Source organism: Tetrao urogallus (assembly GCF_951394365.1).
Source record: "Tetrao urogallus genome assembly, chromosome: 1".
In the NCBI taxonomy this organism is placed as follows: Eukaryota; Metazoa; Chordata; class Aves; order Galliformes; family Phasianidae; genus Tetrao; species Tetrao urogallus.
Window position 1 is genome coordinate 41,710,330 of NC_136813.1, and position 288,358 is coordinate 41,998,687.

A 288,358-nucleotide genomic window follows, 5' to 3' on the forward strand; every position below is an offset into this window, starting at 1 on the left:
TATAGCCTCATTGTAAGCCCCCTCTACAAGGTGACATGGAAGAAGTATAATTTTTTGTGGGGTCCTGAACAACAGCAGGCTTTTGAGCAAATTAAAGAGGAGATAGCCTGCGCTATGGCCCTGGAGACAGTACGGATGGGAGAGGATGTAAAGAACATCTTCTACACAGCTGCTGGAAAGAAAGGTCCTACTTGGAGTCTATGACAAAGAGCCTTAGGAGAAACCCAAGGCTGACCCCTGGGATTCTGGAGTAGAGTGTACAGGGGGTCGGAAGAGGGCTGCACTTCAGCTGATAAAGAGATCTTAGCCACACGTGAAAGGGTTCAGGCTGCTTCTGAAGTAATGGGCACTGAAATGCAGCTCCTTCTGGCACCTCGACTGCCAGTGCTGAACTGGATGTTTAAAGGAAGGGTTCCCTCCACCCATCATGCTACTGATGTCACTTGGAGTAAGCGGATTGTGTTGACTGTGCAGCGAGCTATGATGGAGAACCTCAGCCATCCAGGAATCTTAGATTTGATTATGGACTGACCTGAAGGTGAAAAGTTTGGAACATCACCAGCAGAAGAGGTATTGCATGCTAAAGAGGCCCCACCATACAATGAACTACCAGAAAATGAAAAGAAATATGCCCTGTTCACAGATGGATTGTGTCATATTGTAGGGAAGCATCGCAGATGGAAAGCTTCTGTGTGGAGCCCAGCATGACGAGTTGCAGAGGCCACTGAAGGAAAAGGAGAATCAAGTCAGTTCGCAGAGGTAAAGACTGTCGAACTTGCCTTAGATGTTGCTGAATGGGAGAGGTGGCCACTGCTTTATATTGACTCATGGATGGTTGGCAGATGCCTTATGGGGGTGGTTATAAGTGGGAACAAAACAACTGGCAACGGAGGAGTAAACCTATATGGGCTGCTGAACTGTGGAAAAACATTGCTACCTGAACAAAAATATGGTTATAAAGGTGCATCACATAAATGCTCATGTGCCCAAGAGTCGGGCTACTGAAGAACAGCAAAATAACCATCAGGTAGATCGAGCCACAAAAATTGATGTGGCTCAAATAGACTTGGACTGGCAGAATAAGGGAGAGTTATTTTTAGTTCGGTGGGCCCATGAGACCTCAGGCCATCGAGGAAGAGACACAACATACAAGTGTGCTAGAGACTGAACTATGGATGTTATTGTACAGGTTATCCATGACCGTGACACATGCACCATAATTAAACAAGCCAAGAGGATGAAACCTCTCTGGGGGAAAGCGATGGGAAAAGTCTAAGTATGGGGAGGCGTGGCAGGATGATTATATCACCTTTGCCATGATCTCACAATGGTAAGCATTATGTGCTTACTAGGTGGAAGCAACCACTGGGTGACTTGAAACATATTGCAGTACCCCATGCTACTGCCCAAAACACCATATTAGGTTTGGAGAAGCAAATCCTGTGGTGACGTGGCATCCCAGAAAGAATTGACTCAAGAGAATGGGACTCATTTCAAAAATTCACTTGTGGATAGTTCAGCCAAAGAACATGGCATTGAGTGGATTTATCATATCTCCTATCATGCACCAGCTTCTGGTAAGATCGAACGCTACAGTGAGTTCTTAAAAAACATGTTGAAAGCAAAGGGTGGTGGAACTTTTAAGCATTGGGAGAAACATTCAGCAGAAACCAGGCTGCTCAAAGCCACATCCAGCCTTGTCTTGAATGCATCCAGGGATCGGGCATCCACAACCTCTCTGGGCAACCTGTTCCAGTGTGTCACCACCATTTGAGTGAAAAACTTCCACCTAATATCTAACCTAAGCCTCCCCAATCTCAGTTTAAAACCATTCCTCCTTGTCCTATACTATCCAGCCATGTAAGCAGTCATTCCCCCTCCTGTTGGAGCTCTCTTCAAGTACTGGAAGTCCACAATAAGGTCTCCTTGGAGCCTTCTCTTCTCTGATCTGAACAAGCCCAGTTCCCTCAACCTTTCTTCATAGAAGGTGCTCCAGCCCTCTGATCATCTTAGTGGCCCTCCTCTGGAGCTGTTCCAAGAGCTCTGTGTGTTTCTTGTGCTCAGCCTGGATGCAGTACCCCAGATGGAGCCTCACAAGAGCAGAATAGAGGGGACAATCATCTCCCTCTCCCTGTTGGCCACCCCTTTTTTAATGTAGCCCAGAACACAGTTGGCTTTCCAGGCTGCAAGTGCATACTGCTGGCTTACATCCAGCTTCTCACCCACCAGGACCCCCAGGTCCTTCTCCACAAAGCTGCTCTCTAAGAGATCTTCCCCTAGTCTGTATAAATACCTGGGATTGTCCTGACCCAAGTGCAGCACCCTGCACTTGACATTATTGAACCTCATTAGGTTTTCATGGGCTCACTTCCCCAGCCTGTCCAGGTCCCTCTGGATGGCTTCCCTTCCTTCCAGTGTATCGACTGCACCACTCAGCTTGGTGTCATTGGCAAACTTGCTGAGGGTGCACTTGAAGCCATCGTCTGTCATTGATGAAGATGCTGAAGAGCACCGGTACCAAGACTGACCCCTGAGGGACACTGCTTGTGACCATCTTCCACCCTGACACAGAATCATTGATCACAACCCTTTAGCAGCATCCAGCCAACCAATTCCTCATCCACGAAACCAATCATCCTTCAAATCCATACCGTTACACTTTAGAGAGAAGGATGTGGTGAGGGACCATGTCAAAGGCTTTGCAGAAGTCCAGGTACTTGACATCCATTGCCCTTCCCTCGTCCACCAATGCCATCACTCCATCATAGAAGGCCACTGGATTGGTCAGGCATGATCTGCCCTTGGTGAAGCCATGCTGGCTCACTTGGATCACCTCTTCATCTTGTATGTGCCTTAATGTGGTAACAAAGATTTGCTCCATGATCTTTTCAGGCACAGAAGTGAGACTCACCGGCCTATAGTTCTCCAGGTCATCCTTTGTCCCATTCTTAAAAATGGGAGTAACATTTCCCTTCTTCCAGTCAATGGGGTCTCACCCAACAGCCATGATTTTTCCAAATATGATGGAGAGCATTGGCAACTGTATCAGTCATCTTTCTCAGAACCCTGGGATGGATATCATACAGCCTCATGGACTTACATACATTCAGTTTCATGAAGAGGTCTTGGATTTAATCCACTGTTATACTGGGACAGAATTTGTTCCTCACCCACACCTAGATCTTCAGGGTCCTGGCAGACATGGGGAGGAGCCTGACCGCCAGTGAAGACCAAGGCAAAGCAATCACTGAGTACCTTGAGCTTTTTCTATATCTGAGGAAGCCAGTTCTCCATCCTCATTTATCAGAGGGGGAACACTGTCCTTGGTCTGTCTCCTCCTGCTTATGTACCTGTAGAACCCCTTCTTGTTATTATCCACATCCCTCACCAAGTTCAGCTCCATCTGTGCCTTGGCTTTCTTGATCTTATTTCTACACATGTGGACAATGTCCCTGTATTCTTCCCAGCCTACACAGCCCTGCTTCTACTTCCTGTATATTTCTTTTCCCTCAGTTTAAGCAACAGGTTCTTGCTTAGCCATGCTGGTCGCCCACCTCCTTTGCTCGATTTGTTCAGTCCATCTAGTACTTGGACCAGGAAGTTGTCCTCAACAGACTCCAGGAATCTCCTGGATTGCCTGCCACCTGCCATGCCACTATCCCAGCAGACATCCAGGTGGTTGAAATCCCCAGTCAGGATGAGCCCATGAGCACGACACCTCCTGCAGTTGAAGCAAGAAAGCCTCATCAACAAACTCCCCCTCATCCACAGGCTCCCCTTCATCAGGTGGTCTGTAGCAGACCCCAACCACTGGATGCCCTTTACGAGGCCGATCTTTGATTTTTAGCCACAAGCTCTCAACCCGGTCATTCCGGCTGTTCCTAAGACACAGCTCGTCACAGTCTATCCACTATCTAACATAGAAGGCAACTCCACCACCCCTCCAACCTTGTCTGTCCCTTCTGAAGAGCTTGTAGCCCTCAATCACAGCACACAAGTAATGAGAGTTGTCCCACCACGTCTACATGGTAACAACCAGATCATAATTATCCAAGTACATCATGGTTTCCAGCTTCTTCCACATATTTCCCATGCTGTGTACATTAGTGTAAAGGCACTTGAGCTGGGTTTTCTCGCATACTATCTTCATAGAGGGGCCATCCCTCAAACCTTGAAAAGAAATCTGAAGTTTTCTCCCAGTGCTTCCTAGAAGGACATAAGAAAGTTACCTTAATCCTCTAAAGGGAAAATGGGATGAGTAAAAGTTTGTGCTTGAAAAAGGAAATCCACAAAAACCTATTTAACAAAAGCATTTGGGTGGAATGTCTTCCTGCTGAAATTCACATAGGTGAGGGGAATAAGGTCATATTTCTCGTTACATTCACAGTCAACTGGTGGAAAGCAGGCTCCCATATTTGGCAGTTTCTAGAGGATGGTCCCAGCTGCCAGGCTCAAAGATGACTCCTGCTTTCCCTGTATCCAGCAAATACATCACCCATCCACTCATGCTTCAAATAGAATCATAGAATCGCAAGGTTGGAAAGGACCTACAAGATCATCTAGTCCAACCATCCTCCCATCACCATTGCTACCACAACCCACTAAACCGTATCTCGTAACTCCTCATCCAGACACCTCTTGAACGCTGCCAGGGACGGTGACTCCACCACTCCCTGGTGGATCCTGCGTACCTTAGCAGCCTCCTTGTAATCTCTCCAAGTAGCCTGTCCCTTCTTCTAGAGGACACAGACTCTCTTTCTTCCAGAGTCTCAGTAGTAGTTCCCAGTTCATGCACACTGTTCTTCTTCCCCTACAGCTTGCTGTATGGCATTCAGGAACAGCCTGTTCTTGTGCCTTTAAGATTTCCATCTTGAGGAGTATCAAGGCTTCCTGGACCCCTTAATGCTTCAGGAGTGAATCCCAAGAGACCCCTGCAACAAGCATCCTGAACAGGTCGAAATCTGCCCTCTGGAAGTTCAAGATAGCATTTTTGCCAGTCACTCTTCAGACAACTCCAAAAATAGAGAATTTTACAATTTTGTGGTCGCTCTGCCCAAGACAGTCCCCAGCTTTCGTATCTCCCACCAGTTTTTATTAGTGAAGAGCAGGTCTAGCAGGGCACCACCCCTGGTAGGCTCTTGTAATCAGCCGTGTAAGGAAGCTATCTTCCACACACTCTAGAAACCTCTTGGACTACTTCCTCTGTGTTGTATTATATTTTCAATATATATCAGGGAAGTTGAAGTCTCCCACGACAATGAGTGTTGGCAATCACATGACTTCTGAAAGCTACTCATAGAATGCCTCGTCCTCTTCAACCTGATTAGGTGGTCTATAACAGGTGTTACAGATTATTTTGAACTCTCAGTTCTACTCCCTGCTTTTATGCACCTTGCATTTAAGAGATAAAATACAGAAATTATTCTGTAACATGAAGATTTTTAAGTCTGCACTGTCCACACCCCTGAGGGCGTGAAGTAACAGCCATTAATTAGGTCTACAAGTCTTCCAGTCCAGTTCCTCCTTTGCATTGACTGTTTTCAGATACAGCATTAAGAAATCAGACTTTACCCTCCTTCCATAGGCCCTGGGGCAAAAGCTGTCCAGTTCCTGAGCATCTGGTGAGGAAATGCTACGTTGACTGTCCTACAGAAGTGGAGGAACACACCCTGCGGTCTCCATTTCACAGCAGGGGAACTTAATAACAACAGTGGCAGATATAGTCAATTGGGATATCTAATGAAAAGGATGAACAAATCATACAGAACATCTAAGGTTAACTCTAGCTTCACTGTTCTAGTTAAATAGTATCAAAACCACATCCAAACTTTTATGTGTCTTTTAGGAAAATTAATTTATATTTTGTAGTCTGAACTACAAACACTGAAGTTCTGAGTCCCTTTAAGATTAAAAAAATCCTCATTAACACAATGCTCCAGTTTTAGATTCAGCAGCAGCATTTATTTTGACAACCCTACATGACCTTTGTGACAGTCTGTGGTACTCCTGTTACAGCTTACACCATGGATTCTATTGTTTGTTTGTTCCACCATGTGTTGAAGACAAAGAATAGTACAAGATTTGCTTATAAGGGCACTACTGCAGCTTTTCTTGAAGGTATTTACAATGTAGACTTGCCTGGGAAGTCCAAGCCATTTAGTTGAGCTGAGAACACTAACTGGTGTGATGTAAAAAGTGCAGACTTAAATGAAAGGGGAAACAACCACTTTTCTTCTTGAACTGAGCGTCACATCTATACATCTCTATCCATACACAGAACTGTTTGAAAGTTATGCAACGGAATAGAGACCTTCTCAGAAAAGGCCACCCTTGATGGAGAGAGCAGCTCAATTACAACTAAGCATAAAGCCTTCCTGCCATATTCTCCATTTCAGATTTCTGTCTGTGAGAAGCCGAGGGCTGGAATTAAAAGATGGGAATTCCTGGAGTGAGGAGATGAATGTATTTGGCATATCTGTCCTGTCTTTCTGTCATTGCACTACCACAGCAGTGAGCGACAGACCACGTATTGCTTACCTTGCCCGTATGAGAACACAGTCAAGGTCCTAAGAGTTGCATTAGCAGAAGACATCACATGCTGACTTAGTGACAACATTCCCTCTTCCCCAGCCTGTTAGTGTTACTCCATTTTTAATCACACAAGTCATTCTGAGAGTGAAAATATAAAAAACACTGAACTTTTTTACTTCAATGATCTAGATATATTGACACCTTTTATACAAATAAAAGCAAATTATAGCAGTACATTAACAAATTCTAATACAAAAATGTGTACTTCATAAAATGTGATTTTTAAATGACAAAGCTCTACAGAAACATACAACTCCCTATAAAGACGTCCAGTCCACTGAGCAATGCTTGCTCAAAATATCATTATGAACTAAATATGCTCATAAGTATATTACCATTGAACTATACATTTGGATAAAACATTACTGAAACCAGAAGTGAAAACCTACTCATTACCAGTACACGTACAGCTCAAACGAGAAGCAGCCACCAGCAGAGCTCAGTACAGCCCCAGACTGGAGAAGCTCTGCCTTGCAGGTGGCCAATCACACCTTGCAAACATTCATCTGTCACATTAATAGTTTAGTGTTATCCATCAATAGAATAGAAAGTAACCCAACTGTTGGCAGTAGGAAGTGAAGTCACAAGACACATCCAGATCACAGGCAATCTGTTGCCTACAGTAGAATTTTCTCTAAAAAAAATGATTTTACCAAATAATCAAAATGTTTTCCTCTACTGCTCTACTTCACGTAAGTTTACTGCTTTGAGGTTTTAAAATAAAAAGAAATGATTGAACCAGTTGAATTAAAAGTTATACAAAATGATCATCTATCAAACATTTACTTTATACATAAACATTTTTGAAACTGATTTACAGTGTACAATTAGTTATACAGCATAAGCAACCATTACAATATCATTTTTCCCTCAAACTGAAAGCAGCCAACAATGTCTACTGTGTTGTTCAAAGGTCCTCGGTCACCAATCCTATTTTATCTCACCTCGCACTGTTCACATCCGTGTTGTCCCACTGAGTACCACAGGGTACATTTAATAAGCTGTACATTACTCTAACAATATGCTGCAAAACTGGTTAATGTGCAAGAAAAGCTCATTAACTCCAATGCCTATTTAAATACAACGTATCTACAATTTTCCCCAGAATGCTTGCGCTTCCTGAGCTAGACATAAAATACCTTAAAACAGGTTTGGACATGAATCTGAGACCCCATAAGCAAACTAAGATACCTAGAGAAAGAAGAAAAGCAAACCGCTTCTGGTAGCTCTCATTACTATTTGTTTGCACTCTAAATATACTTTAGATTGATCTAATAAACTGAATAAGATAACAAATTCAGTATTTTAATTTTCTAACCTATATTGTTATATATTGATCTTGCTTTTTACCACTTAATATAAACAATGTATACATTTCACAGCCTACTAAATTCTCCATATATTCTTAACCCTGTCACCTGGGTGACTGGATTTAATCATGCTATAGTCTGCAACAGAGCATGAAACTTGCAGGGTTCTTTTTTTGTTTTTAATAACAAATCCAATTGTGTTCAGTATTAGTATTTAAATCAAAGAAGTTCAGGATATTGAAGTTATTTTACAGTTACATTTCAATGTTTTTTAATAGAAATTAAAAAACTCCTAATTTATCAATTAAAAAGAACATATCTAATCCATCATTGGATGCAGAAAGGTTTTAGAGATATTTATGATTTCTATTTTAAATTATTTGAATTTCACAAATTGTTTCTGAATGAAATTCTATCAAACGCTGCAGTGACTTACAATAATAAACTACAGTATCAATTAAGCTTATACAATAAATTACAAGACGGTAAGCATAAGGTGCTATTCTGTCTGCCCTAAAGTCTTTTCAGGATGTTACCACGTAGGCATCATGTCCGGGAACCAGACTCTACCGAGATGTTTTGAAACTTCCCAGTGGATCTGCTCTAAGCTGTATTTCTGGTCAGGAATCAGAACTTCCTCCATAATAGAAAGCTGCGAGAGACGGCCGCCACACATCTTCACAAACTCAACAAAGGCACTGCAAGAGACTTCACACTCTCCTAGGCCAACAGCTGACAAATACTTGCACCGCTCTGCAATACGGATCAACTCCTCATCCAGTGGCCGTAATCCATTGGCGCACACGACCAATTCAACCAACCGAGGACACGTCATCCCAACGCGGCCAAGTACATCTTTGCTTACCGATCTTCCAAAGTAAAGGTGAGTGACAGGTATTTCATAGCGAAAGAATGGGTCAAACTCTTCTTCATACAAGAAAAAATACATGACTAAGTTCACTTTAGGAGAATGCTTGATGAAAGCGTCCCAGCTGCTCTTCTGAATCGTGTGGAACTGAGTCTGTCCAGGATTTTCACTGACAACATCGATGCGCAAGTGTTCTAACCTGACATGTTTTTCAGAAGACAAGGCGAGCAGCAGCTCATCGCTCAGCAGATGGTAGTTGAGCGCCAACTCACGTAAACCATGACACTGATCAGCCACACAAAGGATTCCTTGCAAAGCAGAACATTACGGAATGGGTTATACAGGTAAATATACCAGTACTTGAATAAGAAACATAAGAATTTGTTTCTGTATATCAAAAAGTTGCAAAGAATATGCATTTCAATATAGAATCATTATCCAATATTAAAATTAAATCTTACTGGACAACCAAAACACGAATCTTTTGTCACGTGACCAGCGTCGTGTGACTTCTTTGTGCAAAGTAAGATATACATATATTATGTGTTGTATACTTTCCCTTGGGAGTTGATTCTTGTATGTGGCAAACATAAGATTTACATACTCTTAACTGTTCCATCCTGCCGTAAGTCTATCTATAAATGCAAGTTCATAATAAATCACAGAATCATACAATGGCTTGGGTTGGAAGGGACCTCAAGGATCATGAATCTCCAACCCCCCTGCCACAGGCAGGGCCACCAACCTCCCCATTTAATACTAGACCAGGCTGCCCAGGGCCCCATCCAACCTGGTTTTGAACACCTCCAGGGACGGGTCATCCTCCTTGGGCAGCCTGTTCCAGCACCTCACCACTCTCATCATAAAGAACCTCCCCCTGATATTTAACCTAAATCTTCCTTTTTTCATCTTAAAACCATTTCCCCTTGTCCTGCTGTTCTCTACTATTTCACAGATTTGAGTCCCCTCCTGTTTGCAGGCTCCCTTTAGGTACTGGAAGGCTGCAATGAGGTCACTCCGCAGCCTTCTCTTCCCCAGGCTGAATAAGCCCCTTCTGCCTGTCTTCATAGGGAAGGTGCTCCAGCCCTCTGATCATCTTTGGGGCCCGACTCTGGACCCTCTCCAACAGCTGTCTTTCTTGTACTGGAGGTGCCAGACCTGGACACAATATGCCAGATGGGGCCTCACAGGGGCAGAATAGAAAACGACAATCAACTCCCTCTCTCTGCTGGCCACCCCTCTTCTGATGGAGTCCAGGATATCATTTGCTTTCTGAACTGCAAGAGCACAGTGCTGGCTCACATTCAGTTTTTCATCCACCAAGACCCTCAGGTCCTTCTCTATAGGGCTACTCTCAAAGATTGCTCCTCCCAGTCAGCATATATGCCTGGGATTCCTCCAGCCCAAGTGCAAAACCTTGCACTTAGCTGTGTTAAACCTCATTAGATTCACCCACCCTGGAAGCATACTGCCCATGACTATATCTGATCAAGCAGCCAAGAACAAAATCCGACTGCCACCCAAGGAACAGACATTTAATGAATGCTACATTTTCATTAAATACAGAAGATACAAGGTAAGTTCAATACTGATCATCCCAGCAGCAGTACTCAAACTACTTCTCTGTCCTGCACTATTGTTAAGAACACAATTCTTAAGAACTGATCTAGTACCAAACATCTACTCTCCCTCAAATCTGCACTTTGAAGACACATTATACACTTTAAGTGTATTAGCAAGTAACTGCTTTTGTGCAACTCATCACCTTTTTGATTCAGTTCAAGTTCTTCAACAGTTTGTAGCAATCTAATAATATTAACAGTCCCGTGGGAAAAAAAAAAAAAAAAAAAAAATCACTAGATCATAGAAGGAGATCAGGTTGGTCAAGGAGGACCTGCCCTTCATGAACCCATGCTGGCTGGGCCTGATCACCTGGTTGTCCCACACATGCCACGTGATCAGGGGACGGAGTTGGGGCCGGTCTTGTTTAACATTTTCATCAATGATCTTGATAAGGGGATAGTGGCCACCTTCAGCAAGTTTGCTAATGATACGAAGTTGGGAGGATTGGCTGACACACCTGAAGACTGTGCTGCCATTCAGCGAGACCTGGACAGGCTGGAGAGCTGGGCAGAAAAAAACCAGATGAGGTTTAACAAAAGCAAGTGTAGAGTCTTGCATCTGGGGAGGAATAATTCCATGCACCAGTACAGGTTGGGGGATGACCTGCTGGAGAGGAGCTCTGCAAGTGAGGGACCTGGGTGTCCTGGTGGACGACAGGTTGGCCATGAGCCAGCAGTGTGCCCTTGTGGCCAAAAAGGCCAATGGCATCCTGGGATGCATTAAAAAGAGCATGGCCAGCAGGTTGAGGGAGGTGATCCTCCCCCTCTACTCTGCCCTGGTAAGGCCTCATCTGGAGTGCTGTGTCCAGTTCTGGGCTCCCCAGTACGAAAAAGACAAGGATCTCTTGGAAAGAGTCCAGCGGAGGGCCACAAAAATGGCGAAGAGCCTGAAGCATCAGTCTTATGAAGAAAGGCTGAGTGAACTGGGCCTGTTCAGCCTTGAGAAAAGAAGACTGAGAGGGGACCTGATCCAGGTCTATAGATATCTCAGGTGTGGGGGGCAGAGTGGCAAAGCCAGACTCTTTTCAGCAGTATGTGGAGACAGGAGAAGGGGAAACAGCTGGAAACTGGAGCATATGAAGTTCCACACAAATGTGCGCAAGAACTTCTTTACAGTGAGGGTGACGGAGCACTGGAACAGGCTGCCCAGGAAGGTTGTGGAGTCTCCTTCTCTGGAGATATTCAAGACCCACCTCAACGCTTACTTGCAACCTGGTGTAGGGAACCTGCTTTGGCAGGGAGGTTGGGGATTCACGATCCTTGAGGTCCCTTCCAACCCCTACGATTCTGTGATCTCCCCCAAGACTATCTGCTCCATAACCTTCCCTGGCACCGAGGTCAGGCTAACAGGCCTGTAGCTCCCTGGATCCTCCTTACAACCCTTCTTGTAGATGGGAGTCACACTGGCAAGCCTTCTGGGACCTCACTAGTCAACAAGGAGTGCAGATGGATAATGGCAAGCAGCTCAGCTATCTCCTCTGCCAGTTCTCTCAGCACTCTCGGGTGAATCCCATCTGGTCCCATGGACAATTCAGCTGGAGTAGTAGGCCTCTGACTGATTCCTCCCGAACTGCAGGGGTTCTGTCTGCACCCCAGTCGAGACTACCAGGTCAGAAAGCGGAGTACCCCGAGGATAACTGGTCTGACCTTTAAAGACAGATGTAAAGAAGGCATTCAGAACCTCTGCCTTCTCCTTATCCTCAGTGATCACATTCCCAGACTCATCCAGTAAAGAATGGAGATTCTCTTTAGTCCTCATCTTACTGTTGATGTATTTATGTAAGAGTTTCTTGTTCCTTTTTACCCCAGAGGCCAGTTTGAGTTGAACCTGGACTTTTGCCTTTCTGATTTTCTCTCTATACATCTTAACAAATTCTCTGTACTCTTTCTGAGTTGCCTGTCCCTTCTCCCACAGGAGATAGATTTTCTTTTTCTCCCGGAGCCTCAAGAATAGCTCCCTATTCATCCATGCCAGTCTTCTTCCCCACGGCTCATTTTGCAGCTCAGGGGGACAGCCAGCTCCCGTGCCTTTTAGACTTCCTTCCTGAAGAATGACCAGCCATCTTGGACCCCTTTCTTAAGATTGGAACATAGGGGATTCCCCCTACTAGCCTTCTCAATAATTCAAAGTCCGCCCTCCAGAAGTCCAAGGTAGCAGTTTTGCTGTTCCCCCTCCTGGCTCCACCAAGAATCGAGAACTCTACCATTTCATGGTCACTCTGTCCAAGGCAGCCCCTGACCTCCACATCTCCCACCAGATTTTCTCTGTTTGCGAGCAGCAGGTCTAGCAGGGCAGTTCCTCTCATTGGCTATCTCACCAGCTGCATCAGAAAGTTACCCTCCATACACTCCAGAAACCTTCTAGACTGCTTCTTCTGTGCTGTGTTGTATTTCCAGCATATGTTGGAGGAAACTGAACTCCCCCATGAGCACAAGGGCTGTCGACTGCACAGCTTCCACCAGCTGCTCATAGAATTCCTCATCTGTCTCTTCATCCTGGTTCGATGGTCTGTAGCAGACATCCACCAGGAAGTCTGTACTGTCAGCTCTTCCCCTGATCTTTACCCATAGGGGTTCGACCTTATTATCCCCAGCCTCAAGTTCAATGACATCAAAGCACTCTCTAGTATAGAGAGCCAGGCCACCACCCCTCTTTCCTTGCCTATCCCTTCTGAAGAGTTTGTAGTCAGCCATTGCAGCACTTCAGTCATGGGAGAGGTCCCACCATGTTTCCGTAATGGCAACTAGGTCATAGTTAACCTGGCGCACAGTGGCTTCCAACTCTTCTTGTTTGATGTCCATGCTGCATGCATTGGTGTAGATGCACTTCAGCTGAGCCCCTCGCCTCACCCCTAATCCCATCACCATTCCCCAAGGCTCATTTCTAGCAGGCCTGGTTTTATCCCTTTCCCCCTTCCGATCTAGTTTAAAGCCCTCTCTACAAGTCTCACCAACTCCTGGGCAAGGATCCATTTCCCCCTTTGGAATAGGTGATACCCATCGGCAGCCCCCATACCAAGTGCCAAGAAGACAGCCCCATGATGAAAGAACCCAAAATCTTTGCGCTTGCACCAGCATCTCAGCCATGTGTTTATAAGGTGAGTTTTCCTGAGTCTCTCAGAGTCCTTCCCCACCACCATAGGAATAAAGGCAAATACTACTTGTATGCCTGCTCCATCAACTAACTTCCCCAGTCCCCTAAAATCATTTTTTATAGTCCTTAGGCTTCTGTTAGTGACCTCATCACTGCCAGCCTGGACTATCAATAGAGGATAATAATCAGAGAGGCAGACCAGACTAGGAAGTTTTCTAGAAATATCCCTGATCCAGGCCACAGGGAGGCAGCACACTTCCCTATGGGTAGGAGCAGGCCAACATATTGGGCACTCAGTTCCTCTCAGAAGAGAGTCACCTATGACTATCACCCTCCTTTCTTTACTGAAGGAGGCAGTCTTTTAAGGAGAGGTGGTCGGCTCCATGCTTGAAAAGCTTGGAGGCAATCCTCCCACCTCATTCTCAGCCACCTCACCCTCCAGTTTCAGGGCTTCAAACCTATTACATACAGGCACCTGGGTAACCAAGGTAGGTCAGGATGGGCACCGCCTGCATCTCTGAGCTGCGACCTGCTGCTATTCCTTCTCTCTTCTCAAGCTGGCTCTCTCAGTTTGACCATGGCAAGAGACAAGGTCCACTACAGTTTGGGGGTTGCAATCTCTGCTTCTTTCTGGCAGAGTCACACCACCAGTCTATCTCCCTCTCATGCTCTCTGATGGTTCTTAATCTCTCTACCTCCTTTCTAAGCTCCACCACCAGGCTGAGCAGTTCGTCCACATGCTTGCACCTCACTCAGGTGTCATCCTTCCCATCCTCTCCCAGCAGCAGCAGGCTTAGGCATTCCCTGCAGCCGGAGACCTCAACCATCACATTTCTGGGCAGGCCCTCTGTCTGGGTTGCCACAGTCTTCTTGGGGCAAGCATGCTGTCTGGCAGAGACCATGTTTGAACCTGGGGTCTCCAGGTCTGTCAGTAGGAGAGTGGTCTCCTAAGCTAAGACAAAAACACTGACATGCCCTGCCACAAGACCAACCTCCCACACCTACTGATACAATAATTGGCAGTGTGGGCTGCACTCACACTCTGACTTCCCTCCCTGTTATGGGTGGACAGTAAAACCCTTTTCTTACCTGGCACGCTAGGTGAGCGCAAGCTAGATTCTGCCCTCCCGAGAGCTGCTTTTAGCCTCGCGGAAAGGGGTCAAGGTCAAGCTCAGAGGTAAGAGAGGGCATTGCTGGCTCCACCCCAACTGACTCAGCAGCCTGCCCACAAGCTGCCAGCTGCTGCCAGCCCCCCTGCACCACCACAGTGCTTTTGTTGACTTCAAAAAAGCCACAGAAAGAGCTTTCTGGTCAGCCTTTTGCTTTAGGTCCCTTACCCAGTGCAGTCTTACCTGCCCTGAAGCTGGTCTCTGCAGCAATGACCGTTTCACAAGGTAGGAGGGTGTTTAAACTCAACCCTAAACTCAACCCACACTATTTTTTTTCAGGGGCTCATTAGATTTGACCAAATTGAAAGCATACAGTAAAGTAAACAGAACAGTTGCTTACCAGCTGGAGACACATGAGGACAACTACTCATTTTCAAGAGTTTGAGCGTGTCACTGTTGTTAGCCACTAGCACTTTGAGAGACGGATCATCTACTGGTGTATCATCGATCTTAAGTGAAGAGAGTGACTTGGAGTTTACGAACACCACTGTCAGTGCAGAAATAAAGTGAGACTGGAAAAGAAAGTTTAAATGAAACACTGGTATCTGAAAAATCTTAGCAGTTTTGTACTGTATATAGTTGTATACAATATCCTGACTTTCAGCAGCTACTGTAAGTCTTTAACCTGATATCACAATCAAAAATAGTATACATTTTTCAGCAAGGAAAAGTTTAATAACTTTTCTTATCATATTAATTATTTGGCAAACCAGAATGTCTAACATGAAACAGAAAAAAACCTGAGAAACTGACCCAGTACAATCCACTATGTAAACTTCAAGCTATAGGAAAACCACAACCAAAGAGAAAGCATATAGACTCTAAATTTAGATAATAATTTAGAAGCAGTGCTCTTAAAGCAGCATCTGAGTAAAAATTCCCATGCAGTGTGAGTTAGGCTGCATTGATGAGATGCGCTCAAGTGCGGCAAGCCTGTACTGTTGTTACATGTGCCCAAAGGCAAATGGTACTACTGGCTGGCAGAGTACATAGGGTAGGAATGAATCTTAGAAAGCTGACAGGAGTGGTTCACAGCCAAGGAACAGATGATCAATTATTTATGCTACTTAACCAGTAATTAGTGTAGGTCCAGTGTTCGAGGTCCTGAGCATCTCTGGGTAACAACTGAAAATCACTAGTAAAGAAAGACAGCCCAGAATGCCTTCACTTGAAAAATCATGGAAAAAGGAGCAGACTTCTGGTACTATGGAAGTGAATAACTAGCTTATAATCACAATTTCTTAAAAGATTTACCGAAGAAGTAAAGAAAATACATCTCCTATGCATTATATTAACTACTCCACAAATGTACCTGTTACTTTCATTCCAGTATCGTTTCTGGATTGTTCATGTTGCTCGAACTGAATACAGTTATGTGGAAAGGCTTGGCAATGGTACTGCTCATTCTTATACAATGTGCTTTTTGTTACATTTAGAACAAGAATACTTTCAAATTAAATAAACCAGCAATGTCAGTTCACGTAAATGAAAACTGAATGTTCAGATCAGAAGCATGAGGCTTTAGGCACCACTCCCAAGTACACTGACAATACTCTGATTACGTATGTTACAGACCAAGGAGAAAAAGATGATAACTGATATTCTCACTTTGTATTCAGAAAGTGCTGGTACTGTGTTTGATATACTCTGGATTTAAAATGTAACCTCCTCTAAGAAGGATACTGAAAAGAAAAATGAAATGAACTCAAGAAAATCAGCTCATCTGAAACCACAGTTCAAAGAATTAATAGAAGACAGGCAATTGTTCTTTGCGTCGTAAGCACCACAAGGCAAATTATTCTCAAGAGTTGATTTAGGCGCATCTTGAATATATTTTTAGAAGGAACACGTGAACCTATTGGTAATAAAAAGGAAGTCTGTATTTTAGAAGAACTGACACTTCATAAGTCTACAGCATGAATGACTACAACTCATTCTTTAGCTTGTACAACACGACTCCAGAGGAAAACACAGAAGAGCTGAAGTAGCATTCCGATCAAGAATAAAATATGTAAGAGCTGAATGGACAAAATATTGTTAAACACATTAAGACTAAGTATTGTTCGCACTATGCTTAGGTTTCCTAACGGTCACGTCTCAAAGCACACTGAAAGAAAAAAAGGTACAAAAAAAACTCAAAGATCTGAAAAATGTCTTCGAAAATTAAGGATTAAAAACACATATTCAAGAAAAGTACATGACACGTCTGTGATCACTAACAAGGATAATAATTGATAATCCTTCTGCAGCTAACCTCACTTAAACCCTATATCCTACTTATTTTCCTGAGGTTGTCCCTACCTCTTCCTTGTCCTTGTTGACATCAGCAATGACATCATCTTATCCAGCTAACAGCCTAATTTTAACTGGCTCTTGACATACATGTGGGCTAGATTCAAGAATTGAGGCTGATAGACATCCATAATGTTCTTGCATAGAACTGCCCAGGTTACCACAGCTGCCCCTCAGCTCCTCAGCAACAGAGTCCTTCTACTTCACTAGCAGGACTGCTTGTTTAGAAGCATATAAGAGGGGATTGCTGGTTGTTTTTTTTTTTTTTTTTTTTTTTTTTACTTCTAGATAACGGACCTTCTAATGCAATCTAGTTTTGGATAAACAAGCCAAGTTAAAAAAAAAAAAAAAAGTCTGTCAGATTTCATAGATATGATGCAGTTTGCTTCTGAATCGAGCACTTAACTATGTGACATCAAGTAATAAAGATTTCCTTAAAGTTATATGAATGTAAAAAATATACTTACCAATGGCTGTAATTGCTACAGCAAGCTCCCACAGATTAAACTCTACCTCTTCGATTATAATCATTCTCCTAATAAGTCCTCAAGGCTAATGACTTAAAGCATGTTGCCCAAAGCTAACAGACAGGAATACTTAGAACAAGATCTGAACTAGCATCTCATGTGATGCAGAGAATGAATGAAACTTTAGTTACCCATCTCAGTAGATCATCTCAGTTCTTCCCCTTAGTCGAGCTCAATAATAAAGTTTATTTTTTGTTGTTTTTGTTTTTTTGCCAAAGGCTCATTTTTACAACATAGCTTTTCACAATGCAATATTTTTCTACAAAAATTTACATGCATTCAAATACCTTTGGTAAATCCATGAAGCTTGGCCGGGCAGTTGAAATTAGTCCAAGAGTTTTCAGAGAGCAATTCACAAGCTGCGATAAAATATCACAAGCTGCTTCTGCAGATTCCTTGCTACTGTCCACCTTAAAACAGAAGTAAATGTACTGAATCAGAAAACACTGCATCAAAATACAACCAGTACTGACATAAAGCAACTCTGTTTTCCATGGGTTTTTTTCCGCTGTATTTTCTGTCATATGATGGTAAAAAAAAATGCACTGGAATTTCACTAATGTCCTGTTTTATTTTTCTCTAAAAGACAGACATCAAAAACCCAATATAATTTGCTATCAATTTAGCAGGTTACTAAATATTCCGGTAAAATTTTGCATGATGAGAGACTAACTACACAGTCTGTTCCAAAGCATTTAATCCATATAAAATAAAAAATACATGAAGATTCTTTTGGCTCCAGAACCTATCAATGTGTTTTCTTTGTTATCAAAATGTGGGAATACTAGAAACTGTCCTCTGTGCAAGAAAGCCACTTGCTTCCTTTATGGTGACTAAGCTCATAGAAGAGCTTCTAGAGAATTAAGTACACTATTATTTGAAGCTATAAAGTTAGGTCTCCACCATTAATACCACAACAGATATGCTATGGATATTCTGTAAAGCTTGTTACAAAATTTAATCACTTAATGTACTTCCAGTCAATTTCCCCTAACGCGTACAGATATGCTTCCAGAACAGCCTTGTACATACAAATCTCATGACAGCTATGTAAGCCTACGTAACCACAAGATCAATTTTAGGCCTATCACAAGTCATGCTAACATGCCAGCAACTGATTTAGATCTGATAAACATTCATTTTCCATTTGAATAGTAAGATGAGGACTAAAGAGAATCTCCATTCTTTACGGGATGAGGCTGGGAATGTGATCACTGAAGATAAGGAGAAGGCAGAGGTTCTGAATGCCTTCTTTACGTCTGTCTTTGAAGGTCAGACAAAGTATCCTCAGGGTACTCCACTCTCTGACCTGGTAGTCTCGACTGGGGGACAGACAGAACCCCTGCGATTCGGGAGGACTCAGTCAGAGACCTACTACTCCAGCTGAACTGTCCATGGGGCCAGATGGGATTCACCCGAGAGTGCTGAGAGAACTGGCAGAGGAGATAGCTGAGCTGCTTGCCATTATCCATAGAATCATAGAATCACAAGGTTGGAAACGACCTGTAAGATCATCCAGTCCAACCGTCTCCTCATCACCATTGCCACCACTTGTACTAAACCATATCACGCAGCATGTCATCCAGACGCCTCTTGAACACTTCCAGTGACAGTGACTCCACCACCTTCCTGGGCAGGCCATTCCAGTGCCTGACCACTCTCTGAGAGAAAAAAATTCTTCCTTATGTCCAACCCAAACCTCCTCTGATACAACTTGCGGCCATTGCCCCATGTCCTGCTTGTTGCCTGGGAGAAGAGGCCAAATCCCTCTTCACCACAACCTCCCTTCAGGAAGTTGTACAGTGTAATGAGGTCTCCCCTGAGCATCCTCTTCTCCAGACTGAACAATCCCAGCTCCCTCAGCCGCTCCTCATAAGACTTGTGCTCCAGACCCCTCACCAGTTTCGTTGCCTTTCTCTGGACACGCTCCAGGACCTCAACATCTTTCCTGTAGTGAGGAGCCCAAAACTGAACGCAGTACTCGAGGTGCGGCCTCACGAGTGCTGAGTACAGGGGGATGATCACCTCCCTGCTTCTGCTGGCGACACTGCTTCTAATGCAGGCCAGGATGCTGTTGGCCCTCTTGGCCACCTGGGCACACTGTCGGCTCATGTTCAGCCAAGCATCAACCAACACCCCCAGGTCCTTCTCTTCTTCACACTCATCAAGTGCCCCTCACTGCAAGAAAGATATTGAGGCCCTGGAACATGTTCAAAGGAGGGCAACAAAGCTGGTGAGGGGTCTGGAACACAGGCCATATGAGGAGAGGCTGAAAGAGCTGGGAATGTTCAGCCTGGAGAAGATGAGGCTCAGGGGAGACCTGATTACTCTCTATAACTTCCTGAAGGGAGGTTGTAGTGAGCTGGGGGTCGGCCTCTTCTCTCGTGTCATTAGTGATAGGACCAGAGGGAATGGCTTCAAGCTACGGCAGGGGAGATTCAGGCTGGACATGAGGAAGTAATTACTTTTCAGAAAGGGCAGTCCATTCCAGTGCCTGACCACCCAGGGAGGTGGTGGAGTCACCGAGAGTGGGGGTGTTCAAGGAAAGGCTGGATGTTGTGTTGAGGGACATGGTTTAGTGGGAGCTATTGGGAATAGGTGAACGGTTGGACTGGATGATCTTTTAGGTCTTTTCCAACCTTGGTGATTCTATGAGTCTATGATCAAGCCACTCACCCCCAAGCCTATAACGCTGCATGGGGTTGTTGTGCCCAAAGTGGAGAACTCAACACTTGGCCTTGTTAAACCTCAACCCATTCACCTCAGCCCAGTGGTTCAGCCTGTCTAAATCCCTCAGAAGGGCCGCCCTACCCTCAGGCAGATCAACACCACCTCCCAGCTTGGCGTCATCTGCAAACTTACCGAGGGTGCACTCAATGCCCTAATCTAGGTCATCAAAAAAGATATTAAACAAAAAAGATATTAAATGGCCCCAGTACCAACCCCTGGGGGACACCACTTGAAATGGGTCGCCAGCTGGACTTCACTCCATTCACCACGACCCTCTGGGCACGGCCTTGTAGCCAGTTCCTTACCCAAAGAAGTGTATATCTGTTCAGACCACAGGCAGCCAGTTTCCCCAGAAGAAGCCTGTGAGGGACCGTGTCAAAGGCTGTGCTGAAGTCTAGGAAGACTACATCAACAGCCCTTCCCTCATCTATCAGTCTAGTCACCCAGTCAAAGAAAGAGATGAGGTTGGTCAAGCACGACCTGCCTTTCACAAACCTGTGTTGGCTGGGTCTGATCCCCTGGACACTGAGTACATGCTGTGCAATCTCATCCAAGATGATCTGCTCATAACCTTCCCTGGTACTGAGGTAAGGCTGACAGGCCTACAGTTCCCCGGATCCTCCTTATGGCCCTTCCTGAAGATGGGAGTCACATCAGCAAGCCTCCAATCCTCTGGGACCTCACCAGTTAACCAGGAGTGTTGACAGATAGCCAAGAGGGGCTCAGCAATCACCCCCGCCAGCTCCCTCAGCACCTGAGGGTGCAGCCCATCCGGTCCCATGGACTTGTGACTGTCCAGATGGAGGAGGAGCTCTCTGACTGTCTCCACCGGAACTGCTGGGGGCATATTCTGAGCAGCGTCCCAGACTTCCAGATCAGGGCATAAAAAGCCCAGAAGATCACTGATCTGGCTGTTAAAGGCAGATGTAAAGAAGGCATTGAGGATCTCAGCCCTCTCCTTGTCCTCAGTGGCCACATTCCCTGCTGCATCAAATATAGGATGAGAATTATCTTTGATTCTTCTTTTCCCGTTGATATATTTATAAAAGGATTTTTTATTGTTTTTTACTGCAGAGGCCAACCTGAGCTCAAGTTGGGCTTTCACCCTCCTAACTTCCTTCCTGCATACCTTAGCTACCTCTTTGTAATCTCCCTGAGCAGCCTGTCCCTTCTTCCAGAGGATGTAGACTCTCTTTTTCTCCTTGAGTCTCAACAGTAGTTCCTGGCTCATCCACACCGGTCGTCTTCCCCTACAGCTCGCCTTACGGCACTCAGGGACAGCCTGTTCTTGTGCCTTTAAGATTTCGGTCTTGAGGAGCGTCCAGGCTTCCTGGGCCCCTTTACCCTTAAGAAGCGACTGCCAAGGGACCCGCGCTACAAGCTCCCTGAACAGGTCAAAGTCTGCCCTCTGGAAGTTCAAGAAGGTAGTTCTGCTGGCCACTCTTTTGACATCCCCAAGAATGGAGAATTCTACAATTCTGTGGTCACTCTGCTCAAGACCACCCCCAACCTTCGCTTCTCCCATCAGTCATTCTCTATTAGTGAAGAGCAGCTCTAGCAGGGCACCAACCCTGGTAGGCTCTCCTACCAGTTGCGTAAGGAAGCAATCTTCCACGCAGTCTAGAAACCTCCTGGACTGCTTCCTCTGCGCTATATTATATTTCCAACATACATCAGGGAAGTTGAAGTCTCCCATCAGAACAAGTGCTGGTGATTGCGTGACTTCTGCAAGCTGCTCGTAGAATGCCTCATCCAACTCTTCGTCCTGATTAGGCAGTCTATAACAGACCCCCACCAAGATGCCACCCCTACAGGCCTTCCCCCTGATCCTTACCCATAGACACTCCACTCTATCATTCCCAACCCCAAGCTCTTCTACATCAAAACAGTCTTTAATATAAAGTGCCACACCACCACCCTTCTTTCCTTGTCTATCCCTTCAGAAGAGCTTGTAACCATCTAAGCACTCCAGTCATGGGAGTGGTCCCACCATGTTTCGGAAATAACAACAAGGTCATAATCTGCATCTGCATAATCTGCTCTCCTTGTTGACTGGTGAGGTCCCAGAAGGCTTGCCAGTGTGACTCCCATCTACAAGAAGGGTTGTAAGGAGGATCTGGGGAACTACAGGCCTGTTAGCCTGACCTCTGTGCCAGGGAAGGTTATGGAGCAGATAGTCTTGAGGGAGATCACAGAATCATAAGTGTTGGGAGGGACCTCAAGGATCAAGAATCTTCAACCTCCCTGCCAAAGCAGGTTCCCTACACCAGGTTGCAAGTAGGCGTTGAGGTGGGTCTTGAATATCTCCAGAGAAGGAGACTCCACAACCTTCCTGGGCAGCCTGTTCCAGTGCTCCATCATCCTCACCGTAAAGTTCTTGGGCACAATTGTGTGGAACTTCATATGCTCCAGTTTCCAGCTGTTTCCCCTTCTCCTGTCTCCACATACTGCTGAAAAGAGTCTGGCCTTGCCATTCTGCCTCCCAGATTCCTCCGGCCCAAATGCAGAACTTTGCACTTTGCAGTGTTGAACCTCATCAAGTTCACTCAGGCCCACCTTTCAAGCCTGTTGAGGTCCCTCTGAATGGCATCCCTTCCTTCCACCGTGTCAACTGCACCACTCAGCTTGGTGTCATCAGCAAACATGCTGAGGGTGCACTCGATTCTATCATCGATGTCACTGATAAAGATGTTAAAGAGCACCGGTCCCAAGACAGACCCCTGGGGAATGCCGCTCATTACCAGCCTCCACCTGGACATACAGCCATTGAGACCACCCTCTGCCTGCGGCCTTTCAACCAGTTTCTTATCCATCGAGTGGTCCACACATCAAATCCACATCCCTCCAGTTTGGAGATAAGGATGTGGTGGGGGACCATGAGCAAGGCCTTTGACAAGCCGAGCTAAATGACATAGGTTGCCTTGCCCTTGCCCACCTATGCCATTGCTCCATCATAGAAGGCCACCAGATTGGTTAAGCATGACTTTCCCCTGGTGCATGCTAGCTGTCTCAGATCACACACTTATTCCTCATGTGATCAAGCATGTCATCCAGGAGGATCTCTTCCAGGCACAGAGGTGAGGCTCACTGGCCTGTAGTTCCCCGGGTCCTCCTTGCTCACTTTCTTGTAAATGGGAGTGACGTGAGCCTTCCTCCAGTCATCCGGGACCTCATTTGAGAGCCACGACTTTTCAAATATGATGGAGAGCGGCTCGGCAACCACCTCAGCCAGCTCCTTCAGAACCCAGGGATGACACCATCAGGTCGCCCAGGGAAGCAGTGGTGTTGCCGTTGCTGGATGTGTTTAAGAAAAGGGCAGATGAAGTACTTAGAGACATGGCATAGTGGGCAATCTGGTGGTAGGCAGACAGTCAGACTAGATGATCTTAAACATCTTTTCCAATCTTAATTATTCCATGATCCTATAATGGCTCATGAATTTGCATGTGTTGAATTTGCCTAAGCGATCTCTGAACAGCTCCCCAACCAAGTTTTTCCTTCCTCAGACTCCCTCTCTTACCTCTAGCATCTGGGATTCCTGAGGGGCAGTCTTAAGAGTTACTGAATGCCTTCTTTGCTACAGTCATTACTGCTACATTCTTAATGTCCTCCATTACTAGGACACTGACATCTCATCCAGCAGCATGCCAACATTTTTCCTGGCCTTCTTACTGCTACTAACACTCAAAGAAGCCTTTATTGCTATCCAGTATACTGAACCTGAAAACCAAGTCTTCCAGACTGAGAACTGCCACATTCCCTCTTTAATAACTGAGGATCTTAATAACAAAGATCACGTCATAACTATGTCAATTACTGATATTAATATTTCTCATGCTTTAATATTTAATTAGATAAGCCACCGAAACTATCTCAAGTATCAGAGATAATTCCTAGAAACATTCATAATAAAGTAAAAAAAAAAAAGAAACAAAATCTAACTTGCATTAATTTTTAGAAAGTTATTATAAGAAAAACCTATAAAATACCTTACCTTGAAGCTTACATACTGCAAGTGATTGGAATGCCTCTTTATTATTTGCTTGATCAGTTCAGGATGTGTAGCCCTCAAGTAAGATGTAGCCGGTTGATTGAGTTCAAACTCAAAACACCTCCAGAGATCAGGCATATGAAACACCTGGTTCCAGCTTCGGCAGACCTGTGATGCATGAGCACGATCCAAAAGGGGCAAGTACTGAAATACCTGCAGGATAATGTCTTGGAGCAGGTTACCCCAGTCAGGACTCTGTACAACTGTGGCTTTGTCATCTACGCTCTTGTGCCTCTTGGATTCTTTTTCAGCTGTCTCTTCAGATGAACTGCTGTTGGCCTCATTAGTCTTCCTTCCTCGTTTCATTCTACAAAGATAAGAACACATTTTCCATGAACTGTGTAAATGTAACAGAGCTCAAATAAACCTAATGTTTATAGAAAACCATGGACAAAAAGATGCATGTTTTCTGCAACCACATTTTTCCAGAGGTCTGTTTCGTTACAGAAAGGAAATAAAACCATCAAGTACCAGTAAGTGTGAAATAGCAATCTAAGTCTTATTACCACCAAAACAAATAACTTTAATGTTACTTCTATAACCATTACCACAGCCAATCCACACACAACAGCAACTCTCAGTATTCCACTTATCTGAGAATGCTCTACACCTAACTTGTTCCACTAGTTTGCCCATTATTAGTTTACTTTCTCATCAGTGTTCTTCCAAACAATATTCTGAACACTCATTCAGTGCTCTCCCCCCACACACACCAGAAACAACACCATCTGAACTTGTAGGACAAAAGTTCAAATTGAAGTACTAAGAAATTTTTTAAAATCGATGTATTAATGCTTGCAGATGCATCTGATCTGTTTTTATTCTCAAGTAGGATTAATTTCTTTAAGCAAAAGATGTTATTTCAGCATGTTAGTCTTAAATCAATATCCTTAAAAACATGTCATCAAAAAAAAAAAAAAAGTTTTCATTTTTCCAACCAATTAATAGACTGTGAAAGATCACCAATAAAAATCTGAGAGGCTCAGCACTCCCTCTGCCTCTCCCCAGAACAGGAGATTAGAGGAATCAGTAAACTTTCTTCTGAATTATATTAAATTCAACAAGTCTGAATCCAAAGGTTACTCCATTCTCAGTAGCATGTACTTCATCCCCCACTTGTACTACTGATACCTTATATTACATACTGCGGATGAAAAAAACACCACATGTGAAACACATCACACATATGTACATCTGAAATTCAGTATCAGGTTTTGATCCATGTGTTCTCTCGACAGGATGAGGGGGAGAACTCTGGGGATGGAACAAAGTAAAAGTACAAGAATTCATACACTGAGATAAGGACAACTTAATAAGAAAGAGGGAAAGGAGAAGGAAAGTAAGAAATAAGATATGACGCAAAACACAATTACTTGTCACTCACTGACCTATGCCCAGCCACACCCTAAGTAACAGCAGCCCCCCCAGCCAACTTCCCCAGTTTATTTTCTGCATGGCTCCCTAAGGCATGGAATTTCAAATGAAGTTTAACGGATGCCTGTCCAGTTCACTTGTTATCTAGATGATTAACTTTCTATGCCATGAACAGCAACCAAGCAAAAGTCTAGAAGTCTTTTAAAGAGGGAAAAAAAAAAAAAAAAAAAAAAAAAAAAAAAAAGTTTTAACATCCACCACATCATGGATTGTTTTCCCAAAGTGGGCATCTCCTCGAGTACCCATGAAACACCTAAATAGCACCTCCTACTCACAAGATAATAGCAACCTATCAGTTGAGGTCTGGAAATAAAATGTTGTGCTCAAAGCTGAACACACAGTCATCAAAGACTGATGAACACCACTAGTCTCCTGGTTCTCTAATCCTACTAGCGCTGGCAGCAATCACAAGATCACAGGAGAGCAAAAGTCTCCTCTCACTTGCTGACAACTACTTACTGTGGTCCACAGCTCATGGCTATAAGCCCATGCCAAATATTGCTGCTGCAGTGAAACAAGCTCTCCTAAGAAAGAGCTTTGTTGCTGAGCTGCTACCTTCACTTGCACATATTGGTATGCAGGAAAACTGAATATAGCAACATATCATCTTCAGCTAGCAGAAAGATGAAGGAACTCTATTTTGCTACTGAAAATAGGTGAAATATTTAAGCAACTTGCTAATTAGGCTAGTAAACTCACAGGAGATCCATCATGCTAATGTTTACAGTAAACACTAAGCATAGCACAAAAGTGTTGTCTGCAATAAACTAGCCCAAAATGCAATACTACTTCAAACATCACATTGAAGATAAACTCAAAACAACTACATTCTAATGAGCAATTACCATAAACAAGTTATTCAGGTGCTAAATTTGAAGCAGCATGCTTGATGCCTTTAAATCTTTCCAAATCCATTTCATGTCTATCTGTAATAACTACAGAAGGTAAATGTTTGACACAGCTCTCCACATCTTCTATTACAGAGCGCCTTGTCTTTTGAAGATAAGCTAATACACACACACACGTTTTCTAGTCAGCACACTACTTCTACGCATAGCTTCAGAGGGTCAAATTCTGGATTTGTTCCCCCGTCACACATAGAGGGGGGGAATACCATTGTGCAGGTACAATTTTTACTAAGTCATCTTTTCAAAGACACAAGCAGCACATCTGGCACTTCTCCAGAGAACTGACCAGGAATTAACTCCTATCAGAATTGTGTGAATTTTTTCCACTTGGAAAGAACTCCAGGATGTGACTGCTAAAAGCACCAATCAACTTGCAAGCTGCACCTTACAGCACACAGACCAGCCTGGATGAGTTCTAAGCAGTTAATATACACTGGCTATAGCTCAAAACACACTCAATAAGCTGCAGGGTACTCCATGAAAAGACAGTCAAAAGGGAAGGAGACAACATGGTCATCCTAGAGCTGTACTGATGATCCAATTCAGGTTACAACCTTCCAAGACTACACAATGCCATGCATTCTAAATGCATGGTTAACAAGTAGGGGATGGAAAGACATGTTTCCAGACAACTTTCTTGTTACCGACATTTCAGATTCTCCTGTAAATAAAAGAATCACAGAACCACTTGTGCTGGAGAGAATCTTTGAAGATCAGCTAATCCAACTCCCCTGCAGTGAACAGGGACACCTACAGCTAGAGCACACTGCTCAGAGCCCCATCCAGCCTGATCTTGGATGTCTCCGAGGACATCTCTCTGGGCAACCCATTCCAATGCATTTTTTCTCTAATGCTGTATACAAACCAAAAAAGTCAATTAGGAAAGTAAGCCTTTCTGCAAAACTATTGCAAGAAAAGGCAAATGAAACTGGTAGCTACGCTTCCTTTCATTTACACATCCAGTATTGCAAAGAATTGGCTGAATTTTGATTCCAAGGCCAAGAGAAATATCTAAGTTCAATAAGGAAAGTACTGATGCAAGATTTCACACGGGCGTGCCCCTGTACACTAATTGCCTGTACTAATTATCAGCATTTGTAACATGCTGCTTTTCAGTCAGCATTGGTTTAACACTTCCTTCAACACACAAGCCATCACTCTTCCTTTCAGCTCACTCCCAGGATGTACACCCGACCTGTTTCCCCAATCCTCTACTGTAACCATCACAAATTTTAAAGCAAAGTTGTCGACTGAAGCAGGAAAACAAACAGAATGACAGAAAAACAACCAACGCTATCAAACTACAGAGGTACAATACCCAGATGCACGACTCCTCGAGGCTCTCCAGACAAACCTCAACCCGTCATAGCAGCCTGCTTTTGAGTCTGACAGCCACCGACGGGCAGGAGGATCACAGTACAAGCCCAACGCCGTCGGAAACGCCGAGCAACGTGCGGACAGAAAACAACGGCAATAATTAAAAAACAAAAACAAACAAACAAACACCACTAAAAGCCATGCACGGCTCCGGTTGCTCCTCCCTGTCCCAAGGAGGCTGTGAGGCAGCCCCAGCTGCCGCGACACCCTCAGCACCCGGCGCCGCCACTGCCACGGGTGCCTCCGGGCCGGGCCACTCTCCCAGAGCCGCTCACCTGGCGGCTCCCTGCTGCGCCTCTCATCAACCGGGGCTCGGACCGCGCCGCCGCCTCCACTCCGGCCACATGAGCCCCTCCACCGCAGCCGACCACCGACGCCTTCTTCGCGCGGCGGCACGTCCCGCTCGGCTCAGCTCGCCTCGTCCCACCGCTCCGCTGCACTCCCCCTTTTTCTCTCTCTGTTTACTTCGCGGCAGCGGAAGCGACGCAAGCCCAACCAAAATGGCGGCAGGGGACTGCGTAGTGCCGCGCCCCCTCCCGCCCCCAGGCGCCGGGGGGCGGGGCTGCCTGTAATGGCCGCCCCAACGGTCGCCTGCAGCCGTTAGGGGCGTGGGTGTACGCGCTCTGCGGTGCTCTGCGGGCAGGGGATGGAGGTGGGAAGCGCAGAGAAGTTAGCGAGGGCAACGCTGTGGAGGAGCTGGGTCTTCCCGAACCCGAATCTGTCCGTTATTTGAAAGCCCGATGTCAGGCTAGCCTTTGGGATTAATATAGTGGAGGAGGCTGAGCTGCTGGAAAAGAACTCTGTGGAGAAGGATCTGGGTGTTCTGGTGAACAGCAGGTTGGCTGTGAGTCAGCAGTGTGCCCTTGTGACCAAGAGATATCATTAAAGAGCGTGGCCAGCAGGCCGAGGGAGGTAATTTTCCCCCTCTAATCTGCCCTGGAGGGCCCACATCTGGAGTACTGTGTCCAGCTCTGGATTCTGCAGTTCAAGAAAGACAGGGAACTTCTACAGAGTGCAGCAGAGGGCCACAAAGATGATCAGGGGCCTGAAGCATCTCCCTTATGAGGAAAGACTGAGAGACCTGGGCCTGTTCAGCCTGGAAAAAAAAAAAAAAAAAAAAAAAGTCTGGGGGGTAATCTTATCAGTGGTTATAAATATCTGAAGTGTGGGAGTCAAGTGGGTAGAGACAGGCTCTTTTCAATGATGCCCAGCAACAGAACAAGGGGCAGCAAGCGAGAACTGGAACACAGGAGATTCCATCTGAACGTGAAGGAGAACGACTTTGCTTTGAGGATGACCTGGCACTGGATAAGGCTGCCCAGGGATGTTGTAGAGTCTCCTCCTCTGGAGATATTCAAAACTCACCTGGACGCTTTCCTTTATAACCTGGGCACCTGCTTCAGCAGCAGATTGGACTCAATGATCTCCAGAGGTCTCTTTCGACCCCTGCAATTCTGTGAAGCAAATATCAGTGAGTCCAGCAGCTCTCAGAGTGAAGGTCTTGGGGTACTACCAAGAAGATAAAGTGATGTAAAGTGATGACAGTTCTCCTTGGCTGTGAATGTTGGTGTGTTTCCCCTGCAAATGTGTTGCATTGCATACAGCACATTATTCAGTCTTTTAAGTGGCTGAAATCTTTAAAGTTGAGATTGCCAAAACATACAGAATTGTGAAATTGTTTCCACTCTTGATTTCCATCAGAGATTTCTTATAAATAGTTGGTTGTGACCCAATGATTTCCCCCTCTTGAAGTGGTGTTGACACAGAGTAGCAGTTCCTCAGTGATCTCTGAGATGTCAGTGTCTCTCAGTTCCTCATGAAACAGCTCACATAAAAACATATCTCCAGCTTTGCTTACATGAAGGCTGTTAAAGATAAGCTTGATTGTTTGATTTGTTTCTGTTACTTTTGATCTAGTTCCTTGATATTATTGGTGAGAGAAAAATTACTTGTATACAAACAGCAATTCTTTCCCATGACAAACGATCATTTTAATATTGAAATTATATAATAGAATAATCATTTGTCTCAAACTCAAGATGTCCTGAGAGGTTTACTGTAGCTCAGCTATTATGATTCTATGTGTATTTGTCTAAGTCTTGGTGTCTAGCCTTCAGCTTTTCAGGAAAACTGGGTTGAGAGCTGAGTTATCTCCTTTAGAGTTAATGAGCAACTCAGTTATGCTTGTAATAGCTATGTGCTATATAATAGCTATGTGACTGCTGTGATGAAGTTCTGGTTCTCCAGAAAATGTCTTTTGAAAAGTGAGTGGAATGTCTTTTGGAAAAAAAAAATATTTTGGGGGGTCTGTATAGAAGACTCAGGAGATGTAACAGGGCTGCTATCTCAGTGTTTTGAGGTAACATTATTTTATAACCCATAATACACTGTGTGTAGGTATGATGTCATACTGAGGGAGATTTATTGCGCTGCTTTGCAGTTTTATTTTACTTCCTGATTCTCAGAATTGAAAGTAGTTTGCTTCAATTCCTGTGCCCTTATTTCCTTTTCTGTAATTGCTTGTGTTTGTTTTAGGCACACTGTGTGTAGGAGGAGAAGAGAACATGTGCAGAAGGAATCTGTGCATCACACTAGTTGGTGGTGTAGCAGCCAGAATCAGCGTGAACAGCAGCTGCAGCTCTGCATGGAGCCAATTCAGGTGCAGGATATGGTGGAAAGCACTGCAAACAGTGCCTGTAGTGACCGCTAGCAAGGCATAAGGATAGGGGAGCTTGCCAGGATTGAGTAAAAGAAAACCTAAGAGCAGCTGGTGATGCAGGCATCTTCTTATGGCACCTGATGAGCACCTCAAGGCTGGCTCTGGGCAAAGACATGTTTATAGAGCTCTTGGATTCTGAGGTAGCACCTTTCTCTGCCAACCTCAACCAACTGGATCATGTGGCATGTATGGGACAACTGGATGATCACACTTAGCCAGCATGGGTTCACGAAGGGCAGGTCCTGCATGACCAACCTCATCTCCATCTATGATCTAGTGGACGAGGGAAAGGCTGTTCATGTAGTCCACCTAGACTTCAGCAAAACTTTTGACACTGTCTCGCACAGTATTCACCTGCAGAAGCTGACAGCCCGTGGCATAGATAGGTACATTCTTGGCTAAGTAAGAACTGGCTGGAGGGCAGGGGCCAGAGAGCGGTGGAGAATGGAGTTAAATCCAGCTGGCAACCAGTTACAAGTGGTGCTCTGCAGAAGTCAGTGCTGGGGCCTGTCCTCTTCAGTATCTTTATTGATGACCTGGCTGAGGGCATTGGCTGCACCCTTAGTAAGTTTGCAGGTGACACCAAGTTGGCAGGGAGTGTTGATCTGCCTGGGGGTAGGAAGACACTGCAGCAGAATCTGGACAGACTGGATCACTGAGCTGAGGCTAATGACATAAAGTTCAACAAGTCCAAGTGACAGGTCCTGAGTTTGGCCACAGCAATCCCCAGCAACACTACAGGCTTGGGGCAGAGTGGCTGGAAGACTGTGTAGAGGAAACTGATCTGGGGATATTGGTCAATGGTTGGCCGGATATGATGAGCAGTGTGCCCAGGTGGCCAAGAAAGCCAATGGCATCCTGGCCTGCATTAGAAATAGTGCGGCCAGCAGGAGCAGAGAGGTAATCATGCCTCTGTACTCAGCTCTGGTGAGGCTGCACCTTGAGTACTGTGTTCAGTTTTGGGCCCCACACTACAAGAAAGGCACTGAGGCCCAGGAGCACGTTCAGAGAAGGGCAACGAAAGTGGTGAGGGTTTTGCAGCACAGGTCTTATGAGGAGTGGCTGAAAGAGCTGGGATTGTTCTGGAGAAGAGGACGCTCAGGGAGACCTTATTGCTCTCTACAACTTCCTGAAGGGTGGTTGTGGTGAGGTGGGGATTGGCCTCTTTCTTTGTGTAATCAGTGATAGGACTGAAGTGAATGGTCTCAAGTTGTGCCAGGGGAGATTCAGGCTAGACTTTAGCAAATGCTGCTTTTCCAAGACAGTGGAATGGGCCACCCAGGGTGGTGGTGGAGTCCCTGATCTTGGAGGTGTTCAAGGAACATAGAGATTTTGTGATGAGGGACATGGTTTAGTGGGGAAATACTGGTGATGTGATGGGTGGATGACTGGACTGGATGATCTTGGAGGTCTTTTCCAACCTTGGTGATTCTATGATTCTATGAGTTGTGTCTGGCTAGGAAAAAAAATGCAGATGTGAAAAAAAATTGAGTTGTAAGAGAGTTAAATAAGAATTAAGTAGACCAAAACCAACTATTATGAGGGTACTATGTGAGGCTTGCAAGAAGGACATAGGTAGCCCATTCCAATTTAATGAAGATACAAGTTGTGGAAAACACGGGGAGACTTGTGGAATGTGGCTGGCACACCTGGTCTGAATTACTCATGACCACTTTATTCCTCGATAGACTACTGAAAAATACAGGAAAGACAAGCTTGTTTTTCATTTATGCCAAATGTTTTCCATTGATGGATATCATTAGAGAAGCTTCCCTTTTTATTTTGGTATGTCCATACAGGAAAGGTTTTCTAGGAAGCAGGAAGCATTTACAGTGCTAGAATACAGTACTAGGGACTGTCAAAATATGTACACAGCATCTGTCACACACACAAAAAGCCAAATAGAACAGGAGCTGAAACTCACCCTTTTAAAAAAAGGAGCCAGCTGCAGCTGAAATGGTCCTTAAAACAGAGGGTCTCAACCTAAGTCTTGCACACAGGACCTTCTGATGCTTCTCATGGGCCCAGAAAAATAAGAAGATAGATAGAACTAAGGATGAGTGACAGCAGGATGGAGTGTTGCCTGCAGCAGGTTGATTTCTTGGTATTGATGCCTGTACTGCAGTAAGAGCTGGGGTGAATTGCTGTAAAAGGTTTCTCAGAACTCCTTGTCTGGATACATCTGTTGCTAGAGTCTATAGTGATTTTTTTTCCAGCTGGATAACTCTAGTGGCTTCTTCATCAGGAAAAGCTGACATTCCATGTTTTGTAGGATTACATAATAAAATTTTCATTTCTGATGCAGTAACATCTCAGCCTTGCTTTGAGCAGGAGTTCAGTACAGATGGGCTGAGTGTGGTGAGCTGTGCCAGTGACAACACACACGGGAGGTGAGCATTTCCATGGCACGGGCCATGGATCACCAGCTGAGAACAGTACTTGAGGCTTCTTCTGCAAAGAGATAGTGCCAGGTCAGGCTGACCTGACATGCTACCAGTAGAGGAGCTTTGTGTTTTACAGCAATTTTCTGTCCTGTGGGTTTTCCTGAAAAACAGTTTAGCTGTCTCTGACAGCAGGTGAGGAATTAATTAGATTAGCAAGATAGCAATTGTGAAATTAAAATCCCAAACAGGTTAATTGCTAAGAGAGGGCTGGCATTTGTGTTAGGATTGAATGCCTTGGTAACTAGGTAGTGAAAGAGGGTACCTTGGCTCCTGCACGGACATCCTAATGCAGGTTGCTGGTGTTGCTGCTCCTTGACAGAGTCCACTGACAAAACCTGCCTCTGAGCAAGTACTTTTAAAGGGCTGTCATACAGGTTCACCAGTCATGTTTCTAAGCCTGTTAGGAATTACTAAGATGGCGTATTACTACTGGTGGACTGTACCCTGCCCATCACAGTGAACCATCTGAATCTGCAGGCCTCCAGGCATCTCCCCATTACGGGGTAAGCATTGTTTGCATTGCAATGTGTTTGGTGCCCACCTTCCTTCTTGCAAAGGCTGGCAAGTTGGGAAGGATAATGCTGGAGAGAGCCAGGAATGTGGCTTTGTGGAGCGGAACTCCTTTATGGGGCAGCTGACTAAGCAGAAAGGATAAACTGCATGAGCAGGTGGGCACAAAGGCACAGTGTGCTGACTCAGAAATGAACCTTCAGAAGGGAAGGTGGAAACAGTAGATGCTGAGAGCTCCTGTGGGCTAAGGATGCTGAAATGACTGAGTCCAACCCTCAGGCAGCAACCTCCTTCTCCTTCTACAACTGGGAACTGGGTAACCAGATGGGTAGACAAGGGAAAGGCTGTTGACGTAGTCTATCTAGACTTCAACAAAGCCTTTGACACGATCTCTCACAGTATTCTACTGGGGAAACCGGATGCCTGTGGCCTGGTCAGGTATACGACATCCTTATAACAAAGCTGAGGAAGTGTGGGATAGATGAGTGGACAGTGAGGTGGGTTGAAAACTGGCTGACTGGCAGAACGCAGAGGGTTGTCGTTGGTGGGGCAGAGTCTGGTTGGAGGCCTGTAACTAGCGGTGTTCCTCAGGGGTTGGTGCTGGGTCTGGTCTTGTTCAATATCTTCATCAATGACCTTGATGAGGGGATAGTGGCCACCCTCAGCAAGTTTGCTAATGATACGAAGTTGGGAGGGTTGGCTGACACGCCTGAAGGCTGTGCTGCCATTCAGCGAGACCTGGACAGGCTGGAGAGCTGGGCAGAAAAAAAATGGATGAGGTTTAACAAAAGCAAGTGTAGAGTCTTGCCCTTGTGGCCAAGAGGGCCAATGGCATCCTGGGGTGCATTAAAAAGAGCGTGGCCAGCAGGTCGAGGGAGGTGATCCTCCCCCTCTACTCTGCCTTGGTAAGGCCTCATCTGGAGTACTGCGTCCAGTTCTGGGCTCCCCAGTACAAAAAAGACAGGAATCTCTTGGAAAGAGTCCAGCGGAGGGCCACAAAGATGGTGAAGGGCCTGGAGCATCTCTCCTATGAGGAAAGGCTGAGTGAACTGGGCCTGTTCAGCCTTGAGAAAAGAAGACTGAGAGGGGACCTGATCCAGGTTTATAAGTATCTAAGGTGTGGGGGGCAGAATGGCGAGGCCGGACTCTTTTCAGTGGTGAGTGGAGACAGGACAAGGGGAAACGGCCAGAAACTGGAGCATAGGAAGTTCCACACAAATGTGCGCAAGAACTTCTTTACAGTGAGGTGACGGAGCACTGGAACAGGCTGCCCAGGGAGGTGGTGGAGTCTCCTTCTCTGGAGATGTTCAAGACCTGCCTGGATGCCTACCTGTGCGACCTGCTGTAGGGAACCTGCTTTGGCAGGGGGGTTGGACTCAATGATCTCTGGAGGTCCCTTCCAACCCCTACAATTCTGTGATTCTGTGATTCTGTGGTGGAGTCGCCATCCCTGGTAGTGTTCAAGAGGCGTCTGGATGAGCAGCTATGAGATACGGTTTAGTGGCTTGTGGGAGGATAATTGGACTAAATGATCTTGTAGGTCCTTTCCAACCTTGTGATTCGATGATTCTATGATTCTGTGATTTTCCTCCCATGCCGAAGGATGGTGCTCGTTCATGCAAGTAGCTGCAGTGATAGAAGCCAAGCTACAAGCAGGTAGCTTCATGAGGGATTCATGCAAAATGGAGGCAGTTTGGTGCAGGGGCACCAAACAGTACAGAACAGTAATGGGCTGCAGGTATAGCTCAGGGTCCTGGGGCCTCCACCATTGCAGCCCCAACTGGGTGGAGCTCTCACAGGCTGGTTTGCCCCTCAGCCATCTGTGGGTCTGTAGGAGCAGAGCTGGGTTGGTGATGTCACTGTTGCCAGGACAAACCATATGTTAGCTGTTGGAACTGTGAATAAGTGACCCACTAATGCTACACTTGTCATACCAGTTTTGTCCTCCTTGTAGAGCCCTGTTTACTGTCTGCTTTTACTTAAGGCTAACTCATGGGGTCTGTGTAGAAAAATAAAATACAATACTTCAAGTTCTGTTTATAAGGTTTTCAGTCACCAAACCCTGAAGAAACAGTTGCATCCAAAGTAGAATCATACAATCATAGAATCATAGAATCACCAAGGTTGGAAAAGACCTAACAGATCATCCAGTCCAATCGTTCACCTATTCCCAATAGCTCCCACTAAACCATGTCCCTCAACACAACATCCAGTCTTTCCTTGAACACCCCCAGGCTCGGTGACTCCACCACCTCCCTGGGCAGTCCATACCAGTGCCTGACCGCCCTTTCTGAAAAGTAATACTTCCTCATGTCCAGCCTGAATCTCCCCTGCCGTAGCTTGAAGCCATTCCCTCTGGTCCTATCACTAATGACACGAGAGAAGAGGCCGACCCCCAGCTCACTACAGCCTCCCTTCAGGAAGTTACAGAGAGCAATCAGGTCTCCCCTGAGCCTCCTCTTCTCCAGGCTGAACATTCCCAGCTCCTTCAGCCTCTCCTCATATGGCCTGTGTTCCAGACCCCTCACCAGCTTTGTTGCCCTCCTTTGAACACGTTCCAGGGCCTCAATATCTTTCTTGCAGTGAGGGGCCCAAAACTGGACACAGTACTCGAGGTGCGGCCTCACGAGTGCTGAATACAGGGGAACAATCACCTCTCTGCTCCTGCTGGCAACACTGTTTTTGATGCAAGCCAGGATGCCATTGGCCTTCTTGGCCACCTGGGCACACTGTCGGCTCATGTTCAGCCGAGCATCAATCAATACCCCCAGGTCCATTTCCTCTACGCAGTCCTCCAGCCACACCGCCCCAAGCCTGTAGCGTCGCCTGGGGTTGTTGTAGCCGAAGTGCAGGACCCGGCATTTGGCCTTGTTGAAACTCATCCCATTAAGTACTCCCATTAAGTAAACTCATCCCATTAAGTACTCAAAGTACTCCTAAGAGTTGTGCTCCAGACACCTCACCAGCTTTGCTGCCCTTCTCTGGAGATACTCCAGGGCCTCAATGTCTTTCTTGTAGGGAGGGGCCCAAAACTGAACACAGTATTCGAGCTGCAGCCTCACCAGAGCTGAGCATAAGGACGATCACCTCTGTGCTGACTACAGGAGCAGCGCTATGACTGTTGGGCCTTGATGGTGACTGGTTAATTGTGCCAAGTTAACTTTTACTGTAATTGGTGTGTGCTGAGGAAGTAAATACACCCGTGAGTTAAATAAATGACGTGTAAGCCAAGCTGAGGAATCAGCTTGGCTGCAGCAGAACTGCAGCACGGTGTGCAAGCAAGAACTGAGTGCTTCCATTGCATGGGCTGTGGAACAATAGCTGACAGAAAAGCATGTGAGACTGCTGGGAAGGTACACAGCCACCTCACTGTGTGCTGAGCTGATTAGTGGCCTGCGTTGACATCTGGCTATAATCAGCAGCTGAGATTGGCGCAGGGGGGAGAGGTGGTGACGTGAGTGTCTGGTACTGCATAGGAGAGGAGCATCCAGCGGTCTGTATGTCAGCGTGGCAGCTGAGCTCTGCCTGAGAACTTACCCCTCACACCTGACCGCGCCTTGTACCTGGGAGAAGGAATCAAAGAGGGGCAGTTGTGTTGGGCGAAAACATTTCAACACTGCCTGTCCCTCACTCAGTCCAAACCTCTGTATAAACTGAATGTGGCACGTTGTTTGGCATTCCTTTCCCAGCTGAAATATCTTTTTCTTAAATTAATTATACTGTTATTCTAAAATGGAAGGCTGAAAATCTCAAAAATGGAATTCAAGTGTAACTGCTGTGCTATACTTGGAAATTTTCTAAAAATGCTCAACTTGTCTACTCTGTAATAATTGTGCAATTCCAAGCTGCATGGACCTGTATCAGGAACTTATGCAGCAATCACATGGCCTGCCAGATTCTCACACCCAATAGGTTGGAGCAGTGTCCACTGAAAACACTGACTGAGAATAGATTGGGAGGGGCCAGCAGCTCTAATTCCTAACAGCTAATAAAAAGGCAGCATAATAATAGGTTGCACCACATTCCATTTTGATACTTTTCCTCATCTTCTATCTCATCAAAGGAAACCAGAGGGACTGGGACCAAGAAGGAAGATGAGGAAAGGTGGTGCACACATCTAAGGCAATGTTGTGTTGTTTTTAAGTTGGGGAAGTGAAAATACTCAGGGCTTATTCCTTCTCTGGGTAGAGCCAATAACTGGCTGATGGGTCTGCTCACAGCAGGCTCACCTAACTGTACAGCATAATCTTAAGTTCACCTTACCCTTTCATACCTCTTGAAGAACTTGCAGCTCTGGAAAGAACAAGGCTAGCTCAGCTCTCTTTCTTCTGGTGTGTTAACTTCCACTGAGCACAAATGCCCTGAATTTCTGACTCCCTCTTCTGTTTCCTGTCAGTAGTCCTGGCTACTACTTTTTGTGCTGTCACTTCATGGCACAGAGTAGAGAATAATGGAGGCATCTTAGAGAGGAAGGAGAGGCAGTGAGAGGAAAAGCTGAAAAATTCACTGTTAACCTCACTGGTGTACAGGAAGAGAATCCTAAAATGGAGAAATAGTCATCAGAAAGCAATGGAAGGAAAAAAAGGGCTTGTCTATAGTGGATAAGGACAGAAATAAGAATCTGAGAGTCCTCGTGAAGAGCAGGAAAACAGTGACATGAGAGTTTGCGTATGGGCAAGGGAAAGTTTAATCTGAACAGTATGGCAGGGACAGTCATAATAAATACACTTCTACCTTCTGTCCTTCATATTCTTCTCATTGCACTCTAATCACTGGTTTGATATCACTGGTATAAACCACCCAAATTTATTGCAATACCCGTGAAACAACAATTATATTAATTCTGATAACCCCAAAGCACATTTCTAGTATAATGAGGAGTCCTTAAGAACTTCATTCTGCATCTTTCAGCCTTCATCTACCAATCTGAAGTGACTTGGGTTGTTCAACAGGAGTTCATTGGTTGTAGAAACAAGATTATCAAATAATGAGTAATCAATGTATGTTTTCTAGTAAAGACAATCAGTCTTCTTAAGGTCCGTAGTGGTTCTCTGAAAATATCTGGCAATATTTAAAAATGACTGTCAAACCTCGGGGCACAATGTCTACCTTTTACCTCTCAGAAAGTGTTTTCACACAAGACTAGAGAAAGAGCTGGTGTTGTATTTACAAAAGAAACAAAGCCAGCAAGACATTACCAGCCAACAAAGGCAGAAGAACACTTCAAAGACATAAACCTTCTATATTTTTCATGTCCTGTCACCCTCCCAGAAAATCTGCCTGGTGCTGAAGGCTGGGATATCCAGGCTTCAAAACACTGTTTCTATTTCAGACTGCAGAGGTGGTTGTGATGACTTCACCTAACTATAAAGATGCACATGTTAGTCATCTGCATCCGAGCTATTCAGGTGGCAACTCTCTTACACTGAGATGGAATGAACCATATCTCAGAACTGCCTGTTCTTTTTAGAAGAATCTTCTGAAGTAAATATGAGGAAAAAATCCCTTGTTTTAGAAAACGGTTCTGAAAATTAAGACTTACACATTTGTTAGACTTTCACTGTATAAAAATGTACAGTGGCTTTATTGACATGTACATTCCATTGTGTTTACAGCTGCGAGATATGAGGCACACTCAGTATTGCACTTCATTAAAATTTCAGGCTCAAACATAACCCAGAAGTTTAAATGAAACTGCTGTTGTAACTTAATTCTTATACAGGACAAACATTGATACCTTTATATACAGCATGATACTTGTTACATTTATGTCTTCCTAACACAATTTTTTTTTTAATAACAGTCTAGGAAATAAACCAGAATATTCTTCTTTCCCATCCCCACTTGTGATGCGTTACAATTGTACAAGATTACAAAAAGTCAGTATACAATAATATTTTTTTCTTTCTCCTGAAAGCCATCATCATTCATAGTCCACAGACACACAGATCCTTTAATAGCAATTATTTATTTGTAAATGTTCAATGTTTCCTAGCCGATGACTGTAATGGCCACATGCAAACACCTCACAAGTTTTGATGTCTCGGTTCAAAAAAATGTCAACTTCTCACAGCAAGAATTATGTACATGGTTTTGGCATCCTTCTTGCACTGCAAATTGTTCCTTTTACCTGGGTTATGGAATGGTCCCATCCTCATCCCAACTGGACTTTATTTTTAGGACATTTGAGGGATGAGGGCACCTATTTTGCTCTGCTTTTTGTTTTGTTTTGTTTTTAAAAAGTCTAAAAAGTGTGAGCATTTCTGCAAACTCCACAACCCAGAGCAAATTCTTCACCGGTAGGTGGATGGACAACATGAAGTGGACATTCGGTTCCTTCAAGTTGTTTACCTTTGGGACCTACAGTGAATATAAGGGAGAGGGAAAAAGAGGTGGAGGGGGGGAGGGGTCAGTGCTTGCAGACTCAGTAGAAACAAACATATGATCTTCAAAAACATATTAAGTGAAAGTAATATAGAATCATGGTATCACCAAGGCTGAAAAAGACCTCCAAAATCATGGAGTCCAGCCAACCACCTACCACAAATATTGTGTACTATACGTTACTTATATATAGATGAATATATCTTAGCCTTTATTATTCATTCCTTACAATTCATAAGGAACAGCAGATAGAAAGGTGCTTTCGCACAAACTCAAGCAAGAAGTCTAAAGGTTTAACAGGCAAAGAGAAATACAGCCATTCACTTCAGTCAAGAACTGTTAGCTCTCTACGAGTTACATCACACACTACGTACATATCTAAAGGGAAAAGACCAAATTGCCATGTAATTAAAAGAAACAGGAAAGGCAAAAAGTTTACAGGAAGAAGTAACTGAAACAAATTTCATTAAATCAATACTGTGGAAAAAAATAATTGCACAATGTAGAAGTGAAACCAGTAAGTATGAGCAAGAGTTGTACTCTGCAATCAGAAGTAATGTTAAAGTGACATCTCATTTCTTTTTTGTTTACTTCTTTTATGTAAGTATCTTAATAAAAAAAGCATGAAGGCATCCATAGAGGAAACACATTCCAGCATTACTGCACTTACAGAATTTAAAATTTGTATGATTGATCTCGTGATATTCCTCAAAATTATCATCAAGGAGAAATAAGAACATCCATTAGAACTAATTACTTATTTCAGAATTTAGTTAGGTAAATTTGCTTTGTAAAAATACTACCTGCAGGACAGTGTGGGAGTTCTTCTTTAGGGATGCTTGTCATTCTTTGGAAATCATCATGGCAAGCATTGCAAAAATGTGTTGTCCCGAAACAGAAAAAAACAGCAACTGAACAGCAGTAGCGACATTTATACTCTAGGAAATCTGTACCGTGTTTGGGACACATCTAAATAGAAAGAAGATAAGCACTGTTAAATGACATAACAATGCTGTAACAATCCAACCAATACATTTCTACATTTTGTAGTATATATGTGCTACAATACATATAATTGTGAATGACAGTCAATTATTGTATGGCTCACGTACTCTTTGGAATTAAATAATAGGACCAGTATGAGCTCTTTGCTTACCTGAGCCCTTGAAACATCAGAGCATGCACCACAGATAAGCTCTCTTGGATCATAGTCATCTCCTTGTCCAGCCTCAGCATCACACCGAGCTTCACCACCAAAATACGCCTAAATTTGATATAGGAACAAAAGGACATTAAACAACAGACAACTGTTATTTTAACTAAACCAAGTTTCCACTTAGTGGAAAAATGGTGAATAAAGGTGATTACCATTGTGCCCACTATCTTGAATAACTGCAATTCCATACATATTTTTTTAGGTGTTCAGACAAGAACTCTCAATCTCAGGACACACAAGATCAAAAACCACACAACACACTCTGCTCTATGCAAGTGACTGCAAGAGATGGCTTTTGAAACAGCGTTTGGATGTTATATAGACAGGACGGAGGCTGGATACAACAAAGATACCTTCTACCAGGACAGCTTTCTATCAGCTGAAGGGAATATCAGTTTTTATGCTCATGTGGGATCCTTTATAATTAGAATGTTGCTATTTTCTATAAATCCATTATAATTTCTCATATTATTCTAGCAAGACACATCAAGCACTAAAATGCACCAGGTAAGACAGCCAACTCTGAATTCCTTCATATACTGAATTATTTTCTCATGGGGTGGTGAAATGAGGTGAAAAGTAACACCCTTATCTCCTTCATTATGATCTTATTTGCTAATATATAGAATTCTAGATAGATCTTTTGCTCTTAGCTTTCCCTGGTTTTTGCTGTGATGGTTAGAGCTGTATGACCGTAAGAGGTTAGGGAAAGTGGTCTCAAGGCGAGTACGAGGAAGCAAAAAAGTAAGCAGCCCACCTTCCCCCAAATGCTGCAAATTAAAAGGGATATTCCCAAGGGATGAAAATTAGGGAATTAGGTAGAAATTCAGGGTGAGCAGGAGCTGAAGGAAGGAAAAGAGTCAGAAGTTAGACAGTTGAAAGTTACCATTAAGACACATGCATACAGCATGAAAGGGAACAACGAGACACGAGGAGAAAAAGAGGGAAACAACTGAAATACACTGAAATAGTGAGCATCAAATGTTGGAAACAAAGTATAACAAAAACATGAACTAGAATAAAAGCTGGAGAAAGGATGAAGAGAGATCGTTTTCATTAAGGAAGGCCAAGAAAGTTCCCATTGTTTCTTTCATTTGATTCTGATTTTAGTGCTGATCTAGGGCATCTAGACCTATGTGTAAATGGAGATAAGGTCCCTCTGGTACATGTAAAGGACATGTTAGGAAAAGCAGTTTGGGTCTTTCCAGCTTCTGGGAAGGGCAAAGCGCTTCATGGAACTGTTTCTGTCCAGGGATCTGGGTCCACCTGGTGGTGATGAAGAAAAAATGGGGATGTTCAATGAGTACCTAAAGAGAATTTGATACTGGGGGAGTGCAGTCAGTAATGCCATGTATATGTATGTGTGTGTGTTTAATGTTTAGTGATTGTGGTTTGTTTGTATATATTAAGCATGATGTAGTGATATGGAATAAGGGGTGGAATGTCACGGTTTTATGATTTTTGGTTATCAGTATTCCACATCATAACATCATGTAGTACACTGGGAGTTGAAGAGTTAATGCTGCAGTTCTGGCCGCTTGTCCAGAGGAGAAGAACTACATATCCCGGAAGACTTTGCGTTCATAGAGGAGATATGACCCCTGGCAAGGTCACCTGATTTCCTTTTTTCCTTTGGCTCTCCTCCTTGCTGTTGGATACAACTGTGCATCTCACCTCAGTGTTATGTTGAGGCATTTCCATCTTTTGGACACTTTCTCTCATTATATTTATTTGCTTCAATTCTAACTATATTGCATTATAGTGTGTTATCTTGCATTCCGATACCATATTTAGTAAATCAGATAATTGCCGCTGTTTTTAATTACTCGGGGTCCCTGTTTCCCCTTTCCAGTGGTGCAGATCTATGTATTCCTCTGCCCTACTAGTCACAGAACTGGGCCAAACCAGTCCATAAACCATTGACACATCAGTCCTCTGTGAACAGCAGGTCTAACAGGGTACCTTCCCTGGTATGCTCTCTTATCAGCTGCATTAGGAATTTATCTTCCACACATTTAGAAACCTACTAGACTGTTTATTATGTGCTGTATTTCCAGCATATATCAGGGAAGTTTGATGTCCTGCATAAGAACAAGGACTGGTGATGGTGCAACTTCTGCCAGCTGCTTGTAGAATGCCTCATACGCCTCTTTATCCTGGTTAAGCGGTCTATAACAGACCCCCACCAGGATGTCCACCTTGTTAGCCCTCCCACTGATCCTTACCCATAGATATTATCATTTCCAGCCCCAAGCTCAACAACATCAGAGCACTCTAATACAGACAGCCACACCAACACCCCTCCTTCATATATAGTTTAAAGCCCTCTTAATGAACCCTGCCAGCTCCTGGGCTAGGATCTGGTTCCCGCTTTGAGACAGATGAGACCCTCTGCAGCCATCAGGACAGGTGCCAATTAAACCACACCATGGTAAAAACTAACAAACAAACAACAAATTACTGTGATTGCACCAGCCTCTCAGCTGTGTGTTTATGAGATGGATTTTCCTGCTCCTCTCAATATCCCTCTTTGTCACTGAAGGGATAGAAAAAAATACAACTTGTATGCTCGCCCAGTCCCCCAAAGTCCTGTTTGATCATCCTCAGATTTCTCTCAGCAACTTCATCGCTGCGGGCCTGAACTATCAATAAAGGATAATATTCAGAGGAGTGAATCAGACCAGGAAGTTTCCTAGAAATATCCCTGACCCCCAGGCCCCAGGCAGACAGTACACTTCAGGTAGGGTCAGACTGACATACATGGCCCTCCCTTCCTCTCAGCAGTGCATCACCACCCTTCTGTCCTTTTTGGTGGAGGCAGTCTTGAGATGTGGAGTCAATTGCCTCACCCTAGACAACCTCAGGGTGGATTTCCCACCACATCCTCACTTACCTCTTGCTCAAGTTTCAGAGCCTCAAACGTATTACACAGGGGCATCTGTGGAACCAAGGTAGGTCAGGATGGGGGTTACCTGTGATGCTTAGCTGGGACCTGTTTCCACTCCTCTTAAATTGCCTCCCCCTGTTCTAATGATGGCAGAGGAGGGGATCCACCATTGTTTGTGGGGGTATCACCCTGTGTCTTTCTCAAAAGTTCGGTATAGAGTTACTCCGCTAAACTCTTTGTCATAAAGACACTTTACCATCTTTTGAGACTACTGCTGGGGAAAACCATACCAACAGGCTTGCACAAGTAGTTGTTTTTCTGCCCCAAATTTGCTGTTTACTGTTCTCATTAACTGCATTTTAAGTAAAATTTAGGTGAAAGCTTAGTGACAAGCTCCCCATACCAGAGTTAAAATGAAATACATGTTTATAACATACTATGTTCACATGGAGTATGAAGTAGAGGTGGGACAAAGGGATAGTTGGTGTGCAGTATCACCTGCACATTCTTTTAAGAAAACTATCACCTCAATATGCTTTTGGTTTCTGAATTTCTCTGTATAAACTTTTGAGTTTTAAGATACTGTGTACATCTAATTTGTTAAAACATTGATATTTTTTTTAAAAGCAATTTCTTTTCCTGCTTTCCTCTTCCATACACAACATATTAAATATACATTCCATTCTTTAAGTGACTTTTCATAGAATAACATGCATTCAGTTTCAGAAAGTGGTAACTGTCATACCTTTTTGCACTTGTAGCAAACATAATAAGCATATCTGTTCATGGCATAGCCAGCTGGGTCATTGTAAAATCTAACACCTGGTGTTGTAATGGCCTCACTCTTGTGCAGTCCTTCATACTCCAATCTCATTAATGCTTTTCTCCTTACATCTTCATAAAGTTCTTTGATTGGATCAAGCAAGTCTTTTAATACTGTATGATTGATTTTGTTCTGAAATTTTAAAAAAAGAATGATTAAAAATTATTGTATATTTATTGCAAAGGAGCTGTAATAATTTATATTATGGTCAAGCACAAATAGCATAATGGATGTCACAAGCACTCAGTGGATGCTTAAAAAAAAAGGCTGGTGTGTTTCATTTGCTACTGTAGTGTTTTATATGGCCTTTTGTTATATGAAATCAGCAGCCAAAGGAATGGTAAAGAGTATGTGACATATGTGATTTTATTTTTTCTCTAATTTTGCTCCTTTTTATTACTCAGCAAATAGGAATAATGCCTTCTAGTCCTCCGTACTAAGTATTACTCAAAGCTATTGCCATTAATTACCAAACACAACATGAAGAAAGAAACATAGCATGCAGAAGTGCCTGACAGTGCACAAATTTAACATTTCTGAGGCTTTAAAATGCTTCACAGCAGCTACTATATACATACTTTGCTTATACCAGTTATAAGCAGACAGCTTAATTAATTATACTGAAGTATATATTCTATATTCTTCAGCTCTGTCCTGTTACTGAAAAGCAAAGAAGCTTTGAAAGAGGCAAGTAAAATGGAGAATCCAGATTCCTTGCTTGAGACAGTGTGAATTAAGATTACTTCTTCCCTTTTTCCCCTTAGTACCTAAACTGCAAATTTACAAGCAGATCGTGCTAAGAATAAGATAGCATTTAGACAATGTCTGCATTATGTTTACTTTCTAAGAAGAACCTTAATTCAGGGAATAGTAGGGAAACTAGAAAGATTTGTCAATGACACCCTTTCTGTAGTGACATGAGAAATTAAGGAAACAAAGGAAGTATACTTATTTTATATTGCAACAAGCAATGTATCATTAAAAATGAAAAGAAAAAAAGTAGAAAGAGTATTAGGCAACTTGTTGGATCTCTGCAGAAAACACACAGCTCATTTACCTTGCAAATAGGACAGGACATAAACCCAAAAGTTATCCTTGGCCCAAGCCATCTGTTTTCAAGTACTCGTTGACAGCATTGCAAATGGAAAACATGGCTGCAGTCCAACTTTAGAAAAAGAGCAACACATCAATGTTAACCACAAAAATACATTTTCTTTGCTTTTAAGCAGCAACATATATGAAATAAAATTAATGTTTTAAATCCCGGAAGATCTCTGTTTTCTTCTTAAAAAAAAAAAAAGAATGAATACTAAGCACCTGTTAAAATTGTAACACTTTCACTCCAAGACAGCCAATGGGCATATGAAATACATATGATGTATATGTATTAATATCTCAGTTGTTTTCTTATTTATAAAATACCATATATTTTAAATAAACACAGAAAATTAAGTTGATACAACATTCTTGTTTCAAACAGCAGCAATGCCAGAAAACAAATAAAGCATTTCAAGTCATTTACATCCTGTACCATTACCATGTTTATTCTGAAACTCTTGAGAATGTCATTTGAGGGACTTTATATTTTAACTTCTTCCACATATAGTATTACAACCATAAGATTCATCTTTTAAAAGGGGGAAAAAAAGATAAACCTGGATAGCCGGTGCTGCTGAAAGTGCTTCAGTAAAACAGATCATACACATGTCATCAGCATCTTGCTTAAGAGTTGTAGCATTCTTATCACAACCATGCAAACATGGTAAACAGTGCTCTTCATTCTTAACGCCGCCACATGGATGGCCACAGGGATGTGTCTTGCTGCAGGCAATTTTAGCATACTCCTGTGAAAGGTAAACATTTGATCTTTTTTCCCCACCCAAGAACAGTTTGATATAATGCTATTTTTTGAAAGACTACTAGTTCATGCAATTAACTGAGATGAAAGAATGACAGTTCATCTTGTCCACTGCTAGACCAAGTACTTGGGAAAAACTGCACATTTCGTGTAAATGAAAGAACCGAAACATTCACATTCCTATAAAATATTATTCCTAAATAGCAATGGCATAAAGAAACATTTTAACATTTCATTTTGATATACAGAAATATTTATTAGTTCTGTTTGTATTTGTAACATTCCTCTCATGTAATCACTGCTTGCCCTGAATTTACAGCCTTAGAACATCTGCAGATTTTGGTTCTTCAGGAAAGGAAAGGATGGAGAAGGTTTACTCAAAACACGAGTCTTTCTACAGTATTTTTCTTCTGTCTTATTTATCTCATAATGACTGACATTTATTAATACAGACCTGGCAATCTGTATCAGAACAAACACTTCCCACTGCTGATAATTCTGTTCCACTCCTACAACCACAGAAGCGACACGCTTCAGAACTGCTGGTGGTTGGTTTGCCTACATCCACAAAAGGAAACAAAAATGACTGCTATCATCATGAAATATAAGTGACCAATATTCAGACACAATCACAAACCAACCAGAAAAACAACAACTTTTATACATTTAAAATGTTCTATTTGTACTTACAAGCAGAAATCAAGACCATCGCCCTAATACTTTTTGGGCAAATGCTCAGGTAAAAGGTAAAAAATAATCAGGAAAGAGTACATCTAATAAAAGTTGTGTTTTACCTGTCTGTTCTCTGAACTCCACCATAGCTTTCATAGTTTTAGAATCTGCTAATGCCATCAGCCAGAAAAGCTTTGTCCTACCACAACCTTCGTGCAGATCAACTTTGATAGCTTCTTCTTCTTCTTTGAATACCTGTTATATTAATCAAACAGATAACAAATACCATTTTTATGTTATTCTTGTCATTTTCTCTTTGGACTTTGATAAGATGTTTTAAAGATTTTGTCAGGTTTGTCTACTGCAAGCTATTTTTAATTTATACATCCCTTAAGTTGTACATAGTGGGAAGAGGTTTTGTGGTTTAAAAAATAAAAATATAGAAAACTAACACTCCAGATAACATGACTGGGAAGCAATAGAGCAGCAATGCTAAGGAGAGAGCTGCACAACATTTTTCTAATTCAAATGGAGATGGAGATTATAGCTCACAACCAATAATCATCTCCAGTAGACCACAGTATTAAAAGCAGAAGATAACATTAGAAATATCTTCACATCACCATGTCAGTAATTTATCAAAGTAGCACTGATAATTATGGTCATTATGTATAATATTATGGACTACACAATGAGTTATATATCAACACATCTTTTCCATATAAATATGCATTGCATGTTTTTAGCTAAGAATCAAGAAAATTCTTTTTTTTTTTTTTTTCCCCCAAAATCAAAAATTCATAAGAGATCCATGTTGGACTTCACTGGTCTCTTTCTCTTTTCCTTAGTTTCAAAGGTAGTTCTGTTTTTATTCACTTCACCTGCAATGCAATAGAAGTTAGAATTCTCCTGGGTATAGATGTATCTTAATTTATGCTGGAATCACAAAACAAAAACTGTAAGTGCTTCACAAAGGTTCTGCATAAGCAGGTCACAGTAACTCCTTTCTTGATAGGAGAGGAAAAACAGATAAGAAGTACGTATAACAGAAACAGAAGTCGGACAAAGAAAAGGAAGCTAAGAGAAAACAGGCAATAGGGAACATGACAGAATTTAAAATTTAAATGGGGAGGCTTGACATGAAAGATGTAAAGGTAAAGGTGGTAAATAAAGATTAAAAGTTTAAACATGCTTCTAGAGGTGAACAGGAAAATCTGATAAGTAGCTGTTTTGGACGGATTAAAGGAGAGATGTGAGGACTTCTATGAGATAAGAACTTACTTTTATCAACTGTAATCTGAACAGGCTATATAGGAGAAATCAGAAAAATAAATGAGACTAGACTGTGTTGTGACAGGACAGAAGAACAGATGCATAAAATCATCTTCTTAAGATGACAAAAAAGGAAAATTTCAAATGGGATTGCAAAGATCCACGCTAAAAAATAGTATGTAACAGATGTACAAGGAACTTCCAGGCTGAACGCACTCTGCAAACACTGAGGCACCAAGGAAAACAGAGACCTGATATTTACATCACATGCTCTGGACTAGCTGATCCCTTGCACTGACTGCTTGCTAGCATTTGAAGTGCACTACGTATATCCCTGTATCTTTGTCTGTTTCAATTGGAAGGAATCCAGTTCAAGCTCCCAAAGGGCTTCTTTATCAAATCAAAGCATGGTAAGGAGGGATGATCATATCTGCTTCAAAAGCACATTCCTGATTCTAAGTAAAACGCTATCATAGACGGACTTTAGCAGGGAGATTAGTAAGGGTGTCCACTGAATTAGTTTTATTAACTAGATTTATTATTTTAACCTCTGTACAAATATTCTCCCCTTTTCCTACGACTACTTATAAATGACCACGAAAACTTAAAAGATAAATGCTGTATCAAGAAGGAGGAAATGTTCAATAGTCTCAAAAGCAACAGCATCTTCAGTGTAAACTGCAATGAGAAAAAAATATTCTAAGAAGAGTAAACATTCAGGTTTACACATTAATAGGATGAAAGGCTAGCATGAAAGAACACTAATTAGCAAAGTAAAGGGCAATGTGCAAAAACTCAGCTAGGTAAGTCAAAGAGAAAAGACATTTTGTCCCTAAGAGAAAAAAAAAAAAAATAAAATCAGGAAGTTTTCAAGCTTATGGATAATGGGAACATGAGGACTAGGGAAATATTGAAAAATAAGAGATGACTGTCATAGGGAATCAGTGGGAAAATTTCCTGTCAAGTGATCTTCTGAACATCAAAAAAATCTAAACACTTAAAAATGAAGGGGTTCACAAGCACTATAATGCAATAGTAATAGTAGAGGAGGTATAGTTTAAAAGGAATAAAGAACCAAGGTACACTTAAGAAAGGCTCTCCAGTTTCTAGAAGTTTCCTGAAACTGACAATGTGAGCATGACAGAAAAAAGCTGATGTAGTGTAAGAATTAGAATGAGAGAATGTGACATTGTTTTCAAATCTTATAAGACAACGGACGATGGAATTTCACTAAAATGGAACAAAGAATTACATGAAAATGTATCTATTCCATCTTCAAAATAAAACAGCATTTTGAGTCTTGCTACTACCACTTGCTTATATATTAATAGGAGAAATGAACATAATGTATGCAGTACATACAACATGATGCCACGAATACCTGTCTCTGATGAGTTTTTGTTCGTCGATGGAGATGAAGGAATCGGTCACAATCTGTACACAAATTCCCACAGGCATTACATAAAATGATGGCAGCAGTTTCACCATCATCATGGTTATCGCACATTGGCTGAAAAAATTAAGAAGCATCATTAAATATTTTTCCCTTTATTAAATCCTTCATTTCCTTTAAGCATTTGTTTGTATCCTCCCTTAGCTCTAACCCTCAAATTAGTAATAGACGATAAAGAGCTTCTTCAGACTACTAATTCTATTTTTAGAATAATCAATATCTAAACAACTACTTCTGCACACAAACAGCCCCAGTTTACTACATAAGTATTTCAGTATTCTTCATCTTACATGTTGTGTGACGTAGCACAAATGTATTCTACAGTACATTTGGGACATCATTTTCGACTAGGCAGAGTTACACAGAAAGAAATTGTTAACATGGGGCTATGGGCATGTTAACAGAACAGTTTGTAGATAAACAAAATATTTTTCCTTAATTACTATGATACGGCATATTTAGATTGTTCAAAGACTTAATCAAAGCTGCAGAAAGATTTAATTCAACACAGTTTTTGTTTTACAGTTCAAAATATCTCTAAAAACAATATTCAGTGACTTTGATTATGCAAATTTCTGAGTTTCCACTGTACTACAGAAATTGTGGTTTCCAAGATATTGCTCATGTAACATAGAATCCATTCCACAGCATTCCTGCGAGGGGGAACACATTTTGCCTCAAAATTTGAATATCCTGGTATAAAAATAGGATTGGGGAATTTCAGAATTAGTTCAGCAGCTCATATACCTGCTTGCCTGTGTCTGGGCTGCTCCTCTGACATATCCACTTGTTTAAATAAGCTCCAATTTCTGAATTTTTCCTCTTATCTACAAACTAGACCTCTGTTCTGTTTTTCTAATCCTCTGCTGCTTGTTCCTGTGGAACAACACAGGAAACCTAAGGCAATGAAACGCTTCTGCCAAAGCAAAGACAGATGAAATGAGTTAAATTTGATTTCATAAAGCCAGTCTTTTTTATTATGGAATCCGCATTTCTAGTTCAGCTATTTAATTATCTAACAAAAAATCTCTTCTGCAGATCTGTCTTAAAATGGTTCATTCTGTGGTTAAACCACAATGCAGTGGATGAGCAATTGGTTGACAGGTCAGACTGAAAGGATTATAGTTTGTGGAGTTATGTCAGGTTAGTGGACAATCACTATAAGGGTTCCGCAGGGCTCCATTTTAGGACCAGTTGTCTTCATGTTTTTATAAATGATTTGGGTACAGGGCTTGTAGGTATACTAAATATGTTTACAGATAACACTAAATTATGGGGAAGCTCTTGACTCCCTTGAAGGTTGAGAGACTTTGCCTTGACAATCTTGACAAATTTTAGTGTTGGGCAATCACCAACCACATGAAGCTCAACAAGAGCAAGTGCTGGATTTCGCACCTGGAACAGGAAAAATTGGGATGTATGTACAGGCTGGGTAACGAGAGGCTGGAGAGCAGCCCTGCAGAAAGGGGCCTGGGAATTCTGGTTGATGGCAAGTTGAAGGTGAGCCAGCAGTGTGCCCTGGCAGCCCAAAGGGCCAGCTGTACCTGGGGAGCAGCAGGCCCAGCGCTGCCACTGGGTGAGTGGAGGGACTGTCCCACTCTGCTCTGTGCTGTGCGGTCTTACATCCTGCAATGGGGGCAGGACTGGGTGCCACAGCGTAAGAAGGACATAAAGCTATTAGAGTGCCCAAAGGGGGGCTATAAAGACAGCAAAGAGTCTGGGGGGAAGATGTATGGGGAGTAGCTGAGATCCCTCGGTTTGCTCAGTCCAGAGCAGAGGAGCTGAGGGGTATCCTCATGGCGGCTGCAGCTCCTCACAGGGAGCGGAGGGGCAGCACTGAGCTCTGTTCAGCTGTGGAGCTGTGTCAGGGGAGGGACAGCTGGGTATCAGGGAAATATTCTTTGCTGGAGGGTTGTCGGGCACTGAACAGGTTCCCTAGGGCAGTGGTCTTGGCATCAAGCTGATGGAATTCAAGAAGTGTTTAGACAGTGCTCTCAGACACAGGGTTTGGACTTTGGGTGGTCCTGTGTGGAGCCAGTGGTTGGACTCAGTGATCCTTGTGGGTTCCTTCAACTTGGGATACTGCATGATTCTTAAAAAGCAGCAAGGTTTTCTTCTTCTAAGCCTGTTTCATTAGATTATGAAGCTGTGTTTTTAGATATGAAAACTAAAAAGTTTTGGGAAGCCAACTTTTAAAGATTAAAAATAGGTCTTTGCTCATGACTTTGCAAATTTTTCTGGTCTTCAAGTTTTCTATCAGTTGAACAATATTCTGCGCTAAATTACAAGGTCTACAGAAGAAAGCCTTTTCTTAATCATCTCAGAAACCTTTAGTGTCTGCTTCCTTCTCTCAGCAGAGTTTCAGAGTCCTTGCTGTTGCAGCTCTACACCTCCTGTATTCTCTTTTTACCTACACTGAACTGCTCTTGAGGATTATTTGCTCTTAAGCATATTCAGTTGCTAGCAGGAAGGCATGACCCCTGCCTCCCACAGGGATTCATCAAACCCAAACTCTTCATAGAAAGATTAGCTCCATTACTTTTCCCTTTCCAGATTCACATAAAAAAATATCATAAGATTTTTGCAACACTGAAAAATACAGACAATTTCAATTCATCCACCATATTTCATATTAAAGTTGTAAAACCTCCAGGTAAATGGTAGCTTTACTAAATTCATTTAGACTGTTTCTTTTTTTGGGTAATTGATCTCTTTCTTAGATCTAGAAGATGAAGCTAAATTAAAAAGGAATATAAAAGGATTGTCTTTACAATGTGATAAAAACCCAGAAAGCAAAAACATCTGATAGAAAGCATTATATTACTTGAATTGCTGTTCTCAAAAGCTCTTCCTTTAGGTGTTAGACAGGTTTTTATTCACCCTGAATATCACCAGAATTGCTACCTTATTACTACTTTAAGTTGGAATTTTTGTTCTCTGAAGAGTATTTGTCTATAAAACTTAAACTGTCTATAAATTGTCTATAATAATTCAAATGTATACGTACTATTTCCATTGGGGTCAGAAGGAGGAATAAGGTTAGGACAAGTATCTTTTCCTATTACTTATTCTAAATTCTTTGACTACTGAATAAATAAAAAAAATAAACACAGAAACACATAATTTTCTGTCTCACCATCTGTTTCTGCTGTCCGTCCTTTCCCATCCATCTTCCTGAGGACAGTCTATCAACATGATCCTGATCAAGTACACACAAGGATGCTAGGGCCAGCCATAACTATTGAAAGGCAAGATAGAATTAAATGTTATAGAAAAACTAAATTAAAAATCTCAAATACAACAAATTTAAACTTTGACAGACAAGAATAATACCATTACTTGCAAACTGTATCATCATTACCTGAAGTCTTGTCCATGCAATACAAAATTTTTCTTTACCAAAAGAAGCCAAGCACCCAATAAAACTTACTGAACTCTTGGGAACTAATTTGTTTCTTTCAATTTCCTCACTTTATGGTCAAAACTATGGTAGTTAGCATGCAAGAGAGAAACAGTGAAGAAAGATCAACCAGAATATATTAGAAATATGACAACTTATATATCTTTCCCAAGCACTGGAGATATTGTGGGGAAAAAACTGAACGTAATACACTAATCAAAAAATCTTAGGTCAGTGTGATTCACTTCCCTATTCTCTTCTCACTATCTTAGTCATTTGAGATAAAGTATAAGGGGGTTGTCTAAATGTCTTCAGGTTTTAGGAAAGGTTTTCTCTCTTTCTCTCTGCTGTCTACAGTGAAATACTAGATATATTAGCTACATGAGGATAACTTGTCAGTAATCCTGCAATCCATGGCTTTTGACCAAGTTTTCATTTGGACAAAATGGCTTTCTTTGAATGAGTCTGCTAAGATTTCCTTCAAAATGTGCACCTTCATGGCAGAACTAAGTTTATTCACAAGGAGAGCTGGCCTGATGTTCAGTACTTATCTAAGACCTGACTCAACTAGCACTGCAGCCTTGAGATGTGGCAGAGTTACCTCAGAAGTGTATTTATTCAAAATTCTGATTTTAATGGAGTACTTTTTTACCACAAAGAAAACAAGTCAATCTGCTGCAACACAGAGAAAGGAAGACTTCCATTAGGTCAAGCAGTGTTTGCTGTAGTTGGGATACAACATAAGCTGCATACTGTGTAAATTGTTTCCTGAGAAAACCCATATAAGGGAATTCCCATAGAAAGGAATTTTTGCCAAAATATAGGGAAGCTCTCAGATGGGCTTTTAATCCTTGCTTGCAATGAACTAATGCTAAATTCAGAAGAGCTCTTACTCTGGTTGTTGCAATGCATCTCACTGGTGATCGGTATTCTTCTTCCATTTTGGTCAGAGCTATGATGGTTTCAGCAATAGCATTCTTTGTCACACGGGACCAAGCCTCTGACAGATGACCCTGACAAAGAGGAATGTAAGTGTTTTAAATGTTGATAAAAACTGTAATAAACTGTTATAGACATTTACAACTAAAACTGAATTGCTACAAGCAATAGTAGGTTATGATCTCAGGTTAGAACATAAAAGATTAAGTCCCAGGTTTAGCATAGATTCCACTGTTTCCCTGATGTTTTCCCACTTACACATACCCTTCCTACAAAAAATACTGGCAACAACTGTTAAAAAAAAGTCCTGAACAAACTGGCTCCCCTCGCCAATTATTTCCCAATGTATGTTGCAGGCTATGCACTGAATGAAGTGGGGCAACTGAGAAAAACATGCACATACAAACAAGAGTCATCACATTAATCCCGGTGTTCACTACAAATACTGAGCACTCGTATTTGCAGCTAACATTCCTTTCCTACCTGAATTTTTACACATTTCCAAAGATGTTGATGAAGTAAATAGAAACAAAAATACATTATGTGGAATCGCACTGGTACCTACAACAGACCCTTCCTTGAAGGGGAAAAATAAATAGTCATTCTATGTACAGACCAGCGCTCCTGAAGAATGAAAAGAGTTTTAATCAGGGTCATTTAGAGCATCACCTTGAACTAGGTGTAGAAAGGAAACCTAATTTCCTACTAAACTACTTTTTCCCTTTCTCTAATAAATATACAAACCTTATTTTCTTCCCCAGTATTGTTTCTGGGAAATAGCTGAATCAGCTTTCATCAAATTCTTCAGCCACATAAATTTGCTTGAAACGTACTGTATGGGAACTGCTGAGTCATGGCCTGAACCAGTGATTGATCACTTGAGGCAAGAACTGAGTCAACCACGGGAGCAGAGGTAAAGGCAATTCACCTGTGTGACCAGAAGGGGTGGAGCCTGGCTCCACTTCTCCTACACTCCATTTAAGGGCTAGAGATCCTTCTTTTTGGAATTTTCTACTGCAAGCCTAAGATATGGGCGAGCGTTTCCTTTTTGATTGTCCTTTCCACCACATTAATTTTTCTAACCATAACACTGTAAAATACCATCTTAACTATAACACTCTTCTAACTGTACAATTGTTAATTGTACATTTGGTGAGCCAGGCAAGTCAAAAATACTTTAAAAAAAAATATACCTTTACTTTGGAATATCTATAAATGGGTCGGGGGGAGAACATTACCCTCTCTCTCCCTCCAGACAAAACCATCCCTGAAGGTAAAAGACATAGCCATAGGACAATTCATGGCATGACAGGGGATGTTAGTCCTCCCAAGGCCTCCAGACATAACTGGAAGCCCTATGTAGAGTTGACAATTTTTGATCCCAGAAGAATATTCAGAGGGTTACTTCAGAGGGTTACGGTGTTGATTGACACAGATGCAGAAACATCAGTAATTTTTGAGGATCCGGCTAAATTTAATGGAGATAGAGTGACGATTGGTGGTTTTAGGGGACAGACCATTCCAGTCACCTAAGCATGGTTGAAATTAGGGGTTGGACTTCTCCCACCCCAGGAGTATGAAGTATCTACTGCCCTAGTCCCAGAGTACATCTTGGGCATAGACATTTTATGGGATCTGGCTCTCCAGACAACTGTGGGAAAGTTCAGATTTGGACAGAGCTGCATTAGCATCTGGGCAGTACAGGCAACACTGAAAGGCCATGTGAAGCACGAGCCTATTTGTCTGCCAGAACCGTGCCAGATTAATACTGTAAAGACAGTATAGACTGCCAGGAGGAAAAGGTGAAATATAGAGAACAGTGCAGGAATTAGAGGTCGGCATTATAAGACCTGCACATAGCCCATATAATTCCCACCCACAAAACTGATGTCTGCCTACGGGACACCTCAAATCATCGAGAGAGACCAAGGGACTCATTTTATTGGCGTAATGATACAATGCTGGGCAGAAGAAAACAGCATGGAATGGCGATTCCACCTGCCATATTATCCAATGGGGGCAGCCTCACTGAAAGGTATGACGGTATTCTTAAGACTGCCCTGAAGACAGACTCCATCCCTGCAGGGATGGACAAAAACTCTATGAAACCTTGCGGGACCTGAATGAAAGACTTAGAAATGGCAGACCCAGTGCCCTGAAAATGCTACAGACAACATGGGCCTCCCTGCTTAGAATCCAAATTACCAGCACTGATGATCTGGTAAGACTCCAAATTGGTAATGAAAATAATCTTCTGCTCCCTGCCCCTCCAACTTTAGAACCAGGTACCCATAGAATAAAATGCCCTTGGAAGGTGCAGGTAGGACCCAAGTGGTGTGGCCTACTTGCACCTTGGGGGAAGATTGGAGGTGGAAGGCTTGGTAGTACCTCTAGTAATTGATACATGGCCTACTGTTATTGTGGTCATCACTCTGGTCTTCATTGCAAAAGGGTCCCTATGGCAGATCAAGACACCCCCTTTGGTGCCTGATATAGTTGTGCAGCTGCAGGTACCTGGCCAAACGGTATGGTACAGGCAGCTGGGGCATGCCCCAGTACAAGCTGAACTGTTGACCCAGGATAGGAATATGGCCTGTCTCTTGCCCTAGAGGGCAGACCTTTCCCTAACGATACGCCAGAAACATCTAAAACTCCTGAAACTCTCTGAAAGAGCTGAAAGATGGACTGCATGGGCAACATTTTCCTGCCATCAACACCATTTTAGCATCTGTGAAGCACTGAGTCACTTCTGTTGGTGCAGATTTTTTTTTTATTTTTTTTTTTTACAAGCATAGCATGCAGGCTCGCTCAGGTCCATCACTAATGAAAATGCATAGCTAATAGTAAAGACTGTTGAAAAACAGTGTTTTGTAGCTGAAAGTTTGCTCCGTCAAGTAGTGCTGTTGATCTCTTTGTATCTGTTGTAGTTTCCATGGAAATGAATAGGAGGCATTACTTTTGGAGTGACCTATATAGATGGCCAAAAGACGCTTAACGTGCATTTTTAACTAGACTTCATGTATGAAACATACACATTCACTGTTAAGTGAAAAAAACACTATCACCATACTATAGACACCTTTTATTTTTCAATTAGAGCTCTGAGTGCTCATGACTCTTAAAAAAAAAGTCAAATTTCTAAGTTAATAATATAGAAAGAGACAAAAAATTAGTGATTATTACTTAAATTCCTTGTGACTCATCTGAAAGTTCATTTGAATATTGAGCTTCTATTTAGCTGAACCAGAGCATGAGTTCTATTGCTTCTAGACCTGGACCCTGCCCAAAAGAGTATATGATTTTTTTCTTGAGACCAGTTCATTTTGAACAACTCATTCCAATATTAACTTTAAGAGAAGTTAACGGAAAAAATGTATTATACATTATCAGAAATATTTGATTTCACATTACATTTAAATCATAGAAACTTACTGCTGCCATGTCCTTAATCAGTTTAATAATGATCTCTGAAATCTGTGTAGGTGTTGAACCCTTCATCCACCAATGGCTTTCACCTCGCCGAATATAGCTACAAAGGACACATTGTAATACATGAAATAAATTCAATTAGTTATTAGTTGTCAAAATACATCAAAATAAATGCTGCACACATTTGGTGCAGGGTTGGTTTTTATTTTTTTAATAAAATGTATTAGTAACTTTACTTATATTGTCAATGTTATTCATTTTTTTCCCATCTATTAAACGAAGATCATAAAGGGCACCATAACTGACTTCAAAATATATATTTCTTTTATAACTTTTGCTTGAGAACTTATATGAATTTTTAAACAAACCTGGAATTGAAGATCATTGGAAGTGTGACTGTAGTAACTCCTTTGCCTGCGGTAGTGCCAGCTGTTCCAGTAATAGTAGTTCCTTTGGCTTTTAGCTGTACAGTGAGAGCTTTGGCAATGCATCCCAAAAACATATCTAAAATACCCAGTTTATTCCAATCTCCTTTTTCTGTTGAGTGAATAATATCACTTATATCCGCTGGTGGAAGAGACTTCACTCCTATGATACTAGCCAGGCGACTAGGGGTTACCTCAGGCAAAACACGCCTTAGTAGCGATGTTACCTGGAAAAAGAATCAAAATATCACAATTCTTAACACAAGAGATGGAGCTTTCAAACAATAATTACAAATTGTTCTGTAAGACAGAATGTATCTACTCTGTGTATTCAAATCACAATTGTAAGAAATTCTAAAAGGTTTCTATCTTGCTTTGAAATAACTGTTAATAATACTGAGACAAGGCTTAAGAGTCCAGAACAAATACCACTCAAAAAAAGAAACAAAACAAAAAACCACCCGAAAACAAACACACAAAAAACACCTTCATCTTCATATAATAATGAAAACATGATTTGTACTGAACTTTCTAATGAAATTTCTGAAATACAGATGTTTGTACAACTTTAAATTGCTGGCATATTACATACTCATTCTGTATACAATCTTTAGATGTCAGAAACTGTAGTAAAACACTTAGAAACACTTGAGACTTTTGAAAACAGAAAAAACTTTTCTTGAGGTATTAAGAATTAAGGATTCTTAATTTGGTACTTCCATAGTACCCTCCCTCACTCTTTTTTAATTTTCCTTGTGATACTCAAACTTGGTGCTTTTGGATAGGAAATCTGTGCTAACTGATCTGGATCTAAATTGAGTTGTTTTATTTAGATTATTTTTTCTTATGTGAAATAGCCTGAATCATAGAATCATAGAATCACCAAGGTTGGAAAAGACCTAAGAGATCATCCAGTCCAACCGTTCGCCTATTCCCAATAGCTCCCACTAAACCATGTCCCTCAGCACAACATCCAGCCTTTCCTTGAACACCCCCAGGGTCGGTGACTCCACCACCTCCCTGGGCAGTCCATTCCAGTGCCTGACCACCCTTTCTGAAAAGTAATACTTCCTAATGTCCAGCCTGAATCTCCCCTGCCGTAGCTTGAATATGACTAGCAAAATAATTTTAAAGTGAAAATCCAAAATTCTATTTCAAAAACCACCAGTTCAAGTACATATTATCAAGTTCATTATTATACCATTGTAAAGACTCTTTTCTATGAATACCAGGATGGATAAGGAATACTTAGCACTCACCTGTCTCTGCACCCTCGGAGAAGCAGTATGTAGTAACGAGAAGAGATCCTGGAGCAGAGTCAGCTGCTGAGCCAGATACTGCCGGCCTACATTGGAACCACTCAATGCCAGAACCATTGACAGCAGCTCAAAGCAATACGCATCAGAAGAAGCATCTTCATCATTAGGTTGTGAGTTGGCATTCTCTTTGCTAGAGATGGCATGCTCCCATTCCTCACGCACACGGGTTGCTTCCATTCTTATGGCCTGGACTATATGAGCACATACCTAGCAAGTGGAATCCAAATACACAGTTAACTCCTAAAAACTTTTAGAGTGTTATTACTTGTGTTTTAAGTATGCATAGCTATGACAAAAATGGAAAACCAGTGAAATTTGTCCTATACTTAAATTATTTCTCAACATTACGGAATTGAAATTAAGAATAAATTTAGATTTCAATTAAGAACATTTAGATAAAGTTCTTTGGAATGAATATTTATATTTAATATTGAATTTGCTCATTTTCACTTTGGAAAATTACAAAGATCTTTTTAGTACTTTGTTTAGTTTACTCTCTGGGAGAAGATTTTAGAAAGCATATTTTCATTTTACCAATAACACGTTAAATCAAAATGAAACTCAGTGTCTGATAACACAGAACAATGGAAGGTGTAATGTCAAATAAGAGGTTCTGTATTTCCTGAAAATTAATATATTTATTGTAACATACTATTATAATGTAATATACATATAAGATACATATTTATTATAACATTATAATACTCAAAGTATTTCAGAGTGAACAAACCTGCTTTTGCAAATTTGTCAGTTTGCTCCGGCTGAATATGATCCCTACCATGTGCTCTTTCAGGTCTGCATCTGATGTTGCCTTCATAAAAAGAGTATTTAGTATTAGATCAAGAGTGCCAAGAACAAATCCTAACTTCTGTAGCCATTAATATGAAGTAACAAACTTTGCTCTCAAAATTTGCAGCTTTTTGTTGCACAGAAGCAAGATATATAAGCAGAAAATATTTAATACTGGTTAGTATTTTTTATGAGTAAGAGGAAATTTGAGCACAAAATCAGATAATAAGCGAAACAAGTGAAGCGCATTTATTTGAGATTCAGTTTCCTCATCTACCTTAATACAATCTCTGATTATGTTTTTGTAGAGCACTGCATGAAACAGACTTTTCACTTTCTATAAAGTTAATATATTTTGCAAGAAAAGAATCAGGGAACACACACTTATTAAACTGCTCCTTGCAAGAATATATACCAGTATACCAGCTAAAAGGATACCAGTGAAGTTTTAAAAATACTTTTTATCCAAACATCAACAGAGCACTTTCTGTCTTCAAGAAGAAGATATTAAGCAATAAAGATTGTCAGGCTGACCATTACTGCAGATGTTAAGTACTTCTGTATATTTAAACATAATCTGAGTCACCAGGGTATGGTGTTTCCATTAAACACATATGCCCCAATAAATATTTACTACTACTACTGGGGAAAAAAAAAAAAAAAAAAAAAAAAGCAACTGTAATATTTTGCTTTTGTATTGATCTGAAAACTACGGTGCATAAGACAAATAGCGAAAATCATCCTGGATAATTTTTTCACCAATGCAATATTGATAGAATACAAATAAATACATTGTGTACTTTTTCTTCTCCTTCTGGGGAAGACAGGAGGGCTTTTTCTTCTTGTTCTGGAGTTGGTTCAGCATCACCAGAGATGAGTTTTCCAAAAACCTGGAAGAAAGGAAGTGATAACTACCTTATCTCCATGATAAAGTTGCGCAGAGGTGACATTTTACATTAAAACAAGCAGCACTGAAAGCACAGAAATTATAGTAAATTTCACTGTACAACACATGAAAGTCCTACCTGAGATGTAATAAGTCGGAATACTCGCAGTGTCTCAGATTCACAGTTTCTTTGCTGAGCTACACTTGCAGAAATCTGGCCTGCTATTTTAATGCTTTCGCCATCTTTCCATCCAAGAATTTTCACTTGTCGAACTCTGAGTGTGTTCTCAGGACCCTTCAATTCAATTTTGATGATGTGATTATCACCCCCAGGAAGTTCACTCGTTACCCAGCCAATATGTCTTGAATCCAAGTCTACCTATTAAACAGGAAAATAAAGATGGGAACTGACACAGAAACATCAAACAAAAAGACTCATAATTTTAAAGCAAATCCACTGTGTAACACTGGAATCAATGCACCATCTGCAATACATTTTTTATTCAGAGCAGTAATATTGCTCTGTTTAATTATATAAATATTCAAAAATGTGAATTCAGAATAATCAACTCATAAATACAATGACATACAGACACTATTTTCGTCTTTAGAGCCTATTAAAAAACAGGAACTATTAGTCACTCTATCTTCTAAGCAAAAATTCACACATTCAAAGCATTCACTTTGAATTGATGTTTGCTTATTTACTACTTTTTGTTAAAAAATAAAAATTACCATAATTTACCTCAAAATATAATGCATGTATATCACAGAATCACAGAATGGCCAGAGTAGGAAGGGACCTCAAGGATCATGAATCTCCAACCCCCTGCACATGCAAGGCCACCAATGTCCCCATTTAATACTGACCAGGCTTCCCAGGACCCCATCCAATCTGGCCTTGAACACCTCCAGGGACGAGGCATCCACAACCTCTCTGGGCAGCCTGTTCCAGCCCCTCACCACTCTCTCTGTAAAGAATTTCCCCCTGACATCCAACCTAAATCTTCCCTCCCTCAACTTAAAACCATTTCCCCTTGTCATGCCGTTCTCTACCATTTCATAAAGTTGATTCCCCTCCTGTTTGTAGGTTCCATTTAAGTATTGAAATGTTGCAATGAGGTCACCCTGCAGCCTTCTCTTCTCCAGGCTGAACAAGCCCAGCTCCCTCAGCCTGTCTTCATAGGGGAGGTGCTCCAGTCCCCTGATCATCTTTGTGGCTCTCCTCTGGACCCTCTCCAACAGCTCCCCGTCTTTTTCATACTGGAGGTTGCACACTTGGACACAGTACTCCAGATGGGGCCTCACAAGAGCAGAGTAGAGAGGGACAATCACCTCCCTGTCCCTGCTGGCCACCCCTCTTCTGATGGAGCCCAGGATACCATTTGCCTTCCAAGCCACAAGGACACACTTCTGTCTCATGTTAAGTTTTTCATCTATCAAGACCCCCAGGTCCTTCTCTGCAAGGCTGCTCTCAAAGACTGCTCTGTATGAATGCTTGGGATTCCTCCGCCCAAATGCAAAACTTTGCACTTTGCCGTGTTGAACCTCACTAGGTTCACCCGGGCCCACCTTTCTAGCCTGTTGAGGTCCCTCTGAATGGCATTCCTTCTTTCCACCGTGTCAACTGCACCACTCAGCTTGGTGTCATCAGCAAACTTGCTGAGGGTGCACTCGATTTCATCATCGATGTCACTGATAAAGATGTTAAAGAGCACCGGTCCCAAGACAGACCTCTGGGGAATGCCGCACATTACCAGCCTCCACCTGGACACAGAGCCATTGATGACCACCCTCTGCCTGTGGCCTTTCAACCAGTTTCTTATCCATTGAGTGGTCCACACATCAAATCCACATCCCTCCAGTTTGGAGATAAGGATGTGGTGGTGGATCATGTCAAAGGCCTTGCTCAAGTCCAGCTAAATGACATTGGTTGCCTTGCCCTTGCCCACCAATGCCGTCACTCCATCATAGAAGGCCACCATATTGGTCAAGCATGACCTTCCCCTGGTGAGGCTGTGCTGGTTGTCTCGGATCACACGCTCATTCCTCATGTGATCAAGCATGTCATCCAGGAGAATCTGTTCCACGATCTTCCCAGGGACAGAGGTGAGGCTTACTGGCCTGTAGTTCCCCGCGTCCTCTTTGCTCACTTTCTTGTAAATGGGAGTGACGTGAGCCTTCCTCCAGTCATCTGGGACCTCATTTGAGAGCCACAACTTTTCAAATATGATGGACAGCGGCTCGGCAACCACCTCAGCCAGCTCCTTCAGAACCCTAGGATGCACTCCATCCGGCCCCATAGACTCGTACACATTCAGTCTCATGAGGCAGTCTCGGACCTGCTCTGTCCTCACAATGGGAGGGATTTACCACCCCAGTCCCCACCTAGATGTTTAGGGAGGCAGGGCTCAGGGACGTGAGAAGTACTGGAATCCTGGCCACCAGTGAAGTCTGAGGCAAATAACTCATTCAGTACTTCAGCATTCTCTTCGTCTGTTGAAGCAAGTTCTCCTTTTACATTTACCAAAGGAGGTACACTCACTTTGGCCTGTCCCTTCTGGCCAATATACCTGTACTTTATCAGTACTTAAGTTATCTTCTCTTGATTCACATAAAGCTCTGCAAAAGAAATATTAATTTTTTGGAAGACGCTGACTGATTGCCTCTTCAAGAGAGCCATGACTTACATCACTGTAAAAAGAACAAATGAATGGTACCATTTCAACTTCAATGCCACCACTGCAGGAGATAAAATGACAGGGTACCATGCCTCATGCCATTGCTAAGGGCAACCTGAGTGTCCCAAAATCTCTATATAATCAAACTAGTATTTATTCCTCCTTCATTTCTACTAATCCTATGCCTGCATGAAATGTGATGCAGCAGGCAGGACTGACATTTTTTTATTCAATATCATGAGACAGAGGATATGCATGAGTTGGGGTACTACATGTTGGTGCATGAGAGGATAAAAAGCCTGCTGAAAAAGTGCTAGAGGACTGTTTAACAAGGAGCGAACAAAGCTGAATGAATGAAGTCTTGCTATCTTCTGGAAGTGAGTCTGGAAAGAAAACCTGGGCACTATGTTCAAGCATACAAAGACACGGAGCAAACTAACAAGGTTCAGAGAAAGGTATAGACCATATACACATACGCAAACTTTGTGTCTGTCTACATAAATCCACACACTCATACTTCACTATTTATTATGAGTGAATTGTAACCAAGTTCGCTTTATTCAGATACCAAACATCCTTTGGAGCTGCATCTTTACCTTAAATGCCCACTGAGGATAAAAGGTAGAGCAAAACAAGCCATCTCTCTCTCCCTCATCTAGTTGCACTGTACAGAATTTCAGTGTTATCAGTGTTACCTCAACAAAGGTCAGTGTGACATGGTTAAGACAGCTGCTTCTTGAAAATTTTTACCAGTGTCAGTAAGACAAACAGTAGAAGTTCTGAGCTGCAAATGAGAACTGCTACTTTAAACCTTAAGTATATCTGATGGGACACATCCATGTCAAAATACAAAGCACTGTTCTCTGCATAAAAACAATGTGTTTATCATTTGGTTGAGTATCAGAAATGCAAAGACTGAATCACAGAATCACAGAATCACCAAGGTTGGAAAAGACCTTCAAGATCATCCAGTCCAAACATACACCTGTCACCAATAGTTCTCACTAGACCATGTCCCTCAACACTACATCCAAACATTCTTTGAACATCTCCAGGGTCGGTGACTTCACCAACTCCCTGGTCAACCCATTCCAGTGCCTGACCACTCTTTCAGAGAAGTAGTATTTCCTAATGTCCAGCCTAAATCTCTCTTGGCGCAGCTTGAAGCCATTCCCTCTAGTTCTATCACCAGTCACACACACATGTTCAGCTGAGCATCAATCAATACCCCCAGGTCCATTTCCTCTATGCAGTCCTCCAGCCACTCCGCCCCAAGGCTGTAGCATTGCCTGGGGTTGTTGTGACCAAAGTGCAGGACCCGGCATTTGGTCTTGTTGAGCCTCATCCCATTGGCTTCAGCCCAGCTATCCAGCCTGTCCAGATCCCTCTTTAGGGCCTCACTACCCTCAGGCTGATCCAACTTCCAGCCCTCATGGCACTCAGTGCCCTTATTGAATACTATTTTGAATCATAAACTCTGGACAGAGGTCAATAACATACTTGAGAACTAAAAATGATGGAAAAATGAGTGCTATGAATATACATTAGATAGCTTATGTAGAAGGTACATAATTTTTTTCTTCTCTTCATAGTGCCCTACTTATGCTCAGCCTTAAGCTGCCCTCCTCTACTGAAAAATGATTCCATGTAGCAGATAAAATCTAATGACAATAGAACACAGAGCAGCTGAGTGTCTGAGTATCTAACAGCATACACCATACAATTATTTCAGGCATATTTAGTTACATATATACCTAAAATAAGCCAAACAGTTTGTTGGACCTTATAAAACACAAGCGAAACTGTCTATTTCAAAAACATTGTACACTATCTCTTACCCTTTCAGCTGTGGTAATGAAAAAATTCAAGGAACATTTTAAAATCACCTTTTCTGTTCCAGTAATTAATGCTCATGAGTAAAAGTTTTGACCAATATTTAGTATATATAAAAACTCTGTTATTAATAATAGTATTTTCTAAGAAAATAGCACTATTTAATAACAGTATTTTCTAAGAACATTAAGTGTGATACTTGCAAAACAATTTATCTGCCATAAGAAATAGAGAATATTTGCTCAGAAACTCTGTATCAAAACAACAACAAGAAAACAACAAAAAAGAACAACCCTGAATTTTTTCCAATTTTTCCAATGTCAACAGTTAAAATGGTTACCTGCTTTATTCTGCAGAGATCTTCTACTGCCTTACCAGTTAGGAAAGTCATTGAAGTCACTTTGTTCTACAACAGACAAGGAAAACAATAAAAAACTTAAACTAAAAAGCATTCAATTTCTTCCCCATTAAGAGAGTTTCATACAACTTGTTTCATCATTTTAAAAATAAATAAATAAATAAAAATTAACAGCGATCAAGGACAAAGAATTCCAAAATATAGCTCAGTATATGTGTTTGTATTAAAAGTTCTATCTGAAATAAATATATTTTTGTAGCAATACTGTCCAGACCTATAAAAACAAATCGAATAACTTAAGAAGTCTTTACTATCACGGTGATACAGTTCTGAGATGTTAAGTTGAGGCCTACTGGCATTACCAAATTGGTATATTAAGTTACTTAAGTATGCTATAATTTCCCTACATATAACAATTCTGTGTTTTATGAAGTATTATCACTATACAGAACACAAATGGAGGCAAAAAGGAATCTTCATGTGGGACACAGTGGACAACTGTACTGTGTGAGAGTCTAGAAAGTCTACAAAATAGTTTGCATCTTATGAAAGTTCATTATTTGAGTGCTTCTACAGAAATGACAAGCAGGGAAATAATCTTATTAAATAATTAGATGCTTGAAAATGCATGTGAAATTGAACAGGCCATTAAGAATTACATTTCTCAGGCTCATGTAAATTACACGTTTCATCATCAATTTCATTATATCAGGTACTGCTTTCAAAACCACAGGAAAAATAAAATTTATTTTAAAATGTGAAGTTCTGAATTGAAGTAACACAATCAACTGGATGGACAACATTGTGTTTCTTGAAAGATGAATTGTATATAGCTGACTTTGCATTTTTGTTTTTCATTTCTAATTTCTTTTTTCTCTTACCCCAAGATCTCTGGAATTGTCTACATGAACACACACATAGCGTGCATTGATTCCTTTTACACAGTTAATTGTGATGTTTTTAGTTTTGTTTTTATCTTCATCTCCTGACTCCCAGAATGTTTCTGTAGATCCATCTGTTAAACTACCAATCATGGCAGGTCGACTTGATGTTTTAATGTCAACAATGCTTGTTAGGTCTTTTAGACAAACCACTATACACAGTTCCTGTGAAAACAAACAGAAAATATTTAAAATTTATTAAACCAATCATGGAATCATGGAATGGCTTCAGCTGGAGAAGACCTTAAAGATCATTTAGTTCCAACCCCTGCCACAGGCAGTGTTGCCACCCACCAGATGAGGCTACCCAGTATCCCATGCAGCCTGGCCTTGAATGCCTCCAGAGACTGGGCATTCACAGCCTCCCTGGGCAACCTGTTCCAGCACCTCACCACTCTAACAAAGCCCAAATGCAGGCACTTAAAAATCTTAGACACCTTAAAAATCTTACACTTTTTCTCTCCAGTTAGGAGATGTGTTCTTTGAATTAAAGAAGCCATTTGTCAGTTCAAATTATTCAGGCCTTTAAACCAAAGGAAATACCATTGGCTAACAGATAAACCCATTGGTAAACGTGTAAATGTATTAATGAGCAGAAGAAAACAATTTAGAGCTATTCATTAGAAGTATTAATCTTGGCTCCTCAGAAGAGTAGAAGGAAAAAAGATGTGAGCAAGTTAAGAACTGGAACTATTTAGCACTTAAAAACTGAACTCAATGAACTGAATAAATTAGCTAAATGAATAACATAGATTAAGGGCCAGTATCTGAACCTCTGAAGTTAAATAATGAAAACCTGAATATCATCAGCAGGATTCTAGCGATTTACTCAAGCAAATATGACATTGCAATGAAAGATATTTTCATTCCATCAGAATCATTACAGGAACTACATGCTGTTCATGGTTGATCTCTGCTTTTGAGAGAGAGGCATAATACTGACCTGACTCATGACTTCAAAACCTGACTGTATACTGATACTAAAACTTTCTTCACTATCTCCATCGTCAGATTTAGACAAAATATTGTTGATATGATGGAAAACATTGCTCTGGTGCAGGAACTGATGGTCAGATTGTTTGAATTTGAGACTCCAACACCTGGAAACACATTTAGCAGATTTTGATACTTTGAATACCCATTAAAAGATACAACCCACCAGCAAAGAATGCTATTAATTACATTTTTGCTTCTCAAAATGTATTGAAGAAACCTTTAACTTCAAATATTTGCAGGATAGTTTGTTCCTACTTTTTAAAGAAAACAGGAATAAACAAAATAGAATCATTATTATTCAATTTGCAACATCAGCATCAAGACACAGGAAAAAGCTTACAGAGACTATTCAGGTGACAGATTTTTGAGTAAAAAGTAGACTACACATGCAGATAGTACCACATTCTTCAATAGAAAACCTATTTTAAAATACTAGGCAATACAGAACTTTAGAGGAAATATATTTTCTCTAAAAATCTTTTATACCAGTACACATACAAACACATACATACATACTTTACATGTATCTTCCTAAACGTAAGGAAATGCACACTTACTTTCTTACAGGAAACATAAAGATGTTTTCAACTTTGAATCTATACTGCAAAATCTGTTCACCTATAACATTTAGGATGTTTTCAGTCTCCTAAGAATTATTTTACTTTGTGCTTACCTTAAGGCCATTTGCTGTAATGCACTACCACTGGGCAGAGACATCATGAGATCAGAGATCGTTTGGAGTAGACGGTGAAAAGTGTGGGGTAATGGATGAGCTGCTTCCCCAGCAATCACTATATCAGACAGAGGATGTTCACACACTCTTGTGTCTTTCTCCTTAAATGCAAAGCAATTTGTATTTTGTTAACAGACTTTCATACAAAAAAAAGTTAAAGCAAACAGTAGGTTGCAGGATGTGGGGTTTTCTGGCACTAGATTAGTGCTTTGCTAATGACTACTTTGTTTGTTTTTGTTTTTTTTCCTCACACTTAAGAATAATCATAAAACTAATGCATTAAAAGACAGGAATTCATAATCACACAAAATCTGATAATTTTAGAGGAAAAAGTAATTCAACTGTGACTATTTTTGACCTCTTTTGAGGTCAAGTACAGTTTATACTAAAAATTTAAATTCCATAGGTAAAGTTTTGTTTCATAGAGAGGGTGTAAGGATCCTTTTCACATATACCAAAATAATTTCTAAGTTATTAGCAAAGATCAAGGGAGATACTGAATTTATTTCTCAACCTCACATACTTGTTCTGCATTTTCTTTATTTGATTTATTTTCTTCATCCTCCTCCTCTTCAGGTTCTACAGGTGCAGGAGTCAGGGAAGCCACAAAATGCCATAAAATATCATGAAGAGAAGTTGTTTGAATGACATTACAAAGAAGCCAGTTAAAAGCCTAAAATAAAACACACACAGGGAATTTCCAATTAAGTACATAAACTAGGATAAAAACACTTCATGTAAAGAGATATACTGATGCTTTCGGAAAGTTAAATAATTATGCAGAGCCCTCCATGTAAAGCCTTGCTCAATAACTTAAAGAATCTATTAAAACAACAGATGTATTTCCAGACAACAAACATATTATTGAAGAAGATTTTCAGGTAATATTTTTGTATTCTTAACTTCTAGAGTTCATAACACATTCATAAAAGTCAAGTTTTAAAATGTTTTTTTCTTGCTTTTATACTTATATGAAAATTATAAATAAAAAGCCACAAGAAAAACACACAGAAATTACATATGTCCTATTATAATCACAAAAGATCCATTAGTACATCAATACCTCCATGGCAAATACTCGGCAAGCAGATTTCCGTAAGGCTTGTTTCATTGCTATTTCAAGTCCTTCCAGATCATGATGCTGGATTACAAATGCCAACACCGGCCACTGGAAGTTTCTCTCTCCTTTGGAAAGAGAGCTGTGGGCGGAGATTAACCGAGAAAGTTCAGGAGATGGATGTCTCAGGAGAGAGGACCCCACTTCTATTCAAAAGCAAAAAAATATGCATACATTAGGTTGCTTGTGCATTTTCATTTTACAGCCACAGTAAAAATAAAAAGCAGCAGAGAAATTTCAGAATTGATAAACATTTTTCTTTTTTTTTCTATCAGAAAAAAACATATTGAAAAAAAACAGCATGGAAAAATCATGCTTCAACTGAGAGTATAAGCAGACAATACCATCAAGAAACTACCATGTTAGCTTTTAAATTAAGCACAGAACATGAACCACAAATTTCAGAACTGTAGTAATCCCTGATATTTTCTGAGGCTAGTCCCGTGCAGATTATTAATTAAATATTGGTTGTTTAAGAGAAATAAAAGCAATTATATATATGTATATGTATATTTAAATACAGAATTGTACATGCTGTTCATGCTTGATCTCTGCTTTTGAGAGAGAGGCATAATACTGACCTGACTCATGACTTCAAAACCTGACTGTATACTGATACTAAAACTTTCTTCACTATCTCCATTGTCAGATTTAGACAAAATATTTTTCCAATATTTTTCCAATGTCTGCACTTTTACCTGCATCTCCACTGTTAACTCGTCGCCTGGGGATTGCCTTTACACGTGCTGGCAAAATGGAGTGCTGTTTGTCATATTCTGATGCAACAACTGAATATGACCTTTGAAAAACTGTGCGCTTTGCAAGGTCTGTATCTGTTATTGGACTGGTTTCCAAACTACAAAGAAATCAGAGAAATTAAAGATTCATTAGTAAATATGTACAGTGTTTTCAAGTTATGCATACATACTAAATAAAGGAACATGCATTCAATAATGACAGTGCTACTGCTGCATGAAAGTTTGTTTGATGTACCTAAAAACTGTTTATACCCTGGAAAAGAAAAAACACGTTAGAATTGTATATGATGAAAAAGCATGAGAAGACTTCATAAAAAAATATAATAATGTAACTCACAAGTTCAAAGAATTTCGGTATTTTTCAGAGAGAACACAAACATTCTGATGATGCCTGAACTGAAGTTTCAGGCAAAATTGTACTGAGAATGCATGTAAAAGCACCTATGAAATGAATTTTTATTATGCAAGCCAATTGAAATTTAGAGTATTAAGTGAAGGAAATGTTTTGAACATCTCCAGCCTTAAAGTCAATTTTCATTTGCTACGGCTATGTCTCTGACATGTTTTATTTCTTACCTTCAGTGGACTTCTTAGAGTCTGCAGTCTGCAGAACTCCCAGCTTATGCTGTTCCTATAGGCCTCAGGAAACCATGGTGTCCACAGTTTTAATAAAGGAATATACCAATACGATGCATTCTTAAGGAGTTTTGTTAGAAATGTTCTATTTATGAAAAGACTCTATTGCAGATTATAGTATTCCAATAAACTGCCTTTTCAGTGAGTATAAAATAAGAAATTGAAATACATAAAAAAATAGATCAAAAGCAAATTTTCCCTTTGTTACATCACTGATGTATGAAAACCTCAAGCATCTATGTTGACTTAGGATTATTATTAAGTAATAGTAAGAGTCTTTTTTACCCTGGGCAAAACAGAAGAAAATCTGTAATTGTTTGAATTGGATTATAGAAAATTTGACAAAATAAAGACTTGGCTTAACCTGGTAAAAATCACCTAGCACTCTTGGTCCTGGATAGCAATAAACTGCCATTTCTCCACTTACATTTTAACTTTCTACAGAAAGACACACCAAATTTTGCTTTGAAAATGTAAAGTAATGAAATTCCCTCTTAGTCAAACCTCCCTTCAAAATAAAATCTTGAAGAGCTACTACTTCTTAAAAGGGTAGTTTGTCCACACTACAATCAATCAGTTGTGTCACAGAATGGAAATACAGGGGAAAAGTGCTAAATTTTCAGCTATGTTTCTTGGACAACAGCTTTCCAAACAATGTCTTCAGTTTTGCAGTTCTGGCGATTGTGGGAAAACTGCATTTGCCTCTAAGAGAAAAATAAGCAGGCCTGAAGTAAGGACGAGGGATTTGTTTTCTTGAGGTACACTAAAGATTTTTAGTGAAAAGTCTTTCACCAAGAGTGCTTGGTGAAGAGTCCTTCATCAATTTCTGAATACATGACTTGTTTTTATTTTGTTTGTTTTAGCATATTTTGGCTGTGAAATCAAGACCTTTCTAAAGAGAAGCAACTGATCTGCAACACTCTCAAAGTTTTAAATAAGGTTTGCAAACTTGCATTACCAGTGCCTGAATATACATCAGATATGCTATCTTTTACTGAAGACACTTAAAGAACAGTTTCTTGTGTTTTGGGTTTTTTTTCTGCTATTTCAAGAGACTGATCTGGGCTGACCTGATATTTTAGCTACCTAATTATGACAATGTTTTCCATTATCTTCATTAAAAAAAAATTAAAAATTTTAAAAATTAAACTGTTCTGTTAATGCATTAACATTTGTATGTAGTACCTAGATGAGAAGTACCTGGGGGGCATAGATTTCATGTTACTCTCTGGTTCTTCAAAGACATTAGGGCTTGCATCAGGAGTAACTGAGATGTATGGTGCAGGTACAGAAGTTGAACGGAGGTACCTCATTTCATCCTGGAAGAGGTTGTCATCCTGGTACCCAGCAAAGTTTTCATGATGATGCCTACATCAAATAAGGTTTCTTAAGTTAGGATTAAGAGTTACTGAATGCACAAAATGCTTCCTTGAAAATACACATAAGCAGCTAACACAATTCATTTACTATTCACCTAATGAATACAAGCTAGTTGCAATTTCCATCTTAGGGCGAAATATAGTGGCGTTTTCAACTGATGAGTTAAACAGTAACCAACACAGGGGCTGGGAAACCCATGATAGACATAAGACACTAAGAGTTACTCAATTTACTCAGAAATACTGGGCAAGCCCAGATTTTTTGCTTCCTTGTTACTATTTCGAATGCTGAAGGGGGAACAGAAGCACATATGTCTGCCAGAACAATGCATTAAGTTAAACTCTTCAGGAAATTCTAAATTCTTTGGACATAAATGATGCTGCTAAAAAATACTTAGCATCCAAAAGCTATTTAGGCTACACTTGATCATACGGGCAAATACGGTCTAAGAAATTAAATAAGATCAGGAAATAATACCCTAAATACATGAATATTATAATCAATATTTGCAAACTTCCTTCAATTACCTTGCTAAAGTCTGTAGATACAGACATGGCATTTTTATGGGAAAATCTTCAGAAATTCCTTCTTTTAGACTGGGAAGTTGAGATTGGAATGCTTTTGCAGGGTGATAGCAGAGGATACTAGGCTCAGCAGCACTGCTCAGCGACAGCAAATATAGTGCGTTAGCTTTAATCACTTGGTGAGCTTCCATAGTTGGCAAGGCACGAGGAGTCTTAACTTGCATTGGTTTTCTCCTAGATTGCTTAATCTATAGCAATTAATGAAAAGAAAAAAAGGTGTATTTAAATTATTCTTCATCACAAGAGAAGCTATCAATATCACGTAGGTAAGCTGCTTGATTCTTCCTGTTATAAAATGATGCTGTTCTAAAATAGTACTTTTAACTTTTCATAAAAAGTTGTAAGTTTTCATGTTTGCTTCACAATCAATTTTGTGTGCAAAAAGTTTCAATACATTTAGTTTTATTCATTTAAACTAAAACTGTTCTGTTCTTCTTTAAAAAAAAACTTCCACATATTTGCATATTTTAAGCAAAAATTTGAAACTAGATATGGCAAGAGCAATATTAGATGAATGCCTTTCATGCTAGTACTCCATTACTCTAGTTCACCCAAAGCTTGGTTATGTCATCACATAAAGACCTGAGTATGATCTCACGTAACATTATTGTGACATTGGTATTTCTCAAAACCTTCCATGATTCTGAAATTCCAAATTTTTCAGTCTACTTTCAAACTGTGAATGCATTACTATTGAGCAGATAGAGAAAAACATAAGATAAACAGATAAAAATACCTTCTCTCTTGCTGCTGCTTGCTTTTCACGGAGGTATTTTTCTCTGCATCGATCACATACCAAATACCAAGTGCTTCCTCCAATACCACCATCACCACAATTACCAGCCCATCCTCCACAGAAGTGTCCTATGCTATTATAACCTTGGCCACCAGCATAACGACCACAACCTACATACAGTTAAAAAAAAAACCAAAAAACTGTTATTTCAAAATAAAGATTTTTTTTCCTATCTTCAAAACAGGGATGTAGGTGGGGAAGGAAGGTGGTTGCCTGTCTTTCCTGTTAACAGATTTAAAAAATTACAGTGCACATTCATGCATCCCAGTGGTATCTGAAGAATCCAAATACTTCTGTTTTCATGTTTTTATTATTAACATGCCCAATGCAACAGTTTTCAACTTAGCTTATTGATGGTAAAGTCAGTATTACATGTTAGCCAGCATATCTACAGTTGAACATAAATTACAGACCTACAACATATCTAACAAAGCTTAAAAGGGAATAAAGTGTATTCCTTTGCTGATTATTGGTTCTCTGAAAAATTGAGAGAACTGATAAGTGCTGAAGATGAAGGCTCTGTAGTTTACCATACAGTATTAGAAATAGTGCATACGACATCAGCCTGAACTTCACTAACAGGTAAAATTGTTTACCTGGGTTTACAAGCTAGAAAACACAAATAATTTTGTCACTGACAAGACTACTTATTACTGGCTACATCACAAGTATTTTTTAAACTCAGTTGACAAGCAAACAGTAGTTAATGTCTACCTAAAAATTATTTCCTTAATGATTCCCAAATTAAACTCCTGAACAGACTTGGGTAATGTGTAGAGGGAAAAAATAGCTGTTTCATATTTTACAAGCTGCCTTCTGATTAATGCTCACAAATCTACTAACCACACATTTTTTTCCTTTTAAAACATAGATTTTAAATCAAAGTTCACTGATACCAAGAGATAACACAGCAGATAATCAATAGTAGAATAAAAAACTTTTGGCAGCATAGACATGTGAATTAACCATAACTTATACTTTTTCTCCCTTTTTTTCAGCACTGTTCAGAGTCCTAGAGTGTAACAAGTAGCATATTTCTGAAGTAGTACTGTAAAGTCTGATTGCTGATTTGTCTTTATTTCAAAAATTTTCTTCATGTTTGAGAGCCTATATCCTTAAGTACATTTGAATTTAAATTGTGTGTAAACTGTGTTAAAACATTAAACAAGGCAGCCTGATTTATTTCCATAACAGCAACTAATACAAAAATGTATGTGTATGATGTATTTTGCAGGCAGACACAGGAAGCAAAATATTGAATCTTACCTGGATGAGCTTGTCTCATGTGGTAAGTCACTGGATATGGATGTGATTCTCCACACAACTCACAGATTGTGTCTTTTTCAGGTCCTCCTACAGCTAGTTGGGCCATCTCACCAAAAAGATTTCCCCTTGGTCTGGCCTCAACCTTTTCTTTTTTCTTTTTCTCTTTCTTGGTTTTCTTGTTATCTTTGTCATTTTCCTTCTTCTTTAACACTGCACAAGAACCAGGACTTGGAAAAATCATATTTTGGGAAGCTGCTTTAATAGTTGCTAAAGAAATATCTTCCCAAAAAGCTACCAAGTGCTGCAGTGTTAATGGAAGAGGAGACTTGGATTTCATAGTGTGATGACTGGATGTTTCAAAGGAGGTAGTTTCAATTTTTCCATCCTCACACTTTTCATGCAAAGGTGGTTCTTTTAACATTGAAAGGACCTTGTTTTTGTTGATGCTGCCCATTTTAGATATATCTGGTCCATGGGGAGCAATGTTGAACATGTTAAGAGCAGAGGATATTTCCAATGAATGCCTATTTTTCAACTTGGTTTCTTTTTCCTCTGCAGGTTGTTGACTGAGACTGCTTCGTATTGGTGCATGCTCCTTGGACAGCTCTGGATTAAACTTCAAAAAAGATGAACAAGCCATAGCATCATGAACTATTCCTTCATGCCAAAGAAAAGCAGCGAACACAGCTCTAGCACATTCTGCAACAGAAGGTGACATCGCTTGCTTGGCTGGCTCTATGGACTTGGAGCCATCTCCTTTAAAAAGAAAATTGGATTTCTCTTTTTTGGGTCTTGTATGCCTACCAGCACATTTACGGCTCACTTTTGGAGATGCTCTCATGTCTTGCTCATCTTTCAGAGGTGCTTTCCCTATGCTGAAATGAACTTTACTAGAACTGTCGTCTAGACTTCTGAATTCTGTGCTGTCTTCACAAGTGCTATCTGTAATGCTGTTAGTCTTTAGAGTACTTGAAGTACACACTTCAACAACCTCACTGTGAAGGTTTTCTTGGACGACATGAGGGGATGGAGCTCTATTTTCGGTTTCTGTAGGTGTCACATCCTTTGTAATAATTTTTGGTTTGGGTGAAGTTGATCTCCCCCTTAAAGATTCTGTTAGTGGTACTTTCTTTTTGCGAAGAGTGTCTGGATCTAATGTGTAAGAATCTGATTTGGATCGTTCTCGAGGAGGATCAAGCTTTGTTTTTACAGGAGATGAAGCTTTCTGAGGTACCGTTTTATCATGGGGTGATGAGGATCGTGGAGAACTAGCACCAGATCTAACTGCTGTAAGTGTCTTTGTCTTTGGAGAAGATGACCGAGTTCCTGGTCCCGGAGATTCAGCTCTCAGACCAGTTGTAGTTCTTCCATCAGTTTTTAGTGTTTGCAAAGTATTATGATTTGGAGACAAAGATCTGCTGTGAGAATCTGACCGCAACTTTGCAGCATCTGACTTCAGCAGCAGAGATTCACTGGCTGTTAGGCCGTCAGTATTTCTAGGTTTCTTCTGGTCAGCAGCAGCTCTATTAATTCGCACATCAAGCTTCGGTGACCTGCTGTCAGCTCTGTGTTTTGATGACATGTCTGATTTTCCTGCTGGAGAAATAGGTCTAGCAGCTCCTGAGAAATTCACTCGGTCACCTGTTTAGCATATTTTGTAATTAAATTGTTATATTTAACAGTGACATGTTTAACAGTACAAAACAAGAATTAAAGACCTGAATGCACAATAAAATTCAAAAGCATGCTTCTGTTCATGTAATGCAGGCAAATCTAAATACTGGTACATTTCTTCTAAAAATATGTGCAAATGCACATTTCCAAACATTGGCTAGGAAATATTTACAAGAAACACATTATGGTGGTATCTAAAGGCATAGTTCACTAGTTTCTCAAAACACAAATAAAGGAACTATATTTACTTCTCTAGTTACAATTAACTAAAGACTTAATAAAGCTAGGTGTTAACTAAATTTACCTTAGTTGCAACAGAAACCAAGAGTTATTTCTTTACTATTTCTGTGTGTCAGACTGATTGCAACAAGAGACAAGCAGAAAGACCACTTGTATGACCAGGTTTACTTTTCTTAATTCTCAAAAGTCAGGAAACATAGGAAGTAAATACAATTATAAGGCAAATAATTAGGTAAAAGACTTACAAACAAGCTTAAAACAATTCACATTATTCTATCTTGATTTTTAAGACCACATGCAATCAACGTTTTTCTCCTAGAACAGAATCTACTCATAATAACCTTCTTCTATTACTCTTAAGCCAAACCATCAGCCACGTTTAGCTTGATGCAGTAATTTGTTGTTTTCAAGTGCACTGAATTTACACGTGTATTACATGCCAAACTAGTATATGTATGTAAGTAGCTTCATCAAACATTATACTTCAAATAGTTTAATGAGTACGAACCCTGTCCCTCTTATAGAACTCTGTTTTTTAAATTAAGTCAAGAAATGTTTACATTACTGGTAATAACGCAACACTCATCAAATTGTAATAATATACAACTCTCTCCAGACTACACCTCAAAGTCTTGAGCACATAGTCCTTCTGATTGGAATATGTTTTCATTACTTAAAAAAGAAGTAGCTATCATTGTAAAGCTTGTAAAAGTAGGTCACTGCACTGTGGATTTTTATTTATTTATTTATTTTTTTAACTAGCATTAAAATGCTATTTTCACTGGCTCAAGCACATTCTGGGGGAAAATAATAATTTGTCAAAAAATTTTAATCAATCAAAAAATGTTTGCTAATTTGAACCATGATTTCTAATGGAAACAGAAATGACAGAAAGTCATCTTTTATTCAGTACCTTCAATATTTACTTGGAAGGTTGGAAATCTGTGTTTAGTTCCTTCTGCAATATAGAATTCTGAATTCTTCTAGTTTCGTATCATGAAACCTTATCTGCATGCTAGATAATATACAGAAGCATGGAATGACCTGTTTTTTTTGTTTTTTTTTTTTTAAACTAATACCATTAAATCTCACAATAAATAAATAAAGACTAGAAACCAAGATGTCTCCTCAGACAACAAAACATTTTTTGTTTCCTCTATGTTTAAGTGGCTTATAATAAACAGCTACAGGAAAAAGTTAAGAACATTTATATTAAAATATTTAACAAACTTGAGAGTTAGGGTGCTCTCCTTGCTTCCCAGGATACTGGACACACTGGGAGTTTATATTTCTCCAGGATAAAAAAGAAATATTTTGTCTATATTCGAGGACAACATGCCAAATATAAACAGAACATTTCAAAAATTTTCATTATTGCTCTTGAGTGTCTTAAGTGTCTTTAGCCTTTTTTTCTCAGGAGTTGTTTTCTTATCTGCATGTTTGTTTCGACATGGGGGGAAGGAAGCAGGCAGAAATAGCATGGTACATCATGTTTTATAAAATGACTGCTCTTGCTAGAGGAAAAAAAAAAAGTGTTTATTAAATAGCAGTTCAACCAGTTTCTCAAGCCACTTTTGTTATTCACCAGGTCTACTGATGAACAATTTTTAAGATTTCTGCTTTGTGATAAATGAATTCAGAAATGAAATTACTTTATACATACTTTTCCCCCAAATAAGCAAACAAAAATATTAATTTAAAGTTTGCCAGATGTAGATATTATTATTTAAATAACTTTTTATAGAACTCCTCATGAAAGAAAAAAACTGAACAGAAAACACTTGTCTTCTTAGAGGACACAGAACACGGCAAACCATTCAGCAATGTATCACATTCCAAGTATATGCATTACCAATTAAAAAAGTAGGAAAACATCTAGAACAAAAATGTTTTTGAAAAGCATAGCTTAGCAACAGCTTTTAGCAATGAAAAATATTTTTTTAAAGAAGGTTTCACTTTGCACATATACATGTAAATAATCCTAATTAGCATTCTGGAGTATCAGCACAAAAAAATGCCCCACATGAGAAACTGCGTAATTACATATTTGATTTATCTGTAAACAAAGAAAAAAAAAGATTACTTTTTTTCCCTTCTACATTTCATTTGCCTTCTATATTTGAGAGCAGATAGTGTTATACTAGATTAACAGTTACCCATTTACAAAATTTGATAGCTAAAATCCATACCCTGGATACTGCTGTTCAGGAAGGCAATACTGAATGGCCATATCAAATGAACTCCTAACAAACACCAAACTTGAATAAATCGTATTAAGAGAATGAAATGAAAATGAGTGTAAGGAGGAAAAAAAAAGCAACACTTTCAATGCAAAAGCTGAATAACCTAGCCATGTTTGCATGCATACCCACCCTTTAGTTTGTGACAGAGAGATGAAATAGCAGAGGCAGGCCCAGCTACATCACTAGTTTTGTAAATACGCTCACGAGAAGCAAGGCAGCAGGATGGAGTGTCTACAGTGGAAAACAGTTGCACAGAAGCAACACAGATTCAATGGAAAAAAATGCAAATATAAAAACAAGCATTTAAAGTGATATTCATCTCCTCTTTTAAATATTCTTGAGTTCATCAAGACTCCTACATTAATTTTAAGTGAGAAACAGTTACTTAAAAAGCTTTCCCTAATGCAAACTTCAAAAAATAAAATACTAAAGTATTAGTTTATGGGATCTCAAATGCACTATGGCTAATCAATCAGATGGATGGTTTATTATGAAACCAGCAGTACCTGATTTTGAACACAAATCTGCTTTCAAATGTGAAATTTTAATCTGTAAATTCAGAGATTAGTTATTGAAACCCGCAGTATCTTCTTCAGATGACCATTTATAACATTCTTTTGATAAAGTTAGAGAAGATCCAGACTTTTCTGCTTTGAAGTTTCACTACTCATTGGAAGAATGATGAAAAATATATTAGATCAATCAAAGCTATTTGTTTTCAAATCTGAATTCACCTCAGTAATGAAATGTTACAAAAATCTTCACTTGTAATGTGAACTGCAGTTTTGCAATACCATCAGAAGACCTAATTATCAGTAGAAGTTTCTATGAAACAGTATAGACATGAAAACAAATTTGTATCAACCTTTATAAATAATTTTGCTTTAAGGATTAAGGAAAAAAAAAGAAGTTAAACTCTGGTATAATCCATGATAGAATGAGATAACAACAGGGACTTCTAATTTCAAGTCTATGACTTTACTTTCTTATAACACTGTTTTTAATTCTAATTTCAATTTTTATTTCTTCAGGAAAAAAAAGTCAAATTTCCCATTGTAAGATTTTGTACACTAGAAGATACTTGGCTTTAGAAATACACTTTTGTATAAATGGAAGAAAAGTGCATTGAAAATAAGAGATTTTCATTCCTACAGTGCTTAGTTGTTGGGTTTTTTTGTTCTTGTTCTTTTGTTTGTTCGTTTGGTTTGCCCTGGTTTGGTTTTTGTCTGGTACTGAATTTACAAATCTGTACACAAATACATTAAAATCCCTACTTTGAATAACAAACTATACATCCACAGATTCTATAAGGAGAAGATGTTCATTCATGCTTGAGGTAAGAATTTAATTCTTCAAAATGATAAAAGAATCCATATATTCTCATTCTAGTACTATCACAAGTTTAAGAATAGCATTACTTACTTTGATGCCTACAAAAGTTTTGTAAAGATGCAATACCAACTGTATAGCTTTTGTTTAGCAGGATGTCAGACACTTCATTCATTTATAAAGTTAAAATGCAGGAAAATACATTAAGAATGCAACGTAGCATTAAAGGAACACTTTTGTAAAAAACAAGCCTAAAAATGACAATTTTGTTTATCAACTTCCCATTCTGTGAATAATTAAATATTTCCTAAATCCAATTTAATGTATGCAGATTTTCATTTCATTCTTTCATTCTACATGTGAGAATATTTACATTACAATTCTGTAATCTAGTTTATGTTGAGTACTGTATCTGCACTCAGTCACTTCAAGGAGATTGGGTCAAAGAGAATGAGATTCCCACAGTCTCCTTGCTGCCCAGGGAAACAATGTTTCCTGGATGTGTTTAAAAACTGGATGTGGTGCTCAGGGACATGATTTAGCAGAGGGCTGTTAGGGTAGTATGGTTAGGTCATAGTTGGACTTGATCTTTAAGGTCTTTTCCAACCTGAGTGATTCTATGATTCTGTGATTCTATTCAATCTATGTCTATCCAGTATGTCTGGTCAGTGACAAGGACAGGATTCCTGCTCTTCAAATTTTTATGCTTACTGCCCAAAGGCAGGGTTTCAATAACAAACACTGGAGCTGCTTAAATATTTTAATTGAAAGAAGCCTTCCTGCACTAGAGAACTATATAAAATTAATCTATAATTTTATAATAATGAATCTGTAATTTCCTAATTTCTGAAGACAATGAGTCAAATCTATTTCTACAATAAACCTCAACACAATTTATACATGTCCTCCAAACTTGATACCAGTCCCACAGAGATGGTTTTGAATTTAAATTTCTCAGCACACACAGAAAAATAAGTGTGTTTCTTACAACATTAAATCTTTGAAGCCCAAAGTATGAAACAGTTTAACTTCTTTCAGGAATAATAGTTTGGCAATAAGAAAAAAGTTTGGCATCAGAAAAAAAAAAGTTAGCCAGTACTCTGTCTGCTTTCCATGACATTTCAGTATGACATAGAAGAGATCAGAGTGATTGGTTAAGACTACTCTCTCCCTTCATTTTACTGAAATGCTACTAAAAACGGTTACACACTCTGTATGTGTGCAAATCTCTTGTGCAGATTCCACTGTTTATAAAAGGTTGACAGAAGCACTACAGGCAAAGCCAGTGGTTCCAAATGTTCTGTAGTAAGCACCTAGGAAGGGTAAGAAGAAAACCAAGAAGAAAATGCTAACACAGTACTGAGGAACATACGAGTGGTAGGGGCTGATCATACACTGGTTTGCAGCCCTGCAGCATGTATTGGCAATGAGGCAGTCTAACACCATGAATGCATTAACAGCAGCTCAGCACTGCAGCTTCTGCCTGGACTGAGATAAGTCAGGAAACAACAGCTGTGCTGAGGACACTACTCAAGGCAAGTAGACAGGGCTATGGTGGAAGAGTTAGAATTGTGATAGATGAATCAAACAAAAGGGTTTAATGCATCTCCAGTCTATAAATCTGTTCCTCATTTGTAATAGCAACTCAGATGTGAAGATAATAGCAGAAAGTTCCAACTTCTGTGACAGCAAGCTTCCTCCCTTGGTTGAGAGTTCTTTCAACAGCCACGTCTTAAATCTTACTAACTGCTGTTGAACAGTGCAACAAGATCCCGCTGATCTCCCTGTCTTGCTGTGTATGAGGGTTTTTATGACCTACCACAAACTGTTGAAAGCTGAGAAACAAGACCTTGCTTGACCCTCCAGGATTCGATACACTTAGAATCCAAGCAGAAATTGGACATAATCACCAAAATGGAGAGATGAATTAATCAAGTAATGAATAATAAATCTAGCAGCTGTCGGAAGCTGTGCTCCTGAGTAAATCTGTTACTGATGATCTTACAGTCTTCTTAGAAGTAAGAAAATTCAGGCATGAGTAATTACAGATTGTTTTGTTGAAATAATCAAGGAAAATTCATGCTCTTTCTGTTAAAAAAAATACTTTAAGCATAATATCTGAGGAAGTGGTTGTTCAAAAGCACTATAGTATTTTTTTTGCAAAAAATAACCAGATGCTGTATCTGAAGAAAAAAAGTTGTGAGAAGCCCATTCCCTCTTCCTCAAATCAATTTGAAAAACAAAAGAAAATAAAACCCAAGAACAGAAAGCATTCCTCAGAAAGAATAGCTAACTGTTTTTTCTGAAGAAAATCTCTGGCAGAGTATGCATCATGATCAGATTAAAGTTTTTCTCCATACTTTGATACACTACTTAGGAAATAAATTTATGGGACATTCAACATCATCTTAATTCCCCTCAAAATCATGCTTAAATATAAAACCTCCTTGAATAGACAGGCAGCAGAAAATGTAAGAGGTAGCCTAAGCTACTTACTCAGATTGTTAAATCAGAAAATGTGTTTCCATGTTGCCATATCTGTAGCCATGGGAATCTACAATGGGGGACAAATACTTTCAACTGTTAAACTATCACCAGTCCTTTTAATAGAACAGGTAACAAACATTTGCTTTAATTTTTAGATCTAAATTTATTGCGGTAAGCACTTACGAATAAAGGACATCATTTAAAATTATAATTACATATGACTGCAGTTGACATGATATGGAGCCTTGGGATATGCTCTTTAAGGGATTTAACTTCTAATTACTTGTTTAGAAACAGGAAGCTATTAAATGCTTTCGAAATAATAAAGTGCTAAAAGGAATTATCTTACAGTTCAGTTATAGCTCAGAGTTGAACGTATCAAACATACTAAAAAGCACAGCAAAATCAGATATAAACAGAATTTTCCTGTTTAAAATATTTTTATTGCATTTATGCTAGTCTAATAGATGTAGACTGCTAATTCATTACTTTTTAATATGTATGGTTTCTAGAAATAGTATTTAATTTTCAAAGATCCCTGATAATTTCCTTGACTATTAAATGAACATGAACACAGTCTTACAGCCTCACAGACAATGTTCTACCTTTATATCAAGTGGTAAAAGGATTAACAGATTTTCAGAAGAATAAGGATGTTCTAATTCAAAACTGCTTTCGCCTCACATGCTACTAGATTTTTCATACTGGAAACGAAAACTTTAATATTTCCCTCTTTCGTACATATAATTTACATTATTTATATGATATCATAAAGTAAATGACAACTTGTTAGGAAGAAGGTCCTTTTACCACATCACAGTTATGGCAACACAGTACACTAGTTCCGTTTGAGTTCCGGTTTAGTTTATACTGCTGGAAGCGCTAATAACCTAACTGGTTGAAATACTGTACTAAGCTATCAAATCAGACAGAAACATAAGATTATTTTATTTCTACATTTTTATTTTACTTACTAGACCAGCATTCCCCTTGGAAAAAAGGTCCTAATTCTGAATCCTGGATCTTTATTAGAATACATAGATAGTAACTTAATTAAAAAAAGCTTACTGAGCAGCATATAAGAAAAAAAAGCTTTTCTTTTCATACATAAATACTAAATGATAAAAGTTTGAAGTAAGATCAGTAGGGTAATGTTTAATCAAATGTTGAATAAAACTCTGACTTTACTACTCTGGACAGAAAAATAAAAACAAAAGTGAAGGGAAAGAGCATACAGTTGTCAAATTCCCAGTGATGGTGTGTTGACACTACTGGCAGTCACTTGCTTCATCTAACTAGGTTTTGGAACATGTTTCCAGAATGTTGGTTTAAGCCCATATCATGCTTTTATGATTTTTGGTTATCGGTATTCAACATCATAACATCATGTAGTGCATTGGAAGTTAAAGTGTTAATTCTCCAGTTCCAGGCACCTGTCTGGAAAAGAACTACATACCCTAGGTGGCTTTGCGGTCAGAGAGGAGATACAACCCCTGGCAAGGACCTGATGTGCTCTTCTTCGTCAGGCTCCCCTCCCTGCTGCTCAACTGGACTGCACATCTCATCTCAATGTTATGAGAGGCCTATCCACCTTTCAGACACTCTCTCTCATTATTAGCTTCAATTCCAATTATATTATATTATGGTGTGTTATCTTGCATTCTGATACTATGTTTAATAAATTAGTTTGTTTCTCCTCAGATCATTGCCGCTGTTTTTAATTATTTTGGGGTCTCCTGTTTCCCTTTTCCAGAGGCGTGGATTTTGCAAAATCCTTCTGCCCCACTAGTCACGGAACTGCGCTGAACCAGCCCGTAAACTGTTGACAGCCTAGTATAAGCACACAACGTCACTCTCAGAATGAGTCTGAAGCCATTGCAGAAGTGAACCATACATTTAAATCTAATTCTCACTTGCTGCACTCCACTAAATACTTATTTTCTTGCATCAGCTGAACTGAAGCACTTTAGGGCCATGTGAGACAAACTGAATTGACTGATATGTCCCACAGGAAAGAACTGGCACTTCCAACTCTGGATACTTCTACAGGTAAGACAAGACCAGCATGCTAGACTTGTTCTGCACATAAGCAAGAATTTACTGCCATATCTGCTACTCACAACGAATTTTCAACAAGCTTTCAATTTTCACTAAACAAAAATTAAACCTCCTGTTCTGACAGTAATCAGATCAGGTGCATCATAGAATTTGTAAGTGATGACAAAATCAGAAATTTAAGAAGAAAACTGAATAACAATGAATTTATTGCAGTCAATTTCTTATGTTAAGAGATTTATCAACATTTTGTACCATGAAAGGTATTTACCTTCATTATAAACCCAGACTTTCATACAATATTGGAAATGCACTTTCATGAATGTTATCTACGCCGTAGGACACATACAAAAGCAAAATACTGTCAATACCAAAACTAAAATTGACCAAGTATACTTTTTTTAGGAGCATTAGAGAGCCTCACATGTGTCTGAATGATGAAAAACTAACTCAACAAAATAAAAGCAGAAAGGCGTGCTGAGGGATGATTAGAAGATAGCAAGCAACTGAGGACAGCAATGTAAAAGCTGCAGAAATGGACTGATGAGGCAGGTAAGGCTGACAAACTTACTCTGAAGCTGTGGCTGAGGCTGCTGGAAGGAAAGGGGCTGTCCGAACACAAATGGACTGTGGACTAGGGAAGAGGGAGGTTTTGCAGCTTGATCAAAGATGGAAGGAGCTGGGAGATTTGGCCGTGACTGAATGGAATTCAGTATGGCACTCAGTTGGTCACCTGTAGTGGGCAAAACAGTCAAAACTACAACCTGTTACTTGTCATTCTCTGGAACAGCAGAGTAAAATGGTGCTCAATGTTTAAATGGTGATTATAGAGAAAGCTCTTATTTAGCCACAAACAGCTCTGGTTGTGGCTAAATACAAAAACCTCATCCCATGCATGGCAATAAAATTACTTCAAATTACAAGCAGGGTTTTTAAAAAATCATGAAAACTCTACTCCAGTTACTTAAAACATTTCAAAGTAGAAATTTTTATTCACTTGCTAAAAAAAAAAAAAAAAAAAAAAAAAAAGTAAACAAAAAACAGAACAGCAGCCAAGAGAAAAACAGCATCCCTAGCATTTACAATAACACACACATGCAACAGAACATGCAGATAAAGATTAGAAAAACTGATGAGAGGGGAAGGATAACAAGTGTTTAGACTTCGGTAAGTGTATTTCTATGCCTAGGTTTTGTAAATATTTGATCGTTTTTGCAAATATCTTCAAAAGTATTTTGTCATGTTTTTCAAGATCAGACTGAAAATCATTTTTTAAAAATAAATACAATTTAGGAACTGACAGTAGTTTTCTGAAGAACTACAGATATTCATTGTGGGGCAAATGAAGGCCATCAAAAAACTAGCATGTTAAAAGCACAATTTTAATTTCTAAATGTCAATTTTCAGAAGAGCCACATATAAGTGTTAGAAATATATGAAGCCTACAATAAGAAGGCAGAGTTTATCACATCACATTGTAACTTGAGGTAAACTTAGTCATATCAGCTGAGACACCACAAGTAAGATTATCTCAGATTTGAATGATCACCAACCAAATCCTAACAGCATCACTTCACTCTACAAATTCAGATCATTTTGAAAACATTCTAGAAATTCTAACGCAGCAACTAATACAGAACTATCAAACGATTTTATCCATTGCTTTTTCATAGAATTAAAGAAAGACTTATGTGTATATAGAAACATACATTACCCTAAGAACTTCAATAATAAATTTTTTTTCTTGATTTTTTGGTTTCAAAAAGGAAACAACAGAAATACCAGGAAACAGTTGGAAGTCCATGTAAATAATCACCTATTGGCATGAAGTTTATTCCACTGTTTTGGAAGTAGTATAACAAAAAAAGACTAGAATCAGTACTTGAGCAGCAATCTTTCCTACCATAATGACCCAGAAGGGAATGACACATTTGGCAAAGCACTATTATTCTCTTAAAAAAACAAAAACAAAAACTATGAAAAAATAATAATTCCAGGTTAAGAGCTGCACAGTACTTTTTTTCTTCTAGATGTAACTTATGTTAACTATCAGAGAAAGAACCAACATTAGAATACAGGACCCAACTGGATCTTACAACTGTATGTGCGCAGTTTATATACCCTGCCACACATGTAAAAATTCTTGCACTGGTTTTGTTCAGAGTATGCTTTGTGCATCTTCAGTTGAATGTATGCACAATATTTCCAGATTTGTTTCAATAGCTACATTTCCTCTATCACCTGGGTGTTGGCAGTATGGAGAAATATTTTTCCCAAGATATAGTATCTTAGATCTCCAAACAGTATATAAAGCAGAATCACATAAGCAAATGTCCTATCCTTTGACATTCTTGTATGAAATTCTCAGGCCAGTTATCTATGTAAGTGAAACAGAACTTGACTCAGAGGTCCCAAAAGGGTATATAAATTTTTGCCTATCATTAACTACTAAGTATATATATTTCTATATATATCAATTGGTTAATTTTTTGTCATTGAATACCTAATGTACATTATATAGAAAAAACAATTGTCCAGGGTGCACATTCCAGAATCATCATGGAATTATTCCTTTCAGTCTTTCTTTCCTAATATTTTCTTAGCATTGGTGCAGAGGGGATATTTGAAGAACAACCAGTTTAACAGTCTAATATTATCAACAGTTTTGCCACTGATAACTTTTTTTCTATTTGGCAGAAGAGGAGTGGGAAATGATTTTTACAGAAGTATGCAAAGCCCAGCAGCCAGTAGTAGTAGTTCTCTTCTAGAATTGCCCTGTACCTGCTAATGCAGGTTTGCAAAACTATTAAGTGATTTTCAGCAGTTTAAAGCCTAATTTATGCCAAATATATTTTAAATATAAACAAGGAAGATGTTTTCTTCTAACATTTACTGATTCAGAACAACATGGGATTCCTGTTACCTGCTTATTTTTATAAATTAGTAAAATATTATTTTAGTTATTTTTTTTCTCTGGACAAAGATTGGCAATTGTTTAAGTGTCTATTAAGCCATGGAATGTCTGGAATATAAGAGTGATAAAATGCCCCAAAATGTGATGTTTTATAGGAAAAGCTAAAGAACTTTTTTGTTAGAATCGTTCCATTTTGCATTAGAAGAATTCTAAATGAATTTAAAGAGAAGAACCTCTAAGAAGAGCTGCATACTGGCAATACAGTAAACACAGACCTAATACTGGGTATCTTTACATTCAACCAATGCATGTAACTAAACTTGCATTTAAACTAGTGCATCCTTACAGAAAGTTCTTTTGACAAACAAGCATATCCAATGGAACTGCTTCCTTGAAATTTTTCCTAATACACAGTGCTTGTGTTTTCAGTTCTTTCTCTTCCACAAAACTCAAAGCTTCTTAGATTTGTGAATGCAAGCTGGCAGTACATAAAATAATGATACATTAATTCTATTTCTTTTTTGCAGGGGCAAGGAAATATCATTACTCTTCCAAACATAGTTGCCAACAACTTTTTGCTGTTGTTTTTTTTTTTCCCCCAAGAATTCAGAAGCAGCTACAATATATGGAATGAATAAAGTCATCTAGCTAACTGCTGCTTGTCTTGCTTCACAGCGTCTGCTCTGAACAGTTTTTCTTGTATTCCAACAGCTGACCTTTACAAAGAAAGCAGACAAACAACATTTCTATGCGATTTCTGCAAATACTTATGTGTTTTGATGATTTTGCCCTGTAACTGAGTATGAGGAAGTTGCAAAAAAAACAGTGAAGGAAACAGTAATTCATTACTTTTCTATGTTACATGTTAATACTCACATTTCACTGCTCTTGAGTAAACTTTGTCAGTAGATTTACAGTTTTTTAGGGAACTTGATGCTATGATGTAACACCCTGATATAAGATGGTGACTAAATGACTCTTGGAGCTACAATGGTAACTGCATAACTTGCAGGTTATTTGATAATTTCAGGTCCTGTTCATCAGGTAATAGAAGAGGCAGAGTTCTAATTAATGCTGTGGTTCCAACAAGAAATTACTCAAAAGCTCCTTAATGTTCTTTCTCCTGAATATATCTGACTGTATTTTAACCTTTCTATCTGAATAATAAAAGCTACTTGTATAATGCTATGTAATGGTAGAACTGTGGATATCATATATATATGTCCTCCTATTAACAAGTTTTAATTCAAGATTTATTTATTTTTTTTAATTCAGAGACAACTTACAATATGTTCTGGTATTAAAATCACACTGCACACCTAAGGCCTACATTCTCACTGGCACTGACAGAGGACAGAGACGAGATGTCGGAGTATAATGACAGAGCTCTGTGCTTTAGTAATATTTGTTGAGAACGTCAGCCTCTGCAAAAGTGCCTTCCATAACTATTAAATATTCTTGATTTAATTAATGAATGAACAGAAGGCAAGCAACTTGAGTTTACTGTGATGGCTTATGTATGTTTACATCTCATCAATGAAATAAATCATATTTAAGAGAAACTACTATTTTATATCAGTAAAATGAGTAAGATGTTATTTACTTCCCAGTATTTGTAACTGGTATCTCTGAGTCTGAAAGGTAACTTCAGTTTTACAACATAAAACTCAAATGGTAGTCTGTCATCCAATCAAAAGCACTTCACATTTTAAGACAGGTTAGAAGTGTTTAAGAATGTTTCTGATCTTTTCAAAACTTCTTTTTCTAAATACAATTCCATTCGTATCTTACTTGCAAATGTTTATTTTTCATTTCTACATTATAGTGTTGTGCCTGGCATTTAGGAGGAAGTTTTTCACCCAGAGGGTGGTGACATGCTGGAACAGGTTGCCCAAGGAGGTTGTGGATGCCCCATCCCTGGAGCCACTCAAGGCCAGGCTGGATGTGGCTCTGGGCAGCCTGGTCTAGTGGTTGGCAAACCTGCACATAGCAGGGAGGTTGAAACTAGATGATCATTATGGTCCTTTTCAACCCAGGCCATTCTATGATTCTATGATTACAGAAAGCCTCACCTGTCTGTAACTTCCAAGCATTTGATGATGCTTTTATATAGAGTACTTAGACTGAGTGAAATTGAAGTAAAGAAAAAAACACCTTATAATTCATTGTGCTACTGATTTCTTCTTTTGGAGAACATCTGATGGTGACTAAAAAAGTATTAAATGAGTGACAAAAACATAAGCAAAATTAAGATAATTATCCTTTTAAAAAATGTGAGTGAAAGAAACATACCTTTGTTATTTCCAAGGCCGTAATCAAACCCTTGTCCATTACTACAGCTCGTCCCCTTACTGAAAACTTGCATTGAAAATGGACTTGGAGGAGGAGTCTGAACGTTCTGATCTAGAAGAATTTGCTCTGCAAAAAAAACCCCATATCACTTTAGAATTAGATCTTTTCAGATTTTACACTGGAAAGATGAGTCACAAAGGAGATTTTTTTCTTTTACTTCAGAGAGCACTCTTTCATTCTACTCAATTTTTCTCAGAAAGAAAAGGACATCTTTCTTCCCTAGAGCTCAAGCTCTAAAAATGAAAAGATTGAGGAGTTAATATAATTCTGGTTTTACATTTGACAGAGTTGTTGCAACTTTTGTTGTCATGTGACACTCAGGAATAGGCTTGAGAACTTATTTTCAGTAATATCACACCATTTGATTATTTATTTATTCTTTGGACAACAGCTGTTAAATTCCTTTTTGAATTTAGCTTGAAGAAACTAACTCCTTAAGCGAGCTGAAACAAATCAACCTCATAGGAAATTACACCAAACTTACAATTTATAGAAGAACAAGTATTCTCAGTGAGAAATATTTAATGAAATCATGCTAATGAAGATTCATATTCATTTTTACTAGAAATTTGAAAAGTACGAAGCACTAGACAGCAGTATTTAATTTCAGGCTCCCCATTCAAACACAGATTAAAATGAATTCAGCAGAAGCCAAGACAGTCTGGGCACTACAGAGCACACATCTATGGAGAAGTTGAGAGATCTAGGCTTGTTTATTCTTGAAAAGCAAAAGCTAAGGGGAGATCTTACTGCTCCCTTCAATTACATATCTGGAAGAGTCAGAGAAGATGAAGCCTGACTTTTTTGGAAGGCTTAAGTGACAGGACAAGGGATAACAAATGTTGCAATGTGTATAACTGTATTATGATTTTTTTTCCCACTGTGAAGGTGGGTAAATACTGAAACAGGTTACCCAGAGAGGTTGGAACTATTTTAAATATTTTGACTTTTGCTAGACAATGGCCTGAGCAGCAACTTGTTCTAGCTGACTCTTCACCGTGAGTGAGGTTGGTCTAGATGATCTTCTCCTGAAGTGCAAATAATGTCAGATCACTCCTGTTGCATCTTTAGAGGGAACAATAGGTAAGTCATGATCTTGTACCTCAGAACTGTCAGATGGGTTAGTCTATCTATTAAATTGTTAAGGAATTAACAATTTCAGGATGCATCAGAGTATTCACAGAAAGCATTTGAGGTAAAAGAAACATTTTAGATAAGTAATAAAGATCAGTCATGCTTGGAGTATGATCAATAAGAAGCATGATCAAAATAAAACTACAAATATGCAATAGCAAACTTTGGGTACTGAGTGGCACATGACAGCAACCTTTTACTTATGTTACTTTCATTATTTCTAGTTCTTACTCAGTCTGAACATGAATTTATCAGGACAGAAATTCTGCATTTTAAGAAAATGTAATAATTCAGCTAACTAGAATAATTAGAAATGTGATGCTAATTTAAAATTCAGTGTCTAAAAAAAACTGTAATGGTTTTTTAATGGAATACAATGTAGCAGAATTAAAACCAAAAAGGACATAAACAATTCTTTCTGCTCTTCTTGTCATATAGACAAAAAAAAAAAAGATGAAAGTCTGAAAGAAGTACACAAGTACTTATTTGAAAATCATCCCTATAGATAAAAGGAAGGATAGAATTATGACCCATAACTGGTACAGAAGAAAATATGGGGGAATACCTTCCCTGTTATTTAAAAAAAAAAACAGATCAAGAATGGTTGTAAACAAATTTGAAATTTAGCAGCAAAGTAATTCAGAGGAAAAAAATATTAATTTGTTACACCTTCTTAAAACTCAGTTTCCTCTTTATTTATTTGTCCTATTTAGATTTCTTGTAATTTTTTTCTAAGTTAATTAGAAAACAAAACAACTTGCCATCTTCATGTCGGAGGTACTGGTTTCCACCTCTGTCTCTAGCTAACGACCACGCCTCGCCTTCATCGCTTTCACAGAACTCTACCATGCTGTTCTTATCCATTTGCACCCATGTACCTTCTGAATTAGTCACCTGTTGTACACATAAAAAAGCACAACATACAGACTTTGCAGATTATTCGGTAGTACAATTCAGCAACTTAATTCAGAACCTGAAAAGTACGTGCATTCCAATCTTTGTAGTATAACAAAAACTTTTTAAAAGTTTCTTAAATTAAGGCCACAGGCTGAGGCAGACTGAAGAACCAAAACCATTCATGGCACATTCACAGTTAGGAATATTTCCAATAATATTAAACCCACTTATGTTTGGAAAAAGCAACACCAACGCCACTTTAGAACACTCAAACAAGCCTAAGTAAAAACTTGAAGGAGATATTAAAGGTATGCCTTCTTATGAGTTGGCTGCAACAACAGAATTGTAAGAGTGAGTTATATATAAAGCATTTGCGTACATACTAATTTTGTTCCTGACACTGTATTTAGGAAATAGCATGACACACTTCATCCTTAAGCCCTTCTTAACCATAAAACATCACAATTGGAAAACCGTGAACAGTAACAATAGTTCAGAAACTGAACAAATGAGTCAAAACAGTAGCAGAGAAACTTGTTAATTGGTTAGGTCCTAGAAAAAATTTTGTTTTTCAGTGAAACAAAATTCTTTCAAAGCATATGACAAAAACATGAAACAGAAACATCATTTTGTAAGGAATAGCGCAACAAATATACAAGAAAGCATATGAAACCACTTTACAACTTCAACATTATTTCAGTGAACATACATCAAAGACAAAAATCAGAATTACATTAGTATTTAAAATGTAAACCAAGTTCAGAAGGTAGTATTTGTCATAAAGATTGGAAAAGCAAACCTGTACAGGAGCAGATTCTTTTGTTGAGTTTACTAGTTATATATTGGTATCTATGAAGACATGAACTGAAGCTACAAGGATCCATACCTCGCCCACTGCTTTGACTTTGTTTCCCAGAACTAACATTCCAATTGGGATACCTCTAAGGTTAGGGCAGCTTCTGATGTTGTGACCTGATGGGCCAGTCTTCACTACCTTGTACACTCCAGGACCACCTCGAAGTAATGACATATCTTGTTCTTGCATCACTGCTTCCTGTGGGCAGTGTGAATTCAGATCTTTGAAAAAATCACCAGTACTAGATCTAGACTCCTGAGAAATTAAAAAACAAAAAACAGAAGAGAATAAAATCCATCACTAATACTTTATATAAGAAATACTTATTTCAAGAATGAAATAATTAAATTCCAAACCAAGAAGAGATATTAGTTACATTGCTAATTTTAGCATGCAATAATAAACTGAACTACTAACAAATCATCAATTGAAAAGACACCCTGTTACTCCTGAAACAAAAGTGGCTTAAATGCACACATGCTATTTAAAAGGGAATTAGACACTATAAATATTTATCCTATAACTTTAACTAAAACTTGCTTCATACTGACATTTACTAGGATGTACATTCATTCCTCCTACTGTATTTGTGAAATAATATAGCAAAAAACCATGAGCCATATAAAAGGACATTAAATAGAATCTCTTTCCAATGATGAGCTTCTTTTTTGGCTTTAGTATTATAACACATTGCTACTTTAGGTTGAAGGTAAAATGAAGACAAAGAATAATAGAAACATCATAAATTCTTATAAAAAGTAGTGCATATTTATTATTTGTACTCAGACAATAAAAAGGCTTGCAATTTATTTCACCTAGTACCAATTATAGATTAAAAATCCACTCAAATTCAAACTGAGAAAATATTTTGTGTTTCCTATTTATAAAAATTGATAGTTACTAAAAATAGGAGAAATACAGATTTTCTGTCAGTCATAGATAAATTAAATGCCTAAGAGGTCTACTATACTATTATACTGGAAAATCTGAAGGATTAGGGTAACATCAGAAGAAAGGAAGCGAGAAGTAGGAACAAGCTCTATTATGCTTAAAATACAAATCATATATGCTTTGAAAAGAAGATCTGAAAGTTATGAACCTAAATAAAGCCCTACTGGAGGAAGCCAGTGGTTCACTTAGTCCATATGTCTTCAGTCATAGTAACACAAAATGCTATTCAAAAGTAGCACACAAGCCATTACCATTGGGCCATCTTTTATATACCAGCATTTCTGAAGCCTGCTCTAAAAGTAGTGTCTCCTATTTTAATATGTTGGCCTATGACATCATAAGCTAATGTTGGTGGTATGATAATAGAGGCTGAAGCTTCCTGCCAATTCATTCATTGATGCTTTGCAGAATGCTTTTGTATACCAAACGGTGGATGTAACCACAGTGAGGCAGCGGGTGGTGCATTTCGGCAATGGCAGCAGTGATGTGAAAGGCAAGACACGTTTTGAATGGCCAAGTACCGCTGTCACATCACCAAATGGAGAGTGCCCATGCAAATCAGCTACTGAGGTTATTTTGTAGTTGAGAATTTGCTGTACCAGATAATGTTGTGCTTTTTGTATCTGTTCTAGTTTCCATGGAAATAAATAGGAGGCATTACTTTGGGAGCAACATACGTAAAAACTTTTTAATATGGATGTTAGAGGGCATAATCCTATTACATTTATTGTCTGTTTATGAATCTGATTCCTACAGATTTAATTTCTTCTGAATTTGCTAATACTTTCTGCCTCCACAATCTCCTGCTACACCTCCCGCTGCATAGAATACTTCTAAAAATCAGTTTTAAACTGAAATTCTAGTTATATTATTTCTCACTTTTTAAAAAATTTTACATTATTTCCTGTAATCTCTAATTAACATATTTTCACATTTTTTTATTGAAGTCTGTGTATTATGTCCAGAGTTATTAATCAGCCTTTCCAAGAAACCTTTATAGAAAATGAACTTTCAAAGCTTTCAAGCTGAAGCTGGTCCAAACAGAAAAACAAACAAAAAATGCATGCTATCCAAAGATAGTTTTAACACTCTCTAGATATTTATGTAACAGTAAAAAACTGCTTTTCTGAGGAAGAAAATCCAGTAAATAACACATTTTTATATCTCTAAACCAGTAGCACTTTGAGTATCATTTTCTTTACAAGGTTCATGTGAAAGTTTAATATGAAAACAACACTGATCTCAAAATCACTACAAGGTTGTATAGATTTAGACAAGCACATAAGTAGATAGTTTAAACTGTTTAACTGTATGTAATATAATGCATTCCTACAATTCCATAATTTTAAGATTAAAAATGGTTTATGTATTAAATTTTTGCAGTCTTGCTCATATGAATGTAAACGTACTTGAGACTGCAACTTAAAGCATATTTTAATAACATGAACACGAGAATGAATGTCTATTATGTTATTAGGCCATCTTTCTGAATTTCTAATTTTGTTTGTTATTAAAAGAGAATTCAACTTATAAGTCAATGACAACTTAGCTCAACTCAGCTATCTACTCTAGTATTTTTATTTTACCATTGTAAAAGAAGAGATACAGACACAGCATTGTAAGTCAACCTTTCATTTGCTGTAAAAATAATTCATGGTAAAACAAACTTCAAGGAATATTTAATGTAAACTTGATTTATGAGGCAAAAAAAAAAAAAAAGATTCAATGTGACTGTTCCTGTCACTTAACTCACCTTAGAGGGTAAAGCTTTGGAAGTCCATGAAAAAAAGTCCAAATCCCTTACTCCTTGGCTAGCATTAAAGACATTCTGAGCAACAAAGTTTTAAAAAAAAGACATATATCAAGAAGAAAATGGGAACAAAGAAACATCGGAGGAAGAAGTTAGAAGCACTGTAATGCAAACTTTCTGCACAAGTAATTTTACTGGTAGAATACTTCTCAAAAGGGAAAGCTTTGTTTTTCTGATTAAGTCACCTGAATCCATTGCCCCCCTTGGCAAATTATCTATTGAACAAAAACCATTAAGTATGTCAAAAGCTCTACATGGATGGAGTGTGTCATGCCATTTACTGTAACTAAGAGCCAGACATTTCTTATGAAGCTTGAGACTTGCATAGATAAATCCCACACTTCTGTTACGATGAAACAGTAGTTTGTTCTATCACAAACCACAGTTTTATAGCAAGACAGTCTGCTGTTCTGAAAGAATTTCCATTATATCAGAACTACTGCACAAGGACTTTTGTCACCAATTCAGAACTCAGATGCACAAGAGCTAAGATCAATCTTTTGGAGAGAAACTCAACTCATTTGTACAAAAGATTTTGCTATCATGCAGATAAAAATTGCACTCTGTACTGAAAGCAAAAATTTCAGTGTTTTAAGGAGAACAATCACTAAGATCTCATCTGTTTTATAAAATATACAGTACATTTACTGCTTTATAATGGAAAATCATCAAAATGGAGATACCAGAGAGAGTTCACTAATTTTATAAGCAACGAACCATATTACAGAAACATGCACTGCTGCACTGTGTATTTTTTGCCTACACAGAACAGCTAGGACAGCACTTAATAGCCATTAGGAAACACAATGCGACATCTTTTCTCCATAAAAATGTCCATAAAGCTGTTTCTATGCATTTCAAAGAAATTGTCACCGTTGCTATGGAATGAAAGAATTTATATAGGCAGTAGTATCAAGAATCAGTATGGCAGGAACCAGTTAGCAAAGCCACCATTTAATCTGTACAAACTGATTTATCAAAACCTTACTTTCTATCTCCAGCTTTACAGGGGAACCAACTAAAATCCCTGGACAGATTCATATTAAAATTTAACAATAATTAAAGAAAAGGAAATTAATCACTGTAAGCAGAAATGGGCAAGTACAAAAAACATTTTGCATGCTTTGTCATATTCATTGAAAAAAAAAACACACCAACTTGTCAAAAATAAATAAATTTACTTCTATAATGAGATGGATTATCTAGCTATGTGTTGTTTGCAAAAATAATGTTTACATCATATTTTAATAAAGACAATAATTCATAACTGACAAAAATGGAGAAATTATCAAACACAATAATTCTGTTAGAAAGTATTACCTCCTCCTGACATTGAAAGTGGTACACAAGTAAAAGATGCTTTGGGGAATCAGGGGAGGCAGGGAGGTGTTAGACAGGAAGATCAGAGAGTAGAGGCGTACCCATTTCACATACATCTACAACAATTATGAAAGGCTCTATTTGCCTAATGATAGTTAGCTTCATAGACATCTAATGTAGCTTAGCAGACTGATGATTTTACTTTGCTGTATGTTTCGCATTTTGTGATGGACTTCTACTGTTGAAACAAACATGGATAATCCATACCCTGGATGATGAAGTATCATTTCAGTAATCTCTGTTGACATGCTATAAAGCTATATGTGAAAAACACACAGAAGAAACCAACAGCAGTGAACTGGGGCTGTGCTGGCTCATCAACACAAGAAGATTAAGTCAGATCCTCTCCTATGCTCTTGGAACATTAGAGCTTTCTGGCTTCCTGGCTTTTAGCATGTCATAATCAATATATGTGGTACGTAGTTGAGAAATAACTTTTAATTCAGAATAAACTACTACATGCAAGATTTTATATTTAGTTCTTAAGCTATAATTGGTAGATTTCAGCTTATTTTATCCTTCTCTTCCAAAAATTAAAAATAATTTCAGGAATCGTTCCTGGAAAAACTTCATATCTTTTTTTCTAATAAAGTTCACATTTCAGGAATCATAAAATTGAATTTAAATTACTTCACCACTGAAAATTAGCAAATGTTAAAACATTTAAAATCTCGGTACTATTTTTCAAAGCTGTCTTATCTTAAATAATCACCTAGATTTTTTACCCAGCATACCCTCACTCTCCAATTGATTCCCATCATGCCTAAAATGATGATAGGAATCTGTTGTGAATGTCCTTCAGTGTTTTCATGGAAACATGGAGGCTCTGCAATCATGGAGGGTCTGCAATCACACAAGATAACCTACACACTGATTTTGGTTCTCTCTTTAACTATAGTAATCACTGGAAATGCAGTTTCTCAGTTCTGTTAGTCTATAGCGGTTGGGGAATGTAACAATAAAATTGAGCAGCAGAATAAAGAATTCCCTATAATTATACATTTGATATTTAAAATGAAGTAACAAAAATATTCAGAGTACAATATATATCTTTTTAAAATTCCAGAGTTTAACCAAAATATTACTTTGTATGACTTCCCATAGAACAAAACTGTTTTTCATTAGTTTGCATTGCTTTATGCTCTACCTTCTTGAATGCAGAAAGAACAGTTAACTGATTCTGACAGAACAGAAGGAAAATTAAGTACCAGGACCTTAACAAGACAATCCAAAATCACCGTATATGAAGGTGGATTAGATGTTGCAATTTGAGATCAATGTCTATTTAGTTGCTCCTCATGAAAGGAGAAGAGCAAATATAGGAAAAGATCAGTCTACCAAACTTTTCTTAAGAAACGTAAATGGCCAAAACTAAGAATCTCTACATTCTCATGATCATTAATTCTTTAAATATAATACCTTTAATCACAATATATAGTGTACTGAAAAGATCTAAGATACTCAGTACTTGTTTTATCTTAAGATAAACAGTTAACGCCTATTAAAAAAAAAAAGCAAATACAATATACATGCAAAAAAGAGGAAGTCAACACTGCAGAAAAAATATTTTTCCTTTGTTCACTGTTGAATTAATGCAGTGATAAAATTGAGCTATTACTGCTTTCTTTATAAAAAAATCTTAAATATATTTTACGAGATACACTGAGAAATTTTACACACCTAACTTAGTATTACAAAAAACTTACATGTTTAAATTAACATAGTGCTGTAATCAGAGTAGCAAACTATACATGAGTTGAATAAAAATTGTTTAGTAAAAACAGTGTGGGAGTTATTTGAACAGGGAATATTATGTCTAATTCAGCCACTTGATTTTCCATACGTATTTTTAGGCACATAAGACTTGAAGTGTTTTCCTCTTCTAGAGCCAAAGCTGTTAAATCTGCTGCAGATCTTAGAAATTGTATTTATATTTATAACTGTATTTATACATATATAAACTGTATTTTATATATATATATATTTATAACGTGTATTTATATATATAACTGTATATATTACTGATTTTTATTTTTACTTTTTTACTACGTCCTGTTCATAATGCTATTCAGTTACCCAATTAAACAGAAAAGGATGTGTAGACAGAAATTATTTCACATTTTCATAAACAGAACTTCTAACATTTCTTAATGCATCTTTTGCCACATGGGTCATTCAACTCTACAAGACTGCATTTAGCAGATCTGACAACTGAAAAATACAGATGGATGTAGAGAAAAGGCAAACAACAAACACCTAAATTTGAGTATTCTCATCTCACTGATTACCTCAAGAGACTTTATTTTAAGGCTTTTTATTGAGAAAGCAGTATTGCTTCACTCGATCAAGATTTGGCAGGAAAGAGTTTAAAACTGACTTACAAAAATCAGGAGCTTAAAAAAGTTTACAAAATTTCATCATATGGTGTACTTCCTAATAATATACTTGCATGCACTAAAAAATCTAAGATATTTAAAAGCCATGGAACCTTGATGTTTGTTTTGTCATTGTTAAGAAAGAAAAAAATACAATTTCCTTTCCTTTTATAATTACTAAACAAGCACACAAATTTTCATGCTTAAATATGGTCATTATAAAAGTAGATCATTTGTCCTTCCAAGGATAGTAATAATAATAAAAATGAGAGAGATGCAAATAAACCTTCCATTCCTAAGTAGTTCAAAACATTTGTTAATATAACGATCATCTTAAAGTAGTAGTTACTTCTCTGTAAGTTTTGCTGTGTTCACCACTGGCTCCTTACTGATCAGAAGCCAAAAAGCATGCAACTTTTACCTTTTGCTATTGAGGATGTAATAGAACTGGATAGTTGAAAGAAAATTAGTAATATCTATCAGATCTTAAGAGTTCAAATGGAATCAAAACTATTTTGCAGAACTCTTTAATAAGAAAAAAAAGAAGTATAATATTCTATCTGAACTTTAAAGAAGCATTCACATAGTAAACTCTATGATGTGCTATCTTTCACATTTCATTGCATCTTGTCTACTTATTTAACCAAAATTTGATGTTATCAGAACTGGATATTCTGGGTTATATATAAATTGCTAAGTCATTTATTTTAAGTTTGTCTGAGAGAGCTAAATTTTCCTCTAGAAATGCATGTGTACTAAAACCATTTGAAACTGACAAACTACTAAGTCAGTAAGTTAGGAAGCTAGGAAGCTAGGCACTTCCATGACTACTGAGCTCAATAACATTCCCCATAGCAAATAAATAAAAAGCATTGGTAATAGAAAAAAATTCTGAAAAATATATAATGTGCATCCAGGCTTACAAATTTACTGAAGGTGATTACTTTGTCATGGGTGAATTCATTTTTATTATGGGTGAACTGCTGTATGAAAAACACTAACATCTGACAAGTGCACTAGAGAAATTGATACTCAATAGAAAACTAAATTCAAAATTCAAGGAAGATTTTAAACAAAACTTATTTTTCCCATGTGCTCATATATTCTATAACAAGCTAGAAAAATGACTGTTGTCACTTGTTCAAGAGACTGATGGCTGAGTACGGAAATAATTTGCTTCCCGAACGCAGTATTAAAGTAGTTCCCAAAATAAAAATGCAATTGAATACACTCTCCAAATAAAAAGATGTCAACAAAAAAATTTTAGACAAGAAGGTGAGCAGGAAGATCTAGTCACATCATGTAATGTTGTCAGAACATGGACTATAGCCTTTGGGGATTTATGAACTGCCAGATTTAGCTACTTGCAAGCAGTCCAGCTTCACTGGAACTGAGGATGTATCAGTTCCTATATTACAGGAAAACAAACGGTGAAAGCACTGGCTGCAAGTTTTTAAAGTAGTTGAGTATTTGCTAACTGTCTGAAGCTGCAAAAAGCAACTCACTCATATAAGAAGGCAAATCCAATTTAAATAGCTGCATTAGCAATTAGAACTGGTTCTCACATCTCTGAAGAAATCAAGTTACTGCTCCATTTGAAGAATGCACAATAACAGGTGATCCAGAAGACCTGTACTTTCAGAATTTTTGGTGAGAAACAACATTGGTTTTGCTTATGTATGTATTTTTTAAAAACTATATCTTGTTGCCAGAAAAGTTGTAACCATATTTGAACTGTAGTGATTGTGTTCACTATTAAAGTTATTCAGATAAATTACGCTTTGCTTGCTTTTATTATAAATCCTACTTCTTAGTGAGCCTTATGTTCTGATTCTTTGATTAACTAATAATCTATCACTCAAGGATTCAAACAAAATTTATGAAAAATATCAATGAAAAATAATAAAGATGAAAGAATGTGACATTTTTTTAATAAAACTGAAACAACAGCATCAACTGTAGGCTGGAAGCCTCTGCAGAAATCATCACATTATTGGGCCACTTTACGGACAATGAAGTGTTGCACTGAAAGCACCTGGTGCATAATCTAACGATTACACATTTTAAGACTACTGCAGCGGTCTTTCCACTTTCACATATCCTTTAAGATAAGAGTTCAACATAAAAAGCCTTGCACATTTCTACACTCCACCCTCATTACATAACAGCCCTCAAAAATGGAAACACATGTAAGACAGTATTTAGTAATTAAAATATTCTTTTACCTCAGGACTCACTTGCAGCCTTAATTAAAGAAAGTCTTGTAATGAGGATAGAGTGTACTTTGGATATTTTTCAAAGGCACCTTTTACTTACGTCAACAGGTACCAGAAGGCTCTTGCCAAGATGCTGGTTAAAAGAAAGACACCAGGCTTCAGTGTAACCATTCATGTTAGGAACATACTTCTTTATTGTCTCATCATTCAGCCTCAGCCAAACACCATCATCATTGTGGATCTATGGGAAACAAGCAACAAAAACGAGCCATGCCCTCCTGTAACTATTCTGTGGCTAAGGATTAACAGATATTAGACAAACAGCAATAGCAAAGAAGTAATTATCTTCACTGTATTGACAGAATATAAAAAGAGGCAGATAGGAATATTGAGCAAATCTGAATTTCAAAGTAATGAGAGTCATATATTTCCAGAAGGCAAGGTGCAAAGATAAATTTAAAATCAGACAATGCAACAATAAGATTTGCTTTGAGAGAAAAGAGCAAAGAAAGCCAGGCCTTTTTAAGCTTACTGTTCCCCACTTTCCACTTTTTTACTGGTGAATTAACTTAGTAAATTGCAAAAATATTCCTTGCATATGAAGTTACACAGGAAGTTATACATGCAGAGTAGTCTAATACAATACTGATCTTGTGAAAGTGTAAATGAAGAATATAATGAAAATTATACCTATATCTTTGAATTTTTATGTAGAGCTGAAATAGTAGGTCATGAACAACTAAATACTTAGATATTACTGGGAGATGAACTCCAGGAATTTTGTTTCCTGGTATCACAATGACTGTTAAACAGATTTTCAAGTAAGTAAATAAAAAGAAAATGACAGTTCAAAAAAAATTAAATTGGTGAATATTTAGATTTTTGCAATTTATACTCTTATGTACTCAAGTTGTACCTGTCAACATCTAGACATGAAAAACAACAACATTATTTGCATAGATTAAGTTTACATCTTAGCCCAATTTTCAATAGAAATTTCTTATTAATTACCTCGTCAATGAAAGTGATGGATCCATTGACTTTCACTATGCCTATCTGCTCACTCTGAAGGGAAGGGTGGCTACGGATACGAAGCCCTGCACTGTCCTTGGCCACAAATTTGCGAACCTAAGAGAAGCAATGGAAGACAGTAAGGAAGAAAAAATTGGAACAGAGATCTCAGAGTAAAAAGAAATAGGTTTAACAGATTCTGAAATGCTAGTGACAAGATGGCAGAGTTACAGTTTGTTGCTAGTTTCCCATGGCTGCTGTGCATGATTTCACACTTTTTTTCTTTTTCAAACTATAACAAAACAAAACAACTTTTTGAAAATAGGTCAAGAAACAAATTGACTCAATCACTGAGAGAGTTGTTACATCAGACAATGGTAAGTACAAGCTTCTGATTCTTTTTACTGCTCACCTACAATTTATGCATTCACGTGAGTTCCAAAGGACAGGCTTTCGTCTTAACAGTGTTTCCATTAACTGACTAACCGAAGATTACCTACTCTTATTTGCCACTACCATAACATTGGTTAGCCTTTTGGCAAACATATGGATACTTGCCTTAGTAAATAGCTTAAATAGCTTTTTGTAAACAGCAAAAGAGCAGTCATTTCTACTTATTTCTGAAGCAGTTTTTGAATAATTTCTTTCTTATTCACATGAAAGTTAGATGAGACACTATGTTATTAGTTTGATTTACTACAGCCCACAAAATCTCCCAGATATTTGCGCTTTTTTTTTTTTTTTTTTTTGGCTTTCAAGCATATATCAGGTAATTCACCCAAAGAAGAACAAACGACAAAATCAGAAACCAAAAAGATGGCTTAAGAAATGCGTGTATGTGTCTGCATTGTGCAAAATCCTCCTTTGAAGGCTATTTTCAAACTCAACATTGAGAAGCTTATTAACCGAAGTACAAACTCAATCTTTAAATTGGCATAAAGCACAGAATGGCAAGGAATCAACCCAGAAAAAAAAAAAGGTAATACTCAAGTGCATAAATTGCTTTTTTTGCTCTAAAGAAACATTTAAGAAATTGTATATACTAAAAGAGTTATTGTTATTATCACTACTTATTTTAAACAAAAATAATGTAAATGTTTTTGCATAGTTTAGAGAAAAAGAGTCTGAGTGGTCACCTCACCGGGAAGCAAAGAGACAGGTGTAGGTCTCATCTCACTGGCAACTGATGACATAACATGTTTGAACAGCAGAGAGCTGTGCCAGGGGAGGTATCATTAGGAAAAACTTTAATGTGAGGATGGTCGAACACTGGAGCAGGCTTCCTGGAGAAATGGTTGATTTCCTCACACCTGTCAGTGTTCAAGAGGCATTTGGACTATGCCCTTAGTACTATGCTTTAATTTCTGGATAGCCCTGAAGGGATCGGGCATTGGACTTGAAGATCTCTGTAGGTGTCATTTTCAATAAAATTAGATTATGCTATTCCATTCCTTGTAAAAATAGAACATTGCTTATGATGTGGAATACTGAAACCCGAAAAAACAAAAAACATAAAACCATGACATTTCTCGACATAGAGAAACCTATAAACAAAGCCTTGCAAATTAGGGGAACCTAATTTTCACACTATTACCCCTAAATGTATCATCAGAAAATTATATAATGGACTAGCTAGAGCTTTCATTAAAAGTTTTTTTTTAGAAGAAGGAAAATTCACACACAGGTTTTGGACACAAAAAGGCCCAGAAAGAGCATTTTTTGCCCTTGAAGCAGTTGCTATTTAATAGAAAAATTCAAACTGTAACTGCAAGCACAGGGATCACATCTGTGGATAGGCAACACAGCAAAAGCAGAAAAGTTATCTTATGCTTATTTCGTACAAGAACAACCAACTTAATTGTATGAGTCTTGTTTCTGATACAGCACTTCTCTGCTTGGAATATTTCCCTACAGCATAACAGCTCAGTAACTTACTAGTGAAACACTGCCCAAGACACTTCTTCCACAGAGCATGCACTAAGTGGGCTCTGACCAAAGGCGATTAATGCAGAAAGGCGCAGCAACTAGGGACCTTGAGTTAGCTGAACATGACCTAGCAGTGTGCCCAGGTGGCCAAGAAGGCCGATGGCATCCTGGCTTGTATCAGAAATGTTGTGGTGAGCAGGACTAGGGAAAGTCATCCTGCTCCTGTACTTGGCACTGGTGAAGCCTCACCTCACATACTGTGTTCAGTTTCGGGCACCTCAGTACAGAAGGGACATTGAGGTGTTGGAGCAGGTACAAAGAAGGGCAACAAGGCTTGTGAAGGGCTTGGAGAATATGTCCTACAAGGAGAGACTGAAGGAACTGGGGCTGTTCAGTCTGGGAAAGAGGAGGCTGAGGGAGACGTTATTGCTCTTTTCCAATACCTGAAAGGTGATTGCAGTGAGAGCAGGGTTGGTCTCTTCTCACAGGTGACAGGTGAAAGGACAAGGAGAAATGGCCTGAAGTTGTGCCAGGGGAGGTTTAGGTTGGATATCAGGAAACACTTCTTTACACAATGGATTGTTAAGCATTGAAATAGGCTCCTCCGTGAGGTGGTTGAGTCACCATCCCTGAATGTGTTTAAAAGCCATCTGGATGTGGTGTTCACAGACATGATTTAGCGAAGGGTTCTTTGAGTTAGGTCAGTTAGGTTAGTATGGTCAGGTTGCAGTTGGACTTGACAATTTTTAAGGTCTTTCATGATTCTGTGATTCTGTCATTCTATGACACACACCTTTTAAAATTCACAGCACTTTGCAAAGAGCTACAAAGAGTCTCACTTTATTACTGAGATTTCTTATTTGGTGAATTTGAGAAGAAGTACTTGCAGCAAAGGAATATGTGTTGTACAGAATTAACAACCTTTATAAAGTGCTAAACAACACTCCTGCTCAAAGTTTTTTTTTTTTTTTTTCTCTCTCCGAGTCATGCTAGTTTCTTTTTCAGTAATTTAAGGACAGTAGAAGCCATTAAAATTCATCATAATCTAATCATATTGTTAATGGTCTTGCCCTTTCCAATTCAACTAAACAAGAACTACCCAGAATTACACAACAGACAGTTTTTCAAGCAGTTTGTAGAATGGGATTTTCTACAAATCAATTAATCTAAATTTCACAGCCTATAAGAAGACTTACTGTTCATACACTCCAGACTCAACACAGACCACTACGATAACCTCCTTTACTAGTTTTGATGGATAGGAAAGTCAGATTCTCATCTTACTTCAATTAACAAAGAAAGAAGAAATCAGTACAAATTTGTAGTATGGTGTACATTTTACACTTGAGATTCAATTAGGCCTGGTTTCAAAACTGGAATTCTCCACTGCTTCAATGAAGACACTTCATTGTTTCTCTCTGAGAACAGATTACTACTGAGAATATACTGACACTGCTGACTGATTACAATTATCTGAAATCTAGGTCTGGGAAAAAGAAGCTTTTTGTGTCTAAGTAACCCACCTTTCTCAGTGAAATGGAATTCAGTATATTGGAACATTTCTGGTATACATATTTAATCTGCATTCTTGTATTCAGAAGCATGGAGCACAGCGCAATATTATATTTATGAATTATTTGTAATACTACTGTTTATATATAGAGAGATATTCCACCCTGGTTTATTATGCAATTACGATGCAGAAGAAAAAGAATATAAAATTTAAAGACTGAAAAATCTAACATACTTCTGCAACACCAGTGAATCCTAGGGTAGACAAAAGCTGAACAGACACAGGGCAGAAAAACAGCTCCTCTTTCAAAGAGGCTGCAAATTGGATAAGAACAAAGAGTACCAATGCAGGGAGATGAATAAACATGAACTACTGCCTTTCAACATCAGCAGCCTAACTTTTTATTTGTTTTTAACTGTCATGACTACCATTACTTAGAGAAAAGTAGTTGTCATATATAAACCAGTCATCTCAAATGCCACTGTAAAAATTGAAAAGAAAGGAAGACTGTAAATAGCATATGGCTCAGGTGGAAATACCATACCGTTCTGTGAGATGAACCTCACCCAACAAGAAGTTTTAATTAAGATAATGATCGACTAAGACAATAAACAACAAAATTACTAGAAACTCATGAGGCGCTATTCCTAAGGATGAGAAGGGAAATAGCCTAGAGATACCTTTTGAAAAAAGCAATGAGGAATAAAACATTTTGTGGAAAATAAAAGTAACTGTATTATTTTTATTTTAAAGTGGCAGTGCAGGAAAAAGAATCTCTTTAGTGGCCAAAGTGGACAAAATGATGCATTCACAGACTGGAGCTGCATGAAAAAAGTACTGTCATTAGAATACTCAGAAAGCTGGAAAAAATCAAGATGCACTAGAGATCAATGAAGGACTCTTTTTGTAATTAAATACTTCTAAGCAGAGGAGAAGAACCCACTTTTGCTCTTCTAGTAACACAAGGAAGGGTAAATTCATGTCATTTCAGTATTTTGTATCTTTTGATATAAGTTTATTCAAGCGTCTTGCTCAAAGTCTCTTTCTGAGCATCAAAGAGGAAGTGGAGAATATTTCCCTTATCTGGCACTTTCCCAGCAGTGCAACATCATCTTTAAGCTTTCCTCTGTTCTTTGTGTCTACTTTAGTCCTTCGGGGTAGAACAATAAGGTGGAATTGTAAAGTCAAACGCTACAGAAAGGATAACATCTTTTTAAAAAGACATTCTGATAAAGGGAGACAATAATAAATAAATTAATTTACAATTTTTACGTTGAATAACAAAAGAACCTTAGCAGAAAACAACCTTTGTAAAACCCTTTTTACACCTTGTATCTTAGCACAATATCAAATCTAGTCTAAAATGCAGTCTGTAGTTTTCATAATGGTTGCACAATATTTGTTTGACAAACCAAGAGAAGAGCACTCTCCATATTGTTTCTAACAGTTCTACCAATGGATATACAGAAAGGAAATGGGATGAGCAAATTTCATTTTTTTTCAGTATATTCATTTCATTCTCTTCAGCACATTAAGGTGATTTCAAATAGGCTTATGTCCTCCACTACTGTATGCATTAAACAACAAGAAAATGCCACCCATATGCAACTATTTTGGGGGTGGGGGGTTTATTTAGTTCTCCAAACCTTGTTTGGCTGAGGCTCTGCCTTTGGTTTAATAAGTTGGGTTCCAGGCGGTATCATTCCCTTTGGAGGATCTTTCACTTTTACTTCTAGCCCAGCATCTATAAACAAACAAAGACTAAGTTATAAAAAAATTAAAAATACAGGAAATATCAGTCAAACAGTACCTGCAGAGCATGCAAAAGAACCACTCAGCTGTTTCACAAATGGCACTTGCAGGTACTTAACGATGTGTTATTTTCTCAACATTTACACTGTCACATGAAAATTCACAGACAAAGAACTTTACGTTCTTTTCAGGTATCTGTCACAGATTGTGTCCATAGCGCTATTAGGTAATTTTGTATCCTATTAATGTTTTCAAGGACCAATGAAGACGGAGTTATGTGTTTGAGGCGTGCTAAGTAAAAGCTTCTGGACAGGCAATGCTTATGCATGCTTCAGATGAAACTGTAAAATTTGAGAAGCAGATAGTAGCCTTAGAAACCAAGTTACACAAAAAGAAAAGGCCTACATAAAAGGCCCATATATATACATATAAATAAATCAGCATCTTTAGTTACCAAAACTAACAAAAGCACAAGGTGCCGGAAAATATCTCAAGAGAGTAAAATTCTCAGATTACAAAGAAAAATACATGTAAAGAAACACTTAGATCTTACTAACAGATGGATATAACTTTGAGAAATAATATGTCCTTATTCCAATAAGAGAATAGCTATGATCATTTATTCTTTAGAGAAATGCAGATTTCAACAGCAGGGTTTGAATCAAAACTTGGTTACTTGCTTTTGTTACAAACTTTATATTAAATCTTATGGGCACCAAAACATGTTTTTTTTGGCATTCAAATTGGATACACAATTATTTTTTCTTACAGTTAGGGAAAATTATATACCTATTTCAATGCCATCTATAGTAACGTGAACAGTATAGAGACCAACAGCTCCGGGAGTCCAGTTTGCACAGTATGTACCATCATTATTGACTCTGATCAGCATGTTTTCACTGGGTCTAGGCACAAACAAAACAAATGAAATCATCAAACAATTACTGCCGTCTTAAAAACATCTGTAATACTTAGTTTAGAAACTATGCTTTTTTTTTTTTTCTTTCACATGACCTACCTATTTAATGTAATAACCTAATATTATTTATTTTGAAGCCACAACCCTTAACAGCATTTTTTGTAACAGATGATATAAGACCATATTCAGAGAGTAGATAAAAATACTAGATAAGATTTTAAAAAGTCCTAAATTTATGAAAATATGATACATTCTACACAGTAAAGGCTTGGAAGTCTACATGTAAAGAAAAGAGACAGGCCCTCTTAATTTTAGTCTCTAGTAAAAAGTAATTCTTAAATGCTTACCTCTTTGGTGTTGGTGAAGCAAAGCGCAGTTCTTCGAAAGAATAATTTTCATATGCCTACAAACAAATGAAATTAGATGAATGTGAAATCAACAGTAACCAATTATATTATTATGCTGAATAAAAGAAAGCAGAGTATTTTCTCAGCAAACAAAAAAATCAAACTTTACACTTCCAGAAGCACTGAACAGAGAAGCAGAAATCAACTGCATATCACAGCGAGAGAAACAAACATGTATATAACGTATATACAAATGAAATAATTATATTTACATTTTCGTTAACAAAAATACACATTGCTAACAAAAGCTTTGTTCACAGTTATGTCTTTGAAGCTCTTCTACTCTAAGTTGAATGAAAAGCTTTTAAATTATTTTTAATTTACCTCTAAATTTCTATTAAGTAAGTTTGATCTCATGTTTGTTGTTGAACCCTTACAGTATCTAAGGGATACAGCACCGTAACTATTTAGGACAGTCTAAGTTTGTGCTGTCATAATATCACAGTATTGCTCTCACATGATATACACAAAGAGGGAATATCATATATTTATATAATAATTTATATTTGAAGAGACCTCTGTATGCAAATTGAGTTCACCTCCTGCACAAAACTGAGCAATCCTCACAGTAATTCTAACTTCCGGATTAGTTCAGCTTGATCAAGTGCATAAACAGTTGAGTTTTGAGTACCTCAAGAGGCAGAGATTTTACCACCCCTCCAGGAAGAGTGTTTCAATGTTTGAGAATGTCCAGTGGAGGGCCACAAAGATGGTGAAGGGCCTGGAGCATCTCTCTTACGAAGAAAGGCTGAGTGAACTGGGTCTGTTCAGCCTTGAGAAAAGAAGACTGAGAGGGGACCTGATCCAGGTCTATAAATATCTAAGGTGTGGGGGGCTGAATGGCGAGGCCGGACTCTTTTCAGCGGTGAGTGGAAACAGGACAAGGGGAAACGGCTGGAAACTGCAGCACAGGAAGTTCCGCACAAATGTGCGAAGTAACTTCTTTACTGTGAGGGTGATGGAGCACTGGAACAGGCTGCCCAGGGAGGTGGTGGAGTCTCCTTCTCTGGAGATGTTCAAGACCTGCCTGGATGCCTACCTGTGCGACCTGCTGTAGGGAACCTGCTTTGGCAGGGGGGTTGGACTCGATGATCTCTGGAGGTCCCTTCCAACCCCTACAATTCTGTGATTCTGTGAGAACTCTCACTGTGTATTTTTTTTCTCCTTTCCTAGTATGTAACCAATATTTTCCTTTTTACATACTGTGTTCATTATTCCATATCCTTCTACTACGCAACAGTAAGAAGAGTGACTTTAACTTCTCCAAAATCTCCCATGAGTGTGACAATATGTTGTGAGGGTGGTGAGGCACTCCATGGAACAGGTTACCTAGTGATGTGGTTAATGCCCTGACCCTGGAGACTTTATCAAGGAGAGGCTGAATAAGGCCCTGGGCAGCCTAATCTAGATATGGTGTCCCTGTTCATTGCAGGGGAGTTGGACTAGATGGTCCCCAGATGTCCTTTCCAACTCTAAGGCTTCTATGGTTCTGTATCTATTCTAAGACTAGTAAGCCAGCAGAACACTAATCTAGAAAAAAAAAAAAGCAACAGTTAATTTAATTTCTCCTCTGACTCAGGCTATTTTGTTAATCAGCATAATCACAATCAAAGTACACAACTTTTCTTCTTAAATTTTCATTCAGTTTATTTATGCTTTAGAGTTCAGGCAATTGGCCTCCTCAATGCACTTAGTTTTCTGCTGAACTTAATAAATACAATTACAATAATTTATAACTAGTGCATTTTTAGCCTGCGAACAAATGGAATCATACTTTTTTCAATCCTCTTTGAATACTTTTAACCACTTTGAATACTGGATTTTCTAGCTATCTCTTTAAATTAACAGTAATTTACCTTCATCATTGTAATTGCAATATATCGAGCTTCTTTTACTATCATTGGCTCATATGAAGAATCAAGCTTTGGTGAAGGAAGACCTCCAAAAGTCATATCAGTGCTAGGGGAAGCAGCGGCAGCAGGACTCCCAGGTATCCGTTGTACCTTTTTAACTTGCTCTTGTTGCAAGGATGTTTTTTTCTGAGAAACAGGAATAGCTTTGACTTCTACCTGCAATCAGATATGGAATTTATGAGATGAATTAGAGGAAAAAAAAAGTACCCACACAATTTTACAGATCTGATAAAAGCCCAGTGACAGAGTACTTAAAGCACTCACTACAAATCCTGCTATGTCAAAAAAGTATGCAGCTACACTTTTGCAAAGCCAAGAACAACATCTAAATGGAAAATCTGAGTATGTAAACATACAGGAGAGAAGCACCTAGTATCTGTATAAATAATTGGTAAAGTCTAGTATTACGTATAAGAGTTGCACAGTACTTCCCAAGCAGTAGAGTATATTCTGATATATTAGCTAAGTTTTCCCACAACATAAAATGCTACAAATACCATACTGGCACAGGTTTCAGAGAGAATCATCATGGCCTCCTAGATCTGGATCTGTGAAAGTAAAATTGGATCTTGGCTAGCTCTGCTACTGTTCTATATCAGTGCAGGACATTTAACCGTGCCCTTCAATTCAGATTTTCCCTGACTTTCTTTACCAGAGGTCAGACCACAGACTTCTACTCGTGCAGGTAACAAAGAGTCAGTTGAGTTCAGTTTTCTAGGAAGGAAGAGACTATCTGGAGAGTAAATTTCATGCATTATTCATCCTAGAACTGCAATAAAGTGTGTTTAATTGCTGCAGATTTCTTATGCTATTTATCAAAATTTGACCTAATTTACTGGAAGTTACATCAGTTTATTGAGCACTGAATGAATCCAAAGGAATGGTTAAGATTTCTGTTACTTTATATTACATTTCTGTACAAAAATAGCAATTAAGTAACAAATACAGTAAATATTTTGATGTGTATATTTTCATAAATCATTTTCCTGATTCACAGAAGAATCACTAAAAGCTTTCTACTACCTCTGTCAAGAATTAAGGTTAGTAACTACACATTTAAATTATGTTTGTACTTCTTATTAAGCTGATATTTGTAAGTCAATATTTGCTAATGAGTTTACATTTCACTGAAAAATAACATATCATACACAAAGACTAGATTTGAGAGTTCTTATAAAAGGGACTTTACCTTTCTTAAGGTAATTTACTTCTACAGCTGATAAAATCAAGACTTCAAAAGTACTGTCAGAACGTAGTGGATTTTAAAACATAGTAGTAACCTAATTTCTTGAAATTAGGTGAATAAAATCTTGTGTTCAATTTGTTTTCTTTACATGCTTCATTATCTCAAATATAATTGCCAACTTTTATGCATATCCTATACGTTCTAATCCAAAGACTGATAGAGTTTATTGTATCTGTGGCCATTTTGAAAACTTCTACTAATTCAGTAACAGAAAAAAAAAAACAACAACTGTGATTAACTAAAGAGGATGAAGCAAGAATCTCAGATTTTTTATTATTATTTTCAAAAACTACAGGAACTACGAAATATTTGAGAGAGGGAGGTTCTGTTCTATGTTAATGCGACTATAAAACGGTTCAATGTGCTTATGATTCATTTTTCCATCACATTTATTCATTTTATAATACTCTCTACTGGCTTGTAAATAAAAAGTGGATTTGGGTCACTCTGTACAATACCGGTCTACAACTGGCTATTTCCACTACTATACATTTATAACAGCCAAGATTTGTGTTACATGACATGGCTCTCATGTAATACAGAATTTGGTAATTCTGTGGATTTTAACGTTAAAAAAACGTCTGATTTCACTGAATTTAAGAGTACCAGTTTCTGCTGTGTGTAGGAGTATTTTGTGGAGTATCTCTAACAAATATTAAACAAAGTTATAATGAAGTTTATGAACAACCAAGATTTCAATAATTACCTTCATATTAGGAACATGAACAACGTCCCCATACTGGTCTTTTGTTTGTACTGTAATAACAGTTGGCCAACCACAACGAATATCATCCTTATTCAAAATCAGTGATGTCTTTTGAGGATCGGCATATGAATCTGGCTGAAGCCATCTACAGCAAAGACAAACACATTGAAGTCTCTTGTAGCCTCTCCAAAAATAAATTATTGTTCTGCTAAGTATGACACCCAGCTATGAAATGTATGTATTTTATCCTATGTATGAATAAAAACATTACAAATACCTTTACTTAATATTTGACATAATAATTAAAGCTACACAGCTGTTGGTATACACACAAAGAACACTGGAAATTTTTTAAAAATTTAACACATAAATAGAAAATTTCTAATTTGCTGAAGAAGTCATTACAACTTGGGTTTATTCATTACAGCAGCACAAACTGTTACCTGGCAAGTCGTCCACCACTTGATCCTGGTACACAAGCAATGAAATCCTCCAGAAAAGACTGCTCATTGCTTTGTACTTGCAGTGGAAGACTTCCTTCAAGAGCTTCCAATATTGTTGGTGAGTGAGATAGTGCCAACCCTTTTCCAAGTATTCCAGAATGAGACTTGCACACCTTTTTTTTTTTTTTTTTGCAGGAATTGAGGTGGAGTGAAAGGGTAGAGAGATAAAAAAGTGTCTTTTAGTATCTTACATGTAGAGGCTGTTCCATAACTTAACACTATTGGCACAGACATTTGACGGATTAAAAACCATTTAAGGAGAAGCTAAATGGATAAACTACTTCAATGAAAGTTTTAAAAATAAATAAATAAATGAAGAAGTCAGTTCCTAGCACTGGTTTTACCCACTCAATCTAGATAATACTAATAAATAGTGTCAAAACTATTATCTGCTCAGTCTAGAAAACATTGTCAGTAACTTATGTCAAAAGAGACTAAATTTGCTTGAGCTGAGGAAGAATTTCTGCAAGAAAGATCATGGCAATATGAACTTTCATGCAAAGAGTATCCTTACCAGTTGAGTTATGGCCAGAAGAAGAATGAAGAAAGCTCTTTTGAAAATGTGACAAATTAGAATTTTCCGAAGAAAATAAAAGGCTAGAGATAATAGCTTACAGTAAGACACATCTTAAACACTTTTGGGTTAGATAAAGTAAATGAAATCCCTTCTTTGTGAGAAGGAGAAGAAGGTGAGAAGACACATAAAATACCAGAGCATTGGACAGCAAGTGAAAATGCATAACACTTTACTTGCATGTATACTCCTAGATCACTTTTTGAATTTAAATACTGTGAATCCAAGAACAGATTGCTATAAGAAATATTCCTTTCAAGAACATCCTTCTCAACACTTTCTGTTTGCTATTCTAAGGCCTGCAGTACGGTGTCATTCTGTATCACTAGTATGTTTTTCCAGCAAGTACAGTAAAAGTAAATTTCAGTACAGTTGCCTTGAAAATGATTAGGAGAGAAAGAACATGAAAACTTTTTTACTGTTCATCATCAGCTAGGGTCAAAAATAAGGAGCTACTGATGAGCAGCAACTGCTATCACGACCTCCAAAACACATCATCAATCCAGAATAACTACAGTCATATTATTTGAGACTTCATAAATATTACTGTTCAAGTAACTTTATTTCTGCCATTATAAAGATATGTGAAAAGTTTATTTTGGTAACATTTAAAATTTATTAAACCACAAAACCTAACACACATCTATTTTTGAAATATATAGGTGATCTTATTTCCTATATGATATTTTATGCATTTTATCTAAGCAGATTTACTCTAAGACTTAAAAGGAACAGTATACCTGTAAAGCAGCCTCCTCAAGAATCTCAAGGTCTTCTTCAAATTCATTACCTGCTGTAAAAATACAAATACATATTTTTCATAACAATAATGCAGACATTTATCTACATATTAAATAATCTGAAATTAAATTCTATCTAGTTTATGCTATGAAATTTAAATTTGCAGGAAGATGTGTAATATCGTTTAAACAGCTGCTTAAACATTATTATCTTCTATAAGCTTAGTAAACATGCAATACTGTGTAGTTCAGTGTACAAGCAAATAACCAATATACATTACACATAAAACAATCAAAACTAAAAATTGGTAATCATAATCTCATCTCCAAGACAGTATGTATGGCAAATCTTTGGATGCAACTAGATGCTTCTAGAAAAAGATTTTAGGAGGTCAAGCTGATTGCCAGGAAGAGGTACTCAAAACTATGCACCAGCTGCTCCCCTGTAAGAACTTACCCTAATAAAAGTATTTAAAACCTGATAAACTGCACAATTTGGTAAATTATGAATACACCTAAAGCATTAAAATAAATTATATTCTATCACATGGTATTTCTTTCTCACATATGCCACTCAAAAATCTGATTCCATAGTGACCAGAATTGCCAAACATAGTCTTAACAGAAAAGTCAAACAGGTAAAGTTACCATATTTCTAGTCTTTCTCAAAAACATGTCAGGCAATTCTATTAGTAAGGAAAGAGAAAAGGAATGAATCAAGACCTAAGATATTTTTAAAATTTTAAGAAATGAAGATATATAGAAATTCTGCTCTCACAGATCACATCTAGAGAATTTCAAACAATTAACTAATAATGTTTAATAATTCAATAACAAATTGATCAATTCCCTATTGCTGCTTAGGTTAGATCTCAATCAGGGACCAGATTTCTCTTGGAAAGAGATGAAAATCTTTCAAATTTAAGTCTTGAAGAACTTGCAAGGAAGAAATACTACCTCGTGAACATGGTGATTCAATATTCGGGTATACTCATAATGATGAATTTTTTTAATTATTACAGATTAAAATTTAAACACGTATCTGGCCAACTGTATTCAGAAAATACCCACAACAATAATTAATAAAAAGACAAGATACCTTTTTGTGAAGGACATCCTCCCTCAGTAAAGTCTTTACAAAATAATGCAGTCATGTAAATAATGCTAAAGATGAGAGGGTCTATAAGGATGCCAGTAACACTTTTAACTCTGATTAGAAGTCACTTCAGTCATCTTGTCTATGTTCCTTGATATACCTTTTCTGGACATATTTTTATTTTACTTTGTTTTTATTCCCATGATGCCCTTTGCACCTCTCGTAAATGTATCTTTTGAGAATTTTCAACTATGTGTTTTCTGCTTCTTTTTTAAAATTCTGTCATGATATATGTGAAGGTTCTCAGTCTTTAATTTTGTCAGGCTTTAATAACACTTATTTGGATTCAGAGGCCTAAGTATTATTAGGGAAATGGAGCAGGAATTTACTTCACCTACTTTTGTGCAGTGTAGCATGAGATAACGAGCTAATATGTAGGTATTACCAGACATAACAAACAGAAGAAAAACAGGCACCTCTTCTCAGTGATTAATTTCTTCTTTTTTCAGATACTCATCCTAGGATGACATGAACCATGACAATGTCTACATTATCTCTAAAAAAGTTAGAGCTACCAGCTTAGACTCAGTTGAATTCTAACTGCCAAAGTACAGGCATTTTAATTTGCTTATTCCCTTCTGGAGTGAATCTTTTCCTTCTGTTGATTTCTTCAAACTGTATAAACTCGCACATGAAACAGGTAAAACTGTAGAAATTTTAAAATGGAGAATGAAAATTAAAATAAAAGTTATTTCTTCTTGTATGCACTGCAATGCAGTCTTTTACATGACTACGTAAGTTTTTCTTAAAATCAAACTGCTATGCAAATGAGCAATGGCAGTAATATATAGTATTTTTCAAGACATCACTGACAGCAAAATGTAGAAGATGCATTACCTACAAAAAAGCAGTCTGATATTAAGGCAGTTAAATGTTGCCTTAGAAAACCGCATTTTAACTCTTTTCCTGCAGAATTTATTCTGAGCCACTTCAAACTCTTCCAAGTAAAATTACACAAAACTGAAAATCATCTTTAAAAATCTGCACAGTAATTTCCATCACAAAAGACAAACCACTCCTGTCTGTAACTTATCAGTTCTGTTTATTCGTAGAGTCCAGTGGTCTTGTAGAGAAACTCTACACACTTATTTGTCTTTAGTTTTGCAGTACTGTCAGCCATACTAACAGACTTGACTGAAGTCCTTGAGCTGGTGTTATGTAAGTGCTGAGATATGTCATTTATAGTGTTACATCAATTACTTTAGTAATCAGAAAACCATCCTACATCTTCACCTGTCCTTCCTCTGCTGCAGCACACACACAATTCCCTTCATAAGTTGGCTGAATCTGCAGAACTGACGTGGCTGTATGTTTCATTTCAATTTTGATTTCTATGTTTTCAGGAAGAACACTCTATGCATCATCTACATTCGATGCTTTTAGGCAACCAAAATTAGAAACAAACAAAAACAAAAATTATTATTTTGAAATAAGAATGAAGTATTAAAAAAGCTGGGAAGTGATACTGGAAGCATTTCAAGTTCAGCTTCCTTGTTTTATAGAAGAAGAAAACAGCACAATAAATGGACACTAGGGAAATCAACAAAAGAGATAATGCAGCTGCTTGGAGAAAAACAGAAGAGGGCACTCTTTTTAATAAACTATAGAATTGCCTGTACTTTTGAGAGAGAAATACAGATTTACCAGTGCAGTTGAGGTGCATATCCAAAACAAAGTAAGAAATTTGCACATTCAAATACACAAGCAAAGTATCAGGTTGAAAAAAAAAAAAAAAAAAAAATCAAATTAGGTTTTGTGGTTCTAACTACACAGCGAATAGTATCTTTCTGCTCATTAATAAATATTTTTCTCTGCCAGTCTGCTTAACAAAATCTGAGCTTTTATTTGCACTCCTAAATTAAAATGATCCAAAAGATATCTTATTACAGATTATGAAACTGTTTTTTCTATACATTAATGTTAATTGGGTTAAGTAGTATTATACATAATATGGTTGTATCATTAGAACATTCTAACTCAGTTTCCATATTCATTCATTTTCATAAACTCTTATTTATCCTTGCATTTGGATTATCATAAATTTCTGTTTGCTGCATCTGCCGGAGAAGTATGCAATATTCTTATAACTGCAAAAAATATAGCAGTGTGTAGGTTGCAGTGTCTGCAAATACAATAGCCACTCTTAATTTTAAATAAATAATTTCAAATTTTACAATTTAATGCTGCAGATGTTGCTCTTTCAGAAAGGTGTGAAGTGCAGGGAGAAAAAAATAGTGAAAGGGAAAAACAAATATGATACCTGCACATTTGTGAAGTACCACAAGAGAACTGTAGGACATAGCTCGTACACTCATACACTACACCTGTGAATGGGGTGAGTTGGTTTAGATTTAACCATTCTCTCCATAACAGCTTAAGCAGATAACAACATTTAAAAAAAAAACAAAAAAAAAAACTTGGTTGATTAATTCAGTTTTACAATCAATTGTATATGATCATCCTTAATTAAAAGCAATATGTGGACTTACAGAGAACATTTATTAATAAAACTTGAAACAATGAAGTAAGTTCTTAGAGCCAGACTTACCAATAGGAAGTGCTAGATCTTTCTTCATCAAAGCTGCTGCACATGACCCTCCTAAATTGGCCAATTCTTTTTCCAGCTGAATAATACCCTTAAAATTTAAACAGATTTTTAAACAAAAACAGCATTTCAGAAAATATGACAACAGATGGATTTCCTTGATTCTACTTTAAATCCTAAGAAAAATCATTTCTATGTTCCATTTCTAAATTTCCCTCTGATATTTTTCTTGTCTTACAATTGGGCTGGCATATTTTAGTACAACATGGGACACAGTACCAACATTTTTAGAACCATTTCAGCTAGGTAAGAGCATTGACAATTGCTACTGAACTATTGGTAGCCTGGTAAGAACATGATTAATTGTAATTGTCTGATGGTAAACAGAAAGGGAACTCCCAAATTAAAAAATCTACTGATAAATATTCAGATTACAAAGCAATTCCCCTTCTAAACTGTACACATGTACTCATATTATTCCATACATTATACCAAAAATCCTGCCTTAAAGTTAATACGTTGTAAGATATTATTCTGTTAACGTCTGTGTCTCAAAGCTTGCTGGGGACACAGATGGACTTGTTCAAGTCCAGACAAGTCCCCAGCAAGGATTGTGAAATCCTTTGTCTGAAGGACACAGATGAACAAGTCCAGGCAAGTCCTGGGCAAAGGTTGTGAGATCCTTTGTCTGGGAAACTAATTCCTTCACCTCTCTCAAGTGAGACATTTTTATTGGCGTAGTCGGCAGGATACCCGCTGTGAGAGTGTTGTCCTTCCAGATAATAGTTTGAAACTTTTTTTTCTGTGTGCACCGAGTTGCAAGGAGCGATAGTTTTGAAAATTTAGACGTGAGTTCTTCTCCAGGAAGACCGCTCCATATTCTGAAACTTTACCTTTTATGTGTGTACCTCTCGGGGACGTATTTTGACTATTTGCATTTTGATTAATACGTGTGCCTCCTCGGGAAGACTTCTCTGGTTATTTGGTGACTGAAGTGTGAAACTTGAAGTGATATTTTGTGACTTAAAACATGTGTGCCTCTCCAAGAAGTTTTATTTGAACTACTGAAACCTAGAAAGTGTTGCTTTAGCTTCACATTTTTTGTGCTCCCCCCAAAGAAAGGGAAGAGTGGTTTGAGTTGTGTGCACCTCCTGGAATTGCAAGGAGTGAACTGTAACTTAGGTGTGGTGTTTACAGTTTGTTCTAGTTTCTTGTCTTTGTGTGCTCCCGTCAACAAAAGGGAGGAGTGATTCGAGCATTTGCATTTGTTTAGGTGTGGTGTATCTCACTGGGAGGAGTGGTGAGGAGTAACTGAGCTTTTGAACATGTGTACCTCCTCCTCCCTTAGTATAGATCTTTCATTGTATTAAGAAATGAGTAATAGTATTGCCAGTACGAAAAATGAAGATGTGTTATTTAACCTTTTAGAAAAGCATGGTGCTCGTCCCTCTTCATCAGGGGTGGACTGGGCACGCCAAAATTGGCATAATTTGCAGAGTGTTTCGGAACGCATTAGTGGCTTACAGAATGAGGCTCGTACACGAGCTGGAAAAGGAAAGTCGTTTATTTGTGCCGTACTCGGGGCTGCTTTAAAAGCTGCCGTGGAGTTCCGAAATGAAAAGCATTTGGCAGAACTCCAAACCATAGAAGCACTACTGGAATCGGTTAGAGTTACACAAGAATTGGTAAAAATTCTGCAGAATCATAGTTAATCTCGAGGAACAATTAGAAAGAGAGAAACGTAATTCGGCCTTGTTGCAGATGGCTTTCAAAGAACTGTTAACATGTAAGGATACTAACAATACTGTCACCCATGGTTTGCCTCAAGAAAAAACTTTTCCTCAGGAAGAACTACAAGAAATAAAGGAAAGACTAGACAAATTAGAAATCCCAATAGCCCCATTGCGTCCCTTGATAAAAACAGAATATACCTTCAATAACAGCGAGGATCTAGATCCTCAAATGAATGTTAAAGAAATTCCCTTCTCGGCCATCAAGCTTGCAAAATTGAAAAGGGACTTTAGCCACTCTCCAAAGGAATCAGAAACAGAATATGTATGGAGGGTGAGTCTCACTGGTGGCGACCAGATTCGGTTAACAGAAAAGGAAGCAGAAGGTTATTGGGGACCAGGAGTATTTTTAACTACTGGTAACAATCGTGCTCCCTGGTCATTAACGCAAAGGGCTGCCTATTGGGCAGGTGGTCTCAACCCTTTAGAACGGGGACACCTTCTTGCCATTACTGGAACTACTGACCAATTAGTAGAGAGCGTTCAAAAGGCTGCTTGTCTCCAAATGATGTATGATAGAAAGCTGCAGCCACATTATGAATCGCCCATGATGATGCCCGTTGATCCTGAGAGAATGACCCCTTTTATTAGAGGGCTTCCGGAATCAATGAAACCCTATTTTATGCCTATATAAAATTACAAGCAAGGATACAAGCTATGTCACAGGGAGAAAGAACCCGGGCAGTGTTAGAAGAAACTGTAACCCCCAACCATCTGCAGTCAGGATGCAAAGTATGGACGGGGGGAGGTAGCCCAAGAGTTAATTAACTATGGAAGAAAATATGGGACGGTGATTTCTTTTCCCAGCAAATCCGAGCCAAGAAGTGTAAGGCTTTCTACAGCCAGTCTTGCCCCCAGGCCACCTAGCCCAAAGCTCAGTGGGTCTGGAAGGGCCTCATTGCCAGTAAACACCGGTAGGCAGAATATCTTTCATAAACGTAATGGATTTTGGACACTGGGTTGGAAAAAGGGTATTCCACAAAATTTGATGGATGGATTGACAACAGATAGGTTAGAGAAATTAGTTAACTGGTGGCCAGAACAAAAGCTCCAGAATCTTGAGGAAAGCAAAACCCCAGGTCCTAGGGCCTCTCTCAGGGAACCTGAACGGCTATCCAAGCCATTAGAAAACTGATGTCTCCGTCCCTCCCAAGTGAGCGGAGTGGGGGTGGTGAAGGGTGGATGCATTAGAAAGCTCACAACAAAGGGAAACACTGATCTCCCGGGCCAGCCTGTGTCGATTGGCTCAGCTAACCTGAGGCTGGTTTCCCTAACCTTAATGGGATACCTTAACAAATATCCTTGGAAGGCCAAGGACACCGCGAAAAAGGAATATAAAATTAACACTTGCTGGATTGTTCCCTCATTTTTTAACCATATTAACAAAGATCCCCCCCAAAAAAACAAAGGGCAAGTCGGTGTCTCGTTTTAGTTTTTCAGAATACTCCTATGGACCTTGACTGAACACAGAAAGGACTCTAATGTTTTGTGACAAAAATATTGAAAATTTGATCATGTTCGAATACTGAATATACCTCTTGATTACATTTTGTATTTTGGTTCTGTGTCTGAAGGACACAGATGAACAAGTCCAGACAAGTCCTGGGCAAAGAGAACGAGATGAACTGCAGCTAAATAGCTGTGAAGCAGTCTTTTGTGTGGACCTATCTCAGGATGAAGGCCATCTCAGGGGGTACTCAATGACTCTTGCTCAAGGCCCATCCTTGTCAGGTAGGCAGGAGAACAAGGAGGATGAAAGAGGAACTGAAAACCATAAAGATAGGTTTTCTGACAACAGATTCCTTATGAACAACGGAGGTTTCTGACAACAGATTCCTCACAAAGAACGGAGGTTTTCTGGCAGCAGATTCCTCCTGAAGAAGAAGAGGGATTCCTCACGATTGAGGTGACTCCTGCATACTGTCGAACTCTCCTGTGCCTGCTGCCTGAGCGCTGCTGCTGCTTCAAGGATTGGCTCCTCGACTTCTTCGTCTACCTGCCTGCTGCCCAAGGCCGGCCACGCTGCTTCTCGCCTCCTCCGCTGCTGCGTCTGCCTGGGACCTTCAAACGCCGTGCAACGGGACCGCTGCTGGATCCTGCTGGTGACTATCCCCGCTCTATGCAACTCCTGCTTCTTTTCCATCTTTTCTATCGCCCTCCTTCCCTTCCCCGTCTCCCTGATTAGGTTTGGTAATAAACTGGATGGAACAACATATGAACCGTTGTTTCTTAATCTCACGCCGGGTATACAGATATTAAAAGAACCTCATCTCCCTCCTATAAATTGGAGCGAGACATACATTTTCGTCTTCCCTCTTTCTAGTTGCATTAGAAAAATGTTTTCACATTTTTCCTTACAGATTTACATCTGTAGATAGAGTCCATTACTTTCAAGAAACCTGTGACAAATTCCTTCCATGAAGGACAAAAACAAACAAACCAAACCAACCAAACAACGAAGATGGACAATCTCCATCTGATGGATTTTCTAGGTAGACTTATGAGAAACTGTCAATATATAAAACAGGTCAAAAACCTTTTCAAAGGAGCCATCAAAGTCAATAATTCCAGATCTTGCAAGAAGACTGAAAAATCTTCAAAATGCATTTAAAACTGAACTCTTAATAAACTGCATATTTAAGTCTCAAATTGTTTTCAAGTTGTAACCAAGTAAATATGCAAAATTTGGGTCTACCTATCCAAGGGTTCCCTACAAAAACACTAACAGTATTTCTAAAACCATTGACCTATAAGCAGAATGCAGGTGTAGCTTTGGTGGATTTAATAAATGAACAGAAAAAAAAGCCTTTCTTTCTAACCACCAATGCACAAACCTAAGACATTTTTTGCAAAATCCTAGGTTTAAACGAAGTTTAATAATTCTAAATAAACCCTTTTCCTTGACAATGACATTCAATGGCGTCTTTCAATTTTTCTAGTGACTTCACTAATGAGGAATAACTTTTAATATATGATATAGTGGTTGTAGCCTGTTCTTTGGAAAGACAGAATTGATGAGACAAAATGTATCCCTCTGACTCGAACCTCACCTTATGGATACCTTGCTCTTTTAAACTACAAAAACCATACCAGTCGCCTCAATACACACTTTTCTACTGCTGGTAATGTCTCAGAAAGTTGTAATCAGAAAGCTCTCAAAGGAGCAGAAATTTACATTGGGTGCATCACTCTTTTTTATGATGATAAACTCTTTTAACATATTCACAGATTACATAGAACCTGTTGTAAGGTATTATTCTGTAAAACACCAGTGTCTCAAAGCTTGCTGGGGACACAGATGGACTTGTTCAAGTCCAGGCAAGCCCTGGGCAGGGGTTGAGAAATCCTTTTCCTGGAGAACTTTGATGGACAAGTCCAGGGCAAGGGTTGCGAAATCCTTTGTCTGAAGGACACAGATGAACAAGTCCAGGCAAGTCCTGGGCAAAGGTTGTGAGATCCTTTGTCTGGGGGACACAGATGGAAAAGGCCAGGAGCAAGGAGAGATGACTGCAGCTAAATAGCTGTGAAGCAGTCTTCTTGTGGACTTATCTCAGGATGATGGCCATTTCAGGGGGAACTCACATGACTCTTGCTCAAGCGCCCAGGGATGTCAGGTAGGCAGGAGAACAAGTAGGATAAAAGAGGAATCGAAAACCATGAGGATAGGTGTCTGACTTCAGATTCCTTACTATGGAATTCCTGCATGCTGACAAACTCTCCTGGGCCTGCTACCTGAGCGCTGTTGCTTCCTCCTGGATTGGCTCTGCGGCTGCCTCCTGCTACCTGCTTGCTGCCCAAGACCGGCCACGCTGCTGCTCCCCCCCCTTGCTGCTTCTGCCTCGGACCTTCAAAACCATACAACGGGACCACTGCAGGATCCTGGTGGTGAGTATCCCTGCTTTACACAATTCTTGCTTCTTTCCTATCTTTTCTATCACCCTCCTTCCCTTCCCCATCTCCCTGATTAGGATTTGTAATAAACTGGATGGACTAACATATGAACCGTTGTTTCTTAATCTCACGCCGAGTATACAGATATTAAAAGAACCTCATCTCCCTCCTATAAATTGGAGCGAGACACCTGTAAGGTGAACAAAGACCAAGCTCTAAAATTAAATGGCAAGAACAGACATTGCTGTCATACAACTTTTCTGGACGCTTCAGTCCTGAGATGCAAGGGAGCTTAAAAACTGTAAAATTTGCTTTTCTGTTATAGAATGTATTTGCAGTCTTAACTGTTGTACAAGAAAGCTTGTGATGTGAACACTATTACTTCAGGTAGATAACTCCTATGATGTCCATATTGTATTTAGTGACTCACCTAGACAAAGAAGATTCAGAATTTTACAAAATTTCTTATTGATGTAATGTACAAAATCATAATGCTATGTATTTGAAGAAAGTCATAGTTATTAAAAATCCCACACACAAAAAAAAGCCATGCCAACACATTCAAATTAAAGAATTACAGTGACACAAATTTAAAAATTATATGCAAACAATTAAAAAATATTTAGTCAGAAGTGCAGATCAGTTAGTTTTACCAAAAAACCTTCTGGCCACATAAGAGTGAATTAATAGATTTGTTTGAAGCCCACTTTTTTCTTACCTCATCAGATCCTGGGCTAAATTCATATCCAATTGCATAACATTTGAAACCATAAAAACAAGCTTTTTCATCTTTCACATAGTCTGATGCAGTCTCCAGAGAAAATAGAGCTTCATTTCCTTATAGGAAGTAAAATAACACAAAAAATAAATTAAAAGGAACTTGTAATATTTCTCCTCTTTTGGAATATATCTGTTACATGAACATAAGTGAAATACAGACTTTGTAAGTAATACGTGAAATAAAATAACATGCAGAAGAACACTTCAAAAAATAAACCTAATATAAACATAGTCCACAGATACACAGTTGATGGCTCATAACAGTCTCTTGCCATCTTGGATGGAGACACTTCATCAACTTTGTTTTCTAGAACGATTTTGCTGAAAAGTCAAACTTATAGTTAATTATTTTAACAATCATAGAATGTTTTGGATTGGAAGGGACCTTTAAGATCACCTACTTGCAACCTCCCTGCCACAGGCAGGGACACCTCCCTTAGACCAGGTTGTTCAAAGCCCCATCCAGCCCAGCCTTGAATGCTTCCAGAGAGGGGGCATCCACAACCTCACTGAGAATGAACATTAATAAAAATTTTTGTAAATTATATTGATTACCTGGCAATACTAATACCATTGTAGGCCATCCTGAAGATCCTGAGAATTTTTTGAGTTCTATCCATGAATTAAGATTTTCATGAACAGAAGCATGTTTTGGTCCAAATCCCAGACTCTGTGCAATTCTGACAGGAATTAGTAAACGAAGAACATCCTCTGATTGAGCAGTGCCACACTGAGTGTCAAATTCTATTGTTATCCATCTGACACATTCAGGAAAGGTTACCTAAAACAAAATAGTAGAGAAAAACCTAATTACATGCATGTGTTGTGGGACTTTTTTGTTATACCTTTAAAGAAAAGCAAAACAAAACACTACTATTAAGTTTTGGGATTTCTTTTGCCTTCCATTTTTAACGTTTCAGGCTATGAAAATGATTCAATTGTGTAATTTTGCATAGTTTTAGCACGCTTTACATTAACATAATTTATTTTTGAAATTCAGATACGCCTGAAATGCTTTACACTAAACTATGTTTTAACTTACATCCAGATTAAGTATTTATGCTTAGGATACCATTTGTGTTTTTTTCTGTGTTGAAGAACCTTCTCAAATACCTTTTAAAATGCAAACCTTAAAAGACACATTCAATGTCTGCTTTGCCCAAACCTGCAAACAGCAGCTGAAGCATTTTATGAATATAGTCTGCGTTAAGACAGCATACAGTTACAGTATTTTAGAAGTAGTAATAGCTAGTTACTACCAGCTTCAGATAGGCTCCATAAACTTAAAAGAATAAGAATCATCATAAATAAGAATCATCACTTCAGGAGTATCAGATAACTAGTTATCTTGGATTCTTGGATTTACTGTTTTGAAATCAGTGTCACTACAGAACTCACTAGTTCTGGAAACAAAACAGAGGATTTTTTTTTCAGACAGGTAATTTATGTCTCTGCCCTTTACTCAGACAAATAAAATCATTCCCTCTCAACTGACATTCTGAAAATCTAGTTTAATCAAGTTACTTATGTAAGGTAAACTGAATTCCACTTATAGTGACTCAACACAAGAGAACATCAGAGACCAAGAGAAACCATAATTCAAGTGAATGTAATTTGTGAAGAATTTAAATGGCAGACCAAAATAGCAATGCAAGGATCCCTATGTTACAGATATATATGAATTTAACCAGAACTGATGCTAACCGTTTTCACAAAGCATAGCTTCAGTGTTAGATAAGAATGTCTGAGACATGATTAGATAATATCTGTTAGATAAAGAATTCCAAATTCTGCAGTCTATACAACTAGAGCAAATAAACTGTGTATGACAGAAGGAAAATCTAAGAATGAGCAAATTTAGATGCTTTCAGTCAGAAACCTGAATCGAAGGTTACATTTACATGGTCCCTTTATACTTAGTAAAGAAACAGAACGTTCTTCAGAAAACAGTACATTCATAATACATACAAAACAGTTTCCTATATTAGACAATATGAATTCTCATCCAGCATTCTGATAAAATGAAAATGATGTAAAAAAAATTTAAGAAATAAAGAATTTAAATTTAAGATCTAGTGTTTACCTTGTAGTGTGTAACACAGGCAGGTTTATAGGGATGTTCACTTTCCACAACAGCATAGTGATTAGAGGTAGTACAAGCTGAAAGCCCTTGCTCTGGCTGGTTTCCTGTAGTGCTGTCTGTAGACTGATTGGGGTTAAAAGCTGGAGGAGCATATTTCTGATTCAGAACTGCCACAGAAGGAAGTAATTGTTGTACTAGACCAAAGACCTCTACAGCAACCTGTAACATAATGCCAAATACACTAAATTATTACTTATGACTGGGTGAAAAAAACCCACAAACGTGCATTTCTTGCAACCACTGCAGAACAGCTGTTTTGGATATTCTCAATAAATCACTATCACAATTCATTCTGTCACATTTTCCAACTTTGCATCTACATAATCCTTGCAGAAAAAGCACACTCGGTTCATCTCAAATAAGAGACTTATAAAAAAACAGAATAAGAATCTGTATTTGCAACTGTAAGATATGTACATTAAAACACCTTCTCCAGCACTGGAAAGTTGTAACATGAATGAACAATTATTAGTTGACAGAAAAGAAACATTGTCTAAAAGTCATACTCCTGTCATAGTTTATTTCCCAAGAAAACTGTTATTTTTCCAATATTAAACATTTTTAATATACATACAAGATAATACTGTCTAATAGCTAGGAATTAGTGACATTTGTAAATTCAATGATAGTTTTCAAAATTTTCAGACACATTTAATCATGCTTTGCTTAAAAGCATGAAAAGTATTTTTATTCATAGGTTACGTATTCCCATCTGTAAATTTGATATAAACAAACTTTGTTTAATAAATAGCTACCACTGCTTTGGATATTCATTGTAAAATCTGAATTTATATAATATTTTAAAAGTTTACTCCATCAATATTCAACAATAAGTAATAAATCTAGATCCTTCTAACTTTGTCTTTTCCTACTGTCAAAGCTGTATTTTTTAATTTACTTCCTTAAGGTTTGTGTTTTCTGGTTTTTGTTGTTGTTGTTCTTTTATGATGACTTCAACATAAATTAAAAAGTCACAGTTAAAGAATGACATATTTTTAAAATTCCTGTCTCTTGAAAATTTCCTGATGAGTCAAGTGGCCAAACATAAAACACTAATTCATAAAATCATAAAAAAAAACATCATGTAAAGATTTTTCAGAGTAAACCTTTTTCTTACATAACATTCTTTTTTCTCAGTAATTTCTATTGAGGAGCATACCTTGGGGATTGCTGCTGCAACTGGTCCTATGTAAGCTATTATGAGGGGAAGCAGCATTGAGAACAGACTGGAAGAGCTGAGTAGTTCTGGAATGTCTTCAGCTAAAGAAAGATAATTACAACACAAGTAATATTCTTTATAATAATAACTGTATCATTGTTGAAAGCACATCTTATTTTTCTTGTTTGCTTCTTATTAATCTTCTAGCTTCTACATTAGTTTTTACTATAAGCTACTTTCATTAGGCAATGTAATTCAAAATCAAATTACAAATGTGCAGAGTTCACCTGAGATAAGCATGTCATTACATACAGTTCTGTATTAAAAAATTTCCTTGTTTTATAACACAATTTTATTCTTTGCCATTTTGTATAACTGTGTTTCTATGCTATAAAACCTAGTGAAACATGTCCCTCCCAGCACTCAAAATCAATTTCTGTAACAGTACTTAAATACTATGGATTCCTTTGATACAGCTTAAAAGCATTAAATTTTAAGACTAATGCCTCGATTTCTCAAAAACAGATGTTTAAGCTTATAAATGCATTACATTTATCAGTTTTCCTGCTACTATCAGTGTGCAAAACATGCAATAAAATTTGGAAGTGACCCAATGCAGAATCTTACTAGCTTTAATATGTTTGCTAAAATGATGAACAAGTTTATATGAAGTATATGCCTATGACAGCTCAAGTGCAACTCAAAGACTTAGAAATTTACCTCCAGTTCATTATCCCCAGTTCAATATGTATAGCTGTGACATTTTAGAAAAATAGTCTCTGAAGACAGAAGAGACATATCACAATTGCTTTGTCACCAATTTTCTACTCCCAAATCCCTCTAACAAAGAAAGAAGATTTGAAAAGTCAGTTTTAGAAGTCAATTATCAAAAATCTTACCATCCACAGCAAGAGCCCTGTGCAACAGGTCTTTGGCTGCTCGTACAACAGCACTCACAACAGAAAGAGCCCTGCTACAATTTTTGTCTTCTTCATTAGCTTTATTCAAAAGCTGTGATTGCAGATCTCCGTCATACTCACTCCTGGATGGCAGATTAAAAGTAAGTTCATAAAATAGAAAATTACCTCAAAGACGGCTGGCTTATTTTTGGCACAGAATAATCAAAATAATTAATTTATAATAAAATAATAAAAGAAACAACACAAGTCAACCACCGAGGATAACTTGGAGACAACACCACAGTATTTGCCCTTTGCTATTGTTTTATTTTTGTCTGACAGTAAATAAAAGCATGTTTCTTAAATGTCTGCTTTGACTGTATGTCTTTCAAATCTTAGAAGTGTATTCCTAAACACTTTATAGGAACTAGTAAAACTCTTTCAATTAATATTTCTGTGCTATAACTGTGAAAAAGATTCTCACTCCCCATTCTAAAGATTAATTTTGCTTTTGAAATGCAGTGTAAGGCTTATCCTCAACAAATAGTTTTCTTTTTAAAATCTACTCTAAGTCAAACTAGCTTCTTCTAATGAAGTATAATTTTCCTAAGACATTAAAAATGTCTATTTTGATTTACACTTTCAAAGCAGCCCAATCATGACTACAAACCAATTCAAGTCTTTAAGATGACAGTGATTCAGTTTTTGCGTAGACAACTGAAATCACTCTGTCAAGAGGTAAATTTCCCATTTTACTGGATTTCTTATGTTTAGAAAGTTTTGATCTCCCAAACAGTAATACAGAACATTAAGATTCCAGAACTAGCAGCTCTGCATGCTCAATGACTTGACTTTACATGGAATAGTTCAAAGTAAAACCAAATGAAACATACAGCAGAGAAACTTCTCTATGACTTCAAGAAAACAATCCTACAGAAAGGTGTTTTTTTTTTCACTGCCTCTTAGAACTGTAATTTTGCTGTCAGTCTCACAGCTTTTTAATTTATATTTATTAGTCACTGACACTGGATGCAACTAAATATTTCCAATAAATCCTTCCAACACACTTCTGTCCTAATAAGAAACATGTTAAATCCAAAGACTGAAATTACACTGAAAGAACATGTTAATTCTGCTGAAGAATTAACACACACAGTCCAGATGCGTTTATTTCTGTTATATCTCTTTAAAGAAAACACAACTGTATAGCAGCATGACTGTTCTCATTAACTTTTCTTAGAAATAGATCATGGTAACACACAAACCTGTAATACAGAATCTGTGGAATTTGTCCCCGTGTTTGGTTTGTGCCATTACTGCTCAGACTACACGTACTAAAAGTAAATGTTACACCATCAGGACACTGAACTGTGGTCATTCCTCCATCTCCATTGGCAGTTCGGCTTCCGTAATTCCTTAAACGAACTGCATATTTCACATTTTCCTTAAAAAGGAGAGGCAAAAATAATAAACAATATAAAACAAGTATGTAAGTTAGGCTTCACAGTTTTATGAGAGTTTTACTATCCTGTAGTTCTCCGGGTCTTCCTTTCTCCCTTTCTTAAAATTGGAGTAATGTTTCCCATTTTTCAGTCACCAGGGACTTCACCAGCAGCCATGAGTTTTCAAATATGGAAATTAGCTTGGCAACCACATCAACTATCTCTTTCAGAACCCTAGGAAGGATATCATCCAGCCCCGTGGGACCTGAACAGGCTGGAGAAAATGGCCCATGAAAACATAATGAGGTTCAATAAGGCCAAGTGCACGGTGCTGCACTTGGGTCTGGGCAATCCCAGATATTTATATAAACTGGGGGAAGATCTCCTTGAGAACAGCCCTGTGGAGAAGGCCTTGGGGGTCCTGGTGGATGAGAAGTGTGCCAGCACTGTGAGCTTGTAGCCCAGAAGGCCAACTGTGTTCTGGGTTGCATTAAAAAAGGGGTGGCCAGCAGGGAGAGGGAGGTGATTGTCCCCCTCTACTCTGCTCTTGTGAGGCCCCATCTGGAGTACTGCATTCAGGCCTGGGACCCCCACTACAGGAAGGATGTGGAGCTCTTGGAGTGGGTCCACAGGAGGACCACTAATGATCATGGACCTGGAGACCTCTCCTATGAGAAGTGGTTGAGGGAACTGGGCTTGTTTAGCTTGGAGAAGAGAAGGCTTCGGGGAGACCTCATTGTGGCCTTCCAGTACTTGAAGGAAGCGTTTATACGCTCTGCAGGAGGGGGAACGGCTGTTTATGAGAGTGGATTGTGATCGGACGAGGGGGAAAGGTTTTAAACTGAGTCAGGGGAGGTTTAGGTTAGATATTAGGAGGAAGTTTTTCCACTCAGGATGGTGACACACTGGAACAGGTTGCCCAAGGAGGTTGTAGATGCCCCATCCCAAGACGCATTCAAGGCCAGGCTGGATGTGGCTGTGGGCAGCCTGGTCTAGTGACTGGCAACCCTGCACATAGCAGGGGGGTTGAAACTTGATGATCATCGTGGTCCTTTCCAACCCAGGCCATTCTATGATTCTGTGATTCTGTTATAGTTATTATTTTTCATTAGTAACTGACCAAAAAAAAAAAACAGAAGTCAAAGGTGCTTCATGCTCCCAAGCTGCGGAATAAAACTTAGTAAAGAATTACTTTGGTACCAGGACCAGGACTACTTAACATCTTTGTTAGTGATGTAGGCAATAGGATTGAGTGCACTCTCAGCAAGTCTGTGAGCAATACCAAGCTGCATGATGCTGTCAACACACTGGAAGGATGGTATGCCCAACAGAGAGACTTTTATTTACCTTCAGTGGCACAACTTTGTCAAGTCTAATTTCAGCTATGTCACTGGGAGAATCGTCTGTGGTGTAAGTTCCTTTAACCAACTCTAATGATGTCCATCTATGAGAATGAGTTGAATCTCCAGTATGATCACTCTGAATCAAAGAAATAATGTCATTTTAGTATGTTTACATTATAAATACATAGCACATATGCAAATATGTGTCTTCAACTATGCAAATATAAAATGCTTTCTTGCAAAATTTGTTACACAAATAATTATAAATAAAAAAAAAATGTTTAGAGTTAATTGTGAAGCTTTTCAGTTAACAAGGAAATTACTGAGCAGACAGAAAATATTTCATAGCAACCTATGCTTGTCCTTCGAAAGAGATTATAACAGTCACTTAAAATGGACAGCTGAGTTTAAAAGAACAGAAGTGTGTCTTCATCACAAGAATACAAAGTATGTATGTTATAGGTGGGTATTTTAAAAGCACAACAGATGTCTTCAGTCTGACTACACTAGCAGACTATTATTTTATTTTTCTAATTATTGGAGTACTTTTTTTTCTTATTTTCTTTAGCAGTACATAGAGAGATACCTGTTTCTAACTTACATTTAGAAGTGAAAAGCCTAATACAAATATTATCTGTAATTAAGATTTCAAGGTCATAATTGACTTAAAGAACCTACTGGATGTTGTATGTAGCTTGAAACACCACAAAAATCGCTACCACAACCTAAGCAAAAAACCTTACAGATGCACTGGTAGCTTAGACTGCATTAGCATGTTACAATATTTCATTGTGTAATACATTATGGAAAAATATTTTCTTCAGTGTTTTTTTTTCAAATGCAGTACTTACATCATCAACTAATACTTCCAGCTCATATTCATGAATTCCCCCTCCACCGTAAACAGAAAATCCTACTACAACGACACCAGCTTTGTCCACTGAGAAACATATTGCATCAGGAGATCCATTCCCAGTATTCCAGCTTCTTCCCTGACTTGTTTTAGTGAATCTGTTTGGAGTGGATTTGACAGAATGAAGAGAGTTCAGTCCATCAACCTATAGAAAATTAAATAAAAGCAGGAAAAGTTAACTGCTAAATACAAGACAACTTAAGAAAAAAAAAGTAAAGTGAATTAAAATTTCAGATTTTCAACTGGATAAATTTCAAACCAACTCAGACATAAAGACATAAAAGATGCCACATATCAGCTTCTTTTTAATATTATCTCAAAAAGTAATACGTTTTCTGGTAATTATGAAATAGCGAGAGAGAACTAGAAATCTTATTTCTAAATTTTTCACATATTTTAACATATATAATATGACTCATCAAAAAACATAAAATTTAGCCATGCTCCAAGAAGAATAGTTGCATATTTCTGCCTTAAATATGGTCAAGACCAAGAGAGTAAAGAAACAGATCTTACATAATAATAGAAACATATTTAATCAATGCTATCAAAAGTAATGTACATTCTGTGGAAAAAAAAAAATTGCTGATAGTACATAAACTGGTATGTGAGTTTAATAAAACTGAATAAATTCCTATCATTTAACAATATGATAGCTTCATACATAAGCATCTCTGGATTTTAAAAATTTAGACTCATTACCATTCTCAATTTTCCAATACAAAACAAATTAGCTGGAGACAGTCTAGTGAAAGAACACATATATGCAGGAATTTGAAAAATTTATTATTTAATATTGAATATGTAAAGGACAATAATATTAAAGAGGATCAAGTGTATACAAGAGAAAGTTACACAACCCAAAAAGCAAATTCTGACCTGCAGTCAAAAGCAGGCAGTGCACATGGAGGACCCTATGACAAAATGAGAGGTAGAAAAACACTCTGAGATGTGGCACTGCCTCCAATGAGCTCTAAAACAATATATTTTGAGTGTGTGGTTGCAAAAAAGAAAAATACTCACTTTGTAAAAAAAAATTAAAAAAATTACAGTACTCTTCAGCCATAATGAAGTAGCTATTTTTCAACAGTATTCAACTAACAGTGAATATATATGCTTTTAAAAAACTTAGATGTCTGAAAGCTACTGAGAACAACTCCAATATCTCTGAAAGATATGTACATTGATAGAACCATTGTCACAGTCTGTACGACTTTCATAATATATCTGTTCAACGACTTCTAGGAATGAACTTAAGAAACTTTACCTCAGATCCTAATGCTGATGCTGTAAGCTCACTCACAATACTAGCAAGCAACCCACAAGTATTAGAAACCAGATGTGAAGAGAAAAGTTCATTTTCTCGCCTAAGGGTGTTCCGGACTGGTAAAACAACAATGACCAACATCTTTTCCAGCACTTCCCGAAAGCTTGTCATCCCTGAAACATTTTCTTCACTCTGCACGATGAAGACAAAAATATTGTTTATTCTTTTAAAATTTGCTTTTTGTATATTACAAACATTAGGTAATTGAAGATTCAGTGACAGATTCAGTCTTGTGGGTAAAAAAAAAATATCTAAATACTCTCAAGGCTATCACAGCATGTACTCCTTTAAAAAAAAAACAACAAAAAACAACTAGATATTCTTAATTTCCAGAATGAACTGGCATTCACATTGTTTACTATCTAGGAAAAAATACATAGGTGTCCTATCAGGAGGTAGTATTTCTTACAGCCCTCCTTGACATATGGAGTTTAAGCATTAAATAGATTACAGCTACCAAATGAGCTCTCCACACCATCATTTCTCCACTGTCTAAAAAGAAACTCAGAAGGTTTTCGGCTTTGTTGTTAGTGAAGAGAATTTCTGTGCAAACAAGAAAGACAAAGCCAAGGACAAGAAGCTAATAAAAACTGGTTTTCCATCCTGAACTAGTAATGTAAAATAAATCTAAGCTTAGGTACCCACTATCTCTTCTACCTAACAGTGATATCCACTTTTTTTCAGAACAGTTAACCATGAAAGTCATTCCCAACAAGGAAAAATAAAGCTAGCTCTACTGATTGGAAACAAAGGTTTGTCTTTCTCACTATTTTATCTCCCATGAATACTCAACACTGTATGCACAGGGAAGTCAACAATCACATCATGCAAACCTGTATTGATAGCCACACAGAACGCTTGATCTTTAGATGCTAAGAAAGAGCTGTATCTGAGATGAAAATACTATCTTAGCATTTAGCAGTTTGGGATAGATATTTTTTTCATTAACTTATGCAGCTGCTGTCTACGTCCATAAAAATACTAAGTACAAAAATGGTCTACAGAGAGATGTTACATGTGAGAGACATGGTCTCAGAAAAACAGCTCTGTTTTGAACTTACGTTTAGCTAAAGTCTTTATTTGCTCCACAGTTTTGTTATTAGCAAACTCAACTTTTATTTACCTTGTATTAGTCACAGTTTTGTAAGACCTTAATCGTTCTTGTCTTCTAAATAGAATATTATTATCAAGCAGTCCCAGATCTTTTTCATCTTTACCCTTTATATTCCTGTATATCTTTTCTGAAATAGAAGATACTACAACTGCAAAAATACAGTGTTCAATATCTTTTTATCAGGATAATGTTGAAAACTATATGAACTGGACTTTCCGTGTCTAAACTGCTCACTGACTCATTTGAAGATTACAGTTTTTGAGACATGACTTTTTCTTATCAAAGATGAGTCCTCTTATTCTTCCTCAAAGCACTGGATCTATCTGCATACTCGCTCCTGTGACCGTGTGCAAAAGCTGAGAAACTGTCGCAGGAAAGACTGTCCAATAGAAGATTGGACAATTCTGACAATTCTGAACTATATTTCCCCTAGATTAACATTCAAAAATAAACAAGAAATCTTTTTCTGAAACAAGAAAGAACTGTATGAAGTATTTCAGATCAAAAGATAAAAATTCACTAAAATACTGAGAACTCTTGAAAACAATTTTTTTAAAAAAGAAAGCACTTAGGCAAATACAGTTTCATCCTTATTTAGTCAAAATTTGAATGTACATAACTTTTCTTTGTTGCAAAGTAAACACATTTTGAGATTTTTAAAGTATATCCTGACCTGACTCAGTTTTTCCATATGTGAAACTAAAAGGGGGAAACGATGGGCCAGAGCAGAGTCATTCTCAGTGCTGACTTGTTTGACCACTGATCGCAGCAATGCTTCTCCATCATAAGCAATTGGAAAGATAGAGGTCAGTTTTACTGACGTGTGGCAGAGAGCAGACATAACAGCAGCAAGAAGCCGACTACTGGAGGTTTTGAAATTTGCTTCCTGGATATCCTAAAAGCATAAAAAGAAGTAATTAGAAAGGTACTGCTGTATTCAAAGTTAGTGAGGAAAAACAACTTTTGAAAGGAATTTTTTAGTTTTATAACAGTTATAAAATTATTTAAATAAACTATTTTATTTACTTATAGCTATCCTGCGAATTTTATATTAACTTCTCCTAATGAACTTTCATTTAGATCTTTCATATTGGAATAATTAAAATTCATTGTCTACCATGTATTAAAATAATAAACCCATGAAAACTACTTCTGAAATTAAGAGACCCCTCAAAGTCTTCTTATAATTAATCAAAACTTAATTAGACTAATATGTTAAAGAACTGGTTCTTCCCTCTTGAATTTTAATACAATAAATGGATTTTCCAGCCAAGAAACAAACTATTTAGATATCATTGCAATCTATGCAAACAAACAACTAGAATGCTTAGACAAGGGATGATTGTTTGTAATTAGCAAGACAGTCAGAAAACCCTGCACATAGGATAATGCTGCTAGTATCTCATCCACTATGCTGGATGAGAGCACAGTTGCAAAATTTAATAATGAGAAATTATTTAAGAAATTATTCAATTATTACTGATAAAATTGTATAAAAATATCATAAATATGCTTTTAATCAATGTGCAGCAACAGAAATCATACAGTAAGTGTGGACTACACACTGAAAAAGCAGCTGCTAATAGCTACAGTAGATTTTCTTCACCGTCCCAGAGAAAAAATCTTTTTGTAAAGGAGACATAAGTTTCTATTTGCTAAATCTGTAATCATCTTCTTTTTTTTCTTTTTTTTTTCTTTTTTTTTTTTTTTAACCATAGCAGAATTCAAACTGCAATTCAGGATAAACACAAAAAATGAATAATGAATTTAAATAGTGCTTAGCTTATTTGAGCGTAAGAGCAATCTAAGTTGTAATATTCACTTGTGACATTTTAAAATACCTGGTCCAAACAATTCAGCAAGTCACAAAGACATGCCCACTGGAGAGATGGCGTTGGATAAAATGAATGAAAGCAAGCTGTAAAAGTATTATGGCATTCTTGAAGAACAGCTTCTAAAAGACTCAAGGGCTGACTGAGATATCCTTGAGGATCATTGTCCAACTTGACCATGCAATGATCAACTCCTTCAGATAGAATTTTTCTCAGCAAAGTCCTAGTTTTTCCAATGCAATCTGCCAGTTTACTGGTTTCTTCTACAACCGCCTTAGCTGTTGCTAGGTTACAAAAAGAAGAGCATTAATGTATGGCAAATGAACCATTTTCATATAAAATGCATATTGTACAAGCAAGTAATATAGCTAGAAATTAGCAACACTGATCAATCTATATTTAGAGAAGTTAATTTCACAAAGCAAAACAGCAAAGGGTGTTAAGGTATATCAAAGAAATTGGAACATCAGAAACTTCCAATTTTCCAGTTTTTCATAATACATGCTGCATTTAAACATATGTACTGCTAAACTATAGGCATGAAAAACATTTAAAATTTAAATTGTATTCATTACCAAAGCAGCTACTATGCAGAGAAATGCAAAAAAATAAGAAACAAAATAGACTAAAAGATCCTATCAATTGTAACCAAAAACGGAAATACACATGAGTTTCAATGCAAACATACGGTGATGGACAATCGTTAAGCAGTTAATTGCAAATACCCCATTTCTGACTGCAAACCTGTTAATTGCTCCAATAAAGATATCTGTACAAGCAATTTCATCCTACAGCACACTCTACAAGAATACTTTGATCAATTTTTCAATGCCCCACGCATTATTGCTTGCTAATAAATAAGAAACAAGTGAACTAAGAAGAATACCTGATATTGGATATATTTCACAGGTATAGACCCTCAGTAACCTCAGACAGCAAGTACCCACAAAACGCAACCTTTCTAGATCCAAAAGAGTAGCAGTATATTGGAATCCTTTCAGTCCACGAAGTTCTTCAACTCCTAGCACCAGCGTTGTCCAGCTCCAGTGAAGAATGCTCAATAAAGACTCAAAGCATTCCTATTTTAAAGGATATGGAAGGAAGACAGGTTTTGTATTAAAAAGAAAAGAAAACAACAAGAAGTGAACTTTCTGCAGCACGATGAACATGAGCTGACAGTATGCTGAACATAAGCCAACAGTGTGCCCAGGTGGCCAAGAGGGCTAATGGCATCCTGGCCTGCCTTAGAAATAGTGTTGCCAGCAGGAGCAGGGAGGTAATCATCCCCCTGTACTCAGCACTGGTGAGGCTGCACCTCAACTACTGTGTTCAGTTTTGGATCCGTCACTACAAAAAAGACATTGAGGTCCTGGAACGTGTCCAGAGAAGGGCAACGAAACTGGTGAGGGGTCTGGAGCGCAGGTCTTATGAGGAGTGGCTGAGGGAGCTTGGAATGTTTAGTCTGGAGAAGAGGAGGCTCAGAGGAGACCTCATTGCACTCTACAACTTCCTGAAGGGAGGCTGTGATGAGGGATTTGGCCTCTTCTCCCGGAGAAAAAACAGGACCCGAGGAAATGGCCGCAAGCTGTACCAGAAGAGTTTAAGATTAGACATAAGAAAAAACTTTTTCTCTCAGAGAGTGTTGGGCACTGGAATGGCCTGCCCAGGCAGGTGTTAGAGTCGCCGTCCCCGGCACTGGCAGTGTTCAAGAGGCAGCTGTTCAATGAGGAGCTATGAGATATGGTTTAGTTTGTGGTAGCAGTGGTAATGAGAAGACGGTTGGACTAGGTGATCTTACAGGTCCTTTCCAACCTTGTGATTCTATGATTCTACAATAATAAGACGAAAAGCAAAAATTATCTTTATCCAGGTTTGTGACTACAAACATCTACCATACAAGACATAAAATCAACTTGAGAACAAGAAGCCAGAGGAAGCAGAGAATACTTCATAATCATAGCTTCATAATCATAGAATGGTTTGGGTTGGAAAGGACCTTTGAGATCATCTAGTTCCAACCCTTCTGCTAGAGATAGGGACACCTCCCTCTAGACCAGGTTGCTCAAAGTTCCATCTAGCCCAGCCTTGAATGCTTCCACAGGGATGGGGCATTCGCAGCCTCACTGAGCAACCTGTTCCAGTGTCTCATCACCCTCACAGTGAAGAATTTCTTTCTAATTTCTAGTCTAAATATACCCTCTTCCAGTTTAAAGCCATTTCCTCTTGTTCTGTTGCTCTGAATTAAATTTTACTTGTTTAATCTGCACTGAATCATTGCAGATCAGTCAATGCCTATCTTAGCTTAGGCTTAACTTTAAGTCTGAAATCTTCAGAAAAAGTAAAAGCAAATCAACAATTAAACAAAAATAAAACACTGAAGTTCTTTATATTTCTGTATCCATATCTGTCATGATAAGTAAACAGAAAAAAAATCATAAATTACTTCCACATGTACACTTTCAGTTTTGTTAAGCATGAGTTGAAACGCAGGAAACAGAGAATTTTTGATAATACTCACCACTGAAACAGTTCTGGCAAAAGATCTCTTTAAAATATGAACAGGTTCACTGGTTTGCTGTTTTCCTTTGGATGCACTGCCATCGCTTGTTGGTAGCCTGGAAGAACAATTTGCAAATTGACCTGAATTCTGCACCAAGCTTTGTTCTTTGTATTTATGAAGTAGAATAATAATGGAAGAGAAGTTTAAAAGAATTATCTACAAATGTTCAATTTCAGTGTAATCTCCTCTAGACCTTCACCTTTTTAGAACAAAAAAATCAACTATCGGTTCAACTAGGAAAACTGTGACAACTGAGAATCAAGTTGAAGGCCCATGTGAAATGCATGAAATTATATATTGTACTTCTTCAGACAATATTTTTAGAACCACAAATGCCATTTCTCACAGAATGCTAGGTTTTAGTATGTGTAGGCTGCATATTCATTTTTATGTTGAGACATCTATGCATAACAGGCACTAAGAATTAAACTCAAAACTTTGTCTATGAGTATTTGTGGAGCGAAATAACAGTTCACATCTCCTGAAGGCAGATGGAAGTTTGTGCATATTTTATCCCTCCAACTTAGCTCAAACTGCAATCTAGAAAGACAAAACTTTATGTACCATAGGGAGGGAATGAAATATACTTTTTTCTTCAGGAGGGAAATCAACTTTTTATGTGAGTAGATAGTAAAAGCACAATGCAGTATGATTCTAAACTAAAAGAGGGAAGATTTAAATTAGGTGTCAGGGAAATTTTTCACTGAGAGTGTGGTGAGGCACTGGCACAGGCTGCCCAGAGAAGTTGTGGATGCTCCTTCCCTGAAGATATTCAAGGCCACATTGAATGGGGCCCTGGGCAGTCTAATCTAGTGCATGATTTAGTGATTGGCAATCCTGCCCACAACATGAATGTTGGAACTAGAGATATCTTTGAGGTTCATTTTAACACAAGCTGCTCTTAGATTCTTCAAAACCAAAGAACAAAGAGGCAGCAAAGAAGTACAAACATCTAAAAAACTCTCATTTTTAATAAGAAAGTTTTTTCTCTCTGGATATTATAGCATCCCTGAATTGAATTTATTTTTAATTCTGAAGTGTACAGGATCTTGTTTGGAATCACTAAAACAATAAAGGCAGCACATGTTAATGCAGCACCAATCCTCTCATGCCACTTGTAACTCTTCAGCCATGGCCTTCCCTCAGAGGGCTCAAAATTTGCCTGTCTTTGGTTACAGCTGTCTCTCATAGAAATTAACCAACTGATTAATAGTTTGTGCAAGGGCTTTATGTGCATTAGTCAAAAAGAAACATTCCTTTGGAAAGAGAGGCACTGACTGATATAGAGCATTCATTTGGAAAAGTGAACTGCTCTGATAGGGAGCCTTGGAAAGGACACAGTGAAAAAAGACACAGCAAGAGAACTGTATATGTTTATGGTCCTGTGACTTTAAATGTATAAGGATATATACATTTATATTTGTATCACATCATATTTGAGGAAATCTGAAAAATAAATTAATACAGTGAAAGAGTTCTTGCATTTTAAATCCAGCTTATATAATATTCATCACCAGAAGAATAAATTTATGGAAACTAAGAGTAAAGCATTGCAATTTTTGCTTTTCTGTTTCATGGAAGTAGTGCATGTGAAAAACTGTTGTCATGGTTCTATGGTTTTTTTTTGTTGTTGTTTGTTTGTTTTTATTTTGGGTTTCAGTATTCCACATCAAAACATCATGTAGTGTACGGGGTATTAAAGTGTTAATGCCCCAATCCCAGGTACCTATCCCTGTACATTACAGAAGTCACGGGATCTGGCCCTTCCGGGTGGGGGCGCTCTCCCTTGCTCCCTTGCAGTGGGTGCTGGAGGGTGCTTTCCTAGCCGTTCCAAGCTTTTCAGGTTTGAATCGGTCCTGGGAACTCTCTCTCTCTCATCTTGTCTGATTTATTAATCCCAATTTCAATTAAATTGTACTACACTTTGTTATCTTGTATTCCGATATTATAGTAAAATAAGTTTTCCTCCATAGATTGTTGCCGCTTTCTTTTCCTCCCTTCCTTCTTTCCCATTTCTGTGGGACTGGGGTGGGGGGGGAGGGCAGAAGCCTGTCGCCCCTGTCACGGACATAGATTGATCTAGTCAACTCCGTGACAGATTTTTGGCGCCCAATGTGGGGCTCGCTACTTTTTAGCTTTTAGAACGAATCTCTTTTTTCTCTCTGCTCTTAGAGAGCTTCGTTAGGGAGCATTATCAGTAGTTCAGGTTTCTGTGCTGGAAAACCTGACCTTGAAAGATTAGGCGTACTGCCAGTGTTCTGGGATATTTGTAAACTTTGAGCACTACTTAGTCTGGGTAGTGCCTTTTTTTTCTTTTTTTTTCCTTTTTTTTCCCCTCCTCTTGTTGGCTTCAATTCATTAACCCCTTTTTAGCAAGCACCAGCAATGAACCCACTCGTTATCCTGGGGGTGCTGGGTAAAGGATTAAAAGCAATGGTGTTACTCACAACCTACTGGCCAATAATCCATCTCACAGTTATGTGTTGTGGAATTGCATTCATATATAACTACCTAAGGGCACTGATGGAGACACCTATGTTTTACCTATTTGCAATGTGGTATGATTTGAATTTTGACATTTACATCCCAGAAGGAATGGCTAATTTCACAAACAACTACATCCCAAATGGAGTAGCTAATTTTACAAACAACATGATGTTCAGACCAGTCTCCGGGTTTTCTTCTTGGTTTGTCAAACGTTTTTCGAATCTTGAATTAATACTCATGTTGTTGTTCGTGTCATCAATTCTCCTGAATGTATTCCTAAGCATTCGTAGTAAGGAGTCTCCTCCAAAACTAGAGAATGATGACTGACAGGGAATATGGAGAGGTTTAGGAAAGGTTTTAGAAGCATGGGGACCCACAGTGTCATGGGATTTTACTCTTGAGCACCTGTGGGATCCTGAGAAACTAAGCCAGTATTTGAGTCAGGGACTATGCGGCTTACATAAATCTAAGGAGGTACAACTTATTTGGGGTTTGGCTTGTGCTTACCATGACCTATATAATACCATTCTGGAGAGAGAGAGTTTCCGAGCTGAGGTTCAAGCCAAAGGGGAAAATCCCCAAGTCAAATCTAATCAATCACAGGAGACACCAGTAACAATACCAGTTGCTCCTGTGGAGGGCAAGAAATGGAAACGAGTGTCTTCGCGTCTTGAACGAAAAAGAGAAGAAGAGGAGGAGGAGGTGGAGGAAGATCCAGGCGAGGGGCCCTCCACAGAACTACCACCATCGCGAAAGGCAAAAGGGAAAACTAAGAGACGTGCAGAAGAGAGTGATGAAGAGGAAGTCTCTATTAACTACTCGCCGGCCTCTAAAGATGACTGAAATCCAAGGTTCAAGAAAGGAGTTTACACGGCGCCTGAATGAAGCTCTTGTTTCCTGGTTGGTTTGCTGTTGGGACAGTGGGGCCCATAGCTTGTCTCTGGATGGTAATGAAGCTCGCCAACTAGGTGCCATTGCCAGAGATCCAGCTATTGATAGAGGAATTAGTCGATGTTTGGATGAGGCTGCCTCCCTCTGGGAACGAGTGTTAATAGCCATGAAGGAAAAATATCCCTTCAAAAATGGCTTGAAGATTGCGATGAGAAAATGGGATACAGTTGAAAAGGGTATCCAGTATTTGAGGGAAATAGGCATGGTGGAAATGTTGTATGACCCTAACTTTGTTCCTAACCACCCACACCAAAACCATGACCCTGAAAAAGTGAGGACAACGCCTGAGATATGGCAACAACAGCACCGGACAAATATGCTGCGACACTAATGTCAGCGTGTGACAGATACAACGAACAACAAGGAACGCCTTTAGTTTATGAATTAATTGTTACGCTCCAAAACTACGAACAATTGCTGTCCCCAATTCATGCTGCCGTGGTGGCTGCTATTTCAAAAATGACGGAGCAAGTGTCTCAACTGATTAACCGTGACAAACCTGTAGCAGTATCAGAGACGCTTGATGAAGATCAGGATAATCAAATGAGTCTAGTGAAGGAGGTGAAGGAGATGATGAAATTTATGCGAGCCCACCTAACTAAAGACGATGAACCTTCCTTCTCACGTGCACCATCAAAAATCTCAGCTGTTAGAGGCAAACGCTCTCCGGCTCAAATAAGGGATAATACACCGCAAATTGCCTTATGGTATTACCTACGTGACCATGGAGAAAACATGAGGAAGTGGCACCGTGAACCTACTCCTGTACTACGAGCCCAGGTGAAAGAATTACAAAGCAGATCAACCACCAGTGCAGTTGCTCCAGTTACCACAGGTAATGAATAGAGGGGCCCTGCACTCAGTCGGGGGGGGGGGGGAAGGGATAATAGAGTATATTGGACTGTGTGGATTCGATGGCCTGGCACATCAGAACCACTGAAATATAAGGCACTGGTGGACACTGGTGCACAGTGCACTCTGATGCCCTCGAGTCATGAAGGGACAGAATCAATCCATATTTCTGGAGTGACTGGGGGCTCTCAAGAATTGACTGTGTTGGAGGCTGAGATAAGCCTCACTGGTAAGAACTGGCAAAAACATCCTATTGTGACGGGCCCAGGGGCTCCATGTATTCTAGGTATTGATTATCTCAGAAGGGGGCATTTCAAGGATCCTAAGGGGTATTGATGGGCCTTTGGAATAGCTGCTGTGGACACAGACAACATTAAGCAGCTGTCTGTTTTGCCTGGCCTGTCAGAAGATCCGTCTGTTGTGGGGCTGCTGTGAGTAAAAGAGCAACAGGTACCGACTGCTACAAAAATGGACATAGATTGATCTGGTCAACTCCGTGACAACTGTTTAACAGTATTCCACTCTAAAATTAATCCTACTAAGTGAAATACTTTCCAATTAGAAAAAAAAAAAGGAATGTTAGATGAAATGAGGCTCTAAGAACTACGAGATTTCATTAAAGCCATTTGTTTCCTAATCAAAGTCTCAGAACACAATATATAAAAATTAAAAAAATATATTAAAAAAATAGAAATTAATGAAAAGCTATGAACAGATGTTGCTATAGTAATGGACTTACTACTCTTCTTTGAAACTGTTTCCCCTAAATTTTGAGGTACTTATCCTCTTAACTTTACACAATAATAATGTGATGAAACATGCTTAACAAGGCAACTGTTCACAAAACATGTTGATGAATTGTTCTAAATAGAGGTCAAAACATTACCTGTACAGTAACTGTGGGATCTGCCCTGCATTAACATCTGTACCATTATTTGATTTCTTGGAACTTTTAAATTGAAAGACAACACTGAAAGAGGAAAAAACAGAGAAAACAATCATTCAAGTAATATGAGATCTCTCTTCAGAATTAAGAAATACAGAAAAAAAAAATACCCATCATCTGTAGTAATAGAGGCCTGTCCATGAGATCCACAGTCACTGCTAGGTCCTGACACTCTTGCCCAGGCTACATACCACCAGCCAGCTTGTAGTAGTACTGGTTCATCAAACATCATTGCATATTTCTCTCTAAGAAGTAAATTTAAAGAAAAGATGTATCTGAATTAGTTTATAGATTAATCTTTAACAAATTATATTCTATTTATAAGAGAAAAATCAAGAAGTTTTTAATCTTAGGTATCTACTTACATTTGACATTTAACAGTATTTTGTTGAAAAACATAGTAAATTTTATTTTTTGTTTGTTTTAAATTCAGAAGGAATTGCAAATTCTTAAGTCTAGCATAGTCTGCATAGTCTCACATTTTTACACAATCAGTTATTAAATGTACAATTCACTTTGAAAGATAAGGTTAATTTAAAATGTACAATAACCTAATTAAATTTATTACATAATACTATAAGTAACATATTCATTATAAATTTAAAATTCATTTTCAGAAAATTACATGTAAATTTTTTGTTAAATGGCAAGAATTTAGGCATAGATTCTCAGATACTGCTTGTGAACATTTAAGAAAGTATTAAGACGTCTATTTAGGGGATCTTGGATTAGGGATTATTTACAGATAGTAAATTAGTTACGGATTATTTCAGTGGTAAATTCTTTCATATCTGGGAATGTAAATGCAGGCTAAACAAAAGTCAACCCATTCCATAAGCATAAAACCTTTAAAGCAATAACTTCTTCTTTCCAAATAAGCTGAAGCACCCCAACCCCTCTCGCTCGGTTATAATAATTTTATACTGCAGAAAGTTTAATGATAAATTGTTAAATACAAATACCCATTTGCATCCTTCTAATATGAGTATGTAAAAAAGCTGTTGCAACTTTTTATTTCAGTGAGGTATTTGGCATTTTGCTACTTATAATTAAGCAAAAAAAGTGTGTTGGTTAAAGTTTTAGTTTCTGGGCTGTAAGTGCTAATAAAATTGATCATCTCAGCCAACATTTAAATGATTTTTAAAAGTGTTTGAGGGAAAAATGAATAATCAAATAGGTAAAAGTAAGTAAAGAAACATCTTACCTAGCAGCACAGTCATATGCTAAGACATCTGTTTCAGCAAGAAGGTCACCATCAGTCTCATGGTCTCCCCCATCTGGACCCAATTCAAACAACTGGAATAACAGTAGAGTAACAAGAAAAAAAAAAAAATATATATATATATATATATATATATATATATATCAGCTGTTAGAAAGCTAACAATATGCCACTTACTTCTTGTCATTCTGTAAACTGCGTACTACTACCTTTTTCCCTTCCCAAAAGCAATTGCTAGTTTCTATCACTGATAAGCAAATTCGCAACTAGAACTCATGATTTTGTAATGACATGAACTATAAAAAAACAGCAATTTACACTGCCTTCCCAGCCTTATGCCTATATATATTCTGATATAAGATGTAGAAAATCCCTAAATCTTGCAGACAGGCTGAATACACTGCATCTAAAAAAGGCAAAAAAAAAAAAAAAAAGTAAGCTTTTTAGCATGACATGTACCGGAGATACATACAACTCCTCTGGAAAGGGGTAAATTGAGTATTATTAAGTCAATAATCCCATAAACTGCCCATGGGTATGACAAAAAAAAAAAAAAAAAAAAAAAAAAACACCAAAAACCTTTTACAAAAGAACACGGGCTTCTTACCCAGTCAAAAAACACTTCTACAAGTTGAATAGTTTTGAGAAATTCTCACAGTACATGCCTGACTTCTCCTTTAAGCCCCTATTTTTAAAATGCAATTAACTGTTTTAGGACTGGATCTTATCTTGGCCATAAGCTAATCCTAGACAACAAGAAAAAAATTGACAAATAATACACGACTGGTCTGACAGGGTTACTACCTTTAGTATTTAAACATTAGTATAGTGACCAACTTTCTTTGCTTTCCTTAGTCATTTGCAATTCTCAGTGATTGTATTAGAGTAAACACAGATTAGAATAAATTACAATTATTTATTTCAGACCTCCAGTTGTCTTATGCACATTAGTGCTAACCACACACCAAACAAACACCTAAAACAAACTGCAGCCCTATCAACTGAAAACAGAAAACTCAATAATCTGCTAAATGACAAATAAATGATAACACTAAGATGTTTCTTATATACAGACTTTACATAAATCTCATACAGCTATTATCTCTTGTCTTTAAAACATTTTTCAAGGCATTTCTGAAATTCTTATTAAATGCAGCAGCATTTATCAGAAATAAGATCTCTCCACTTATCACACTATCTTTACAAGAATTTCTTTATTCAAAGACAGATTTATTTAGTTATTTAAATCAGTACACATGCTCCAGCCTTAACCATCTTTGTATGTCACAAATAAACATAAACTAAGCATGCTACTTCAACTTCCTCTCAACTGAAAAATCCCAGCTGAGATCAGTCTGAGAAGGAAATGGCAAAGAAATGGAGAGAAGCAACAGTTCAGCTGGTGCCGAAGGAAATCCAGCTACTAAAAAAGCATTATTTTGTTTCTGAGAGGCAGCATCCTGACACAGGATGAGTTTCTAGTCAGACAACACAAAATTTCTGCAAATTTTGTGCGCACAGATCACAGAACCATTCTACCTACAGCCGTATCAGCTCCTGGTACCAATAAGATGGCATAGCATTTAGTGAAGGTAAGAACAAGCCAGATCTTGACAATTAAAAATAGTAATTCAGAGTTCTCTACCTCATCCACCTGACTTGCTTAAATTTCATTCCTTCTCATTAAGAAGCCTGGTTCCAGTTGTATAAATAATGCTTTTAATATACAGTAAAGCACTAATTCATTAAGAAATAAAATGAATGATGTTTTCAGGTGGGATTTCTAAAGTTATGAGACAAAAAAATTGTTTAAAAAAACCCCCAAACCTTACCTTTATTTTAGCAGTGTATTCACCCCTTCCTCCAAAAAGACCAAGACCACCTAACAAAATATCTGTATCAGCACAGAAACGGATAGCTTCTACTGAGTGGGCTGAATAACCCCAGCCACCTCCATGACCTGAAGAAATAAATAAATAAATAAATAAATAAATAAACATATAGTTAGCCTGTCATAATTTTTTATTTCACAAGCTTGATTAATTTATGCTATAAAATGTTATTGTGTACATACTTTCAAATCTGTTAACAACACTATAGTCTTCTTTAGAATAAACTTTCATTACTGCTTGAGTCTCTTCTTCTGTATTTGCTATACCCATTTTTAAGTCCTGCATAGCAGCCAAAGTATCAAGACAACCTACAAGAAAGCAAAACCAAGAAATGCTCAAAACTTATTACTGCTGATTGCAATCAGTGAAATGGAAATTAATACTAGTTAAAAAGACTAAAGCAACCTAACTCCTTTGTCCCTAAACCACACAGAGGTACTACTGCATATTATTTTCACTTCAATTAAGTTAGGAGTCAGTGCTATCAAATCTAAAAATAGTGTATAAGATTGACTTCATTCAATTTTTTCATATTCTTTTTTTAGAATAATCAAGAAACATGAATGTAGTTCTAAGTAAACTGCCAACAGCACTCTCATTTTTTAATTACTTGTTTTACTTTTACTTCCCATATTACCCAGGAAGAGTTGATGTAGTAACATAATAATGGGAAGATTTGAGAGCCCTCATAAAAAGCTTATTTTACACATGGCTACCTAAGAGACCTTATTCTGACTCAAACACAAATAATGCTGTCCTAACACAATTCACTACAACCACTGAGCAAGAAATGTAAAATCATTTTCAAAGCTATGCTTTGAAGCATTACATATGTCGCAGGTGGTCGACTTACACATGACCACTGCAGGATTATTTTTCATTTTGGTAGGCTTTTTTAGATTACAAAAAGAATTTACATTACTCTTAGTATCTTGCTGTACAAAGCTGCAAAAAGTAAATTCTAATAACAAATATTCAATTTATTTAATAACTGCATATTTAAGGGTGCATTTTTTCCTATATTTTGAAGACTGCAAATTAACCAAACAATATTGACTTTTTACTGTAACATCCAAGTATTTACATAGGAAGATTTCTAATTTTGTTCTCCTTACTTCTAGTAGTGATTTCCATCAGAACTATAAAATCATCTAACACCATTAAGATGGCAAAAAATAATTCTTTTCATTAAAATTAATAAATGTTAGGCTGATGATAAGTGTTAAGAGCAATGACGAAAGATTAAAAAAAAAAAAAAAAAGAAGAATTGACCCTATCGAAGTAAAAAAGCTGCTGGATTACAATTCATTTACACGTTAAGTAATGTGTCCCTTTTATCTAAGCTTTTGACTTATCAACTATAAATGTGTACCTAGAATGTGCAAAGCTGCATGAGATCTGGTGGTTAGAGCTTTGGAACATGTTGGCAGAGCAAGTTCTGGACTCAAAATACTACACCGGGATTGCATGTCTGGAGCTGAGGGAAGTCTGGAATCCGCAACTACGGCATTGTAGCTCCACAGTTCCCTAGCATTTGGCCGAAACCTGGAGTAAGACAAAACAGTAAAATCTACTTAAAAACTAACTGATAATTGAATTTTATAACCTATTTAACGTGAAATGTAGATCTACTTGTACAAACTCCTAAAAGTGAACATCATTACATCAAATACATATAAACTTTACTAGTTTAACACACCAGCAAATGGAGAGACCTAAAATTCTTACTGTACTTTAAGACAAACAATCATATTATGGGTTTACAGATATCAAAATATAGACATTTTTCAATCCTCATAAATATTAAAATGGTATAGTCTATTAAGCAGCATGAATTACTAGCAAAGAACTTTAGACATAGTGGCAGATGTGCCCAAGAATGATAAAAGTAACAACTACAAAGGTACTCTCTTTAAGTAAGTTTTAAAAGATCTTGAGAAATACAAAATATTTTGGCCTTTTTAAATGGATAACATCACACTCCAAGTTTATACAGGATTATTGAAAATGGCAGCATAAACAAGAGAATACAAAGACTTTTCATACTACAGATTAACATGCAAAAAATGACATCCTTGATATCAGTATGTAAAAGGAAAAAGCAGAAGACATGGCTGATGTATGAGAGGAAAATACATTTTCACTTGTTACATTGCACCTAAAATGCAAAAAGAACTAAGATGGTATAAGCAACCGAGAAGGAAAAAGTCATAAAGATGTCAGAGGACACCATGTATTCTTGCACCTGGGTCGAGGCAACCCCCATTACTGATGCAAACTGAGGGATGAAAGGATTGAGTGCAGCCCTGCCAAAAAAGACCTGAGGCTACTGGGGGATGGGAAGCAAGGCATGAACCGGCTCTGTGCCCTCGCAGCCCAGAAAGTCATCTGTATCCGGGGCTGTACCAAAAGAAGCGTGGCCAGCAGGTTGAGGGAGGTGATCCTGCTCCTCTACTCTGTGCTGGTGAGGCCTCACCTGGAATACTGTGTCCAGGTATAGAGTCCTACGTACATGAGAGACATAGACCTGTTGGAACATGTCCAAAGTAAAGCCACAAAAAGGATCCATGGAATGGAACACTTCTCCTGTGATGACAGGCTGAAAGAGCTGGGGCTGTTCAGCCTAGAGAAGAGAAGGCTGTGAGGTGACCTGATAGTGGCCTTTCAGTATGTAAAGGGAAACTAGAGGAAAGAAGGGGACAGACTCTTTAGCAGTGTCTGTGGTGACTGAACAAGTGTAAATGGTTTCAAGCTCAAACAGGGTAGATCTAGGGTAGATGTAAGGAAAAAAATCTTTTAAAGTGAGGGTGGTGAGGCACTGGAACGGGTTACCTAGTGATGTGGTTGATGCCCTGTCCCTGGAGATTTTAAAGGCAAGGCTGAATCAGGCCCTGAGCAGCCTAATCTAGCTGTGGTGTCCTTCCTCACTGCAGGGGGGTTAAACCAGATGGCCTTCAGAGGTCTCTTCCAACTCAAAGGATTCTATGATTCTATGATTATTCAGGATTTAAATAATTAAGCAATATGTAACTTTATAGACATATACAGATGCATATAAAGCCATGAAATGATTTACTCTTTTCAATCACAATATTAACTTAAAAAAATACAGAACTGTGAAAAAAATCTTTAAAATTTATGCAGTCAAGAATGCTGTCTCTGTACAGAGAAAGTGTCCCCTTAATTTAAATCAGCATGAAAAAAATGGCTAGTAGTAATGGTAAATATATCAAATATTTTATCACTAATGAATATACTTATTAATGTCCCCTCTTTTGATTGCTTTAGTATTCTCTATTAAACAAGCATGGAATCTAACACAGAAATAAGTCTGCAGACTAACTAGAGACTTCAAGAGTCTATTCTTCACTTCAGTTAAGTCCCTAAGTCTTAGATTCAATTCTGAAGTCCCCAAATTTTTGCAAGATCTCAATCCACAAGGATTGAGAACAACACCTCAATCCACAATTACCCATAATTTCATCTTTAAGTTACTTTCTTATAGTGTGAAATGTAAATTTGAGCTTCATCCAATATAATTTTACGTAAAGCTGCGTGGTATCACCTGCCTTTTTCTTCCCTGAAACATCCTGTCTTTCCCATGGCAAGGAATAACTCCAGCATTCACAAACCAATCTTTCATTCCATGACCAAGAGTCGTTACGGAAAATGAGTGCTACTCTTCCTTATTTCAAATCTGAGCATAATTTAAGTAAGAATGGGTGCATAGATCATGAATCTCAGACACTCCTGGGAATGTGCACAATACAGGACTACAGTCATTTGGGAAACTTCACAGGTACTGAAGAATTATGCCTAGCAAATATGCATGCTTCAGTGTGAAGTGGCAATTAAACTATCATGTCTTGATCTTGGATAAAGACATCCAAAGTAGAATGCAGGTAGCCTACAGACACAATTTAAAGATCTTTTAAAGACATAAATCTACATGACAATATCTTCTCCAGATAGATAGTGCAGACTAGCTTGTTCCCTGCTTTCCTCCAACTTTAAGAGACTATTCTGTCTTGCCCAAGTTTTCCAGTGATACTTGAATGAAAATGATTCAAAAAAGAACAGAAATTGAAAAATTAAAATAATAATTTCTTTTGGGTTTAGTTGAACATATCATCCAAAAAAAGTTAAATAAGATGCATGAAAGAGTAAAAATTGCTTTTTGTTTACTAGGTAAATGAATATCATCAAATTTCCAACCTTCCAAAACACTTTTTAAAGCACTTTTTAAAGACTTTTAGAGCTATAATCCACACTTGCCTCCAAATAACATCATAGACAGGATCCAGACACACACCAGAACCTTGAAGGTCTTCCTGCTCAGAATCATTGAATGTTTTGCAACTGCCATCTACTTTGTTTATCAGAAGACATTTAAAAGGAGGAGGTTCTGATATTGAAGCTGGTACCAAACCTGGATCAGGAAGCAAAAGGAAAAAAAAGAAAAAAAGACTCGACTAATTGCATGTCATTTTCTGTGCACAAAGCATTAACACACATAGTAGTGAAGAAGAAACACTTCTAACAGCAAAAAAATGAAACCACAGTAAGATTGCAAGAAAATCCATGAAGTACAAAAAAAATCCACAGATTTTTGTGCTCTTTTTTCTAATAAAATTAATTACCTAAAGGAGCTAGCATTACCATTTGCATTATATGTAGAAGGTAAAAATATTTTAATTCCCTTAATTCACTTTTTCAGCTTGTTACTCCTCTATTGTTTGCATGACTGAATATGATCTTTCTCCAAAAATTCTGTAATTGTAATAAAATATTCTAGGAGAGTTCTTGCCTATTATATGCCTGCTTGCAAATATCTCTGATGTAGCAAGCACATGAGAATTAATGAGAGCTTCATCAATCCGGAGGAAAGTCTGGTCTCCACTTGCTCCAATCCATGTTGCTTTGCGTCCATATTTAGAACCAATATTAGGCATAGGTGCTGGTTTCGCATTCCAGTAGGGCATATCCAGAATTGGTCTACCAAGCTGACCTTTCTATAGAGAAAGAGAGAATGCAAAAATTAGTACTTAATAGTGAGTCTCAAAGATGAACAAGTTAGACAGCTTCAGCACAAAAACTGTAAGCCATCTGGAAGAGAGAGTTTACTGAAAAAGCACCTTCAGAAAATGATGTCTACTCTAAGAAAACCTCTATACATTTAAACAGAAGTTTTTGACAAATGCTTTCCTCCCTTTTCAGTTAGGTTTTTCAATTATTTAATGAGAACATAATCAATTAAGACCAGAAGTTTTGTCCACTTTTTTAAAATTACGTGTTATTTTTGAAGAGAATGTACTATTTACCTAAGAAACATCAGAAATTTATCAAAGTCAAACAGAGAATGAAAAATAACTTCTGTTATGCTAAATGTATGTAATGCAGCTTGTAGTCATAGAATGGCTTGGGTTGGAATGATAAAGATCATCCAGCTCGAATCTTCCTGCTGTAGGCAAGGATGCCACAAACTAGATCAGGCTGCCCAGGGCCCCATTCATTCTGGCCTTGAGCGAGGGATGGGGCACCCACAGCTCCTCTGAGCAACCTGTTCCAGCACCTCAACACTTTCTAATGAATATATATGCTTTGACACATATTACTCATGCTCTTTTTTCTGCTTATTTGCATGTCAAATGAATACAGTCTTAAATAGTATGTTCATTTTCAGTAAATATTTCTATAATAAAATGAATGTACTGATACTATTGTTGATCCTTCTAAGTAGCTGTACTTGTAAAGCCCAACTTTTTCATCTGTACATGTCTTATTTCTACTGATGCTTACCTTCAGTCATAACTAAAACCAAATTAATAAATAAAACATTGAAACAGAATTATTTTCAAAACCATTTCTTGAAAATCTCAGTATTGAAAAAAATTATATTTTGCTTTCATTTCTCTCAATTTTTGCCTATTTAGAAATTGTTTATCAATTTTTCACTTGAAACAGGCACTGTGTGCTATAAGAGAATACATCAAACTATACATAAGCAAAATTAGTGAAGATATTTACAAGTAATGGGCTTGAGCTTCTCTGACTTTATAAGGCTTTCAGTGAACTTTCAAGCACTGCAGCAGAAAGAGCAGACATAGAACAAGTAGTCTAAATATGGCATCAAAGCTTGAGAAAACTTGTCCATCTTATGAAGCAACTCAATTTTAAATACCAACAGTCTATAGAATATTAAAATATCAGTAATAACTTGCACCATGCTCTTCAAATCACATCAACATTAGAAGCCCCATTTTCAAGTATGAGACGTAAATTAAAAAACATGCAGCATCCATGAGTTGTTCTGTGTTTGCATTATAAGCAAACAATTTTGAAAGGTCTTTGAACAATACATTGATCATAAGCTTATTTCCAAAAGTAAACATTATTATTTCCTTACTGAGAAACTTCCAAATGTGAAAACCTGGCCATCCATTAAGAGAATAGCTGTATGGTTGCTTCCAGCAGTAACTTGTGTACTAGGACCTGGTAATGCTTGCACCAAAGTAGGACATCCCCTATATCAAAATAAATTGATTTTGTTTCAATACATAATTACTCAACATTTAGTATATTAGTATTACTAGGATTTCACTAACTAAAATATATTCACTGTGTTTACACACCATATGGTACCAATATCAAGCAATAAATTACTTATTAAATGAACAGGATCTCAAAAAATGTATCAGATATTTGAGTCTATGCCCTCTTGATACAAGGAATCAGATCAGGTACCCTTTTCAATTAAACATAGGAATAAAAATAGTTAATCTATATTATTGTAGGATTACATTAATACTACTGTGGTTACAGTAATATGCGCATACAGACATATAAAATATACAGCAATGAATTGTAGCATTAAGCAAATTCTGTAGTGAGGATATGATATTGGTTAAGCACTTAACAAAACTGATTTATGAAGCAATCAAAGCCACGTGTGGCTGGTACTCTAGTACAGTTATCAGAAGCAGTACTAATATGGCCCTCCTGAGGTAGAGAATTACAAAGCAAAGAGAAAGTCTACCCACCTCCAGCAACTTTTTAATGGAGAGTAAGTCATTAAAAAACTGCTCTTCATCAAATTCATAGACTTGAGAAAGAACAATCCTCTCCAAACTGTTTTGCAGAAGAAAGATCTGGACAAGTCTACTATTTATGCCTCTCAAATATGGACAGGTATAAGAAAATCAATTTCCCATTTCAATAAAATGAAGGGGAAAAAAAATCAGTAGTGCAAGCAAGAAGCAAGAAAGAAAAATAGCAGTGATTACTCAGAATAGAAATAGAAGAAGACAAAAGAATGAATTATGAGATACAACTACAATTTTTATCTAAGCTACAATAAAATGGATTCAAAGGAGCCTGGAAGAATTGTATTAAAATCTGAGACCTATAATGAATGTCTATCTACAGTAGACATCAAAAGTACTTTAGACTTAGAATGAATGTGAATTTAACAAACAAGTGACTCTGGAACAACTCCCTGTTTGGGAATCTTGGCCCTAGAGAGCAGCAGTACTGTAGTAACTTACTTCTAAGCACACATTTTCCAAAGCTAGTTTAGCTAAAATAAGAACAGGTTGTCCTGTTCTGGAATAAAAAATCATCAGCCTAGCAATTGTTTAGCAGCTGTTGTGCAAGAAGATGGGTTATCTGTGTGTTTTTCTTTTGGCTAAGATGCAGGCAAAACCAAAGTAAAGAAAGGAGGAGGAAGGAGAGGAACTGAATTCTAAGAGAAAGGAAAATGTAGACACATGGAAATGCAGAAAGTGTGTGAAGAATGGATAATGACCTGAAAGAGAGAGAATGTACCTAGAAATAATTAATTCCTTTGTGGAAAACATTGCTTGCATTGAATGGAGATGAAGAAAATGAAAAGCAGCATAGAATTTGTTAGAGGATGCACAACACAACATTTATAAACTCAGAAGACTTTGTTGGCCTAAAACCACGAGAGTTTGGATGCCAATAATACAATACACAAATACAGGGAGCTAAGTTTAGCAGCAGTAATGACAAAACATTTTAAAATCTTTGAGAAAGCTCAAAAAGACACCAAACCAGAAAAAAAATATCTAATTAAAAACAAATATAAAAGCATTCTTGTTAGAAGGAAATTCCCATGGAAGATTTTTTTAAACTTTCAAAAATGTGAATGCATTTTTTTCTCCCCTTATCACTGTAAAAGCTGTAGGTATATAACCATAAATGTGAACATAAAAGATTCAAGAGCCAGAAGCTACAAGTTTCCTTCAGCTTTCTTGCAGTACAAACCCCATGATGACTTTAAGACTCTCAGAGGGTTATGGGTAGACTGTATGAGAGACATGAAAAATTTCAAGGAATAAGAGTTGCTTCTCACTCCAAGTGCATGTTTCTGTAAATCCTATTGTAGAGATGGCCAGAAAGGTTTTTGGCCTTCTAATTTCACAATATCATATCTATTCCAATAATTAAATCCAATAATTTGCTTAGTTGCAGCAGAGCAAAAGTGAAGAAGCTATTAACATAGGCACATTTAGCATGTTATTCTTATATAGCCCTTCTATTAAGACAGCTCAGCTTTTGAAATGATGTATCTACAATGGAAATGATCAGGAAAATTCTAAGGCAATTAACTACATCAAAAATACAGTAAAACTGCAGAACATTAATAATTTTCTCTTCATAGAAGGAGGAAATAACTGGTAAAATACAGTAACTAGACTTAAGTCACTTACACAGAGTTTAGAATCTGTGATACAACTGAGTATTTTCCTATCCCATGGAAACTCAACAGAGAACATCTGCATGTAGACAATTAGGAGTGTGGGAGACCTTTGTCAAGAGTTTTGACAAGTAGGCTTTCTACATTTGAGAATTATTCTTCTCAGATGGTGATGAAAAATGTGGTTCTGGATACAATACAGGCAATGACACAGGCAAACTCAACTATATACACTGCAACCTGAGAGAGATCTCTTAGGGTAACATCAGATTGCTGAGTGAAAAAACAGCAGATACCCATACCTCAAGTAACTCAAGATTTCACAGAACACCGAAATACAATTCTAGCTACCCACACAGAAACCCTCCTCTGTCCTGAAGGGTAAGCATTTCTGGCAGCAGATTTGGTTCTGAAAATACATCCCACATTAGCTGTTTGAATGATTGCTGTCCACGGCACTTGCCCAGCCAGAGCTGGCTGTGAAGTGCAATAGAGTTTCACTTGGGGTTGCTGACCGTGGTGCTGTAAATTCAGGTTCTCCGTGGGCTGTTACTGTGCAGTGTGTCAAAGGAAAACAGAAAAACTCAATTACAGGCAGAGTTGGACAGTGCAGGGGTAAGAAGGTGGAGACTTTCAGATTTTAGACATAACTGAATGTTAGTGGAAATATGTAAATAAGACCTGCACGCCACCACTGAAGCAAATTAATCAGACAAGGCACTTAGAAATAGAGCCTTATGCAACATGTTCTGAAAATATTAATAGGGCATAACCTTTACACTTTGTCTATAAACAGAACATAGATGGCAGTCCATGGAAGGTATGCTCAATTAATTCTGCCTTTTTATTATTGACCCTTTGGAAACAAAGATATACAAGTACTGTCCTACTTCAGTGGTCTTATTACTGGAATTTTACTTCCATGTCATGTGTTTGTTAAAGTAGTGCTGAAATCAACAGCTGGAATAAGAAACGCAGGCAAAGTTTGAACAGTAAGCTTTAAGTCAGTGCTTCTTGAAAGAAGCAGAAACAAGAAACAACCCCTCTGCTTACCCAAATACAAGATGTACTATTGTTTGTACCAAGAGTAGATATCGCAAAGTGTTTCTTGCTTCCATTGAGCTTCTATTCACCCACTTAGTAACTACTTTGAAGAGGGAATAAGAAGAGGCTATTAAATTCTTCATGGAGTGAATATCTCATCAACACCTACTGCTCAGATCTTTACAACAGAAAGTCTACTCAAATTAGTTTAATAACCCTAGTATGCTGATATGGAAAAAATGGTCTCCCAGGAACCAGATCATTTGCATCTGTAAGTGATCCATCTGTGAATGACGCAAGTTTTAGTTGGAGAAAAAAAACTAACACTACCTTGTGCATGCTGCTTACTCCTCCATACTATTTCTAGTAATAGTTCAGTAATTCAGTTGCAGTAATAAGTTTATTGAGAACCATGTCATGCTGCTCATCTGCTTTTTTTGTTGGCTTGTGAACATACAAAATTGTCTGAAATCTTTCTAGGGCATGTAATATGCCTCATTCTTACTTAAGTGGCAGGAAGAATTTGTAGTGTTTACCACAGCCTAAAGCAGGAGTTCAGAATCATCTTAATAAAGAGAAAGATATGTCTGGACACGTGTGCAGAATTCAAAACAGTTAAACATTTACAAGACTCACTACTTAATCTTTATGCTACAAATCAGAAGTTTCTGAAAGGATACGTCATCAGTTGCTGCCCAGAAACTTACATCATTACATTATCTGGTAATGAAGATGGCTGACTCAGATGAAAATGACAACTGCTGCAAGTGTCCTGTCAGTTCTTGTTTCTGGGGGCGCCATATATTAGCTAAGCTATCTATATTGTATGTCCTCATTTTTTTTTCCCTTTTTTTCCCTCTCCTGGAAACACAGTAGATGATCAGTTCTTTGATTCAGAAGACGATGGTCTTCCTGAGGTCAATACAGGCAATGTGACACACTGCATGACTGACATAACACTGACCTGGCTGGAGCTGGCCATCTGAGCACCAGTGCGTCCCAACTGAGGTGGAACTCTGCATAAGGATTCCCTGTTTCCTTTTCTGAATCCCTTACTGTGAGGACAGAGGAGTGATCTCTACTTAAAAGCTGGAAAAAGAAGTACATCAATGAGGAAATCATCATCTGAATGATGGTGCTAGACAGCAATATAGTACTTATAGCCAGTTCTCATGCATAGGACATATGCCCAGTTTCTTCAAGGCTTTTTTCAGACACTGTCTGGGATATCCTGTAGAATGATACAAAGCTCAGTGCCAAGCTGCTTGTACCTTCTCAGCTTCTAGAAAAGGTCAGGTACTATCCTCTGACATAGGATGTTTCACGTTCTCTTCTAGGATTTCATCTAGAAAAACATCCAGTTTCCACCTAGTTTCTGTCTAAATAAGCAGCAAATGTGATGTTTACTGCATGGAATTCTAATAAATAGGGCAGATAGTCCTGATATCCTCAAAAAAATCCAAGTGACTTCATCAGTCGGAAATGGGACATAATTATCAGTAGAAATGCCGCTTATTATTATATCTCTTTATCTTTAAAAGAGCATCTAACCTTATTCTAGTAATGACTTGAAGTGCGTACTAAAGTAGCTGTAGCCTCAAGTATGCATGAATTTTCAGGAACTAAAAAGAGTATTTATTTGTGATATGGCTCTATCATAGTCAGAAACATAGACTGCATTCACCAATCCAATGCAGACTGAGACTAAGGGTAACAGTTTAAAGAATACCAATAGGCACAGCAACCAATGCAAAGTAATGTTTCCAGTAAACTTTCATCCTTCCTTCCCTCTCTACCTTTGTTTAGTGAATACAATTAAAATTTTAAGATGAAGATGATTTATCCAGAAACTTGACAAAAGAAATGATTAGGAAGTCTCAAAAGAGATTAGGAGGACAGATGTACAAGCAATTTCATCTCACTACTACAAGAGAAACAAGAGAACTGAAGACAGATCATGGATGCTGCACTCTATATGCCTTTTTCATAAGGATACTAGGCATTACTGAACAGAAACAAATCCTCAGTGATTCCTGCTATTCAAAATCTCATCTACAGAATGCATGCACGCAAAGAACAACACTTCTGAATTTCTTTTTACAGTAGTAAACTGATTGTCAACTTGTGTGAGCAGATGAGATACTAAGGGTGAGAATTCAGCTTTCCATTATAGCCACCTGTATGTAGTTGTCTGTGCTGTCGCTGTAGTCAATGGAGATCAAGTCAATATATTTTACAGTTACTGAGCATATCTGAAGTAGATAAGCAGCATCTGGTTAGTCAAATAGCGCTCAGACTCTGTTGACTTCTTTTATTTCCACTGACCACAAAAACCCACAAGTCACTATCGTGCTATAAGCATATACAAAATGCAACTGAAACTCATACATACAGACTTACTTTTGAAGATTAATTATAAACAAAAAGGAGCAACAAAAAGAATAAGTGAATTACTGCTAGTAAAGTAAGAGAAGCATATTAATCTAAGTTTACGATATTTTCCAGACATAATGAAACCTTAAAGATATTTCAATGTAATTCTCTCTTGTATGCACAGATTCAAACAGAAAGAAGCATTTTAAACCCAATTATCAAAGCTACGCATACAAGCCTTCATGTATTAAACAAATTACCTGCACAGAACAACAGTATGGTTACTACTAACAGTCTATCTACCCAGAAAGTTTATGGAGAATAAATGCAAAATGGGAGTTCATAAACCTAATTTGGACAATATATGAGTTTTCCCACTTCCTAGCTAGAGAGTAACAGAAAAATTTAGCCACTCTTTAAACAGTAGCACAGCAATATGCAATCTTGTCTTGTAATCATCAGCTTACCTGGAATTAACATCACCATGTCCAAGTTGCCCATGCTGTCCATATCCAAATGTGTAAACATCACCATTCTCCATCAAAATCACTGAAAACAAACAAACAAAAACACCAGTATTTTTCAGAGATATCCACGCTAACATGCATCAATGCCAGTTAGTCTTTCTGAGCAGCACAGTTAACAATCCCTACTAAACAGGATCTTCCACAATCCACCACAGCTAGTATCACTACAGAGGTATGCAGATGTGCCATGTAGATGTTATAAAATGGCTTAAAAATTTCTATATTCCTTAAAAGCTTATATAAAATTCTATGTATGATATTCCTAGTCTCTTGCACTGTCGGAGGACAGCGTATTAGGCTAGAAAATAATACTGCAACCTTTTTCAACACCTCCACGTATATCCTCATTGAACATTAAACAGAAAGTAGTGAAAACATGTATCAGAACGTTAAAAACAAAAACAAAAACAAAAAAAACAAACAAAAAAAAACCCACAACCCCATAAATTTATTTATTTTTACCTGAATGGTGAAATCCACAACTGACTTGTACAGCTCGCAGCTCACAGTCAAAGCGAACAGCCCCTGGTGGATAGGTTGTAATTTTGCTTGCATCCTTCTCACCTCTTTCTCCACTTCCGTCTATAAACAAAACTTGTAATTATATCCTGTGTCTTCTAAAAACGTTATGTTAGAAGAAAGAATGAGAATAGTAAGCAACCACCCCCACCATTTGTAAGATATGAGAGGAACTCACAGAATATTGAAAGAAACAGCTCAAGACAAAGGATCAAAGTAGATGTGAAAGATTACAGAAACTCTACTCCTAAACAATCTGCTGCATCAAAGTTACACACATAAAAGGAAAATAACACATCCTCTAAAGCAAAAACTTCCAAAGAGCAGACAAGAACAATCAGCAAAACAGGACACTGAAGTAACTTCAGAATTTTTGCTTAATAACCATCACTTTTGTTATTCAAGGAAATAATATTATCAATTACACAGAAAGCACTGTAACTGACCATGGTAAGTATAGCCTGGTCTCATTTATTCAGTATTTGTTAACAATTTTACTTAACTCCAACCTGGCCATATAGCCCTTGTTTTACATAACTAACTCTCTGATACTATGTGATGAGTATGCCTAACAACACTGACATACCCACTACTACTATGTCTGATGCATTTCTAGACATACTGTGGTTTCTTTCATAAAGAATGAAGTGTGCTATTGGTTCCTATAGTCAAACAGTCTTGCATCAGATAAAAGTACAGAAGTGACAAATAATTGGTTTGTTTACAAGCATCTTGAAAGCCACTCTCCTTCAGAAAACAATATAAAAGTCTGCTAACAATTAGACACAGGGTCACAAAGGAAACTGGTTTCATAGTAATAGCAGAAAAAAACCAACATGACAGAAAGCACGTTCATCACCATTAAAACATCAATATCTGCAAAAAAAGCTGGCAATAAAAACTCTAAAGAAAGTGCATTTTCATATTGAAAAATATCATATGACTACAGCATACATGCACACATTAGCCAAATGAGCTAGTAAACACCTGTAACTACTGTTCTTTTGCAAAATCCTTTCAAATTAAAAAAGTTTCTCTAGAAAGAGGAGAAAAATGGATGAACATGTATAATAACTACAGCCAAGAGATTCTACTATTGATTCTGTGGTAAATTCTGACCAGCTACTGCTTCATTAAAAATTTTGATATAGGGAAACAACTGCTGCTAAAAGCATTCAAGGTGCAGTTAATTTGTAATTCCCAAACTGTTTCCTAAAGAATTATTAGTGGAAATGCGAACAATGAGCACTACACTACTTAAAAACTTGCCATATTTTACTTAAAATATAACCCAGTTTATATATATATATTGCCAATGATTCATCCAAAGTAATTTCAGCATATTAAAAAAAAAAAAGTTTTAACGAATCCTACTATTCTTAAAAAGAAAAAAGAAGTCATGACTGTGCACAGAAGTTCCACATATTTTGCATCTGCAAAGAAACTGCACACACGGGTATTAATACTTTTAAGGAACTAGCTCTCACAGAGTAGTAGTAACTTTTTATGCCTATTTTTGTATTAAACGCTATATGCCTATAAATCCAGGGACAATTCTAAGGGCTAATACTGCCACCAGAAAAACGTGTTTAGTAAGCAACCTACTTACTGCCTCCTCGTTTCACACCACGTTTTCAAACAGGAACAGTGCAAAGTGAAAAGTTCTTGGAGTTTATCTGTGGCACCTTCTCTCTCCTCCTGCTATCACTGATGACAATAATAACTATAAGCTCCTGTGCAAATACACTTGAACAGTCATTTGCCAGGAATGCACACAGCCAATAAGCATGTGATGGGACAGCATGTGCTTCCTTCAATGAAACTAGCTAGACACACTGCATGTTTCCTATAACATGGTAGTATTAAATACTGTTGTGCAAGATTTAGAGAAAATAACATATTTTGTATCTCCTTATCAAAGAAATACATTTATTTTAAAGGATAAAGATACACTGAGTAGGCATTTTTGAGTTCCAAAGGAGAATCTTCTCCACTATGAAACTTACTCAGAAGTTCTCTTGGCTAATATTACTATTACAAAAAAAAAAAAAAAGCATAACCTCCCAGTATATTTCGGGAATTAAGAAAAGTCATCCCTCTCAGAAGGGTAAAAAAATAATAATCAAGTCCACTGAATTCCTGATTGGTAGCTACAGAGGTTGAGTGAAAACTAGTATGTAGAATCTCAAGTGCATGACATTTCTGAAACTGTGTTAATAAACTTGCACTCTAATTACAAATTAAATAAAAATTCCATTCTGAATTTTTGCACCACTACTGGCACAAATTTTGTTAGGTGTTTTTCTCCAGTAAGTGTTCAAACTACTACATCCTTATCCCTAAACTGTTAAAAAATAAATTACAGTGAAATTTTCTTCAACAATTTTATATCAGCGTTTACAAAATCATTTATACATAACTTTTTCCATCCATAGTAGTTCAGCTCCTTCTAGCACTACCCTTTTGACAGTATTTGTTTTTGTTTTCATATGTCTTTAGAATTGTGTATATGTACATACATTCAAATTTCTAAATATTTTTATTTATTTAAGTATCACTGCTCCCAAATACAGGGAAAAAAAGGAGAATTTGCTACAAACCTCAACTGACTCGAGAAACTCACTTCAACTTCCACTCAACATACAGACTTCTGAAAACTATAATTTATCCTTTGTTACTTAAGATTCCCAAAGATGAAGTCTCAAGAGTCTGGAGAGACAGAGTGGGAAGTATTGTGGTTTAACCACAGCACTCAGAGCCACACAACCATTTGCTCACCCCCTCCCTACCGGAAAGGGATAAGGGAAAGAACTGAAAACAAAACAGAACTTGTGGGTTGAGATAAAAACTATTTACTATGACAGAAGAGGAAGAAGGAACTGCCTGCCACCAGATGCTCTGCCAGCAACGCACCATCTCACCCCCTGTTTACTGACATCCAGTCAATCCTCGAGCAGCAGACAGCTCAGGCCAACAGCCCACATCTTTACAGCCTTTCACATGGTGTCAGTGGTATGGAACAACCCTTGGACTAACTCATCCACCTGTCCTGGCTCCACCCCATCCCCTGCCCTGTGCCATCACGGCAGCAGCCCTTCCCTGCCAACTGGCCCAGCCTGGCTCAGTGCACCCATCACTCAGCAATAACTAAACATCAGTGAGCTATCAGTACTGTTTCAGCTGAAACAAGGACAAGAAGTCACTACCTTGTTGAAAAATGAGAATGAAGGACAAGCAGATTCTTAGTTTCAAAGTATTCCATGATTACCAAAGAATATGGTATCTACTCCTTCTAGCTGAATTAGTGATGGAGATGCAGAAACAGATCAGAAAGTTTATGATGATGCTTAATATACAGTTTTGGTAATAAGAAAAATTTTGATACAAATACTCTAAAAATGTGAAATGAGTAGATGGCAATGGCAAGTTTTCCATAAAATAAGTGAATTCATGATGAATCACAGAATCATAGAATGGCTTGAATTGGAAGGGACCTCAAGGATCATCAAGTTCAAACACCCCTGCCACAGGCAGGGCCACCAACCTCCAGATCTAGTAGTAGATCAGGCTGTCTAGGGTCCCATCCAACCTTGAACACCTCCAGAGATGGGGCATCCACAGCCTCTCATGGCAGCCCTTCCCAGCACCTCACCACTCTCTCTGAATAACTTCCCCCTGACATCCAATCTAAACCTTCACTCCTTCATCTTAAAATCATTCCTACTGGTCTTATCACTATCTACCTGAGTAAAAAGTTGATTTCTCTCCTTTTTATAATCTCCTTTTAAACACTGGAAAGCTGGAATGAGGTCTCACAGTCCTTCTCAGGGCTGAACAAGCCCAGCTCCATCAGCCTGCCTTTGTGGGGAAGTGCTCCAAATCTCTGATCATCCTCATGGCCCTCCTCTAGACTCTCTCCAACAACTCTACATCTTTTGTGTACTGGGGGCTCCAGACTTGGACACAGTACTCCAGATGGGGCCTCACGAGGGCAGAGTAGAGAGGGACAATCACCTCCCTGCTCTTGCTGGCCATCTCTCTTCTAATGGAGCCCAGGATATCATTTGGCCTTCCAAGCTGCAAGAGCACACTGCTGGTTCATGTTCAGTTTTTCACCCACCAGGGCCCACAGGTACTTCTCCACAGGACAATGAAACTATATAAATTGTTAAGAGAGCATTTCAAAAGAGTTCCCCAAAGAAAAGCCATTTAAACTTGGTAATATACCAATGTACAAGATCCAAATTAGGCCACAATTGTCAGCCCTGAAGCAGCTGTTCACGTTCAATTTTAAATAAATATCATTAAGGAAAAGTTCTACAGCTGCAGACTGGGAAGCAGGAATAGGCAATTTTAGTACTGTGCTCTTCAGTACCATCAGTTGAAATGATTTTTCTCAGTCAGAAAATCTTTAAGGTCTGGTTGAAGTCAAGACCACTTTAAAAGAAATGTCTGAAATTAAAATGCTGGCTTGGAAAATATCACATTCAAAAGTAAGATGAAAGAACATACTGATTTCAATGTCATAATGTCCTTTTCCTAAAATTAACATCTCTGGCTCAGATTGCTTAAGATTACTGATTTTATCTTGTGTATACTAAGAGAAGCAAATGAGGAATGTCTTTTAAGATGTGGTATGTCTCTTCTGCTTTTAGTGATTCCATTATTTTGATAGCAACTTCACAAATTTTTCATTTTCCCTTGAAAGGTCCTCTAGAAGTCAGGGGAGATTTCTAGTTTATAGTGGAATTTATGGTCTTTTTTAGGGGAGCCATCTTCCGAAAGCTCTCAATGTTTACTTGTAAAGACATTACATGAGACAAATCTCCCTTACCTGTTTAGCATGAAGTAGAAAGAACTAAGTGGTCAATTCTATGGAGCATGCCTGTCAGAAGGTTTCATTACAATACAGGCCTTTGCACTGTGCTAGCAAGCTCCCAAGAAATAATGCCAACCTCAAATTGAGACTAATGCACAAACCTCTAATAAGGATATATGTGAGATATATACCCAGAGCTAAAGGGAGCTCCAACTAATAAAATATACCATAAAAGAACAGACATTGGTAGAACAAATATACTCTGCTATGCACTACCCTGTAGAGTCAAGGTTTTGCAAGCAGTACAACTAGTAGAAGTACCTACTTCAAGAAAAGTGGTTATTACATAACTGTCACTGACAGCAGGTTCTGTGTGTTTTGTCTTTCAGCATGAAATTTCTATCAGCGGGATTAAGATTGGTATTTTTAAATTAGGGTAAAGTAATTGATGTTCAGATTTTATATAGTAGACTGAAAAGATATGCAAAAACAAAGGATCGAATTCTGCTTTCATTTCCCTAAAATAGACTTGAGATAATTTCCTGAACTGGTACCTTCGTAATTAGATAGACCACATTCACGCACTAAGTCATATCCAGAAAGGCTTCAAACTGTCATACAAATTATTTGCATATGTGCAAACAACTACTTTCCATTAATTCAACTGAAAAGTCATTCTAACAATTTAGCTATTCTTTAAAAAAAAAAAAAAAAAAATTGAAACATTCTAGACCCCCACCATTTTAGAACTTCCTGTTTAAGATCACATCTGTAATCTAGACTTTAAGTATATATTCTTTGTCTATAAATACACATGCATTTATACATAGATACAGATACATGCAGATACTTGAATACAGTCCATGTTCCAAAATCATGTTTATTGAGTTGGCCTTCCAGACAAATGGAAGTGCCATTAATGCCAAAAACATCTCCTTTCTTAAATTCTGAAAAAAGTGCAATTTCAAATATCTTGTTTCATTAAAAAAAGTCTTGTTAATAGATGGCTTAACAATGAAAAACTTTAGGCTAGAATTAAAAACTCAAGTTGATAGGTTACAGGAATCACCCCAGTTATATCGCACAAGTTCAAAAACAAAAAGAAAAAACACCAACCACAGTGCAAATGTGACAGTTGAGACACAGGAAGGTGTTAAAGTTTCCTACAGTAAACTTTAAGAACTTTAGGAATGAGATAGCTTCAGAAATGAGAGAAGACCCAGAAAAACAACACATTTTTCAGTAAAAAAAATAGAAAAAGCAAAGGAAAACAAAGATGATGCGGACTACCAAACATTTACAATTTTTAAAAAAAGTCAACATACAAATGTGTTTTCTTTCTCCTCAGGTAACAAAATACTAACAAGAAGAAAGGCAGAAGCCATATTTTGCATTTCTTTGAGAAGAGAGATTGAGTGCATGGAAGAGGTAAGGTGGGAGTATCAGCTTTTTCCACCCTCGCCAATAAGGAAGACCAAATACCTTTGTGCTTGTCCCGCTTAGGCTTTAGCTGTGCTGGATGGGGTCTGATTCTGGCTAGAGCCTGTTCTCGATGGTTCATAAAAATAGGACCAGGAAATACAAGGGGGCCTGAGGAGAAACATTTTGCACATGCATAGGAAAGCTCACAAAATGAAAACAGTGTGTTAAACAAAACTCAAATTAAAATCAATAGAAAAAAATTATATAATAAAGTTGTTTATCTAAATTCAGAAGGAAGTGATTATTTCTTGACAATAAGATCAGGATATTATTGAAAGAAACAATGAATATCCCACAGTGACAGCTTAACCTGAATTTGTAAGTATGCAAATGTACTCCAAGTAATGGAAAGGCAGACTCATTTTGATAATAAATACACACTGCTGTCTTTAATAAGTTAGAAGATTAATTATCATGACTTACATTCTAAAATATTACTGTTAAAACTGCTAATTTAGAATAATAACACCATATCAATGCTAAATTTAAAATAAACAGCATAACCATATAAATATTCATCATTATCACGCTTACATTTCAGTTATTATCACAAAGGAAACGGCAATCCAAAAATAAGTGTTATATGAACAAAATAATTCAAATCATACGATTTTTTCTAATCTTTTATCTATTTTGTAATCCATTTAATTTATTCTTCAAAAGTTTCCCATCTATATAAAGGTCTCACCTTCAAGAGAAGATTCACATTTGAAGAAAGCAGTGATGTATTTATTTAATATTTCCTCAAATTTAAAAATCTAGATGTAAGTACTGCTGAAGATGATTCTGTGTGCATCACAGAAAAGCAATTTGTTGCTTCAATTTGTATTTTCTGGTATAATTAAAAGGTTAAATTAATCTGCCATCAGGAATTTCTTTGGAAGCATCTCCTACTTCTTGTAATCTGACAGTCAGTGGAAATGATGAATCATGAGCAACTAATACATCTGCCACTATTCCACAAGACTCCAAACCCAGTCCTTAAAAAGACTTTTAAAACAAACAAAAAAAACCAAAAAAAAAAACAAATCCCAAATCATGCTTTGTGGCACGTTTTGAATGTCTCATGTGGAACTCCAAAAAATTAATGCACTTTTTTCTTCCCCGAGATCACCAATACTCTATTTTCTGAGCTAATCTTTATTGACAAATTAATTTAGGCTAACTTTCCATTAATGCTCATTATCTCATGTTTCCTGCTGTTCACTTTAACCCATCAGATCTATAAGTGTCTTAAAAATCAACTACTGCCTTTCCTCCTAGCTTTAAGTTTCCTACAAGTGCTAGCTAACATAATGGCCAAAAATCTCAATAGTTGTGTATGTTTTTACATACAACATAGATTTTTGTTTAAATTCTACCATGCTTACCTGGAGTCTCTTCATTCTAGTTCAACCACAATAGGTTCACTTGTTAATTAAGAACTAACTTCTGATGACTAAGGATCATCATTTGATTTATCATCATCAAGCAGATTCTTCCTCTAATTGTCTTGCTTTTTTTACTGTTTTTCACAGTCTCCTCTCAGTCAGAGCTTCTGCTTAACAGATGCATAATACTACCCCATATTATCGGTTAACATTTTTTGTAAAGATTACCATCTGCTAGGTCACTTGCTGTGCTTAGCATCTCACTTCCCAGTGCTTAGGTTCACACAAAAATGTTATTTTTCTTCTTTCCAAGTTGGAGGGGAGATGTAGATGTGGAAAAAAGTCAATGAAGGGGAAAAAGAAATGACAGGTGGGTTATGAAAGCTAGGAAAGTTTGGAGGACAAAAGATACATAGCTGAACTTGATGAATAGCAGGAGAAACTAGACTGGAGTTTTAAAATGATGGCAATGGAAGACTGGGAGTTGCTTACTACTCAGTTTCCAATGAAATGAAAAGCTAATGAAATAGAGAATGGATCTAATAGGATAAAAAAAGAAAACATTTGTGAAAAAAATATATATATATATATATATATATATATATATATATATTCAAGAAATGGAAAGAGGGCAGGCTGAAGCATTTATGTCTAAGATCTCTGTGGAAAATCAAACAGACAATGTGATCTCCAGATATTCTAGGTGAAAAATTCCACAATACCAGAAAACACCTGTATAGCTTACAGCCCAGGGGACAAGATGCAGCCCTGAAGGCAATCTTTGGCACTGTGGTGTTAAGAGCAAATACGGCATAAAAAGAGAGAATTATAGCAGGTCAGAAGGAAGTGAAGTATGCTAGGGTGAGTAAAGGAATTATAGGAAATTTGGGAGACAGAAAATATTGGGGATGCATTAAATAATGGCAACTCCAGCATACAGCTACCACACTGCTGCTTACAGTTGCCAAGCCATGATCCCCTAGTCAATATGGCTCTGTAACAGTGTCTGGTCTTCTGACCAAAGCAGAATTTATCTTTGCTTCTGGATATTTCTATATCCTACAATTCCAATCAGTTAGTTGAAGAACTCAAGTTTAAAATAAAGTTAAATGCAGTATTTCTTCATTTCTTAATAATTTGTATCAAACCCATGTAAGAAAATGTTAGATCTGTGACCTGTGAATGAGAATATAATAGGAAACACCTACATATTGATTACATTATGAAGCCTGCATGTTCAGTCATGTACTGTGAAGGACATCCTCCCCTCCTAACTACTATAGGAAACAAACCACAAGAACTATTTACAAAGATCCTATCTGCTCTCTACTTACAAACAAGGTTATCTGTATAAAGAGAGCAAAGTTTAGGTGTTATTAACTACTCTGGTGTAACATTGCAGCCATATATCAGATGCTTCCTTTATTTTGTTAAAAGAACAGTACTGAAAAATTCTTCTAGAAGTCTCTAATGTAGATCTGTAAGAGAAATAATCTATTAGTCAGTTATTTTTAGTAGCTCAGGTTACAAACATAAGAGGAGTCACTAGCAGACCACAGTGCTGCTATTTTAAATCAGTTGCTTTATGATGTAAATGATATTCACTTTCTCCTTTTAGTTTTTATATAAAGTTTTTCTACAGCTGTCAAATCAAACATCCCGAACTAGAAACATCAAGATTAGCTCTTTTTTTTTTTTTTTTTTTTTTCTTTTTTTTTTTTTTTTTTTTTCTCCCCAACCATGTGTTCTACAGGATTCCAGGCCTTTCAAGATGATCTTTGTCTGGCAGTAAATTAAGTTCATACATATGCATATGTGCTTCTGCATTCTAGTCCATCTTAGCACTTAGGCAGAACTTCCACAGAGTTTTCTGTTTGAATTCTGTCTTAAGCATATTTGATTTATTTTAGTATCTCTCCCTACACAACTGCTCTTTGGCTGGCTGTGGTTAAAAAAGACTGAAATCAATGATTTCAAATGGCCATATGATGAAGATCAATGCACTGAATGAAGCAGGTTACCTGAAAACACAATACAAAATTATGTGATCAGAAGTTACATCAGAAAGTACTGCCTTATACATGCAGTAAAAATTAAGGCTGTGCAAGCAATCTCTATTCTGCTATTCCCTAACTCATCAGTGTTTGATTTCACAGTTTATGTTCTTTCAAACACAGCAGCTCTTCTGTGCATAGTTAGTAAATGAGGGTACTTTCCACTGTAAAACTCTATTTTTGGCTGCTTGAATACTTGTAAGAAAAGAAACCAAACAGATAATTAAAAAATATATGGAGACAAATTCTTAATATAGAAAAAAAACAGCTCAACAGTAGGCAAACTTAAAAGGTGATCAAAAAACAAAACAGACTACATGCTTTATGGTTAAAAAAAAAAAAAAAAACTGAACAAAAAAACAAACATGACATCTTAATATTCCTAACAAGGCAGGGATAACTGATTAAGGTGCACGTTTCTTTTACATTTTTTTTCAGATATGGAGCACCTCCCTGCAGAAATAGTCATGTACAATGACACCATGATGCAGACACTAAGGTTAATTTTTGTTTTACTGCCCACTGCTAAGCTTGCTTCTTTTGTTCAAAACACTGGAAGTAACATCAGATTACATTTTTCTTCCTGTGTTCTTAAAGAACTTTTCTACTGATAATTTATAAATAAAACTGATGGGAAAGAAAAATCATTAGAACCTTTTGAAGGGAAAAAGATACACAGACAAGCCAATATGAGTGTACAGGACAATTTGACAAGTGGTAAAGCTTAAAGAGAAGTTGTATTAATAATATTAATTTAGGCACTTTCTCTCTTCTGAACACTTCATCATTTACATATTGTTAAACAAACATGAAAGATGCATTTCTATATATATACACATAAGTTAAACTAAAACACTGGACATGAAACAATGTTCTAATAAAGTCTGAACCAAATCTGAGTTCTAAAACTGTATTTATAAAGTAGAAATATTTATATTTTGTCTTTATTAGTACTCAACATCCCTTTCAGATAGAAGTCACCAACTCAAGTATACTAATGTAATTTTCATATGTAAATTTTGTATTTTCTGGTAATTGAGGACAAACATACACAACTTCCTCTTGAAAGCTTTCTTAAAAACAAAGTCATCAATGACTTTGATATAACTTTAAGTGAAAAGTTTTTAAGAAACTTAGAAACAAATATAACTTCCAGGTCTTGAAAGCATCAGCATAATTAATTAAAATTATGGAAAGAAGCTGCACTAATTTTAAATGAAAAAGACTGCATATTGAACAGAGCTGTCTTATTCATATTTAAGTGCGTGTTTGGCAATGAACAAACAATGCCATTGCTGATGAATGCATTTTAAATAATAGCATTTAAATACTTGATCTACCAAAATAAAACTAATTACTGAAATAACTGAATTATCTACACTTTGGGATAATCTAAAATAGTTCAAATGCAGGCAGCCTCAGTTAATATTGTATCAATACTCAACAGCTTTAACTAAAATTAATGAATATTATTTATTATTATTATTATTCCAAGAAGAAGAAGATTGAAAGAAAATATTTTTTCCTTTCTGCATTGGCATCAAAAGCTAAAACCTTGGTTAATTACACACAAAATTTGCATCTTAACAGTGATCATCTACGGTTTTTCATGTTGCAAAACTTTTGCGTATCTAAATCAATATGTGATAAACATTTAAATGTTCCCAGTGTCTCTCAAGAAAGAGAAGAATGATGTAAGAGTTCTCAGGAACACCACTACTCTCTCCCCCAACTCATGGAAAACTACAGCATCTAGATGAAGAATTAACAGAACTCCAGATTTTTAATCTGGCAATACCTGACTGTATAAATCAGGAATTTATATTTCTCCTAAGTATTTGTGATAAAATGTTCTCAACTTTAGAGCATAAACCATTCTGAAAAGGAGATTAATCTGCACACTTTCAGCCAGACATATCCAGACCAACTCCAGTATCTACAAAGATACAGAATTACAATTCTCTTTCACACAGATAATACAGGTGTATGCAACAGGCTGGCCAGCAATATCACCTTAAGTACAGTCCCTCTACACCCTATCAAACTGACAGTAAAAACACATGGAATATCTGAAACATACTTAGATCCAGAATATCTTTGTTTAAGAGACAGTTTACAAAGTGGACAAGCTGTGCTGGTTCTATTTCCAACCACAGAAATGGAAACACAATGAAATGTTGGTCTCTGTTTTTTTGTTCCAACCTTCCCCCTACAAGTGAAAATTTTATTCCCAGCTCTGTCATCAACATCTTTCTAAGATACTTCAGTATTTTTAGCTGTCCCAAGTATTAATATAGCAGTACGCAGACAGAAGAATAAAAGCATCCCTTACTACTCCTCAAAGCTAAAATCAGTTGCAAACATTCAAATAAAATAAATATTCTGCCCTTCTCTATATCCATAGTTTCTCTCTTCTCCGTTGCTCCTTACTTATGATAAAGCTAGTAATTTCTTGAAGGCAGATGAAATAAAATCAAAAGTTGCCCCACAGAGTTTGGTGGCTTGGACTCTAGAAAACAGGTTCAATCAGAATGCACACTTGATATCTCAGGAATATAAATAAATAAATAAATAAATAAAACAGTAGCAAATTCTGAAAATGCATTATTTTAAAAATTTAAATCAGACATTAGTGACATAATCAAAATGGTATTTGCCAAAACAGCAGAAGCTTATACAAAACAAAATTTCAGCACTGCTGCCTCCTCCTCTCAACACACAAGAATGTCACCAACCACATCAGCACACTTCATTAAAATATCAGCTCTATCAGTCTAAAGTCTCTCAACTTTATTTATTTACCAGATTAAGACTCTGAAATATTTAAAACAAGAGCAGTATCAAAGGCTTGTTAGAACACAGTATGTATAAAATTCCAACAATAATTCCTGATGTAGATAATACAGAAAACAAGCAAATTTTGAAATGCTCCGGTGTTTTGCATCTGTTTTAATTTAGTCAACATACTGGATTGCTTTGGGCTACTTAAGTATAAAAAAATTTCATTTTGCAAAACAAGAAATTTTGCTTACTATTATACTGTAGAAATTCATTGATGAATTATAGTAATTTATAATAAATAATTCATACTATAGATAATGAGCAATGTATGATCTTGCAGGCTTTTAAACTTTCTATATTAAGTCAGTTTAAGCATTTACATTAAAAATAAAAGCTACTATTTAATTGCAAATCAGCAAAAAATTTAAATTGACAATAGTAAAGTAATTTAAAAACACTGGAACAGGTTTCCCAGAGAGGTTGTATAGTCTCCCTCTATGGAAATATTCAAGACCCACCTAAACACCTACCCATGCGACCTATTGTAGGGAGCGTGCTTTAGCAGGGGGGTTGGACTTGGTATCTTGAGGTACCTTCCAACCCCTACAAATCTGTGATTCTACGATTCATATAAAACACTGCTTTTCTCCACTTAGACAAACATATGGATTTTCACAATTTTTCAAAATCAGGCTATATAAAAACAAACTAGTTTTTTAGGTTCTGATTTTTGTTTCGTTAATGCACTCATCTACTTAAGCAAAGTCAGTTAATTCCCATTCTTAGAACATAGGCTAAGTTTCCTTAGACAGTTCAAGGCTCTCATCAAGTCACTTACCCCTTCCTTCTTCCAGTCTGTGTCTCCTATTTACACGCTGCCGCTTTTCTTCTTGCCGTAACTGTAGGTGTTCTTCAATATTAACTCCTGGAACTGGGACAGCTACATTGGTTAAGAAAACAATACACTTTAAAAAGTTTTAAAAATTGTTATGAGAGCAATAAACCTTAACAGAGTTATAGTAAATGGAAACCAAAGCCTACTTACTACTAGTTCTTTATATAGTTCTTGCACAATATTTAGAGAAGGACAGCAAAAATGAGCAAATTTTATCAAGAGTTTTAAGCCCTACTGTTGAATTTCCTGATTTCCACAAATCTGCCACAGTTCCAACTTCACTGAATAGCAATTAGTACTTTCTCTCTATAAATACTGCAGATTAGCATGGATCTCAGTTTTTCCCCAGAAAGCTTCAGAAAGAATTATTAATAAATCATAAATACAAATATATATATAATGTAAACTATATTTTAAAATATAACCAAGTTACATATTAAAAACATTTTAAATACATACTTAAATACTTCACCATCATATGCTACATGCTTAATAAAAAAAACATTCAATTACTTTAATATATGCATACATCTTTACATAAATTCTGACATTTATCCGACCAGGTGTATCCTGCTCCTGATACCAAATACAAAACTGCACCTTGAAGCACTCTTGCTTTTCCCCAAGAAAATATGGCTCAATCAATTCAATGTCCTCCCCTCAAACTATGGCAGGCACAACATAGGGCCAAGGGGTGTCTATCCTGCTAAGAAAGGAGTTAGCAAAGCAGAAGAAAGTACAAAAAACTTAACTCCTTGGCTTAGTTTCAGCTGGGATTGAATTGCTTTCCTTAGAGTGTCTGGTATGATGCTACATTTTTAGGTCCAGGAGAAAAACAATGTTGATAACACAACTGATATTTAAGGTTGCTGTTGTGCAGCGTTGTATAGAGTTAAGGCCATTTGCAGCAAACAGCCCTAGGAGCTGCGAAGGAACAGAATTAGGACAGTTGACCTAAACTGGCTAAAGGTATCTTCCATACCATATGACACCATGCAAAAGGAGTTTTGAAGGGAGTGGGAGTTCATCTCTCTGCCTTCTGCTGTTCAGGGGAACTAGCAGGTCATTGGCCGGGGGGGCAGTGAGCAATTGCTCATGCATTACTTGTTACATACATTTGTGTATATATATATACACACTTACACACACACACACATTTATATAGATAGATATATAGATATATACACAGTCACAACTATTTTCCTTTTCTCTAGCTTAATAAATAGCTGTATCTCAACTCAAGAGTTCTACTTTGCTTTTCTTGATTCTCTCCCCAAACCCCACTGGAAAGGGATTGGAGTGAGCAAACAACTGTGCGGTGCTGAGCCACCAGCTAGGTTAAACCACAACAGTCAATTTGGCGCCCAACATGAGGCTCAAAGGGTTGAGATAACACCAGGTCAAGCCAGAGCATGTTAAATCAGCGTGTTGTGGTAGTTTGATAACTGCTGGTTACAATGTTGATTTTTTTCCTACTTATGGAGCTCTACAAAAGACTTCTCATGGAACTATATTTTGAAGCATCTCACTTTCTGCTTATTTCTCCTGCTGTGTCGTTTGTCATCTCTGGGAGTTGGATTAAGGTTTTTATTTTGCTAGGCTGTGTGGTCTTGGCTTATCTCATGATAAAATTGGCAGCAAAGAAACTAACGCTTCGGGTTTTGGGAGCCATAATGTTGATACTATTAGAAATTACAAAAAAATGCAATTCTCTGATTTCAGAGAATTTCAGAAAAAGGTAAGACTCAAGCTGGTGTTCAACAGGTTGCCCAGAGATACAGTGGAAGCCCCATCCCTGGAGACATTCAAGACCAGTCTTGACTAGGCTCACCTAGTCAAGCCACCCAATGTAGCTGTAGAGATGCCTATTCATGGCAAGAGAGTTGAACCAGATGACCTTTATGGGTCCCTTCCAACTCTAAGGATTCTATGATTCATGTGTCTTTGTGTGCAGGTCTGAAGTGAACTCCATAATCCTGGCAATATATTTTATCCAAACATTTCTGATAGAAGAAAAAAAATTCTCAAGAAACAGTGTCTGCAAAAACACTGAAATAACTTTTCTGTGTCTGCAAAAACATTGAAATACTGTCAGGCTATCAAAAACAGGCAAGTGAAATAGCATCCTAACCACACAGGTCAAAATGGCACACTCATGCCTTCAGTAATACAAAGTTTAAAATGTTTCTTACTTACCAAAACAATCCCACTTTTCCACATTACCAATAAATAAATAAATCTGCTTGATCAGCTATATTTATATATTTTAACACTAACATATTAGAACTATCATGTAAGTCCAGAAGTTCCATAATTTGCTTCCAAGGAAGGAACTGCATTAGTTGAGATACAAAGTTTCATCACAGAACACAGAAAAATGAAAATGCAAAACAAGTCTTAACTGAAAGAACAGACCTATTTTTACATTCGCCTGTTACTCCAACGCAAGTTTCAGAAGACTGTAGCTAGACTGCTTTTATTTAAAGATTTCAAACATAAGTATCAAAAGAAAAAAAGCACAAAAATAATAATAAAAATAAATAAAAATACCTCAACTGGAAATAAAAGTGTAATAAGTGAGAAAATTAAAAGTCATCTTAATAATTTTGTATCACTTACCTAATAAGAGATCTAAAGGTATCATCTCTTTTACAGCATCAAGGATTCCTCTTTGCCTTGCCTCCTGGCCATCCAGTTCTCTAGCACATGCCTTGCAGCAGCCACATACAGCGCAGCCCGACTCACCTGAGCCACAGCCACAGATTCTGCATCAAACAGAGTTGCTCTGTCAATACCTTTTATTTTCATGCATCACTAATGCCTTGGTAATTAAAACATACATGCCCACAGACAGAACAAACCTATAACATAATTCTTCCCATGATTAACAGATAATATAGCTACTTTAAATTCTAGATGCTGTTGCATTGTGCCTGGAAGCGTACATTGACAATACACATCCAAACTGACTTCTCAGCATTAACTTTTTTTCAATTAATTAAATGCACACTATGGAAAAATACATACAAGAAAATGGCAAACACATGCAGTGCAAAGCAGTGGCTCTTGATGCAGCTCAACTCTTTAGTAACAGATAAAAGCAAACAGAAAAGATAAAAACTTCTACTGTAGGACAAAAAGGTCATCCCAAAGCCCTGTCAACAGAATAGAATGTGTTGAGTTGGAAGGGACCTATAACGATCATCAAGTCCAATGCCTGATCACTCCAGGGCTAACCAGAAGAGCTTATTAAGAGTGTTGCCTAAATGCCTCTTGAACACTAACAGGTGTGAAGCATCAACCACTTTGCTAGGAAGCCTGTTTCACTGTTTGACCACTCACACAGTAAAGAACTTTCTCTAATGTTCAGCCTCAATGCCCTCTGGTGCAGCTTTGATCTCTCACATTCTATCATTGGTTACCATGGAGAAGAGCTTGGCTCTCTGCTCGGGGAGTTGTAGAGAGTAGTGAGATCGCCTCTTGGCCTCATCTTCTCCAAAATGGACAATCCAAGTATTCTCAGCCTCTCCCCACATGACACGCTGTCCAGACCTTTTATGAGTTTGTTGCTCTCCTCTTGACACACTCAAATATCTTAACATCCTTTTTATACTATGTCCAAATCTGTACACAATATTCAAACTTTGGCCACAATAATGCTAAGTACAACAGGAGAAGTATCTCTTCTGACCACCTGGATACAAGGTTTGCCTTCTTGGATGCCCAGACACACAGTTAGCTCATACTGGGCCTGCAGTCAGTACCCCAAGGACTTTCTGCAAGACTACTCTCTAACCACTCTTCTCCCAGTCTGCATCTGTGTCTGGCATTATCCTGTCCCAGGTGCAGTATCCAGAAATTACCTTTGTTGAATTTCATATCATTGTTGATTTTCCAATGCTCCACTCTATGTAGGTCTTTCTAACTCCTCCAGAGTTACAGAGTTAATCAACAGAACTTTCCAGTTTTGTATCATCAGCAAACATGCTAGGGATGCAACCAAACTCCTGCATCCAAAATCACTGATAGAAATGTTGAACAGAACTGGCCAAAGAACTGAGCCCTGTGAAACACTGCTGGTGACTGGCTGTCAACCAGATGCAACTTCATTCACTAAAAACCTCTGAGCTCTGGAATTCAGCCTGTTCACCACTAAGTGTAACATGAACCTATTAAACTCCAACTATCCAAAAAGATGCTACAAGGGACTGTTATCAAAATCTAGAAAGGTTCAATTGAAGGTACCCTTCAATCACTAAGCCACTGACGTTATCATAGAAGATCAAATTACTAAGACAGGACTTTCCCTTCATGAATTCACACTGACTGTGCCTGATAATAGCTCTGTTCTATAAATGCCGTTGAAGAGACATGTCTGTCACAAGTCAGACAATGTTACTGCCCATATTCAACACCTTTTAGTACAACAAAATATATCCTGCAGAATGCAAAAAATGCATTTAGAATTAAATAACATGTAATCACTACAAGCTATTTACAAATTAAGTTTTGTAAATTTGTATTTGTGCTTTCTGATTTTGAACGCACATACCCATCTTCAGATATAACATTATCTTAGATTTAAATTTAAGAATACATCGGATTAGTTTGAATTCAATACGTTTTGCCTGTTCAACCATCTATAGCAAGTATATTTCCATATATTTGCTTACCCTCCAGGAACTCTGTCAGGACGACCACTACTAACACAGCTAGCTCCATAGCCTGTGCAGTCTCCACAAACAGTGCACACCATGCACTGCTCCAGCTTCCATTTATGCATGCCTGGTGGGCACATCATGGATTTCTCATCTTTTTCATCCAGTTCCTCTTCTAGATCTTCATCCATTGCTGTTGCCATGTTCTCAACTCCGAAGCCTAACGAAGACAGTGAAACAAGAAAGAACTGTTTTCTGAGCTTACTAGTAGCTAATGAAGAAAATTTGAAGAAAACACACAAATCAGATTTTAAAAGGAATGATTAGCAATGCCTGATTCAAATTCTTATTTGGCACAACTAAGTTTCTGAAATCTATCCAAATTTGAGCTGGAGCTGATATCTAGGCTTCACAACTAAAAGGGAAATGAAATATTTTTATTCTGTGTACAAGTAACAGATTGTTTACTTGTAATTTATAAAATATTCCAATTCTGCAAAGGTGAAGGACAAATTTTTCATATCTGCATTTTGGAGTAAGAGATATATTCAGATGTATGCAGAAAGATGTAGACTTGAATCTATGCACTGTTTATGCAAACAAAGCAGACACTAGATGAAATGAGAACGATGGTTGAACTTTTTTTGGTTACTAGGACAAACGCACATGGTAAGACAAAGAGTCGTAAGGTCTTGTTTTATTAATTTGTTTTACAGAAAAGCTTTTTCACCAGTACAACTGAAGTAATTATTTTACACAGCTAAGTTTACTAATACATGCAAAATGCCAAATGCCCAAGAGATGAAGTAAAAACATTCATGCATGCTTTTTTGTTGTTGTTGGGTTTTTTTGTGTGTTTTTGGTTTTTTTTGAAAGCATACTGTATTAAACTAAAGATTCAGAACTATATTAGATAAAATACGTTTTTGCTTGTAATATTTTTCAGCGCATAAAACAAAAGGAAAATCCTAGGTTCCTTACCTTTTCCTCCCTGGCTCATGGAGCCTGTGTCTCGTCCACACTGTCCCTTATTATTTACACCAAATGTCCAAACTTCTCCATTCTTCATTAGCACACAGGTGTGAGCTTTCCCCATGGCTACTTGAGTCACAAAATGGCCTTTCAAATCTGTTACTAAACCTATATGACATAGATAGTTGAGTAGTAGATTGCACTTTCTACCTGAGATGAAAACTTCCATAATATAATTGCTAACACTGACAATTTTTAAATTAATGGTAAGGTAGAAGAATAACTGACAGAGAAAACAAGTGCTAGGGTAAGAAGTGAAAAGAGAATTAGCCCTAGATTGCATGTCCTGCAAAAAGAAAAAAAGTCAAAAACAACTCATGAAAACAATTCCGAAAGAGTTATAACAATCACACTGGACTTTATTTCTTTAGAAAATTATTTAAATTTATATGTGCTGGATCACAAGCAAATTTCTCTGCAGAGTTGTGAGTAAAGAAACTTGTAAGGCCTGGTTTCCTGCATGCTTTGTTCATAGTATGTCTCATTTCTGACATTCCTATGTGGCTGTCTAACATGCAACTAATATACATATACAACTGATACTTTAAGTATACAACTAATGTATTTTTTTTCGCTTTGTGCAAGCATTCTCCAGTGCTCCATATTTTTATGTAACTTAAGAAAACTGTCTTGTCTTTCTATCCTTCTGTCATATCTGGTTGAAATTCAGAAAAGTATTAGGAGAGTAAGAAATACAAACATAATTTCCACAGGCTGAAGCCTTTCAGACTAATTTAAATTACTCTATTTCAGAAATCACTTAAAACAAATATTAGCTTACTTGTACTATCAGAGTAAATGGCATCTTTTCCAAACATGTAGAGTTCTCCATCTTTTGAAATTACAGAACTGCTTCCATTATTGCAAGCTGTAGATATCACAATCTTTCCTTCCATTTTGATGATTTTTTTAGGCTTATACGGTTTTGACTGTCGTCTGCTTTTTGCTTTAAATAAATAAATCACGTTATTCCACGTTATTCTACATTCCACATTAAAAAAAAGTCTGAGGACACAGTAGCATTTGCTTTATAACTATTAACTAAAAAAAAAAAAAAAAAAGGCGTTGATTGCTTGCACTCTATCTTTAAAACACAGCTAAAGAACATAATAAACAACTAACAGCTATTACTGACCATCAATCTGCATCCAAATCAGACAACTGTAACCTTTAAATGCCGAGTTACCAACTATCTACAGAAAATAGGCACATAGACTGCAGACAGAAACACAATCACCTTGCCCAGCTTTAAAAGAAATTAGAAAAAATTATAGTTTGTGCACATCATTTTAATCCAACTTAGAGGGTGAAAGAGAATCAGATTAGTACAAACAGAGTTGAACTTTTAAAAGAATTGAGAGACCTTGATCAAGATCCTGATCTTATGCTCTAGTATGCAGATCTAATGCTAAGACCCATTTCAACTTCCTTAACGTAAAGAAAAACAGCATCAGCAATTTACTCCAAAGTACTTAACTACTGTTTCATCTGAAACGGAATATTAATTTAATATATAAGAAAAAGATATAATTAAATTATATTAAAGATAAGTTCCAAATAACTGCTCGAAGAAATCTTGAAATTTCTGCTTGTACATTTTTTTTTTCTAAAATCTTCTTGCCTAAGATGATTAGATCTCTTAAATTTACTCTTACTTTATTGAAGTAGTATGATTTTGTCCCGCACTTTTTTCAGCAGGTCTGCATTTAAGACTCCTCAAGTTTACCACGGATTATAGTAAGTTTGATATCCATAGACTTTCTTACAAGAGCAATACAATTAACATCCTGTACTCCGAGCACATTAATGGGATAAATTTCAAACTCAACAACGTTTAAGGTAATTGGAAAGCATTATTGAAACACAATATCCAATTTTTGCTTGAAAGTGTAAAAGGACTCCTCAGTGCAGGAGAGATATAAGCCTCTTAGAGCACACAAAAATGATCCAAGGGATTGAACACCTCTCCTACGAGCACAGGCTGAGAGAGCTGGGGTTGTTCAGCCTGGAGAAGGGAAGGCTCAAAGTGACCTGATAGCAGCCTTTCAGTATATAAAAGGGAGCTACAGGAAACAATGGTCTGTTGTCACAGAATGAGAGGAAATTGTTTAAAGCTTAAAGATGATAGATTTACGTTAGATATAAGCAAAAAGGTTTCTTTGCAATAATGGTGGTAAGGTATTGGAACAGGTTGCCCAGAGATATGGTGGAAGCTCCATCCTAGAAGACATTCAAGGTCAGGCTGGATAGGACGTTGAGCAACCTGATCTAGTGCTGGATGCCCCTGTTCACTGCAGAGGAATCACAGAATCACAGAATCACCAAGGTTGGTAAAGACCTTCCAAGATCATCCAGTCCAACCATACACCTATCACCAATACACCAATAGTACTAACTAAATCATGTTCCTCAACACAACATCCAAACGTTCCTTGAACACCTGCAGGGTGACTCCACCCCCTCCTCAGGCAGCCCATTCCAGTGCCCGAGCGCTCTTTCAGAGAACTAGTATTTCCAAATGTCCAGCTTAAATCTACCCTGGCACAGCTTAAAGCCATTTCCCTCTGGTTCTATCACCAGTTACACTAGAAAAGAGGCCGACCCCCAGCTCACTACAACCTCCCTTCAGGTAGTTATAGAGAGCAGTAAGGTCTCCCTAAGCCTCTCTTCTCCAGACTGAACAATCCCAGCTCCTTCAGCCTCTCCTCATAAGCCCTGTGTTCCAGACCCCTCACGATCTTTGTTGCCCTTCTTTGAACACGCTCCAGGGCCTCAATGCATTTCTTGCAGTGATGGGCCCAAAACTGGACACAGTACTCAAGGTGCGGCCTCACCAGTGCTGAGTACAGGGGGAAAAATCACTTCCCTGTTCCTGTTGGCAACATCGTTCCTGATCCAAGCCAAGATGCCATTGGCCTTCTTGGTCACCTGGGCACACTGCTGGCTCATGTTCAGCTGAGCATCAATCAATACCCCCAGGTCCATTTCCTCTATGCAGTCCTCCAGCCACTCCGCCCCAAGCCTGTAGCACTGTGTGGGGTTTGTTGTGGCCAAAGTGCAGGACCCGGCATTTGGCTTTGTTGAAACTCATCCCATTGGCTTCAGCCCAGCTCTCCAGCCTGTCCAGATCCCTCTGTAGGGCCTCGCTACCCCCAGGCAGATCGACACTTCCAGCCAACTTGGTGTCATCCACAAATTTACTGAGGGTGCCCGCATCCAGGTCACCAATAAAGATATTAAAGAGGACAGGCCTCAGCACCGACCCCTGGGGAACACCACTCGTGACAGGTCACCAGCTGGATTTAGCTCCATTCACTACCACTCTCTGGGCCCAGCCTTCCAGCCAGTTCCTTATCCAATCAAGAGTCTATCTGTCCAAGCCATGGGCTGCCAGCTTCTGCAGGAGAATATTGTAGGAGACAGTGTCAAAAGCCTTGCTGAAGTCTAGGTAGACTATACCAACAGCCTTTCCCTCGTCTACCAGATGGGTCACTAGATCATAGAAGGAGATCAGGTTGGTCAAGCAGGACCTGCCCTTCATGAACCCATGCTGGCTAGGCCTGACCCCCTGGTTGTTCCACACATGCTGTGTGATCTCCCTCAAGACAATCCACTCCATAACCTTCCCTAAGCCTATAACCTAAGGATAGCTCCTTATTCATCCATGGTGGTCTTCTTTCCCGCCAACTCATTTTGTAGTTCAGGGGGACAGCCAGCTCCTGCGGCTTTAAGACTTCCTTCTTGAAGAATGACCAGCCATCTTGGACCTCTTTACTCTCTAAGAGTGAAACCCAGGGGATTCCCCCTACTAGCCTTCTCAATAATTCAAAGTCTACCCTCCAGAAGTCCAAGGTAGCAGTTTTGCTGTTCCCTTTCCTGGCTCCACCAAGAATCGAGAACTCAATCATTTCATGGTCACTCTGTCCAAGACAGCCTCCGACCTCCACATCTCCCACCAGACCTTCTCTGTTTGCAAACAGCAGGTATAGCAGGGCAGCTCCTCTCGTTGGCTCTCACCAGCCGCATCAGAAAGTTATCCTCCATACACTTCAGAGACCTCCTAGACTGCTTCTTCTGTGCTGTGTTGTACTAGTTGACTAGTTGGACTAGATTAAGGGACTCTTCCAACTCAAATGGTTCTATGATTCACAAAATCAGCTTTTGTGCTCACACCTTTGATCTTTTTAATATGTCATAATTATGCTGATAGGGACACTTTTTTGAACGGTATATTAACCATTTATCTATTACATAAGATAACTCCCACCAACAGCATGCTTCCATGTTCTTGGAAAGTATCAACAACATCCCTATAAAATGAAAAAGAAAAGTTTATCATCTACTAATCAAGAAAACATTGCACATACTTGATTCGCCATCCTCTCCTTTACTAGCAGAACCTGTGAAGAATATACTTCCATCATCCGCAACAAGTAAGGCATGTGAACCATCGTGTCCAACAGAGAACTGAGTAATCTTTGGAGATTTTGTGATGGGTAGTTCAACCCATTTTCCTGCTGAAGGACCACCTTGTTTGATTCCAAGGCTCTGATATTTACCAGTATAATAAATCTAGGAAAAAAATGGTATATCATTTTCAGTTATGCCACAATACTTCACTGTACATCATTTTTAGAGCTGCACTGTTTTAAAAGACTGACATTTCAAAATGTACAGAACTTATCCTGATATTCTAGACCTATGAAATTTTATTTAATGGAGGAAGCATTTTTATCAGATTTTACTTCCTTTGAAGTGTGCTATCTACTGTACTGTAGTTATTTTTCGTGTTCGTTTGATTTGATCATTTAGGTACAGAAAAAGAAAATGCTTAATATGTCTTTTTAAAACTTATTTTCAACAAAGTGAGTACATGAGCAGTAATATAACACACTATTTCACTTGAACAAATATAAAACCAGTGATACGAACAAAAAAAAGCTTCCCCTAGAATTATGCCACAACTGGAATGAGTGTGTTAGCCTATGAGAACACTTACAGGCATCTTTTATTAGGTCTTATTGTTAGGTCATGCTTAAACAGCCAAATTAAATAGATGAAAACCAGGAAATACATTTTCAGTACCTTTCCACTAGCAGTTTTCATAAGTGCAAACTCTCTTCCAGCACCAAGGACAGCTGATTCCTCATCAAACCCTGTACCTGTGCAAGAAGGAACTATTAGTTTTACCAGGCAGTTTCACAGACTAGTCTATGAACCTAAATCCAACAGGAAGCATTTGTCAAAACAAAGGTTCTAAACAAAGTCACGAAGAGAAACAAACTTTTGCCACCACAACAAGGCTTACTGGCCTAGATGTAATGGACTGTCCAAAGAGGAAAAACCACTAACATAAGAGCAACTGCACGTGGTCAGACAAAAGGTCCCTATGGCCAAATATTCTTTTGACAGCTGAATTAGCAAAAGAGGTAAGCAAATGTCAAGTAATTTCTCCGAACTACCTTCTTAGACACCAGGAGCACTGCATCTCAAAAATTCTGATAGTGATTTGGTTTCCAGATATATTAGTATCTTTGCATTTGTTCCAATGAATCCAGACTGCAGTCCTTGTAACTTCTGTAAACTTTGACCCAGAGCAAGGAGTTCTGTAGCTTAACTACATGTTATATGAGCCCTATGATTGAGTCTAAGCTTAAAATAGTGTTATACTTATTATAAACTAAAGGGAAATAATGGAGAATTGCAGATAGCACTGCAGACAAAAAGACTGTGGTTCAAAATGAGTGTTTAAGCTGCTTCAAAAATTTATGCTTTTCCTCATAATGGAGTTATAACGGAGTTATATTTTCCTTCACATAATGAAGACAAACAAAGGGAACAGGCAGGGTTTCAGTCTTCTTATTTTAATTATTAGCTCATAATTAACGTTCAAAGAAAAGAACTTACTGATAATGTGCAAGTCTTTCTCAAGATCAAACAGTGAGATGCCACAGGCATGTAAGCATTTTCTTGCAAGTTTAAGCTGCAGTTCTTGTTGCAGCACTGGCTCAGTACTTGTTGCAAATATTCGCACTACAAAGCCATCCTGCAATAAATAAAATATCCACTTTACACTGAATAATAATTACGGTGATTTACTTTTCAGAGCCTAACACCATCAGTATAAAACTATATCAGATTTAATTATCAGAAGATACACAGATAAAGTAATATCAAGTATAGAGGGAAAAAAGAAGGAAAGGCAAACAGCATGAGCTGAAGAGAAGTATCTGACACGATAAAATATTTGAATTTATTATGAAAATAGTGATTTGTTACAGAAATAATTAGCTCTGAACCTTATCACAGAAATTTTGCTTTTACAACTATGCACGTATATATTCACACATTTTTTAAGCCCTCAGCTTCTCCTGATTTACAACTCAAATTTATAATTGCAGTTTTAAGGGAGACTACTTACTTTTTCAAATAGTATCTAAAATAAGTTTTAGATAAAGTGAGTTTTTTGTAAAACAACAACAACAGAAAACAAGTACAAAAGAAATAGTTAAACTGGTCATGTTAAAAACAAGCTGTTTTAACAGGAAAACTGGCTAGAATGCCCCAATAGAATAGGTTTGTTGTTGTTTTTTTTTTCCAAAAACAGCAATTAAGTTGTTCTTAAAACTTATTTTCCATCTCAAATCAAAACTGTGCAAATATAAAAGACATAAATGGCAGTTTCTCGTGACTTCTAGCTACACAGATTTATTCCTTAGTTGAGTTAGCCAAGAAAAAGTCAAATATTAAACAAAAAGGAAATTGTGTACATTTTATAAAATAAAGGAATAATGTGAGAAGTAAAAATCATTTGCCCATTGTATGTAACACTTACATCTCTAGATGCTGCTATTTGATTAACATATTCTCCATCAGTGAAGAGAATATTCTGCCCTTCAGTATGACAATCTGTGAAAGATGAAGTACATTGCATTAATTAGTATTAACTTACAGACGCTGTTCTCTCCTTCTAATTCACTCTCACTGTAACTTGACTACAAGAATTTTAGTTTGTACAGAGAGAAATCATACTGCTCAGACAAGGTTTTATTTTATACAAAATCTCCACTCTCTAACACGTATATTAAATATGTTACTCTTTTGTCTCTTTACAAGTTACTGAAGTTCTTTCCATTGTGTGAAATGTGAGGGTGTCCCTAATATTTAACTTCAGAAGATCTTAATTTTACATTTAAGGAATAATCTAAATTTTTATAACAGAGCTACATTTCCATCTTGCTGAGCGTTAGTCTTTCATTAGTCATTCCCATGCCCCAAAGACTTTTTTTTTAAGTATGGATCATTATCTTTAAGAAAAGTTTACTCAGACCAACATATGGAACTTACTGAAAGAAAAGAAACAGAGAGAATCAAGCTTCTCACCATTAATCTCATTTTTCTATTGTTTGTAGCTTTTGCCAAACTCTTAGCAGAAAATCTAGTGCTTTTTGAAAAACTGTAACATGTATACTTTCATATATTTATTGAAAACAGTTCAGCCACTTTCAAGGAAAAAAAAGGTAAGGAAAGAATTCTGTCCATACTAAAAGGTAAGAAAACAAAAAGTTCACTTTCCCTACAGGTTTAAAAGTATATCCTCATACCATCTCTTCTTCTCATCCTGTTCTGCTGATGGAGCTACTAACAAGGATAGTGTGACTGCAGGACTTGTAAGGTGTTTCCTACACTGATTACACACAGGAAAGAGGCCTCTTCCAAAAACACCTTTTAACAGCTATTTTATACCACCATTGAGGGATATTGGCTCTTTAGAAGGGATAGGAGAGGTAGGAAGGCTGGGGGAGTTGCCCTCTATGTCAAAGAGTGGATAGACTGTGAGGAGCTCCCTCTGAGAAACAGTCATGAACAGGTTGAGAGCCTGTGGGTTAAAATTAGGGATGAGTCTAACAAAGGCCAGCTGGTGATAGGAGTATACTACAGGCCACCTGATCAAGGGGAGACTGTTGATGAGCATTTCTTGCTTCAGATGGGGGAAGCATTGTGCTCACGGGCTCTCATCCTGATGGAAGACTTCAACCATCCAGATATCTGTTGAAAAGACCACACGGCAAGCTGCAAGAGGTCCAGGAGGCTCCTGGAATCCATTGATGATAACTTTCTGGTCCAGGTATTGAACAGACCAACCAGAAGTGAAGCATTGCTGGACCTGCTGCTCACCAATGTGAAGAAGATCATCAAAGTCACTAAGGTTGGAGACAGCCTGGGCTGCAGTGGCAATGCCCTGGTCGAATTCATGATCTCGAGGGATGTGGGCTTGGCAAAGAGTGGTGTCAGGACCCTGAACTTTGGAAGAGTGAACATAAAGCTGTTCAATGGACTGTTGGCCAAGATCCCCTGGGATGCTGTCTTTAAAAACAAAGAAGAGTGCATAAGAGCCATGGAAACAAGAGCGTGTCACCTGGGAAGAATACAGGGAAGCCATCCGGACTTGCAGATGTGGAATCAGGAAAGCCAAGGTGCAGGCAGAACTGAACTTGGCGGGGAATGTGAAAAATAATAGAAAGACATTCTACAGGTACACTGGCCAGAAGAAACAGGTCAAAGCAAGTATACCTCCTTTGGTAAATGTAAAAGGAGAACTGGCTTCAACGGATGAAGAGAAGTCTGAGGCACTGAATGAATTCTTTGCCTCGGTCTTCACTGGTGGCCAGGATTCCAGTACTTCTCACGTCCCTGAGCCCTGCATCCCTAAATCTCTAGTTGAGGACTGGGGTGGTTAAATCCTCCCCCACTGTGAGGGCAGAGCAGGTCCGAGACCGCCTCATGAGGCTGAATGTGTATGAGTCTATAGGGCCAGATGGCATACATCCCAGGGTTCTGAAGGAGCTGGCTGAGGTGGTTGCTGTGCCACTCTCCATCATATTTGAAAAGTCGTGGCTGTCACATCCCAGATGATTGAACAAAGGGTCACGTCACTCCCATTTACAAGAAAGGGAGCAAGGAGGACCCCAGGAACTACAGGCCAATGAGTCTCACCTCTGTGCCTGGGAAGAACATGGAACAGATCCTCCTGGATGACATGCTTGATTACATGAGGAATGAGCATGTGATCCGAGACAGCCAGCACGGCTTCACCAGGGGAAGGTCATGCTTAACCAATCTGATGGCCTTCTATGATGGAGTGACGGCATTGGTGGACAAGGGGAAAGTGACTGATTTCATTTAGCTGGACTTGACAAGGCCTTTGACATGGTCCCCCACCGCATCCTTATCTCCAAATTGGAAGGATGTTGATTTCATGGGTGGAACACTCAATGGATAAGAAATTGGTTGAAAGGCTGCAGACAGAGGGTGGTCATCAATGGCTCTATGTCCAGGTGGAGGCTGGTAACAAGCGGCATCCCCCAGGGGTCTGTCTTGGGACTGGTGCTCTTTAACATCTTTATCTGTGTTCTAGGCTGCATTAAAAAATGGGTGGCCAGTAGGGGGAGGGAGGTGACTGTCCCCCTCTGCTCGGCTTCTGTGAGGCCCCATCTAGAGTACTGTGTCCACGCTTGGGGCCCCCAGTACATGAAGGACATGGAGCTTTTGGTGCGGCTCCAGGGGAGGGCCACTAAGATAATCAGAGGGATGGAGCACTTCTTCTATGAGGAAAGGTTGAGGGAACTGGGCTTGTTTAGCCTGAAGAAGAGAAGGCTTTGGGGAGACCCCATTGTGGTCTTCCAATACTTGAAAGGAGCATATAAACAGGAGGGGGAGAGGCTGTTTACAAGGGTGGATAGTGATAGGACAAGAGGGAATTGTTTTGAAGTGATACAGGGTAGCTTTAGGTTAAATATTAGGAGGAAATTTTTCACATACAGGGTGGTGATGCATTGGAACAGGTTGCCCAAGGAGGTTGTGGATGCCCCATCCCTGGAGGCATTCAAGGCCAGGCTGGATGTGGCTCTGGGCCTGGTGTAGTGGTTGGTGACCTTGCACATTGCAGGGGAGTTGAAACTAGATGATCATTGTGGCCCTTTTCAATCCAGGCCATTCTATGACTCTTAGCTCCACGATTTTGCTGTGCAATTTTAACAATGATGTTAGCAGGGTAAATGCCCTCTAGTTCTATCTGGTGTGATTTTTCAAAGCTATAAAACATGCTACAAGTGATTAATATGGTTTGAGTGACATAGTAATAAATATTTATAGTTATGCATATACTCAGGTTTCCTCAGAACAGATTACATACTTCACACACCTCTGTTACTTTCCTACTGGGTGCAAACAGAAATAACCAGAAGTGGAGCCCTTTACATTTGCTCTAGCCAGAAGAAGGCCATATCTGTTCATAAGTGTGAGGTAACTGTGCATAAGTGCAGAAGCAGGAAAATAAAGTTCAATGGCTGAAGTACAAAGGCTAGCATTCACTTCAACACTAACACAAACCACACAAAATACAATTGTGTAAAAATTTTTGAGGTATTTTTGAATGGGTGTTCCCACAGTTTTAAGATTTATTTTGCACTGAAAGATTAATATATTTTGTTTCATTTGTGTCTTTCTGAAGCATAAACACGCTTTCTTATTGAATGACACTAGTTTACACCATGATTTGCAAAAGGAAGCTGACAGCTTTGAGGTGTAGACTTTACAGGTGTTGAAGAGTTCAACCTTGCACATAGCACAGGGGTTGAACCTAGATGATCATCATGATCCTTTTCAACCCAGCCTATTCTTTGAAACTAACTACACATTATTTAAAGATACAATATTCTTCCTGTAGCATTTGGAGTAGATGCAAGATTGTTAAATGAAATACTAAAACTGGTCTAATGCAGAAAATCAAAGGCATAAAAAAGCAGTTTCTCTCCATTCTCAAAATCTATCTTGATTTCTCTTCTGCTTACCTGAAAATACAATACATGAAAACAGTAAAGTATAACCATCTTCTCATATCTAGAGGTTCTTACCTGGCAAAGCAACTGCACCATCCTGCTCCAAAGTTTCAGGATTTATTCTTATGGCTGTCATACTGTGATTGTTCACATCTCTATATAATAAATAGCCCTAGTAAAAGTAAGAATACATATTGCTATGAAAATATGCTCAAGTACATCAAAAAGTATTGTAAAAAAAAAAAAGTTTTGTTTTGATATTAAACTTTTTTTCACTAGAAAAATTGTAGGATAAAAACTAGAAATTTGGCACTCTCCACACTTTCTGCAAACTTCAATCAGCATGCTGATAACTCATACACAGCTTCTGTAAGTGTATTAAAAGACTAGAGAAATTTTCAAAAACATTAATTAAGTACCTTGACTCCCACTAGAGAGAGCTTTTCAAACTCTTCATGAAAGAAATTCTTTAAAGTACGTGATGATTTTGGTGACAGCAGCCACAATAGAGAATTCTACAGTGAGTTATTATATTGTTTACCTCCCAGCTCCCAACCAAACCTAGTGGAAGGGATGTATTCAGGACTAATGATCTCCTATTCTATTTTTTCCACAGGTAGAATATCTTCATCTCTTCAAAATTATCTGTCTAGTCAGCAGTCCACATCAATGTTTGTTATATCAAATTATCTTCTCTATGTTCATATGTGGATTTTTTAGTTTTCTTTCTTGTTTGCTTTTGTCTTTAAGTTTCTCATGTCACCAGCTCATCTGGCTTCTTCTAAAAGAAGATTTAACTATCTGAAGCTTACATTTCTGTTTTTTAACTTATAACTTTGAATGAGCATATTAACACAGTCAAATATATTGTGGATGTAGTCTACTTAGACGTTAATAAAGCCTTTGATGCTGTTTCCCAAATCATTCTCCTGGAAAAAATTGTCAGCTTATCATGGTGTAGACAGGTATATGCTTCACAGGTAAAAAAACGAGCTGGATGGCCAGGCCCAGAGACTATGGGTGAATGGAGTTAAATCCCACTGGTGACCAGCTCCAGGGGTTCAGACTGTCCTGTTTAATATCTTGTTTAATATCTTGTTGAACTGAACTCTAGAAGACTGCATGCACCCTCAGTAAGTTTGCAGATGACAACAAGTGGGAGGAAGTGTTAACGTTTCAAGTATTCACCCACCTGAGCATAACCTAACCAAGACTTTTTTTCCTTTCTGTTTTTGATGCGAGATGTAGAATTGTATATATGGCCCTGGAAAGCAGAAAATTCAAATTGTTAAGCAAATCTCAGAATAACAATTATATAAATAATCATTTATAAACTGAGCAACATATTGAGAAAAGTAAACTATAACAAAATACTGTAAAACTCACAGAAATCATCAGGAAAAAAAAAACAGACATTGTAGAACTGTAAACTACAAAAGATCCTCAGTGGAATTGGGTCATCTTAAAAACCTGTATTTTAGCTATCATACACCATACAAGAAATAACATTACCCTCACTGTCCCGCTATATCCAGAGCCAATCTTGTAAAGTCCATCTTTACATAAGAGATAGAGAAAGAAACCGTCACTCTGAAGTAGGCACTGGTCATCTTCATCCACAGATATTTCTTTCAATGGCCATTTGTGCATCAAGGCTGCCTTCTTTATCCCATTACTGAACCAGTCCTGGATTTGTATTTTGCCAACCAAAACTGCCTGTACACTCCGCTGAAGAGAATTTAAAATTGTTGGCACCTAAAAACAGTAAAAGAAATAGTGAAAAACCATGCCTATTTTTAAACATACTATTTTCAGTTCTATCTCCAACTCAAGAGGCAGAAAGAAATATCTACTTTTTACCTAAAATAAAATAAAATAAAATAAAATAAAAACTGAATTTGCACATTAGATATCAGAATTCAGATACATAAAATTTCCAGATATGAAGAAGTTGTATTACACAACCTGAATAGTTTGACATGCGTGGCTGCCATTATTGGTGAGGATAGCGGAGATCGCTTGCAATGTTCTTCCTGTCTCTCCCCATGCAGCTACCAAACTGAAGAGGCAAGCGCAGGAAAGTGCTGTTAAGGACTGTCCTGTACTGTCACTCATTCCTGTACAACGGACAGTTATCTCCAGAAGAAGCTGAAACAGGGATTCTGCAAAAAAAGAACAGCAATTCAACAGACACATCACAAAACCATAATAAGCAATTTGCCAATCAACAGGAAATTAATTTGAACCTAGAAAATACATGGTATCTTTCCTCAGTCATTAGGTTTATCCTTACTTTCAGAGAGAAAAGAAAGCACCCTGTTTAGCTAAGCTTAAACTAACCATCCTTAATTTGACTTTCTTTTTCATCCAGAAAAAGTAAGCCTATAAATCACAAGGAAGAACAAAAAAAATCTCAAGTCTTTCTGATATAACTGAACACAACAACAAGTGATGAAGGAGTTACTTTACCTGCCTTCCAGTCTACCTCATCACTGAGGTGATATGGGTTTCCACATGTCTTGCCTAATCTGTATGATCATTACACCCATATTAGAACACACCCCCATTCTTCAGAAATAAGCACTTCAAGTTACAGCTTGAAAATTATTTTGGATTACATGCCATTTTTCAAGTACTGCTCACAATGCCTGAATGGCTGAATATCTGTAAGAATCAAGGCGTGAACAGAAATCTACTTCAATTCTTGTGTGCACTGAAATTATGTGGCAAAGTTTTCATAGCGAAGAGTTGCAGGGGTGGCCTCTGATCAGAGACAGTTTCAACTGCTCTAAAAGGGACACAACTGGGCACATATGGACAGAGCAGAATCCTGAGTGATGCTGTCTATGCCTCTGGGAAAGCAGATTTAAGGGAAAAGCACAGCAACAACATCCGAGGGAGAAAAGTGAGAAATGTGAGACAAACAGCCTTGCAGACATCAAAGTCAATTCAGAAGGAGGGCAGCCAGCACTGCAGGTGCCAGAGAAGTTCCCTGCAGCCCATAGAGAAGCTTATGGTGGAGCAGTCCATATGCCTGCAGCACATGAAAAACCGTATTGGGGCAGGTGGATGTGGACAGACGGAAGCTGCAGCCTTGAAGAACCAATACAGGAGCAGATTGTTGGTAAGAACCACAGCCCATGTAGAGGAGCACACACTGGACCAGGTTTTTTGGCAGCAACTGCAACCCTGTGTGAGACCCATGCTCGTATAGTCTATTCCAGAAGGATTACACTATGCCACAGGAACAGATTAATGCAGAAGCAGTTCTTAAGCAGTTCCTCTTGTTCCCCCCAATGAAAACTAATGGGGAGCTGGCTTCCTCAGACATAGAAAAAGCTGCACAAAAAGCTCAATTAGTGCTTTGCCTCGGTCTTCACAGATGGTCAGGCTTCCCATATCTGCCAGGACTATGGGCTAGGTGATAGATTCTATCTGCCAGGACTATGGGCTAGGTGATAGGGTGATAGGACTATCACCCTAGGTGAGGGTGCGGGGAGTGGTTTCTGTCCCATTGTAACAGTGGAAAAGATCTGAGACCTCAAGAAATTGAATGTATATAAGTCCATGTGGCCCGATGATATCCATCCTAGGGTTCTAAAATAGAGGCTGATGTAGTTGCTGAGCCGCTTTCCATCATATTTGAAAAATCATGGTTGTCTGGTGAAGCCACCGATGACTGGAAAAAGGGAAACGTTACTCCCATTTTTAAGAAAGGAAGAAAGGAAGACCCTGGGAACTAGAGGCCGGTAAGCCTCACCTCTGTGCCTGGGAAGATCATGGAGCAGATCCTTCTAGAAGCTAAGTTACGGCACATATGAGATAAAGAGGTGATTTGAGACAGCCAGCATGACTTCACCAAAGGCAGATCTTGCCTGATCAATCTGGTGGCCTTCTATGACGGAGTGACAGCTTTGGTGGATGGGGGAAGGGTGGTGGATGTAATCTACCTGGACTTCTACGAGGCCTCTGACAGGGTCCCTCACCATATCCTTCTCTCTAAATGGGTGTGAATTTGAAGGATGGACCGTACAATGGATTAGGAATTGGGTAGCTGGACGCAGCTAAAGGATTGTGATCAGTGGTTCTGTGTCAGGGTGGAAGCCAGTCACAAGCGGCGTCCCTCAGGAGTTGGTCTTGGGACTGGTGCCCTTACATCTTTATAGTGATTTTGTGATTTTTTGTTGTCAGTATTCTTCATCAGAACATCATGTGGACCAGCAGGAGTTAACGAGTTAATGCTCTGGTTCCGTTTACTGCCTTTTATGGGCAGTTTCAGTATCCTGATGAGAGGGGAGGGAGCGGCATCCTCGGAGGACCTGGCAGGAAGAGGAAGTGGGTTGAAGCTCCGGACAGGGCCCAAGCGTCTGCCTCTCTCCCTGTGGTCCCGGTTCAGCCGTCTCAGCTCGCCGCGGAGAAAAGCACGTGCTTTCTTTCCCTCGCACTATCGTGGTTTGACTCTTGTCTCTCTCGTTTTATTTCATTTAGTTAAATTCAGGAAATTACCGTTCCTCCTCAGATCATTGCCATTGTGTTTTCGTTAAAATTATCGGCTAGTTCTCTGCCCTTCCCCCTCTCCCGGAGCGCACGCGGCCCGGGGCCGGCCGGGTCGAGGCAAACCGTTAGTACCCTTTTTTTTTTTCTTTTTTTTTTTCCTTTCTCCCAAGGCCTGTGCCCCCGGCACGGGCTTACAGACAGTAACAGACAATATGATGTTTGGACTTTCCAGGTGCTGTTCCCAGTTCCTTATGCATGTTCAGGGTGCCAGCTTGGGTACTATGCTGTCAGTCTCTCTGCATGTATTCTCTGCAATGGTATTTTACATTTATGTGGAGGAAGCTTTTGCTGGAACCAGAGAATGCAGAGTGGCAGGGAATATGGAGAGGTTTAGCAAAGAGATTAGAAGCTTGGGGACCCCTGGTGTCATGGGATTTTACTGTTGAACACCTGTGGCATCCTGAGGAACTGAGCAAGCATGTGGGTAAGGGATGGTGCAGCTCAGAAAGATACGAGGAGGAATGGCTTATTTGGGACTTTGGGACCACTTACTGAGATGTATATAAGAGTGTCGTGGAGAGAGAGAGTTTCCAAACCGAGATCTGAACCAAAAGAGGAAACCTCAAAGTCAATCTTGATCAATTGCAGGAGGCACCAGTATCAATGTCAGTTGCCCCTGTGGAAGGCCAGAAATGGAAACGGGTGTTCTCATGTCTAGAATGGAAAGAAGAAGCAGAGGAAATAGTGGAAGATCCAGGCAAGGGGCCCTCCACAAAACCACCACCATCTAGAAAGGTAACCGAGAAAAGTAAGACACATGGAGAGGAGAATTATGAGGAGGGAGTCACTGTTACTACTATTCGTTGATCCCTGAAAATGACTGAAATCCAAGGCATAAAAAAGGAGTTTACGTGACAGCTGAGTGAAACTGTTGTTGCCTGTTTGCTTTGGTGTTGGGACAATTGTCATTTTTTTTTTGTTTTTTTGTTTTCAATATTCCATATCATAACATCATGTAGTGCATAGGGAGTTAAAGTGTTAATGCTCCAAATCTGGGTACCGGTTCCCCTATACATTTACAGAAGTCATGGGATCTGGCCCTTCCAGGTGGGGAGATCTCTTACTGCCTTGCAGTGGGTGCTGGAGGGTGCTTTCCTAGCTGTTCCAAGCTTTTCAGGTTTGACTCGGTCTCAGGAACTCTCTCTCTCTCTCCTATCTTATTTCATTTATTAGTCTCAATTTCAATTAGATTGTATTATATCATGTTATCTTGCATTCTGATATCACAGTTAGTAAAATAACTGTGTACCCTAGTAATCAATCATGATGAACTCATGGCAGTATCAGAAGCACCCGATGAAGACCAGGATGATCAAAAGGACCTGCTGAAGGAGCTGGTCAAACCAATTAAAGTCTCAGCTATCAAAGACAAATGCCCCCCTACTTGAGCAAAGGAACGCAGTAAATTTATGTCTTGTGCTGTCCTGTGGAGGTATTTACATGAGCATGGAGAGGATATGAAGAAGTGGCATGATGAATCCATTCTTGCACTACGAGCACAGATGAGAGAATTACAAAGCAGATCAACCACCACTGAAGTTGCTCCCGTTACTGCAGGTAACAAAGAGAGGGGCCCTGCCTTCAGCCAGGGGGAGAAAAGGTATAATAGAGTGTACTGGACTGTGTGGATTCCATGGCCTGGCACATCAGAACCACAGGAATATAAAGCGCTGCTGGACACCGATGCCCAGTGTGTTCTGATGCCCTTGAGTTATAAAGGGATGGAATGGAACTGATTTATATTTCAGGAGTGACTGGGTGCTCTCAGAAATTCTCTTTGTTGGAGGTGGAAATAAGCCTCACTGGAAGAAACTGTCAGAAGAATCCTATAGTAACTGGACAGGTGGCTTTATGCATACTCGGTATAGATTATCTTAGAAGGGGGTATTTCAAGGATCCCAAGGGATACCGATGGGCTTTTGAAATAGCTGCTGTAGATACAGACAGCATTAAGCAGCTGTCTGTCTTGTCTGGCCTGTCAGAAGACCCATCTGTTGTAGGGTTACTACAGGTAAAAGAGCAGCAGGTACCCATCACTACAAAAATAGTGCACAGATGACAGTACCACACCAACAGGGATTCCTTGCTCCCCATTCGTAAGCTGATTCGTCAGGTATAGAGTCAGGAAGTGATCAGCAAAACTCACTTGCCTTTTAACAGCCCCATACGGCCAGTGTGTAACACCAGTGGAGAATGGAGGCTGGAGGTAGATTGCCGCAGCCTGAATGAGGTCACACCTCCACTGAGAGCTGCTGTGCCAGATATGTTAGAACTCCAGTACAAACTGGAGTCAAAAGCAGCCAAATGGTATGCCACCACTGACATTGCCAATTCATTCTTCTCCATTCCACTGGCCACAGAATGCAGGCCACAGTTTGCTATTATTTGGAGGGGCGTTCAGTATACTTGAAACCATTTGCCTCAGGGGTGGAAACACAGACCAACTATTTGCAATGGGCTGATCCAAACCACAGTGGAACAGGGCGGTGCTCCCAAGCACCTGTAGTACATCAATGACATTGTTGTGTGAGACGATATAGCAGAGGGTGTCTTTAAGGAGAACAAATAATTCAAATTCTTCTGCATGCTGGTTTTGCTATTAAGCGAAATGAAGTGAAGGGACCTGCCCAGGAAATTCAGTTCCTAGCAGTAAAATGGCAAGATAGGCATCGTCACAACCCAGGAGACATGATCGACAAAATCACCACTATGTCTCCACTCACTAGCGAAAAAGAGACACAATCTTTTCTGGGTGTAGTGGGCTTTTGGAGGATGCACATCCCAAATACAGCCTCATTGTAAGCTCCCTTTATCAGGTGATGTGAAAGAAGAACGATTTCACGTGGGGTCCTGAACAGCAGCAGGCTTTTGAACAGATTAAACAAGAGACAGCCAGTGCCATGGCCCTAGGGCCACTATGGATAGGACAGGATGTGAAGAACATCCTCTACACTGCTGCTGGAGACAAAGGTCCCACTTGGAGTCTGTGGCAAAAAGCCTCAGGAGAGACCCAAGGCCGACCCCTGGGATTCTGGAGTAGAGCATGCAGGAGGTCGGAAGAATGCTACACTCCAACTGAAAAGGAGATCCTAGTAGCATATGAGAGCCTTTGGGCTGCTTCTGAAGTAATCAGCACTGAAATGCACCTCGACTGCCAGTGCTGAACTGGATATTTAAAGGAAAGGTTCTCTCCACCCATCATGCTACTGATGCCACTTGGAGTAAGTGGATTGCACTGATTACACAACAAGCGCAGATGGGAAACCTCAGTTGACCAGGAATCCTAGAGGTGACCATGGGCTGGCCTGAAGGCAAGAAGTTTGGAACACTGCCAGCAGAAGAGGTGTCACGTGCTGAAGAGGCCCCACCATACAATGAACTACCAGAAAATGAGAAGAAATTTGCCCTGTTCACAGACGGATCTTTTTGTATGGTGGGGAAGCATCACGGATGGATATCTGCTGTGTGGAGCCCCACAAGACAAGTTGCAGAGGTAACTGAAGGAAAAGGAGAATCAAGTCAGTTTGCAGAGGTAAAGGCTGTCCAGTTAGCCTTTGATGCTGCTGAATGGGAGAGGTGGCCAATGCTTCATCTTTATATTGACTCACAAATGGTGGCAAATGCCTTACAGGGTGGCTACAGCAGTGAGAACAGAACAGCTGGCAACAGAAGGGTAAACCTATATGGGGTGCTGAACTGTGGAAAGACATTGCTGCCCGAACAAAAAATATGGTTATAAAGGTGCATCATGTAGATGCTCATGTGCCCAAAAGTCAGACTACTGAAGAACTACAAAATAACCGTCAGACAGACCAAGCTGCCAGAATTGAGGTGGCTCAAATAGACCTGGACTGGCAGAACAATGGAAGAGTTATTTCTAGTTCAGTGGGCCCATGAGACCTCAAGCCATCAAGGAATAGACACAACATGTAAGTGGGCTAGAGACCAAGGAGTGGACTTAACCATGGATGCTATTGTATGAGTTATTCATGATTGCGAAACACGCGTCACGATTAAACAAGCAAAGAGGATGAAACCTCTCTGGGAGGAAGGGCAATGGCAAAAGTACAAATATGGGGAGGCGTGGCAGGTTGATTATATCACCTTGCCACAATCTCGCAGTGGTAAGCGTTATGTGCTTACGATGGTGGAAGCAACCACTGGGTGGCTTGAAACATAAGCAGGACCCCACGCTACCACCCAAAGCACCATATTAGGTCTGGAGAGGCAAATCCTGTGGTGACATGCCACCCCAGAAAGAATTGAGTCAGATAATGGTACTCATTTCAAAAATTCACTTGTGGATACTTGGGCCAGAGAACATGGCATTGAGTGGATTTATCATATCCCCTGTCATGCACCAGCCTCTGATAAGATCGAATGCTACAATAGGTTGTTAAAAACCATGTTAAAAGCAATTGGTGGCAGAACATTTAAGCACTGGGAGAAGAATTTGGCAGAAGTTGCCTGGCTGGTCAACAGTAGAGGATCAGTCAGTCAAGATGGTCCTACGCAGTCCAGCTCCCTACATACTGTAGAGGGAGTTAAGGTCCGTGTAGTGCATGTAAAAAGCATGTTGGGAAAAGCGGCTTAGGTCCTTCCAGCTTCTGGAAAGGGCAAACCTTTCCGTGGAACTGTTTTTGCACAGGGACCTGGTTCCACTTGATGGGTGATGGAGAAAAATGGGGACATCCAGTGTGTACCACAAGAGAATTTGATGCCTGGAAGTACACTTAGTGATTCCATGTACATATATGTATATAGATATGCATATATGTAATGCATGTTAGTTATTATTCGCTTGTATGCAGATAAATGTTAAGTATGATGTGGTGATGTGGAATAAGTCAGGCACTGGAATGGACTGCCCAGGGAGGTGGTGGAGTCACCGAGCCTGGCGGTGTTCAAAGAAAGGCTGGATGTTGTGTTGAGGGACATGGTTTAGTGGGAGCTATTGGTGATAGGTGAACGGTTGGACTGGATGATCTTTTAGGTCTTTTCCAACCTTGGTGATTCTATGATTCTATGATAAGGGGTGGAATGTTGTGGTTTCGTGATTTTTTGCTGTCAGTATTCCACATCAGAACATCATACGGACCAGAAGTTAAAGAGGTTCCATTTACTGCCTTTTACGGCCACTTCAAGTATCCTGATAGGAGGGGAGGGGGCGGCACCCCCAGAGGACCTGGCAGCAAGAGAAAGTGGGGTGCAGTTTTGGACAGGGCCCAAGTGTCTGCTTCTCTCCGTCTGGCCCCAGCTTAGCCATCTCAGCTCGCTGCGGAGAAAAGCACGTGCTTTCTTTCCCTCACAGTATCGTGGTTTGACTCACATTTTGGATACTCTTGTCTCTCTCGTTTTATTTGATTTAGTTAAATTCAGGAAATTATGGTTCCTTCTTAGATCGTTGCCATTATGGTTTCTCTTCGTTAAAACTATCTGCTAGCTCTCTGCTCTTCCCCCTCTCCCAGAGTGCATGCCACCTGGGGTCAGCCAGATGGCAGCAAACCCTTAGTACCCCTTCCTCTTGTTTTTTTTTCTTTTTCCTGGGGCCTGTGCCCCCCGTCACAGACTTACATCTAATGATAACCCTGTGACAACTTTCATAAATGGCAGACAGTGGCATCGAGTACACCCTTAGCAAGCTCGCGGATGACGCCAAGCTGAACAGTGCAGTCGATACACTGGAGAGAAGGGAAGCCATCCAGAGAGACCTGGACAGGCTGGAGAAGCAGGCCCATGAAAACTTAATGACGTTCAGTAAGGCCAAGTGAAGGGTGCTGCTGGTGGACAAGAAGCTGGACATAAGCCAGCAGGCCCAGATGGCCAACTGTGTTCTGGGCTGCATTAAAAAAGGGGTGTTCAGCAGGGAGAGGAAAGTGATGGTCCCTCTTTATGCAGCTCTTGTGAGGCCGCATCCGGAATACTACATCCAGGCCTGGGGCCCCCCATATAGGAAGGACGTGGAGCTTTTGGAGCAGTTCTAGCAGAGGACAACTAAGATGATCAGAGGACTGGAGCACTCTGCTATGAGGAAAGGTTGAGGGAATTGGGCTTGTTTAGCTTGTAGAAGAGAAGGCTCTGGGGAGACTTGACTGTGGCCTTCCAGCACTTGAACACAGCAGATAAAGAGGAGGGGGAGATGCTTTTATGAGGACGGCTAGTGACAGGACAAGAGGGAATGGTTTTAAGATGAGACAGGGGAGGTTTAGGTTAGATATTAGGAGGAAGTTTTTCCACTCAGAGGGTGGTGATACACTGGAACAGGTTGCGTAAGGAGGTTGTGGGTCCCTGGAGCCATTCAAGGCTGGGCTGGATGTGGCTCTGAGCATCCTGCTCCAGTGGTTGGCAACCTTGCACCCAGCAGGGGGGTTGAAGCTCGATGATCACTGTGGTCCTTTTCAACCCAGGCCATTCTATGATTCTACGATTCAAGAACCACTGCCATCAGTCCACGTTGGAGCAATCTGTGAAGGACTTGTATCCTGTGAGAAGGACTCCATGCTGTAGCAGTGTGTCATGGAAGAACGTGAGCAAGAAGAAGTAGCAGAGAGGAAGCATGCTCTGGCTCCAGCTGGAACAGAGTTCATTTTCTCTTCATAACATCTAGTATGACACAGTGTTTTGGCTTTGGGAAAAACAGTGCTGATAACACACCAAAGTATTAGTTGCTGTGGAGCAGCACTGAACAAAGCCAAGGATATTTCAGCTTCTTATACTGTTCTGGCAGAAAGGGGACCTTAAGGAGCACAAGGAGCTGAGAGGAAACAGAAACAGGTCAGCTTACCTAACTTGGCCAAATCGATATCCCATACTACATGAGATCATGTGGTAAACAGAAGAGTTGGCCAGGGGAGCTGAGACTGCTCAGGGACCGGGTAGGCATTGGTTGGCACATGTTAAGCAGTTTCGTAAAATCATAGAGTTAAAGAATCCTTAGAGTTGGAAGAGACGATTAAAGGTCATCAAATCCAATTCCTCTACAATGAGCAGGGACATGCACAAATAAATCAGGTTGCCTAGGGCTTTTCCAGCCTCACCCTGAAACTCTCTGGGGCAGGGCACCAAGCACATCAGTGGGCAACCTGTTCCAGTGCCTCACCACCCTCACTTTAAAAGATTTTTTTCCGTACACATACCCTAGATCTACCCTGTTTGAGCTTGAAACCGTATACCCTTGTTCAGTCACCACAGACACTGCTAAAGAGTCTGTCCCCTTCTTTCTTCTAGTTTCCCTTTACATACTGAAAGGCCACTATCAGGTCACCTCGCAGCCTTCTCTTCTCTAGGCTGAACAGCCCCAGCTCTTTCAGCCTGTCATCACAGGAGAAGTGTTCCATTCCATGGATCCTTTTTGTGGCTTTACTTTGGACATGTTCCAACAGGTCTATGTCTCTCATGTACATAGGACTCTATACCTGGACACAGTATTCCAGGTGAGGCCTCACCAGCACAGAGTAGAGGAGCAGGATCACCTCCCTCAACCTGCTGGCCACGCTTCTTTTGATACAGCCCCAGATACAGATGACTTTCTGGGCTGCAAGGGCATAGAGCTGGTTCATGCCTTGCTTCCCATCCCCCAGTAGCCTCAGGTCTTTTTTGGCAGGGTTGCACTCAATCCTTTCATTTCCCAGTTTGTATCAGTAGTGGATGTTACCTCAACCCAGGTGCATTTAGATTTGTTAAAGCTCACGAGATGCCCCTGAGCCCACTACTCAAGCCTGTCTTGGTCCCTCTGAATGGCATCCCATCCCTCTGGTGCACTGACCACATCACACAGCTTGGTGTCATCAGCAAACATGCTGAGAGTACACTTGACCCCACTGTCTTTCATGAAGATACGGAAGAGTATTGCTCCCAGCACTGACCCCTCTTGGACACCACTCATCACCTATCTCCCATCTAGTCATTGAGACACTGACCACCACTCTCTGGACTTGATCTTGCAGCCAGTTCTTTGTCCATTGAGTAGTCCTCCCATCAAATTCATGTCTTCACAGTTTTAAGAGAAAGATGTTGTGGAATACTGTGTCAAAGGCCTAACTGAAGTCCATACAGATGACATCAGTGGCTCTTCCCTTGCCCATTGATGCAATGACACCATCGTAGAAGGCCACTAGGTTGGTCAAGCAGGATTTGCCCTTGGTGAAGCCACGCTGGTTTTCCTGTATCACCTCCCTCTTACATGTGCCTTACCATAGCTTCCAAGAGGCTCTGCTCCCTGATCTTACCTGGCACCAGTAAACTAGTTTGTTAGTTCCCAGGGTCATCTCTCTTACCCTTTAAAAATAGGTGTTACGTTGCCTTTTTCCCCAGACACCAGGGACTTGATCTAATTGCCACAACCTTTCAAATATCACAGGGAGTGGCTTGGCAACCACATCAGCTAATCCCCTCTGGACTCCAGCATGCATCTCATTGAAATCTGTTGACTTGTGGATGCTCAAGCCCATCAAGTGGACAGGAACTTGATCTTTGCACACAGTGAGACGGACATTCTTCCTCAGTCCTCTTCTACCAAATCAAACATTTGAGGGCTGTGGGACAGGCTGTGTGACTACCAGTTATCAGAGAAGACAGACAAATAAATTACAGATAAGGAGAAGGCTATCTCAATGCAGGAGTTCTACTTCAGTTTTCCCAATTGTTACATCCATCTCACTGGGAAGGAGGAAAGAGTGAATAGCTAAATGTAGTACAGTTGGGTTACACCACAATAAAGTGTTACAAATTGACCGCAACCTCCATTCCTCAGCACTGCTCAAAATAGTGGAAGAAGGTAGAAAAACTGAGACTGAAGTTGAGCCTAGGCTCTCACTATCCTGCTCCACTTGCTTAGCAGCTTTAAGTGAATTACAACATTAAACACCTAAGTTATGGAATACAGTGGTAGACTGCAACACAAGAAGCAACTTTCTGGTCCAGGTATTGAACAGACCAACCAGATGTGAAGCATTGCTGGACCTGCTGCTCACCAACATGGAGAAAATCATTAAAGGTGTTAAGGTTGGAGCCAGCCTGGGCTGCAGTCACCATGCCCTGGTTGAGTTCGTGATCTCGAGGGATGTGAACCTGGCAAAGAGTGGCATCAGGACCCTGAACTTTGGAAAAGCAAACTTTAAGCTGGTCATCAGACTATTGGCCAAGATCCTCCGGGATACTGACTTTAAAAAGAAAGATATTGAGGAGAGCTGGCTAACCTTCAAGGATGCCTTCCTGAGAGCACAAGAGCTCTCCTAAGAAAATGGGCAGAGGAGGTAGGAATCTCGTGTGGCTCAGCACGGACCTGCTGCGCACACTGAGGGCAAAGAAAGGTGCAAACAAGCTCTGGAAACAAAGGCGTGTCACCTGGGAAGAATACAGGAATGCCGTCTGGACTTGCTGACATGGGATCAGGAAAGCCAAGGTGCAGGCAGAACTGAACTTGGCAGGGGATGTGAAAAATAATAGAAAGACATTCTACAGGTACATTGGCCAGAAGAAACAGGTCAAACCAACTGTACCTCCTTTGGTAAATGTAAAAGGAGAACTGGCTTCAACAGACGAAGAAAAGGCTGAGGTACTGAATGAGTTGTTTGCCTCAGTCTTCACTGATGGCCAGGATTCCAGTACTTCTCACATCCCTGAGCCCTGCCTCCCTAAAATCTCTAGGTGGAGACTGGGGCAGTAAATCCTCCCCCACTGTGAGGGCAGAGCAGGTCCGAGACCGCCTCATGAGACTAAATGCATACAAAGGTCTATGGGGCCGGATGGCATACATCCCAGGGTTCTGAAGGAGCTGGCTGAGGTGGTTGCCGAACCACTCTCCATCATATTTGAAAAGTTGTGGCTGTCAGGTGACATCCCAGATGATTGGACAAAGGGTCACGTCACTCCCATTTACAAGAAAGAGAGCAAGGAGGATCCGGGGAACTACAGGCCAGTAAGTCTCACCTCTGTGCCTGGGAAGATCATGGAACAGATCCTCCTGGATGACATGCTTAACCACATGAGAAATGAGCGTGTGATCCAAGACAGCCAGCACGACTTCACCAGGGGAAGATCATGCTTAACCAGTCTGGTGGCCTTCTATGATGGAGTGACAGCATTGGTGGACAAGGGTAAGGCAACTGGTGTCATTTACCTGGACTTAAGCAAAGCCTTTGACATGGCTGCCCCCCACATCCTTATCTCCAAATTGGAGGGATGTGGATTTGATGGGCATTTGATGTGGATTTTGGCAGTAGGGAGGTTGGAGATTCATGATCCTTGAGGCCCCTTCCAACCCTGGCCATTCTGTGATTCTGTGAAGTTCACTACAGAATCTTCCCCGTAAGACCAAGCATTTTGTACATTCAATATAGCAAGCAAATCATAGGACTGTTAAGGCTTATGTTTCCAGTAAATTGTACATTACACAAGAAAATACGACACTGTGCCAAAATTTTTCTTCTACAAAAGACTAATGCTTAGAAACAGGGGTTACATATGTCATAATTGAATTTACACTCCAGAATAAAGTCAGTCACTCAGGAGAAGAAAACAAGCATTAACAACCATATTAAATAAAGAAAAAATACTACTGTATCATAAAAACTTGTTAGACACTATTTGTTTTTTGTTGAACCCAGCAACAGATAGGGTGGTGGGGAAGAATGAGACATTACCTAGTACTTCAGGAGGCTCTGACTGCAGGCCTTCTGGTTGCTGTCCCTGGAGCACATTAAGTAGGGCTTGTAGGCTCCTGAGACACAAGGATGGATGAGAAAATCTGGTCTCCTTTATCAGTTCAAAAACTTCACATAATCCAACTTCAATGATCTTAAAAAAAAAAAAAAGTACAGATATTTTACAGAATCTGTTAATATGATCATTTTGGCTCTTCAATATCAACATCTGTTAAAGTGCTGTTACAGCCCCTCTTAGCTTTCCCTTTCAGCATTCCTGAATATTCTGAGATTATACTTACATTTCTTTCTACTGACTGTTCCATTAACTGTCTGCTCAAAGCCAGTACTTTAATCATTATGAAGATGAAAGAGAAGTGAGCATTACAATTAAGTAAGCATGTCTACAAGAGTTAACTATGTATTTCTATTACAGAAATAACATTAAGGCTAGGATGTCAGCAGAAGAGTCTTAAAGTCTAGAGCCTCTGATTCACCCTTGACTAAAAGCTTAAGAAGAGTGAAATGTGATAACAAAATTGTTAATGGAACTGCCACTCAACAAAACAGATCTGTTCTGATAGCTAGAGATAATACATGAGATAATACATACTGGAAGCCTTACAAATATCTTCTGTCATTCGAATTATTTCAAATCTTATCTTTCAGAAGTTACTATTTTAGAACCTGCTTGATTTTTCAAGGAAGACAAGAAATGAAAATGAAGTCTTCAACAACAATTTTTCTGCAAGTTACACTTTATGTTCCATACAATCGGAAGACTGGAGGAAAACATTCATGGAATCTATTGGGAACAAAAATCTGATCATGCAGGCTAAAGAACATATGGGATATTTTTAGAAATATTATTACTGAAACGAAAGCATATCTGAAATTAACTAAGAAGTTTGTGTTATTCCCAGACAGAAGACTAATAGCTGGAGAAAGCAGTGAACTTCACACATGAACAACAGCAGAGAAAGTGATTTAAGTTTCCATTATAGTAACTACCTTGTCATCAACTATACATAGCAATATCTTACTTTAATGAGTTTTCATATCTTTTCTTTTCCTAACTCATCTTTTTTTGAAACTACACTATTCCATTTCTCTTACTGATATATTCTCTAACACATACAATAACATTATCCTTTTAGATTCCCCTTGCAAGTATGCTGTGCATCCCACTGGTTAAGTCCTCATCAACATAATCTAACAACTTCAGACTACACACACGATACACTTTAAAGAGTTACTTGCCTTTGGAAGTTTAATGGGTGGCTCTTTGGATTCCTCTTCTTCATCACTGTCCGAATCCCCACTCTGTACGCTGTTCTTTGACGTCAAAGAGACAGATGTTTCCTTTTTTTGCCACTCCAATACACAATGCCGGACATTGCAGTAAACATTAAAAGCTGAAGGATTGCTATGTAATCTGATATCTGGTATAGTTATTGTACTCTCTAGGTTTTCTGCCTGAAAACAACAAGAAGATTGAATTTTAACAAAAAGAAAAATTCTGTCTTGCAGTTTAAACTTCTAACTTTGCTACATTTGTCATCTCAACACTCAGCTGACCAAGTGGTTTTCAAACTAGTGACAACTTTCTGTAGAGATATGAATCCTATCTCAGGCAGAGAAGAAAGGAGGAAGAGGGAGAAACTTCAGTATATTCTATCTGGCTTTAGTCCCTACCTCTCATGATGTGATGAGGACAGTGAGATGGAAAATGATAAAAGCAAAGGCAGTGCAGGCTACAGAAGGGTCCAAATGTGTGCCACAGACAAGTGACTAGTAGATCTTCGAATTTATCTTTGTATCAGATTTAGTACTATTAATGATTTTTAAAATGCATTATTTACTGTAGCTGTTAATCTATTAGATTTAAGCTGTTTGCTAAACGTATGTTAGAAATTAAAAATAACATTAATTGTTTCGTTATTACATAAAACAAATGGCAGGAGCTGTAGTTAGCAGCTTCACATAGATAGAAAATTAATGAAAACCTAATCGACAAACTACTAAACAAAAGAAATCTGTAGAGACCCGTAAAGTAACAGAACCCCACCTTGTCCTCAGAAGCTCTGAACCACAAAGATTTGGGAAACTGTTTCAAGAAACTACCATTAACTACACCCTGCCTTATGCTTCACTTTTTAATCTACTACTGGTATATTAATGCCAGCCACTGCTGAGAAGAACCATCAGGCTCTCATTAACTTGGAAAACTATTAGGAAATAGTCAACATAAACTTGGAAAAATATTAGGAAAAAACATTTTAAGTTCTGCTGCATACTATCCTTTTCTGCATTAGTAAAATAAGACATAGCAAAAGGAAGACTTTAAAACCATCAAAATCCTCAAATAAAACAGTCAGGGTTATACTTTCTCTTAGGATGCAAACTACTGAAGACCATATATATATATGGTATAAAAAAGAAACCAAAACAACAAACAGCAGGCTTAAGGTATTTGGTGTGTATGTAAGGAATTCCCTATAACATCTTGGTGTAGACAAAAGATACGAACTAAGGAGGGAAAACCTAGGTTTGTAGGATAACCTCACTTGAGTAAGTCTAGAAAAATGTGGGGGACAATTAGACTAGTCAGGGTCATGATTACTTTCATAAGGTTATTTTGTTTTGTTTGATGTAGTCTTTAGAGGTGGTGAACATGGAGGGCTTTAGCCTTTTCATTACTCTCTCTCTAAATGAGGGCAAATATTGTGAACCAAATCATTCATTAGGCATGGGAGTACAGAGCAAATTTTATTACAATGATATGAAAAAGGTTACAGTGGAAATGCATAAAAAGCAAGGGTTGGAAAAAAGAACCATAAACTAGAGAGATTAAGGGGAAAGAAGTTTGAGAATCAGTGAATAAGAAAGTATTTGAAAGGGACGGTTTATTTTTCTATGGTAGCCACAGCTTTGAACATCAAACCTCAGTAGTGAATAATATTTTTTCCTTCACATCTGTTTTAATTATTAGCAGAAACACACAGGCTTCTAAATCAGAGCACTTAATACCATATGTTGCAAAACTTAAACGAAAATTCACAACAACTTGATAATATTTCATCATTTACATAATTTCTTTTTATTTTGTGCTTAAGTATTATTCAAACCACACTGGTATATATTTGCATAACTTTCTTTTCCATAATTACTACAAAATTATTACAAGCTGAGAAATTAAGAAGCAATGGTTTATGCCATTTTATCCAATGCAGTGTGCTAATCTTTCTTACTTGAGTCAGCATCATCAGTCACCACAAAAACATAAAGACAAAATATGAGAAGAAAAAAGTTACCTGAAGAAAAAGTAGATTTTTAAGCACAACGGATTTTCTGCCATTAAAGAATGAAAGGCAACATAAGCTTAGTCCTTGTTGAATGTAAGTATCCTTATATTATTAAAGATGCTATTAAAAAAAGACATTGCACAGTGCAATAACTCAAAATACTCCCGTTTGAAACTGCACAAATAGATTTACACTGGTGTCAATATGACTACTATAGATAATAGCTACTAGATAATGACTACTATATTCCTTAGAATTCATTTGACATCAGAAAATTAAGAGGTATGACTACTCTTTTCCCTGTCAAATATTCACATACTTGTCCCAAAACTTTTGCAAGTACTGATAAAACAAATATACAATATCAGCTTTCAGCTTTAGTGCTAACTCAGTTGAATTTCCCTAGTTAAAAAAAAATAGGGAATTTATTAAGCATTTTCCTATTTTACTGATAAACAGGGGGAAAAAAAAAATCAGGGTCATTTCAAATATCTCTACATGAAGTTCACTATTTAATTAGTATCACATATTGCAATTACAACTTCAGTGATGAGTTTCCAGTTCCTTCTTGCCAGAAGTTCAGCCTAGTTTTTATTCCAGAACAGCTTAAGTTCTGGAGCAGTTCTGAGTTCTGTAGCTCATAGGCACTTCTTCTGAAATAGGCTGCCAAAGTCATCTCACCAGCACAGATAATTTTAGACATTACAGTGCTAGATAAAATATCAATGCCTGTTCTCTTGCCTATTAATAATAAGCTGACTAATTTTCAAAAATAAACTCATTCCTTATTCTCAATACTTCACTATTAAAAAGTTCCTTACCTAATGCTTCAGCTTTTAAACAGTAATTACTTCAATCATTCTGTTTAATGTCACACTCTTCTGCAAAAGTACACTACAGACTAAAACCTCCCATATAGACTTCACTACAGGCAATCCCTAAACAGACAGTATAGCACAAGAATGATTCAGAACTAGAATTACATAGCTATGATGCAGACCCACTGTTAACATTCGTCTTCATATTTTCACTTCTCCCAAAATACCTCGTTTCTGAAAGCTATAAATTCTTTGAAACTAGGATCATCCTATACACACTTGACAAATGTAGCCACAAATCATGATAATGCACATTAAGAATAATCTTGAAATACACTACCTCATTTTGGCAGTTTAAATCCACTAGCCTTCTCACTCCACTAAATAAATCCTATTTTGAACAGTAAGCTGCTTGGTTGATAGAACAGGTTAAAACTGAGGGTGTAACTTTAATATTTACTATCTTTTATTTAGAGGAAAAAAAGTCAGCAAAATATAAGTCAATGTATACTAATGTTTAGCATTTATCAAGGCAAAAGAAAAGTGCACAGTAAGAACAAGACATGTAATTCCATGTTGGAGAGTAGGAAGGGTACCTTTGATCCTCACGTTCTTCTTTCTCTCTGCAAACTTTATCAGAAGATAAAAACCACTGATAATTTATCGGTAATCAATTTGCTCAGGTCTTTCAGTGGCTTTAATTTAGGTGATTATAGTTATCAGAATATCTGTAGTTTCCTGTACAAAACTACCTGTTCAATAGATAGGTTATATAAGAAACATTTTCTTTGATTTCTTTTACAAACTCAGAGATAGAAGTGATATATAAAAAAAGAATTTTCTGCTTTCCTAGTTCAAATATTCATTCAGTGAGCTTTTTTTTTCCTTTTCATTTTGTCTTACTTGTTCCCCAATCTCTACCTTGAAGTTCAAGTAGATGCGAGAAGCCTATCAGTGAAGACTGAAGCAAAGAACTTGTTGAGTACCTCATCTTTCTCCATGTCTGTTGAAGCTAGTTCTCTCTTCTCATTATCAGAAGGGGTACACTTTGTGCCTATGTTTCTTCAGACAAACGTACCTGTAGAATCCCTTGTTATTCTTCATAAATTTTTCTGAGTTCAGTTCCATCTGTGCTTTGGCTTCCCTGATCACATCTCTGCACATCCAGACAGCATCCTTGTATTCTTCCTAAGCCACACATCCCTGCTTCCACTGCCTGTACATGTCCTTCCTACTCTTAATTTGACCATCAGGTCTTTGCTCAGCCATGATGGCGCTACTTTATTTGTTACACTGGGGGATGGAGAGAGCTCTTGTGCTCTCAGAAAGGTGTCCTTAACATTCTGCCATCTCATTCTGTTTCTACATCCTAAAGAAAGCTTCCCAGGGGATCTCATGCAATAGTTTCTTAAACAGCTGAAAGTTCATTCTCCTGAAGTTCAGGGTCCTGACTCTGCTTTTTGCCAGGCCTCTATTACTCAAGATTACAAGTTCAGCCCAAACTGCCTTCAATCTCCTCTACACTGCCACACACCAGGTCTAGCAATGCTTCATCTCTGATTTGTTTGCCCAATATCTGGACCAGAAGGTTATCTTCAACAGATTCCAGAAATCTCCAGGATTGCTTGAAGCCTTCCACGTTGTTTTCCCAGCAGATGTCGAGGTGTTCAAAATCCCCCAACTAGAGTGAGAGCCTGTGAGCATGATGCCTCTCGTAGCTGAAGAAAGAAGGCCTCATCTACAGGTTCCCATTGATCAGGTGGCCTGTAGCAGATCCTGACCAACAGATGCCCTTTATTAGTGTGGTCCCAGATTTTAACGCACAAGCTCTCAGAGCCACGAGCAGGATCTCGGAGGCAGCTCTTCACAATCTACCTACTTCTTAACATAGAGGGTGTAGTTAACAAAATACGCAAGTTAGAGATGTAGTCAACGAAATACGTAAAGCGGGGGCTGTCAAGGTCACCAGGCATAACAGGATCTGTGTGGGCCCCTTGCGTGGTTAACAGAATACGTGAAAAGGGGGCTGTGGAAGTCATCAGGCTCTGCAGGGGCTCCTTGACTCATGAGAAACCATGATGAGACATGGCAAGACAAGACATGCTACACGTCTATTGGGCACAGATAACCGTAGCAAGGGTGACTGGTAGCACTGTGATAGCAGGGAGAGCTATAAGAAGAGTGTGTTACTTGCAATAAGCGACATCTTGCCGCTCATCATATCAGTGTGCTGAATAGCGTGCGAATGGATCAGGCCTAGCGCGGGACCGACTCGGTCAGGCACTGGGCCTGAGACTGTCAGGCCACTGTGGGCCGGGCGGACCGCAACTTAGGTCACCGTGAGAAACTGCGACAAGAGGGCAACTCTTTCACTCCTCCTGCTTTGCTTATTCCATCTAAAGATCTTGTAGTCTTCAACAGAAATATTCCAGTTGAAATGGTTTTCTTCATAAAACGGAGCAACTAGACTTAATAACACTCAGCCTTCTGTAACGTTCTAATACATGCAAGGAAAGAAGAGGAAAACAGAACCTCTGATCTTTTTTTAAACTTGTTTACCACTCAAACAACCTCATTTACCAAAAGACGAAATCCAAACATAGCCTATTTTCTGACCAATTTCCTTTCTCTTCAACCAGGTAATTGCAAAAATGGCTTATTCTCAGATGTGACAGAAATAGATGTCTAACAGAGCTAAGTTAATCTGTCGTTAAACATGGTAAACTAGAATAAAGATCTGATCTAACCTGTGTGCAGCACAGAATATAAAATCTATCTAAATTCTTTGAATGCTTCAAACATCATTTTGAAAGGGGTTGAGGTCAAAATATCATGTAAAACAGAAGCCATTGAGAATACTGCCAAATTACTGATTTAAGTATTTTTCTCTTTATCTCATGATTTTTTACATCCAGTCATCAGCTTACAATATTTTTTTTTCTGCTTATTCTTAATTTAAGGTCCCCCCCTATCCTTTAATAGCACAGTAATAGAAAGCTGCCATCTATATTTAAACTCCAGCTAATATAAAATAAACTGATCTCTATTTCTCCTCTTCAGAATGAAAAACTCAAATACAGAATGATCTGCTGTATTATGAAACTTTAAATGGAAACCCACGTTTTAGGAAAACATTTCTGCTGTTAGACATTCCCATGCAGAAATGGCCATAAAGTTTATTCTGCGCTGGTAAGCATGCGGATACATTAAAAAGCATGATGGGAATGAAAGAAAACAAAACATCACCACCACCACCACATTTTGTCCCTAAATGAAGTTTAATAGTCTAAAGAGATTAAACCAACTTTATTTTTCAGGAACTATTCAATTTCCTGCTATCAAGCAGGAGTAAGCTGGAGTGCTTTTCTACACCTCTGTATCTGAAGACAAATACAACTGTTTTGTCCATCTTAAAGATGGCACATTATAGAGGCATACAGAGCAAAGCACAGAAAAAAACATGACCTCCCATGAGTGGAAAAATCCCACCTAGCATTTTATAAAAGCTGTTTTAAATCCAAGAAAAATCTTGGAAACAACCCTTCCTAGTCATGATGTGCAAGATGATCATTTAGCGCCATATTTATAAATACTGACGAGAGCCAGGCATTAACACATTCGTATCTTCCGGCCATTTAGAAAGGATACATCCATTTATCCAAGGCAAATGAATCCAAGAAATATATTGGACTATGAAGCTTGTGGGGAACAGCAATTCTAGATTTAGCTTCCTAATTAGTAGTTCAACTAGGGCACAAGTATACAGAAAGTCGTTTCCCTTTGTATAGTAACTGTAATTAAAAATGAAAAGCTAACTTATTTTAAAAGCACAAATTACTGTCACAAGACAGAACATACAAACAACATCCTGCACTGTTTGCTCTAATTTCTAATTTGGTTTTCTGTGTTTAAGTGGGTCTAATAAAAAGGATGAAGAAAACACAACTAAAAGCTTTAATTTCTCAATGACTGAAAATTAAAAATTTTTTGGACTAGAAGTACTTAACTGTCCACCATTGAAAATAAAAGTTTTGAAGATAAGTCTCTTCTATGCTCTACTGTGAAGCTGCATTACTTGAGATAAGCCGAACAATCCAGTAAGTATCCAAAAAGGCAATACTAACTTAATAGATTAAGACGGCTTGCTTCACCCTCCCTAAGTCATCTGTCTTGAGATAGAGTAGCTACAGGACATCTGGCAAATAAGGATAAGACAGCCAAAGGAACCTACAGCTTATTATAGGGACATTTAACTGACTAGAAAGTGTTACTGTCTTGCAAAACCATTCTGCCGATTAGCTTCTTTCTCTTTACTGATTTTAATGAAAACCTAGGAAGAATTTTCCAGGCCTAGAGTAAGCCTGAGAATTCCTCCAAAACTCTACTTTGAACTGAGAAAGAATAGGTCTGTAATAGAGAAAGATTACCTCAAAGCAATAATTTAAAATACTGTCACTTTCACCTAGATTTTAGAAACTGTTTAGTTTCTATTTCACTATGGAGGAATTTTCAAGGATAACTATTAATTCCTTAGACATAGAGTGCTCCCTTTCTCTTTTAACGAACATGGAGTTAATCCTGCAGCAGCAGTCTCCAGCTCCTGGCTAGGTGTGCATCTCTTCAAACTTAACTCTAAATCAATACTGGTTTTGCTACATTTATACTCCAGGAACAAAACATTGATTGTATCCAATTATGTTTGCTACTAATGCTCAGCATAAAATAAAAAGGTTAATATCATGAACAGTAACATAAAGAAAGCAGTACACAGACAAAAAATGCTGGACTGTTATATACCCAAAACAACAACAAAATTCGCTACTTGAATGTTTTTTTCTCACAACTCTTAATTGAAATTATTTCATTTTTTCAGTCAGAGTTTTTTAAAGTTAGTTACAGACATACCTTGTTGCGTGTTTTTACTTTTAATTTAGTCTTCTGTTTCCTTTTCAATTTTTTCTTGCTAAAAAGTTTCTTACTCCTGAAAAAAAAAAAAAAGCAAAAAAACCCCATGAGAATAAAATAATTAAAATTCCTCCCTCACTTCAAGGTAAACAGCAACATTAAAGAAAAAAATATTATCATAAGTCCTCTAAAACTTTTTTCCTAAGGCAGAGAACCAGTAAAGTCAAAATTTCAGAGTATAAATCAGAGGTCGTGAACATGATGCTTTCCTATTGGATCAAAGATTTTTACTTTTAGTGTTTCAAGAAGAATATTAGCTAGTGCAGGAAAAAAAACCCAGGCATCTCCATTTTGTATTTTTACCTTACTTGTTTCTATTACAAATCCATTAACATCATACCAGTGATAGAAGTGAGAAGACACATTTTGTCAAGTCTTTACTCAGCCTTCCAAAACAAAAAGATAGCTTTAAAAAAAAAAAAAAAAAAAAAAAAAAGCATCATTTGGCAGAGAATTCAGGTGATGGGAAAAACTGCAACTTTTGAACATGCATGTTTTAAAACTTCTAAGTCTTCTTCTGCCCTCAACTTACAGACTTTTAATTTCCATTCCTTCACACTACAGCTCCAGCTAATCCATGCTCCTCTAATTCTCTTCTGCCCATACCTCATTCCTATCACATTCTTTTTCTCCTCCAATTTATTATCCTGCTTATAAAAATCACAATTAAAAAATACACAAAGAAGATACATGAAGAATAAAAGACAACATACATATACCATCAGCAAAGTTATTCTGCCCGAGATGTATGCATTTTAACTTACCCTACATTTCTCTACTCCATTCAGACTGCAAGCCCTCTGCAAAAACAAGCTAATGTTACCCACATAGCATACAGCTCATTCTAGACTGGAAAGCTACTAACATTCCTCTGTGCCACTCAAACATTACTCAAATGGCTTACAGTCCTGATTAGTTAGAAAAATAGAAGTATGGAAGCTGAAAAATCACAGATACCAAACTGGAAAGAGACTGAGAACTGAAGCAATCTAGTATTTTCTTTGAACAACTTTGTTCTAAACAAAAATGTTGATGGACTAGAAACATATTGCTTACAACTTTCTCAGCATTCACATTTGAAGAGGATACAAGTTCCATGATCCAGCAATCAAAGGCTAGAAACTAAAGTTTTATCAACACTGACCAGCCAGAAAAAAATAATAATCAAATAATCCCTGCAAAAAGTTGCCCTGTAAAAGTCTCATTTATTAACACTAAAATTAGGAAGACGGAGACATATTCTTCTTCAAGACACTTCCTGCGAGAACCAATCACCTCATCACTTTTCTTGTAAATTTTAAGTCTTGAATATAAAAAGGAACAATGATTACCCTGGAGTTCAAAGAAGCATTTCAGTGATCAGAAAAAAAAAATCACAGTAATTTAAAACTTAGGAGATCATCTATTTTCTCATTATAAGATCAATTCAACTATAAAGGAAAATACATCAAACTGTCTGTCCGATCTATTTAAGAAAAGAAGGGGAGAAGTGTTAAAAAAACACAATTTCTCAAGTCCGAATCTCTATAATCACCTTCCATAGTCTGTTTTGCTATTCAGTTATTCTTACACAGGACAAGTTTTAATTCCTTATTACAGTTTAACGCAATCCTTATTCTGTTGCCAAACAAGAACAACACTGTAGTCCCTTCCATTGTGTAGCCACTCGATCTTCTACTCTGGATCAAATACCATTTTATAAAATTCTCATCCTAAATCCTCTGAATTTAGAGCCCACCAGGATTTCTCTCTCTTCCTATCAAATGCAAACCACATTGACCAAAACTAAAGCAGTACTTATTACTCACTGTTGAGCAGAGGAAAAGTTGCCTCATGTGCACCCCCCCTCAAGGTCACACCTAACTGTATGCGAGGTTTTACCTTGCCAGCCCACAAAAGCTTGATATTATTTTCCTGCAAACTGAGCTTGCTTTATTCTTTACCTAGCTCTGCTGTTATGCTTTTTAGTACAGGACAGTGTTGCACAATTTTCACTTATCAGAGACAACTTTATAAGGCAGTTATAAAGAACACTAACCTCTCTTGTCAGGACATTTGAAATTGAATCCTGCCTGCCAAAATCCTTACAAACTCTTAAACTTATTCCAGTCTGCAAACATTATAAGCATTTTTTCCTTTCTAGCTTTGCAAATATTTCACAGAATAATACTCATATTTTGGTAAGCATTTTTCTGTACAGAAGTGTACAACACAGAATCCCAGAATTGCAGGGATTGGAAGGGACCTCAAAAGATCATCGAGCCCAACCCCCCTGTCAAAGTAGGTACTCTACAACAGGTCTCACAGATATGCATCCAGACGCGTCTTGAATATCTCCATAGAAGGAGACACCACAATCTCTCTGGGCAATCTGTTCCAGTGCTCCATCACCCTTACAATAAAGAAGTTCTTCCACATGTTAGTACAGAACTTCCTATGTTCAATTTTTGAGTCATTGCTCATCGTCTTGCTGCTACACATCACATTCACCTCCCACCTCCTTTTAGATATTTATAAACATCCCCCCTCAGTCTTCCTTTCCCTAGGCTAAACAGATGCAGGTTACTCAGTCTTACCCAATATGGGAGATGCTCCAGGCCATTTATCATCTTTGTGACTCTCCACTGGACTCCTTCTAGATCCCTGTCTTCTGTGAACTGGGGAGCCAGAACTGGATGCAGTAATCTAAATGTGGCCTCATCATGGCAGAGTAGAGGGGGAGGATCACCTCCCTCAACCTGTTGGCCACAGTCTGTTTAATGCATTCCAAGATACCATTGGCCTTCTTGGACACAAGGGCACACTTCATGCATGTGGCCAACCTGCTGTCCACCAGAACACCCAGGTCCTTCTCTGCACAACTCCTCTCAGCAAGTTATCCCCTAACCTGTATGGTTATTGCTCCCCAGTGCAAGACTCTACACTTGCTCTAGTTAAACCTCATAAGGTTCATCCCTGCCCAACTCTCCAACTCTGCTCATGTCTTGTTGAGTAGTGCACAGCTTTCTGGTATGTCTGCCACTCCTCCCAACTTTGTATCATCAGCAAACTTGTGAGGGTGAACTCTACCCATTTATTCAGGTGGTTGATGAGGCACTAACCCCTGAGAAATGCTGCTTATTTAACAAAAATCCCAAAAATTAAAGCTTATTTTTATCCTAAGATTCACTTCTAAAAGAAAGTTCAGAACTAGTAAGCAATTAATCACGAAAACAAACAAAGAAACAAGTCTAACTTCATAAGCAGTTCCAAGCAATCATCTGTTTACAATGTATGAATGAAAAAAAATAAGATACACATGATTTCTACAGGATTACTGTTAAATACCGTTACATCATGAGATTTTAATATTCAGATAGCGAAGATAATATATGGGCAGGTCTACTCAAGAAAAATAATGTTAGGAAGATTGAGTCATTTCCTGTTTAAAACCACAACTTAATTACAAGCCCATCTCTTCCACTGCCTGAAGATCAACAACACCCGATAAGGCTAGATTTTCTCACTAAATTGTCAACTTGTATTGGCTAACAATTGTAAATTGCTATAAACTGTCAGTTGTTGTCAACAGTTTGATAACAAACAACAGTTCTAAAGGTCCTGAAACTCTATGCTGGAATTAACAACTTAATTCCAGTGACAGAAGCTCTTAACTTTCAAGTTAGATGTTGATACTACTCAGTATAATAAACCAACTTTCAATTATCAGCAAGTTTCAGGCAAATTTTCTGCAAACAATTTCAAGCCTTTTTATTTGAGGCTGAATTCATAATTTTGAATTGGCACCCAAAGGAAATCAAATCAGTACAAAACACGAGGAGACCTTGACAATAAGTTTCTTGGGTCAAGAGGAACTAACGGATAAGCACATGGTTTTATTACAGCCTTCTCAGAAAAATCACTGAAAATAAAAACAAAGAAAGTATCAACAGTTTATGGGCTGGTTCAGCCGAGTTCCGTAACTAGCAGGACAGAGAGATTTTGCCAAATCCATTCCTCTGGAAAAGGGAAACAGAGGACCCTGAAATAATTACAGTGGCAACTATCTGAGGATAAACAAACTAGTTTACTATATACAGTATCAGAATGCTATATCTCTGACCACAAGGCCCTCTGGGGTACGTAGTTCTTCTCTTCTGAACAGGTGCCCAGAACTAGAGCATTAACACTTTACTCCCAGTGCACTACATAATGTTATGATGTGGAATACCAATAACCAAAAATCATAAAACCATGACAGACAGAAAATATTTAGTTCTTAACAGCTGTCACACACACACAAAAAAGAAAACCAACAATTGATTGCTGGGCAATTTACAACAGATTTTAAATAACATGAGTCTAACTTCTATTCAGCTTTCCAGTATCTTTAGCAGATGGCAATAACAGCATGCTTCCCTCATTTCTTTTCAGATTAGAAGTAGCACCAGCTAGCAGTTACAATATTTGCTGCACTGCAAGTGGGATGCTCCTCAATCACCTCAAAAGCATTATTTTTACTATTTGGAAGATCTGAGGAAATGCAAACAGAACTCTTCCCCTACGACTGAACAGCCCTCATTTGCAATTCATGACATTAAATTTGAGAAGGAAGAAAAGTTTTGTGTTGAGCACCCAGTGCTGTTACTGAATTAATCAGTAAAGGTTAACTTTGCATTAACACTGGGTTCACATCTGCATAAGTTCTAGGATCTGTGTTGCACTAAAAGACTGCTTAGTGGAAAAAAAAAAATGCTGTACTTGCTGCCGAGTCAAAACAAGAACAACACAAGTCACATTAAAGTTCTGATGGCCCTTAAACTTGTACTCATGTCTGAAATTTCTTACCAAAGGTCACAGCAACAAGTGCAACATAAGACCAAGTCATTCTACTGCTGATAAAAACCTTAATTTTGGGGAAAAAAGTGTGAATTCAGAAACTTATTTCCTAGTAGATGCTAAAATTTTTAAAACCTACGAACTGATTTTGAATCAGTGTGTTTATCTGAACTTAATGGCTTCAACTCAATAATCATCTTAGGGAAGGGGTATACGTTTGAAAGGAGAGGCCCACTTGTCAGGCTGCATCCAGTTAGACATACTATTATTTTGTTTCCATAGGCATGTAGGTAGTTGGCTTAAGAATTCAAGGACTAATAGAGATGTTCTTAAGAGGCAGCAATCAGTGATACTGAAGTGAAACAATCAAATTGGAGACATCGAACAATACTTGTGAATTGTTGCCTCTGGTGGTTGATTTGGGTATACAAAAAGCAGCATTTGTTTTTGAACACCCCAAGGTGAAATCCCAACTTGAAACTCTTTAGTAGTCTGCAACTGCAAGTTATTATCACTGCAGCATTAAGAGTCATTTAGTCACTTTGATGTCTTAGGATCTGTCACCACAATATGAAGTTACCTAAAAAACTGTAAACACGTTTTACACAAGGACAACAGAAGAGGAGTACTGACATACAGGCACTGCTTGAAAAGTAATGACCTGATGTTTCTTCCACCAGATTTCTCAGCTACTGCCATATTCAGTAACAGTGCAAGATCAATATTTGTATTTATGTGCAGAAACCACATAAAAACTAGTGCTGTTTGGCAGCTCTTTGTACTGTCAGAAAGTCTAGAAATTGCAAAATAATATTTTCCATAGGCTATCACTATAAGATAGAATATCACATTAGGTAAGAAGGAAGTGGCAATACAGTAAGACAAACTGATACAAAACAGTTAAAATACAACCATAGTGAACTATCTACCTTCAGTTCTACCTTGCAAGCTCGCAGAATGGTACTGGACTTGAAAGAAGCCAAGATGACTATAATTTATTTAAAACAAGCATAATATAACTTCTGGCTCTCAAGAGGTTTTTCCAAAGACTTATCTTTACAGACATCCAGTAACACACAGAAGCATCACTACTCCTAAGTCACCACTGCAGAACTGAAATAGTGTAAGAGAGATGAGGAATAGATTATTTTAAGAAACCAAGCTGCATCAACACAAAATGACTACCACAAAAGGCAATTACTTCATTAGTCTCTTCTTTAGTTTCTGAATATTCTTAGTCTGAATATTAGTTCTGAATATTCTTAGAAAATTCTTTAGTTTCTGAGGATACCTCAAGAAAAGTTGTTAACACAGTAATTTTCATATTTCTATTGCATAGCTTGATGATTTTTCTTTATTTTTCCACATTAAAACTTTACCACAACATCTATCACAGTTGTTGCATAATGAAGCATAATGTCCTTTTCATGATCTAGACAGAAGACGAAACAGCTGAAAAGGAGCCAGATGAGAGTTAAGGGTTAGACTTAGGGCAGACCAATACAACATCAGGTGTTGGCTACTCACAATCTACACAGGAAGAAGTTGATGAGGACTACAAGAGACCTCACATTCACAGGCCTTGATCCTTATGGGGGGATGTTAAAACCATCTGCTGGAAAGGCAACAGAGCAAGGCACAAGCAAAGCACAAAGTTTCTGGATGCATGACACAGATGATTGAGGAGTCAATTAGGCAGTCTCCTGGACTTGGCATTTAAACAAGGAAGAACCAGTTGGATGCATCTGTGGCTGCAGCAATGAGACCTTGTTGTTCAGCATCATGAGACAAGGGAACAAGGGAAAAAAAAAAAAAAAAAGAAAAAAAAAATCAGAATCACAATCCTAAACACCAGAAGAACAGATTCTGGCCTATTCAGAAACTCGCTTTGAAGAATCTTATGAGAGTACACTCCCCCAGAGAAAGGGGTGCGGGACAATTCGTTTTCAAGGATCACTTCCAAGCTCATTAACAGTTTGTTAATATGTGCAGGAAGTCAAGGAAAGGTGACAGGAAGCATACATCTATGTACAAAGAGCCCCCCGATAAAAGGAAGCATACAAGAGATGGAAGCAGTGTCAGTTCATTCAGAAGGAATACAAGGACAAAGTCTGAGTGTTCAGGGATGGATTTATAAAGACAAAGCCCAGATAGAGATGAGTCTGGCACGAGATATGAAAGACACAGAGAACAAGTAGCAGAAGGAAGAGTAGGAAAAACATAAGCCCAGTGCCAAACAAGGTAAAGATCCAAGTCACAAAGAACTTTGGTCATCTCCATTACTAACAGTACGATTAGTCTTCAGCAATCAGATGTCCACAGGAAAAGTCTGAGCAAGGACAATGTAACCTCAGTGGAGAAAGATAAGGCTAGAAAAATTAAAATAAATTGCATGCATGTCATTGCAAATGCAGAGGAACCTAGCTGATGACACTGCAACACCATTGTAGACAATTTTCTGAAGGGTCATAGCAATTGACATAGTATTCTGAAAAGAAAACAAACATTCCTCCTGTCTACACTAAGGAAAAGACAGAGGACCTAGGAAACTTCAGGTTTATTGGTCTCATCACCTGGAAAGGTGATGGAGCAAATAACCTTGGAAATTAACACAGAAAGGGCAAGAAAGTGACAGAGCTGTCAGCTTGGATTTAGGAAGAGGAAATAACACTTGACCAATTGGTAGCATTGAAATGGCTGGCTTGGCAGGTAACAGGAGAGCAATGGACACTGTTTATCTCAATATTAGTAAGGCTTTTGGGACTCTGAGTTACAACACCCTTATGCAAAGTGTTCAAGTACAAGCAAGATAAATGTGAACTGAACACTGACTAAATGTCAGTGTTGTGAATGACAGGACAGAGTCCATCTTCAAGCTAGTTTACAGAGAACACAACGTTTGGAAAGGAGTTACACATTAGACGATTGTGCCACAATTCAGAAAGACCTCACCAGGACAAAGAAATGGGACAACAGGAATGTTATCCAATTTAACGAAGGCAAATGTAAAATGCTGTGTTTGAGTAATAACCCCACGCATCTGCACACGTGGACAACCAACTGGAAGGCATCTTTACACAAAAATACTACTTTGAGCAGAAATACTGAATTAGTCTGCAGAAGTCCCCTCCAAATTCAACTATACTGTGATTCTCATTGTTCACATAGTAAGGTAAAATTCGGTTGCAGGGAAGCAGTCAACTGTGCATATACATTACAGGAGTATGTTTTTTCTAATCCAGTGCTTATCATTTTCCTGGTGCCGTGCCATGTTTCTGATTATGCTTCCAAGTAGGGACATACTGAGCTTTTCATTTACTCACCATCTGGATCAGCAAACACAGCAAATTTGGGCAAAAACCCAGATCTATATGGAAATTAGCCTAATCAAAACTATAATACTACACAAAATGAATAAGAATGTATGGTCTTATTAAGGCAAGACAATTACTTGAATCAATTCACACTCTCTTGACTATAATCAACACCCAAGTGTATACTTAGTAATGCCTGCCAAAAATGCTTACACACAACAAACATAAGCTGCTTGGTACAATGGATCAATATGGACAATGCGTTTGGCAGCATTAACAAGACTTTTCCAAACTTCAATGGTGTGGGCAATCTAAAACATCGCTATTGGAAAGTATTCTGGAATCATTAAAAATACTCTTTGAGAAGGAACAAAAAAAGTTCATTTCACCATTCCCTTGTTCAGCACAGGAATATTCAAATTCCACTTCATTCCTGTACTGGCTGTGGTTAGGATGAAGTAAATTCTCATAGCAGCTCACATGGTGTTGCGTTTTAGATTTGGAACCAAAACAATGCTGCTAACACACTAGTGGTAGCTGAATGTTGTAACTTTAATTATGTGGTAAGGCTCTGATAGTGGGGAGCTGCAGGGGTGCCATCTGTAAGCAGAGGGGCAGCTCAGCAGCTGCCCCATATCAGGTAACAGCCAGCTTCAAAAGGGACCCACGCTGGCCAGAGTGACAGCTGGTGCATCCCTGTGTGATCATGGTTAAGAAAGAGGAGAGATGTCTCACAACAGAAACCGGAAGAGGAGAGTGAGAAAACGCAGACACCAAAGTTAACGCAGAAGAAGGCCAGAACATACTCTTGGCACAAAGCAGAAGTTCCAGGAGACCAACAGTTGAGCACAGCATCCCCCTGCAGTTCATGGTGCCCCATGTTGGAACACACACCCACATCGCAGCCAACAAATGAGCAGCCTCTTGGGCAGAACAGCAGCCTGTGGGAAGCCCGCACATAATCAGTTTAAGAAGGACAGCATCCTGTGAGAAAGGCCCAATGCTGGGGCAAAGAGAGAGAATAAAGATGAAGGCGCAGCAAGGACAAACCATAACGGATTAACCACAGCCCCATTACACTGTGCAGTTCAGGAGGAGGAAGTAGAAAAAGGGTAGGAAGGCATTTTAAGTTTTAGTTCTCATTGCTCTTACTGTTATCAGCTAGAAATAAATTATATTAATATCCCCTTCGCTAAATGTGTTTTACCTCTGACAGAAATTGTAATCCTGCCGTTAGCTCAACCCACAAGTTATTTCCATTATATTTTGTCCTTCTGTTGAGGAAAGGGAGTGATATAGTGACTGTTGACTGGAACAGGATGCCCAGGAAGGTTGTGGAGTCTCCTCTGGAGATATTCAAAACCCACCTGGACACCTACTTGAGCAACCTGGTGTAGGGAACCCACTTTGGCAGGGGGGTTGGACTCGATGAGCTCTGTAGGTCCTTTCCAACCCCTACAGTTCTGTGATTCTATGGTACTTAGCAATCTACTGGGGTTAAATCACAACAAATGCAGCTGAACAGTGTTTGCACATCACAAAATCACAGAATTGTAGGGGATGGAAGGGACCTCCAGAGAACATGAAGTGCAATCCCCCTGCCAAAGCAGGCTCCCTAGACCAGGTTGCACAGGTAGGCATCCAGGCTGGTCTTGAATGTCTCCAGAGAAGACTACTCCAGAACCTCTCTGGGCAGCCTGTTCCAGTGCTCTGTCACCCTTACTGTGAATAAGTTCCTACGCATATTTGTGATGAACTTCCTATGCTTCAGTTTGTGACCATTCCCTCTTGCCCTGTTACTATGCACCACTGAAAAGAATCTGGCCTCGACCCTTTGCCTCCCAAACCTTAGATATCTATAGATACTGACACTTACAGAGATATCATCACCTTAGACATGTACAGACACATCATCAAGTTTTTTCTTGTTTCTCACTCTACATGCTCAAACTCCCACCAAAAAGATAAGGGAATGCACAAGAGATTGGGAGGAGACAACTGTGCAGATGACTCTAACCAAAATATTTCATGCCATACAACAAGATGATCAGCAATAATAAGTGAAAATACGGTGTGTAGAGAGGTTAGTCATGTTTTGCTCAGGTACTGGCTAAGCCCTGGTCACCTGTTGGGGTTGCTGAGCCATTGCGTCTGTCTCACTTTTTTCCTCTCTCTTTTCTTCCACTTTTCCTTCACTAATTAAGCAGTTATTTAAAACCACAAGACTTTGGTTTTGCTTTGAACTTTCACTCTTCCTTTCCTGTTCCTTCATCTCACTGAAGATGGGGTAAAAAGCAAGCAGCTGTGTGCTGCTTAGCTGCTACAAGAGTTAACTCACAACTGCTGACAGGTGTTCTCCCTGTGGAGTTACTAATTACCGCCAATCCTACCGGAAAGCTCTTTGTGAGGTCTTAATCTCCTTCATGATAAATTAATGCTAATTTTTGGACTTCCTTATTTCTGAAAGAAAAAAAAAAAAAAGAGAATCAGTTTATTTTCCTCTTTTTCCAGGGCTAGCCTGAACTTACTTCAACTCCGAAGAGAAACAAGTCATCTGTCAATTAAAGTCAGCTTCTTCAGCCTAAGCCACATCATTTACACCACTGACATGTAATTTCACTATTCTCTTACACTCGTAACTGGTTTTTTCTGTTGAGAAGAAAAAAAAAAAAAAGACAGTGATGCCTCTCTCCATCCTTCATCACTATGAAGTGCAAAGAAAGGGTCAAGTACTTGAGGTTTCTTACAGAAAATAATTTGTCATGATTTTGAAGAAAAAAAAAAAAAACAAGACCCAAGAACAGCATGACACTACTGAATTAACTTCACTTTATAATTCTTTGCAATAGGTAGAAGTCGTCATGAAGAACTTCCACATTGGCTTTCATTTATTTTGTTTTTACATTTGTATGCATTGATTTTTTTCCCCTTGGAATAAAACACTTGTTAATGTTATTATCTCCAGTAATACTTATAAATCTTTCCCAGCTTTGCATCACCTACAAACTTTCTCACCCACAACCTCAATTCCAGCACTGAAAACTCCACTGTAGAGATGGCACGGTTCAGGACCTAGGACAGAGCCAGAAGCACAAGCACTGCTACTACTCCCCCCACCTGTCCTTCCCTCCAGTACCTGGCAGCGCTGTTCGGCAGCACCTATTCACAGCAGGTTTTTTGTTGTTGTTGTTGTTTTAAACAGTTTCAAACCCATACTACTGTAGTTATATCTAGAATAAAAGCAGCCACGAGGTCCTGGTTCTGGCTGGAATAAATTTATTTCCTGCCTAGTAGCTGGATGATGCTGTGTTATAAGATGAAAATTGTATTGGTAAGATACCAACGTTTCAGTTGTTGCTGAGTCGTTGCTTGTGCTATATCAAGAATGTGGCAGCTTATCACACTGCTCTCTCCCAGCAAGGAGAATGAGGGCACACAAGAAGCTAGAAAGAGACAGAAAAAGGACAAACGACCCAAACTGACAAAAGGGTTATCCTATACCATATTACTGTAAGAGAGTTGGCCCAGGGGGGGATGCTACTGCTCAGGAACTGAATGTGCAACAGTCAGCAGATAGTGAACTGCCTTGTGAGTCACTTCTTTCGTATATTTTTTCATTTTGGTTTTACTTTTTTCTCATCTTCTCTTTCCTATTTAACTGTTAACTCAACCCATATATTTTACTTGTTTTTCTGATTCTCTCCTTTATCCCTCTTAGGTGGGAGTGAACAAGTGGCTGCATGGTGCTTAGCTGTCTGCTGATCTAAACTACAATACCCAGACAAGGCTCACCATAAATCCACTATGTCTGATTTATCTCTTCCATTTATATCAATTTATATTACCTTTTTTTTTTCCCCACAGTATTTTTAGAAATACATATTCCAGAGTACATTGAATCTTCTTCATTTTTTATTCAAGCACTCTTAATCAGTTTGCTTTATTTTGTTCTTTTAGAGCCTCATATCTACGAAGTTTCAACGTAATTCCTAATAGTTATCTTAACCACCAGGCAGAAGAATTTCATCAGGCTTGTTAAAATACCCAAACATACTCAAGCCTGCAATGGCACATCTTTTTAATTATGACTTGTTAGTTTCATAATTCTAAGCAATTTCTCAACCTCATGACATCACACTGCATTAGTATTATTTAAAACAATTAGATTTTTCCTCGAAAACCAAATTTTTGGAGACCTAAGGAAAAAGGATTTTATTCAGACTACTGGAATATCCTTCCTAAACTTCTCCATTATAGTCCAAAAACTAGACACCACATGTACTAGAAATGAAATTAACACCAAATATAAAATTGACCTGACTTATATTTAACTAGAAGAGAACTGCAGAAGTGCAAAGCAGTATCTAGAAAATTCCCTTAAATATATCAAATGTTTTGATTCATGTATATTGCTCTGAAAGCGAAGGACACACAAGGAAACATCTACCTAGTATTCTCTGCACAAAAATAATGGTTCCTCAGTACAACCACTGTCTGGTGTAGTTTCTTTCCTGTAATTATGTAGTTTTTCTTTTATTAGCTGCAATATTACTTATGAAATTAGACGCAAGGTAAGTATTTCACCTCGAGTTCTTCAGTGCAGAGGAAACCATTTTGCATCTCTCACCTCTACAATTTTAGGACTGTTTTTTATTTGCTCTAGTGAAAATAAAAAGTAAATCAGCCATGGCAAGAACAACAGTTTGTCTGCACCTTTAGCCACCTGCCTATCCAAATGCAACCACAACAACTGAAGTGTGTATAATGCCACTTTAAAAAAAAAAAAAAAAAATCAGATTGGGAAAAAATTAATTTAGAGAACAGGCTCCATAAAATTTAGAAAAAACTGTACTTAATAAAGTGAACATGAACAGCAGATAATGATATGCCATCTTCACCAAACAGCACAAGACAACTCCCTAGTGCATACTATTGAAAGCCCACCAGTCTGCAGTTGCCAATAGTCAACATTCTCTAGCAGTATACTGTAGTAATAAAATGCAACAGAGAATCCATTTGTTTGAAGAGAAATAGAAGAGAGACAATCACTTTGAAAACACACAAGCGTAATGAAGACATAGAAACATTTGTGTTAGAAAGGATACTATATTGGCTGGTAGGAAAAAAAAAAAAAAAAAAAGGAAATGCAAAAGAAAAAAAAAAAAGTGAGCCATGAATTACAATAACTCATAATGAGAAAAATAAAATATAGAGATAAGACTGTAACACTAGAAACTGAAGAATAAGTTTCATATTTAAGGATGTATGGTAATTGTTGAGTCACAGCCCGAACCACTGATTGAGAACCTGACAAAAGAACCCAGTCAGCCCTAGGTGCACAGGTGAATGCAATTCACCTGTGTGACCAGAAGGCATGGAGCCTGGCTGCACCACTCCTAGACCTCATTTAAGGGCTGACTGCCACCAGAGAAGGATCTCTTGTTGCAGATCCCTCCTTTGTGGAGTTTCCCTCTGTGAGTCTAGATTTTGGAGAAGGGTGAGCAGTCCTTTTTCCTTCCCATGCAACACCTTTCTATTGTGTTAGTCCCTCTTATATCACCTTTCCATCATGTTGATCTTTCTGATTGTGACAAAGGACAAACTTACTTCAATCTAATGCAAATGACTGGCTGCTGATCTGTATAAAAGTGATCACTGGATTAAAGGTTCAGCAACAGAAAAGATAAGAAATATCAAGAAGACCGAGACTAATGCAGAAGCAAAATAGAGAGTTCAGATTTTGACCCTAAACAGGGGTCTTATGTAAATATTCTTATAGACTGACAGAGCCCTTGGTCAAAATAATCTAAATGCTATGACACTGTAGCACAAGCTATATAAGAGGCCTCCAATTATTTTCACTTGCAGATCTATAAAATTGTGGGAGCAGTTTGGATCATTCCAGTGAATCTAAAATTATTAACAAAAGGCTTATTCTTTCATGGGAGAGTAAGACCTGCTCTTACTCTCCCTTTCAGAAAATCTATGAAATTGTTCACAAACCAGTTCAAAAACCATTATCTTATACAATTATGCTTAGAGGTGAGTAAAGTCATGGGAAGAAAAAGAAAAACAAGGAATGGCACAAATCTAAACAAAGCCTCCGGATTTACATGGGGACAAAAAGCTGATTTTTGTTTCTTTTCTAGGCTGTGTAACTGGTACAGTTTTAGACTTTTTAAATTAGTAGAAGAAAAATACCCATAGTTTCCACAGACTGAAGTAGTCACAGATAAATCACATGCAAAAAAAAAGTATCATTCAGTTGTAACAAAAAACCCTCAATCCAACACTTTTATCAGTGTAAAGGAGCTATGACAACTCTTTTACTAAGAAATACTGCTTACTTAAAAAAAAACAAACAAACAAGCAACAACAAAAAACAACCTACCAACTCAAAGCATAATAAATGTAAACATAAAAAAAACCAATATACCTTAACAAAGCCATTTACAGTATAAGTAGCCCATTCTCCTTCGCCAATTTCTAGCATTCATTCTTTGGAGTGATACAATGGCAGGAATTGGCTATGAAAGACTACTTAACAAGAGTATATTTGAAACGTAAGAGCTTTAGTTAATTATAAGACTACTGTTCCAATCAAAGTCTCAGTCTGAAGCAAGAAAAAGAAACACAATGATTTAAAAGATGCTGAGAGGAGTCATGTTTCCAATGTAAACAAAGGACATGGAAAAAAAGCTGGCAAGAATATTACATCATGAATGATTCTGTTACTGATATACATACTCTTTATGAAGATGCAAGTAGTCATAGGTGGAGAGAATTACTAAAGCATCTTCAAAATATTGTGGCCAGGAGAAAGATCACAACACAGCAGGGGACAGGGAGTGGAAAAAGTGCTAAATAAAAATAAATCCCCACACCCAGGCAAAGACAGCAGAAGCATAATTTCAACATCAAGGTTTTAGGAAGCAAAAAGCCCATTTAACGCAGTTAACAGTGAGGCGCGGTTACTTCTTAAGTAACTCCAACAACCACCTAACTTCAGCTCCTTATGTTGGTCATTTAACACGTCCATCAACCACTCAACATGCCAAAGCAATTAGCATAACTGGAACTGAAAAATTAACAGATATTTTCTCCCAGTTTAACAACGCAACAGAACCACAAGAGAATTCACACCTACAAACTACCAACATAAAAAGAATAAAAAAGTCATGACTCTGGAATGAACTTCTTAACATGAACTTAAATCAGTAGGAAGTGTAGGAATATGCAGTTAAATCGGTGGAAGAATCCCAGGAACACACAGATTAGTCTGAAGATTATTGAGAACAGAACGTCACACTTCATAGTAAATCACCAACAGAACTGGTATGCCTTTAAAAAATGGAAGTAAAGTACAATCCCAATCAAGTAAAATTAATCCTAATTGTTTCTTCATCTATAAAGCTGTGGACCATCTTGAAATAAACTAAGGAAAAAAAAAAAAAAAAAAAATCAGTCACTGGTTAAAATATTAAGGAAACAGAGTAAGCCACAATTGCTGCAAATCATATCATATAATCATAGAATGCTATCTGGTTGGAACTAACTAGGTGATCTTTAAGGTCCCCTCCAAGCACCCTGCTGTAGGCAGGGTTGCCACCCACTAGACTGGCAAGGCTGCCCAGGGCCCCATACAACCTCAGTTTAAACACCTCCAGGAATGGCACATCCACAGCTTTTCTGGGCAGCCTTGCCAGTGCCTCACCACTCTATGAGTGAAGAATTTCTTCCTAACATCTAAACTAAATCTCCCTTCTTTTAGTTTAAACCCATTCCTCCATTGTCCTACCACTATTAGTCTGCACAAAAATTTAGTCCCCCTCCTGCCTATAAGCTCCCTTCAACATTGGAAGGCCAAAACAAAGTTTCCCCAGAGCCTTTACTTCTCCAGACTGAAGAAGCACTGCTCCCTCAACCTTTCTTTGTAGGAGAGATGCTCCAGCCCTCTGATCATCTTCATGGCCCTCCTCCAGACCCATTCCAACATTTCTACATCTTTCTTGTGCTGGGAGCCCCAGGTCTGTGCACAGTACTCCAGATACAGCCTCAAAAGGACAGAGTAGAGGGGAAAAATCCCCTCCTGCACTCTGCTGAACACTGCTCTCCTGATGCAGTCCAGGACCCTTTTGGCCTCCTGTGCCCCAAGTACACACCACTGGCTCATGTCCAGCTTTTCATCCACCAGAACCCCAAGCCCTTTTCTGTGCTGCTCTCAATTAGTTATTTTCTGTACACGTATCCAGGACTGTCTTGACACAGGTGCAACACCTTACCTTGCACCTGGCCTTGTTGAAGCTCACTAGGTTCACAGGGGCCCACTTTCCAAGTCCATCCAGGTCCCCCTGGGAGGTGTCCCTTCTTTATGCTGTTAACAACTGCAGCACTCAGCTTGGTGTCATCAGCAAACTTGTTGAGGGAACACTCAATCCCACTATCTATGTCATCAATAAAGACATTGAAGAGCACTGGTCCCAAGATGGACACCTAGGAGGCATCACTGGCCTCCACCTGGACACAGAACCATTTATCACAATCCTTTGGCTGTGACCAATTCTTCATCCACCAAGCTATCCAGCCTTTAAATACACACTTCAACTTAGAGACAAGGATGCGGAGCAGGATCATGGCAAAGGCTTTACAAGAGTCCAGATAGATGACATCAGTTGCCCCTCCTTGGCCCAATACTGCTGTCACTCCATCACAGAAGTCAACAGACTGGCTAGGCATGATCTGCCCTTGTGAAGCTGTGTTAGCTTGCAACACCTCCTCATGTCACATGTGTCTTAATATATATTCCAGGAGGAATTTAATATACCAATTTCTCTCATCCTGTTAGGAGTTCCGCACTTAAGTGGTTTTTTGTTTGTTTTAACGTTCATGTATTAAAACTCCAAACTTTTGTGAACTCCAGCAGAATATTCATACAACGTTTGCTGGTATAAAGCACAGCAGACTTAACATGAGTCTAATGTAACATAATTACCAGAAGTATAAAGCCAATGATTGAGTCAGGTTGTATTGCTACAGTTGAGAGCTTTCCCATTGTCAGAAACCAACACCTACAATCACACTCATACAAATATTCTCATCAATAATCCACAACTTGATATTCAGGAAGGATAAACTATTTTAAAAGTTTAAAACACATTAAATACATTGTTTTGGACCACACTGAGCAGTAAAATACTCAAAGTTGGCAACAATGCCAAGAGATCATTGAACATCAAGAATCTAACAAAGGAAAACTATAAAATGCCTCATCTAAGTTTAAAAAGTTCCTATAATAACACTGAAGCTGAAACTAAACAGCCAGTAATGGGAAAAAGAAAAGAAACTTCCTGAGACAATTACCATACAAATACTAAAAAAATCTTAAATAACAATGACCAAATATTGCAGGTGAACAGTACCAAATTGACAAGTTCTCCACATAACTGTCTTCCTTATCCACGAGTACACATTCAGAATGTGACTAATTAGGAGCTCACACAGTAGCTGCTGTGTTACTGGATGCACCCTTATACAAGTGCAGTACTAGAGCGAGAAAACCTAGTTTTAGTTTTTCTGAAACTTCTGTTGTATTCCAGCTGGCCTGTAATAGAAATTGTGACAGAAAAACTAGAGGTCCTATATAGTATTATTTTGTAGTCCAAAATAAATAACAAAACCAGACTACGTGATTCCATCACATGCATTATTTCTTTTCTGAACACTTCCCTCGTAAGAAACAGAAGGATGCACTACTACAAATAGGACAAAGACGTCTTACAGCACCACTAGACTTCTGAATAGATTTCTATGTTCACTTTTGCAAAAATTGATATTTGTTCCTAGCAATCCACAAAGACTGAATATTTGCCTTGCAAATTCCATGCTTCATCCCCTTAAAGGCACTCAAATTTTAGTCCATTTAGCACAGTTTCACTTTGAAATTTTATCAGCTTTATTTATTAGTAAATCTGTCATCAGCCAGATTATTTGCTTCTTTCCAGCTTTTGCTATGCCTTCCATGCTAATAGTGCAGAAATACAAATCATGTTAGAGTAAGCATCTACTACAGTGTCTCAAAACCAACTGTTCTGTAAAAACAATTTTCATTATTAAAGAAGAGATACATAAAATACTGTATTTAGTTGACAGTTAATCCCTATTAACCAACAGTACGATACAGTCACAGAATATCCTGAGTTGAAAGGGATCCAACAGAGTCCAACTCCTGGCTTCACATAGAATCATTCAAAATTCCACCCATATATCTGAGAAAACTGTACACAGATTCCTTGAATTCACACAGCTCGGTGCCATGACCACTGCCCAGGGGAACCCATTCCAGTGCCTGATGACCCTCTGGTGAAGAACCTTTCCCTGTCATCAAACCTGACCCTCACCTGACATAGCTTCATGCTGTTCCCTCTGGTCCTGTCACTGTCACCAGAAAGCAGAGCTCAGCACTGTCCTTCCACTTCCCTTGTGAAAAGCTGCAGGTCACCATGAGGCCTTCCTTTTGGAGGCCTTCCTTCCTCTAGACCCTTCACCATTTTCATAGCCCTCCTCTGAGCACACTCTAATACACTATAGTTTTACATCTGTCTTGAACTGCGGCACCCAAAACTGCACTCAGTGCTTGAGTCTGCACCAGAACAGAGCAAGACAAGCCCTTCACCAAACGACCTAGTAGCATGATTCAATGTCATCTATTTCATTTGCTGCAGAAAAGAGATGAACTTAATTCCTGGTTTCTTAACGTAAGAGCAATACAGGCTGCTCTAGATGGTCAGTGAAATTAAGAATCTGTTGTAATCCAGAAAGCAAAAAACTTCTTGCCTCACATAGAAATTCATTTTATTTAATAATTTGAATAATTAGAATTTTGAAGACTTACATTTACTAGCTTCCCCTAGTTAACAAGGTGAATAACCTTTTCATGAAAGGAAATTAAGTTCATTGAGCAGGACTTTCTCCTCATGAATCCATTTCAGATGTTCAGTGATTGCACTCCCATGTGTTTTACAGTAACTCCCAGAATAACCTTCTCCATAACTCTACCAGACACTGAAGTGAGACTGAAAGACCTGTAATTACCAGTCTTCTTTCTTGCTCTTCTTAAAAACTGGGACAACATTTGCAAGCTTCCAGTCAACTGACACCTCTCCAGATTTCCAAGAAAAATAATTGAAAGATGTCTCATAATGACATCAGCCAGCTTTGAGCCTTGAATGAATCCCATTAGGCCCCACAGACTTATATACATCCAGCTGGAGTAGCAAATCCTGCACAAGTTCAGAGGTGATACAGAATTCATTGTTCCTGCTGTTACAGTTCTCTAACTCGGGGCTCTGGGGATCCCAAGGGCTCATTATAAGAGTTGAAGACAGAGGTGAAGAAGGTATTAAACATCTCTGCTTTGCTTGCAACCCAATTTGTTAGATGTCCATCCTCAACAATCAACAGACTAATGTTATCACTGCTCCTCCTTTTGCTGTTAACATATTTCAAAAAGCCCTTTTTGTTTTCTCCCACAGTACTGATCTTCAATTCTAATTATCTTCCTTCAGTGTCCAACAGCATCTCTGTAATTGTCCCATATTGCTCAAACTCACTTCTAGTCATCATGCACTTTAATTTCTTGCCTAAGCTCTAGAAAATCCCTGCTCAGTCAAGCTGACCTTCTGCCTTGTCTGCTTGACTTGCAATATTTAGGACCCGCCTGCTTCCATGCTCTTAAGAGATGGTACTTAAGAAGTGACCAACACTGATAGACCTCAATGCCTTCAAAAGTAGAATTACCAGGGACTGTGCTGACCAGCTCCTCAAGCAGTTTCAAGTCTGCTAGTCCCAGTATCCACAAAGATGGTGAAATTATATTTACAAAACACAGGAATCAAAGAAAAGGGAAGCAAATGTTTGTTACAGGAACGAAGAGCACATAATTCTTCAGAATAAAGACTACTATAATATTTTTATTAGTCTCTACATATATTAATCTTACTTTTTCAATCACATGAATGCTTCAAAGATTTTTGCAATTAAAGTTTTGTTTAAAAGCAGGAAAAAAAAAATAGGCATCAAGTCTCAAGCAAATAGATCAAGAAAAGTAGGCTTTTTGGTGTACAAACTACCAAATGAACATGAATTTCATATATCCAAATATAATAACCATTATTTCTATGCTTCTACATGTTCGTTAACAACTTGACAGTAGAAAGGTGAAGTGTTTCAGTAGCATTTCACCAAAAAAATTTTAAAACGTATATTTAAAACATGCCCCAGTCAAATAAGCATTGCATTACTGAGCATAAGAAAGGGCATAAGGGAAAATTTAAGAATTTCACTTAACTGTGAAAGGCCTTAACAAAGCACTAGTGACAGATAAACTTGCTCCAAAGGATGCATAATTTAGCCTTGTGAAAATAGATTAGCTGGCCAACCTCCAAAAATTTCTTAATCATCCAGTTCATCATAAAACAAAAGATGACTGCCTCTTCTTCATTCAAAATGGCTGAAAGAATAGCCATCTAATTTCTGGTCAATAGCAGAAACGTTATATTTCAGTCATCACTGACATTTGCCTTGGTATCACAGCAAGCTATTTCACAACATCACATTTGTTGTTTGGTTTTTTTTCTTTGTGTTGTTTGTTTTTGTTTGTTTCCTCCCGAATACAAATACAAGCTTTTTTTTTCCCCTCCTGTCGAGGAATTAATTTAAGAGAAGCAACCCTGGCAAAGTAGTAAGGGACAAAAAAAAAACGTAACCTAGAAAAAAAAGCCATATTTTTAGACTCTTGATGTCTTCAAACTAATTGACAGGATGTTTCAAGTGGGAAAAAAAAATTAAAAATTAAGAATCTCGGGAGCTCAGCAAGATGAAGGGGAAATGGTTTTAAGTTGAAGAAGGGAAAATTTAGGTTGGATATCAGGAAGGAGGTTCTTTACTATGAGAACAGTGAGGTGCTGAAACAGGCTGCCCAGAGAGGTTGTGAATGCCCCACACCTGGAGGTGTTCAAGGCCAGGTTGGATGGGTCCCTGGGCATCCTGGTCTAGTACTAAATGTGGAGATTGGCAGCTCTGCTTGTGGCAGTGGGGTTGGATATTCATGATCCTTCAGGTCCCTTCCAATCCAAGCCATCCTATGAATCCCATTAGTACAGACCATAAAGAGAACATTCAATTTTGATTGTTATTCAGTAAACACTGGTGCATCTCCGATACCTAGTATTACTACAGAAATCCAGACAGGCCTCACAAGTAACTTAAAATACATATGGAATTCAAGAACCTATTCAGCAATGATTCTTGGATCTGCATGATGTTACCTATATAGCTGCAGAGTTTATGTTTTTCAATATGAAAAAAATATTTCCAGTAAAGACTAATTGATAAGCTGTAAAAAAGATAGGAAGCATTCAGAAATGAGTAGGAAACTATTACTATTTCAGAATATATTATCACTGTAATATTAAAAACCTCAATCAAAATCATACAGTAAAAATCTTCACTACAAGATGGGCGGCACAGGGGCCATAACAAATTTATTTTAAACTGTATTTGAGAAAAGGTTTCAAAGAACACAATAAACCTACCTGATACTTCTAACAATAAACAAGTAAAAGGGAAGGGACTAACAGTTTAATGAAGACTGAGATGTACACAAGATAATAGCAACAAATCAGTTAGATGGAAATGCTTCTTAGGATTGAATTCTAAGTGATACGATTTAAGACAGCAAAACATGAAAATCAAAAATAGTTTTTGAAGTACTCTATTTTGCACATACAAAGTTTCAGGAGAGAAAGCAGTTAATGACTTCTATTATTCTTAGTAACAGAGAGCAGACAGTTTCATTCACTCATAAGCCAGTATGAGTTAATGTTATGATGACAAAGTTTTCACTTGTCCTCTAAAGAGGCTCATACTTCCTACTACAGCTTTAGAGACCTCCATGACCATACCGCCATAATGCCACTGACAATCATTTTCATATACTGCAGTAGCCACAAAGCAGGGACTACTAACTGAGCACACTCAATGCATCCATCTTCCAGAACAATCTTGAATATCAGCGGGAAATTTAATTGTCAAGCCATCTGACTGAAGATGATGTTAAATTACAGGATTAGATTCATCTTCCTGTTACGTTTCATAAAACTATTAGCCTGGCACAGGTGATAAGAGAAACTGCTTCTCTCCTTCCACCTTTCCATACAGAGACTGTGCAGCCCTTCCCCTCATGCCATCACACACTTGGGTACGATCACAAGGTGAGTCAGATTGCGGAATTAGTCTGCATTACAACAAACCATTTTTGTCAAGTTAATTTTAACCCAGCACAAGTCTCTAATCTGTTACTGCAAGAGACTATATAAATAATATTGACATGGTGGGGCCAACAAGCATAGCAACCAAACTATCTCCTCTGGAGATTAAGAAGTGTTTGTAACACTACTGCCACCACTACACGAGGAAACAAAGTACTGCTAACTCTGTTTCAAAACCAATCACTCCATCCTGCTCAGCATGTGACATTCACTGCTTTCAGATGACAGCTAACACAAACACCTTGCAAATGTGAAATTAATCTTATACGCAGCTTTTAAACATTCTTCACAATGCCTAATTTCCCTGTCTGCGCACAGGCATTCTGATACTGTTTTCTACTTCTTCATAAGCATTTAAATCAGGGTTGGAATAAAAGTGCTCAATTAAGCACTGATCACACTATTTTAAGTGCAGAACACAATCTTGCAGATTTGAAACAAAAAAAAAATTATGTCAACACATTGCAAGCAGGTCGTACTATCACTCTTCAGAGTTAAGAGTCTTCTCAGAGCACAGGCAGATGTTATTAATGACTAAAAGCCAATTTTAGCTTAAGCTACTTCAATATATTTTTATAGCCACAAACACTCTTAGTGACAGATTAACAGGGTTAGATTTTCCATATAGATTAATCAGAGGTTAAGGTAGTAAGGTTTATAAGGAGTCTTCATTTTACCTATCTTACAATTATCTACTGTAGTAACTACACAGAGGCACAAATTGCTTTACAGTATTTCTTTAGCAAGTGTTGAAGATCTGTATCATTTTAACTTTAAAAAATAATTTCAAATAGTTTTTTTGAAATTTGTTTTTAATACTACGAAGTAGCTGAAATTCTCAAATCTTCAACAGGAACGTTTTGACATTGATACAGGAGAAGGGTGGAGATTATGAGCAGTACATTGGCTGCCATCATCCAGCACAAGAGACACTGGGTGTCAATATCAAGAGGTATTGGCACTAGCTAATAATAAAACATTAAACCTCTTAAAAGTTCTATTACCCTGGCTGTATTCCCTGGAAGTAGCTAGCAGTCATCAACCTTGAGACAATCTGTTTCCCCCATATAGAGGATACAGACATCTTGGATTTACTCTATGATGACACAATGAAGCCACAATCTGGTCTTCAAAACCGAAGGTATACAGTAACTTTTCAATGTCACTGTTTCTTTTAATTGCCAGCCTCACAACAACCTGTTAATCAGAAACAGACTCAGCAAGAAGCTTACCCTACCCTGGCGTTAAAAGTAAATACATTAAGCATGTCAATTAAAAGAAACACAGAAACTGACACTCACTTAAAGACAGTATTTTCTACAACAGTATGTTGAAAAGACACCAGTGTAATTATGATTAAACCAGAAACCATTGAGGACACAATAAATTCAAAACTACAGCTTTACTACAGCTTTAAGCAATACAGATGTGTCAAGATAAGAATTCAGGTAGACACCTGAATGCCACAGAACAATCACATGCCTGATTAAAGTTTGAAATAGGTATTCTTATTTGCAGTTGCAGGATTACGTGCTCAAAAGGAGGAAAAGAAGATGTGAAAGAAAAAAGAATGAACGCTTACCTGAGAGAATGAGGGTAAGAAAACTCAGAGGCACGGCAATACTGAACATCTATACGTACTACAGATATATACACACTATACACGCATACACAGTGTATATAAACGACGCTTGCATATGCATGCGTGCGTGAAGAAGTGTAGTTTCCCTGTCAGATACTCTGAAGAGAGCTCAATAGTTACAAAGATGTCACACACAAACGTTTGTAAGCCCATGCTTCAGTATTGCCAGTCAAAAGCAATTTGGGAAAGTTACATTGTTCTTCTAGTTTCTTACACCATTCCCCTCCTATATGCACCCTCCCTTAGGGAATAACCCCTGCTGCTCAGCTCAGACATCAAAAAAAGGAAGAAAAAAAGCAGAACACATGCAGAGATGCCAACCTCGTGTCTCACAGCCATTACCAACTTACAACAGCAACCTGAGTGTCACCTACGATCAGGCCCACCCACACAACGGCCTGACACCGCACAGGGATTCTCATGCAGGAACCGCCCGTTCTCGTGCCATCCACAACCGCAACACCCTCCAGAGAGGAACAATAGGGCGCACCCGGACACTGAGGGATGCCAAGAAACCACCACCCTTCAGCCCCTTCACACAAAGGGCTCGGCCCGGGCTCCTCCAGGCAGGAGGGGGGGGGAGCGGTACAGAGCAATAACGGGTGCAACGGTTTCTCACCCCCTCCCCCTTCCCTCCCCCCCCCCCCCCCCCAGCAGCCACGCATCGTCTCATCCCGCAGCGCTGCGGTTTAACGGCCCAGGTGAGCCGCGGCGGAGCAACAGGCGGGCGGGGGCAGCCGCCTCCCCGCGGAAAGGGTTTCTCCAGCCGTCGGGCGGTGGGGGACAACAGGCACTGCCGGCGGGGCTCCACGTTTGGACACGGGGACAGGCAGGAGACAGCGGCCTGCCCTAGGGGCCTCCCGAGGAAGGAAGGAGCGAGAACGCAGCGCTCCGTTTCGATCTGGGCGTGCTCCCGCTCCAGGCCCGCAGGAGGGGGAGGGGAGGCGGCCGCAGGTGAGCGCTCCGCCGGCCTCGGGGGCGGCAGCGCCATCTGCGCCGTGACGGCGGGCGGGCGGCAGGGCCGAGCTACAGGGCGGGGACGGCACCCCAGCTGCATCGCCGCTCCCCCCACCCCGAGGCCGCGTTATCCGCAGGAGCGACCGCATGGCACGGGGCGACGAGCGGGAAGACAGCTGGGGAAGGGCCTCTACAACACCGTGGTGGGGAGGAGCGCATTACCTGCCCGGGTGGCCGCCCAGCTCCCGGTCGCTCAGCGCCGCCGTGTAAATCTTCCGGTATCTGTCGGCCAGGGCCTTCCCCGAGAGCAGCAGTTGGTAGCGGCCCCGGCAGCCCGAAGGCGGCGGCAGGGCTCCGGGCACGGCTCCCAGCGCGCCTCCGGAGCCCTCCTCGGGTCCCATAGCCCCCGCAAGAACGGAGCCGCCGGAGAGGAAGAAGAAGCCGCCCTCTGCCCCGGTGCAGGAGGCGACGGCTGCTCCCGCAGAGGCGGCGGCTGCGGCGCTCATCCCCTCCCCGCCCGCCCCCTGGTGGCTGCGTAGCCCGCCGGCCCGGCGCGCACACAGGCGGCTCCCGTTGCCTTCACCGCCGGGGCTCGGCCATGGGGAGGCCGCTGACGCCGCCGCCGCCCCGCGGGCTGCGCATCCACTCGGGCCGGGGCCGGGATGCGGAAACGCGCCCGCTGCTCCCCTCAACCGCCTCTCCGGCCCAGAAGCAGCGCCGGCCGCTGCCGCCGCTCTCTCCCGCAGGCGGACGCGCCGAGCTCCGGGCAGCACCGTACGCCTCGGGGCCGGCTGCCCGACCGGTCGCTTCCTCCTCCCGCAACAGTGGGCGGAGGCCAGCGGCTACCGCTTCCCCCGTGGAGTTTCAGCTCGGCGCCGCCGCCCTGGCCGCGCAGCCGCCCGGGCCCCACCTCCCTCCCGGCGACAAGCGCATGCGCCGCCCCGCCTCCCGAGCGGCCCCTGGGAAGTGCGGGGCGGGTGGGTGCCGCACCTGCCTTCAGCAGCTGGCGGCGGTCTTCACCGCGGAGGGGTGTCGCTTCTTCTGGGCGGGATGTTGCGAGCGACTGTGTGGGCTACGGGCACCTGAGGAGATCCCTCACGTTTGCTGAGGACGGAGGGGAGCGCTTTTCTTTGCTGTCCTAGAGGCTGTGGATGCCTTGTCCCTGGAGGTGTTCAAGGCCAGATTGGATGGGGCCCTGGGCAGCGGTCTAGTATGGGGAGGTTGGTGGCCCTGCTGGTGGCAGGGGCGTTGGAGATTCATGATCCTTGAGGTCCCTTCCAACCCGGGCCGTTCTGTGATTCTGTTCTAGGGGAGTGTCGCCCTGCTGACTCCTCGTGCTACGATCTCTGCTCTGCCTTGTGGCCTTGCACTGGTGTGACCAACTGCAGCACTGGCCTCCCGCTGCCTTTGTGCTCTGTACCACGAGCAGGTCAGACTCCTGGCAGGGAGGGATGCCCTGTTTTTTAACACTTGGATCCCTACATGCAATAGCTCAATGTGGTCAAAATTTCCTTAGATCTTCACTGGTCCCAGGATGCCCTTCATGTCTTTAGAGGAAAAGGAGGCATGGCAGCATGTGCCCTTGCAGCGCGTATTCTGTTACCTCCTTTCATTCATTTCTTTCATTTTTTATCTCTTGTAATTTTAGCTCTGCAGTTCTGTCACTCTTTCTACTGTTTTACCCAGCTGAAATCTCCAAGCATACAGGTCAAAGTATGTCCTATAAAAATAATCGATAGTAAAATAAGACTGCATGTAAAATGCAGCTTGGATTTAAGTCTGTAAAAAAACTATCTCCCAAACAAAATGCATACTGTCCTTCATTTATTTTCCAAGTCAGGGCCTAAAAAAGCCTGGAATTCTGCTGCTAATGAATACATATGTATAGGTGGCTCTGAAGGTAATGCCTCCTATTTATTTCCATGGAAACAACAACATGTACAACAACATTACTTGAGAGAGCAAATTCTGAACTACAGAGTACTATTTTTGAAAACAGTCACCACCATTAGCTACACATTTTTTCCAGTGATGAACAAGGACCTGTTTGGTGAACTTATAAATATCTGTACCAGTAGAGGTGACCCTCTGTTGCTGTCACCACTGCTGAAATGCACCACCCAGTCATCACTGTGCTCACAACCAATGTTTGGTCTCCACAATTGCCCAGTAAACATCAATGAATGTCAGTGGGTGCCCTTTTTTTCACATGGAAGAATTCAGTGACACACCTTTGCTCCATGTGCACTTCCATGTCAGACGCCATATTGTCAGACTGCTCTGCTGCCATCTGTTGCATGGCAACAACGTGTAATTGAATATTGGTAGGAAGGTTCAGCCTCTACTGCCGTGTCACCAACATCTGCCTCTGACATCATAGGCCAACATAAAATAGAAGACATTACTTTTGGAGCAGCCTTCTTACAGGGCTCTATCTGTATAGGTAGAGTTGCAAACAACTTTCTTTGTAACAGCAAATACAAATGAACTATGTAACTGTCATCTTTCTTATGCTCCTATACACTTAAGTGTTCATGCCAAATTTCAAATACTTTGTACAGAGAATGAAGGATGTTAGAGATAATAAACTGTACAGGATTTCTTTGGAATAGCTGGCCTGCTAACAAAGCTAGCCAGATTGGTGCCATCACTGAGAAAATGTTGCTTTCTGAATGTATTTTGGGGCACCAGAAACCATCCGCTAAGTACTTAAAATACTAACTACATAAAAAGCCTTCCTTACAATTTATATACTGCAGAATTTGTGGGGAGGAGAAAAAAAAAAGGAAAAGAAAAGGATAATTCAGCACTGAGAAAAAAAAAAAACACAAAGAAACAAGCTCCATGTCTCATGGTGCCAGCCCCACCAAATTGTTTTTGCTCTGGCAAGCAGAATTGATAAGCCTTTTTCACTCCTCTTTTAGAAACTGCCTGAAATCATTCATACAGGCAAGAACTGGGAGTCTGTTTAGCTTATTTTATGATTTGTTGCAACAGCTGCTACTCTTCCCCAGGCACACAGTGCCTGACAAATGAACTATCTTCTGGTGTAAAATTGCACATCAAATCTCAAAACCTTTCCTCTGCACGTATGCTATTGTAGCCATCTTAATGCAAGTTGCTATAAAAGTGAAGTACTGGCAAAGTTTTAGGAAAATGATGCAATTTATTGCAATTCTTGTGTATTGCTCCACACTCCAGAACATGTCTAGGCTGGTGTTGTACAGAGCTGCACACAGTGTGCGGGATATGGTTCTTTGCAAACTGCAACTGCTGTTCTGCATCTCTTTTTATCTTAAGTCTTTGCTTTTTGGAGGGAATCTCAGTGTCTGCTGTGACTCCTCCCACAAACTTCAGCTTAGAATGAGCTAAAACATTTGATAACTGACAGCACAATTGAGGAGAAAACAGCCTGCAGGAAAGGACCGGGGGTTCTGGGCGGACACCAAACTGAACGTGAGCCGGCAATGTTTTTTTTTTTATCTGCAAAAGATACTGCATTAGGCAAAGCATTGCTGGCAGGTCAAGGGAGATGATCCTTCCCCTCTGTTCAGCATTGGGGAGGCCACACCTGGAGTAGTGGGCCAGTTTGGGGCTCTCAGTACCAGAGACGAATCTGTTCACATCAGATTAGCCCTTTGTTTTATGTAGCTGCAGTGCTTTTTATCTTGTATTCAATTCATTATAAGCATAATCTCAGTTGACTGAAAGTGACTATTTTTTGGTAGTTTTGCTTTGCAAGCAGAATGTATCTTCTGACAATACCCTCTTCTTTTTTGGTACCATTTACTTGCTGGTATTGAATGAAGCGCTTTGTCAGGCAGCGTCTCTTTTACCTTAAGGTGGGATTTTCAGCAGTTGCATTCATAAACTTGGCACCTTTATGAATAGTTTCTATCTGAAAAAATAGCTCCAAAGTCATCTGTAATTGAGAGTCTGACAGTCCATGCTGTTCAGTATTGCTGCTCACATGAATCGTATTACCATGAGTTTTGACACAGCAGAACAAGAAATTCTAATATGTAATTCAAAAGCTCTCGTATCCTACATGACTGGATATAAAGGGGAAATTTCTACAGTTTCATAATCTGACCCTTTCACTTTTGAATTACATTTCTAGGCTTTGATTCTGTAAAACTTTCTCAGTATGATATATTTTTTACAGTTTACTACAAGTGATTGTTAAATTTCTTGTTCACTGGAAGCAGCAAAAAATTCTTCAGTGATAAAACGTGCAAAACAGAAACTGTGTTGACTTGTGACTGTGTTGACATGGCCTCCTTCATTCCTACAATGGAGCTGCTCATCCCTGTATCAGCTTGTTTTCCAGCTGAGACCTTCTTATGCTAACCCATGTTTAGCTTCTCTATGGAGCACCAATAGAAGAAAAACAAATCTTACTAAAAAAGAAAAAGTGAAAAAATGTAAAATTGTACTTCTAAGTTTGTTTTCTTAGGTATGGTTGGTTTTTCTTTCTCCGTTTTATTTATTTATTTATTTATTTATTTATTTATTTATTTATTTATTTTGCAAGTTAAGTTTTCCCAACATTAATTGTAAAGACATGCTAAAAGACAACAAATAAGCAACAAGAAAAGAACAAACATACTTTCTCTTCTGTGTGCAAGCAGTCACAGATTACAAAGAGCTTGGTAACTGGAAGGTCTCTCTGTGCAACCCTTCTCCTACTTCTGTTTTTAAACAGTCTGTTGTGGTAACATTTAGACTTCAGGTCTGCCTTAGCTGAACTATGCTATCTTCTCCTTGAAATTCCTTCTTTAAAAGTCACTCAGTGGAGAAAAATGTGTGCAAAGTGAGAACATAACAGCTCAGGCATTTCATAAAGCTGTACCATATGTATCAGCTCTTGAAGTTAAGATAATGATTCCTTTCAAGTACCTTTCAAGTGATATCAACGAAGAAACCTTCTACATTTTACTTCTACTATGATGATATGACTGGCATTAAAATAAACAAAAATATAATGAGCGCACTGTTCATGAGTAACACTTCCCTTTCAAAATTGTAGCAGTTAATTATTTAATAGTATTTCGCAAGATTTATTATTACATAGAAATTCAGAATTTTCCTGCATACACTTATGTGTCTTGATCAGCTGGATCACATGAAGACAAAGTGGAAGAAATATTACCAAGACATAAATTGCAGTCACCATTAAGAGCAAGAAAAGTTACTCAAAATATTTTGAACAGCAGTACCAGAGTGTGTGAATGAAGTGGAAAAAAATAAAGAACCAAAAAGACCTGCAAAGATGACGTTACTAATTATTCATAAAATATAATGGCTATGAAATTATTTCAGTTGAGAGGAAGATAAAATGTGGTTTGACATTCAAATCTACAGATGCCAGCAAGATTTGAAACTGGACATTGTCCTTGGAAACAGCAAGTGCTCTCCAAGATAACATGAAATGCTTTTTGGATTATTACTTTGGGTGAAAAAAAAATAAAAATACAGAGTTAGATGCAATCTCATCCACAAGTCGTGCTATAGAAATACAGGAATGGAGGAACCACTTTGGTCTTCAAGGCCAGTCCTCCACCAGAAATGATGCAATAGATGTGGAGACTGTAAACCCTTTACAAGACACAGAGCACTTATGTTGTGTTGAAATCTAGAGAGGATAGATTTTGGTTAAACATAAGGAAAAAAATCTTTTACAGTGAGGATGTTGAGGCACTGAAACAGGTTTCCAAAGATGTGGTGGATGCCCCATCCTTGGAGACTTTCAAGGTGAAGCTAGATCAGGCTCTGGGCAACTTGATCCTGATCTACTGTTGGATGTTCATTGCAGGGGAGTTGGACTAGATAACCCTTAAAGGTCCCTTTCAGTTCTAAGGATTCAATGATTTTATAAGCTAAACTGGCTTAGCATAAAACAACCTAGTGCTTCAAATGTTACTCTGCAAACGATAATCTTGGGTATCCCAAAAAGAAAAATGGATTGAGATTATATTTACATGTGGATCGTGTCTTCATGCAAGACTAAAATTACATTATTGAGACTTGTCAAATGGATAAAACAGATCAGTCTTAAATACAAATTCCGGTCTCAGGGATGGATGCCAGGGATATATTTGGAACACTTGTGGGGGATTTGTAAGTCTAGCTAGTCTACAGTGAAGGGATGGTGCTATGAACACAGAAAAAAAATTCTAAGGTTCAACTGCTGAAGAACCCATGCAGTTACACACAGATGTATTTTAGTAACTGAAAGTTACTTTGCTTTTTGAACAGACGTTTCGTTCAGGCTTTATGCTGTTTTAAAAATACAGAGTCCCAGGGTTTCTCTGAAAAGCTCCGTGAACTGTCTCAGCCATAAGTTCAAATGAGCACGGATATGAAACATCACGCTGCATTTACTAAACCTTGAATGCCATGCACACACCTGTTGCTAAATCAGCAACACTATTTTGGTTTTGTTGTTTTCTGGCTCATTGTTTATTTTGCTTGGATTTTTTTTCTTCTTGTAGACTTACAATTAGTAAGGACTATTATATTAGCCACTAGAAGGATTATTTTCTTACCAATATGCATCTGCAGGACAGTCAAAGGGATCTTCCCACTTCATAGCTATGTTTGTTAGTTTCATGGTACACTGCTTAGCATCCTGAGTCAAGCGGACCCTGGGACAAGAAGAGCAAAGACTTGGACTACAAGGAATAGGTATGAAGGTGATCATACTTATCTGGAACATGGTCATAAAGAAACCCATCCTGATTGCATTGAATATACTAATATTATTCAATTTAGAACTGTTTAATATACATTAAATGTTTTAGAAGACCTAGATCTAGAAATAACTGACTAAAAGAAGAAAAATTTAAACATAGTTTCCCTGCTTTTAGTAATATATCTAAGTTTGCTCTTTGTATTTCTTTTATTGTTTTAGGTCAGAAAGCAAGACAAGTTAGCTTAAACTTGTTCATCTGCAAAGTGAAGACAACAAGCAAAATTAAAACACACCCCTGAATTGAGAAAAGAAGTAAGGATATTCTAAGTTATTAGAAGAGGTTTGTAAACTACATTCTGAAGAGATCTCTCTCTCTTCCTACTGAGAAGTAAAGATAGTAAAGTTGCTAAAAATACTAAGCACTCTTATACATTTGTTCTGTATTTGGAAAGTGCTTGTGTTACGTGAAGCAGTGCTGCACTTTTCATTCCATTTACATTAGCACTTCAATTTGATATTAGGAATATCTGTGGAGAAGAGACATAAAAACTCTCTGAACCTTAGCTCAAGATTCAAGCATTCTCATTCTACTTCTTTTTTTTCTAGAAGTCCCCGGTACTCAAAGATCTATCAAAATATAACTGGAAAGCTAAATTTATGCTAGTATCAGTAGTACATACAGGATGACAATAATAATTACCATGTAATTATTTTAGTATCACTCCTCACTCAGATATCAGGACAGACTACAGTGCTCTACAACCAAACATGAAATAGCATTAGTTATTCTGTTATATGAAAGTAGGCCTCATTAAACAAATCTTTCTGTCTTTGACAGAGTTACAAGCATAGCCATTCCAAGTTAGTACTAAAAAAAATTCTGACTCGAATGTCAACACCATAGAAAGCAATAGACCATGAAATAAATAAATTGTCTGATTAGCAAGAACTTCTCATAGTATAAATGCATAGGGCATCTTCAAATAGGATTTACATCCACTGCAAAGTGTGCTTGTATTATTGACAAGGATCTGGTCCCACTCATGCTAGCTAGTAAGTACAATAAATAAATAAATAAATAAATAAATAAATAAATAAACACACACAAACACAAAAAAAAAAAAAAAAAAGCAAACAAAAAAAATTCCAAGCAACAGTTTTGGCAGTCAAGTTACTTAGTAGGTTTTTTTGTTTGTTTGTTTTGTAATGAAGATTTTACCTCTAGTATACTGTTGGGTTTTTTATGATTGATAAGCAAAAAGACAAAAAGCATAGTTGTGAAAACTGCCAACCAACTTCTGCTATTAAACAGCAAGGTTTTATTTTTCATTTTACAAACTCTTAAAGAAAGCATTATTCAGTGCATCAAGAAAACACTTGCTATCCTTCAGCTCACACACAATCTCTCCTTTTCCTTCCTTTTTTCATTCATAATAACACACTTCTCTCTGTTCTTGAAAGTGAAACAGCCTATTCTCCTTAGTCCTTAAAGAATCCATACTCCGTTACTATAACACCTAACAACATTGCAGTGTCAAGGATTTATGTAAGCCTTCCTTGCAAAACGGGGAAGGATGGGCAAAGAAAAGTGATTCTATCAATCTATACTATACTTCTGAGATCAGTATGGAACCGGCTTATGATTGCCAGGTGATGGGAGATCAGGGCTGTTTTGCAACACAGTGCTCAGAAATAATCTGAAAGTGCCGTGTGTAACTGTTGAATTTAGGATAACTTGATGAGGCTTTTGGCACTTTGCTCCACTCAAAGCAGTTATTGAAATAATGATTTTAAGGTAATGAGATAAAATATAAAGTTATTTAGTTACATTTTTATGACATTTTCAAATATTTCAAGTATTTCCTGCTCACAACATAAAAGATAAATAAAAAGTTATTAGCCTCTATTCATGCTTGGAATAATAGAAGCTAATTTACAACCACTTCTCTAGGGCATTCATTCTAATCACAAAAAGGAGGATTTATTTTATCTAATTTTAGTCATTTAAATGTTAGGCATTTCAGAATAATCTGACTTAAAATCTAATTAGGCACATAACACAACTCAGGCTAACACTAGCAGCCAATAATCTATCAGGATTTGCTACTTTAACCACCCATGTATTAGCTGTTTTGCCCATACTAGTTAAACTCTTTTTTTGAAAGTATCCAAGTTCAAAGTTATATTTGCAAATTATATACAGATATTTGATAATAAAAGCTAATACAAATCAATTTTAAAGGAATGTAACTAGCTGACAATCTATTGCTTTAAACATGCTTTGGAAATGAATTGCTTGGATAGTTCAGAAAGTATAAAAGGTTTGAAGAGAAAATAATCGTATCTCTTTGAAGTTTCCAGAATAATTTGTTTATTGACATAAAACTGTGTTTTCTGCCAGGTTATTTTATATTTATTTATATGCTTATAAAGGTAAGCATAGAAGCAAGCTGAAGCTTTGATTGTAGCAATTTAAAAAATTTACCCTTTCTTCTTGCTTTCTACTGAATTTAGTCTGTAACTTCCTTTAATAATCCTAAAGAGAATGGTTCATCATGAATGCAGCAAAAGCTTTATCTAATCATAATCTGAACCAGCATAAAAAAATTTATAGCTTTAAATGTTCATACTGGGAAGAGGTGGATCAGACAGTACTACATATTGGAAAGGAAGGTAAGAAAGCCTAATAGTAACTAAGGCAATATCAACTATGGAACGTGGGAGAGTGTCCCAACATCTGGGTCCAGCTACAATCTCCAGCTGCATTCCAGCTTCATGTCAGATTGAGAGCAAGCCTCATCATTTTTCCCTTTCCCCTTTTGTTTATTTATGAAAGCTTAGGGAACACGAAGTGATTTATCTGTGTATCAACCACAATGCTAGTGGTCACAAACATTAACATGCATAAATTCATTTTAGAAACCACAAAATCATGCCTTGCAACATAATTTAACAGGAAATAATGAGAAACAAGGACACTCATCAGGAAACAATAATTAACAGAAAACAGAAATAATGGATTCATGAAATACTAAGAATATGTGACACTAAGGACATGGTTTAGTGGTGGGACTTGGTTTTGAAGATTTTTTCCAGCCAAAATGATTATATGATTAAGTGATTAGCAAATTAAGAAGAGGTCAGTAAGAAAATTTGATAACTTAATTAAGATATTCCACTTAAGACCAATGATATGGACAAGAACAGAGAACTCTTGTAGGCTTGATGAATCTGATTGAGTGTTTCATCTGACTATTTGGATTAATTACATAAAAGACAAAGATTTCTGTTTCTTTCCCCAACTGTACTTTCTCCTCTGCAGACTGCTGTTCTGAAAGAATAAACAACGGTTTAACCAGACAGCATAACAAAACATTTTAGTGTCCTGATTTTTCCAAAATGACTTCAGGAAAAAAAAACTGAAGACCTAAATTGAAGAAGATGGTTGCTGCTGACTCTCAAGAGCCAGTGGGTAACTCAGATGATGCTGGGCTATTTTGCCATCTGAGGGTGCTATTGGGAGTAAATAAGGACATGCATGAGTCTTCTGTCTTTACTCAAAAGTTTGTAAATGGAGCAAGTGATGCCTTAAAATACAGGTCTGGTATTATATAGAGTAAACCCACAAACTGGGGTCACTCAGACTAAAGAACCTGCTAAAAGAATTAAAATGCTGTTCCAGTTTCTATAGTAGAAAGTCAAAATTTTAGTCTGTTAGGAGAGACCTTTCAGTTTATTTCCTAAATGAAGATTTTTCAACCAAGAGAATCTTGCTGGAATGTTTTCCCATGAAAGAAGGTTTTTGTCTTTCCAGTCAGGATGTGAGTTAATGATGAAATCTACCTGATGAATCCATTTTCCAAAAGAGATGACACACAGCAGCAATTCTTGCTGAAACATGCAATATTTGTTGCAACTGAATACTGCCTCTCACATGTTTAAACTGGATTCAGCTAAGTCACTGTCAAGCCCTATGTTCTGGGCTCTGTAGACTTTTCAAGAGCTATAAGTTCTGGATTCTCTCCTATTTTTAGGCATTCTTATTTGTCACTAATGCTTCATTTTCAGAGGGGAAAAGATCACCTGAATGTGTACCCTCTGAACAAAACATGAAAGGAAACAGCAAAATCATAAAATACTGAATGTGTTTGACTTCACATATTCTTACAAATCCTGTTCCTAAGATATCTTCCAGGATTTTTTCATGGCTTTGGCTCTGATATTAATTTAGCTCTTTTAAGTGATAGCCTGGGAGGACACTGGCTCAAGGTCTGACTGGAGGGAGACTAGCCCTACTGCTGCCAAAGTACTGGAGGAACTGATTCAGTCTTTGCCACGAGTGAGATTATCTAGTTCTGGTCTCACATCAGAAGCACAGAGATGTTGCCCAAACATAATGGATGTCATTTGAGATTTCCAGAGAGTGTTCCAAATGTCTTTGTTATCTAGTACACTGGACAAACAAGTAAAGCACAAGTTCTGTAAGAGATCTTCACCTTTCTTCAATGTCAGCTGGACTCAGGGAGGTACCCTTCGTGTCTATGCTTAGGCAACTGGCTCAGGCCCATTTTGACCACTGAAATGAGTACCCTTTCAGGATGGATGTTAGTTCACTGGTCTGACATGTCATAGAATCCTGATTCTGTGATATATCAGATTTCTGCCAGCATGAGCAGAAACAGTCCCTTGAAATTCCCTCTGGACACAGCAGATGATTCAAAGTATGAAAGAGAGGAAGCTGAAATCTGGCTACTGTAACCCCAGTGAAGATAGCAAACTGTAAGATAGTAAGCATTAATAATGTAAATGGATCTATAAGTTCACATACTCTGTTGAGAGAAAAACAGATGTTACCTATGAAGTCCTAGAGCAGACTAATAGATTCTGGATAGGTAAAAACTGAAAGATTAGATAATAGGGATGCTAATGATCTCAAAAGACAACTGTCTTTTGTGGGCAAACTCTTTGTCTAGTTCCATGCAATTTTAACATACTTTCTTAGACTCTGCCTTGTACTGTCTGAAACTAATCATCTCAGCACCACTCTGTTTGAATTTTGTAGACTGAAAGCAGCGTATTCAAGATTTTTGATCTACCTCAGCAAGCTGAAAAGGTCAATATAATTTCACCACAGCTCAAATTGTGCAACAGATGTTCAGCAATGCAAAGAAGAAAGGGAATCACTGATTTCTCAATCTATACCCCCTACAAAGCCTCGGGTTGAGTTTGGTTATGTGGATGCTATCCCATTCTTGCTATCCCATTCTCTGCCTGCTGAGTCTGAATGCTTTGCATTGAATTAACACATCCTGTAGCTGCTGCAAACCTACTGTTTCTGACTTGACAATCACCTGCACTGCTCTATTGCCCAGACAAAACCCATGAAATTCAGCTCAGGGGTTCTAACTATCCCAATTGTCTTTTTGATTCTACTTATATCTTAAAGGGGACCCTGCCTGAAAGATTTGAAAAATACATAACATCTTGGTAATATGAATGACTGTATCTACATCCTCATTGCTCCTGTGACTGATCTTGAGGCTTTCAGGCAAGGAGGGAGCGAGCAGTCTGTAGAAATCTAAGAAACTCTTGAAACCGCTGTATAGAACTTTCCAAGTGAATTTGTCTTGAAGAAAACCACTTCAGAAGTAGAGAACAGAGCATGTTATCCCAAAATGTTAATGGAGAAGAGCACCTGATCTGTTCATGAATCTGTTCCCATGGGCAAATATTTGCTGGAGGGCTTAGCCATTAAATTGGAACAAAATCAGTAAAATCTTATTTACTGAAGATGTACACTCTCATCCAAAATAGCTTCTCCCTTTCCTTGAAATGACCAAATGCAATTAGGGCATTAATCAGCTGAATAATAGGTGGCATTAGGACCACTTGAATGCAAGCTATGAACCAATAGCTATTTCTTCTTAAGAGTATCAATTGGAAAAAAAATAGGGTATTTGATGTTAATGTCCGTGAATCCTTTTGAGTCCAGCTTTGTGGTCCTAGCTTTGCTTCTGCTCTATTCTGAAGCTAATTCTAAACTTAGATATACAATTCTATTATTCGGTGATTCTATAATTTAGAGGAGATGTCTAAGCTACATGTTAAATCTTGGTAGGTTGGCATTCCTTCTGCAGTGGATGTTGTTTTGGACTAAACTCCAGAAATAAAACAAACTTTTCAATGATATTTACGAGTCAATACTTCGTAATAAATTTAAAAGAAAGTCAGCGTATGATCAGAAATTATAATAAAAAGTCTTACATGTGCAGATTAAAAATAATTATTTTTAAAAAGTTTCACCTGTTTGTTGAAAGATAAACTTATTTAGGAGAAATGTCTCAGAGTGGTATGTTCTTTGGAGTTTGCCTTTTTTTTCTTCCCTCTGGGTTTCATTAGCTCACTGTTGATGAAAGTATCTCCCTTGTGATTAGATTCCCTAGGAATATCACCCCAAAAGAAAATAAGCAATCACTGACACTCTCTGTTTCTCCCTTTCTCCCTTTCTCCCTTCCTGACTTTCTGCCTTTCTTTCAAGTGTAAAGAACAGGTTGTATTTTTAAAATTTATCTATAGCTTTGTTCCTTAAAAATCTATCAGGTAGATATCATATTCTACAATGCATTTTTCTCCTGAGATTTTTAGTGACATCCCTTAGCCATAGAAGAATCTCAGCTTCTGCTCTTAGAAGAAGATTAGGAAGAGATTGTTATGTAAAGACTTTACTGGGTTTAGAATTAGGGAAAATGGTAGAATAAATGTAATATGAAGTAGTTCAGAGTAGTTTGCTTACTCATTATTAAGTTGCTTCTCAGAATAGATGCTATTGCAATTTCAAGTAACTTTGAGAGTTAATCAAATGCAAAATGGTACACCTATTTTATAGGTGGAAAGAACCTATCTCTATGAATATAAGTTCCTTTGTAATTTCAATTTTCCTCACTTGTGAGGAAAGAATGCTTTTACACATATTTGTCAGTTTGGCTTTAGAAGCTTTGGAAAGACAGAAGTTCAACTACCATCAGAAAAAAGCTGTGAAGGAAACACCATCTCCATTAGAAAATAGATAGGAAGCAAGAGACCAACTGAACCCCAAAACCACATCAATCTGAAGTCTTGTTGCAATGAAAAAGAAAGATAAGTGAAAATTGTGCATGTAAACATACTGGAGGTATTTGTCCAGTGTAACGTTTTTTAACCTGCGATATCTAGACTCCTGGGGACTATAAATTCCTTCATTATAGTATAAAACAGTTAATTATGAAAAGCAGGACAGTCAGTAAACAACAATTTTTCTATATGCTATTAAAAAATGTCTAAGCTTCCACAGGTGGAAACATCTGAAAATAACATTTCTGGTATATTAATTTATTATTGTGGGAACACTTGAACTGATTGAACTGTCTTTGGTATAGCTACCTTCAGATTTCAAGGTCATCCTTTTATTACATCTGTCCCTTTATGAACTAGAATATTGTAAATTTATTCTATGTAGGACTACTAGTTTAAAAATATATTTTTTTAGAAAAACATAGAACATGCTCACAAGGATTAATATAAAATTTAAACAGAAAATGCATTGTTAATTCTTGAAGCCTGTATAAGATTTTGAAAACTTGGAGAATACATAAGCATTAACGTGTATATTTTTTTTATGTCTGCAATGACGTAAAAAAGGGGCATGAACTGATCTTGAGCATGCTACTTAACTGTTAGCTTGGCCACTGTGCCTGCACTGGCTCAGGTCTGTCCGAGAAAGGCCATGCAGTTTCAGGCTGGTTAATGCCATATGCCCTGTTTCAAGGATAATTTCCTAGCTCTTTATGTAGGTTGGGTCAAGTTATTCTTTAAATATATTTATTTAAATCCTATTAACAGCAGTATTAAATGCTCTTCTAGCAGAAAAAAGAGTATATGTATCTTGTGGCTTTCATAGTTTATATTGTCTTATTTTATCTACTTGCAGTAAAACTTACTAAAGAGAATAAAACTTGGAGAATAGCACAGAGAGCTTGAGGAATCTTTTATTTGAAGGTAAGTGCCAACAGCCTCTTGGAAAGCTTAACTGAATCCACTCTTTTCTTTCATAGATAAACTAATGGTTAGCACAGTTGCCAAGGAAATAAAAGACATATCCTATTACCTCCTCTAGCTGAAAGGGCTATAAACCAAAACTTCCCAGGAGAATATACCAAAAGATTGTAGATACTGTAGATACTGTTCAAAATCACAGAGGAAGATCTTCCTCTTTCTTAAAGGCCACATAAAAATACTGGGTGGTTATTTAATTTTGAAACCTAGGTTGTAAGGCCCCTACGTCTATGGCAGGATACCACAGTATGAGTCGTAAGATTTCTTTAATGAATTTTTTACTGATACTATATATTGCAAACTTAGCAACCTTTGTGTTCAATTTGGAGCTGTAGGCAGTGTGCAGCACTCAATAACTTGGGTCTAAAATTGCTGAGACTGAGATTATCAATAATGAGTAATGTCTATCGTATACTATATACATACACTCGCCCGTTATTACAAGAAAATTGTTGTATGCTAAGTCAAAAAGACAACACTGATGATATTATGGTGGCCTCAGTTAAAAGTAAATGTTTTCAGAGTATCTTAGTGATCCATATAATTATGAGAGTGAGTATTTGTTGCAAACAATGCTTAATTACAGTTCAATTTTATTCACATGCATTATATACCTGAAAATTATATATATATATATACAAATATAAATATATATGTATATAAATTATATACATACATTATATACATTGAGAATTTTTTATGAATGTCGTCTACCTAGACTTCTGCAAAGCCTTTGACATGGTCCCTCACCACATCCTTCCCACTAAAGTGGAGAGGTGTGGATTTGAAGGATGGACTGTTCGACTGATTAGGAATTGGCTGGCTGGACACAGCCAAAGGGTTGTGATCAATGGTTCTGTGTCAGGGTGGAGGCCGATCTCAAGCAGTATCCCTCAGGGGTCGGTCTTGGGACTTGTGCTCTTCAACATCTTCATCAATGACACAGACAATGGCATTGAGTGCACCCTCAGCAAGTCTGTGGATGTCACCAAGCCAAGCGGTGCAGTCAATACATTGGAAGGAAGGGAAGCCATCCTGAGGGACCTGGACAGGCTGGAGAAGTGTGCCCATAAGAACTTAATGAGGTTCAACAAGATCAAGTGCAGGGTGCTGCACTTGGGTCGGGGCAATCCCAGGTATTTATACAAACTAGGGGAAAATCTTGAGAGCAGCCCTGTGGAGAAGGACTTGGGGGTCCTGGTAGACGAGAAGCTGGATGTGAGCTTGCAGCCTGGAAAGCCAACTGTGCTCTTGTCTGCACTAAAAAAGGGGTGGCCAACAGGGAGAGGGAGGTGATTGTCCCCCTCTACTCAGCTCTTGTGAGGCCCCATCTGGAGTACTGTGTCCAGGCCTGGGGCCCCCAGCACAAGAAAGATGCAGAACTCTAGAACAGATCTAGAGAAGGGACACTAAGATGATCAGAGGGCTGGAGTACCTCTCCTACAAGGAAAGGCTGTGGGAACTGGGCTTGTTTAGCTTGGAGAAGAGAAGGCTCCAGGCAGACCTCATTGTGGCTTTCCAATACTTGAAGGGAACATATAAACAGGAGGGGTGAGAGGCTGTTTATGAGGGTGGATAGTGATAGGACAAGGGGGAATTGTTTTAAACTGAGACAGAGGAGGTTTAGGTTAGATACTAGGAGGTAGTTTTTCACTCAGGGTGGTGACGCACTGGAATAGGTTGCCCAAGGAGGCTGTGGATGCCCCATCCCTGGAGGCATTGAAGGTCAATCTGGATGTGGCTCTGGGCAGCCTGGTCTAGTGGCTGGTGACCCTGTACATAGGAAGGGGGTTGAAACTAAATCATCATTGTTGTCCATTTCAACCCAGGCCATTCTATGATTCTATGATTCTGTGATTCTGTACCCAAGATTATAGTGAGTTTTAATTAAAAAGAATATCTAAGGAGTGCAGTGAATGGTGGTTTTAGTTTTTTTTTCCCAGAAAATTTCATGATAGAGTGCTGCTTTTGGAAAGGGTTTTGCCTTCCATAGTTCCAAAAGCACAAAAGACAAACCTTTTCTTAGGTAAAACATCAGGTCTTTTCCTTTTTGTAAGTGGCTAATGGTAGTAGAATGAAGGAAATATCTGTCTTTGCTAAAAATAACCTTCATCTAATTCCCATTCATTATGAAAGAAAACAAAAATTTCTGTGTAATAGGTTCTTTAGTTAATTCACTGTCTAGGGATATTCTTTGTGCATCTATATTGAAGAAGATGAATACATGAAGAAAGAAAAAATGTTGCAACTTGTAGAATATAGAAGTTAAAGTAATTCACAAGATTTCAGTGAATTTTAGCAAATTTTTGGCAAGTTTCAGAATTCTTCTCGTCTTCTTAATACTGTAAAAAACAACAACAACAAAAAATTAGCATTGATTGCTCTATTTATTAAGAAGACCATTAGAACTAATTTTTGGTCCATAACTTCATAGCATGTATTTTCAATCCTCACAGAAACTGTTAAGGTAAGATCAAGCATGTCAATAATGTATTAATCTTTTTCTCAGTGGAAAGAATTCCTATGTTTAGAAATATCACCTGTGCCTTCAGAAAAATTCCCTGCCAGGAAAGGCTTCTAGTAATAGTGCTGCCTTTGTTTTCAATATAGAAAGAAAAAAGAAAAAAGAAAAAAGAAAAAAAAGAAAAAAAAAAAAAGCATTACTAACTGTTCTAAATATTAAGATCAGGCACAGCTGTGAATAATGAGGGAGTGTGAGATTCTATTTAATGTATCTGGTTCCACTCTGATTTATTACTTAGAAATAAGAGAAAACAGAGAACAAATCAGTTCACAATAAAGACAGTTCATTTGGGAATTAAGAGAAAATGTATTTTAAGAAGGAAAATTTATCAGAGCAGAGGCATTCATCCTGTAAACAGGAACTTATCTACTCTTCATTTTCCTCATCAGGCAAATTTCCGTGTCCTATCAAAGTAATGAAACAGCTTATATGATACAGACAGGAGTAAGGTGTGTGTGTGTATCACACACATGTTCTTGGCTGCTGCATAAAAATACATTTTCATTTTTTAGCTATGCAGAAGCTATGCAGACACTTCTTAGTACATTTTAGTATGGAGCATTGGATGTGTAAATTGTCAACACAGTGGCTATAGAGGTGCGTGTTTCTGCTCCCTAACTTTCTTACTATTAAGGCTATGGTTGAAAATGATTTAATAAATGATTTAGTAAATGGGAAAAACATCTTCAAAATTTTTTTGAATTTTTTTGGAGTTTTTTTCAAAAATCATCAAAGACTATATTTTGAAAGCTTATCTTAATTATTTTAGTTGATCTCAGTTGCCTCAGAAATTAGTTAATTTATGTTTTAGGATTTGTGAATTTGTTGTTTAACAATGAGAGAACTGTTTCTGGTTCTAGTTAATTTCTAGTGAGATTATACTAGAGCTTTTTCTGCTGATATCAAATACAGATAGAGTAATATACAATTGGAGAGACTCTGTTTAAAATTAAATGCTGAGATTTTTTAGAATGGTTTAACAACTTAAACAGTCTTAAAAATCTGAGATGGGCTTTTGTGTGATTATGGAATTTGAAGAGCCAGGACATCCCAAATATACAGACAATCCTTCAGATGGCAGGTCTTTATTGAGTTTATCTCATCTGCAGATGGGAGGAAAGATAAAAAATGGTGACCTTGCGTCAGACTACTTTAATATCATATAAAATATGATACAGATAATTTCTTATATGACTGCTGGTGAAGCCACAGGAGAGTAGAAAGCTGTGAGAGTAGAAAACAGTGTTAAATTTCTTCCACATATAAATAGAAAGATTTGGTAGGCATTAATTTATTTGATATGAAAATTTGTTCAAATGATTGCCATCTTATTTTTGCTTGCAAGTGCTTGTACACTGATAAAGACATTTGAAAATAAACATGAAAGTACTGCTATTTGACAATGATATGAAATTAATTGCAATACAATGTAAATCATTCTTAAAAATAGCTCCCAAAACATCAAAATTTCTTTGTAAATGCCAGTGAATTAATTTCTAAAAAACTAATAAATACAGTCAAGGCCTAATTTGTCAGGTTTAATATTTTAGGCAGGTAAGGAGAGAGGAATTCAATAAAAAAGCATGGATCAGTAGTCATAATCAGAGTAGAACTCATAGAATTACTAAAATTTTATCTATAAAAAGAGAAATGTTGGTGTTGTGAATAAATATTTAGCATTAAAACTAACATTAATTAAATCAGATATGTTAAAAATACTTTTATGATTTAATCAGGGGAAGAAATTGAATATTTTTACATTTCACGCTAAGGCAGACATATAGAATGAGCTCAATATAACGTGAGTTATTTTTATTAGCTTGTCTGTAGTAATTCTGTGTGAAAACATTCTTAGTCAAGGACACTTAGTCTTATCATTCTGATCACAATAAATGCTGCGAATCATCAGATCTCAACGATTTCAACATCTTAGTAACCTGAGTCTCTCCTGTGAGAAAGACATTGACTGGTAATCTGACCACCTATGGATCAGAAATGGGATTTTTTTATCTTATCAGACTTCAGAAATATCTCCAACTGGCTAGCACAGGAGCTATCACGAATCAAAAAAGGAGAATCTGTCAACAGTGCAATGTTGCGTTTCATTTTGGAGTGTACTGATATGCAATAGTGGGAACACTATGTCCTGTTTTCTTAAGCTTTAGACCACTCTACCACCTTTGAACAGTCAAAGTGATTGAAAGAGGCCCATGATGCTTGGGAAAAAGCAGATGTTATATTCATATATTCATATTCAATATTCAAAAGTATTCATATTCAAAAAGGGCAATAAGAATGATACTGTGAACTCTAGGTCACACATCCTCCCTTCCGAGTCTTGGAAGATAGTGAACAAAGACCTCATGGGTGCCATTTCCTAACATGTGATGGACAAGAATGTTTAGGAACAGGCAGTGTGGGTTTACCAAGGCCAAGGTATGTTGCTCTGAGTACCTCCTGTGATACTACTGGCTCTTTGTATTGAATAAAGGTACTGATGTATGCCATTTACATTGAATTAAACAAGGCTTTTGACAACTGATGGTGCAATGGCAAACATGAGATAAGTGTGTATGACAGATATACCAGCTTTTGAGTCTCTGTCTGAATGTCAGATATGGACAGTTTCTGTTCACAGTTGGACTCTGTTCCAGGAGATAATGTGTGTATGTGAATATGACAGAGCATAGGTAGAAATCAACACGTTCTTTCTCCTTTTTTATTTCTTTTTTACAAAGCTATTTAGTTTTATGTGTACACAGTAAGGTTAGAGAAGATGTGAGAGCTAATGCCAGGTCAGTGTTTCTAAGGTGCTTTGAAGATAAAAGTTCTAATTATTACTAATTAACTTTACACTAAACCTGACTCACTGACTGGTATTTCAAGTTGTGGAAGAGTTGTCAGAGATCTTCTGGAAAACTTGAAATACTTTTTTCTCACAGGCAGAAAACGAAAGCTGGAAAGCATGATGTTAAGTCAGTGAACAGCTTTGAACTTATCTAACTCTAATCAGAGTAAATTAAATGTGAATGAATGAGAAACTGATCTTTCATTTGGGAACACTCTTCAATTCAGTTTTCCAAACAAATGTAGTAGAGCCAGGCTTATAACTTCTGCAGTTCTATGAAATGAAAAAATTCTCCATTACAATATCTATACTTAGCGTGTATGTTCAATGGGTACTACTAATTCCTTGACTTTTCTGTCTCATGTCATATATACACCTATTGAGGATATTTTTCAACTGAAAATGTTGAGCTTGTTGTGTCTTTTTAAATTCTTTTCTTTAATTCTTTTTTAATGCAGATAGAATCTATATGTGATTTAGGTGTTTTAGATCCAATTACAGTCTGAGTTATACAGTGCAAAAAGCTTGACTGTGGAGAGATATTCAGATGATGAAATGTGGGTGTCCACTCCAGGAGAATAGCTTTCTAGAGTCCATTGTCTGGTCTTATTATCTGTCTACTAAAGGTAGTAAAAACCCTGACTTTTCTCCCACATTACAGACTACTTATATTATAGACATTTGAACTTTGGCATGTTGAATCCCACAAATGTGTATTAGACATCTTTAAATTAAATGTTTTTGTTAGCTTAATGAAGTGTCCAAGCACTGAGCAAGCCTAACAGATGTGAACAGAATCAACATCATCTCAAAGTACAGTAAAAAGATTTTAAGGAGACAGAGTTCTTGGTGCTCCTGCTCCTTATTGTTATGGAATGGTGTTCCAATGTTGTGTTTCTCTTCTGCCCACTTGGAACACTTAGGAAAGAAATACATTGTTGGGTTAAAGATCATCCTTTCCCTGTGAGTTTCAAATTTATGTCTCCAGAGAGTCAACTTCAGCACCAAATAGACTATTTCCAGAGCAGATGCTTTCCATCTCTTTCCAAAGAGGTGCCAGCTATTGCATCAAAAACTCCAAAGTTTATTGCATCATAAAAAGGTAATTGAGTTTCTTCCTGCAAGAACCATATGACCATTAGATTGTTTTACAAGAAATTTCACTCTATTTTTGAGGAACTTGATCTCATCATTTATTACTAGAGAAGTATTTTTATCAATTTATTATTCCCTGAGGTCACGTTTGAGAGTCTGCCACTTCCACTTACCTATTTCAAAAGGAGTTGCCACTGTTGCATTTTGTGCACTGTTTGCATTCAGTTTTCATTGCTTATAAGATTCCACCTGACCTGGACAAAGGCAGAGGAGTTCTTAATTTCTGATCATAGTCAAGCACGGGCAAAATTACTTAGTTCTCTAATACTGTTGTATGTCTAGGCATACATTTAATCCAAAACATGAGGTACTTGAAGGTTTTAAATAGTTCTACAGAAATTGAGGAAATATTTTGAGAATCTCAGTTTAAGATTTATTTATACGAGTGTATGTAAGTGATTTTTAGGCCTCTACCCAACATGTTATAGTAACTACTAAAAATAATTGATAGCATCTGTATGCAGGCACAGTTTTAAATTAGAATTGTTTCCCATTCATTAACTTCCATGTGCGCATTTGAAGTAGACATTCTTCAAACCTTTGATTTCTGGGATGAACAAATCTGACAGTAACAGGTGGACTTGCTGACTTCTGCAAGCAACCAAAATTTAATGTGCTGTCTGTAATCCATGTGAGTCTGGAAGTACCAGCCTTACCCTGTTTATTTTGAGCGTCAACACCTAAGATATGAATAAAAATATTAATTATAAGATATAAATCAAAACATGCATTTCCTTAGACAAGTGGATTACCAGAAACAAGAAAATTTTGGCACTGTTCCTGAAGGAGTAAAGGGAATAACAGTTTTAATGTAATGATATGAAGTCCACAAAAGAGCTTGCAGTACTAGAACTCAGATTTTGAAAGGAAATGCTATTACGGGCAGAGATGTAATCTGATGTCATGGAGCATGCAGCTGGCAGTAAGAGACATGTAGAAATTACAAGTTTGAGCCTGTACAGACTTGAGTTCTCTGTGAAAGGCAATAGGTATATATGGCCTTTTTTTCTAAGAATCAAGTTGAAGTAATGTTCTTTTTAGAAACAGAGCTGCAGACTGAATTATTTCATTCTATTGTCTTTTAAAACATAATTTGGAATGACACCAAGGCCATCTCAAACAGGAAAATTGGCCAGATAGATTTCTCTACAGTTAAGTAGAGCCTTTTTATCCATGGTGAAACCGAATGGTTTTTGAAAATGGCAGCCAAAGTGAAAACTGAATGTCACATTGCAGATTTTGTTTGCACAGTTGTCATTCACATTCTTGCTTACAAGATGCTGATAATATTTTTACAATTTCTGATATTATCAAGATATACCATTACAGTCAACTACAAAATACATTTAATTTACCCAGCTTCTGAAGGTCCAGGTTAAACCAGTGACATTAAGATAAATTCCTAACAATCTTTTTTGGGAGCTGTCAGGATCTGCAGTCATATTCCAATTACGGACACTGCCAGAACTTGAACAAGGCTGAAATACCTGCTGATAAATCTGTTAAATAAGCTACTTACAATCACAAAGCACAAAGTGTTGCAAAGAAGAGATGGGCGGAAGGTCTTCCCATTATCAGTGAAGCTGCAAAAAGTCATTGTTAAGGATACATTACCATTAAGGAAAAACAACAGTATCAAAACATTTCTCATTAGTCACCCTGTTGGAAATAGAAAGCTGTATGTTATGAATGAGTGCAGTCATCAGAAATGATCTCTTAGTTTGCTTGGAAGTGATAATAAGGAATGACCTCACTGGGAAACAAAGCATCTTTGGAGTTATGTGCAAGTGAACAGCTGAAGACACTGTCCAAACAAACAAAAATTATCCAAACTTATTGAGATTAGATGCTGCAAATTAATTGTAGAGGAGGACTGGGTAACTTATTTACCTTAATTAGACAGATGAGGTTTAAAAGTGGTTGAATCTTATTACAAAGGCCTCAGAGTTTGTATAAAGTACTTTCATAAATAGAAAATTGTTATATTGGTTTATTGTATATTTAAATCTATATTTTTTCAGCTTTCTACTTATAGAAAAAAATCTCTTCACCAAGAAATACATAAAATATATTATATTGAAAATGCATGTTCATATGACTAGATATATGTATCTGCCACCAGATAGAAAGATGAGTCATTCAGAGGTATTATCACATCTGAGAAAAAGTTATAGACATGTATGTCCTAAAGACTCTATCGGATTTCACTATCTAGTACTGAAGTCTCACAGACTCACTGATTCAAACCAAGAGCTCCTATTTCTGAAGAGTGACCTCACTGTTAGGATGCTATGAGGATGGTGGCAAAAAGCTTTTCTTTCAAAGCTGTGCTACTTGGCAGTAAATAAATCAAGAATTATTATACTGTCGAGAAATAAATACAGCAAGGAATTTGAATCTAGCAGATTTTAGATTATTTTTCTGAGATGGGCAATGGCATCACGTAGTAGAAAGCATTATTTTATTATTTTTTCCTTTTTTTTTTTTTTACGTTTTTTTTTTAGACTGAAGATAGTGGTATGTTAAAACAGCCTATTGTGAATCAAACTCAAGCACTTTAAAGGTTACCCTTGAGACAACATTAGCAGCAGCACGTTCTCCTGAGGTTTCTTAAAGTGCATTAGGGTGGGCTAGCTTGAGTAATCAAGAAACTGTAATTCAAGATTTTTTTTCATACAACTATCAACTAACATCTGAAGGTTGTAATATTTTAAGCAATTCTAATTTTTTTTCATACAACTATCAACTAACATCTGAAGGTTGTAATATTTTAAGCCATTCTAATTTTTTTTCTGTAAGATTGTATTTGACGGCATATGAACATTTATTGCATTATTCCTACCAAAGAATTATTCACGATATGGATTCACTATCAAAGAGCTTTTCAGAACAGCTCTCCTAATCCAGAAATCGGAAAGCTATATTTTTCCTCAGTTGTGCAGCCACCTGTATACTGGACAAGTTAATACATTTTTTTTAATTGGAAAAATTACCTTTTTCAGCTTTCATTCAATGGGATTGATTCATTAATTATAGCTAGTATTGCTGCTTTAGCAGCATTGTGACCTAATATCAACACGCAGTCCTTGCTAGTACAGCTGAATATGAGCTGACAGTGTGCCCAGGTGGCCAAGAGGGCCAACGGCATCCTGGCCTGCATTAGAAATAGTGTGGCCAGCAGGAGCAGGGAGGTGATCATCCCCCTGTACTCAGCTCTGGTGAGGCCACACCTTGAGTACTGTGTTCAGTTTTGGGTTCCTCACTACAAGAAGGACATCGAGGCCCTGGAACGTGTCCAGAGAAGGGCAATGAAACTGGTGAGGGGTCTGAAGTGCAGGTCTTATGAAGAGTGGCTGAGGGAGCTGGGATTGTTTAGTCTGTAGAAGAGAAGGCTCAGAGGAGATCTCATTGCACTCTACAACTTCCTGAATGGAGGTTGTGATGAGGAGGGGTTTGGCCTCTTCTCCCAGGCAACAAACAGGACCCGAGAAATTGGCCACAAGTTGTATCAGAGAACGTTTAGGTTAGACATAAGGAAGAACTTTTTCTCTCAGAGAGTGGTCAGGCACTGGAATGGCCTGCCCAGAGATGTGGCAGAGTCGCTGTCCCTGGCAGTGTTCAAGAGGCATCTGGGTGAGGAGCTATGAGGTATGGTTTAGTGGGTTGTGGTAGTAATGGTGATGGGAGGACAGCTGGACTAGATGATCTTGTAGGTCCTTTCCAACTTCGTGATTCTATGATTCTATGATCCTGAACAATGGCATTAACAAGTTCTTTGTCAGTTCTTCATTTATCCCACAAAGAGATAAATAATATGCATTGCAAAGCAAAAGAAAATATAGAACATTCATGATTCCACATGATAAGTAACTTGTATTTATTGATCTGTATTAAGTTCAGTAATACTACATTTTGTTTTCTAAACATTATTAAATCAGAGCATTTTATACAAAAAATACCATTATTTCAAATGGAAAGAAACAAAAAACCCAACCAAGAAACAAAATAATTCTTCCTCAAAATCTTTCATCAATCACAACTGATAAAAGCCTCTGGTTTAGGATTTCTACACATGCACTGGTTATAAATAAAATACCTTTCCTTATTTTCCAGTTAACTCATTTAGTAAAATACTTTTGCTTACTTATTTTTACATCCCTTCCTATCTGTTTCTTTGCAGTTCTGTTTATTTCCTTTTTTCATTTCCATTTCTTCCTTGCTTTGTAATTTTTTAATTTTCCCTCTTGCTCTCCATCACTGTTTTTATCTTGCCTCATTTCTCCATTTGAAGACTATTTGTCACCATGTGTGTCTTCCTGCCAAACCCTTAACACCAAAGGAGTTTATGAGGTTTAGTGTCGTTTCTAAATTTTTAATACAAGATTGTTGCTCAGTTTTCTAAGTTTTGACTCCATTGTTATTCAGTTCAATTCCAGTTTCCCAATGACCTTGGTATATGCAAGATCAGTTCCTACAATTAATAACATAAACAATAGCACAAGCAAGTTAGGATGTTGGGAAAGTGCAGAATAAAACTTCTTGCTGAGAATAGCAATGAATAGGTGCAGTCAGCAGCACTTGTGAGGAAAGATAGAAGAAAGAAACCATAAAACAAAACAGGAGTTTAAATATTTATATCTCGTTCTTGTAGGTCTCTTGTAAGTGGTATACAAGCGAAAGATGTTTAGTGCAACAGGCAGAACTAGAAGAAAGCCTATTTGGAAGAACTGAAAGCATTTCTGTATTTTCCTCCAAAAGAAATGTTTTTAATCACTTTTGAAGTTGGTTGGTTTTTTGTTTGTTTGTTTCTTTTATTTTAATGTTGTACTTGAACATTAAATGTTTTAATCTGCAGCTATAAAATTACTATGAAAGTTTGCTAACCTATACAAAACTTTGAGATTTCACTGGGCATAGTACTGGTTATGTATTTACATATGTAATACCAATGAAATAAATAGGAAAAAAAGTTTGCTATCAAGAAGTTTTTAGCAATGGTCACTTTCATTTTTACTCTTCAGTTTCAGCGGTTTTCTTAATTATGGCTTAATTTATTAATTAGTCTACTTAGAGGACGTTTCCCTTCGCACAAAAAGTTAATTAGGCACCATTTGCATGAACTCCTGGGGTTTGTTGTCATTTCCAGGGAATTACAAAAGAAGTGAATACACTAAAGTTACTAGCCTTAAAATTATTCTTTATCACTTCCTAATTTTTTGTAATTTTCTTTTTCTTAGCATTTTAATCAAGTTTTCAGAAAGTACATGGTTGCTTTTTGATATCAATATTGTTCATGTTGTTTACATGATGTTGTTTACACAACTTAGATGCTGTGGCTGTGTAGGTATTAGTATGGATGTACTCACTGTGAGCAGAGCCATGTGAGAAAATAAACCTTTTTCTCGACTGTTTTTATCACATTCATTCTGAATTTTCTATCTGATTTGCTTCTTGTGCTTCCCCTGGAACAACTGCTATTTTATATGTTTTTCTTTGTTTCATTTACCAGCAAAATTTTCAAATGATTATATATTGCAGCACAGGAGAGACAAAAAAAAAAAAAAAGTTGTAATAAGGCTACAGATGTGTGCCTTTGAAATTGATTCCTATATTGACCAGCAGCTTTGGAAACTTTCATAGGTAACATAGTAACAGGTGTAAACCCAATGAAAGTCACTGTGGGATAATGCAAATAATTTCTGAGAAAAACATGGATTGATGAAAAGATAATGGATGATGATGATGATAAGTGATTTTAAAATATATATACTAGAGGAAAAGTGCCTGCTCTGAGTTGGAATTGCTGATGTAGGAAGCTAATAAAAAGAATCGGACAAATAAATTTTATAAAAACAGATGTTTCCATTATCATCAAGAAATTCAAATTGATTAAATGTATTTTTTCATTCACTTCTGTTAGCATTGTATGAATACATCTCTCAGAGATGTATTTGAAAAGAAAAAAGCCACAGACATGCATTGTGTAAAAATCTTTGCACTCAGTATTTATGTAGCCATCCTGAGAGCTTTTTGTGGGTTTGCTAATGATATTCACAAGACAGTGCTACAAAAATAGAAGATTTAAGGAAATCAGTGATGAACATCAGCTGAAAATCTGGATGAGCACATGTCCCTCCAGTTATCCTGGAGGAAAACAAACAAACAAACAAACAACAACAACAACAACAAAAAGAAAGAAAGAAAAAAGCCCTTCTAAAATCAAGGGCTATTTTTGATTAACTGATAGAAAGATGCATGAAGTAAGATTTCTTGAATAAGTGATGTACTGTGTGGGATCAGAATCGCAGTAGAACAGGGAAGTTACATCCCTATTTGGGATATTAATACACCATATCTTTACCAGGAACACTCAGACGAAACAAAGAGAAAAAAAGGGATTAACAGCAGGATATTACAGTTAGGTAGCTAAAATTATTCAAATGAAGTGGAAAATACCACATGTGCAAGGGAAAAGAACAACAGAATAACAAAGGTGGGAAAGCAGATTAATTCATTTACTCAGCCCCTTGGTTTTCATTTGCGGGACTTGCAGATATCCACTTGCATAGTGTATGCACCTGTTTGCAGGCTCTCTTGGGAAATAGATAAGATGCATCCAGTATTGCGAGGCCTTGATCAATGGGGTTGACATAGAAACAGACAATAGCGATGAATACAAAAAGAAATAAAAGGAACAGGAGCAGTGCTGACAAAGATAGATGCACTGGGATGACTTTTGGATTGGAAACTGTCTGCCAATTCTCTTTGAATTTTGCTCGATCAAAAAATGATCTACTGTACTGTGAGACAGTGAAGGACTAGCCTCAGTGGTTATAACAATGAAGAACTATGTGTCCAAAAGTTGAACAGTTAATAACTGTCCCTTTCAAGAGGAAAAATACTGGGGGAATTCAGTGATGCACATCTGAAGAGACTGAAAGTGTTCATTTTGTAAGTTGATTTAACAGCCCATGAAATGTGTTGATTATCAGGAAATGAAACCTGTGAAGCTGTTGAGTAAAGCAGCAGCAGCTCAGCACCATACAGCTGTTTGCTCACTCTCCTCTAGCTGGGATTAGGGAGAGAATTGGAAGCAAAGTAGAACTCATGAGTTGAGACAAAAATACTTAGTAAGATAGAAAAGAAAAAGAGAAATAGAAGTGTGATAACTGTGTGTATATACATAAATATATATATATATGTATATATATATATATATATCTCCACAATGCAATTACTCTGCACCAATGCCCAGCTAACAACTGCACACTGATGGATGCCATGCCAGCAATGCAATGTCTCACTCCTACCCCCTAACACCCAGCAGATCCCCAAATAATTGCAGCCCCCCGCAACAAACTCCTCACACCTTTATGGCCTTCTGCATGATGTCACATGCTATGGAATAATCCCTTGTCAAATTCAGGCCACTTGTCCTGGCTCTGCCTCATCCCTTGCCACTGCACCATAATGGCGGTGGCTCTTTCGCATTGAGCAGCCCAGCCTGGCTCTGGGCATGCTCCCATAAATCATCAGTAACTGAAAGACTAGTGCACTATTAATACTGTCTTGGCTGAAACCCAGACAGGTACTAAGGAAAAGAAGCTGACACCCATGAAACTCTAATTATCATGGTTCATGGCCTGTAAGAGTATTCCATCAGCAGATACTGATGATTGAGAAATTTTCTGTATATCATGTAAGGGAAGAATTTTAGATTAGATTAGCAAATGATGGCAGTTTAAGTGTAGAGGCCAGCATTAAGGACCTATAACTGAAAATAAAAGTTTCTGTTGTCATAATATCGATAGAAAGAATAAAATGGTATAGTAAACCTTTTAGGAATATAACATAATGCTTTAGATTAGGTTTAGACAAGTAATGGAAACAGTGGACTAAATGTACACAAGTAAAAAATCAATTTAACGTACATAACAAATTTAGTTCAAAGGACTAGAATATTAATACAGGGAAATATAGCTTAATTGTGAATGGAAAAGGAATCAAAGATACATAGACAGGCCTTCAAACTCCTAAAATTTCATAGACGGGCATCTTCGGCCTACTTGGCTAATGATGAAATGTTATTTACCATTGTATTCAGGGTCCTCTGAAGAAAATGAAGCTGTAAATATCCATTGGAAGTGCACTTAAAGGTAAAAAGACTGCAATTCTGATATTGATATTCAGGCCATAAATACATAACCCAATAGAAAGAAAGATAAGAAAGCATACTATACAGTGAATTTTACAGGAACACAAACTCTTCAGTGACCTCAAGCACGAATTTCTCAAAATGATTGAAGATGAAAATAAAATACTGTGAACATCTAAAAGACAAAACACAGAAGCAGAAAATGAGAAACAGTTATTAGGAGGTATAAAATATTCCGTAATATAAATGGTAGGTAGAAGAGCAAAGAAAAAATTCTACAGAAAGGTGAAGGGTGTCCAGTATTGGAAAATCCAGAAAATTCCATAGTTGTTAGTGGCTTTTTATTTTTTATCTCTCCAGTCTTTATAAAATGCCTAACTGATTAACACAATTAACACATATGGAAATAGAGGTAAAAATCATGTAGTTTAAGAAAACAAAGGGGAAGAAATTTGTGAGATGTTTTCAAGTTTGCTCAGCCAAGTGAAATTCACAGTAGGGGATACTGCAAACTAACCGAGACCATCTCAAAATCATTAGCATTTATATCTGAGAACTCATGCAGAATGAATAAAATTCCAAAAGACTGTAAAAGGACAAGAATAACACTAATCCTTGAAAGCCAGAGGGAGGAAGTAGGCCGGGAAACCATATACCACGCTATAGACCAAACTTACTGCAGTGTAAAAGTACTGGATCGACTAAGTTCATTGAAAGCAAGATGAGAAATAACAGCCCTCATCAATTTGCCTACTAGAAATCACATCAAACAAAATGATTTATTTTTATGGCAGGGTAACAGGCAAATGGATAAGGAAGAAAGAGCAGATATGATTTATTTTGACCTGAAAGGCTTCAGGCACCATTTCACATGACAGTTTAACACAGAAGTTAGGGATCTACATGATAGCACTGTAAGGTGGCTGCACAACTATGAGCAAAAAAGAGATTCAGAAGAGAGGTCTCTATCTCATTTTCTGTCCCCAATGTGGCTGTTCTTATAAGGGAGAGACACTGAGCTCTAGTGGAATTAATTAGCATTAGGTGACCATTTCTTAGCATCACAGGAAAAGATCAGGCATTTAGGGTCCTCCCCTATATGAAGTCCCAGGCCACCCTTCTTAAAAACATATTTCTACAAATAAATAAATAAACAAATTTATTATATCTAAGTAATTGTTAACATTATTTACAAATATGCACAATTTATAGATATATATGTATTTATGTTTTTATACATGTGCCATATGGTGTCATCAAAATGAAGAAATTAGGTATCTCTAAATGTCTGAACTGATTGGAATCCATACAAAGAGTTATTATTCAGGAACAAGCAAATTAATGAAACTTAAGAAGACTATAGAGAAAAGACTTGTAGGGATTGAAATCTGCCATGATGTGGAGATAGTGGACATTCTTAAATTAGTCTGGACAGAATACTCATAACACATTTCAGTGAAGTGTTAAAAATATCTGTGTTAAGTCCAAAACAGATAAAGATGTAAGGCAAAACTCTTTGGTGAGAAGGAGTGAGAGGCCTACAAAGTAATGCAGCTGTCATTAAAGAAATGAATGTGTTTTTGTACTGCAGGCAAGCTTTCACTGAATGCCAATAATCTCAGATGAGCTGATCTAAAATTAAGCCAGATTTTTATCTCCTTCTGAAATTAAAAGTCTGGTGTTATGAATGCTCTCATGTATTTAAATGTGAGACTTCTGCTATCACAGCATTTTTACTCCTTGACTTGTATGCTCTAGTGAGAGTTCTTCCTGGAAAAATTAGATTACTCCATTTTGAGTCATTCAAGAGCCTGGGGAGAGCAAAATACTTAATACGAGCATGATTAGGTCTGTATACAATGACATAAATATGAAGGTGTTCTGCACACATTATTTAAATTGTTTTAAGGCATGTATGAGTAATTCTTATTTTCTTAATCAGATGAGATTTTATTTGCATAATTAATCTCGCTTATAAATGTTCTTACAAGGTTCTGGGAAATTGTACAGAACCATCTTCAGAAATATTTGCTCTTAATACTTAGTTTTGTTCTAGTTAACAGTCATCCAATGGTTAGCCTTGCTGCACCATAGTCTTTTCTCTGAACCTAGCTCTAATTCTCTCTTCCTGCTGTAATGTAATAACATGTTAAAGAGACAATAAAAAAAAAAAAAAACAAACAGAATTAACAGGGGCATTCTGCAACCCCAAATTATTTCTAATTAATTTTTAAAATTAGTTAGACAAGACTTTACATTGACAGTTATCAACTGCTCTGGTGTTACTATTTAAGGGAAATTAGCTGAGAAAAAAAAAAAAAAAAGGAAACAAAGAAAACAGGATAAAGAATCTCAAATTGCTTCCTAGAATTTACAGGTGAAACTGTTGTTAGCCATCTTGAAACATGCATGAGGCATAAATGGGACTGAGTACTAGAAAACTGCAAAGAAAAAACAGTAACAGATGTAAAGCTGAAGAAACAGAATTTATCCAGTCTAATACTTTTTCTAGTAATATTATTACCATTAATAATGCAACGTGTGCATTACATGTCAGATATGAAATAAAATATATTGATAAGTTAAACCTGTTGCTAAGGATATTAGTTTGTGACACTGCAAATATCCATTCAAAAGCAGTATTTTTGCTCCCTAAGTTTTAATCTGCTGGTCTACTACTTTGAACATCTTCATAATTTGTTGTGCTAGAAGATATTAATTATACAGCAGAGTACACAATATTTTTATCTCTGTAGCTTAGAATTACGTACCGGTTTGGGACGCATAGTAGCTACATTTCATAAGTCCAGTCTATTTCTGCTGCTCTCTCAATGAAGATAATTCCGTTGATTGAAAGAAGTGGTTGATTGTGTTATCCATATGAGTAGCAGGCTGTCTAACAAAGATTAAAGAGCATGTGATTGTGTTCTTGCCAATAACAACAAAAAGAATAATGGCACGCTGCCACCTTCTATATTATAAGCCTCCCTTTGATTCTCCTCTACAGCTTCTAAAGAGGAATTTTAGCTTTAGTTAATGCAAGGTAACTTTTTTGTGGAATCATTCACTAACACCATAAAATGAAAGTAATGTAGCTATAAAAGTTGCATTATTTTATTTCTTCTAAAGTTAATGATGCTTATGGTTTTTAATAAATTTAAAGGACAAAGTCTGTTGTTAAGAGATTGAGTTACTCTCATTGGAAGGTGCAAAGGAAACATGATTGACTCTTTTATCTGATAGAAGTGGATGGATTTTTTTCAAGATCATGTGAGGCCTACAGCAGGCGAAGGACTGTAAAACTCTGTGCATAAAATATCTTGCATCAATCCTCTCTCTACTGGATTCCTTCAAATCTTCTTATACAGCACCTGGAGAATAATTTCCATAAAGATTTTGCAAGACAGGATGGAGCAGATTAGGGGGTTCTTGGCATGAAGTGATTTGCATGTTCCTGGTGTGATGTATGAACTGTGAAGTTAATTGAGGAGAAAGGTGCTATGCTGATGTCAGTTTAACATCTCCCTGTGATCCATGTATCCTGCTGTGAAATGAGTTGGTATTTGTTTGCTAAAAATAAAGGTTCATGTGTTAAATTTTTTTTGTTGCATAAAAAAAGCTATTTCACTTTCAATGGTTTTATTCATACTTGATTGTTACTGATTAGGGTGAGATTTATCTAAACTACAATTTATCAATTAAATTTCAGATCAGCTGATTCACTTATTCACTTGCCTTTTTTTTTATACGTGTATCTTATTTTGTATCTGGGTATCAGCCGAAGTCTAGCCAAGCTACTGCTAGATTTTTAGACAGGAGATTAATGAATGTCTATGGCAACTCAAAATATAACACAACATTTTTATTTCCTAATTAAACATCTCAGGCATTTATTAATCAGAATAAACAAGTAGTTTCTGCCCACAAATCCGTTTCCTCACACGAGCTTTACTGCACCTGAGATTAGACAACATGTCATACACACAAATATCCATTCTAATAAAAAATCTTTCATGAGAAGTACAGACACTGAAACGCAAGACGCATGCTTGACTGAACAAAACATCTGTTGATAAGCATCTCCTAGATGTTTGAAGAATATCTGACTGAATGAAACATCCACTGCCAGACCTAATTTGCAAGAAATGTTGAAGGCATGTAAAATGTAAATAATGCTACAATTTACTAAGGAGTTCACAAATGAGTCAGCTCTTCAGTAACTGATGAGAGTGAATTAACTGGTATGTCTGTCTTCAGGGATCTGACCAAAATAAAAACTTTGGTGAAATAAGATTTTTCTATGTATTTTCTTTTCTTGCATTACCATTCACATGACACCTCAAATTATAAAACGTGCATCTGCACAACTTGCATGTATTCATCTTCTTTGTTTTGGTTCTTAATATCTAGTGATTTGTTGTGCTAAGGCATTTGGGATTGTTTAGTTTTGGAGGAGAGGGGAGACCTCATCTCTTTCTACGAAACCTGTAAAGAAGTTGTAGCGACTTGAGAGTTTTTCCCAGGTAACGTGCGACAGGACAAGAGGTAATAGCCTCCCTTCAGCCAAGGGAAGTTCCAGTTAGATATTAGAGAAAACTTATTCTCGGAAAGAATGGTGAATTATTGGAACAGGCTGTCCAGAGAAGCAGTAGATTCACCGTTCCTGGAGGTGTTCAGGAGACATACAGGTACGGCACTGAGGGACATGGTTTAGTGGGCATGGTGGTGATGGGTAGATGGTTGGACTAGATGATCTTAGTGATTCTATGATCTCAGTTATTCTATGATTTTATCTTTTATTTATTATTATATTTTATTTTATGAGTAGCTACAAGGAGAATTTTAAGAAAATTACAATCCATAAAGATAAATAATTTTCCATAACATATTGACATTGAATAGAAAACAGAATAAAGCTACCCAATATAATTCCTCACCATATGTATTTTTTTGTTATTTCACATACAGGGCATATTCCTGCTGGACTAGGAACATCAGCAGTTAAGTACTAACTAAAATGTTTCTCCTGGAATAATCAGTGCATCAGCAGTTAGAAACAGAAAATGTGGGAGGCAGTTCCTAGGCAGCCAGCTGGGGTGAGAAATTGTTGTAGTGCTGACGCAGGAGACGAGGGGTCTCTCAGGGACTTCAAACTCACATTTGTTCTATTAGGGTAAGACTCACAACACTTATCTAGAAGACCTGAGCAAACCTGTATTTCATCATAGCCATCTAATTTCTGACACTGCATCAAAATTGTCTTGCTGGATAAATGACTTGCACTTTAATTATACTCAATACCAAATACCAAGTTTAGGAACAGAGCAACTTTCAGTATATATCTTTATAGCTTCACAAGGCACCATTCCCATACCTACTTCCTCTGAATAATGTAGCAGAACTTCATTATTGTCTTACCAGAAGGGTAGCTTGTATCTTCCTCTAGGAAACAGGTTAATAATACAGAAAAGGCAGAAATCACATGCATGAGATGGTACATATTTACATCTTACGTTTCAGATCTCTAAAAATCTGATGCAAAATTTCAATAGAGAAGCTAAATCATATTACTAAATTAAGACCTGCTTCAGTGGCATCCCCTGATCCACTATTGAAGGGAAAAGGAAACAAACAGTAACTTATGTTCATGAATGTATTTCTATTTTTGTATTTTTAGTTAAAATTTGAAATAAAATACAGCTAAAATCTGATCTTGTTTAATGCAAACCACAGCACCGGTCTCTACAGAGGTTTAAAAAAAAAAAAAAAAAAAAAGATGAAGGATCATTTAAAGTGACAGCTGATTTCTGCAGCCTGCTAAAGATTTCCTTGGAGACTCCTGAAAGCTTCCTGAAAACAAATGACTAAAAATTATAGCATCAATGGCTCTCTCTGCACTATTGCTGCAAAATTCCTTGTGCCAGCCAGAACAGGAAATATCATTTGCAAACACTATTACTCGTGTGCTATTTGAGACTGCAAATGTGCTGAAGACTTAGCCAAGAGAGCATGCCCACATCCCTCTGTACTGACCTCATTTGTCAGTGATTACTTCAGCACCAGTCCACTCAAATTTAGAAGATAGGTAAACAGCACACAGTATCTCTGTATTATTTGAATTTGAAACTAGAGGCCACTAAGCTACATATCTTAGATGGAGATGAACGAACAAGTATGAGGGTTAAAAAGGTGTAATTTTCATACATTAAAAAATTGAGGTGCTTTCTCATGGTGAGATTTGTAGGGTGTCTCAGACTCCTACTAATTCAAAAACTATTAGATGTGGAGATTAAAAAGTAAAAAGTAAAACAATAAGGCATATCTTTGTTAAATCCATCCTGGTTTACTTAACTTCTGGAGGGTCTAAACATAAATTTTTTGTTCACTGGAAAAACAAAATAATTCTGGACTGAGAAGACATTTCTTTGTAAGCAGGTTGCTCTGCAAAGCTATCCGTTCCTACAGCAGGATGATTTCTGCTTACAGAGACAAAATGATAGTACTGAACAAAAGCAGACCTCATTTTTCAGAGCCTTGTCTGCAGAGAAGGCTCAATTATCCCCCTGTTGCTGAGGGAGAGGAACTCAGGTGAGAGAGGAGCAGAGGCTGATTGTATTGCAACTGTGGTAGAGAAAGGGGAACTAAATTAGTGCTGGTTGTACTTCCATTACCCCACTGTATTTGCAAGGCTGGACTACATGACCGCATCCATACTGCCAAGTGCATTCAGCTCTGCTGAAAGTGTCTGAAGTACCGGGAAGGGCCCAACAGCAAATGTTTTAGTAGGATATTAAAGGCATGATGAGTCCTAAAAGTTGATGTAGGTGAAAGGCACGCATTCAAAATCTACTGAAATAGTGTTGGGGTTTGATTAGGGCAAAGGAATCCAAAATTGATGCTGTATTGAATACTAGTTTTGAACTCAAGATTGCAACACTTAGAACAGTACACCAGTGTGCTCATAAAAGGCATAGAAGATATCAATCTTTTTACATGCCCTCAGCATTTCTGTAGCTGTAGGTAGAAGTCATCAAAACTGTAGTTTATACACAGCTACAGTGTATTCCACTAGGCTGAAGTTTTCTTTAACCTTTTAGACTCACGATAAATGGGTTTAGTGCTATGGCATATAATGCAAAAGTCTGAAATGAATATCAAAAGTCACAGATAGATATATTTAGAGAGTTCAATGAAGGGATAATTGCCATATGTTGTTCTTAGCCATTTTTTGAAAAGTCTCAAAGTCTAAAAAATCTCATCAGGGAAATAAATTGCCACATTCATCTCATCTAGTCTGTCAGAATTTTTCCTGTGTGTTTATTAAAAAGTCAGCATTACCAGCACAACAAATACTGAACAATACTTCCCAGTGTTGGGGAGTTACTGACATGCAACAAAATCACCTAAAATTATGTTGGAGTGTGGGTAAGGTACACATATATAATGCCCATATTACTTTCAGTATATTTTTAAAACTCGCATCCACCTTTCTGCTGATTCTCTAATCTCTGTCCTACAGCAAATGTTAGAGGCATTCGAATGCCCAGTTTAAGATATTTTCATGCTGAGATTATCAAAAACAGTTCCAAACCTAAATTGATGCATTTTACACAGAGGTAAAAATCTGCTTGATCTGTGAGATTGTTTGAACCGCGTAGTTAAAGGATCTTACAAAAATTGCCTGTTGTGCACTTTAGTTTTGGGTACCTTAGCTAGTCCATGTAGCTTGACCTGTGTTTTCTGTTTCAGGCAGGCTTTGATGAAGCCCATATACTAATTCTGATTTTCAGCTAGTAATTTAAATTAAAAACTTGTGTAAAATATAATGCATATTCTTAAATTCAGTGTATACTATAGATAAGACAGATGCAGAAATTCTTTGTGATTGTAACCAGGATAGCAAACCATGCATAGGATTTACCTGTAGGCCAACCATCTATCCATAATTTTTTCTACTAAAATACGTCATATTATTAAGTAGCTTGTTTACATTTTCAGTTCCAAGCTCTAACTCAGCACATTTCCATACTTTTAAGAAGCTTTAAGTAAATTTAAGAGATGTTTTAAATATGCAAGGTCTGATTTGCTTTGGGATTTTAATATTCATATCAAGACTCAACATGGAAATTATTTCAAATACTTAATTTAGCTCCATGAATATTTTAAAAGACCAAATGAATGTGTAGGATGTAGCTTTAGTGCCTAAAGACTGTTTGGAAATCAGTGAAGTTAAATGAACTGGTCTCTTTACTTTCATTTGAAGTTACAATAGATAATTTCATAGACAGTATTGCATGAAGATTTTTGCTTATATTTTGTTAATTACATCATATGGTTTTTTAAGTGATGTGAATTACTTAGCTTTTATTTTTTTTTTCTAACAGAATAAACCAATTAATCATAGCAGTTGTCAACATTAGGCACCAGTGAGATTTTTCAAGCCAAAATTATAGATAATAATAAATTATATTATAAATAATGATCTATATAAAATATAAAAATATTTAAATAATTATTGACGTTACCAGGCTAGGGAAAGACAGAGGAATTAGGGGATTTAATTTAGAATTTAACATGAAAGCTTTAGTCATTCTTGTAGGTTGTTACTCATATTGTCAATATAAATTCATTTTTACCTGTCACAAATGATAATGATAATGCAGCCCTAAGATGATATTCCAGTAAACTGGTTACATACCAGTGTATGTAACTATGATTGCTAGCCTTATTTTGTGTCCTAAGAAACAAAAATATGGAGCAATCTCATATTGCAAATACCAGAAATAATTATCAATCACTCTTATAATAAATAAAGATCCCCACAACTGGTAAATGCTGTAAATAGTAAATTATAGAACCCTATTACTACTGTGAATAGGATGAAAAAAATGGCCACATAATATCAGCTCTCTCATCTGCTAAGCAGAGAAAGCTCTGTATAGGATTTCTGGAAACTTGAGCTTGCACATGACAATACTGTGCTGAGTATAGCTATGGTACTGGCCTGGTTTTCATCACTTGGTGCTGTGAAGGTGAATGAACTCCCAGTAAACACAAACATAAAATATGCCATAAGGGTTGCAATGCTGGTAGTCATGGTGGTGAAAACTGCTGTCACTGACATCAGTTAGGAGGACACACACAGCTAGTTAGCCCTATCTAGCACCTTCTCCGACTTGCATGTGATGCCCCTTTGGTCATAAAACAAATATGACAATTTACTGCTTATTTTGCTGTCAGTTTAAAGTCTGAAGTCATGGGAGGGTTACAGTTTTTTAAAGTATGAAACTGAGAGTATGCATCTAAGCTGCCTTCAGGCAGGCATTTCAAAGCAGTACAACCTCTCATGAGGTTATAGACATGAATTGTGTCATGTCTGCAAAATTTACATGCATGCAGCATGTGTCATAGAGCATCTGAAATGGCACTAGCTGCCCATTAAACACTTCTTAGCCATTACACATCAACTTCACTTCTCCTGAGAGGAAGAACATGTTCTCAGCTCTGTTCTAAAAACTAGAAATTTCTCATATGCATATTCATTGTGCAATTAAAAAAGAGGAATAGCCAATCAACTTTGTCTTCTGATTAAGCAGAATTTATTACCTCAGTGGGCATAAAAAGGAGGAGCATCTTGTTTGTTGAGCATGCACAATAAGACTCTATTCTTCTCTCTCTCTGCCTCTCCAAACATTTGCTTTTCTGGTTGGTCACATCTGTCACTTGAAATGTTCAAAATTTTACAGGCAAAAATGTTTCTTTCTTTGAATGTTTCTGTTCACTGGAACAGGCTGCCCAGGGAGGTGGTGGAGTCTCCTTCTCTGGAGATGTTCAAGACCTGCCTGGATGCCTACCTGTGCGACCTGCTGTAGGGAACCTGCTTTGGCAGGGGGGTTGGACTCGATGATCTCTGGAGGTCCCTTCCAACCCCTACGATTCTGTGATTCTGTGATTCTGTGATTCTGTGAATGGTGAGAAAGCTTTTTGCACCAGCCTGATAGAATACAATTCATTGAAATTTCCACGTGCACAATCTGTGATTGTTTTAATGTTCTGTATGTAGTAGTGAAATTTAAGCTTAAAGCCCTCAATTTCATTCGGGGCTGAGAAGTGCCATTTCTGAGCAGTTCAGCCTATTTCCTCCATCAAAGTCACAGGCATTCTTCTCAGCTAATGAGTCCTTTGAGAAACACACATCCCAGAGAAGCATTTAGAGCATTCCCAACACTTGTAACGAACTGAGAGCTCCAAAACATAGCTGGAAACATCTCTTCCTGTAGAAGGTGGAATACTTTCTGCAGTAACTAACAAGGGATACCATTCATCCAACCCAGATTGCCTTACTTCAGTGCTGTGTCTGGGAGAGTTCAAGTCTCAGATCTCAAGACGGTGTCTAAATAGAAGGTTGTATTCTGCCCTAGGTCAAACCTGAAAGTAGCACTATGGAACAAGAAAACAGCGGAAATAAAAAAAAGAATTTATTATATAATGGTCAGAAGAATCACTGGAAATGAAAGATCAGACTCCCATACTCTAAGATATTATTTTACTTCAACAGACAGATAAGAATGGAACACGGCTCCAGACTTGATCTACTGGCTTTTAAAAAGTCGTACACAATCCTACACAGTCCTTTGAAAAAATGTGAACCTATATATTGAAGAGAACATTATGCACATCAAAATGCCCTGAGTGATGGGAACTCAGGCATCTTTATCCTAAGTCTAGACATTTTCCTGCTTAGCATGCTGTCTGCTTTGAATTCCATCCTGAGACATCTCCATTTACAGTGACAGTGCAGACCATTCTCAGGAGACATTTTATTCATGTAACTTAAAGGCATCTAATCTTTTTCTCTAGATTAGACCTGAATGGATATTCTCTGATTTTATTGTGTGTGAATGATTGTATGCAAAATAGAAGTTAAGCATTGTTCTGAAAAAGCAGTATGGCTTTTTAGCAATTATATTTCAAGATTCCTCCTGTTTTGATGTACAAAACAGGTAAAACAACAAAGTGCTTTTTAAAACACAGAGACGTTGTATTATAAGGCAACACAGCTTGTGTTTAACACAGGTGCAATCACAGTGCTCTCAAAGGTAGCAAACTGTGAGCTAAACAAAGCATCGGTGAAGGACCCCAGTAATGAATCCTATTCCTGCTCTATTCTCTATCATACAAGCACTTGTGAGTAGAGAAATCTCAGTCCATTATTCACAAGAATATGTCCTATCACCTCAGGATACTCATAAGTATTTGAGAACATGGCCAGAGGTTCCTCCAGAACTTTTTCAAGTGTTCGCCACTCAACAACTTATGAACCATTTTCGTTATTATCATATGCAGTACTGGATGACAATACATTTGTAAGGACCATCGCCTAAGTTTATGTTGAGCGCTATTTAAGTTCAGCACCCTTTTTAATACTCTGAGCCACACCAGTTCCTCAGTCATAGATTTGATGGGCAACTCACACATTTGCATAAATATTTAATTTACAGAGCATTTTACCTGCAAAATGTTTATTGCAATGCAGTAGAGATTTGCTTTGGTATTTTACAGAGTTACTGTGAATTATATTACTGTTTTAGCAAATAACTTGTGATATTCCTGGTGAAATACCAACAGAAAGATAATTTATTTTCAACTTAACTGCATTAGCACACTTGCAAATGTATCTGCACCATTACCATGCAACAACTGTCATTAACTGCTGTTCTCAGTCCAGTGAGCTCTTCAAAGCATAAATGTGTTTAATCTGTACTTTACTACTTGCAAGGCTGTTTTATTACTGTGTCAAGTAAGTCTAACTGTTCATATGTTAAATACGACGGTTGGCTCTGGACTTCATCTCTTTTACAAAACTCTTTTACAAATACATCAACAGTAAGAGGAGTACTCAGGAGAATTTCCATTCTTTACTAGTTGAGGCTGGGAATATGACCACTGAAGATAAGGAAATGGCAGAGATTCTGAATGCCTTCTTTATGTCTGTCTTTAAAGGTCAGACCAGTTATCCTCAGACTACTCTACTCTCTGACCTGGTAGTCTCAGCTACCAGGGGTGCCCCCACGATTCAGGAGGACACAGTCAGAAACCTACTACTCCAACTGAACTGTCATAAGTCCATGGCACTGGATGGGATCCACCCGAGAGTGCTGAGGGAACTGGCAGAGGTGATAGCCGAGCTGCTTGCCATTATCCATCTGCGCTCCTTGTTGACTGGTGAGGTCCTAGAAGACTGGAGGCTTGCCAATGTGACTCCCATCTACAAGAAGGGTTGTAAGGAGGATCCGGGGAACTACAGGCCTGTTAGCCTGACCTCTGTGTCAGGGAAGGTTATGGAGCGGATTGAGGGAGATCACGCGGCATGTGTGGGAAAACTGGGCGATCAGGCCCAGCCAGCATGGGTTCATGAAGGGCAGGTCCTGCTTGACCAAACTGATCTCCTATGATCTAGTGACCCATCTGGTGAACGAGGGAAAGGCTGTTGATGTAGTCTACCTAGACGTCAGCAAGGTCTTTGACACTCTCCCACAGCATTCTCCTGCAGAAGCTGGCAGCCCATGGCTTGGACAGGTACACTCTTGGCTGGATAAGGAGCTGGCTGGAAGACTGGGCCCAGAGAGTGGTGATGAATAGAGTTAAATCCCACTGGCAACCTGTCATGAGTGGTGCTCCCCAGGGGTCAGTGCTGGGGCCTGTCCTCTTCAGTATCTTTATTGAGGACCTGGATGAGGGCATTGAGTGCACCCTCAATGTTTGCAGATGACACCACGTTGGCTGGAAGTTGGATCTGCCTGAGGGTAGCGAGGCTCTGCAGGGGGATCTGGACAGGCTGGACACCACATTGGCTGGAAGTTGGATCTGCCTGAGGGTAGCGAGGCTCTGCAAGGGGATCTGGACATTGGATTCAGCTGGACTGAATCCAATGGGATGAGTTTCAACAAGGCCAAATGCCGGGTCCTGCACTTTGGCCACAACAAACCCAGGCAATGCTACAGCCTTGGGGCGGAGTCTGGAGGACTGTGTAGAAGAAATGTACCTGGGGGTATTGATTGATGCTCAGCTGAACATGAGCCAGCAGTGTGCCCAGGTGGCCAAGAAGGCCAATGGCATCCTGGCTTGCATCAGAAACGGTGTTGCCAGCAAGAACAGGAAGTCTCCCTGTACTCGGCTCTGGGGAGGCTGCACCTCGAGTACTGTGTCCAGTTTTGGGCTCCTCACTGCATGAAAGACACTGAGGCCCTGGAATGTGTTCAAAGAAGGGCAACAAAGCTGGTGAGGAGTCTCGAGCACAGGCCTTATGAGGAGCGGCTGAAGGAGCTGGGAACCTTCAGCTTGGAGAAGAGGAGGCTCAGGGGAGACGTTATTGCTCTCTATAACTACCTGAGGAGGGGTTGTAGTGAGCTGAGGGTCGGCCTCTTGTCTCGTGTGACTACTGATAGGACTAGAGGGAATGGCTTCAAGCTGTGCCAGGGGAGATTTAGGCTGGAAGTTAGGAAATATTATTTTTCTGAAAGAGTGGTCAGGCATTGGAATGGGTTGCCCAGGGAGGTGGTGGAGTCACCGACCCTGGAGGTGTTCAAGAATGTTTGGATTTTGAGTTGAGCGATATGGTTTAGTGAGGACTATTGGTAATAGGCAAATGGTTGGACTGGGTTATCTGGTAGGTCTTTTCTAACCTTGGTGTTTCTGTGATTATATTTGTTAAGTTTCATTACAGGAACTTCTGATGTTTTTAAACTAGATATTTTTGACTTTGTAATTGACCTATAATATTTCCAAGATGTTCCATGCTACAAAGGCAGTACTGTCAGCTAATTTCTTGATGCTTTCTTATTCTTTAAACTTGATGAGGACTTGGCATCATGAAATTCCTATCTTCCAAAGGGAGCACTGGCTTATCGCCATCAGATGATCAAATCAGGACAACGCTGCGTAATTCCAAAGCCAGGAGGGTTGTACAGACAAGGCATTCAAAAACAAAAACAACAAGCCCACAACAAAAAAAAACCACAAACCACCCAACATTAAAACTTCAAGAAAGACCTGAAATATTGATATATTGATTCAGAAAAGCATTCTAACTTTTGAGATCTTACTTTTCAATTACAATTATATAGATAGAGATGACACACCTACAGGGACCATTCTGACTTGTTGAGGATTGCCATAAGAAAACACAGCTATAAGCCTGACAACCAGTCACTCAGTAAAGTACCTGCACTTTCTGCTGCTTCTAATGAGCTCCCTTTTTCTAATTATCTCTACATTCAGTAGGCCAAACATTTCACTACAGGCAAGAAACACACATACAGTGTGATTCTACTTATAAAGCAAGAAGTGCATGAAATAGAGCATGTCATTAAATATTTTTTTAGGTACTCTAAGTGATGAACAACAGATTATATGCTTATTTAAAAACAAAACACTTTTACTGCTTTTTGTGCTCTGCAAAATTATACTTTTTGCTTTGTGGAATATTGTGGTTCAACCACAACATTAAGCACCACACAGTCATTCATTCATTCCCCCCTCTTTCCCAGTGGGATGAGGGGGAAGATAATCAAATAACACAAAGTAGAACTCATGGGTTGAGATAAAACTATTTGCAAAGATAGAGAAAAGGAAAAAAAAACAGTAATTATGATCACCATGCCCTGACCAATGCCCCGCTAGTCCGCTGAGTAAAGGAAGGAAGCCAGATGAACACCCATCCACTTAAAAACGCCTTCAATGTCATATGGTATGGAATATATCTTTAGGCAGTTAGGGTCAGCTGTCCTAATTACGTTCTGTCCCAGCTCCTTGGATCCTTCACTGAGAATGCCCTTGGCTCTGAATAACAGTGCTAAGCAGCAACTACAAACATCAGCATGTTATCAACTTTGTTTTTCTCCTAGAAGCAAAACATAGCATCATAGCATCATACCAGACACTCTGAAGAAAGCAATTCCATCCCAGATTAAACGAAGACATGGCATGATGTAGCAACCCTACGCATGGCAAGGGACTGGATGATTTTTAGGGTCCTTTCCAACCCAAATTTTTCCATCATTCTATGATGATTCAGCGATATATAAACTCAAAAAAAAAAATAAAATAAAATAAAAAAATCACTGCTTGCCTTCCTCAATCATTTTCACCAGTACATAATATCAGATTGAAATATTTTTTGACAAAATTAGAGACACTATAGTGAGAATTCTTAATTTTTGCTTTTCAACTGAAAAAGCACACTATCTTTAATGGCAGATCAAATAAATGATCAAAGAGAAGTTCTGGAAAGATTCAGTCTTGCTGTAAAGTGTAATAAAATCAGGAATATTTTGGGAGAGTTTCTAGACCCCACAAGATTTTCGATAAACATAATAGCAATCTCTTGTGCTGAATTTTCAATAATTTAGATAAAAACAATAATAAAATGTGCATATTGTCCCCACCAAAAATAACAATTAGATATGTTAAAATAACAGGTTATATACTAAAATGACATCTCAGATCAAAATAAGTTCTCAGTTACAGCTGAGATAACACAGAGTAATTTACTGAATTCAGCAGAGGCACTCTATTGACAGCAGCTATAAAGTGGTTTCACAAGGTAGTCACATCAGATGTAAAATCATGTCAGACTTCCCATGCTGCATATCAAGTATCAGCATCTCTCCCTCAGCATAGCAGTGTGTGAGAGAGGCAAGCAAAACCTTGTCTACATAAAAAGGAAAGAAAGAAGCTATAAAGCCCCAGTGCAAACTGGAAGCTCAGGATTCAGTTAATTAATATAACAATTCCCTATTAGAAAGATTTTCTGTCCCTTTTGTTATATACACAAATATAATTATTAGGGCACCTATTGTTCCATTTTCATCCCAATTATCTTGCTGAGGCCGAGTGTGTTTGTGATATAGTGGAGCCTAGGAAGCACAGTCAGGGAGCAGAATCAGGCCCTTGTGCTAAACAGCCTCCAGACAAATCACACTGACAACTGAAAGACGACTATTTGCATTTGAAAAAAAAAAAAAACAGTGAAATGAATTTGCTACACTGAGGTCTTAATCCTTCTAATTCTAATTCTGCAGGTAGATTAATTCAAGTCAATGGGATCACTTCCTTGAGTAAAACAAGCAGGATTTAGTTCCTCCTCAGTGCTGTGCATTAATTAAACAAGGAGCGGAGAGCACTTCTGCAGCCCTACAACAGGCTCGCCTTCATATCTTTTGTCTGTTGAGAGGAAAAGGGACACCACAGCACTGTGGTTTTCCTTTCAGAAGGCAGATTGTGCAGGCTGTACTTTTTACATTTCAGTCTTTCATTAAGAAACAATAAAAGATATTACACTTGCCTCTGTAAACCTTGTTTATGCAGAGAAATTCACTTGTGCATATATAGTAACATATAGATCAGCGTAACAACCCTTTCCTAATACTGTTATGCCAGAATAGTTACACCATAAATTTCTCCATTTGAGACAGCAGTTTTGTTCTGAAATATAATCCGTAAAACAGATGACCACACTGTTATGCCTATGAAAGTTCTTACCCAGGATTATTTTCTATGTAGTTTAATGTCCTCTTGCATACCATTTGGGGTTCCCATTGAGAAAAATATATATTTGATTTTATATTTACAAAAATAGCATGGAGAACATCCATGGGATTACCTCTACGTGGGCTTATCATAAGTATCCACAATGCCTCCTGTCAATATAATTCAGCAAGTAATCACCATCCAACAGGGAATTTGGAGTTGTATATCCCCATCATCATATAATTTGGGCAGTTATCTGATCAGTCTTGATCTCTTCCCTGTAATGCTTGCTCTCCAATGCCTCTGCCTTTCTGGCCAGGGACAAAAAGTTAGTCAAATTTTTTGGAAGTACAGATGGGCTTAGTGGACAAAAGGTTACTACCATGCTGATGAGATCCCATGTGGGTATGAAAGGAAGGTGTAAGGAAACAATTGGTAGGACCAGTATGTACTGAGAAAAATGGCAATTGAGATGCTCTGAAAAGATATGAGGACTCCATCACTGCTCCCCAGAACTGCACGTACTCAGCCTCCCTGATTTCTTGTTCCTGTGGCAACCTGGGCATACTTTTTGCTTATTGCTTTTTACTTTCCAGAATTTCTTAAGTCATTGAGAAGAACAAGAAAGGTGCAACTACCCCACTGCAGAAGGAGACTGGTAAAGCACAGAAAAGCCAAAGGTACACCAAATACCTGGAGACACTCCTCTACACTTTCTCTCTTTCAAAGAGAGGAAGAGTCACAGGGGCAGAGATATCACTTTTCAGGTTAAAACAGCTCCTGAAAGACAGGTAAATCAACTCACCTTGCCTTAAAACAGCCACAGGATAATATATAGAAGAGTCAGCCTCAGAAACTACTTCAAACCAGCAGGCAAAAAAAAACCAAATAACGATTAACAAAAAAACAACCAACCAAAACTCCTTATTTGTCTTTTATTTATCTTCTCTACTGTCAGTTCCCCACATAATATTTTTTTCTCCTAATCTATAAAACCATAATATCTCTAAGTCCTCTCACACTTACCTTCTGAGTGGATCTTCTTCTCCTACCAGAT

General features: G+C 38.3%; 2 protein-coding genes across 2 annotated transcripts; both read right to left on the reverse strand.

Moving 5' to 3' along the window:
- Positions 1-8,433: 8,433 nt before the first annotated feature.
- Positions 8,434-24,560, reverse strand: FBXL3 (F-box and leucine rich repeat protein 3; the record flags this gene model as incomplete). Its single annotated transcript, XM_079535270.1, has 4 exons — positions 8,434-9,077; positions 14,995-15,166; positions 17,761-17,883; positions 24,198-24,560. The coding sequence occupies 4 exons, from the start codon at positions 24,558-24,560 to the stop codon at positions 8,434-8,436; spliced, it is 1,302 nt and encodes a 433-aa protein (XP_079391396.1).
- A 15,330-nt stretch (positions 24,561-39,890) lies between these two features.
- MYCBP2 (MYC binding protein 2) lies at positions 39,891-241,810 on the reverse strand (the record flags this gene model as incomplete). The annotated part of the gene is made up of 86 exons (XM_079534526.1): positions 39,891-40,006; positions 40,834-40,999; positions 41,187-41,294; positions 44,879-45,088; positions 46,014-46,121; positions 46,612-46,800; positions 47,269-47,372; positions 47,609-47,741; positions 50,140-50,268; positions 53,348-53,449; positions 54,505-54,624; positions 57,983-58,079; positions 58,348-58,631; positions 59,664-59,930; positions 60,454-60,534; positions 61,304-61,402; positions 61,538-61,777; positions 66,253-66,318; positions 67,152-67,376; positions 68,155-68,311; positions 68,881-69,041; positions 69,464-69,613; positions 70,004-70,203; positions 70,756-70,913; positions 72,652-72,819; positions 73,359-73,603; positions 74,152-74,321; positions 75,478-77,118; positions 79,764-79,865; positions 86,077-86,238; positions 90,712-90,837; positions 92,667-92,799; positions 93,689-93,913; positions 96,363-96,437; positions 102,491-102,631; positions 103,402-103,518; positions 108,487-108,584; positions 109,382-109,497; positions 109,859-109,914; positions 111,775-111,987; positions 113,784-113,928; positions 114,227-114,399; positions 115,601-115,653; positions 119,305-119,392; positions 125,701-125,819; positions 126,318-126,543; positions 127,846-128,064; positions 129,065-129,165; positions 129,964-130,106; positions 131,229-131,407; positions 132,753-132,884; positions 133,600-133,806; positions 134,929-135,120; positions 136,776-136,997; positions 137,944-138,218; positions 138,821-139,013; positions 140,453-140,549; positions 145,671-145,754; positions 145,841-145,975; positions 146,935-147,026; positions 148,785-148,912; positions 149,027-149,152; positions 150,217-150,389; positions 153,114-153,273; positions 153,652-153,856; positions 155,251-155,368; positions 161,448-161,529; positions 161,970-162,089; positions 168,328-168,435; positions 175,371-175,472; positions 178,047-178,192; positions 180,101-180,305; positions 181,067-181,225; positions 181,899-182,063; positions 185,485-185,689; positions 186,203-186,279; positions 187,025-187,163; positions 187,953-188,026; positions 192,034-192,130; positions 193,151-193,222; positions 193,471-193,713; positions 193,924-194,120; positions 207,159-207,312; positions 208,419-208,634; positions 216,187-216,262; positions 241,527-241,810. The coding sequence occupies 86 exons, from the start codon at positions 241,808-241,810 to the stop codon at positions 39,891-39,893; spliced, it is 14,364 nt and encodes a 4,787-aa protein (XP_079390652.1).
- Between the last annotated feature and the right edge of the window lie 46,548 nt (positions 241,811-288,358).